At 38.7% G+C, this 255,177-nt stretch overlaps 14 protein-coding genes across 21 annotated transcripts; 10 read left to right on the plus strand and 4 right to left on the minus strand.

Moving 5' to 3' along the window:
- The first annotated feature begins 29,818 nt into the window (after positions 1–29,818).
- Positions 29,819–59,613, plus strand: col5a3b (collagen, type V, alpha 3b). 2 transcript variants are annotated; one of them, XM_058792190.1, is made up of 65 exons: positions 29,819–30,109; positions 36,890–37,057; positions 38,099–38,312; positions 39,435–39,597; positions 39,812–39,934; positions 40,537–40,650; positions 41,469–41,591; positions 41,666–41,758; positions 41,844–41,906; positions 41,989–42,063; positions 42,437–42,520; positions 42,658–42,714; positions 43,247–43,300; positions 43,619–43,672; positions 43,778–43,831; positions 44,163–44,216; positions 44,318–44,371; positions 44,460–44,504; positions 44,636–44,689; positions 44,829–44,873; positions 45,844–45,897; positions 45,980–46,024; positions 46,193–46,246; positions 46,319–46,363; positions 46,451–46,504; positions 46,851–46,895; positions 47,488–47,541; positions 47,645–47,752; positions 48,063–48,116; positions 48,205–48,258; positions 48,373–48,417; positions 48,504–48,557; positions 48,709–48,753; positions 48,906–48,959; positions 49,047–49,100; positions 49,357–49,410; positions 49,521–49,628; positions 49,734–49,823; positions 49,945–49,998; positions 50,187–50,294; positions 50,378–50,485; positions 50,743–50,796; positions 50,870–50,923; positions 51,008–51,115; positions 51,260–51,313; positions 51,405–51,458; positions 51,548–51,601; positions 51,685–51,738; positions 51,828–51,935; positions 52,019–52,072; positions 52,151–52,204; positions 52,391–52,444; positions 52,551–52,604; positions 52,802–52,909; positions 53,674–53,727; positions 53,804–53,857; positions 54,030–54,137; positions 54,212–54,265; positions 54,377–54,412; positions 55,723–55,776; positions 55,860–56,130; positions 56,239–56,351; positions 56,567–56,635; positions 56,708–56,941; positions 58,733–59,613. In XM_058792190.1, the coding sequence occupies exons 1-65, from the start codon at positions 30,019–30,021 to the stop codon at positions 58,877–58,879; spliced, it is 5,181 nt and encodes a 1,726-aa protein (XP_058648173.1). In that variant the 5' UTR covers positions 29,819–30,018; the 3' UTR covers positions 58,880–59,613. The 2 variants fall into 2 exon arrangements, with proteins under 2 accessions (XP_058648173.1, XP_058648165.1); XM_058792182.1 differs by having other exon boundaries at positions 29,837–30,109; positions 36,887–37,057.
- Positions 59,614–60,095: 482 nt separating this feature from the next.
- On the plus strand, positions 60,096–76,766 carry olfm2b (olfactomedin 2b). 2 transcript variants are annotated; one of them, XM_058792580.1, is made up of 7 exons: positions 60,096–60,448; positions 64,173–64,316; positions 64,394–64,549; positions 64,975–65,194; positions 67,989–68,095; positions 69,014–69,128; positions 75,486–76,766. In XM_058792580.1, the coding sequence occupies exons 1-7, from the start codon at positions 60,308–60,310 to the stop codon at positions 76,055–76,057; spliced, it is 1,455 nt and encodes a 484-aa protein (XP_058648563.1). In that variant the 5' UTR covers positions 60,096–60,307; the 3' UTR covers positions 76,058–76,766. The 2 variants fall into 2 exon arrangements, with proteins under 2 accessions (XP_058648563.1, XP_058648564.1); XM_058792581.1 differs by having other exon boundaries at positions 64,176–64,316.
- A 903-nt stretch (positions 76,767–77,669) lies between these two features.
- Positions 77,670–83,302, plus strand: mvb12a (multivesicular body subunit 12A). Of its 2 annotated transcripts, none has more exons than XM_058763754.1 (10): positions 77,670–77,784; positions 78,539–78,634; positions 78,724–78,807; positions 79,055–79,154; positions 79,266–79,395; positions 80,923–81,063; positions 81,468–81,583; positions 81,759–81,817; positions 82,082–82,141; positions 82,639–83,302. In XM_058763754.1, exons 2-10 carry the CDS (start codon positions 78,539–78,541, stop codon positions 82,702–82,704), a joined length of 852 nt encoding a protein of 283 aa, XP_058619737.1. In that variant the 5' UTR covers positions 77,670–77,784; the 3' UTR covers positions 82,705–83,302. The 2 variants fall into 2 exon arrangements, with proteins under 2 accessions (XP_058619737.1, XP_058619799.1); XM_058763816.1 differs by having other exon boundaries at positions 77,685–77,737.
- Positions 83,303–83,586: 284 nt separating this feature from the next.
- Positions 83,587–96,574, plus strand: akap8l (A kinase (PRKA) anchor protein 8-like). Its single transcript, XM_058763937.1, has 14 exons — positions 83,587–83,701; positions 89,167–89,211; positions 90,008–90,236; positions 92,128–92,662; positions 92,949–93,069; positions 93,149–93,207; positions 93,292–93,325; positions 93,601–93,721; positions 93,807–93,948; positions 94,031–94,136; positions 94,225–94,355; positions 94,444–94,539; positions 95,728–95,950; positions 96,017–96,574. The coding sequence occupies exons 1-14, from the start codon at positions 83,680–83,682 to the stop codon at positions 96,157–96,159; spliced, it is 2,007 nt and encodes a 668-aa protein (XP_058619920.1). The 5' UTR covers positions 83,587–83,679; the 3' UTR covers positions 96,160–96,574.
- Positions 96,575–97,210: 636 nt separating this feature from the next.
- Positions 97,211–122,914, plus strand: lpar2b (lysophosphatidic acid receptor 2b). 3 transcript variants are annotated; one of them, XM_058763553.1, is made up of 6 exons: positions 97,211–97,527; positions 106,302–106,709; positions 109,649–110,063; positions 119,878–120,134; positions 121,327–121,359; positions 122,584–122,914. In XM_058763553.1, the coding sequence occupies exons 2-6, from the start codon at positions 106,398–106,400 to the stop codon at positions 122,677–122,679; spliced, it is 1,113 nt and encodes a 370-aa protein (XP_058619536.1). In that variant the 5' UTR covers positions 97,211–97,527; positions 106,302–106,397; the 3' UTR covers positions 122,680–122,914. The 3 variants fall into 3 exon arrangements, with proteins under 3 accessions (XP_058619536.1, XP_058619450.1, XP_058619616.1); XM_058763467.1 differs by lacking the exon at positions 97,211–97,527 and adding an exon at positions 102,526–102,742; XM_058763633.1 differs by lacking the exons at positions 97,211–97,527; positions 121,327–121,359 and adding an exon at positions 102,527–102,742.
- Positions 122,915–124,588: 1,674 nt separating this feature from the next.
- LOC131539128 (GTPase activating protein homolog 4-like) lies at positions 124,589–126,899 on the minus strand. The gene is made up of 3 exons (XM_058773502.1): positions 126,557–126,899; positions 126,425–126,445; positions 124,589–125,952 (listed from the first exon to the last, which is right to left on the minus strand). Exons 1-3 carry the CDS (start codon positions 126,897–126,899, stop codon positions 125,861–125,863), a joined length of 456 nt encoding a protein of 151 aa, XP_058629485.1. The 3' UTR covers positions 124,589–125,860.
- LOC131538770 (calmodulin-regulated spectrin-associated protein 3) lies at positions 126,818–140,612 on the plus strand. Of its 3 annotated transcripts, none has more exons than XM_058772916.1 (19): positions 126,818–127,120; positions 129,837–130,066; positions 130,158–130,298; positions 130,766–130,852; positions 131,337–131,369; positions 132,300–132,347; positions 133,723–133,861; positions 133,967–134,106; positions 134,282–134,375; positions 134,462–134,513; positions 134,601–134,659; positions 134,824–134,854; positions 135,022–136,882; positions 136,962–137,080; positions 137,159–137,457; positions 137,677–137,728; positions 137,819–137,937; positions 138,621–138,739; positions 138,828–140,612. In XM_058772916.1, the coding sequence occupies exons 1-19, from the start codon at positions 126,982–126,984 to the stop codon at positions 139,128–139,130; spliced, it is 4,065 nt and encodes a 1,354-aa protein (XP_058628899.1). In that variant the 5' UTR covers positions 126,818–126,981; the 3' UTR covers positions 139,131–140,612. The 3 variants fall into 3 exon arrangements, with proteins under 3 accessions (XP_058628899.1, XP_058628967.1, XP_058629005.1); XM_058773022.1 differs by lacking the exon at positions 126,818–127,120 and adding an exon at positions 127,160–127,178; XM_058772984.1 differs by lacking the exon at positions 132,300–132,347.
- Positions 140,613–141,105: 493 nt separating this feature from the next.
- wu:fk65c09 (keratin, type I cytoskeletal 47 kDa) lies at positions 141,106–150,060 on the plus strand. The gene is given in 10 exon segments (XM_058773263.1): positions 141,106–141,139; positions 141,328–141,974; positions 142,194–142,276; positions 144,192–144,256; positions 144,259–144,347; positions 145,192–145,353; positions 146,155–146,280; positions 147,423–147,723; positions 149,134–149,294; positions 149,907–150,060. Coding segments are annotated over 9 exon segments (1,575 nt in total). The 5' UTR covers positions 141,106–141,139; positions 141,328–141,392; the 3' UTR covers positions 149,913–150,060.
- Positions 150,061–150,112: 52 nt separating this feature from the next.
- Positions 150,113–155,475, minus strand: soul5l (heme-binding protein soul5, like). The gene is made up of 8 exons (XM_058773392.1): positions 155,339–155,475; positions 153,798–153,863; positions 153,637–153,721; positions 153,426–153,546; positions 152,945–153,084; positions 152,149–152,312; positions 150,460–150,557; positions 150,113–150,378 (listed from the first exon to the last, which is right to left on the minus strand). Coding segments are annotated over exons 1-7 (672 nt in total). The 5' UTR covers positions 155,341–155,475; the 3' UTR covers positions 150,113–150,378; positions 150,460–150,463.
- A 39-nt stretch (positions 155,476–155,514) lies between these two features.
- On the minus strand, positions 155,515–166,875 carry LOC131538925 (protein GPR108). Its single transcript, XM_058773142.1, has 18 exons — positions 166,629–166,875; positions 165,519–165,632; positions 165,391–165,441; positions 165,228–165,313; positions 164,442–164,512; positions 164,230–164,363; positions 163,451–163,513; positions 163,258–163,353; positions 163,044–163,177; positions 162,890–162,965; positions 161,866–161,939; positions 161,644–161,761; positions 161,439–161,569; positions 159,957–160,000; positions 157,288–157,337; positions 157,122–157,205; positions 156,874–156,995; positions 155,515–156,794 (listed from the first exon to the last, which is right to left on the minus strand). Exons 1-18 carry the CDS (start codon positions 166,722–166,724, stop codon positions 156,707–156,709), a joined length of 1,632 nt encoding a protein of 543 aa, XP_058629125.1. The 5' UTR covers positions 166,725–166,875; the 3' UTR covers positions 155,515–156,706.
- Positions 166,876–166,982: 107 nt separating this feature from the next.
- On the plus strand, positions 166,983–175,801 carry LOC131539327 (microfibril-associated glycoprotein 4-like). Its single transcript, XM_058773886.1, has 9 exons — positions 166,983–167,242; positions 167,355–167,399; positions 167,646–167,726; positions 169,067–169,248; positions 169,662–170,679; positions 170,780–170,992; positions 171,073–171,169; positions 171,283–171,462; positions 175,254–175,801. Exons 5-9 carry the CDS (start codon positions 170,674–170,676, stop codon positions 175,505–175,507), a joined length of 750 nt encoding a protein of 249 aa, XP_058629869.1. The 5' UTR covers positions 166,983–167,242; positions 167,355–167,399; positions 167,646–167,726; positions 169,067–169,248; positions 169,662–170,673; the 3' UTR covers positions 175,508–175,801.
- Positions 175,802–185,510: 9,709 nt separating this feature from the next.
- On the plus strand, positions 185,511–192,993 carry LOC131542325 (microfibril-associated glycoprotein 4-like). Its single transcript, XM_058778886.1, has 5 exons — positions 185,511–185,641; positions 185,768–185,968; positions 190,804–190,900; positions 192,393–192,560; positions 192,640–192,993. The coding sequence occupies exons 1-5, from the start codon at positions 185,606–185,608 to the stop codon at positions 192,894–192,896; spliced, it is 759 nt and encodes a 252-aa protein (XP_058634869.1). The 5' UTR covers positions 185,511–185,605; the 3' UTR covers positions 192,897–192,993.
- Positions 192,994–223,461: 30,468 nt separating this feature from the next.
- Positions 223,462–225,312, minus strand: LOC131544332 (microfibril-associated glycoprotein 4-like). Its single transcript, XM_058782476.1, has 5 exons — positions 225,223–225,312; positions 224,594–224,803; positions 224,425–224,521; positions 224,050–224,217; positions 223,462–223,952 (listed from the first exon to the last, which is right to left on the minus strand). The coding sequence occupies exons 2-5, from the start codon at positions 224,801–224,803 to the stop codon at positions 223,696–223,698; spliced, it is 732 nt and encodes a 243-aa protein (XP_058638459.1). The 5' UTR covers positions 225,223–225,312; the 3' UTR covers positions 223,462–223,695.
- A 2,819-nt stretch (positions 225,313–228,131) lies between these two features.
- Positions 228,132–230,122, plus strand: LOC131546653 (zinc finger CCHC domain-containing protein 3-like). Its single transcript, XM_058786421.1, has 2 exons — positions 228,132–228,222; positions 228,310–230,122. The coding sequence occupies exons 1-2, from the start codon at positions 228,161–228,163 to the stop codon at positions 229,268–229,270; spliced, it is 1,023 nt and encodes a 340-aa protein (XP_058642404.1). The 5' UTR covers positions 228,132–228,160; the 3' UTR covers positions 229,271–230,122.
- The last annotated feature ends 25,055 nt before the right edge of the window (positions 230,123–255,177 follow it).

The raw sequence follows: 255,177 nt of genomic DNA on the forward strand, positions 1-255,177 counted from the left end.
GTAATTAATTGATTAATTAAGTGCTGATTGAGCATTAGTGATGAACACCTGCTGTTAACAAACAGAATCACTGACAGAAAGAGAAACACAAGAACAACAAATAAATTTAGTCACATGCTTAGATGAAATCAACTGAAATAAAATACATTAAATCTCAAGATCTGATTAAACAACCCCACAAACAGCATCACCAGCTCCACTTATTAATAACCAGACTGACTTTATTTCTGTCAGACATCTACAGAAGATCTTATTTAGAATTAACTAAGGTTTAGATGTTGATTTGTTTCATTTTAAGTAACCATGTTAGAGATCAGTGTCTGCTTTAGTTGGGCTCTTGACCCTTGATTTCTGTGTTAGTTGTTTTTTTTTTTTCCCTTTCTTCCTTGTTTTCTCTGGTTGTTGTAACCGTGTGTTTTTCAAACATATTTGTTACAGCTCAAAAGCCCAGAGAAACTGATCAGTAGTTGGTTGTTATATATTTTTGATAACAATCATCTGTTAGTGAACTGATCTCATTGAGAGTGATTATAGACTCATTGTGCGTCTAGTCTCTGATTAAATGGATGTTGTATTGATCATAGTAAAAGTGATTTTAAGAGCCAGTGGTTCCGTCACAGTCAGTTAATATAAAGGACTTTACAGATAGTTTGTACACAAAAAGTTTCAATCTGTGGCTGTAAGTGGACTCGCACAGACATCAAGAATCAACTTTTGAACCTCAACAATGGTGACCATTAAAAAAAAAATAAAATAAAAATCATGCAGCAATGCATGCTGGGAGCCATGGATGAGTTTAGTACTATGCTGGTACCCAGCATGCATTGCAGCATGAATTTATTTATTTTTATATAATGGTCACCATTGTTGAGGTTCATAGATTGAAACTTTTTGTGCACAAACTAGTTGGAAAATCCTTTCCATTAACTGACTGTCACATCATCACTGGCTCTTAGAATCACTTTTACTGTAATCAATACAACATCCATTTAACCAAAGATTAGACACACAATGAGTCCATTTTCACTCTCAATGAGATCAGCTCAATAGATGATTGTTATGAAAAGTATATAACAACCAGCTACTGATCACTTTCTCTGGGCTTTTGAGCTGTAACAAATATGTTTGAGAAAACATTTGAACGAGTTGTCTTCAACCAAGTCTCACTGTTTCTTTCACAGAACGACAAACTGCATGCTAAACAGTCAGGTTTCAGGAGGGGCCATTCAACTGAGACTGCGCTTCTCTCGGTCACTGAAGCCCTGCGAATTGCAAAAGCCCATTCCAAATCATCAGTCCTCATTCTGCTGGATCTATCTGCCGCTTTTGACACTGTCAATCATCAGATACTCCTGTCCACCCTCTCATCACTGGGCATCACAGGGATTCCACTTCGCTGGTTTGAATCCTGTCTCACTGGTAGGTCTTTCAGTGTGGCCTGGGGAGGGGAGGTATCCAAAGCACATACACTGGTCACTGGGGTTCCTCAGGGATCAGTTCTTGGACCCCTCCTCTTCTCCACATACACTACATCACTGGGTCCCATCATACAGGCACATGGATTCTCATACCATTGCTACGCTGATGACACACAGCTCTCCCTCTCTTTTCAACCAGATGATCCAACGGTAGCTGCACGGATTTCAGGTTGCCTGGCGGACATCTCGGCATGGATGAAAGAACATCACCTGCAGCTCAACCTGGCAAAGACTGAGCTTCTTGTCCTCCCGGCCACTCCGACTCTACAGCATGACTTCACGATCCAGTTAGGTTCATCAACAATAACCCCATCAACTTCGGTCAGAAATCTTGGTGTAATCTTTGATGATCAGCTGACCTTCAAAGACCACATTGCAAAGACTGCTCGATCTTGCAGGTTTGCACTATATAACATCAGAAAGATCAGGCCCTTTCTGACAGAGCATGCTGCACAACTTCTTGTCCAGGCCCTTGTCATTTCTAGGCTGGACTATTGCAATGCTCTTCTGGCTGGACTTCCGTGTAACACAGTCAAACCTCTACAAATGATTCAGAATGCAGCGGCACGACTAGTCTTCAACGAGCCCAAAAGAGCCCATGTTACACCTCTCTTTATCTCCCTGCACTGGCTACCAGTCGTGGCTCGCATCAAGTTCAAGACACTGATGCTTGCATATAGAACAACCACTGGCTCAGCACCCGTTTACTTGCACTCACTATTAACAAACTACATCCCCTCCAGAAATCTGTGATCTGCTAGTGAACGACGCCTTGTGGTACCATCACAGAGAGGCTCAAAATCACTCTCCAGAACATTCTCGTTCACCATTCCTGGCTGGTGGAACGATCTTCCCACCCCTATCCGGATTGCTGGATCCTTGTCAATCTTCAAGCAACAACTGAAAACTCATCTCTTTCGACAGCACTTGACTTCATCCTAAACTTAAAAAAAAAAAAATTATCTTTACTTATTCCTTCCTTTGGTAGTTTGTATTTATTTGAACAATGCCTGAGACTTGGTGTTGCAAGCACTTCGTCTGTCTGATTGCCTCTTCAAGATGAATCGCTTTATGTATTCCCCAATTGTAAGTCGCTTTGGATAAAAGCGTCTGCAAAATGACTAAATCTAAACTAACACAGACCTCAAGGGTCAAGAGCCCAACTAAAGCAGACACTGATCTCTAACATGGTTAGTTCAGTTGAAACAATAAATCAACATCTAAACCTTATTTAATTCTCAATAAGATCTTCTGTAGATGTCTGACAGAAATAAAGTCAGTCTGGTTATTAATAAGTGGAGCTGGTGATGTTGTTTGTGGGGTTGTTTAATCAGATTTTGAGAGATTTAATGTATTTTATTTCAGTTGATTTCATCTAAGGCTGTGGCTGAAGTCAGTTGTAGTTCTTGTGTTTCTCTTTTCTTCAGTGATTCTGTTTGTTAACAGCAGGTGTTCATCACTAATGCTCAATTAGCACTTAATTAATCAATTAATTACTTAACTGCAAGTTTTAAAACTTAACATGGTTTAAGCCAAGGGGAATTGGTTTACTCAAATGGTTTGAGTTACTTTAACTTGTCGGGTTTTACAGTGTAGTAAATACTATATAGTGGAGTCATTCTATATTTAGGGGTACATTTCATGTCAGGCAAAAAGTCAGGAAATCAGTATTCTTTTTTGATAAATAAACTAGGTGGTTGAATAATATATCCCCTTAATGTGCTAAATTAATTATTTGGCAAGTTTAAGCTCAAATGACTTTTAAATATGTTAATGAAAATTAACATTTGATTCATTATTTTGTCAACTGTGTTACAAATGCTGTGTCAAATGAAACATGAATGAAGTACCACATGTATGATAAATTTGTTTTTGAACCATACTATAGTAAGGTGTATTATACTGTATATATTATAGTATTTACATCACTTTGTTTCATGAGTGCCACAGCATACTGTAGTATCAACTATAGTGAACTGATAAAGTGTAATAAATACTGTAGTATACTTTAGTTTTTTACTACAGTAAACATAAAGTCTTAGTCGTTGGTGATTTTAATATCCAGGTTGATAATGAAAAAGTTGCATTAGGATCAGCATTCATAGACATTCTGAACTCTATTGGGGTTAGACAACATGTCTCAGGACCTACTCAGCGTCGAAATCATACTCTAGATTTAATACTGTCACATGGAATTGATGTTAATGATATTGAAATTCTGCAGCAAAGTGATGATCTCTCAGATCATTATCTAGTCTTGTGTAAACTCCATATAGCTAAAACTGTAAATTCTACTCCTTGCTACAAGTATGGTAGAACCATCACTTCTACCACAAAAGACTGCTTTGTAAATAATCTTCCTGATTTATTTCAGTTCCTCAGCATATCCAACAGCACAGAAAAACTTGATGATGTAACAGAAACTATGGACTCTCTCTTTTCTAGCACTTTAGATACGGTTGCTCCTTTACGATTAAGGAAGACTAAGGATACGAGTCCAGCACCGTGGTATAATGAGCACACTCGCGCCCTAAAGAGAGCAGCCCGGAAAATGGAGCGTAGCTGGAGGAAAACAAACTAAAGGTATTTCGAATTGCTTGGCAGGAAAGTACCCTATCCTACCGAAAAGCATTAAAAACTGCTAGATCTAATTACTTTTCATCTCTTTTAGAAGAAAACAAACATAACCTCAGGTATTTATTCAATACAGTGGCTAAATAAACAAAAAATAAAGTATCAGCAGGTGTTGATATTTCCCAACAGCACAGCAGTAATGACTTTATGAACTATTTTACTTCCAAGATCGATACTATCAGAGATGAAACTGTAACCATGCAGGCATCAGCTACAGTATCGCATCAGATAGTGCACTATAGATCCCCTGAGGAACAATTCCACTCATTCTCTACTGTAGGAGAGGAAGAATTGTATACACTTGTTAAATCATCTAAACCAACAACATGTATGTTAGACCCGATTCCATCTAAACTACTAAAAAAGGTGCTTCCAGAAGTCATAGATCCTCTTTTGGCTATTATTAATTCGTCATTGTCATTAGGATATGTTCCCAAAACCTTCAAATTGGCTGTTATTAAGCCTCTCGTTAAAAAAACACAACTTGACCTCAAAGATCTAGTTAATTACAGACCGATCTCGAATCTCCCTTTTCTGTCAAAGATACTAGAAAAGGTAGTATCCTCACAATTATATTCCTTCTTAGAGAAAAATGGTATCTGTGAGGATTTCCAGTCAGGATTTAGACCGTATCATAGTACTGAGACTGCTCTCATTAGAGTTACAAATGACCTGCTCTTATTATCTGATCGTGGTTGTATCTCTTTATTAGTTCTACTGGATCTTAGCGCTGCGTTCGACACTATCGACCACAACATTCTTTTGAATAGACTAGAAAACTTTGTTGGCATTAGTGGAAGTGCCTTAGCATGGTTCAAATCATACTTATCTGACCGCCATCAATTCCATGAAAACTTACTATTTATATAATCTACATTGTTTAAAAATGTAAATATTAAATTCTTTTTAACATGTTTTATGAACATTGAACCTGTTGTTTACAGCATTAGAGCAGCAAGGAGTGGTTTTACAAGCAACAAGTGTATAACCACATGTAGGCTGATATCATGCCTACTTTTGTTACTTTGGCCTAATCTTATATTGTAATCGCATGTTATGAGTGAAACAGTGGAGTAGGGCGAGTAAACCAGTGGTTGTACCTCATTAACAGCAGCTTCTCAAACCTTTTGTCAGAAAGTCTATTTCTTCTAGGTGTGAGTACCAAACCTCCCAGACTGAAAAGCCGCTCCACGGGAGCACTTGATGGGGTTGGAGTGTTATATTTTAAGAAAATGTTCTTTATGTTTGAAAACTGATGCAGAATCTGAAGGTCATAGGCTGACTTCAGGTAGTCCATGACTTCATTTTCTGCAGAGTAGGTCTCCTCTGGCTCTGCCTCAAAAGTGAAAAAGTCCATCTCACCTTGGCTGGCAGATGTGGTGGGCACACTGGCAGGGCTCTGTGCTGCAGGAGCAGTTGTGCGGCGGCACTCTTCTGTCAGAAGCTCTTTACCGCTCCCTCCTACCTGCATCTCTCAGCCATCGGAGTTTGAATTTCGGACAACTGACCGATGCGAGAAGAGCATCTTTGTCGTCCAGCACACCGCAAAACGAGTCTGGATAGCCTGAAAAATATAATTGATTTGTTTATTCCAACAAGGCCTACTATTTATTATGTCTTTGAATTACTTGCAAACCATGCTTAATGTGGGATCAATATTATGGATTAATTTTGTTTTTTGGTTACTTACTGACATTTGTATTTGTTTTAATCTTCTTTTGCAATGATAATGAATATTTTGTTCCATGTTCATGAATAGTGTGATGCAAGAGATTTTAACTAGTTAAAAGATGTAACATACCTGCACTATGGCATCTGGAAGGCCTGCAGTCATCCTGGAGAGGGTATCTTTCACAGCCAGGGTCTTCTGCATCAAAACTTGAAGTGTGGGTAGTAAAGTCCCATAAGGACAGTCACCTTGTAAAATGTCCAGTGCTGCAGTCAGAGGCTTCATGGCGGTGCAGTATTCATGCAGGAACTGGTACTCTTTATCTTTGAAGCACTTAACTCCCAGCTTGGTGCACAGAGTATTCAGCTCACTCATTGGGATTTCTGCAATTCTATTTACAGCATAAAAAAAGGAATTCCACCTTGTGGATGTTGGTACCAGGAGCTTTCTTTTGCTGACTTCTTCCACTGTTTCTGATGCAAGGGTAGATCTACTTGATTTGGTCCAAAGAGCTGTGCATTTTGCTGTGCTGCTCCTATACACAGCCTTGCTCTCTGCATTGGAAGTTAAATATTTCTCCACATCATTTGTGGAAATGAGGTTTATGGTGTGTGAAGCACACCTGTGGTGTGGGGGAAGAGACAGCTGGCCATCACTTTCATCCTCAGCTGAGAGGATTTCTGACAGATCTAAAAAAGTGACATCATCATCATCATCTGTGGGGGTGGACTCTCCCTCCTCCGTCTCATCATCGGACTCTGTGACAGGCTGATAAACTTTAAACGCCTTGACAAAGTTGGATCCATTATCAGTCACTGTTGCAACTACTTTGTTGAGTAGTCCGTATGAAGAGTGAATGTTTTCGATTTCTGCACCAATAACATCATACGTGTGTCTACCGCGAATTCTCCTACATGCCAATGCAGCCTTGTTGCACTCTAATGTGGATTTACTAATCCAGTGGAGCGTTACTCCCATATAACTTCTGTTGTTAGCAGTCCAAATATCCGCGGTAGTTGACACAAAGTCGACCTCATTCAGCGCGACCTTCAGATTTCTCTCCATTACTGCAAACTCCTTCTCCATGTAAGAAGAAAAAGCTGTTCTGTGAGGCAGCTCGGCATTGACAGTAGTAGGGATCTTGTTTATTATGGCACGAAACGAGGGCGAGTCAACCGTGTTTAAGGGCAGCATTTCCTCTACAACATACTGCCCAACCAACTTTTTCAAATCTCCCCCACTTACTGGTTTTGCACCGAAGTCCAGCTTTTGTTGTTTGGGTGGTGGGGGTCCTCCTGCTCTCTGCTTCGCACCACCTGGTGGGACTTGCTCCGTAAGTTTGACTGTGCTGTGCAGTATGGAGTCAATTTAATGCCGCATATATATGCAAAAGAAAATAAAGTTTTGCAAAAGAAAATAAGTTTTGCAAAGAAAAATAAAGAATTGCAAAAGAAAATAAGTTTTGCAAATAAAAATAAAGAATTGCAAAATAGATAAATAAAACAGAGCAAAAGCAATGATTTTGCAATACATATTTTCCATGGCCATATCTACTAATTTATTTGCAATGCAGCTTTTATTTTGCGTTTCAGTCAAGTTTGAGTTTGCGATACCGTTTTCCCTTTGTGCTTCACGTTTCTGCGCGTCTCACTTTGTGGCGCTGTTTTGACATGGGGTGGAGTCAGGGATGGGGCGTGTCCAACAGGCCTGGGCATGCCTCCTGGAAGTGACATCATCGGCCCGAGACGCAGATCACATCTGATCCAGGCACCGTCATTGAGCAGAGGCATGCGGGCGGATCGTTTCCTTTTATTCACTAGCTTTAAAACATGCATGCTTTCGTTTTATTAACAAATGTATATGTGTATTAGCAGCGTTTGCTCAAGTTAAAGAAGTTGTTAATATGAACATCTGCTGTTTATTTCTCTCAATGTGTGCACACTTTTATAGCATTAAAATGTGTATTGTTTCATCTGGTTAACTAAATGTGCATTAATAGTGCTTGTTTAAAATCTCTTAACCTGTGCACAGCGCTCTTTGTTTACATTAGTTCAGAGTTACTGCTAGTTTTAATGTAAAAGAATGCAATTAACTTCACAAACTGTACATCATTAAAAAGGTCTAAGACTCAAGCTTCATATCCATCTCGACTTCGTTTTTCATTTACATAACTCCTGGCATAAATTAAGAAATGACTGGCACTGGAAGTTTAAAAAAAGATTAAAAAGTCTTTTGGGTTTAGTTTTGTCCTGGCCACGAGATATTAAGTCGTGGGAACATGATAATACTGTATGTCATGGCCATGAGTTTAATCATGCATAAACAAACCCGCGTGACCATAGCAACCTGGGATTATCAGAGATTGATCAAATATATTTATCCATCCCACAGTCCGTTGATCGTGTCTTTTTATGTAATATATGTGTATATTAGGCTATTATTATTATTATTATTATTATTATTATTATACAGCCCTGAATGTTAAGAGATCGAAATGAAGGGAAAATAAATCAAATACATAACAACGAATATAAAAATATTACCAATACTAATAAAATACATGGATTTACAAGACTTGTGGGATGGATAAAAATGTTTTCTTGTCGGCCTATTTTATTATACTTTATGTAACATTTATTCATAATAAACTTATGAATACAGTCCGATACAGTCCAGTATGTAGCCTATGGTTAACACTTCAACCACCAGAGGTCGCTGTATACCTAAAAGTGCCAGTGGGTCAAATTTACCCATGCCATGACTACTGTTTTGATATGGCTAAACATGTCACTGTATTATGCCACTGTCTTCACAATGTCTAGAGTCATAAAATTATTATTTTTAGTCATCAGCTATGTTTTTGTCCTGTTGTTTTAAGTTCACAGCTATTTTTAAGCAGGTTACACTAATCACTTTTCTTAATGATGAATATAAACCAGTCTGCAATAACAACGAGAATTACGAGGAAATAAATACATATTTGGGTGTTGTAATATTATAGCTAATAAAATGTTTCAAGATAACCCATGTTATTTAAATGACTAAAACACCCTAAATAGACTATTATAAGCAATACTAATTCACCACATTGCAAAGGATGTACAATGACAAATTCAAGTGCACAGTTTCACCTAATTAATTAATTTGTTTAGTTATATAAGTTATCATTTGAATAAGAGAACAACACCAATAAACTTGGGGTAATCATAAAAATTGTTTTATTCATTACATCATAATTCAGATTTTTTTTCAGGAATAAATAAGCAACACAGTAGCGAACCATAAACGATAAAAAATTGCAAACACAAATTAATATTTAATCCAAAGTTTGAACATTTATGAGTAGAGGAATAAACATTTAAAACATCTTCATTTGAACGTGATGACAGGAATTATGCGTAAATTTGTCCTGATGGCGCTTATAGGTATAAATGCCCCATTTTTGTTCTGGTTTTATCTAAACAATTTTTTTTAACAATAAACAGGGGATCGTAAATTACACAATTTTAGTAAAAGTCAATGACTGTAAGACTTGGATATTTTTAATGGAAAATATATTATGTAGCCTATTTGAAAAACAGCCATGGGTAAAATTACCCCGTGGTGGTGTTAATATAATAATTTAATAATGTATTTTTTTAAAATAAAATATTAATAAATACATCTCTGATAATTCCAGGTTGCTATGGTTGCTGGTTTGTTTACCCATTAATATCTCGTGGCCACGAGAAATTTGAACCAAAAAGACTCATGCTTCATTTTTTTTTTTAAACTTCCAGTGACAGTCATTTCTTAATTTATGCCAGGAGTTATCTAAATGAAAAACGAAGTCGAGATGGATATGAAGCTTGAGTCTTAGACCTTTTTAATGATGTATAGTTTGTGAAGTTATTTTACATTAAAACTAGCAGTAACTGTGAACTAATGTAAACAAAGAGCGCTGTGCACAGGTTAAGAGATTTTAAACAAGCACTATTAATGCACATTTAGTTAACCAGATGAAACAATACACATTTTAATGCTATAAAAGTGTGCACACATTGAGAGAAATAAACAGCAGATGTTCATATTAACAACTTCTTTAACTTGAGCAAACGCTGCTAATACACATATACATTTGTTAATAAAATGAAAACATGCATGTTTTAAAGCTAGTGAATAAAAGGAAACGATCCGCCCGCATGCCTCTGCTCAATGACGGTGCCTGGATCAGCTGTGATCTGCGTCTCGGGCCGATGACGCCACTGCCAGGGAGGCATGCCCAGGCCTGTTGGACACGCCCCGTCCCCTGACTCCACCCCATGTCAAAACAGCGCCACAAAGTGAGACGCCAGAAACGTGAAGCGCAAAGGAAAACGGTATCGCAAACTCAAACTTGACTGAAACGCAAAATAAAAGCTGCATTGCAAATAGATTAGTAGATATGGCCATGGAAAATATGTATTGCAAAATCATTGCTTTTGCTCTGTTTTATTTATCTATTTTGCAATTCTTTATTTTTATTTGCAAAACTTATTTTCTTTTTGCAATACTTCATTTTCTTTTGCAATTTTTTATTTTTCTTTGCAAAACTTATTTTCTTTTGCAAAACTTTATTTTCTTTTGCATATATATGCGGCATTAAATTGACTCCATAGTGCTGCGACTCCAAATGTTTCTTCAAATTTGACGTAGTGTTTTTGTAGCTAGATAGCACTTTGTTGCCACCAGCACAGAGTGTACAACGAACCTTAATATTGTCATCTTTAGCTGACACAAACTCAAAATAGTGACGTGACTTGTCGCATTCGTGACTTCACTCCCCGAGACGCAAGAAGAAAGCAAAAATATATATTTTTACTAAGGAAAATGACAAAAATAGTAACGCACAGTGATTTGGATAAGTAACTTCAATCTGATTACTGGTTTGGAAATAGTAATGCGTTAGATTACTCGTTACTGAAAGAGTGGTCAGATTAGAGTAACGCGTTACCGACATCACTGGGTGGTTGTTCTGCACGCTTGATCAACAAACTACAGTTGGTCCAAAATGCAGCAGCTAGAGTCCTTACTAGAACCAGGAAATATGACCATATTAGCCCGGTTCTGTCAACACTGCACTGGCTTCCTATCAAATATCGGATAGATTTCAAAATCTTGTTAATTACTTATAAAGCCCTGAATGGCTTAGCTCCTCAGTACTTGAACGAGCTCTTATCACATTATAGTCCTCCACGTCCGCTGCGTTCTCAAAACTCTGGCCATTTGATAATACCTAGAATATCAAAATCGACTGCGGGCGGCAGATCCTTTTCCTATTTAGCACCCAAACTCTGGAACAATCCACCTAATACTGTTCGGGAGGCAGACACACTCTGTCAGTTTAAATCTAGATTAAAGACCCATCTCTTTAGCCTGGCTTACACATAATACAGTAATACGCTTCTAATATTCAAATCCGTTAAAGGATTGTTAGGCTGCATTAATTAGGTCAACCAGAACCAGGAACACTTCCCATGACACCCGATGTACTTGTTACATCATAAGAAGAATGGCATCTACGCTAATATTAGTCTGTTTCTTTCTTACTCCGAGGTCACTGTATCCATCCGATCAAGTCCGTATCCAGATCACATGGTGGATCAGCACCTAGAGATGACCTCTACAGCCTAGATGAGCCTCAGAGACAGATCCCCAGTGAAGACCTTATCACCTAGACAGCCATCGGGACAAGACCACATGAACCAGATGAGTCCTTTACGCGATCTGACTTTACTGTAGTTGGAATTTAACTGCTGGTTCGTCTGGTCAGAGGAGAACTGGCCCCCCGACTGAGCCTGGTTTCTCCCAAGGTTTTTTTTCTCCATTCTGTCACAGAGGGAGTTTTGGTTCCTTGCCGCTGTCGCCTCTGGCTTGCTCAGTTGGGGACACTTATTTTCCAGCAATATCGTCGACTTGATTGCACAGATACTATTTAAACTGAACTGAGCTAGACAATGACATAATTGAATTCAATAATGAAATGCCTTAAACTGAAAGTTGAGTGTTTAATCTTGTCATTTTACATTATTGACACTATTTTCCTATTTTGATATTGGAAAGCTGCTTTGACACAATCAGTATTGTTAAAATTTTGCTAATGGTTTATATAAACAATATATTTCTGCCTTATCATTTGACCAAAATCCACATTGGATCGCAGTCAGAAGTGATTACAAACAGTCAGTGGTGATTAATAGTAATGTTTAAGTAATAGTGTTGTATTGATCTCATTGTCGTGTAGCTTGAAGCTAATTGCACACTGTAAAAAATGTACTGTAGAATTTACAGGATGTTACTGGCAAAAAAGTTGCCAATAAAATCTTGTAAAAATGATGTTAATTGCTGTAAAATGGATTACAGTATAATACTGCAAAGCAAATTTCAGTTAATTGCTTTATGTGAAATACAGTAATTTGTAGTATTTTTTACAGTAACATTGAATTAAACTTGTAGTTTATATTACAGCAATATTTTGTAATCTCACGAAAGTACAGTATTTACCTGGCAACAAAAGTTGCCAATAAAATCCTGTAAATACCCCTAAATCCAAGATGATGTTGTAATAATTTAACAATGAAAATGCTGCAAAGAATAATTTTAACAGTAAACTGTAAAATACTGATTTAAATGAATTATCATGAGAACTATCTTAATACATTTACAAATGAATAAAAACCAAGTCAAAGATGTTGCAAATAAATATTTATTAAAACTGGCAGAAAGACATTGCAAGGCTTTTACTGGTAAAAATAAAAATGCCAGTCTTTCAACAGTTAAAATCTTATCATAAAAATAACATAACATCACAAAATAACTACAAATAACTGTTATATCACAAAAAATAAGCCATTTTCTGAGTAGAACACTAACTTTCTATACAAAAAATTAAGGTCAATCAACAGAATTTATATAATTTTGGTTAAAGGATTAAAATAAAATGCTGGAATCAACATTATACCACAAATTCTGTTGTTTGAGCTTATGTTATATTAAATTTAGAATATTCCTGCAAAAGACAATTTAATAAATACATACTGAAAGTCCATCAACTTTCTGAGATGAGCACACACATGAGGGTTGTCCTCTTCTCTGAGACCTTTCCACTTGTTTTGCCTCGGTGTATTCGTCTTGTATCCAGTGAGTGTTGTGATTCCAACAAAACATCTGCACATAAAAACAAGCAGAAGCTTTAGAATAAAGTTCAGTATTGAATTAAAGCTGCAAGCAGCGATGAATGGGCCCTCGCACCCGGGCTCACCGCCGACCGGTTGCTTCAGGGAGAGAGGGAACGGTGAGCAATATGCATTTAAAAAGGCAAACATAGAGGAATATGTCACAGTTATTTATATGTGCCAAACCTGCTGCCAGCTGGTGGCGCTATATCTATAACTGAATATTGGCATGTAGATGTCTTCAGGGCAGCACTTTTATCAAACATATGAAGTTTGATGCAGATTGAAAGTAGTATGTTTGAGTTACTATAAAGCATGACATTTCCTATTGCCAAAAGGTGGCGCTATGATTATAACTGAATATTGGCCTTTAGGTGTCTTCAGGCCATGACTCTTACCAAACATGTGAAGTTTGGTGCAGATTGGACATTGCATGTTTAAGTTAGTGTAAAACAAGCCATTTTCTGTTGCCAGCAGGTGGCGCTATGATTATAATGGGATTTTGGCCTTTAGATGTGTTCAGGCCCGGACTCTTATCGAACTTGTGAAGTTTTGTGCAGATTGGACATTGCATGTTTAAGTTAGTGTAAAACAAGTCATTTCCTGTTGCCAACAGGTGGCACTATCACTATAAATGAATATTGGCCTTAAGATGTGTTCAGGCCAGGACTCTTACCAAACATGTGAAGTTTGGGGCAGACCGGACATTGCATGTTTAAGTTAGTGTAAAACAAGTAATTTACTGTTGCCAGAAGGTGGCAGTATGATTATAACTGAATATTGGCCTTCAGATGTGTTAAGGCCAGGACTCTTATCAAATATGTCAAGTTTGGGGCAGATCAGACATTGTGCGTTTAAGTTAGTGTGAAACAAGTCATTTCCTGTCACCAGCAGGTGGCGCTATAATTTTAACTGAATATTGGCCTTTTGATGTGTTTAGGCCAGGACTATTATAAAAGGTGTGAAGTTTGGGGCAGATAAGACATTGTATGCATGAGTTACAACAACTTCCTGTGTCATGGTATTAATAACATGCTTTAGTACTTAGTAAGTGTTGCTAGCATGTTTGACCATTATTCTAGCATGTTTAGCACACAATGGCATAATTTACAGTGTTGCTAAAAGTGCATCACTGTGTAAAACATGTCACTTCCTGTTGTCAGTAGGTGGCGCTATAACTATAACCGAATGTGAGCATGTAGATGTCTTCAGGCCAGGACTGTAATCAAACATGTGAAGTTGGAGGCAGATTGGACATTGTATGCCTGAGTTACAACAACTTCCTTTTTGATGGAGTTAGTAGCATACTTTAGCACTTAGCTAAGTGTTGCTAACATGTTTGAGCATGTTGCTAACATGTTTAGCAAACAATGGCATATTTTAATGTGTTGCTAATAGTGCATCACAGTCTAAAACATGTCACTTCCTGTTGTCAGCAGGTGGCGCTATGACTATAACCAAATACGGGAATGTATATGTGTTCAGGACAGGCCTCTTATCAAACTTGTAAAATTTGGGGCAGATTGGACACTGCATGTCTGAGTTACAGCAACTTCCTGTTTCACTGCATTACTAGCATGCTTTAGCACTTAGCTAAGTGTTGCTAGCATGTTTTAGTATGCTTGTAGCATGCTGCCAGCCTATTTATCACTTATTGACACTTTTTAATATGCACCTAGGAGTCCATTACAGTGTTAAACATGTCTCTTCCTGTTGCCAGCAGGTGGCGCTATGACTGTATCCGAATACAGGAATGTAGATGTGTTCAGGACAGGCCTCTTATCAAACTTGTAAAATTTGGGGCAGATTGAACACAGCATGCCTGAGTTACAGCAACTTCCTGTTTCACTGCATTGCTAGCATGCTTTAAGCCTTAGCTAAGTGTTGCTAGCATGTTTTAGTATGCTTGTAGCATGCTGCCAGCATATTTATCACTTGTTGACACTTTTTAATATGCACCTAGGAGTCCATTACAGTGTTAAACATGTCACTTCCTGTTGCCAGCAGGTGGCGCTATGACTATATCTGAATATGAGCATGCAGATGTGTTCAGGACTGAACTCCTATGAAACGTGTGAAGTTTGGGGCAGATCGGACATTGCTTGCCTGAGTTACAGCAACTTCCTGTTTCATGGCGAAACATCAAACTTTGTCAGGCCCCCAGGGACACGCCCCTTGACGAAAACTCTAGATCTTCGCAATTTAACATCGCAAAGGCCTTATGATTACACTCAGCAAATTTGAAGACGATCCGATTAAAACTGTAGGAGGAGTTCGTCAAAGTACGAAGCCTGGAAATTGCAAAAACTGCACAAAAATCGAACAGGAAATTCAAAATAACGTACTTCCTGTTGGGTTTTGGATTTTGTACCAAGAGGCTTTTTTGTAGGTAATGGTGTGTTACATGTGTGTACCGATTTTCGTGCATGTACATAAAACGTAGCTCGAGGCACACTCTTTTGAAATATTATAGGTGGCGCTATCGAGCCATTTTGCCACACCCACTTCTGAAACCCATATCAGATGTAAATTTTCGCCAGTTCTGACCCCTGTGCAAAGTTTCATGAGTTTTGGAGCATGTTTAGGCCCTCCAAAATGCGATTCACTTTGGAGAAGAAGAAGAAGAAGAAGAAGAAGAAGAAGAAGAAACGGAGCAATTCCAAGAGGCCTAATGAAACTAGCTCAATAAAATAAATATAAAAATGCCACTTATATAATACAATCAGCATTTACCAGTACTTAAACTAAATAAGTAAGCTTTTTCACAAATGAAATTACTCAATTCAAGTGTGCAAAAGACACCTGCTCCCGGGACGCCAGACTGAAGTTGTAATAAGACTGAAGATCCAGCCGCAAAGTTGAGGTATGAATTCACAACCATGTGACCCTCTAATAGGCCTAGTCAAAAGCCACTGGGTGCACCTGAAATTAATAAATAGAAGCAATAATGTAACTTACAATACAGTATTTCAATATAAAATGTAATCTAAAATACAAGTTTATCAAACGATTTACAACAGAATTAATACATTACCTAATATAATCAGCTTCAGAGAGTCTTGAAGCATCAAACATTTCTCCACATCAGCTGCTATTCTTTGCACCTACAAGAAATAATGAAAATTATCTTGTGATTTAAAAAAAAAATGCATTTAAATAAATGAGACCAAAATGAACACCCAAAAAGGCATATATTTTAAAATAAACTCTTACATTTGATTAATAAATTCAATTATAACAATACATTGTAGAACTGTACCACCAATCAAATTAAATAATTTATAATGCAAAATTACAACTGTGTTAAGACATTAATGTTTTACATTAATTTTTGAAATTACAAATAAGAAACGTTGTAAAAATGCAATGATACTTTTTAAACGTGAAACTAAACCGCCATTAGGTGGCAGCAAATAATTTAACCCTTATGCATTCCTTATTTGGGAGTCACACTCATGGTCTTCACGGTCAAAAGTGACCGGACACCTGAAATTTTTTTTTTTTTTTCTTCAGTAAAATCAATCTAATATATTTTTGTTCAATAATATTTTTTCTTTTGTATTTTGAGAGAATTTTATGGTACTAATGAATATTTATTCAATAATTATGATAAATTTTTCCCATTGAAAATAGTACTAACATTTTTTTTTCAAATTTTAAAAAATTATTTTTCAATTTATGCAGTATTTCAGATGAAAATAGACACTAGGCCTTTAAAATCCAATTTTGGAATGCAGATTAGCACCTCCTGGTGTGAGCAAAGAAAGAAAAAACATGTAATTTCATGGTGTAACCACTAGTTGCCTGTATAGGACTCTATAGAGAGTTTTGTGAATTCCCTAGTTGTTTTTAGACATTGTTTACTTTTAATAGGTTGTGGATATAAATGTATATTTAGGCATTCTCAAAGACTACGTTTTGTCAAGGTTTATATATATATATTTTTTTTTGCATTATTATTATTATATAGGTTATTATATAGGTTTTTGCATTATTATTATTACTACAGTCAACCCTGAACACAGAAAGCATTTTGTTACACAAAACATTAAAAAACTATAAAAATGTAACAAAAATGAAGAGGAATGCTTTATCAGAGCCTAATCCTTCAGGGTCTGATCTGATTTCAACCTCTTATTTCACTCAACTCATTTTGGCTATATGGTTATTTTACAAGTGTGTGTGTGTGCGCGCGTGTGTATGAGTGGATGTGTTGATTTTGCACTCTAGATGTTTTAGAGTTTCACCCCTTCATTGCTGTGCAATGTTTTTCTGCATTGTTGGGGATTTGTAGATTGTACACACAAAAATGTTCTGTATTTTTTTATTTTTTCCCGTTTCCCATTCATTTCCTATGGTCGGTCATTTTTGACCGAAGACCATGAGTGGGACTATTTTTTTTACGACCACTTAACTTTTTCGAATCATGCTCTCAATTGTTTTGTGTGTTCACATACCAAGTGCCATAAAAGTCAACGTTTCGTACCATTCTGGTGAAGCTACGATTTTAAAAATTCAAAATGTAAAATTCTCCGTTCAGAAATGACCGAAGGCTGCATAAGGGTTAATGAGTGAGTCAATTGAGTCATTCATTGAACCGATTCGTTCAGAATGCTGAATCATTCAGTAAAAACACCGCTGAGTTTTGCTTTCATCTTCGATTGGAACGATTTTCGTTGGTGAAATAGAACAACAGTCAATATTGTGTCTAAAAAGTAAGTAACTTAATGTTAACTAATTGTTTATTGAACTACGTAACATTTGCAATCGTGATAATCAGCAACAGATCACTAATGCTACTTAATAATATCATGTGTTATAAATAAACTCAACAGTTTGAACATTTACCTCATGTTTCTTCCGTGAGTTTATGTGTGCTGTTAAGGCTATTTGTTTTGATGTTGAATGTAACATTAGTAAAATCAGAGTCTTGCGTTTCGATGCTTCCCTAGTTTTTTTTTTTTCTCTCAAGTTTTAATCAGGCTGACTTGTCCAATCGGGCATGTAAAGATGTATTTCACAAAAAAAAATTGCCTCGGACAAGCTTTAAAGTCCGTGTAAAGAGAATTCTGAGAATTGTTTCTAAACACATTACAAATGTTAGAAATGTATTGCTGAAACACATTACAAAGACTCTGAACTATGTAGTATTGAATTGTGGAGTTAAACCTTTAAACAGTTTTTCACCAATTCTGTGTTCAGGATTTATTGGGCGGGGCTAAAACGGTGGCTCGATGACGCAATGGAGCCACCGAGCGTGGCCCCACCCCTAACACTATAATAACTATGTTGAGAGATCAAGTTCTTAGTTTGTCTTTTTGAATGTCTGTGGTGTTATACAGATTCTAGGCAGGGACGGTTCTAGAGTGAATGGATACCTGGGTCTTAGCCCAGAGATATCAATATATGGCAGAATACATACAATTTAAAAACATGGAGCGTTCACAATTCGCATCTAAAAACGCATGGAAACGCGAGCTTTACCGCTTTCTCTTCTATCAAAGCGCACCGGAGCTTGCACTCTGTGGTGTTTGCCGTTGCTAAGCAACCATGTATGGAATGCCAAACCTGCCATAATTAGAAATAAATAAATAAGAAATGTACAAAGAAATGTAAAAAAAAACAAATATAAATAAATAAATATATAAATAAATGTACAAAGAAAAGTAAAAAACAAAAATAAATAATTATTTATAATTTTATTTCCTTATTTATGTATTTTTTTTTATTTTTTCCCCACATTTATTTATTTGCACTTTTATTTATTTTCAAATTTATGTATTTATTTATGTATTTATTTCCACATTTATTTATTTCCGCATTTATTTATTTCCACATTTATTTATTTATACATTTCTTTGTCCGTAGGGTAATGAGGAGGGCGTGTTTTACCTCAGGAATAGCAATCGAGCCAGAGTAGGGGAGGGGTAAGCTTTGAGGCCACAGTGACACCTTGTGGTGCTCAAACGAAATACAAGAAGTGTAGCTACATGGCATGTCTGTTGATAGTGTGTGATGAATGACTTAGATGGGCAATATGGCCAAAATCCTATATCACGGGTGTCACGAATCTGGTCTGCACTCCCGTTCATTCTGGTACAACCGCTACATACTGGACCATTTCTTCATTACATTTACATTACACTTTGCTTCTCCTGTGCCACCAACCCCTACCAGTTACTTTTAGACGAAACCTGCGCTCCCTTTCTCCTTCCCATCTTTCCTCTGTGGTATCCTCCTCTCTTCCTTCACCCACCCATTTCTCATCTCTGGATGTAAACGCAGCTACTGAGACTTTATGCTCTACCTTAACCTCTTGTCTAGACGACATTTGTCCTCTCTCCTCTAGGCCCGCACGGGCTGCTCCTTCCAACCCCTGGTTATCCGAGGTTCTTCATGAACATCGGACTACACTCAGAGCGGCAGAGAGAAAATGGCGCAAATCAAACGATCTGTCGGACCTCAGTAGGTACCAGTCTATGCTCACATCCTTCTCTGCTAAAGTCCACACTGCCAAATCCTCACATTTCCGCAACAAGATCGACAGCGCTCCAGACATGCGTAATCTCTTCAGAACATTTAATTCCTCCTCTGTCCCCTCCACCTCCTCCCTCCACCTCTATTACAGCTGATGACTTTGCCACTTTCTTTACAGACAAAACTAGATCAATCAGTGGTCAGTTTTCACCTCCACGCACACAGGACCCTCACCCTACCACATCCACTGCTAAAACTCCCATCTTTTCTTTCTGTCCACTCACTGAAGCTGAAGTATCCAAGCTTCTCCTCTCCAACCATCCTACAACATGTCCTCTTGACCCAATCCCTCACACCTTCTCCAAGCAATCTCACCCACACTCTTACCTGCACTCACACACATCATCAACACATCCCTACTCACAGGTAACTTCCCCATTGCGTTCAAGCAGGCTCGGGTAACCCCACTGCTCAAAAAACCTACATTAAACACTTCTCTTATAGAAAACTACAGACCTGTCTCTCTCCTTCCGTTCATAGCGAAAACACTTGAACGAGTTGTCTTCAACCAAGTCTCACTGTTTCTTTCACAGAACGACAAACTGGATGCTAAACAGTCAGGTTTCAGGAGGGGCCATTCAACTGAGACTGCGCTTCTCTCGGTCACTGAAGCCCTGCGAATTGCAAAAGCCCATTCCAAATCATCAGTCCTCATTCTGCTGGACCTATCTGCCGCTTTTGACACTGTCAATCATCAGATACTCCTGTCCACCCTCTCATCACTGGGCATCTCTGGCATTCCACTTCGCTGGTTTGAATCCTATCTCACTGGTAGGTCTTTCAGGGTGGCCTGGGAGGTGAGGTATCCAAAGCACATACACTGGTCACTGGGGTTCCTCAGGGATCAGTTCTTGAACCCTCCTCTTCTCCACATACACTACATCACTGGGTCCCATCATACAGGCACATGGATTCTCATACCATTGCTACGCTGATGACACACAGCTCTACCTCTCTTTTCAACCAGATGATCCAACGGTAACTGCAAGGATCTCAGGTTGCCTGGCGGACATCTCGGCATGGATGAAAGAACATCACCTGCAGCTCAACCTGGCAAAGACTGAGCTTCTTGTCCTCCCTGCCACTCCGACTCTACAGCATGACTTCACGATCCAGTTAGGTTCATCAACAATAACCCCATCAACTTCGGTCAGAAATCTTGGTGTAATCTTTGATGATCAGCTGACCTTCAAAGACCACATTACAAAACTGCTCGATCTTGCAGGTTTGCACTATATAACATCAGAAAGATCAGGCCCTTTCTGACAGAGCATGCTGCACAACTTCTTGTCCAGGCCCTTGTCATTTCTAGGCTGGACTATTGCAATGCTCTTCTGGCTGGACTTCCGTCTAATACAGTCAAACCTCTACAAATGATTCAGAATGCAGCGGCACGACTGGTCTTCAACGAGCCCAAAAGAGCCCATGTTACACCTCTCTTTATCTCCCTGCACTGGCTACCAATCACGGCTCGCATCAAGTTCAAGACACTGATGCTTGCATATAGAACAACCACTGGCTCAGCACCCGCCTACATGCACTCACTATTAAGAATCTACATCACCTCCAGAAATCTGAGATCTGCTAGTGAACGACGCCTCGTGATACCATCACAGAGAGGCGCAAAATCACTCTCTAGATCATTCTCATTCACCATTCCTGGCTGGTGGAACGATCTTCCCACCCCTATCCGGAATGCTGGATCCCTGTCAATCTTCAAGCAACAACTGAAAACTCATCTCTTTCGACAGCACTTGACTTCATCCTAAACTTAAAAAAAAAAAAAAAAAATTATCTTTACTTATTCCTTCCTTTGGTAGTTTGTATTTATTTGAACAATGTCTGAGACTTGGTGTTGCAAGCACTTCGTATGTCTGATTGCCTCTTCAAGATTAATCGCTCGATGTATTCCCCAATTGTAAGTCGCTTTGGATAAAAGCGTCTGCTAAATGACTAAATGTAAATGTAAATGTAAAATGTATAGGACTCTATAGAGAGTTTTGTGAATTCCTAGTTGTTTTTAGACATTGTTTACTTTTAATAGGTTGTGGATATAAATGTATATTTAGGCATTCTCAAAGACTACGTTTTGTCAAGGTTTATATATATATTTTTTTTTTTGCATTATTATTATTATATAGGTTATTATATAGGTTTTTGCATTATTATTATTACTACAGTCAACCCTGAACACAGAAAGCATTTTGTTACACAAAACATTAAAAACTATAAAATGTAACAAAATGAAGAGGAATGCTTTATCAGAGCCTAATCCTTCAGGGTCTGATCTGATTTCAACCTCTTATTTCACTCAACTCATTTTGGCTATATGGTTATTTTACAAGTGTGTGTGTGTGCGCGCGTGTGTATGAGTGGATGTGTTGATTTTGCACTCTAGATGTTTTAGAGTTTCACCCCTTCATTGCTGTGCAATGTTTTTCTGCATTGTTGGGGATTTGTAGATTGTACACACAAAAATGTTCTGTATTTTTTTATTTTTTCCCGTTTCCCATTCATTTCCTATGGTCGGTCATTTTTGACCGAAGACCATGAGTGGGACTATTTTTTTTACGACCACTTAACTTTTTCGAATCATGCTCTCAATTGTTTTGTGTGTTCACATACCAAGTGCCATAAAAGTCAACGTTTCGTACCATTCTGGTGAAGCTACGATTTTTAAAAATTCAAAATGTAAAATTCTCCGTTCAGAAATGACCGAAGGCTGCATAAGGGTTAATGAGTGAGTCAATTGAGTCATTCATTGAACCGATTCGTTCAGAATGCTGAATCATTCAGTAAAAACACCGCTGAGTTTTGCTTTGATCTTCGATTGGAACGATTTTCGTTGGTGAAATAGAACAACAGTCAATATTGTGTCTAAAAAGTAAGTAACTTAATGTTAACTAATTGTTTATTGAACTACGTAACATTTGCAATCGTGATAATCAGCAACAGATCACTAATGCTACTTAATAATATCATGTGTTATAAATAAACTCAACAGTTTGAACATTTACCTCATGTTTCTTCCGTGAGTTTATGTGTGCTGTTAAGGCTATTTGTTTTGATGTTGAATGTAACATTAGTAAAATCAGAGTCTTGCGTTTCGATGCTTCCCTAGTTTTTTTTTTTTCACTCAAGTTTTAATCAGGCTGACTTGTCCAATCGGGCATGTAAAGATGTATTTCACAAAAAAAATTGCCTCGGACAAGCTTTAAAGTCCGTGTAAAGAGAATTCTGAGAATTGTTTCTAAACACATTACAAATGTTAGAAATGTATTGCTGAAACACATTACAAAGACTCTGAACTATGTAGTATTGAATTTTGGAGTTAAACCGTTAAACAGTTTTTCACCAATTCTGTGTTCAGGATTTATTGGGCGGGGCTAAAACGGTGGCTCGATGACGCAATGGAGCCACCGAGCGTGGCCCCACCCCTAACACTATAATAACTATGTTGAGAGATCAAGTTCTTAGTTTGTCTTTTTGAATGTCTGTGGTGTTATACAGATTCTAGGCAGGGACGGTTCTAGAGTGAATGGATACCTGGGTCTTAGCCCAGAGACATCAATATATGGCAGAATACATACAATTTAAAAACATGGAGCGTTCTGGTCGCATCTAAAAATGCATGGAAACGCGAGCTTTACCGCTTTCTCTTCTATCAAAGCGCACCGGAGCTTGCACTCTGTGGTGTTTGCCGTTGCTAAGCAACCATGTATGGAATGCCAAACCTGCCATAATTAGAAATAAATAAATAAGAAATGTACAAAGAAATGTAAAAAAAAACAAATATAAATAAATAAATATATAAATAAATGTACAAAGAAAAGTAAAAAAACAAAAATAAATAATTATTTTCAAATTTATGTATTTATTTATGTATTTATTTCCACATTTATTTATTTCCGCATTTATTTATTTCCACATTTATTTATTTATACATTTCTTTGTCCGTAGGGTAATGAGGAGGGCGTGTTTTACCTCAGGAATAGCAATCGAGCCAGAGTAGGGGAGGGGTAAGCTTTGAGGCCACAGTGACACCTTGTGGTGCTCAAACGAAATACAAGAAGTGTAGCTACATGGCATGTCTGTTGATAGTGTGTGATGAATGACTTAGATGGGCAATATGGCCAAAATCCTATATCACGGGTGTCACGAATCTGGTCTGCACTCCCGTTCATTCACCACTAGAGGTCACCTGCTCACCACATGGACTTTCACACCACACATCACATGGACTCCATTTCCCATCATTCATTGCACTAACGACACACACAGCTCCCTGCACTGATCACACACAGCTGATTCCCATTTGCACACAGTATTTAAGCCCCAGACTTTCTATCCCTCGTCGCCGAGTATTGTACGCATTATCGCTGCCCTACAGAGCCCCGTTAGTTTTCCTAGCCTTGCCTCGCCTCGCCTAGCCTTGCCTTTGTTTAATCGTGTTTTCCCCTGCCTAGACTATCGCTAACGTTTTGGATTACCTCTCCTGTCTCGCCCCTTTGGATTCTGTACGCTGATCGTTGACCCACGCTTGTCTCTGGTTACTCTTTGTCTCGTCCATATTATACCTGTTTGCCATTGTTTGACACTGCCTGTACGACCACGTCTCTGCCTAATAAAGTCTGCATATGGATCCGTACGTCTCACGTCTCGTCAGCCCTGTAACAACGGGTCAGTGGCGCAACTACAGACAGTGCAGCCGCACGAAGTGACTATGTTAATATACATATAAATATTAATAATACAATATAATTAGTGCCGAGATTCTTCACAGCAGTGAATAAATACATAAATTCGCATGTTTGGCTCATGTGCTTTGATAGTCTAGTGGTAGAACTTCTGTCACGCGTATCTGAGGTTCTCGGTTTTTATCCACCCTCATATAGATTTTTATTTTTTATTTTTCATTAAAACCAAAAGTGTTCATCAATGATTGTATATCAAGAGCAGGGACATGTTTGTGTGCATTTTGTTTTGGTTTTGTGCTTTTACCAGAACGAAGCGCTCGATCGTCTGTGTGAAGATTGCACGTTGTGCACGAGCGCCAAGAGAGAACTGATAACAGCTGCAACAAGCACTCGCCATGATTTCAAAAACAACACAGATAGATCGCCTGTTACTTGACACACACCAACGAATTTCTTATCTTCACATGGAGTGGGTCAGACATGATTTTGACCACTTCGTTGAGTTTTGTTTTGTAGAAAGCCTTTCTTTGAAGTGCATTTCGTTTTATATAAATTGTGTCTTAATTTTAATCAATGTTTCATCAACCAATTGTCTGGATTTAATAAATAAAGAATTTAATAAAGAAGAAAACCAAGAACGTCGGCAAAATTATACTTATAACTATTATATTATATTATATTATCCTAGCTGTCTGGAACGCAGCATTAGGTTAACATTTCAATAAACGAGCGTTACGAGCCATTCTATAAATTGACATTTCAGCACCTGACAAACGGATAGCACTTAAAGCAGGGCTACGTGCGATTGTGTTAAGTGCATTTTTGGGAAATGCACGTGAAACAATAACGAACGTTCGTAAAATGACTGGTAGAAAACTCTCTTAAGCGCTAAGATCAACCGTTATCGGGAAACGCATCCCAGCTCCACCGTCGAGTCAACGCAAGCCGTAGGGTAGATCAATGCATTTGAAACGCGACTACAAATTCCCTTCACAGTCATATTTCCTACTTTTACATGCACAACAGTTTACAAACGCTTAAAATACAATGCATATTTCAAAGATTCAGGACAGAACTAGGCATCAGTTACTGTAGAAGATTTGTTGCGTCGCGCCACTTCCCGTGTGGACAGCCACAGCATCAACTGATTATAATGGGTTCTCTTGGTGTAGACACGGCTTTAGATACAATAAAGGCCGAGGAAACATGGTGGGTTCATTTTTACAATCCATTCCACAGCCGACATTCTTGGTTTTCTTCTTTATTAAATTCTTTATTTATTAAATCCAGACAATTGGTTGATGAAACATTGATTAAAATTAAGATACAATTTATACAAAACGAAATGTACTTCAAAGAAAGGCTTTCTACAAAACAAAACTCAATGAAGTGGTCAAAATCATGTCTGACCCACTCCATGTCTCCCGACATATTGTGCATCTTATGAGCCTATCTAGGTCACGCTGTTCACTTTTCATAATCAACATAGATGGGAAAAAAATAAAAAAATAAAAAAATAATATTATTGCCTAATATTTAAACATAAATAGGCCTGTGAAACTAAATAGGCTACGCTTTCTTTAACCCTCTGGCCGACGAATGCACTGGTGCTTCTGATGGATTTTTTTTGCTCATGACAGCGGAAACAACTTAAAATAGCCTACTCCATCATTTTTTGGGCATACAGATTAGTGCAAGACATCCTTATAAACTTTAAATGGTCTACTTTTAAACAAAACCTTGTGCTTTTGTAAAATAAAAATAAAAAGAATAATAAACAGGGTGCGCTTACATGTCTCAAAGATGAACTGAAATTCAACTAATAATTATCAATTTATCATATGTATATGGAAATGACATATAACAAATAAAACAAGACTATTCATTCTGTGGAATATTTTTAATAGTTTCCTCAAAGTACTAGCCTATTGAATAGGCATAATTTGCAGGTGGGACGTGTCCCCACGACCCCATCACTTTTTGCAACATCTGGCGGTGATGCACGGATGTACCTAAAGAAAGAAACATCTCCATTGGATAAGAAATTCGTTGGTGTGTGTTAAGTAACAGGCGATCTATCTGTGTTGTTTTTGAAATCATGGCAAGTGCTTGTTGTGCTGTTATCAGTTCTCTCTTGGCACTCGTGCACTCAAAGCTTACCCCTCGCCTACTCTGGCTCGATTGCTATTCCTGAGGTAAAACATGCCCTCCTCATTACCCTACGGACAAAGAAATGTATAAATAAATAAATGTGGAAATAAATACGTAAATAAATACATACATTTGAAAATAAATAAAAGTGGAAATAAATAAATGTGGTAAAAAAAAATAAAACATACATAAGGAAATAAAATTATAAATATTATTTTTGTTTTTTTACTTTTCTTTGTACATTTATTCATATATTTATTTATTTATATTTGCTTTTTTACATTTCTTTGTACATTTATTTATTTATTTCTAATTATGGCAGGATTGGCATTCCATAACCATGAGCCGCAAACGCTTGGAAAGACGAGAAGATTTCAACTCACTGCACGCTTGCCGCGCGTCTACAATTAAATAATGAACTTGCACGCTCAAACATGTATGGCTGTATAAATCCAATTAAGCTACTAGAGGTAGCATCAGTAGCATCCATTCAGGTTGTAGCAGAGTTGAGATAGACGGCCGCTTTCCCGCGAGTGGGCGCGGTTTCAGTGCCGACAGCGGACACGCCCCCAGCGTTTGAGAGCAGAGAGTCCTGCTTATTTTTCCAAGATTTTGATAACTTATTTTAGTTACTTCTCGTTTTTTTATCATTCAAATTTGGCTGGGTGGTTAATAACACATTTTTCTGTTGTGTGACAAACTCAGAACACATATTTTAATATCACTTTACACGGACTTTAATGTCGAGTACAACAGTGGCAATAGACACAATTTCTCAATATGGTTACAATATGGTACAGTTGAAAACATATAAACAAATGAAATTTCACATATTTTGCTGTTCATCAGTTATTTCGACAGATAGAAGTTAACGTTACTATGTCAATCGTTCGCGCTGGGCATTACATTAAAAGTTGGGTAAACACTACTTTAAATGCTCTCAATAAGAAAATTAAACTGCCAAAATGAGAAAAATGCAGCATTTAGCCTAACTATGCTATGATAGCAATTTCCAGTTTACTGCACATACCAAGGCCGCTTGTCTAAATGTGTGATAGCAGGCTATTGTGACATGATATCACTTATACATTAACTTAAATAAATATAAAAGGATATATTTCTTAAGTAAAATTAAGTGAACTTACCAGGAATTATGAATAAAGCCTCTAATCTTCAATCGTTTTGGCACTGCTCCAGTCGCTGGATTTCAGATTTGAATGATGCGCGCGCAATCCCATAATGCCACACTACAGTAAAGTAGTGTAAAAAGCAGGAGCTACAGTGATAACACCTGCTTCTTGTAAATTAATTACAGTTGACATGGAAATATACTGTTAACAACTGTAAAACCTTATTTGACCCATAATGCATTGCGAATTACAGCTACATCTTGTAAAATGTTTAAACGGTAAAATTCTGTAAAAAAATTTTACAGTGCAGCTCTAATTTCTCTGTTACCCATTTACGATTATATTCCATGATGTATGTTATCAAAAGAAATCATATAAGTTCATAAGAAAATGTTTTGTTCTCTAAAAATATTTTCGGGATCAGAGGGAAGTAACGCCAGGGTAAAGTAATGCCACAACTTACACATCAGTGTTCAGATCATCTTTTCTCCTGACAAAATCAATGCAATGGTAATATTTCCACCCGCTGAATGTAAGATTTTCCATATTGCAAGCTTGCCTGCTGCACTGGTTACTCATGTGCCTGTGCAAGTTGTGAAAACTATGAAAAAAAAATCTATGAATTAACTGTATTATTACTGGAATTAACTGTAATATTATTACTTAAATCTTAGTAATTACTTACACTACTACTTATCGCAAAAATTAATCTTATTACTGTAACTAGTTACTGCCCAACACTGAATTTAGCACTATTAATGACTGAAACGGTACAATCTGTGTATTTCCACCAATATCAGGCTGACAGCGCCCAACGGTCACATGACACACTGCACTGAACATCCGGGGACGCTCTGCATCGTTTCCTAATGTTACACGATGTTTGTCTGTAACATCCCAAGTTTCTTTAAGATCATTTTGAATCATAAAATCAGTACAACAATTTTAGTCGATTTTTGGATGGAGCACAATCTTAAATAGCTATTTTTTCATTTTATGTCGTCACATGTCTTTGTTTTGATTTTCTTCAAAATCCTATCACTTTATTTACAGCTTATGAGATGACATGAACAATCGCATCTGGGCATACGAGCTCATGTTTATGTATTTGATTATATATTTATATTTGAAGTCTGAGTTTTTAAGATCATAATTTTAACTTAAAGACCCCTGAGGATGTTACAGACAAACACAGAAACTCGGTCAACTGTGATCATGAGAGGCACTAGGAGGGACGTCTGAAACTACGCATGGAATCCAATGAAAGACACACACAAACACTCACACACACACACATACACTCTCACACACACACACACACACACTGCTGTGATACGCTGATGTCATTCAAGCAGGAATAAATGTTTATTCAGCACAATATAACATCACTTTCTCCGTGTTTTGTCTTGCTGCTGATGCAGGAGATGGCTTGATTTGGGTTATCAGAGGTCAAGGTCAGGTCAGCTGCAGGGGTTGACCTTTGACCTCACCATCACAGAATCACACACTTTTGGCATTTCTTGGAGAAAATAATCAAAGGTTTGCAAAAGCACGATTCATCATCAACATGAATGAGTGTGTGTGTGTGTGTGTGTGTGTGTGGACCCTTAGGCTCACTTCAAGCAGGAATTTGGAATCTGCCAGAGCACATTTTATTTTATTAGTTGGGCAGCTCAACATCTTGTTCGAGCATGTTTAAGTGTGTGTGTGTGTGTGTGTGTGAGGCGGCTGGTGATCTGGGGTGCGGTTTTGGAGAGTTAAAGTTTGTATGTTTCACTAAAGCCTGTGAAATGGGTCATTTATTAATTATGAGCTATTGTTTGACCTCTGATGACTTCTGGAAACCTCTGATTTCATGAAAAGCAAATGGTACAAATGAAGTTTCCCTCTGATCACAAACTGTCAAGAACCTGATTCAACTGTCAAGATCTGATTCTTACCAAAATCATAAGACAGACATGCTGAAAGTTCAATTAAAAACGGCATAAAGAAAATGCAGACTATTTTAGGACTATGATTATTTTTGCATTGTGACTTTCATGACAATTAAGCACATTTTCCCAAAATTCCCTGTAAAATTATAAATGAATAATATGCAGAAAACTATTAGATGACTATTTTTGTTCATGTTAAATGTTTACAGTCTGGTAGTATTTGTTCTAATGAGCTGGATTGGTTTCTGGTTTATCTGGGTATGTTTTCCCATAAACAGCAGTTGATGTTCTGTGAATGTAATTTATCGTGTGACATCTTCTGTTCTGTAGGCAGGAGAAAGTGTAACTTGCGTTAAAATGCTGCAAGAAAATCAGTCAGTTTGTATCACCAACAGCTGAAAGCCTGAAGAGCAGATCTGAGAGAGAGAGACAGAGAGAGAGACGCTCATATGAGGCAGAGCAGATAAACTCCAGCAGTCTGTCTGTCTGTCTGTCTGCAGGATTTCTCTTCTCCTCCAGGTTTTGTGGGGATCTTCAGGTCCAGGTGCGACACACACACGCCTCGCGAGCGCCGCGCGGTCCGGTGCAGCTGAGGATGATGAAGATGAAGATGATGATGAAGACTCACCGGATCACCGGAGTCGCGCCGCTGATCGTTTTATTGCTGCTGCACGCGACACGAGCAGGTACATGTCCTCAGCTCGCTCTGGGGCTATATTTTAATGTGGGAGATCATAGTTAGTCCTCATCTTCGGGTTAGTTAAGGTTCAGTTCAGATGTGTCTATTCACATCGCTAATAGGGTTATGGTGAAGAATCACGCGTGATATAATGATCCAGTCAAATGATCTGATCGATCAGTGGGAGGATTATTCAATCACTGAAATCTGAAGAGATTCTGTCTGTGACCTGTGTTCATCAAACTTACTCGCTATCATGTTTTGCCCATAGATAGATAGATAGATAGATAGATAGATAGATGCAAGCAGTATGTTGGAAAGTAACTAGTTACATGTAACGCTGTTACGTAATTTAATTACTGCATAAATGTAGCTGTAATCTGTTACAGTTGCTGAGAAAAAAAATGTGTGACTAACTTACAGTTACTTATGAAAATGTTAACGGGGGTTACATTTACATCTGATCTGAATATTTCTAAAATGTGAGCCACCAGTGTTTCAGGAGTTTAGGACACATGCTTATTCAATAACTGGTTTATTTGCTATTTCGGTCTATGTATATGCTTTATTTTTTAAATTAACTGTTTCCCCCCCAGGGCATTGCTAGATGCCAGTGTTTCCTATGCAAAGATCTGATTTCAAAAACAGCATCTTAGCTATTAAACTGGATCTTATGATTTTCAATCTGTATTTAACCTCAGAATGATCTCAAAGAAAGAAGAGGTGCTGAAGTCTGATTTATAATGATTATAATCTTACTTCAAGTGATGAAGTATTCTGAAGGTCTGACAGTAATCAGTGTTGCATTCTGCTGTAAGGTTAACGCGGCCTGCTTTACATGATTGAAAATGATTAACAGTTTAGAAAAAAATATGAAATTTAAATTTAGAAAAGTAATCAAAAAGTAATAACATGTAAATAGTTACTCTACTTATTACATTTTAAGTAGGGCAACTTGTAATCTGTAACCTGTTACTTTTCCAAAGTATCCCTCCCAACACTGGATAGATAGATAGTGTGTGTGTGTGTGTGTGTGTGTGTGTGTGATGATTGTTCTTTACACATAAAGATAGCACAGATCATTTAACATATGAAGTGTCCTTTAAGGCTACATACAACTGTCAAATCAATGAATTAAGTATTGTTGTTGTCAATCTGTTGTTGTCTTGTCAAATTTATTGGCTGAATGGAGCATTTTGCATTTAGAGAATGAACAAGCTTACAAAACAAAGTAGAGTTACTGAGCACAATTATTAATATTGTGACCGTAAATGAGGTTTTCATTTATAAAGCTCTAAAAAACTTAGTGACTGATGTTTTAGTGCACGTCCTGTAAATATGTAAAAAATAAAGGGTCTCAATTAAATATGTGCAGTTTCACACCATTAGTGCCAATTGTCACATGACCAGAGCAGTTTATTTCCTGTTTGCACCTTGAGAAGATGATGACTGCAACAAAGCTCCAAAACAAAAGGCTAGTAAAGTATGTTAACATGAAGATATGACAAAGATTTTTGGTACACGATATCTTTAGGGTGTCTAGTATTAATATATGAATTCACATACACTGTAAAAAAGAAAAAGTTGAGCCAACTTAAAATTTTAAGGCAACCAGCTTCAGCAGATTTTTGAGTTTTCCCAACTTGTCGTTTTAAGTTTATACAACAAGAATTTGAGAATCTCCCACAAAAATAAGTTGAGCAAACTCAAAAATCTGCTGAAGCTGGTTGCCTTAAAATTTTAAGTTGGCTCAGCTTTTTCTTTTTTATAGTGTATATTCAGTTTTGTTGAGTGTGGTCATAGAATGAGTAAACATGTTGATGGTCACAATAGTGACCGATGGGATAACAGTGAATTTAGGTATACAATATAAATCCAGTTGCAGTGGTCAGTGAAAATTACACTAAAATGTTGCAATGACAAAATCTTGCACTAAATAAAAAATTCAAATGTTACAAAAAAATTACAATATTGATGTTGTAATACCAGTGTAATACAGCACTGATATAAAAATCTGATGTTATATTTTACAAAAAAAACTAACAGTTTTGAAAATATTTTGTTGTTGTTGTTGTTGTTTATCTTAATGTTCCTATCAATGTTGTATAAGGTTTTTTAATGCATGATAGTAACCCTAGAATGTGATCAAAGTAGCTGGGCTAAGATATATAACAATTTTTATGACTGCAGAAATATGTTAATTCAGTACACACATCATCCCACCGGTCATAATTGTGACCAACCATAAAACACAATTTTTCACACACTTTTCCAAAAACATTTCAAGAAATGTTATAGATTATTTCAAAGGGTTACTAATGACACATCATTTGGATATTTTCATGTCTGGGAAAAAATTGGGATTAAATGGGTTAAGACATGATTGAGAGAACATAAATCAAAATGCATCAAGTTGCAAACAATTCATTCAATTCATCAATCCTGAAAGATTGCGTCATATAATATGGTTCTTCAGGGTTCTTCAGTCTGACGGCGGTGGTCTTCTAGAGAGAGCGGCTCTTGTTCTCTGGTGGTTTTCTGGATCTGATCTCGCTCCAGCAGCTGTTTCTCATTCACTGTCTCTGTCTGGCTCCTTTCAGGCCTGCTTTCTATCTTTGTGAATTAAAGGATCTTTACAGAAATGCTAATATAGCTTGCTTTATTGAGCGTTACAGTGCCGTGAGAGCGTGTTATTTCTGTGAAGGCGTTTTGCTCTGATGAGCCTGAGTTCCCTGAGGGCCTGAGAGCAGGACTGCGATGCTTAGATCATCAGAAGCACACGCAGTAGGTTCAGATCTCAGCTGAAGTTACTCAGGGGCATCAGGTGGGTATTAATCTGCTGAAAGGCGTTCAAAAGAGAAACGAGAGCAGGGCTTTTTTTCCACACATTCCCGACACGTCTGAAGCTGTCTGGCGTTCCAGCGCGCTGCAGATAAACGCTTTCTGCTGCTCCGTGTGCTGCGTGAATACAGCAGGAATCTGAGGAGACCTGTGTGTTTGAGTCTGGAGCAGTGACTGTGTTAAACCTGGCTTTCTGAGCGCAGATGAGGAGTTTTGAGCACTGAAACTGTGTCTGAACACACAGAGGGCCTTGTCGTAATCACAATCACAGTCAACTCTAACATGATCACGATTCCTCTATAAGCTTGATAGGATGCGACTTCAAATTTCTGATAACACTGTTTTGGGTCCGAGCATCATTTATTAGCACTATTCATTTATAGTGCACCTTTTACACTGCAAAAAATGCTTTTCTTACTTATATTTTTTATCTTGTTTCCAGCCAAAATATCTTAATACCTTAAATCAAGAAGGATTTTCTAGACGAGTAAAAATTAGTAAAAGAGAGTTTTTTCACAAGTCAAAATTAAGTGAGTTTTTGCTTATAACAAGCAAAATAATCTGCCAATGGGGATAAGCAAAATGATTTTATTTCAAACAGAAAACAAGATTATTTTGCTTGTTTCTAGCAAAACCTCACTTAATTTGGACGTTTTTTTCTGAAAACAAGACAATCATTTTTACTTGATTTTAAAAGTGATCAAAAAAACCCATCTGTTCTAAACCAGTGTTTCATAATTAATGATAGAATTTCTGAAATTTACCTGACCTAAATATTTACCAAAATATTGATGCTACATGAGAATAATTAGTACAATAATAACCAGCACCACAGAATTACAGAAGAACTATAAAAATGTAAGTGAAACAGTTGTGTAATGTGTGGAGCAAGCTCTGCAGCGCACTATTAGTGTGTATTAGCTCGGTTTGTTGTGTGCTTATGATGTTTGATCTGTTGATCTGTAGGGTCTCATCAGGTCAGCCTCGAGGTGTTCAGTTAGAGGGTTTGATGAGCATTGCAGGACTGTTTTGTGCTGATGGTCATGTTATATTGGTTTGTGGTGTCTGCAAGAGACGTTTGAAGGAGATTTTTGTCTCCAGATGGTGTAGTTATGAATCATGTGTGTTGTTGTAATGATCTTTACCTGATCTGAACCAGAACTCAGACAGACACCGCTCTCATGCTCTTCAGATGTTATGTTACTGCTACGGTTATGACTTCTGAAGAGCTTTATTTTAATCTAGTCAGTTGACATCTCATAATAAATGAGTGTTTTACGTAATGTCATATCATATTGGAGAATGTAACTTACATCCAGTCATTATTTACTCACCCTCATAGTGTTGCAAACCTGTATGGAATAAGATATTTTAAGAAATGTCTGTGTTTTTTTGTATTTTTTCCCTTATAATGGAAGTCAATGGAGTCCGATGTTGTTTGGTTCCTCAGCGTTCTGTCATCTTTTGTGCTCCTCAGAAGAAAGAAAGTCATACGGGTTTGGGACGACATGAGGATGAGTAAATGATGACTGAATTATAATTCTGAGAGTGAACTATCCCTTTAACATAGTTAATTATATTTATTATTATCCTACTGAACCACTAACTCATTCAAACCATTAATGAACAATCAGAAATGCTTCTGTCTTGAGCCTCAGTTTCAGTGAAGAGATGATTTGTTTGCTGTTCTTTTGGAGAAGGAGTTCTTGATGGTTCACATCAGTGTTTTGGTTTCTGGGTTCTTGTAAAGTCTTTAAAGTAGAAGTTCACACAGTAGACGTTCTCCTCAAGAGTTTGAGAACTTTTCTCAGTGAAACTGGACTAGCATCGCTCTCAAGTACTGGGGCCAGTTGCACAAGTTAGTCATCGAAGAATGGTTATAATTTTTTAAATACAGTTACATGAAAGCATAGATTAGTCTAAACCCAAAAATAAGACTTATTGGCTAACTGCTAGTTGAACAAACTCATACTTAAACTCAGCCTCTATATACTGAGACAGTGACTTATGCAACTGGCCCCAGCTCACTGCTGATATTTCATCTCTGAAACGGTCTGAACTCTCCTCTGGGCTAGATCCGTAAGTCCCTGCCTTGACCTTTCACCCCGAACCCTTCACAGTTTCCTGAGCGTTTGACCTCTTGAAGATCTTTGAAGGTCAGTGTTGAGGATCAGTGTAGATTAGACCTTCTGAAAACACACTTACAGAAATGAACCGCAGTGAACTCCAGTAGTATATGATCCATGCACTCAGTTGTGTGTTTACAGTGATGCTGCACTGCACAATGAACTACCGTACTGCAGATAAAATGCTTGTGAACTGTAGTCTGAAGTACAGCGACACTTAAATAAAGTATTCATGCAGATTCACTGCGGTGGAGCATGAAGTTACTGTGCTGGTGTTCATCCTGAACCGTTATAAAGCTGCTTCATTATGTTCATAGTATCGGTCTGTTATGTTGCAGTTTAAGCACTTTTTCTCGATGCCAGTTGTGTTGTAGTTGTTTGTCTGCATTGCACTGAAACCTATATGTAGATATGTTCAGAATTTGACCGTGTATAGATGCAGGAACACTGGCTCAGTTTAAAATCTCACACTAATACTATTTCTCTGATATATGTGACCCTGGACCACAAAAGCAGTCATAAGGGTCAATTTTTGGATTTATACATCATCTGTGAATGAATGAGGCATCAACCATTAATGAACAATCAGAAATGCTTCTGTCTTGAGCCTCAGTTTCAGTGAAGAGATTTCATCAAGAGTTCTTGATGGTCACATCAGTGTTTTGGTTTCTGGAAAAGCTGAATAAATAAGCTTCATTGATGTATGGTTTGTTAGGATCGGACAGTATTTGGCTGAGATACAACTATTTGACAATCTGGAATCTGAGGGTGCAAATAATCAAAATATTGAGGAAATCAGTTCTTAGCAATGCATATTACTAATCAAAAATTAGGTTTTGATATATTTACAACTTATATTTATTACTTTGTACAGCTGCAGTAAAACTCTGGTATATTCGACAGTTTAATAATTTACTCACGCTTGTGTCATTAGAAATGATGTATGACTGTCTTCTGTGCAACATTTGTGGAGAATCTTCTTCACTGTGACCATGACTGTCAAGCTCCAGAAAACACTGACGTCTTCTCTGAGATCTTCTGCCTTTCTTCTATTCATTAAAAGCACAGGAGAATGTAGAAGTGTGAAATAACCGTCGCTCTGCTTGAACAGAGAAACTCTGAAAGTGAATCAGGAGTGAAAGCCATAGGTCAGAGGTGAAGGTCAGGGGGCTGACAGCAAGGTCACACACCTTTAATAACACCTGACTCACATCCGTTTGTGATGCTGAGTTTCTCTGCAATTTACTGGGTTACGTGTGTGTGTGTGTGTGTGTGTGTGTGTGTGTGCGCACATGTGAAAGAAGCACAAAAAAAACACAAATATAAAATGTATGGAAGTCTGGACTGTGTTTCTTAATTCATCCTCGTGTCGTCATTCACATCTGGCTCCCAGACACAGACACAGACACACACACACACTCCCCTGCAGCTGCTGTTGTGTCTTTGATCTGTAGCTTGTTGTGAAAGTCTTTCCAAATGAGTTAAGTTTTTCAGAGATGAGAGATGTGTGTGTGTGTGTGTGTGTGTGTGTGTGTGTGTTTCTTGTGTGTTAAAGACATGCTAGTCATGGCGAGAACTTTAATATGTGTGTGTGTGTGTGTGTGTGCTCCAGATGCAGGTATTACACAAGCAGGACTGATGTGAAAAGACACATGACCAGTCCAGACCTGCATGAAGATACCTTCACACACACACACACACTTACACAGTCACGATCGTCTTTCACCTGCTGTCAGTCAGCCTAACAGCTGAGACCGACAGACAGATGTGAGGTCTCTCCATGAGATGTTAACATGACTGACTTGTGTCGTCTCCAGCAGCCAATCACATCGATGTGCTGAAGATTCTGGACCTATCAGATTCCATGGAGGGCGTGTCCTTGGAGGCGGGGCTGTGCACAAGTAGGCGGGGCTCAGAGGAGGCGGATCTCGCTTATAAGATTGAGAAGAAAATTCAAGTTAGTGTTCCGACCAATCAGCTCTTCCCAGGTATGTAACCCCCCCCACACGCACGCACACACACACACACTCTCACACTCTTACTGTACACAGAGACATCCAGTAGGCCTCTGCTGCTTTTATATACGGATAATTTTACAGTTTAGAGTCATTAAGAAAGGAAAATAAATACATTTTTAATTGATTAGTATAATTAATGCTTTTATTCATCAAGGATGCATTAAATTGATCAAAAGTGCCAGTGAAGACATTTATAATGTCACAAAAGGTTTCTATTTCAAATAAATGCTGTTCTTTTGAACTTTATACTCATCTGTGAATCCTGAAAAATAAAATGCATTATGGTTTGCACAAAAATATTGTGCAGCACAACTGTTTTCAACATTGATAATAATCAGAAATGTTTTTTGAGCAACAAATCAACATATTAGAATTAAGGAATGCAATTAATGTGTGTGTACTGTGTATATTTATTATGTATACATAAATACACACACATATATGTATATGTTTTAAAAAAATATTTATTTGTATGTAAACACTTGTATATCATTTATATTATATATAAATATAAATATTTTACAGTACATTGTATGGGTCAAAATTATCGATTTTTCTTTTATGCCAAAATCATTAGGATATTAAGTAAAGATCATGTTACATGAAGATATTTTGTAAATTTCCTACCGTAAATATATCAAAACTTAATATCTGATTAGTAATATGCATTGCTAAAATGGACCCTTATGACTGGCTTTGTGGTCCAGGGTCACATATTATATATAAATATATAGAAACATCTTTTTCATTAATATATACATGTTTGTGTGTGTATTTATATATACATTATAAATATACACAGTACACACATATAGTATGTAAACAAACTTTTGAATCGATTAATCGTTTTGCAGCCCTAATTAGAATGATTTGAAGCCTGGAGTAATGATGCTGAAAATTCAGCTTTGAAATCACAGGAATAAATTAGAGTTTAACAGATATTCACATAGAAAACAGTTATTTTAAACTGTAATAATGTTTGACAGTCTGACTGTTTCTGGTGTGTTTCAGACGCTGCGTTCCCGGAGGATTTCTCGGTGCTGGTGACGGTCCGAGCGCGGCGCGGCGCTCAGTGTTTTCTGCTGTCGGTGTATGACAGCGAGGGAGTGCAGCAGCTGGGCCTGGAGCTCGGACGCTCGCCCGTCTTCCTCTATGAGGACCACAACGGCCAGCCGACCCCTGACCTCTACCCCATCTTCAAGAAGATCAACCTCGCCGACGGCAAGTGAGTGACGCAACCGAACACACATTCATCATTCAGCATCTGTAGAAGCACAGTACAAAACCTTTCTGCATCGTTTGCAGTAAAACTACATCACGGCATTATGATTACGAGTTCATAACTCTACATACGAATCAACATAAGACATGTTGAATCACTTCAGTTCTACATGTGATTCGGTGAATTTCTGTAGCTACAGTGAGTTAAAACAGGACATGCTGCAGATGTGTTTATATTCTTAAGTTATATGAAGTGAATAGTTCATCCATTCATCATTTGACTTTCTGGTTACACTTTATTTTAAGGTGTCCTTGTTACAGTGTAATTATATATTTAAGTAATGATGAGTAATATTAATTAACTATGTTTTTACTGTGTGGTTAGGGTTACTTACATGTAATTATGCATAATTTTAAAGTACATGTAACGTGTAACAAGGACACCTTAAAATAAAGTGTTAATGACTTGCTTTTTTCTGTAAAACGGAGAGTTTCTGAAGACATTCTTTTCCTCATAATGAAAGTGAATGAGGACTGAGGCTGTTAATGATATAAAAGCTTCGTAAAGGTGGTCAGTATGACTCTTCTGAAGTCAAACGATGCTTCGTGTGAGGAACAAACCCAAAGACAGTGAAAAGTCAAGTCACATTTATTTCTAGTGTTTATATCGCTACAGATTGTGTTGAAGCAGCTTCACGGGAAGATATAAGTGTTAATGCTGTAATGTTCATCAATTATGAAACCAATTCAATTTCAGCTGTACAGCAGCTCTACAAATGTGACAATAGTTACAGTGTTGATTTGGTTCAGTTTGATGAAGCTCATCAGTGAGAGTCGGTCAGTGTCTGATTCATGAACTGGTTTGTTCTTTTGAGTCGGAGCCTGAAAGAACTGTTTGATTCGTTCATGAACTGAACTGGTTTTTGAGTTCAGTTCATTGGAGCAGAAGACCGTGACTGAATCACTTTAAGTCTGTTCCTCACATAAAGTATGGTGTGACTTCAGAAGAGTTGAAATATGGAGCCCGAGTCACATTTTTGGCTGATTTAACCCTTTGAAGCTCATCAGTCAGCCTGCAGGTGTTTGCTGATTACGCTCAGACTCACTGTGACCTCTGACCCTACAGGTGGCACAGAGTGGCCTACAGCGTGGAAGGTCAGAAGGTCACGCTGTACCTGGACTGTCAGAAAGTGGCGACCCTTGACCTCCCCAGAGGCCCCGAGCCTAAGGTCAGCACAGACGGAGTGACGGTGTTCGGGACGAGACTCCTGGATGAAGAAGTGTTTGAGGTGAGTGTGTGTGTGTGTGTACCTGGTATTCATCAAACGTCCTCACAAGTATAGTAATACCAGTAAATTTTGACCTTGTGGGGACATGTTTAGGTCCCCATGAGGAAACAAGCTTATATAAAAATGGAGTGTATTAAAAATCTGAAAATGCAGAAAGTTTCCTGTAAGGTGTAGGGTTACTGTGTGTGTGTTTATGTTTGTGTGTGTGTTTCAGGGTGAGATCCAGCAGCTGTTAATCGCTCCAGACCCCAGAGCTGCTGCCGATTACTGCCACACCCACATTCCTGACTGTGACTCCGCCCTCACCTACAACAGCCTATCACTGGACCCCGTGGAGGTAACCCCGCCCACGGGAGGAGCTCATTAACACGCACAGCTCATTCATATTCACATCAGTATTTCTGCTTTGATGATGAATATAACATTAACATTGATGTCTGTTCTTTGGCTCGGTCGTGAGTACAGTGTTGAACATGCTGTCGAGGACTCCTGCCAGTGTTTATATCACACCCTTCAGCTGCTGTGTGTGTGTGTGTGATTTACAGCCGGTGCTCAGCTGCACAAACACCGGCTCTCTTTCAGATCACACAGCTTTTCTTGTTTTCTCCATACAGGAATTGATTTTTAATGATATCTCATAAACCTTCAAAGACAGAGCTGCTGTGAGCGACGAGGTTGTTAATCAATGATCCCTGCTTTTGTTGAAGCCATAAGTCTGCATTATTTCAACAGTGCTTCAGGAATCTTCACCAAACATGGGATTGTAGTTGTTTCCCTCACTAAAGCCATTCAGTTCACAGTCTTGTGTCTTTGTCTTTTCACCTGATTTTCAACCCCTTTTTTTCTTCCACTCAGAGTTTGTAATGCTGTGATTCTCCTCGTTGCTGGTTGGTTTGGTTTTGGAAAAGACGTTTCTATGGTGTCTGGTGTCTGTTGCAGGTCAAGAAGCCGCCGAGGAAGCCAATCGAAGAGGAGTTCGACGATGACCTTTACAATGACCTTTACAGTGACCTGTCGGTGTCGACTGCGGGAGACAACGTCACCGAGTACGAGGTGAGTCTGAGTAATAATACTTCACTGCTATACTTCAGTATTACTTGCGGGAATTTGTACTTGAGATGTGTTAAATCTAAATGTTTGTACTTTTACTCAATATCATTTACAAGTTAAAAATAATGCTGGTTACACTATTACAGTTCATGAAGAATTAAAAATATGTATCATGACCAAAATCTTTCCCTTAATGATTTAAAAAGGAAATTGTATTATTTCTGTATCCTAATGTGATTAACAAGCCAATCAGTCAAGCTCGTATAAGTTAAATAGCCAGTTAATTTTTATTTTAGTGTGCACTATCTGGTAAAACAGCATTTTTCAGAAATATAGTTAATCAAAAATGAAATGTAATTTTCAGGCTGTTAATGAGAAACAGTGTTATTTCAGTAACGTTGAGATACTATTGTAGGTTTTATAAATATTTGTAATTATGTTTTATTTTTATATTTTGTTTACATTTTAGATTTTTAAAATATAAACGAAGAGTTAATTTGCAAAAACAGATAACTCATGTTTTTGTATCCAGTTAATATCAATCAAACTGCAATTGAGTTGTTTTTATTACATAATAATAACTACAAAATATAGACAATAAAACACAATAAAAGCATAACACAATAAAAAAAAAACATGATTTATGAAAATTAATAAAAAGTTATCTGTTTTTGCAAAAAAACTTTTATGTATTTTGTAATCATTTTTATTTCAGGTTTAGTTTTAATTATTTTAATTATTTTAATGAGAAATATTTGACATTGTTTCAAATAAGTTTTTTATGGTTTTAGCTGACTATAATAACCGTGTGTGTGTGTCAGATGGTGGAGTACGAGGACACTGAGAACGAGACGGAGTATTTTAAGGAGTACACAGAGTATCAGGAGTATGAGGATTACGAGTACCGTCCGGCGGAGAGACAGGAGCAGTTCTTCAGCGGTCAGGTGTGTGTCAGCCGTCTGTCTCTGTCCGAGCGTCTCCTGCGGGTCTGTCTCACGCGTCTGTGGTCTTCTCGCAGGCTCTCGGTCCAGAGAAGGGTCAGAAGGGCGAGCCGGCGCTGCTGGGGGAGGGGACGCTGATCGTGGGACCCACAGGCCTGCCTGGTGCTGAGGTAACCTCTCGTGACAGCTCTGTGGCTCTCTGTGTTTATGTGTGTGTGTCAGAGACAGACGGTGTGTTTCTGTTGTTTCACGCAGGGGCCGCCGGGTGAGCCCGGCCCTATGGGACCCCCGGGGCCGATCGGAGATCCAGGAGACCCGGTGAGACACACACTCACACACACTCGTCGTGATCGTCAGGCTCGTGATGGATATTACACACTCGTCTGTCTCCTCTCATTAGGGTCCCGAGGGCCGACAAGGACTTGCAGGGGCCAATGGGATACCTGGACCTCCAGGGAACCTGCTGATGCTGCCGGTGTGTGTCAATCAATATACACACGAACTTACAGAGAAGCGTGTTTTGGTGTTTGTTGACCGTTCAAAAGTTTGGGGTCAGAAAGAACTGTTTTTGAAAGAATTTAATACTTTTATTCAGCAAGGATGCGTTAAATTGATCAAAAGTGACAGTAAAGTCATTTATAATGTGACAAAATATTTCTATTTCAAATAAATGCTGTTCTTTTGAACTTTCTATTCGTCTGTGAATCCTGAAAAATAAAATGTATCACAGTTTCAACTGTTTTTTATTGATTGTATTTCAATGAACACATGGCAGTCAATAACTGATGTCTATAGTAATTAAATGAACCAGGACTGAAGCGGTGTGTGTGTGTGTGTGTGTGTGTTAGTTTCAGTCTGGCGGTGATGCTCGTCACGGTCCTGTCATATCCGCTCAAGAAGCTCAAGCTCAAGCCATCCTGCAGCACACTAAGGTCAGACTCTACTCTAACTCTACTCTCTCTGTCCTGAAGATGAATTGAGGGGCATAACATCAGGATTTTAACACACAGTCCAATTATGACAACACATGAAGTTTGCATCACTCTCAGTGCTGATGTTTGTCCCTCAGCTCTCTCTGAAAGGCCCGCCGGGACCGTTAGGACTGACCGGACGCCCCGGACCTCTGGTGAGTGTGTTTCAACCAGCAGAACATGTTATTTCAACACTGCAATAAAAAAATATATTAGTAGTTCATACAGTGTGTGTATGTATTTTGGTGACAATTTTGTACCTAGAAGTGACATAAGCCTGATATAAAAATGTGAAAATGCAGAAGAGTTAATGTTAGGGTTCAGGTTATATTATTTATTTATGATTGAACTGGCTGGATATGAAGACAGCAGAAGTCTATGAACCGACTCCATCTAGATGAGTAAGCGTGTGTGTGGCGCCCTCTACTGCTCCTGTGTGTTTGTGCTCTGCGTTCACTGAAGCTCTGGAGGAAGAGCTGCATTTCATCAGGCTTCATCGATTAGCTTTACCTTCACCTGGATAGTTACACTAACAAATGAGCAAAAATAAAGACCAAATCAACAGAGGAGCAGCAGATTGAGCTCAAACCAACAGACTGAGAGTTCACAGTTTAATGTGTTTTATTGGTTTTGAATGACTTTGTGAATGAAGAAGTGTGTGTTTGTGTTTGTGTTTGTGTTTGTCAGGGGTCTCCGGGCCCGCGGGGTCTGAAGGGCGATCATGGGTTCACAGGACCTCCGGTACGAGAGGAGACGCTCATCTGATCATCTCAAACACACACACACTACCAGTCAGAATAATTAAGATTTATAATGTTTTGAAAGAAGTCACCAAGGCAGCATTTATTTGATCAAAAACATAGTAAAAACATTATTACAATGTAAAATTTGCTGTTTTCTATGTGAACATCTGTTAAAATGTAATTTATTTCTGTGATGCAACGCTGTATTTTCAGCATCATTACTGCAGTCTTCAGTGTCACATGATCTTCAGAAATCATTCTAATTTGCTGATTTGCTGCTCAACAAACATTTCTGATGATTATTATCTGTCTTTAGGGTCCTCGTGGGTCGCTGGGGGCTCCAGGATTCAATGGTAAACCAGGCAAGAGGGTGAGTTTCATCGAAACACAACAAACACCATCAGACACCTGCGTGAACACCTGAAACACACCTGTGTGTGTGTGTGTGTGTGTGTGTGTGTGTGTGTGTGTTCAGGGCCGTGGTGGGATCGACGGAGCCAGAGGTGAACCAGGAGAGACTGGAACTAAAGTAAGTTATTCTGTCATCAGTGACACTTTATTTCACAGATCAAACATCATGCATCCGACGATCTGACCATCAGACCTCCATCAGGTCAACAGGACATGTTAGAGGAGTTCAGTGTGTTGCTGAAGATGAGGGGATGAGGGCACAGTGTATGATCTGGTTTCATATGTCTGCTGTGTTTATTCATTGGCATTTCGTACACGCAGTAGAATGTTTCTTGTAAAATGCTGTTATTGGAACGTGAAGTTCTAGTCCAACACAAATGAAGAGCTGTTGACTGAACGGCCTGTGTCTCTCCTGAGGTGATTTCTGTCTCTGTGTGTGCTGTTATCAGGGTGACAGAGGGTTTGACGGGTTACCGGGTCTGCCTGGAAACAAGGGTCACCGGGTAACTCACTCTCCATTAACACTCATTAACCCCAGTGTGACTGAATGTTCATTAGGGGCAGACACATTCAGCTGTGTGTGTGTGTGTGTGTGTGTGTGCAGGGAGATCAAGGGAAGAAGGGGCCAGTCGGTCCTCCAGGAGGCCCTGGAGAGAAAGTCAGTGAACATTTCTTCCATATTCTTCTGTAACTTCTGTCTGTCTGTCTTTGATCGGGTTCAGAGTGAATGTTTGTTTGTTTCCCAGGGTTCAGATGGTCAGCCGGGGCCCAGAGGTCAGCCAGGAGAGCCTGTATGTGTTCCTCCTGTAGTCACCTGTAGTATGAAATATTGATCATCATCTTCATTGATCCACTGACGTGTGTGTCAGGGACTGATTGTGTGTTAACAGATGTTCCTCAGTGATGTGTGTGTGTGTGTTAGGGTCTAGCAGGGTTGACGGGTCAGAGAGGTCTTCCTGGTCCTCCAGGACAGCAGGTGAGTGGATAAACTCCTCATGCTGAGTGTTTGGGTCTCGTTATTGTATTCATATGATACGACTGACCTCCTCAGAATACAGGAGGTCACATCAAAGCATTATATGGATCATGTGTGTGTGTGTGTGTGTGTTTGCCAGGGTATTCGTGGGGTTGATGGAGTTCAGGGTTCAAAGGGAAACATGGTGAGTACTGCCAAAGTCTCTTTAAGACAAGTCATGTCACTCGGCGGTTTTTGAAGTGCAGCTCCTATCTCTTTGAATGGGGAAACATCAAATTCTCCAAAACTGTTCACTAAGCTTACGATTAAATTTCATATTTGAAATCACCAAAGAAATCTGACAACAACTGTGTCATAAATGTTGTTTCTTTTGCTCATATAGCGGTTTAAAAAGCTTATTTTTCAGGCTAGATCAGCCAGTGCGCATGCGCAGTCCTAAGCGCACGTCTCAGAGCGCTGACTGTTTCTATAGCAACCGGGACTTCTAACGGCAGCTGCAGTGACGCACTGACTTTACTGAATAGTGATTGGCTCTTTCATTCAGAAGGCGGGGCTTCCTGCGATTGAGCGGCCATGTTGAGCATTGCATTTTCCCCATTCAAAACTATACAAGTGACATGTCTTGGGTATGCTATAGTCTTTGGTACTGCTGATCTGAGATGTCTTAAACGGGTCATGAACTGAGAAACCAAAATTCCCTTGATCTTTTGACATATAAGAGGTCATTGTGCTATAAAAACATCCTGTGAGTTTCAGAACTTTAATATAAGGTGTTTTTAGACTAACGAGAAAGTTTTAAGGCAGTCTGCCAAAATCACAGCTTGTGGAATGTTCTGCTCAATGATGTAATAGTGTGGATAAGCTGTCTGTTTAGCCCCGCCCACCGATTATACATCACTGCCTGTTTAGCCCCACCCACTGATTCACACATGTAGTGTTTACGAGAGAGGCGAACACGCCGGTCTACTCACAAACCAAACAATAAAGATGCTCTGAAGACAACAAAACGCTGTTCAATGCCAAGTTGTGGAAAAACAGTCTTTGCATTGCCTTCCTTCTGATACCAATGTTAGGAAAGAGTGAATTAACTTTATTTTTAATGAAGATCCAGACCGTGTCAGTAAGAACTCTGTCCTTTTCTCGTCTTCACACAGGGGCCGCCTGGAGAACCTGGAGCTCCAGGACAGCAGGGGAACCCGGGTTTCCAGGTACACACACTCACAGATATAGTCTCTCTCTCACACACACACACACACACACAGTCCTGACACTCTTTCTTCTGTTCTTCAGGGTTTTCCTGGACCTCAGGGACTAGTCGGATTACCAGGAGAAAAGGTGCCACCCTCTCCATTACTATAAATCACGTACTAATATTGACTCCAGTGAGCAGGTTTTGGGGACAAACTTACAGAAAATATGACAGATGAACCCTCTCCAAACAGTTTCTTGTCTGAAAGATCTCCAGGTGGAGCAGACTTTAACAGGTGTCTTTCTCTGGCTCAGGGTCCTCAGGGGAAGAAGGGAATGAAGGGCTTACCTGGTGTCGACGGCCCACCGGTGAGTGTTGAACACATGCTGTTGTTGATCTGTGCTGCCCCCTGCTGTTCCTCATGATGCCACTGCACACAGGGTCATCCAGGACGAGAGGGGTCGCCTGGAGAGAAAGGCCTGCCGGTGAGATACACAAACGAGTGTGTGGTGCCATCTTATTAGTGTCCTTGTGTTAATATCACTGATTGTAATTGTGTGTGCTTCCTGAAGGGTGCAGCAGGTGTTCAGGGGCCTGTGGGATATCCTGGACCCAGAGGAGTCAAAGTACTGATCTCTCTCTATCACACCTTAGTGTGTGTGTGTGTGTGTGTGTGTGTGTGTGTTTTATTGACTGTATGCATGTGTGTGTGTGTGTGTGTGTTTTATTGACTGTATGCATGTGTGTGTGTGTGTGTGTGTGTGTGTGTTTTATTGACTGTATGCATGTGTGTGTGTGTGTGTGTGTGTTTTATTGACTGTATGCATGTGTGTGTGTGTGTGTGTGTGTGTGTGTGTTTTATTGACTGTATGCATGTGTGTGTGTGTGTGTGTGTGTGTGTGTGTGTGTTTTATTGACTGTATGCATGTGTGTGTGTGTGTGTGTGTGTGTGTGTGTGTGTGTGTGTTTTAGGGTGCTGATGGGCTCAGAGGACTGAAGGGCAGTAAAGGAGAGAAGGTGAGACCTACTCAACCAATTTCAGTTACAGATATCATAACCTACTTCTAGTCATTGTGAGACATCATAACATCTCCAACATCTTCACATCTCTAAGAATCATCACATATCAAGATATCATAACATCATCAGAACTTAGCACATCCTCACATATCACATCTCCAGATATCATCACATAATCAGAATAATTACGTCATAACATCATATTAATAAAAATCATAATACAAATGTCATAACACCCCCAGAATTCAAAACATCTTCAGATATCACATCTCCAGACTCTGTGAGACATCATAACATCTCCAACATCATAACATGTTCAGATATCATAACATCTTTAGTTACCATATTTCCAGACATTGCCAACATCACCACATCTCCAATGATCAACAAATGTACAGATATCAAAACCTACCTAGACTTCAGCACATCTTCATGTATTACATTTCCAGACATTTCGAGACATCATCACATGTCTAGATTTGATTAGTTGTGCAGATGTTTTTCAGAGGTTTCTGATGCATATGAATTGAGCACTCATGCCTTTCATCATGCTGATTGATTGTCATGTACGTATGCGTGTTGTGTTCAGGGTGAAGATGGTTTCCCAGGAGCCAAAGGAGAAATGGGAGCTAAAGGAGACACTGTAATAACATGCAGACACAAATAACACAAACACATTAATGAAACACACAAACTCAACCACAGATGCACTAAAACATGCTGTTAACCCCATCTGTATCTGTCAGGGAGACTCGGGTGCTCTAGGGATGCGCGGTGAGGACGGTCCCGAGGGCCCCAAAGGGCAGAGTGGTCCCTTGGGTGAACATGGACCCGCAGGCATCGCTGGAGAAAAGGTGAAATAGTCTGCCACAGCATCATCAGTAATAATCTGTAGAAAATATTTTATTACATTTACATTTATGCATTTAGCAGACGCTTTTATCCAAAGCGACTTACATTGCATTCAAGTTACAGTTTTTATCAGCTCTTGCTTTCCCTGGGAATCGAACCCATGATCTTGGCGTTGCTAGCGCCATGCTCTACTATTTGAGCTACAGGAAAGCTTTTAGCATATCAAACACCCTTTTTGCACACACATTTTCTCTTTTTTATCAGTTTTTTCTGTCTCCTCCCTCTGATTTGATCCTGTCCCTCTCTTCTTAGGGAAAGCTGGGTGTTCCAGGTTTGCCAGGTTACCCAGGCCGTCAGGGCCTGAAGGTGAGAGCAACACGAGCAGATGATGAATGGATGAATGTTTCAGTTGTATGGGAGAATAACTGCTGGTCTTGTGGTGGTTTCCTCTCAGGGTGGTGATGGTTTTCCAGGTCCTGTCGGCGTTCCAGGAGAAAAGGGGAAGAAGGTCACTGAAAACATTATTCCACAACTCAAAAGAGACAAACTGTCATAAAGACACATAAAAGCACAAATATAAGTATATACATGTGCACTCATGTGATTATAATGTGTTTCTCAGGGTCCACCGGGTCCTGCAGGGGCCGCCGGTCAGAGGGGACCCAATGTGAGTGTCTCTGTCCACACTAATGATTGTCAGCGTTCTACATGAGTCACATCCAACATCATTAATGTGTGTATGTGTGTTATCAGGGTGCTCGTGGAGGCAGGGGTGCAAGAGGACCCACTGGGAAATCAGGAGACAAGGTCAGAGGTCATATTAGCCCTTCACCACACACCGAAACAAACAACAAATGAGCTGAAGTGTCTGTATTACGATAATGAGTCTAATATATTCTTATGGACACTGTTCATATTGTTGAAATAACTGTAAAGAGCCAAACTGTCTCTGTTCTAGGGGTCTTCAGGACATGATGGCCCTCCAGGGCCCACAGGAGAGAGAGTAAGAGAATATCACACACACACACACACACGCGCGCATAGAGAGGCTTTTTAGATTCATACATACAGTATATTGTGACTAATCAAGAAATTTGATCATGTGATTTAATGTTGTTAGTTTTTGTGATTAATGCACATGTTCATATACTGAAGGGACCACAAGGGCATCAGGGACGTGTAGGTGAGGTGGGACCCAAGGGACCCAACGTGAGTGACCCTCGTCTTCACCTCATATAATAAGACAACATATATGAGCATATTCTGATGTCTTTCTCAACATGCTTCTGTGTGCAGGGGCCTGCTGGGAAGGACGGCCTGCCGGGTCATCCAGGCCAGCGGGGGGAGCCGGTGAGTCTGGGAACATCTACATACAGGCTTGCAGAAACTACAGAACGTAGTGACGCTCAATGATTTAACGCTTTAACACTAAATGCTAAACAAAAATCAGCAATGCACTAAAATATTAATGAAAACATATTGATACAAATATGTGGTTTTTAATTTGCTTCCGTTTGCAGAGCATTGAGCCTGTGTGATGTTATGTTTGTGTAGTGTTTTGATGGTCTGTTGTTCAACTGGTGTTTGATGGTTTGATTCCTGAAAGGGTTTCCAAGGCAAGACGGGTCCTCCAGGACCAGCTGGTGTCGTCGGGCCGCAGGTGAGCTCATCGCTTCAGGAATCAGTCTTATTGACTGGGTGGATCCAGTATCTTTAGTTTTAGCACTTTTTTAGTTGCTCTTGTTCTGACTGGTGGTGATTTGGTTGCAGGGTAATTCAGGAGAAACTGGACCGATGGGGGAGAGAGGACACCCGGGAACCGCAGGACCTGCTGGAGAGCAAGGTTTACCTGGAGCCGCTGGGAAGGAGGGTGCAAAGGTGGGAAAACCATCGGCATCAATCATAACACGCTTTCCACTTCTAACTTCCTTCCTTATAATAACCCTAACCCTAATTTATAATATGTGTGTGTTTGGCCATCAGGGCGACCCTGGAGGTCCAGGTACTTCAGGAAAGAGCGGCCCAGCAGGTCTGAAAGGGTTCCGTGGAAGTCGTGGAGCGCCGGGTGCCATGGTAATTTACTGTATCCAGCTGATTTAGGATTGCTGCCAGTGATTCTTTAGGTTGTTAAATGTTCTCTGTTGGGCTTCCTGATTGGCCAGTGTTGTCATGTGACCTGTGTTCTCTTGTGTAGGGGCCAGTTGGATTAAAGGGAGGGGCGGGGCCAATCGGGCCCCCTGGACCTTCTGTACGTAATCTCTTCCAATAATCTCACAAAACCACATTAAGTATATATCATTTTTATATTGTTTTATTTTCAATCTTGAGGCAAAATTATGACCTAGAAAAGTTCTTGATGAGATTTTTCACGCTCTGTTATATGTATGTGAAAGTATATTAACATATTATGTCACAAATATATCTGTTTCTTCCCAGGGGCCCACAGGTGAACGGGGCCCCCCTGGACTGGCTGGTGCCATTGGTCAGCCTGGTCGAACTGGAACCATCGGTGGGCCTGGACCAATGGGAGAGAAGGGAGAGCCAGTAAGACACGCCCTCACATGTGAAGATAAATGATTGACCAGTGAATGACCAGTGTGTGTGTAACTGTGTGTTTGTGTGTTCAGGGAGATAAAGGTCTGATCGGACCCGCAGGACAGGATGGTGACCAGGGGCCCGTTGGATTACCAGGAGCTGCTGGCCCTCCAGGACCCCCAGGAGAGGATGGAGACAAGGTGATGAGGGCATATGTTCATCTGTGATTAGTAGTGATGATGTTTATCAACTATAATAGACTTTTTGCCCTAAATAACAACTAAAAACAGCCCAGAACACTCTGGTAACCAAACAGAAGTGCTAATAGCCACTCAGAAACCGCATAGTAACTCCCTAGAAACAGCCTAATAATAGCATCACTCACAATTTTATAACGAAAATGACAAAATCTATTTATTGCTTGATAGTTAAAGTCCTCTGTGTTTGTGATTGTCAGGGAGAAACAGGGGCTCCAGGGCAGAAAGGCAGCAAAGGAGACAAAGGAGAATCAGTGAGTGACTGAAATAAAACACATCTCACTCTCACACCTCACAGTGTTACCAATGATTTAAATCTGCTCTCAGGGGCCTCCAGGACCAGCCGGCACTCAGGGGCCAGAGGGGCAGCCGGGAGCACCGGTGAGTGTTTGAGGAGAAACGACATCTTCATGTTCTCGCTGTGTTCAGAGAGTGTGTGTGTGTGATTGAGTGTGTGTGTGTCAGGGTGTGGACGGTGAGCCCGGTCCTCCAGGACAGCAGGGCATGTATGGACAGAAGGGAGATGAGGGCCTCAGAGGATTCAAGGGCTCCAGGGGCCCGGGGGGGCTACAGGTACCTGATCATCAACCATCTCTCCTCTATTTCAATGAAAAATCATGAGCTGCTGATGTCAGTGTGACAGAGACCCGTCATATAATGGAGATATGTGCGTGTGTGTGTGTGCGCGCGTGTGTGTGTGTGTGTGTGTGTGTGTAGGGGATGCCCGGTACTCCAGGAGAAAAAGGAGAGAGCGGGAACTCTGGTCTACTGGTGAGCTCATCAATTCATCTGTCATTCATGTTCATGCTTATTGATCTCTATGTAAATTCAATGTGTGTGGTGTGTGTTTGTGTGTTTTCAGGGTCCTCCTGGTCAGTTTGGGCCCAGAGGAGCTCAGGGACCCTCTGGTGGACAGGTAAACACACCCTCCCCCATAATTTTCTAAACTAGTTCTAAAATATATATTTTTTTCATTTCATTTTCTAAAACATATTTGTCTTTCAGGGTCCTCCTGGCCGTCCTGGAGTACGTGGTCAGCCTGGTGGAGTCGGTGAGAAGGTAAATCATCCAGATGTTCCTGCTGGTGATCACATGATCTGGTGAAACACACACATCATGTTATATATGATTTTAAATGACAGGGTGAAGATGGAGAGTCTGGTGATCCTGGACCTGTTGGTGTTCCTGGCAGTGCGGTGAGTCCATTTCTCCTTCTCTGATCTTTGATCCACAGCAACACTTCCTTTATTACCACAGCAACACTTCTGTGTGTGTGTGTTTTCAGGGCGAGAAAGGTGAGCAGGGTGAGAAAGGAGACACAGGACCACCCGGAGCTGCAGGTTCCCCGGGAGCCAGAGGAGCATCTGGGGAAGACGGATCAAAGGGGAACGCGGTCAGTATGTGTGTGTGTGTGTGACCTCAGTGTGATAATCTAGTGTGTTAGCTGACGTATTCTCTGTCTATCTCGCTCTACAGGGTCCTATTGGTTTTCCTGGAGATATGGGTGCTCCTGGAGAGGCAGGTGTTAACGTGAGTATCTTCACTGATGTCAGTCAAAGACGCTTTAAGTGGCATGCTGATGGTGAAAGATCTTGTCTGTTCTCTCAGGGTATCGATGGGACTCCTGGATCTAAAGGAGACAATGGCGATCCAGGCAAATCGGTGAGTCTCTCTTATGTTTATGTCATTCATGTAAGCTCATGTTCTCCTGATGGCTCTGGATCTGTGTAGGGCAGTGAGAGGATTATGGCATGTGTAGAGGCAGGTGTATTTGAGACATCAGTGGTGTTGAGATGATGATCTCTCATCATGTTTCGACCCTCTCCTTCTCGTTACTCTGGTGATTAGGGCCCTCCAGGACCCTCTGGAGAACCAGGACCACCAGGAAGACCAGGACGCAGGGTGAGTGTGTGTTTGTGAGGAATCAGGTTAAGTACTATATGACTCAACTTTCTTTGAGTACGTGTTGAGCTCCTATCTGCTTTTGTCTCTCCGGGTTTGTGCTTAGGGTCACTTGGGTCCTCCTGGAAAAGAGGGGCGGCCGGGGCTGAAGGGCAACAAGGTGAGACATTCAGTAGATGATAAATCAATGAGTCTTCATTCATTTTCTGTCACGCTGGATGAGTTATGTTGTGACATGAGTGCAGCATCATAGGAGCGAAAGCTCAGTTCCAGCAAACTCCTGAATGAGATTTGAAAGGATTACTAATCGTCGGTTGTCCTTCTGATTCATTATGCTGCCACTGGGTCTGTGTTCAGGGAGCTCCAGGATACGAAGGCATCATGGGAAAGACAGGGCCGGTGGGCGGTCAGGGGAACCCAGGGAAAGCAGGACTTCAGGGGCTTCCAGGAATCCCTGGACCAGCGGTGAGCTCTGTTCCTCTTATTGTTAATCATTTTTCTCTGCTCAAACCCACGTGAGTCTGCTCCACAGTAACATGAGGACCATATAATGTAGAATCTGAACAAATGAACAAGAGCCCTGGACATGTGAGTTTACATTCAGCCTTATCATCTATTAAAATCTTTAAAGTCGGTGTGAAATAGAAACTGCTCCAGTTTCTTCTCCAGTCATTAAGTTCTTTTAAACTCTGTCCCTACAAACTTACCAGCATACAGTCAAACCAATCTTTATTTTCACCTTCAACATTTCTCACACTATCACAGTTTATTTGCTATAGTTTAGAAAATGATAATAAAATATGACGAGAACTCAGAGTTAAACTGTGTCAGAACAAATTCATTTTGATAATAATAACTTTGATAGAAAGGTATGTAATGAATTCGGTTGAATAGCTGTCAGCTGCTAAATTAAGAACACAATTAGATGAAACCAATTTAGCTCAACCAGTTACCAAGCAATGCTTCATTGTGTTCAGTCTGTGTGTAAAAAGATCACATTAGCAAATAAAGAAAAAACACTTCAGCAAAACATGCTCAGGTCAAAGTGTCTGGGTAATTTTAATTTAAAACACGAAACCAGACGAGTCCGAGATACTGTAGCAACAGCGTGTTCAGCTGAATTAAACACTGACTGATGCCCCCTGCTGGCCTGGAGCTGACGTCTCCTGTCAGATACTTGTGAATGCTGATTTAATAGAGATGAATGTCACATTCTCTCTCTGCTGTAGGGAGAACAAGGGCTGAATGGACCCCCAGGTCAAACGGGACCCCCGGGGCCGATGGTAAGGCTCAATAACACTCCTCATGCACTGATCTTTAATATGACATTAGACTGATGTTCTCATTACACGTGTGCAGGGTCCCGCTGGACTGGCAGGACTGAAGGGAGATTCGGGCAAGAAAGGAGAGAAGGTACGTCTCTCACACACACACACACACACACACACACACACACACACACACACAGACACACTCACACTCTCTCACACACACACACACACACACTCACACTCTCACACACACACACACACACAGACACAGAGTAAATGCTCATGATTTCATTATATCTGTGTGCATGTGTCAGGGTCATGGCGGTCTGATCGGTTTGATTGGGCCGCCAGGTGAGTTCGGAGAGAAAGGTGATCGAGGACTGCCGGGAAACCAGGGGCCGCAGGGAGCCAAAGGAGACGAGGTGAACACACACACACTCATATAGACACACATTCACACGTTAGGAAGCTGATTTAATCGTGTTTCTGCTGACAGGGACCAGTCGGACCTCCAGGACTCAGTGGACCACCGGGATTACCAGGACTGTCTGTGAGTCTTGTGACACTTTAATCTTCACAAACATCAGACCCATCACGGTCTTCTGGATATGTTTGGGCTTGTTCTGGTCTCACAGCTTCTGTCTGTAACACTGTGTTTCAGGGATCCATGGGACAGAAAGGGTCTAAAGGAAACCAGGTGAAACACACACTGATTTTTACTTGAATTCATAATGATCTGCTGACCATTTGACTTGAGATGTGTTAGCTGAGTGTGTTCCCATGTATGCATTTAGTAGATACTTTTATTCACAGTGACTTAGAAAAGAGGAACATGAACAATTTTTCACTGAGCCAAGTATTCACAGTGCACAATGCCAGTTTTAATAGAGAGCTAGATTAGGAAACAAGCTAGGGAAGAGGTGAACTGTAAAGGCTAAGTGCTTGAGGGCGTCTTCTTGAAAGTCGCAGTGATCTCAGCGCTTCACGTGGAGATTGGCAGCTCATTTCACATCAGAGGAGCAGAGAGGGTGAAGGTCTGGAAAGTCCAAGGCTGTGTTTACACTGGCACAAAAAAATTATATTTTTTGCTCACATCAGACAAAGATCTGAATTTATTGCTCACGTGTAAACACAAAAATCTTCATGAGATCCGATTTTTTTGGCATCCGAATTTCCAAATGTGGATTTTAATTGGATACATATCCGATTTGTGGACATCCGACCTACATCTAAACGCACACATCTGATTTCCTCAGAACTACAAGCCACCACAATGCAAGGGTTTGTCCATTAAGACAGCGTTTTAATGTCAGCGTATTGTATATGCGCTTGCATTTTTGTATTGAGAAATTGCGCAACATTCAGGAGCTGGTTTTCAACCCCTGCCCCATGAATTTTATAAAATACAACAGCTTTGCCACTAAAACCTATTATATTTGTCAGCAATGAGGTGACAACTTAGCTGTACTTTGGTAATTAAACCAACAAATTTCACTATTAGGCTACTCACTCGCACATTCTCTCTCTCTCGTTAATTCATTCAAATTCATTCCAATAGAATCTTACAGTGCTACTTTATTTCACTCCAAAATTCTACATCTAATGAGCTGTAGATAAAATAACAAATGAAAATTGCAGTTATTTTCTGGTCTTTATCTGTTCAGTCAGATTTTGTGCTGCAAAAAATCCATGACAGCAGTTGTCCATGCTGGGAAATAATAATGTCCACTCAACGTGAATTATATAAATCATTTTAATAGCAGGGCCTACTACCATGTGCATAGTAAAGAGATCACTGATGGGCAGGAATTCATGTAAACACAAATATCGGATGCCAGTCGTGTCAAAGTGAATGTAAACAGGCGGGCCAAAGAATCATGGTCAAAGATCGGATCTGTGCTTTAAGACTTGCACAGCCCAACTGTTCCCATCAGTCTGTGAGCTCGTCAGCAGCAGCAGATACTGAATAACTCATGTGATATGTGTGAATGATGTGGTTTATTTAAGGGCCCCATTGGACCCAGAGGAGATCCTGGTCCTGCTGGACACCCTGGTCCCCCGGTGAGTCTCCAGTCACCCATAAACTCATCATTAGATGGTAACTAATGGCCGAAGGATTAACTGAATGAGTTAATCCTATCCAGGGTCTTCCTGCGGTGGGAATGGTGGCTCCTCCGGCGCTGGATGGCCGAGGGAAGCGGAGGAGACATTCAGATGTGGATGGAGCGGCGATGGAGGACGGACAGATGCAGGACGAGGAGGCTCCGGGGGAGGAGAAGGACATGGAGGAGGTGTTTGCGTCTCTGGTCTCCATGAGGACGGATGTGGAGGGACTCCGAACACCACTGGGCACCTACCACAGTCCTGCCCGCACCTGCAAAGAGCTGTGGATGTGCCACCCCGAGTATCCCGACGGTACGGACACGACACACATTCAAACAATAATTTCCGCTTGTTCCAGTGCTTTCTTAGCCTGCAGCTCTGGAGGAATCATCATCGTCTGTGTGACCTTTGACCTTTTAGGAGTTTACTGGATTGACCCCAACCAGGGATGCCACAGAGATGCGTTTAAAGTGTTCTGCAACTTTACAGCAGAAGGTGAAACATGTCTCCAGCCGCACAGCAGCGTACAGACGGTGAGAGATTCAAATCACAGCAACCACGGATATGAATTCACTTTTTTACATTTGAATTTATTGAGGTCACAACCACTACGAAGCTGTCCATTTTTTGTGGACAAGGGGGGAAGCCAAAAAGGTTGAGAAATACTGAATTTGACAAACTTTTATAAATGCCTTTTGTATATACTGTGTGTGTTTGGAAATGTGTTCATGACGTTTACTGTGCACAGGTCAAAATGGCTTCGTGGAGCAGAGAGAAACCAGGAACCTGGTTCAGCCAGTTTAAGAAGGGCTCACAGGTGTGTGTGTTATTGTGTTGTGTGTCTTTATCCTCTGCTCTCATTCACACTCTGTCTGCCTGTGTTATGTAGTTCTCTTATGTGGATGTGGATGGAAACCCCGTTCACATCGTGCAGCTGGGCTTCCTGAAGCTCTTGAGCGCCACGGCTCACCAGAGCTTCACTTACGTGTGTCAGAACTCGGCCGGCTGGTTCGACAGCACCTCCTTCAGCTACAGACACGCGCTGCGCTTCAGAGGCAGCAACGGAGAGGAGCTGACGCAGCAGAACGCACATTACATCCAGCCCACGATCGACGGCTGTCAGGTACACGCTCACCTCACTCCATACCTTCAGTTCACAGGAACGACTCACTGAATCCTGGACCAGTTCACATGAGCGACTCAGTGAATCATGAATCAGTTCACAAAAACGACTCAGTGAATCCTGGACCAGTTCACACAAACGACTCACTGAAAGCTGGACCAGTTCACATGAACGACTCAGTGAATCCTGAATCAGTTCAGATGAGTGACTCAATTAATCCTGAATCAGTTCACATTAATGACCCAGTGAATCCTGAATCAGTTCACATAAACAATTCAGTGAATCCTGAATAAACAATTTGGCGAATCCTGAATTGGTTCACGCGGTCCGTTTCTCAAACAGAAGGCTGCATCCTCCGGAGGTCGCATTTCTCATCAAGCCTGGTTTATTTCACTTAACTGAGCAAATTTATTTCACTTACATTCGCGAGTCAGAAGCGTATTACAACAACTTATGTTTAACAAAGAATAATGGTCAAATTTATAGCTGTTAATATTCTAAAATAAGATCTTCTTTATGACGTATGTAGCCTTCCGTTTGACATAGTGTCACATCAGTGAATCCTGAATCGGTTTACAAGAACGAATCTGCAAATATTGAATCAGTTCACATGAATAACTCTGTAAATCCTGAACCAATTCACATAAAAGCAAATCCTGAATCAGTTCACATAAATAACTCACTGAATCCTGAATCAGGGTGCATAAACAATTTGATGAATCTTGAATTTTTTTCAAATAAAGGACTTTTCCCGAATCTCAAAATCCCGAATCAGTTCACATAAAAGTCTTGGTGAATCCTGAATCAGTTCCTATGAACAACTGCATTCTGAATCAGTTAAAATAAATGACTCGGCGAATCCTGAATCAGTCCGTATGGATGGCTAACTAACAGTGTTGCCAGCTCATTTTCAGGGGAAGTTGCTAAAGGAAGGTCGATTTGTTGCTAAATGACGTTGTGATGTCATTGCACGATGACATCATTGCGTAATTACGACGCAAAAACGTCACTATATCAGCAAAAAATATATTTTATGTATGTTAATTTAGATTTGTTTGTAAAATAATATAAATGCATTATACAATATTAAAATATAAATAACTATTTTTAATACACTTACACAGTTTTGAACCATTACAATTATTTAATTTTTATTAGCTAATAAACTAATAAGACTACACATTCTGAACATTTATAGTTTTAAGCAGTATATTAGTAATTAGTATGCTACACTCTAAGAAAAGTCTGTAAAAATAGGGTGCAATTAATGTTAATATTAAGGAATTTTCCGTATTGATTTTTCAATTATTTTTTACCTGCATTTTAAATTACGCATTGTGTTTTGTGTTTTCAGGTTACAACAGATAACGGATAACACATAATGTCCTGAAAAATTACTAGTAGCCTGCCTTTTCCATTTTTCTACATATTTTTCTTATAGTGTACTAACTGATCAACAAGCTAAGGTGTATCATAAATGAACAATTATTCAATTATTATTATCAAATTGAACAATTGCAAATAGCAGCTAACTTATTTCATGTGATGTGTGTACTGCTATGCATCTTTGGTTTCCTCATTTTGTGTAATTTAGATGGAAATTGTGTGCGTTTTTATCATTTGAGTCACTTATCAAAAGTTGCTAAAAAATGCCAAATAAAAGTTGCTAGGGTAGTGTTTAGCAACAAACTCGCTAAGTTGGCCACACTGCTCACTAATCCCTGAATCATTTCCTGTGAACAACTGAATCCGATCACATAAGTGGCTCCTGTGTTTTCTCTGTGTGTGCAGTCGCGCTCGGGGCAGGACCGCACCGTTCTGGAGGTGGACTCTGCGCAGTCGGACGCTCTGCCGCTCGTGGACGTGGCCGTGACAGATTTCGGGAGCGCGAAACAGAAGTTTGGCTTCAGCGTGGGGAAGGTTTGCTTCAACGGCTAGTCAAGAACAGACTTTGACAGTGTATATATTTATACATCAGTCCTTCAGCTGCTTGCGTTTGTCTGAGAACAGGAAGTGGTGCTTGAAGGGCGATCATGTGACATGATGACACCCATCCGGACGCTCTTGTGTTTGGATGTTTACAGAGATCAGACCTCACGGAGATTCACAGTTATTTTGTATTATTGTTTGAAAGATGTCGATGTATTTTTGTATTTGTTTGTATGAATGTTTCGTAATCTTGGTGCTACATGAGGCTGTATTTTAACTTGTTTACATGATGTAATGAGCTCTATGTCAAACTGGCAGTGCATTCTGGGAAAAGATATCGCCGCAGCTCCATCCAGCGGGTCAGGAGTCGTACAGGATGAGGATTTAGATGTCCATCGGATTGTTTTTAGTGTTCAATATGGATAGAGATGTTCTGACTGTGGTTTTGATAAGTACTGTTTGAGAGGAGAGATTTATAAATAAAAGTATTACTTAATAAAAGCACCCGGTTTAGAACGCATGATTTACACTGATTCACACAGACCAGCTCAAGATTTTAGCGAATGAATCAGCATGTGTGATTCATCTGATAGAAAGGGCAATTAAATATATCTAGTTTTATAAAATGTGCTTTTATGTGAGTTTCTTATGAAAACACATCCAGGTCAAATTTTTAAATATTATTTAATAAAGTGTTATTTTCACATTACTTTCATGCCAGTTAAACACATTTACTCCTCAAAAGTCTCATTATTCTCAGTGATAATTTTCAGATTATTTTGACTTTTTTATTTTATTTTATGTATTTTATTTTAAAAAATAAAATAAAATTTTTTACATTATATTTTGTATTTTTTATTTATTTATTTTTTGCATTTACACCTCAAAAATCTCATTATTCTCAAAGATGATTTTCAGATTATTTTGGCTTTTTAATTTATTGTATGTTATTTTATATTATTTAATTTAATATTTTATTTTTTTATTTTATTTTATATATTTTTTTTGTTGTATTTTTTTTATTTGAAAATTGTATTTTATTTATTTATTTTTGTTTTGTTTTGTTTTATTTTTTTTTTTTTGCATTACCAGAATGTATGGGAATTCCTGTGTCTTTCCTGATAGACACACCTTCCCATCTCTCCCACCCCTCGCTCGCTCTCTCTCTCTCTCTCTCTCTCTATCTCTCCCACTCTCTCTCTCTCTCTCTCTGTAGGTTTAGTATCGTGAGACGTTCGTCTGCTGCTGTTCTCTGTTCCGGTCAGCAGTGAATCGGGACGTCTGGACTGCACTCATCTTCATCAGACTGATTTATGATCTGGTTTGAGTTTGTCTGGGATCCACCTGTGGTTTCCGAGTTGAATTAACAAACTTTCTTCTTTGACGTCAGGACTAAGGACTGTCGGTCTGGTGTACAGTGAGCTCGACCGGCGGGACATGAGTGTTCCTCTGCTGAAGGTCGGTGCGGTTCTGAGCACCATGATCATGGTCACTAACTGGATGTCCCAGACGCTGCCGGGGCTGGTGGGACTCGATCCGCACATCGCACGGCCTGGAACCTCCGAGAAGATCATCAGCGTAAGTACAAACATTACTCTGTATGTGTGAGACAAATGTGTGTTTGTGCTTTAGCTTGTGTGTTTGTGTCCGTCTCTAAACATGAGGTGTAATTCTGAACTGGGAACAAACAAACTCACTGACACACACAAACACTCCCACACACACAGTGTGGCACTTCCTCCAAGAACTGGAGATCTGCCACTCGCGGCCGGCCAGGACCTGGCATCGCCACGGCAACCTCACAGCACCAGCCAGCCAATCAGAGACACACACTCAGCACCAGCCAGCCAATCAGAAAACACACACTCAGCACCAGCCAGCCAATCAGAGACGCACGGCAACTTCACAGCACCAGCCAGCCAATCAGAGACACACGCTCAGCACCAGGCAGCTAATCAGAAAACACACACTCAGCACCAGCCAGCCAATCAGAGACGCACGGCAACCTCACAGCACCAGCCAGCCAATCAGACACACACTCAGCACCAGGCAGCTAATCAGAAAACACACACTCAGCACCAGCCAGCCAATCAGAGACGAACTGCAACCTCACAGCACCAGCCAGCCAATCAGAGACACACGCTCAGCACCAGCCAGCCAATCAGAGACACACGCTCAGCACCAGCCAGCCAATCAGAGACACACGCTCAGCACCAGCCAGCCAATCAGAAAACACACTCAGTAGCAATCAGCCAATCAGAGATGCACGTTGACCTCAAAAGTTAGCAGTGAGATATATTGACTCCAGTCTGAAATAGTGAGTGCTTTCAGACAGGTTTCCCTGAACACTTCCCCGTCTGTCATTGGTCAGTCCAACTGATGGTCCCGCCTCAAACTCACATGATTGGTTGAGTCAGATGTTTATCAGTGTAGTGAAAGCATCTCTTTTTAGTAATTAAATGACCAGTGACTGCGAGTCTGAACATTAAACACACACACCACACACTGTCTGAACAGCAGCACAGATTTCACCAGAAAATGAACCTCAGCAACAATACTGACCGACTCATTCTTTTGAATGAATGTAATGATGAATTAGAAGGGGGTCAGTCTAATGATCAGCTTTTACACTGAAGGTCAAACACTCTGGCTCTCCTTCACTAACTGTACAGCATCAGAGTGTGTGTGTGTGTGCGTGCGTGTGTGTCCGTGGGATGTCGGCTCTCTCTGTGTGAGAGTGTGTTTGTGTTTCATACGCTGCTGTGACACACACATGGACACTCACAGTAACCGGATCAGAACAGATGGAAACGGCTCGTCTAATTAAAGAGCCCAGCAGTGTGTGTGTGTGTGTGTGTGTGTGTATGAGAGAGACATGGGTTCAGTGTGTGTGTATGGGTGTGTTTTGTACACGAGTTGTTTTATTTCTACAAATAGTTATCATATAATCTCTGAATTAAAGGCAAATTATTCTTATTACACTGACTAGTGCCTATGGTTATTATTGTTTAAATTAAATGAATACATTTTACATTTTTATTTTGATATTGTTATTAATAAAACTTAAACTAACCATTAAAATCACTACTTGAAATAAAATAAACATTAATTGATATAAAATAAAATACAAAATAATTTCAGCAACATTTCTTATTTTTTAGTTTCACTAGAACTACTAAAATAACTATAAATAAAAATTCTAAAAATGATATAGAAATATTTTTTAAAAACTAATCAAATATAACAAAACACAAAAAAATCCATTTAAATACTTTAAAATAAAGGAATATTAAATTAAAATTAAAAGGGAAATCTAAAGAAAATCTAAAGAAAATCAATTCAATTTCTTTAACAAAAATTATAATAGCATATCAATAGTTTTTTCAATTGCTAGCAAGCATTGTTCAATACTGAAGCCACATTTTCAAAACTGTTCACACATTCAGCGATACAGAAGTCTATGTGGACCAAACTGTGAATCATTCGTCATTGCTTTCAGACAAAATGCATACAATGACCACATTTTTCAAAATCCACAAACACTTTTGTCACTCATACTCCACAACCTGCAAAACACTATAAATTTTCAGCACATTTTTCAGAACGATGGCAAATGGCAAATGTCCATTTTTGCAGGAATTATATTGAAATATAAAATCTTAGCAGAATATTTATTATGAAATTGAATAATAATTATTCCAAACACAACTAAATGCAATTTCAGCTGAAAGCCAAGCCAAATGTCCTATTTTTAGTCTTCTTCTTCTTCTTCCTTCTTTCTTTCTTTCTTTCTTTCTTTCTTGGTTAACTTTTGATAAATGGATGGCTTTGGAATGATTTTGTTTGGAAACATGGATCAGGGAAGACACATTGGTGGGAAAAAAGAGTGCCAGAGAGAGGGAGGACTAGAACCCTCACAGTACTGAACAGTGAACATCCATCCATTTATCTATTCCATACATTTTCCCAGTGCTTGTCCTGTGTATGGTCACGAGGCTGGAGCCTTTCCTGGGTCATATAGGCAGGACAAGACCCTGGACAGATGGCCAGTCCATCACACACATTCATATTCACACTCACTACAGTCTCCAGTTCACCTGTCCTGTATGTCTCTGGATTGTGGGAGAAACCCAGAGGAAACCAACATCAACACAGAGAGAACATATAAACTCAACACAGAAAGACTGCGCATACAGCACCTCATTATACTAGACTTAAGGTTTTTTTTTTTGTTGTTGTTGTTGTAATTATTGCTTCAGAATTTTTTTTTATATATGTGTATATGTATGTATATGTATATATATGTATTTTATAAAGTAAATTTTGTAAATGTTGATGGGTTTTGTTTTTGGTGTATAAAGAAACAGGGTGGAAATTATTTGTGCTGTAATACAGTTAGTAAAATGAAAAGATATTATTCTTAGCCAATAATGAAATACTTATGTGACAAATCATTCAAACTTCAAAGATAAAAGTTCATCGATTAAGTAATGATCCCTGTTTTTAGTGTTTTTTAAATCAGTGTGTTTTGAATGAAATGTATGTTTTTTGAATGAGAATTGTTCCCAGTGTTATGATGACACAAGCTTATTTTGAGACCTATAAAGTGTTTTGTTGGTCTGAGTGAGTTTTGGAGGTGAGATCAACTTTTTGGCCAAGATTCGTGTTAGTAATGCAGACTGTATGAACAGTTTTGAAAATGTGGCTTCAGTATTGAACAATGCTTGTTAGCAATTGAAAAAAAAAAAACTGTAATACTAAAATATTAAATGTGTCAGAGAACAAAATACTAAAATGTGTCACAGATTAAAAAGTATTCTTGTCTGCTGAAAAAAAAAAAAGTCTAACTGGTTGGCTGATTATTGATGGTTTAAAATAGTCTCCTAGTCTGATTATCTGAAATGTGTCCAAAAAAAATGCTGGAAAAAAAAAAAAAAAACAGTTTAAGGCCAGTTTAAAATGTTCTGTTACACGTTGTCTTTATTAGAAAGTGTTTTTTCTTCTTCTTCTCTCCACATATAACTCTTATTGAAGTGAATGTGTGGAGATGATGTTCTTCTGTGGTGTTTTTATCCTGAAAGTTAAACCTGTTGACGGTGGGTGAAGAATGACGCTGAACTGAGTGTTGAGTTGAGTGCGGTGTTGTTTATGTGGTGTGTGTTGAGTAGTGTTGTTTATGTGGTGTGTGTGTGTTGAGTGTTGTTTATGTGTTTTGTGTGTTGACTTGCGGTGTTTATGTGGTGTGTGTTGTTTGTGTGTTGAGTAGTGTTGTTTATGTGTTTTGTGTGGTGTGTGTGATCAGCAGGTCTCGTACCCCGGTGAGGAAGAGGGCTGGCAGGTGTACGGCTCTGTTCAGGGGAAGTGCGTTTGCTCCATCATGACTCCGGCTCACGGTGTCTGCGGTGGAGACCCTCGACACACTCGTCTGCAGCAAATCTCTGATCAGGTGAGCATCACGCAGCTTCAGAGCACCACACACACACCTCACCATCATCATCATCATCATCTGTGTGTGTGTGACAGCTGCTGAACATCTCTCAGCACATGGAGATCCTGAGCCAGCGGACCACTCAAGATCTGCAGCAGCTGAGAGACTCTGAGATGCTGCTGGAGACGCTGGAGAGAAGATTGAACACAGCCCACGAGGAGTCTCACAGCCTGACCAGCAAGAGCCTGCAGGTAACACTATACACACACTCACACTCACACTATACACTCACACACACACACACACACACACACACACACACACTCGCACTATACACACACACTCACCCAGATTTATGAAGGCTGGGATTCTTTTTTTTTTTTTTTTTTAATGGCACTTTCTAGCTAATAACATATATTAGAACTTGACTTGAAAAGTTTTGATTATTAGTTTAACTTAAAGGGGTCATGACATGGATTTTTTGTTATTATTTTAATATTTTACTTGAGGTTTACTTAGTTTTGTTTAGTTTAATTTACTTCTATATTAGTAAAATTAACTAAACTAAGTCAATCTCAAGGAAAATATTAAGATAATAATAAAAAATCCACGTCATTACCCCTTTAAATGTTTACAGTATATATATGGCATGTGGTCAGTGCTTGTGTGTCTACAGGAGCTGCGCGGGAGCGTGTCTCAGTGTCGCCCCCTGCGGGTGCTGGTGGGGCGTCTGCGGGCCGATGTGGGGCAGCTGGAGGCTCTGAAGGAGGAGCTGCAGAGGCTGAACGACTCTCTGTCCATCCTGCAGGAGCGCTTCACTCTCCATCACTATCTGCAGCTGCAGCAGCGCCAGTTCATCCTGCAGCAGCACCTGCACTCCTGCTCCAGTCAGCTAGGTACCGATCACAGCATCAGCATCATCATCATCATCATCCTCATCACCACAGCATCATCATCATCATCCTCATCATCATCACCACAGCATCATTATCATTATCATCATCAGCATCATCATTATCAGAATCATCATCAGCATCAGAATCATCATCAGTATCATCAGTATCAGAATCGTCATCAGCATCATCATCAGAATCGTCATCAGCATCATCATCAGAATCATCATCATCAGCATAATCATCATCAGCATCACAGCAGCATCATCCTCATCAGCATCATCATCATCAGAACCATCATCAGCATTATCATCATCAGCATCACCAGTATCAGAATCAGCATCAGAATCATCATCAGCATCATCATGACCAGAATCATCATCAGCATTATCATCATCAGCATCAGTATTATCAGTATCAGAATCATCATCAGCATCATCATCAGAATCATCAGCATAATCATCATCAGCATCAGAATCATCATCATCAGCATCAAAATCATCATCCTCATCAGCATCATCAGTATCAGAATCATCAGGATCACAGAAGCATCATTCTCATCAGCATCAACATCATCAGAATCATCATCAGCATTATCAGCATCAGCATCACCAGTATCAGAATCATCATCATCAGAATCATCATCAGCATCAGAATCAGAATTATCAGAATCAGCATCAGAATCATCATCATCCTCATCAGCATCATTAAAATCATCATCAGCATCACCAGTATCAGAATCATCATCATCAGAATCATCATCAGCATCAGAATCAGAATGATCAGAATCAGCATCAGAATCATCATCATCCTCATCAGCATCATTAAAATCATCATCAGCATCACCAGTATCAGAATAATCATCATCAGCATCAGAATCAGCAGCAGCATCAGAATCAGCAGCAGCATCATCAAAATCATCATCATCATCATCATCATCAGCATCATCAGCTTCAGAATCATCATCAGAATCATCATCAGCATCATCATCAGCATCAGTATCATCAGTATCAGAATCATCATCAGCATCAGAATGATCAGAATCATCATCATCCTCATCAGCATCATCAGAATCATCATCAGCATTATCATCATCATCAGCATCACCAGTATCAGAATAATAATCATCAGCATCAGCATCAGAATCAGCAGCAGCAGCATCAAAATCATCATCCTCATCATCATCATCATCAGCATCATCAGCTTCAGAATCATCATCAGAATCATCATCAGCATCATCATCAGCATCAGTATCATCAGTATCAGAATCATCATCAGCATCATCATCAGCATAATCAGCATCAGAATCATCATCATCATCATGAACATCAGAATCATCACCCACATCATCCTCATCAGTATCAGAATCATCATCATCATCATCATCATCATCACAGCAGCATCATCCTCATCAGCATCATCAGAAACGTCATCAGCATTATCATCATCAGCATCAGCATCACCAGTATCAGAATCATCATCAGCATCAGAATCATCATCAGCATCATCATGATCAGAATCATCATCAGCATTATCATCATCAGCATCAGCATCAGAATCATCATCATCAGCATAATCATCATCAGCATCAGAATCATCATCATCAGCATCAAAATCATCAGCAGCAGCAGCATCATCAGTATCAGCATCACCAGTATCAGAATCATCATCAGAATCATCATCATTAGCAGCAGCAGCATAATCAGCATCAGAATCAGCATCAGAATCATCATCATCCTCATCAGCATCATCAGAATCAGTATCAGAATCATCATCAGCATCAGAATCATCATCATCAGAATCATCTTCATCAGCATAATCATCATCAGCATCAGAATCATCATCAGCATCAGAATCATCATCAGCATCATCATCATCAGAATCATCTTCATCAGCATAATCATCATCAGCATCAGAATCATCAGAATCAGCATCAGAATCATCATCAGCATCATCAGCATCAGAATCATCATCAGCATCATCAGCATCAGAATCATCTTCATCAGCATAATCATCATCAGCATCAGAATCAGAATCATCATCAGCATCATCAGCATCAGAATCATTATCAGTATCATCATCATCAGAATCATCATCATCCTCATCATCAGCATCATCATCGTCATCATCAGAATCAGCATAATCTTCAGCAGCATAATCATCATCAGTATCATCATCATCATCATCAGAATCAGCATCATCATCATCATCATCATCATCATCAGAATCATCATCATCAGCAGCATAATCAGCATCAGAATAATCATCATCAGAATCATCATCATCAGCAGCATAATCAGCATCAGAATAATCAGCATCAGCAGCAGCATAATCAGCATCAGAATCATCATCATCAGCAGCAGCATAATCATCATCAGCATCAGAATCATCTTCATCATCAGCATCATCATCAGCATCATCATTAGAATCATTATCAGCATCATCGTCATCATCATCACCACCATCAGAATCAGCATCATCATCAGAATCATCATCAGCATCAGCATCATCAGAATCATCATCAGCATCATCATCAGAATCATGAGCATCATCATCATCATCATCAACATAATCATCATTATCAGCATCATCATCATCATCATCAGAATCATCAGCATCATCCTTATCCTCAGCAGCATCAGCATCAGCATCATCATCAGCATAATCATCAGCAGCATCAGAATCATAATCATCATCATCAGCATCATCATCAGAATCATCATCATCATCAGCAGCAGCATCATCATCATCATCATCCTCGCAGCGCTGATGCTCACACTGCTCTTTGTGTTGTCAGGTTGTGGCCGGCTGACAGGCATAAGCGCTCCGCTCACTATCAGATCCTCAGGCTCACGCTTCGGATCATGGATGATGGACAGTGTGATCGACAGCTCAGACAACCGCGTATGTAGGAGATCTCATCCCACACACACACGCATGGCTGCCCTTCTCGACCTTTTAGACTCCCAAGGTCCATCACAACAATATTTGAAGAACCCATGATGTTCCCAGTTATAAATGACTTACTGTAAGGATTTTTAGAAGTATTTTTACTTACAATTTCTACCTTATAAAACAAGGTTGGCACCCAAAAAAATTTATAATCATTATAAAAATGCTAATGGAATTTTCAAATTGTATTAATGTCCATCACTTTTCAGGTCTAGAAATCACACTTTTTTTAAAACGAGCTTTCCTTATGTATCCAGGTTTTCCAAGACCACAAAAATCTTGGTTCTTCAAAGACAAAAGCCAGATTTTTATATTTAGTTGTTTTAGCTGAAGTCATTCTAAGTTCTCTTGCTGATTTTGAAGTTTCCCTGGTTGAGAACCACTGCTGTGGCTCTTATATGGTATTTTCTGTAAAATAAGTTGTCAAAATTGCATTGCTGAGAGATAGAAACTTAAGACATTCTATAAGTCACATTTTATTACATTCAGAAATAATTTAAAATATCGGTGAATAAAACAAAACATTTACAAACATTATAAACATGTATTTAAGTTCTTGTCACTCCACAACAAATCCTTTGAATTTAGAATTTAAAACAGAACAGCAATGAAAAATATAAGTATATAATAAACATAAATTATAGTTTATTTAGTTTTATTGAGAATATATAGTTTTAGTTTATTTGTCTTAGTTCTTTAAGTACATAAGTTTAAACTAAATGATAATGATAAATGTTGCCTGGGTAACGTGGTTCATAATTTTTATTTCAGTTAAAGTTTATTTCAAGCATCAAGAATTAGTTTTAGTTTAATCGTATTAGTTTTAGTTAACGATAATAACCCTGATCTGTGTGGTGTGTGTGTGTGTAGGTGTGGGTGATGGATGGTTATTTTAAGGGCAGGCGTCTGGTGGAGTATCAGTCTCTCGGTGACTTCGCTACTGGACAGAACTTCATCGTCCATCATCTTCCTCACCTGTGGGCAGGTGTGAATGCTAATCTATCAAACACCTTCAGTGATGTTCACACGGAGAATCACATGAACCGCTAACAACAAACAAACAAACAAACAAACACTCACTGTCTTCATCTCCAACACTACAACTACTGATTCAGCATTCAAACTAGGGATGCACCGATACCACTTTTTCCAGTACTCGCCTGATTATTTTTATACTTTATACTTTTATTTTTGCTACTTGCCGATACCAAGTAATGATAGCGATATTTTCATTGCATTTGTACATTTTTTAAATATTGGGTACAGAAACCAAAAGAATATGTATAATGTTACAGTTTTTCTCGATTGATAACACACAATTCATGAAACAATTCAGCATTTCCTCACAACTATGAACAAAATCTCAAAACTACACACCAACTCGTGCAAACTTCAAACTTCCAGGTCAAAGCCAAACAATTTAGTCAAAAACACATTCTCTTTTGTCAGACTCACATTTTGGCCTCAGATGACACACAAACCTGACAAATACATACACTACTTCACTGCCTAGAGAACACTCGTGAATCCTTTTGCTAGTCAATGTCTCTTACAGTATACAGCATAAATACAGGGGTGCAGATACAGTTTTCTGCAAAACTCTACACAAGAACGGCATCATTTTGCACAGGTTTAATGCTGTTCTCATTTAGAAAACACAAACACCTCAAGAATCACAAAATGAACACAAATAGCACACATTTACCCATGTGTGAACATTAAGTAGCAAAACTGATGACACAGCAGTCAGAATCTCAGGATGATATGAACAAGAGCACAGGTGGTTATGTGTCCTGGTAATAATGGGATACAAAGAGAATAGGAGGAGAAAAGAAAAATGAAGGGGATGAGGTCAAGAGTCATTTGTTGCTGATGAAATATAAAGCATTATAGTTGAGCATGTTCTTGTGCATGGAACGACCATAAGGAAAGCTGGCCTGCAGGTTCATTTACGGGGTTTTACACTACTTACACAGTACACTTGCAGTACATAGTAGCAGTATTTCAGATGAGAGAACTTTCACTATTCTTTGTACTGTAAATACCGTAGCACACACCCTCAAACTCGTAACCGTTGAATTGATTTGTAGCCAAGTACTTCTCACATGTATTTGAGCAGAAGTGAGAGTCGACTGTCTAGGGGAGGAAACATCTTTTGTCACTAAGAAACTGTTATAGTATAACAAATAAGGATATTACCAATACTGTAATGCAACTTGGCAGAGGATGCTGTATTTATTTATTTATTGCTGTACAGTAACTGACAGGATATTCCAATGTGTGTTTACTGTATATTCAGTTGTTTGGTCTTTGAACTTTTCTCTTCTAGTACTATTCATCTACTGTAAGATAACTTTACAGTAGTGTAATGAAAGTGAACTTTTTCTTAAAATTTGTTGGTGAATTTTACTGTATCTGCACAACTCTATTTATACTGCAGACATTTATTTATAACAGACATTGAATAATTGTTTCATGAATTGTGTGTTAGCAATCCAGAAAAACTGTATTTTCTCCTCCTATTCCTCTTTGTATCCCTCTACCAGGATTCATTTTCCAAAGCACATACAAAACACACGTGTGCTCTTGTTCATATCATCCTGAGATTCTGACCTGTGTGTCAGTTTTGCTACTTAATCTTCACACAGGGATAAATGTGTGCTATTTGTGTTCATTTTTTGATGCTTGAGTTAATTATATTGTGTGTTTGTGTTTTCTGACTAAGAACATGGTTAAACCTGTGCAAAATGATGGAGTTTTTGTGTAGAGTTTTGCAGAAAACACTGAGCAAATTGGGACGTGTGTGTAAACAGGTGAAATGTGTTAAAAGTTTTGAGAAACGTGTCTTTGTTTTGAGAACTGTTTGAATGGTTTTGAAAATTGGGCCAAATGAATCAGTTATAGTGTGTTAGCAGTCGAGAAAAACTGTAATTGGTTAACATCATTTATCAAATAGATACAGTCAAACCAAAATTTATTCAGACACCTTCAACATTTCTCACATTATCACAGTTTATTCCATATAGTTTATGGTAATACAATATGACAAGAACTCAGAGTTAAACTGTGTCAGAACAAAATCAGCTCGATAATGTCAGATAACTTTGATAGAAAGGTATGTGATGGATTACAATCAACCAAAATTCTTCAGACAGCTGTTAGTATGACAATATTTACACATCTATCAGTACTTTGTCAGGCAACCCTTGGCCTTAATGACAGCCTGTAGTCTCCTGGCATGCTGTCAACCAGGTGCATGCAAACCTGAACTGTCTTTTTCTCTCAGACTCGGTCTGAATCAATTTTACTGGTAGTCCACTGTATGAAGAATTTTTGGATATAATATGTCACAGTTTTCTTTATTTTGCTATCCTCACTTACATAAATGAACTATAGTGTCATGCACCCACTAGTAAAAAATATCAAAAATTATATTTAGTCTCTGAATAATTTTTGGTTTGACTGTATATCCATCGGTTATTTTCACACTTAATTATACACATTAAAATGTATTTTACAAGTTTTTGTTACTTTCACTGTTCATTTTTTTTTGTTGTTGTTCTACGGTACATCATCTTTAAATTAATAGCATTAGAGCTGCTCCATTGCATCATGTGTTTTGCTGTAATAATGCAGGGAACCACTCGTTATAAATCTCCTAACTCTGATATTTTCAGAAATAGAAGTCGCTTGTTTCTTTTCATCTAAAACATGATGCAATTTATATAACATCAATAAATATCACACAAGAGACGTGCTCTCTCTCTCTCTCCCTCCCTACCGTTAAGTAACTTGTGCATTGTTTTGCTCACTTGTTTTTGACGTATCCGACTGAACTACAGACTTTCCAGTGATGTCTGTGAGAAAGGGATATTACAGTTTTTTTCAGTTGCTAACAAGCGTTTACCAATACAGCAACACACCTACATCACACAATTAGCCAATTAGTTAACTTTCTGGCCAAAACCACATTTTGTTAAATAAATACATACTCAACATTTCAAAATGCTGAATACCTTTTTCTACATATACTAACTCTATCAAAACATAGCTATCCTGATTCAAAATCAAGTCATTCGGTCAAAACATTGGCACTGGTTTTCTATCCAGTAGGAACATACAGTCAATCATAGTGCACAGACTCTCAAAATGATAACAATTAATGGCATTACAAAAACTGCATTACTTGTCATGTCTCAGTTCTACCTGCATATAATAGACTATATAGTTTTTTGTAATTTAGCCTTCAGTTTACCTTCATCTGAAAACCATTTTACATTTTTAACATTGTGTTTTTACATTTTTACATTGTGTTCATTCTTGGCAACATACTATCTAAAACTAAATGAGTCATTACTTATAGAACGTACAATAGAAAAAAACAGGGTCCCCTATGCAGAAATTCAGTTGGAACCTTGATTGAAACTGCTTCCAGTGGGTCAGTGCTGGAGTGTTGTGATGTGATGGTAGCTGATGCCAGGGATCAACAAAAATTACAGCATCCTTTGGTTACTATGCAAGCTTGTTTCTATCACAGAATTAAAAAAAAGTAAAACAGTAATTGTGACCTTTTTATCTCACTATTGAGACCTATATTGCAATTGTGAGTTTACATCTTGCAATTCAGACTTTATCAGAATTGTGAGATACTGTAAATTCACAATTGCAAGAAAAAAGTCAGAATTCTGAGATAAAGTCACAATTACCCTTTATATTCCACGGCAGAAATAAGCTTTCATAGGTTCCACATGTGCAAGGGGAAAAAACAAACAAACAATCATAAAAAATGCACAGTCAAACACACATTCTCACTCCTCTCCCTTCCTCTTCTCCCCTTTTCTGATCCAACTACTCCTCTCCCTCTCCCAGGCATTATTTTTCTGATTCTTTGTGTTGTTCTGCATCCACAAAACCAATTCAAAGAGGTCTTTTTTACTTGTTGTTGATGTAATGGAAAGAGCTTCAACACCTGACTATTCCTCCAACTGAGACTGGAATCAGCTATTTCTAAGTATTTCAGTGATCTGTTACTTAAAAGTGCTTATCAGGTGTTACAATATTTTATATAGAGGGATTTTTTCAATACGTTTGAGCTTCTGTTGTAGCAGACGTAGAAGCTTTATACTATATTTAAGGTTTGGAACATTAGGTCTTCAATTCTGACATTCTGTGTTTAAGCATTTGTAAATATGACTAAAACGATCCATGATTTTGGTTTTGGGTGAGCTTGTATAAAAAGAAAATGTAAGCATTTTAGAAACATGGTAATTGACTGCATATTGTGTGAAAACAACACATATTGTGCTAATGGTATGGTCACAACAGACGGATGTTGTGCTAATTGTGTTTAGAGTTTTGAAAATGTGACTACAGATTGGACAGAAGGATGTTAGCAATTGAAAAAAACTGTAACTCGACAAGCTCGCACATCTGTGCCGGCGCATGCTCAATCCGCTTTTCAGCTCACGCACATCAGATATAAAGGCATTAATACTGAATGTTTAACATTATTCATTGCATACATCTGCTTCGTGGACATCCTTAATCTCTAATAACTCCATTCTGCTGCCTGTTGCTCTGTTGTCGTCTTGCTTTGTCTGAATATGGCACTTATCACATGCTGTGTGGTATCGGCATTTGGTATCGGGGCATTTTAATGAATACAAGTACCAATACAGGAGCTCAGTATCGGCACCGATACCAGTATCGGCATCCCTAATTCAAACCCAAAAAACTCCTGTCATACAAAAAAAAAAAAAAAAATGTTGTAAACTAAGAATTATGAATAAAAAGTCAGGATTGTGAGATATAAACTTAGAACTACAAGAAAAAAAATCTAAATTGTGATATGCAAACTTTATGGAAAATCAGAAATTATGAGAAAAAGTTAGAATTGCGAGATGTAACACAGAACTACGAATAAAAAAGTCAGAATTGCGAGATTTAAATAAAAAATGGAAAGACTCAGAACTACGAAAAAGTCGGAATTCTAAGATATAAACTCTTCTGAGATATAAACTGAGATGTAAACTATTATGAATAATATTACAACAACATCATTTAAGGTCAGAATTACGAAAGAAGTAAGTGAGACGTAAACTCAATTCAGGGGGAAAAAGTCAGAATTGCAACACATGAACTTACAATTATGAATAATATTACAACTACATCATGTAAACTCAGAACTATGAAAAAAGTCAGTGAGATGCAGAGGTGTAAAGTATTGGAGTGAATGTAACTAATTACTGTACATGAGTATCTTTTCGGATACTTTGTAGTTTTACTGATTATGAAAGATATTAGCAACTTTTACTCTCTACTTCATTACATTCTTGAATGAGTATCTGTACTCTACTCAACTACATTTGTTACATGTTCTCTATGCCTTGTCTTGGACTTTTGTCATTTCCTGTCTCCCGTGGTGTTTGTAGTCAGTTTGTATCTTATCTTGTTCAGCTTGTTAGCCTTCTGTATATATATATATATATATATATATATATAGCCCTAGTGTTTCTTTAGTTCTTTGTGAGTTGTTGAATGTAATGGTTGTCTGTCATTGTTGCCTTTGGTTTTGGTTTATTGTTTGTTCTAGATTTTCCATGAAATGCCTGCTCACAGATCCTTGCATCTGCCTGTTTTTCTCAGCTTCTCCACAACATTACAGTTTTTGACTGGCATGTCTCTTTGACAAGTGCATCTTTGAGCCTATATTTAGTCAAAGTAAAATACTTAAGTACTGTTAAAATCAGATACTCCAAGACTTTTACTCAAGTTGTTTTGGAATTGGTGACTTGTAACGTGAAGTGGAGTAATTTTCACTGTAAGGAATCTGTACTTTTACTCAAGTAGGATTTTCCGGTACTCTTTACACCTCTGGTGAGACGTAAACTCAATTCAGGGAGAAAAGTCAGAATTGCGAGATACAATGTTGCAAGTATGTTTTTAAACTGCTCCTATTATGAGTAATGAAAGGTTCATATTTTGGTTTTGAGAGTCCCCAACAACAGGTTGACATTCATTGTCTTATAACATGCATTTATTTGCATTTCTATTCAGACCAACGCGAAAAGACCAACAAGAGAGCGGGCAATATGCTAAAGTTTCATGTTGACGTCAACATGAAACGGCTTGGGATTCGTTTTAAAAACGACTGGTTTCAATGATTCAGAGTCGACTCTTTCTTTTGAGAGACAATAACTTTATACACGGTGCACTTTCAGATTTAAAACTCCGCAGGATGTTTAAAACACTGCATGCAAGCTCATTTTCAAAAATCCATAATAGGGGCACTTTAATATCCTTACAGCTGTCAGAAGTGATTTTCTGTGCTTGTGTCTCTCAGGGACGGGTCACGTGGTGTATAACGGCTCTCTGTACTATAACAAACACCACAGTAACGTGCTGGTGCGCTACGACCTGTCGTCCGGCGGCGTTCTGCAGCAGCGCCCGCTCGCTCAGGCCGGGTTCAACAACACCTTCCCGTACTCGTGGGGCGGCTCGTCCGACATCGACCTGATGGCCGACGAGACGGGGCTGTGGGCCGTGTACTCCAGCATCGGCCGTGGCGGGAACATGCTGCTGAGCCGGCTGCATCCCGACTCGCTGGAGGTGCTGCGCTCCTGGGACACGGGCTTCCCCAAGCGCAGCGCCGGAGAGGCCTTCCTCATCTGCGGCTCGCTCTACGTCACCAACTCGCACCTGGCCGGCGCCAAAGTGCACTTCACCTTCCACACGGCCTCAGCCTCGTACGAGTACACCGACATCGCCTTCCACAACCAGTACTCGCACATCTCCATGCTGGACTACAACCCGCGCGTCAGGGCGCTCTACACCTGGAACAATGGGCACCAGGTGCTGTACGACATCACGCTCCTGCACTTCATCCGGACACGCCGCGCAAACTCAACCGACTGACTCCAGAAACCAGTTCCCCAAACGCCCTGAAGCTGCATGAGCCACGCATGCCAAGCCCTGCCGAACTCAACTCAACTCAACTGAACTTTCCTCTCTTCCCAGACCGGCCAACCTGTACGCATTTTGACCACAAAGTAAACTCAGAATTAAGAAAAAAGTCAGAATTGCAAAATGTGAACTCAGAATTACGAGAAAAAAAGTCAAAATTGTCAAAACTTGGAGATGTTCTGAAAATTCTGAAGAAAAAAAAAAAAGTAGAATTCCAAGATATAAACTCAGAATTATGAAAAAGTCAGAATTGTGAGATTATGAAAATATTGTAACTTGGAGATGTAAACTCAAAATTCCAAGAGAAAAAAAAGAAGAAGAAAAAAAAAAAGTAGAATTCCAAGATGCAAACTCAGAATTAAAAGAAAAAAGTCAGAATTGTGAATTTAAACCCATAATTACGAGAAAAAGTCAGTATTGTGATATGTAAAGTCAGAATTACGAAAAAGGCCAGAATTGTGAGATTAAATAGCTGAACTTTCACTTTCACTCTGAACTTTTCACTTTTCCTCTTATTTTTCTTTGCTAGAAAGAACGAAGTAGAATATGTAAATATGCTCCTTCGGTTTTTGAAAAGGTGCTTTGTGAAATGTACTTCTGTTTGTTCATGTCAATAAAATCTCACAAATAAAAAGAAATGTATGATTTTTTAAATACAGTATTTGTACAGAAATTTTGGGAATTATTATGGTGAAAAATCCTTCAATATGAAACTAGCATATTAAGAGCTTTTTTCCCCTAAATGTTATTATTGATTTTTGTAATGGTTGTAATTGCTTGTTGTGTTTGTAGGTGGCAGTGATGAGTTCAGTCCAGTCCTGCTTTTAATCCACATTATTCATTTTGATCAGAGGTTCTCAACACAACAATATTTGAAGGTTGCATGACTTTTTCCTATGTTTGTGATTTATGATTTAACAATCCTGCTGGAAAAAAACAAAAAAAACAAAACAAAAAACAATAGAACCATAGAAAATGTAATGGTTATAATGGGAGTATTGTTTTAATGGAAACTATAATGGTGTCTACTGGTATGTGGTGGATTCTATTGGTGGGATGTTAAATCCTATTGGAAAAATGCCCAAAACACACAACAAAAAGGAATTTTGTAATGGTTTTACTGGAAAAAGCTAATTGTTTATAATGGTATTTTAATGGAAACCACTGGAATTTCTGTGATGGTTTCTATTGGGCTTCTATTGTTGTTGTTTTTTTGTTTTGTTTTTTTTTTTAGCAGGAACTATTAAAGAGGATGATTAAACAATATATTTGTATTCGCAATGTTTACCAAATAAAATATTTTAAAACGTTTTAGCATGAATATAGATTCAAGATTGTATTCATATGACTTCTCCAAGTCTAGATATCACACTTTTACAATTTTTCAAAGAAAAGGGACGTTGAGGGTTGATTAAAATAAGGAATGTATTGATGTTTAGTTCGTAGAGCTTAGTTTAATCTTTTATTTGTGATTTTAAGTCATCTTAGAAGTTTCCCGAGGACTTTTGGTTTTGAACAGTAAACAATAAATTGCACTGAGCATGCGCGGTCCGCTGTGACGCCACCGCGGTGCATGATGGGAGTCGTAGTCTTCCACTTCTTCCTGTTCTCTGACTGCGGCAGTGAGTTCAGGTCAGTTTCGTGTTTGGAAACGAGAAAAACTTCATAACCAACAGCCTGTAAGTCCTGAATTCAGTCTCATGTCTTCATTAAAGCTGATCATAATCAGTTAAAGTGTAAATGCTGATGTCAATGCCGATTATAGCGTGTGTGCTGTGTCGAGATGATAACAGCTGCTAAACACATCATTTAATGAGTATTAACAGTGTGATTAACTCAGAGTAGTTCACTAGATAAATCATTAACTATATACCAGCTGATCTGTCTGTTTTCGTTCTGTCTGTCTGTCTATATGTGACCCAGGATCACAAACCAGTTATAAGAGTAAGGGTTCGAAACTGAGATTTATACATCATCTGAATAAATAATCTTTCCATTGATGTATGGTTATATTTGGTCGAGATACAACTATTTGAAAATCTGGAATCTGAGGGTGCAAAAAAAATAAATAAATTTAGAAAATCTCCTTTACAGTTGTCCAAATGAAGTTCTTAGCAATGCATATTACTAATCAAAAAGTGAGTTTTTATATATTTACGGTAGGAAATTTACAACATATCTTCATGGAACATGATCTTTACTTAATATCCTAATGATTTTTGGTGTAAAAGAAAAATGGATAATGTATTGTTGGCTATTACTACTAATATACATGTGCTACTCATGACTGCTTTTGTGCTGCTGGGTCACATATAACTGTCTGTATCAGTCTGTGCATGTCTGTCTAATCAAGTTATATCTGCTGATGCTCCTGTGACGGTGAGCAGTGTGTCATCAGTATTGAATCCTCATGATCTGTTTGTCTGTCTGTAGATGTCTGTGTTCGAGTCGTCTAGTGCCTTCAGCAGGCCCATCACTGGAGTGGCCTGGGCGTCAAACCCCACCACCTGCCCCGGTCAATTCATCCTGGTAAACAATACAACCACACACACACACACACCTGCGGTCACATGCTCATCTGGAGTTCAGACGGTGTCATTAACTCTGTGTGTGTTTAGATCACTCAGACTGAAGATGGAGCCTCCGCTAACTTCATCCGAGGGTTTGCAATCAAGTCAGGATACTACCTGTGTTACAGTAAGGTAAGATGCATTACAGGGTGGATTCACTTGTGAATGATCGTTCTGTCATCATTTACTCACCGTCATGTCGTTCTAAACCTGTATGACATTCTTTCTTCAGTGAATCACAAAAGAACGTGCAGTTGTTAGACGAGAATAACACACATAAACACTGACATACTGCTGTTTTAACTTCCATCTCACCACACATGTGATGTCTCCACATACTGACATGCTCTTAAGACTCATTCCTGTCTTTCTCTTGTAGGATCTGTCCGGTGGGATGGTTGTGGCGGATGTGAAGGTGATTACGGATAAAGAGACGATTCCTCACGGTTACTGCTACATCCCAGAATTCCTGGAGCCCAGTAAGATGTTTCATTGACAGATGTGGGCCTTAGAGCCTCCACAGATCTGCTTGTCTGTCTCTCCTGATGTGGAAGTGTAATCACTGTGTGTGTGTGTGTGTGTTTGTACAGAGGCGTCTGTTGGGAAGAAGAAGCGCATCTGTATGCAGATCGTTCCTGTGGGCAGCGTTACGACGGCGATTTTAGATCTCAAACTGACAGCTAAGAATAAGACCATGGTGCAGCAGTACACCTGCCTGGGGTGAGAGACACCACGCACCTGCTCTAGAATCACATGCTCTATTCAACGATTCTCATATCATGAGACTCACTATACATGTCTGTTCAACAGTTCTCCTATCTGACACTCTGTATGCTGGTTCTGGAACCAGGCAGTCTGGACTTCATGAATCAGATGCTCTGTTTAGAAGTTTTAGAATCAGACACTTTGTATTCAGGTTCTGGAATCAGACACTGTATTAAACAGTTTTTCAATCATATGCTTTGTAATCTGATTTTTAAATCAGATGCTCTATTTTTATGGTTCTCCAATCTAATGCTCTGTCCTCTGGTTCTTGAACCAGACGCTCTGGACACTGCTTCTAGAATCAGATAATCTGGACACTAGTTCTAAAATCAGATGTTCTGGACACTGGCTCTGGAATCAGATGTCCTGGTCTCTGATGCTCTGGCCTTTGGTTCTGGATGCTGTATTTATCATTTCTGGACTCAGACACTCTGGACACTGTTATAGAATCAGACGCACAGTACGCAGGTTCTGGAATCAGACATTGTGTGCATTGGCTTTAGAATCAGACACTTTTTACACAGGTTCTAGAATCAGACGCTCTATATGCTGGTTCTAGAATCAGACGCTCTATACTCTGGTTCTAGAATCATACGCTTTTTACTCTGGTTCTAGAATCAGATGCTCTGTACACAGGTTCTGGAATCAGACGTTTTGTGCACTGGCTTTTAAATAAGACACTATGTACACAGGTTTGGAATCAGATGCTCTATACGCTGGTTCAAGAGTCAGACACTCTGTACACAGTCTCTAGAATCAGACACCCTGTACTGGTTCTGGAATCAGACACTCTGTACATAGTTTCTAGAATCAGACACTCTACACTGGTTCTGGAATCAGACGCTCTATATGCTGGTTCAAGAGTCAGACACACTGTACACAGTCTCTAGAATCAGACAACCTGTACTGGTTCTGGAATCAGACACTCTGTACATCGTTTCTAGAATCAGACACTCTACACTGGTTCTGGAATCAGACGCTCTATATTCTGGTTCTAGAGTCAGACACTCTACACAGTTTCTAGAATCAGACTCTCTACACTGGTTCTGGAATCAGACGCTCTACACTGGTTCTGGAATCAGACACTCTACACTGGTTCTGGAATCAGACGCTCTATATTCTGGTTCTAGAGTCAGACACTCTACACAGTTTCTAGAATCAGACACTCTACACTGGTTCTGGAATCAGACGCTCTATATGCTGGTTCAAGAGTCAGACACACTGTACACAGTCTCTAGAATCAGACAACCTGTACTGGTTCTAGAATCAGACACTCTGTACACAGTTTCTAGAATCAGAAACTCTACACTGGTTCTGGAATCAGACACTCTATATGCTGGTTCAAGAGTCAGACACACTGCACACACTTTCTAGAATCAGACGTTCTGTACACAGTTTCTTGAATCAGACACTCTACACTGGTTCTGGATTCAGACGCTCTGGGCTGCTGTTCTTGGTTTTTATTGTGTGTATTTGTTTCAGGGACATGAATGGCTTCGTGGTGTGGTGTTTAAAGGGCCAGTTCTCCACTCCAACTCCTCAAGCCAAGCCTCGCAGTGTCAGTCTGGACATGCGCAGTCTCTCACTGGAAGGAACCGGACCCCCGCAGCCTCTCAAGCCCAGGTACTTCCTTTCACAGCCGTCACTGTGGAGAACATCAGCGTTATGGGATTCACAGTGACACAAGATTCACAAACAGACTCCAGTGTTTGGATGATTTGACTGTTAAATTAGACTGAAGCAAATGAGCTGTTTGGCTCGGCAGTATTCCACACAGGTAGAAATATCAATTCAGAGCAAAGTGTCCGACCAGTGTCACATTATATAGCTCTCCATCACTGAATTCACAGCTTTAAAGCATCTTTAGTGATTCGGTGTTGGCTTTAAACCACAGTGATGTAGCCTAGTGCTGACTGAACACAAAACCCTAGAGTGTAAGTGTTCAGGGTGGTTGCTAGGGTGTTAAGAGTGGTTGCTAGGGTATTACTATGTGGCTGCTTGGGTGTTCTGACTGTCTGTTTCCATAGCAACCCTCCTGAAGTCCCATCGAAAGTCAGCCGTCGGCGCAGTAAGCTGGACACAAACAACCCGATGGAGGCTGTGTATGACAGCGGTAACCACAGCAGCATCTACGGTATCACAGGTACAGCAACAGACAAACCAATCACATCGTCCCTTCATATGACAGGAGCACACACAAGCTGTGTCCTATATAAATATCATCATATGCATCATGCATTTAACAATCTTCACATGTGGTATGAGTAAAATTGTGTGAATTTGTCACGTGACTCACTCTTGTTTATGTTTGTTCTCAGCGATGGATGGAGTTCCTTTCTCTCTACACCCGAAGTTTGAGTCTCAGTCAAACTCAAAGGTCAGAGGTCACTGCATTACTCATTAACATGTGGATATATGTAAGAAATCACATGCATTCATCTGGTCATTATGGCTCAATAAAGACGGACAGGGCTTTTGTTGACTTAGTGACTAGAGTGAAGATTTTGAAGTAAGATGTGAGAATTCTAATCAAGGGATCTTAAAAAATGATTATTGTACAAAAGTATTTGTCTACAGAATGCTGTCATTAACCAATCACAATCACAGTGACCCATAACAGACGTGTTGTTGTGCCTGTCAGGTGTCTGTGAGCACGCTGAGTGACATCCGTATCAAATCAGTGCAGGACATTGAGAATGAGGTGAGGAGATCTGCATCTGTATCAAGCCTTACTGCTTTTATAACCCTGATAGCACACGTACATCTCGGAGACGTCTATTTGATGTCTGCATTTACATCTGCAAGACATATTTTTTAGGGTGTTTGCTCATCTGCAATACGTCTATAGGACGTCTCCTTTTAGATGTCAAATAGACGTCTATTAGATGTCTTTAAGATGTTTATGATTTAGAATGTATGTAAAACTGACATCTTACAGACGTCTGTCAGACGTTTATAGACAGCAGATGCTTTCCAGATCAAGAGATCTTTAACAGACATCTTGCAGACGTACGTGTGCTATCTGGGAATTATCATTATAAGAAATCATTATCATTTTAAGATAGTTAGACGACATTTTGAGATTTGTTTCTTATTGTTCTGGAGGACTTTTATTTTGAATCTGGCTTGCTTTGTGGCGATTATTTGTTGATTTCTGTGAAGTTGAGCAGATTTTAATGACCGATTGTTTCTCTGCAGTATAACTACACGTTTGCGGTGGAGGAACTGGCAGCGAGGAGGATCTGTCCGTCATTGAGCGGCTGAAACCATTCCTCTCCTCGGATCAGAATCACATTCCTGGCTCTGGTCCATGAAATCACACACTTATTTCTGGTTTATGATAACGTATGTTTAAGTTCGACCCGAGCTCACACTACTGGTTTTGCAGGGCTGGTTCTGGTTGGTCTCATTCTCTCTTTTCTTCTCTGGGTTGGTTGAACATGAAGGATTTCAAACACATTATGTGCATGTGTTTCTACATGTTACAGATTCGCGTGTTTCTGCGAAACACTAACAGGCGAATCAAAGGGCTTGACAAAGTGCCTTCTCCACAGAGATATGTACATGTCATTTTATAAGGCCAAATATTTTATGTATCTGTTTTGGGACTTTGAGCTGCAGTTTAGTATTTAAAAAGTGTGGTTACACTAATATTCTCTATTTATCTTATGAAAACTATAAGTTTCAGAAACGTGGGGACCAAAAAACAATGTATTTTTCTTGTATTCTCTGAATTGCTCTTTTATCTGTTTAAATATTCTTAAAACTATTGCATAATGTCATACTGCCGTGCTCTGTGAGCTAGTCTTTTATACTTGCTTCGTCTTTTTGTGGAATTTTAATAAAAGTGATCAGATCTTGACTGAATGTATTTGCAGATTTACAGAAGGAAGTTACATTTTAACTAAAATTTCTCATGTTGACCTAAACCGGTTTATATGCGTTTTGTTTTAATTTTCTATATGCTTTATTTCAGGATCATAAACAAAACCACAGACTGACTGTTTGTTTTAAATTCAGGTGTTGTAAACTCAACAGTTTTATCCCAGACAGCGACATAAACACTTTTATTTTGAAATAGTTTACGGAAATAGCGTTCTTCCGGCCGTCGAGGTCGATCATTGGTTCGCTCAAGCGTCAGTCATTTAGCCACACCCCTTTGTGGGCGGAGACAGAGCAGTCTGATAGTGGCCTGAGCGCCTCGCACACACTCACAGCTACACTGAAAACTGCTGCAGGATGGATCGAGGATATTCTTCAGGTTAGTGGTTTACTCTGTATTTATTTGATGTAAGCGTGTGTTTGTTTGCTGGGAGCGTGTTTTGTTCTGTATGTAAGCCCTGTAACTTAACGTTACTGTGATTCTTCCGTGATTCGGTCTGTTAGTGAAGTGCTTAAAATGGCGCAGGTCAAAATAAGGCGTAGACCTATTAAACACTGTTTAAGCCATTGAAGCAGATTTTATCGGTTAGTCAGGTTCCTTAGTAGAAGTATATTTTAATTTTAAAGCGTTGTTTCATCGATTGCTGTTGAACTCGACGCGAAACCTATTGTTATTGTCTGCCGGCGGAAGCGTGCTCGTCGAACAACGCAAACCATTAACGCAGTCTCGCATCTGCTCTTTAATCAACAGCACGTCAAATTAATAATCTTTCACACGCGTTTACTGGAGATGAAAGATAGTGTGTGCTCTGAATTAATTACGCGAGGCGATCATTCGGCGTCAGCGAGTCAAAGGGAAGAATTGCATTCGTTTCTTACCACATTTTCATTCAATGAGCATATAATGTGGGAATAAATGGAGTAAAATGGAGTCGTTTTGTTGTTGTAAAATGGCTGCCGTGTCCATTCTGCTGCTCTATTGTTCGATTAATCGCTGCGAGTGACTGAACCATTACAGTACAGCTGTTTACTTTCACATCGGTGTCAATATACAGAGTTTATAGTTACTGAGTGTAATGACATCTAATATGGTCTACCCCATGCTATTGTAGTTTGTGGCCTTTGGTTCATGTCTAGCACTGGCATAAGTTTAAATCGATGCACTTTTCTCTTACCATAAAACAAACCTAATTATTTTTTGATGCTCCGGTATACATTTTTGTCCAATCAAATGTCCTTGTAAGTGTGAGAGCCCCGCCCTCTCATACCACCTGACTCTGAGTAGCCAATAAGCTGTCATGGTTGTTACACACACAATCTGTCAAGACTGAACTATTAATTTTTTTTTTTTTTTCGAAATGGAAGTTCATTGAATTTTTATTTTTGTCTTTTAAAGGTGCAATGTGTAATATTTAGGATGATCTATAGACAGAAATAATATAATATAGTCCCCCCCCCCCCCTCCTTGATGATCATCTTTGATCCATCAGGCTTTCATGGTGCATAAAGTCTAATATAGTGAGAATATGGAGGAAAAAACAGCTCAATTTTATTCAGAGACTCAAACTGAGAGGTTTGTTGCAGATGCTGATATTTATGAAATTCTGCTTCTTGTGATGTAAATCAATGAGATCTTTATGAGACTGACATATAATGATTTAAATATCAGTTGTCGCTCTATATCGCCAATAATATGTGGGCGATTCCACAGTTTAGACCTAACTGCAAGGACAATAGCCTGCAAAATCAATCTTCATGGAGAAAGCCATTGTCCTCAGGTTAACATCCTGAGAAAACCTGGGGTACAGCTGTGTGAAAGGCAGGATAAATCTAGCAATGATAAACTAGTAAACTTTGATCAAAGTTGAGTTGATGTAAAATTTAACGTATGTAACATGGACGGAAAAACAGTGTAAATTCAAGCAGAAAGTGCACTTAATCTAATTCAGTTTAATAAAATTCTGGTTGAATCCCAGTTCGTGTTTTGCTTTGTTCCTTATTTGGTATAGTTATGAGTCATGCGTTGTGTATGGTTCACAAAACTGGTACTAGGACTTCCATGCAGGCAGGGTGGCCATCTAATATTATCTGTTCTATAAACTTAAAGGTGCATTTTTGATTCTGGTTTGTTCATAAACTGAAAGCCAGCGAAATTACTAACAAATACCACAAGTATATTTTTCAAATTTATTTGCCAAATGTAGAAGCCAAAGCAACTCCTACAAGTGTGCAAAGTTATAACGTGTGTAACGTGGACGGAAAAAATTAAACAATCCTGCAAGATTGCCTCTGTAACACAAAATAATACCATTTCATGAAAACTGGCAGAGAAAGTTCATAACACATTAAAATAACCTGTCATCATTTACTACCAAATTTAAAGATCATTCATCGTGAATGAAATAGCATTTGTAATGTGGACAGATAAAATGAGTAATTCTGCTGAATAGAGCACCAATAACTCTATGCAAAGTAACCCTGAATATTTGTTAACTAAAGAGTTATGACTAATTATTTTTTAACACTTGAAATTTATGATTGTGTTTAATTATATGCTCTGAACACCACAGCAAACAATTTACAGAATAGCTGTTTCATTTCTTGAATACACAATACAGAATCTGAAATATGAATGATGGCTGTTAGAATTGAAAGTAAACTCGCGCATCGCCTGTGGCCTACATAATTTGGACATGATGAAGGTACACTTGACAGGCTGTGGAGCTTCATTTTACCACAAAGCTAATGTTTAAACTAACTTTATTGTGTGCCGTCAGTGCGAAAAATCTGCGTGTGTTCCGTAACATTACAGCCCAGTTCACTGTCGTTTCAAAACCTATGCGATTAACGCAGACAGTTTATTCTAATGGCATAAGTGAGATTGTGTTTAGGGCTGCAACAACGAATCGATTAAATCGATAAAAATCGATTACTAAAAGCGTTGGCAACGAATTTCATAATCGATTCACAGTCGCGCGACGCCGGAGACGCTTTGATTATTAAAAAAAATAATAACTTTAGTTGAGCTGAGCGGAGTGAACACACTCTCTCGCACACGGATGGTAGCAGAGTTTGGCGCCTCATAAATAAATAAAAAGGAAAAAACAAACGAGCGGAGGTAGAGGAAAGATACATGGCGGAGGCAGAGAAATCCGTGCGACCCAAGTCATCCAAGGTGTGGGAGCAGGGGCGGCGTTATGCATGGCAGAGTATGCAGTTGCCATACCCTCGCCCAGTCAGGTGCTGTGAAAATTATCCAACTTGAGTCGCTTATAATTGCTTTTATTATTTTAAATCAGAGAGTTTTAAAATAGTAAACCAATGATAAGCATTAAAATAACTTGTCAGTAAAACTGTAACGCCATTGGATCATCGAGCTCTCAGCGAGACCTCGCACCTTCACCCCGCCTCCGTTCAGATTGACGCGCGCACAGCCTGGAGGAGATGAGATCTCTGCTTTTTCGCAATGCAAGGGTGAATAAATAATTGGTGTTTGAATAGCACAGCTTTCTTTACTCAAACACTATGTCAGTAAAGGATAATGTTTTTGTGTGTTTGAAGAGTGGAGAAGAATTAGTTATTTGCTGTCTATATACGTTTTAAATATCATGTGCATTATGTGCATACGCTTAATTTGAGATTTTGGCCAAGTGTATTAAACGACAAGAAAAAACTAAGCGCCCATATAGCTACAATCAAAGTTATATAACCTGTAAAAGTTGATGAAAGCATAATGCACTTGCTGCTTCAGATAACAGTTACAGCCGTTCTAACGACAGACAAAACACTCCATCTCCGTCATTCTCTGGTCAAAAACATTATTAACTCCATTTGAGCTTGATTTTCATATAATGTTAAGTGCAAGTGTCTGATACAATACCAACGCTAACGACGCAGTGTTGTTAAATTATTTAATTTTTGCACTTCAAAAAGTCTATATATTTGGCAGATGTAAAGCATACATGTGTATGTTTTTGTGTTAGTCCATTTTATTTTATTTTATTATTATTATAACAGCTCAGGGATGTTCAAGGAGCAACATGTTTGTGCACTTTCTAAAGATTTTAGTTCTGTTTTTGAATAAAGGGTTGGAAATGAATGTTTTTCTTTTTTTAAAATCCGATTCATCGATTAATCGAAAAAATAATCGACAGATTAATCGATTATTAAAATAATCGTTAGTTGCAGCCCTAATTGTGTTAACGCACTATTAACATGTTAACTTCGACAGCCTAAGCTATATTCTTACGAACATTGGACAGAAAAAACCCCCCCAGTCAGCAAAATCATTGACGATGTTGACTTTCATGGACAGCTTATTGAGTCAAACATACTCAAAAAACAACGTTCGAAGTTGGACAGACTGAAAATTTCCATCTTAATTTACGAACAAGATCTGTCAAAATGTATACAATCACCATTCACGCATGCTCTTTCACGATGAACACGACTTTCGGTCCGAAACCACTAGCAATCATCCGACTTGCACGCTCTTTTATCCTTTCTCACAACAATGATCCTATTTACTGTTTACTTAACCAAAGTTTACCACGTTCGTATCATATTAACGTTCGTAAACTTTTGGACAGAAGCCACAAACATTCGTCGAAATCCCGTTAACTCTTCCTCCCACGCAGAGCATGCGTGACCTATGCAATCTTATTTCTGACGTGAGAACCGTTGAGATATTAGGAGATGGAAATTCAGCGTCAGAATAAAATGTACGAGCGTTATGATTTTTGGACAGAAAATCTCTGCCCCCGTTTTATCCCGATTTATTAACAATTTATCACGTAGCAACGCATATGAGAATTTAACCCACACAAGATGTTTATATCGTTTTGCTACTGATAGAATTACATGGGAAAATTATATCTCTGTTTCCTTTAGAATCATAGTTTAACGTCGTAACTGCTTGGACAGAAGGTGTAACGGACGTTTGTAAATGTTTCCATTGCATCGTGGTGGATTAAGAGAATTATACTTTCAGTGTTAGTAGTAGTATTTTGTAGAAGACACACCAAAATAAATGTTATGCGCCAAAATTCAGGATTTTATTAAAGGAAATGAAAGAAATGACTTAGGAAAAATCCAACCCTGACATTCGCAATTTCTGGGGACGGAAATGAAATAAAGTCTCATTACACAATAATGCCAAGGTTTAGTGGGATAAAATTAACTTTATTATTTCTTACATCTATCTTAAACAAAATAGTGAACTAAAAATGACAACAACTGGGTATTATTCAATCTATATTGTTTATTACACCCCTTGTGGACAGAAACTGTGGAATCGCTCATGTCTCAGTAAGATGAGATTAAAATTATCCAAACATATAATGCAATGCTGATGGAGAGATGAAGAAATAAACACTCCTCAGAAGATGTGAGATGAACGTCGTTCCTTCGCTGAGGAACAGTGAAAGTAAAGCTTCTGGAAAGATCCTGATGATCAGATTTGAGACGCACTGATTTTTCTAGAAAGTGATTGATGGAGAATCAAGTAAAGCTGAGCTGCTTCAGTCCAGTACGTGTTCATCTGGAGATATGACTGCTGTTATTCTTGAGAAAAATCAGTCAAGATTTGACAGAAACAAGACACGTGAAGCTCGAGCTGAAGCTGGACGTTTGTACAATTACACTAAAAGCTTTTACTAGATGATAACCTCTAAACCGATCAATCAGACAGAAGAGATGGAGGAGATTGAGTGTGAAGCAGGTTTAACAGCAGAGTTTGGTCATGTAGGGGTCTTGGGAATTTATGGATGAACTGTGACGTCCAGAAGCAAGCACTGATTTCTCACACTATAAACTCACTGGCGCTGATTTCTGGGCTTGTTTCAGGATTCTCTGGATGGGGAGGATCTGGAGGAGGAGGATCGTCCAGAGGTGAGACCGTCACGTTCTTCAGCTTTGACGTTATTCACTAGGGGTGCAATGGTTCAACTTAGTCACGGTTTCATGGTTTCGTGAAAAAAAAAAAAACCATACTGTCAAAAAATAATATCAATAATAATCTATCTAACTACAAGCAACAGCACAAATAAATACTATAGAGTAAAGATACAAATAAAATAAACAGTGCTTTTCAGGTTTTTTAGGTAGGTCTAACGTTAGTTTTTAGGTACAGAAATTGAATAAAGTAATGAAATGTAAAACAGCATTGCGTATTTGACTGTATAAATTAAATATTAATCTTTATTAAAGTTACAAAAGCTATTCAATCAAGAGCAGCGAGTGATTTCCTTGTTTGATTAATATTAATAAAGTGCTGTGTTACTTTAAGATACTGTACATCCAGCTGGCTATGTGCGGGGATACTTACCAAGACGGGCATTTTGACAAATGTGTTTTTTTTTTGTGTGAATTTGTCCATTCAAACACAATACTTCAAAGAGAGCGCTATCAGCACCCAGGTTATGACGGAATAAATGACTGCTCATATTCCAGCATACGGCACTCACATTATTTTTTTAAATCGCTGTTGTTGTACTGGGAAGCCAGAATGTGTATTCATCAACAGAAACATACTTTAGCCGAACCCTGTTTTTTTTACGTGTTATTTATAACAAACCATATTACAGATGCGTTGTCAGATTTAAGTCCGAGTGTGTAGAGAACCGTTCCACCCCTATTATTCACATCCGTTAGTATAGCAGATACTGATGACCTGGTTATGGCTCAGGCTCGGGCAGCTACGACCTCTACGGATATAAAGACTCCATGTCTGGCGGCGGCGGGTTCGGAGGAGGCGGATACGGGTCCAGCGATCGGATGAAGAGAGGTCTGTCTGGAGGAACTCTGCTGTCCTCCAGCGGCTCCAACGCAGACGACGTCATCGCCAAAATCAACCAGCGCCTGGACATGCTGACGCAGCTGGAGGGAGGCATGAAGAGCGGCGGCCGCAGCGACAGGTGACCCGCACACACTCACGTTACCCAGCGCACACCTGAACCCGGAGCCAGTATCACCCCAAACACACTCGGATGAGCAGCTGCCGTCATCCGATGCATATCTAGCTATGCAGGCTTCTTCTCTGTAACTAGATATGCATGCATTAAAATTAGTGCTGGGCAGCAATTAATCGCATCCAAAATAAAAGTTTTTGTATGTATAATAAATGTGTATGTACTGTGTGTATGTTTATGTATGTATATATAAATACACACACATGCATATGAAGAATGTTATGTTTTTATATTAAACCTATTTAAATATAATATAAATTATATGAATATAAATATAAACGTAAATATCTTCAAAATATATACTGGATGTGTCTTTACACAGTATATACACACACACACACATGCGCACATGCATGCATACAACAATAAACAAAAACCTTTATTTTGGATGCTATTAATCATGGTTAATCGTTGCCCAGCACTAATCAAAATATCAGATGTTATAGATACAAAAAATAAATCAATGGAAAAATCAATTGCAACTTATATTTATGGCATTAAATGCATATTGTGATTCTTTTTGCACTCAGTTTGTTGGGAGGAAACAAGCAAATATGGCAAAAGGAAACATGGACTATCATATTTCTCAATTTGCTATTCTTATTTTTCGACTGTATACGTGCATGTTTAAATATGTATAATATACATGTCCAGCATTCAGATCTAAATGACTCGTCTGCTTTTTTGTCACATCTAACACTAGTTTATTTGCTAATTGGTGATAGAAACATTATGACTGGAAAGTCTGATAAGATCATGGGTCTAGTGGACAGCTCGTCTTAAAGTTTATTTTGTGATTGTGTCGGTCTGCTAATGTTATCCCTCCCTTCAGACGTTCAGATCACTTCACCAGCTCATCTGCAGCAGTAACTGCTTTAGGTTTATGGTTTGAAGACCTTCTAGATCTCAGTGTGTCCCTGCAGCGCAAGTACACTTAAGATGTCGTCTAATAGACTGTGATCAGGGTAGATGACGCATTACACTTTTTGCAAATGAAAACAAGGCTGTGATGGATAGACGTTTAGTCTGTTGTATGGGTTGTCTTGTCGCTAGAAATTTTGAATGACGGTAAAGACATTTATAATCTTACAAAAGATTCTTTCTATTCATCTTTGGATCCTGAAAAATAGATTCCCCAACTATATTGTGCAGCACAACTGTTTTCAACATTGATAATAATCAGAAATGTTTCTTGAGCAGCAAATCAGCATATTAGAATGATTTCTGAAGGATCTTATGACACTGATTGCTGTGATAAAAGCTGCTTCAATTACATTTTAACATTACGGTATTTTTAATCTACTAAATTCAGCCTTAGTCATACACATCTTTCCCTCGCAGCCTTGTTTTCATTCGTTTAAAGTTGTCATAATTTGCTTTCAAGTGTTATGTTCCGTTCTTGTCATTGGAACAACTAAAGCAGTGGTGTTTGTGTTATGTAGATTCAGTGAATCCTTCCTGACCATTTGAACACACAAAAAAAATACTCAGTTCGTCCTGATCCTCTGACGGCCCCATCAGATCTGACTCTAAAGTCACAGTTAATGCTAACGCTGCCCTCGCAGACCCCAGAAGGTCCCTGTATTGCACCGTTTCACTCCTGTGCTGAATGTGCAGTGTTGTTGCCTTATATGTTCATCTGTGCAACTGTCATTCTGAAGCTTTTCCACAGCCTGTCTCTTCCCACAATGCACCTGAGAAACGGGGCTGTGGAAGGGCTTGAACGAATGAGCGCTGAAGGATGGGTTTGTTTGCATAACGAAGCGGTCCTCCGAGCCGCCGACCGAATGTGGTGGTCCCTGCTTGACCTTTGCTCTGCGCCTCCCTCCCTCTGCAGGTTTGACCAATACGAGTCTTTCGACTCGCGCTCCGCCTCCCTCGGCCCCCGAGATCTCTACAGATCCGGTAGCTTCGGTTACAGCGACTCCCGGGGCGACATGATGGCCCAGCGCGGAGGCGTGGGCTTTGGGCTCATGGGCGGAACCGGAGGGGGTGGCGGTGGCTTTGACGGCTCCGCCTTCGGATCTGCCAAAATGCGGCAGACTCGAGACTCCGGCTTCTCGGGCTCCGGCTGGGGGGCGGGGCAGAGATCCCCGCGCAGGAGCAGAGCGGCCGGGGGGCGGGGCTTTGGCCGCAGGCAGGACTCCTCCTCCTCAGCCTCTGGCAGCATGGGGGGAGGAAGTGGGCGGGGCGGAGGCCAAGGCCACTCCCCCGGGGGGCGAGGAAAGCTGCCCTCACTCCTGGCCCATCGCATGTACCCCGACAGCGGGGCCTTCCAGTCTCAGCGCGGGCCCCAGGACTTCCCTGCGCGGAACTTCGGAGGGGGCCCGAGGGCCAACCGGCAGCACGGCCGCAAGAGACCCCTGAACCGAGTAAGTACCGCCCGCTCCCTGCGGGGGGCGGGGCTGAGAGATCAGCGCTCACCCCTGCACATAGGGTCCAGTCAGGCGCATTCATTCCCTTGAGGAGAGGCTACCCCAGTCTGACCCCCCCATTTGACCAGTTAGACACTGACAAACACCAAGGGGGGTAGCTGTGTAAAGTGTCACACAGTCAGGATAGTAACACTGTAAATCCTCTCATCATTGACTCTGACCCTCTCGACGTTGCAAACGGACACGCCCTCAGATCTTATTTGCATGTGTGTTGTCGTGGCAGCAAGTGAAAGCTCAGCGCGACGGGCAGAAGAAGAGGAAACAGACTCTGAGCGCGACCGGTGAGCCCGAGTCCAAGATGGGCAGAACCGAAGCCGCGGGGGAAACATCAGCCACCAGTACGAGTACGCATGTTTTTTCCACGATAAGCGCCGATCTGCTGCCTCCTGTCTGTGATTGCTGATAAGTGTGGTTGTGTTTCAGACGCTACGGCAGGAGAACAGACACAGGAGTCCGAGGAAGCAACCACCGCCGCTGCTGTGGTACGTTCACATTCATTTGTCATCCGTCTCGTAAAAACAGTGAATTGTACAGAAATGCAACTAACATTTCTCTCTGCTCTCCAGGAGTCCCAAACAGAAGATGGAGGGGACAGTGCTGGTAAGTTCTGGGCTTTTCTTCTGAAACGGCTCAATGTAAAACGCAAGCATCTGGCTCTCCAGATGTTTGGCCGATAAGTGTTGGAAGTGGGACTTTTATTTTGACACAGCGCTCACATTATCATCCATTCGTCTTCATTTGTTTAACTGTTCTGTCTGAAGATCTTGCTAAATATCCTGTTTGACCCAGAAATGCCTCACGGCGCGAGGTGCTGAGAAAACAATGTTGGGATGTGATTCGGCTGCCAAAAACACTGTGTATCTGTCTCTCTCCAGCTCCATCCAATCAGGACGAGAGTGCCAAGGCCAAGGGGAAGAAGACTCCGCCCTCTGCGGCCAAAGTCAGGAAGAGAAGAGGCTTCTTTGAAAGGTCAGGGGTCAAAGTATCAGCACACAGGTTAGGTTCCTTGGCATCTGTGCTGAGTGCTTGTTTCCAGGGCGTGTTTGTGGCTCACGAGGTTGTTTTTCCGGTCGTTTCCCAGGATGACGTTCGCCTGCTCCGTCTGCAAATTCCGCTCATTCTACAGCGAGGACATGGCCGCCCATCTGGAGAGCAAGTTCCACAAGGACCACTTCAAGTTTCTGTCCAATCAGCTGTCAAAGCCCACCACCGACTTCCTGCAGGTGTGGACGCTTCGCTCACAAGCAAACTCATACGTGGAGTCCAGTGTGTTGTCCTAATGGCCGTGTTGTGTGTGTTTTGTAGGAATATCTGAATAATAAGTACAAGAAGACGGAGCAGCGAGTGAGTCAGATGGACAACCACAGCACCGTCATCTGTCAGGTGTTCAAAGAGCAGGATCTGACGCGAGGTGCGGAGTCTCGCTCAAACGTGGATCTGAGCAGAATCATGTGTATTCTAACCGCAGAGCCTCTCATGATGTCATTTCCTGTGTGTAGATATCGGCATGGAGCACTTCATGAAGAAGGTGGAGGCGGCTCACTGCTCGGCGTGTGACGTCTTCATTCCCATGCAGTACATGCTGATCCAGAAGCACCTGAAGTCACCTGACCACAACTACAATCGCAAGGTACAAACGCACATCAGATCAAGTCTGAGGCTTTGAACTGCTGGTGAAGTGCTCGTCTGACCTTGTGACCTGTGTCTGTGTGTGTCAGGGCATGATGGAGCAGTCCAAGAGGTCGAGTCTGTCCGTGGCGCGCAGCATCCTCAACCACAAGGTCATCGGCAAGAAGCTGGAGAGCTACCTGAAGGTGTGTTTGTCTCTCACTATCACGTGGCGTAATTGAGCATTTTATGGATTTTGAATTACTTTTTGCCAGTCGTACGACCGTATTTTTTTATATTTGATATGTGTGTAAATATAGTAGTTGTTACCGTGACCTTTTCTTACTAAAAACATCACTTTTATGTGGCGTTTGGTTTAGACCAACCGAAAATCACTTCAGGTATTGTTTTTTTTTTGTTGTTGTTTTTTTACCATTTTGTTTGTTACTTTTCAGACATTTGTGCAATTATTCAATTAAGCTTGTTGTCTTGACAATTTAGCCTAATTAACAACATCTAAACCTTGATTTTAAAATGTTGCTGGGTAGTGATTGACCGATAATCAGTTTTACTGATGTTTCTTTCTGATAGGAGCATGGTTCCTTAATTGTATATAGTTTTTTACTCAAGACAATATATAATTACAGCGAACTAGATGACTTTACTATTTAGTCAAATAATCAACACCTAAACCTTGATTTTAAACAGTTTTTCAGTAGAGAATGACCAATAATCGGATTTACTGATAATTTTTCTTTTTTTCTTTGTTTGATTTATGGCTTTCCAGACAATGTACAATAGTTTCCATAAACTAGCTGTCTCTACTACTTAGCCTAATAAAAAAAAAAACACCTATACCTTCATTTTAACAAATGTTTACTTTAATGCAGAGTTGAATGACTCCTTTGTCGTTTGCTCTTCATTTGAAAACATTAGACTTTCTCCATTTATTTCAGCCATTGTTAATATTATTGATGCAGCTATAAAAACAAATTTAAAAATACTGTTTGTGTAGTTGTGGCATTAAGATGAAAAACCCCACTACATTTAAAAGTAAACAAATATCGGTAATACACAATGGTGATATAATCATACAAAAAATTGGTATCAGTCATACAAAGAAAAAAACACGGGTGATATGTGCAAACACAAGAAATTGCTAGTAAATTTTACAAATAATTATAAACAAATGCCTGAATGAACTGAATTAAAGCTGACGTTTTGAATTGTATTTTCTCATAAAACATACACCGATAATCTTGATTTACAACTTCAAAAACATATACGGTGTAGCATTTGGTGAGTGTTGATTTTGTTATAAATCGATACTCTTAATAAACTTTAAAAATAGTGTTTTATTTGTACGTTTACGAGTTCCATTTGTCCTTACGCAGGGTGAAAACCCCTTCAACGGTAACCAGGACGACCAGGATCCAGAGGACTCCATGGTGATGGAGGTTTCCGAGGCCGATCTCACCAATGAAAGCCTGAATGATATCAAACAGGAAGAGGAGGGGCCTCTGGCAGAGGGGGCGGAGCCTGTAGCCGACGCTGTTGGGAATGGGGAGGAGCATGAAGAGGAAGTGAAGATGGAGACGGGTGGAGCAGCGGAGAAGGGTGTGAAGGAGGGGAGGAGGGCGAGGAGGGTGAGGAGGGTGTGTTAGGCGAGGAGGAGGCGAGGAGGAGGCGAGGAGGGTGTTTTGGGCGAGGAGGTGGGGGAGGAGGGTCTGGAGGGTGTGGAGGTTGGCGAGGAGGAGGCGGCCGAGCACGGTCTTGATGCAGACGCAGCAGTAGTGGGAGACGCTGACGCCGCACCGGCCGAGTAATCGCCAGGAAAATGCCCATTAGTGTCCATTTGAAGAATCACTTCTACGTCCTAAACCTTTGAACTCTATATGAAAGCTGACCCTGGGTCAGAGCAGAAATGCAGCCTGAGGACCAATCAGAATAAAGCCTGCCTCGTGTTCATCCAGTCACAGGATTGCTCCGCCCCTCTAACGCCTGTGCGTTTGGTCTGATTAGATACGCGCGTGTCATGTGACTGTTGATGTGCCTCTTGAGATGAATTCAGTTTGTCACGTCTTTACACGCTGAAGTAAAACATTTAATTTCGTTCTGGTTTTTCATTTCTATCGTTTGTTTCATTTGTTGCCCTGTAGAGCAGAAGTGAAATGCTTTAATTTTGCAGTTTCCACTCATTGTTTTTCTCTTATGTTAAGGAAATAAATGTTTGTAAAGTCATTTGTGTGTGTGTGTGTGTGAGGTTTTTCAGAGCGAGTGATATTCTGCTGTATTTTGTCAGTGAGTTTGTTACGAGCAACATGGTTTTTCAGGTTATTTTTTAGTAGAAACGGTTTTGTTTTTTTTAAGTGTTTAAATAAAGTTTAGTTTATTTGTAAAATTTTAGAAATTTAGTAGTTTTAGTAGTTAATTTATGTATATAAAGTTTTTTTTATTTTAATTATTTTTTTATAAAGCTTAGTTTATTTGTAGTTATTTTAGATCCTCAGCTTAAACTAAAGGAAAATAAAAATGAATTGAAATAAAATCAATAAAAATGATCTATATAGATCTATATTAGGAGCAGTATTAATGAAAGCATTAAGGCTTTAATGTTATTTAACAGTGTTAAAGAATCCAACTCTAACACTGTTAAAGAGTTGGATTCTCATGCTAAGCATGAACAAAGTTTCAAAAAAAACAATTTGGACGTATAACAGTATTTCTGTGCCAAAAATCTTACTTCCGGGTTCACACAAGTTTCGGGGAGTTTTTTTCGATCGTGGCTCTTGATGACGTAAACGAGGGTGGAACTCCTTATATGGGCATTTCTCCCGGAAGAACGCGCCCGCGCACGCATCGACCAGCGCGAGAGCAAGAGCGCGACCATCAACGCGCTTCATTCGGCAGCGCTGCGCGGGACTCGCTCGGGAAGAATGTCTCTAAAGAAGTGTGTTTTGGTTGTGAGGGAAAGATAACCTTGTTCAGCTTCCCGAAGAACCCAGCGTTATGTAAACAGTGGATGCAGTTTATTTTTCCGGGGCAGCAACGGAGTTTCTCAAGTGTGTTTGTTGATGAACGTTTTATAAACAAGGCCCAGTTCGACGCTGGATTTGCGTATTTAACGTTTAATACTGAAAGATGGAGCACTCCCAGCTATAAAAGATCCCGGTCATGATTCAGAGATGCAGACGGTAAGTGAAACGGCTTCAAATGTCTCTGTTTTGTTGGCGATGGGCGCACAGTGTTGCTAGATTGGAGGACAAGTTCCAGCCCAAAAGCTCACAAAAACCCGCCCAAAACTTTAACTGTCAAAATAATGTGATAGAATGTAAACCAAGGTTGATAAGAGCCATTTTTAACTCCTTATAACGAAATAATGACGACAAAATAATATAAATATAATGATAAATTTCCCACGGATCAAATCGGGGAAAATACGTTAAATATGATTAAAATATGTCAAATGTTGTTTGTGTATATTTGTCCAGCAGGGGGCGGTGACGCCGTGGGTCGGGGCACTGTTACAAGGCTGTGAAGAATTACCTCCGATCGAGTGACTCTTTAGAGAAACCTAACGAGTAGTAAAGAGAAACTCACCTGTGTCTATCTAGTCATGAAGATGTACATTACGATTCTTGCATCCAACATCACAACAAGATGGTATTTTAAGCTCCTGTAGTTTGAATGGGCCGCCTCCAGCTAGCGCGGTGACGTAATCGTGACGTCGGCGCTTAAAGTATGTGCAGCGAGGCTGTGTCGGAGGACTTTTGTCATACTCTTCAACATACTATGCTTTGGGACACACTTATTGTAATCTCACATACTATTTAGGACGGATAGTATGAACATTGGGACGCAGGGCGAGTCTGAACCGGTCTGAACGCTGCGATGGGTGCTCAATAAAGTGACCATCGAGAACTTTTGGCTCATCTGAGTTTTCTTTTGCTAGTATCTCAAGATACTACATCAACAGTCAGAATTTAAATGCAAAAAAGTGCCCAATATAAGTGATCAGAATAAGCGTAATTATAGGTATTTCACACTCGTTCATGCACACACCATGACAGTCAAAACTGTGTTATATTCATGATAAAACGACAGTTAAAAAAATGTAACGACAACAATACTTACTTTAATTATAAGACTATAATTTCACACTAAAATGTCTAAAAAGAGCGGCCGGTGTTGTGCCGAAAACTGTAACCAGGGGTCGCTGTTCAGCAAGTGCTCACGCGGGAGCGCGCACGCTGAAGCCGAATGATCAGCGTCAGCGTCACGAGCGGTACTGTAAAATACTGTAAACAAAACAGAGCAAGCTAGATATTGTCACCAGCATCTAAATTCTTATATAGAAAAGAATTTAAACATTAATGCTGCTGCTGTCTGCTAATGTGTTAATTACTGACTAAAAATGTTTAATAAAGTGACTCATAATGTGTGAGCTCCTCTTCTTTCTATTTTATACAAATAAAGCATATTGATTAGATATTGATATATAGATACAGTAGAGTAAATTTAAAGCTACTGAAATGCTACCCCTCTTTATTTAATGCATGACTGTAATGCGTAATACAGTGACTTATGTGATGTGTCAGATCCTCTTATTTTTCTCACTTAAAACAAAAGTTGTTTGACATACACGCTGCCTACCGTTAATTGGCTTTATTATTTACAAAAAGCAATAAGAACTATACATTAAGCTTGTTTTTATATGAGCTTTTTGTTATCCATATCAGAATCTGCACTGCATTAAAACTATTAAATAATATGTTAATATGAGAAAGTGTTACGTGGCATCAAGACTAAAAGCAGAACTGAAATTAAAACATGCCTGTTTTGTAGTTTAATCTTAGACCTTTCAAATTGTATGTAGTGTATCGAGATTAAATTAGTATTTGATTGTGAAATAGTGTTGTAAACTTAAATAAATAAATGAATGAATAAACCATAAACGTCATGTGGGACAGTGGACATTAAACATACATGTATTATACTACAGTATTTATTCTGTGGGCAGATATGACAACACTTTTAAGTTATTTACAGGTAAAAGTCTTATTTAGGCTATTTATTCATACACTTTTTATCCTACTTTTTTTTTTTTTTTCAGATTATATAATAACATTTGAACCCAATCATAATTTATCTCTAACTTGACGTGTGAAATTAAAATGAAAACTGTTCTATTCAAGGAAAACTCTAGAAGGCAGAAAAAACATGACATGAAATGTCTGTAAAATATAATTTAAATGGTGACAAATTCTTATAGTATGCAAACATAAGTGTAAAATAAAAATGGTATGATCAATAAGTCATGAAACCATGTTTTTACATACTTTAACTCATCAAAATAAGTGAAGCAATTCTTAACTTTTTAAAATAAGTTCAACTCATGTTTTTAAGTCTAATGTAATTTAAGTTGAAATTACCTATAACGGCTAAGTTGACTGTATACAGTGGTGAAATTTCAACCATGTTTTCAATATAAGAATTTAGATGCTGATGACAATATCTAGCTTGCTCTGTTTTGTTTTACAGTATTTTACAGTACCGCTCGTGACGCTGATACACCCGCCCAAGCCAGTATTTACCCGCACGATCAAAGTCAAAACCGCCCAATCTGGCAACACTGTCGACGCAAGTGCTCGTCACTCTTTAGCTCCGCCCACGGCGCGCCTCCAGGAGCTCGGCGAGAATCGTAAAGCTGTATCTTTCTTTTATAAATATGATAATACTAAAGATTTTTGAGATATGAAGGATGCGGTACTACTCTATAGGTGCTCAAGATTAACATGAGATTGGGTGAAACTGTGTGTGTTATGCCCCCTTTAAGAACAATTATTAAACAATAAATGGTAGATTATTTTTAGTTTTTAGCAGTCGTAAGTATAAATCTATCAGTTCACGAAAGAAACTTGAATTTAATGAAAACCTGGCACTTTGATTTTTTGATTATTTGCTATTTTTGCTGTATAGTGACAGTTCTCCCTCAAGGATGTATAATGTTTGTGTAATACTGGAGTTTTGTAGGACAGCAGTAAAGACCGTGTGGTTGAATGGGTTTCCGTGGGTCCTTGAAGTCTTAAATTTAGTTGTTTCAAATTTAAGGCCATTAAAAGTCTTAAATTGTACAAGAAAGTTTTAATTATGATTTCAAGAGGTCTTAGATTTGGGAACGGAAAGATCAGAATTGCAATGTGATTAAACTTCAAAAGGCTGGCAGAGAATGAATGTGCATTTTCAATAAGCCTGTTGTTTTTGTTCAGACCAATGCGAAAATCGACCCTTGTTTTTACGCTGCAAACACGCATAATAGGGCCTAATTGTTTAAATTAATGTAGTAATTATTTTGACTCGTCTATTTTCTTAAAAATGGTTTAAAGGTTGAAATGTGAAGTTTCTCATTTTATAAAACTTTTTGTGAAAACTTCTATCTGAACTTTAAATCATGCTTTTTAAAGTCATTTTACAGTGTAATATGTTACTATTGGCATTGCCGTACCCCGCTCATATGGTGTTAATTTGATTTGTGCAGGTCTTAAAAAGTCTTAAATTTGAGCTTAAAAATCCTGCAGAAACCTGATTCAACATCTGCAACAGATAAAGCTGAACATGTTTATGTTATTGACTCTGTATTTAATGATGAATGTATGAGACGTGAGATTACTGGCGCTTTAATCTGACCTGGTTCCTGGTGATATGTGCAACATTTAATAAGGGTCTGTGGCTTTAACGTGAGTTTTAGTAGAAATGTAAATGAGTGTCTTCAGCAGCAGAGGGAGCAACACACACACACACACACACACACAGATGCTAATGTTAGTAGGACACACATATACACGCACACACAACCATTGAGGTGCTAAAGTGTGTGTTAACATCTGCATGTGTGTGGGTGTAAAGGATGAGGTGTGAATGTGTGTCATTTACACTGATAGGGATCTTTACGTTTGTGTGTTTGATTCTTGTTTTGAGACAGGATGTTTTGAAAGTGTGAGTATCAGTGTTACACACTTAAGTTACATTCTTTAGCGTGTGTGTGTGTGTGCGTGTGCGCGCCTGACATTCAGAGGTAATGACATCATTTCTAATGGGCAAACATGCTTAAAGATCCAAGAACAACTTCAGGCTCTCTCTGTGTGTGTGTGTGTGTGTGTGTGTGTGTTTGGGTGGAGTGATATTTAAGCAGCCTCCTCCTCAAATCTGTACCAGATGATAGTAAACAGCTCCATATGACATAACACACACACACACACACACACACACACACAGGTCCCCACAATGTCACAAATTTCAGGTTTTACTATCCTTGTGGGGACATTTGGTCCCCACAATGTAGCATAAACAAGTACACACACACACACACATGTCTGGTTTGCTGTCCTTGTGGGGACTCTCCATAGGCGTAATGGTTTTTATACTGTACTTACTGTATGTGCTATTGCCCTACACCAACCCTACACCTAAACCTACCCCTTACAGGAGACTACAGGCTTTTTTAGATTAAAAATAAACACCATTTAGTATGTTTTCTAAGCCTTTTGATTTACGGGGACATAGGCAGTGTCCTCATAAACCACCTTCGAATTGTAATACCTCTGTCATACCCATGTTATTATACACATTTTGTCCCCGTAAACCACAAAAACCAGCACACAGGGTTTAAAGTGTGTAAAATAATATCATTGTTCATTAATAAACAAGTTCTTTAGCAAACACACATCAGCAGAAAGACAAACATGAAGAACAATGAAAACACTTCTGCCATTATATGATAAATAAATGACCAAACACACACACACACACACACACACACACACACACACCCTCAGGCTGATGTGACATGATACCCAAGCAAGTCTATTTTTTCAGATGTTGTAAATGATCAACGTTTAAATGCGTGCATATAATGCATAAAGTTATAATTTTTAGGTATAAGACTTTTAACAGAGAAAAATGTAAAACTTCCACGTTTACTGTGATGCACGCCTTTTACATTTAAAAAAAAAAAGTATTTTAAACAAACGAACAAATGTCAAACATTTACAAATAATTGCAAAACAAAAACTACGTGCATTTTAAAGGTTTTGTGAGCTCAAATTTTAAACAGTTCAAAGTTAAATATATCCTGGGCTCCTCATTGGTCAGCCGCGTCACCTGCGCCCAATCAGCCGCGTCCTCGGAGGCGTTAGGCCCCGCCCCCAGCAGCAGAGGCGCACAGGTGAGCGCGCGCCTGATCGCGGCGGCGGCGGAGGAGAGCGCGAGCGGAGCAGAGACATGAGATTCTGTCCGAAGCGACCGGACTGAGCTGATCGGCACCGAGCACACCGGGAGTACCAGCCGTTCCTCCGAGAGAAACGGGACGAGTTTCCTGCACTCCTCAGCAGTTTGCGCGCGGCAGTTTCTGTGAGTTTTACAGATTTATGACTGAGCACTTATCGAATAATTCACGAGCGATTTGAGAATGAACTCTTTTGTGTGTGTGTGTGTGTGTGTGTGTGTGTGTGTGTGTGTGTGTGTGTGTGTGTGTGTGTGTGTGTGTGGTTGAAGAGTTTATAGTGAGTGTTAACGCGACGCACCCAGATCTCTCTCTCTCACACACACACACACACACAGAGAGAGAGAGAGAGTTATTGTTGGCAGTGTCTCCAGCACATTAATATTTAAAACGATAACAAACCTGCTCTTATTTCCACTCTTTTAACCGCAGATCTTGTTTTCCTCGCACGAGCTCTTTCTGTATTTAAAGCGAGACTCAGTGCTTTTCATGCGCAGATTTTGTTCTGAATATCTTCTGTATCATGTTTTCATTCGGACTAGTGGAAAGAAAACATCCAAAACACATGTTTAAGTGTTTATTTTATTATCTGTTTGCGTCTTCTAAAGAGTTTTTCTCTTTAGGCCTGTATCCTGAACCCTTTGTGTTTGTATTTAACTGACGGATGAGTAAACCCAAAAACATGGTAAAAATGTGTTTGTATTCTCTCTGTTGACAGCGTTTTCTGATTTCTGGAGTGATTAAAAGAGAAATCCAGAATCTCTTCTGGAAAAACCTTTAATATGACAACAAAATCTCAACCTGGCTTTATATGCAATGTTCAGGTTAATATTCTGGAAGTGTTTAATGAGATAATTCCAGAAAAGCTGTTATACCAAGCACACTGATTAATCACTTTATCAGATCAGCAGATACAGTTTTCACCTGCGCGTCTCGTCTTTAATTCACCATGAAATCAACACTCGCGAGTCTTATTTTTAAATGAAATGTTGCAGTGTTTGTTATAATGATGCTCACAGATAAATCTTTCATAATACACATTGCAAAAATGATTTCATGGTGACTAATTATATTATATAATAATAATAAAGAAATTCAACATAGATTAGTCAGATGTGTCTAGGTGTTTTAATGATGGTGTCTAATATGCTCTTTCATTATCGTTCATGTGTGAATGAGAGAGTCGTTACAGTCTGGAGACCACTGAAAATACTAAAATAATACATTTTTAAAAGGAAGTGAAAGGCAGAAAGTGACACGATCGTTTCCATCAAGCTACAATCTTAATTGCTGACAGCGAGCGCATTAAATGCAGTCCAAACTCAAAATATCTCTCAAGTGTAGAAATGAGAAAAGTGTTGTAATTTCCCTACTGCAGTGTGAAGCAAACACAATATACCTGTGAAATACACCTTTATATAATACACAGTATATGGCTATCACTGTCATTGTTGTTATATTATATTGTTTTGTCTTCCTAAAACACCAGAGTGAATGAAAACAGGGTTGAGTCCTCTTTAAAGTTCAGCTACAAGTCAATTCACTCACTTAAGGTTTCTTAGTTAAGAAACATGGGTTGCAGCTCTTAATTTTGAACTCTCAAAGTGCATTAGATAGAATAATTTAACTTTAAAATGTACAAAATGTATGTTTTTTTTGCAATTCATTTCTTTTTGTTTTAGTGTGATATTGTGCCGTGAGATTTTGATATCGTTACATCCCTAATAATGTATTTTTCAAATGAAGTGAAGCGGCTGATGTGTGTCTGATATCTGGATCTGTGCGTGTTCTCGTGAAGCTGAAGACTCAGTTTTCTGCTTATCAGAGTTTATGGTTTCGACTTCACACGACCTAGTTCCTGTGTGTGTGTGTGTGTGGGTTGTTTCTGTCTGTTTTCTACCTGCGCAGAAGCTGTTGGTGATTCTCGTGAAGCTCAGCGAGACACAGGCTTCTGAAGGGTGTGTCTGATTCTCTAATAACAGGTTTAAGTTCACGAGAGGCTTGTCAAGGTTCACTTGACTCTGTACACACACACACACACACACACACACAGATGTTGGAGACGGCCGTTAGGGCGAATCTTTGTCTCGCTCTCGTTTCCGTCTCTGCTCGGTGTGCAGGAATGTTTCTCTTGGTTTCTATGCTTGATGATGAAACTTCCTCCAAACTCACTGCAGATTTTATGACTTCTGGTGTGTGTGTGTGTGTGTGTGTGTGTGAGGTTCTCATGAAGCACGAGCTGAACCTCTGAGTTTCTTCACAAACTCCTCTTGTTAGTTAGTAGCGGCGGCTGAGTTTAGTTTAGTTTTCTGAGCTGAAGGATGTTTTTGCGCACACGTTTGGCCTCGTGGGGGTTGAGCCAGAGATTTGTGAGGTGATGATGATGGGTGATAATGGGGAGTTACTGGAAACCCTCTGCTCTGGGGCTGATTGACAGCTGCGGCGCCCAATCGGAACGCAGGTGAGCGGACGCGCGGGCTGTGATTGGTTAACGCCGCTCGCTCGGTGGGAAATGTTGTTCTGGTTTTGTGTGGAGGTCGGGTTTCTCAGACAGCAGATGATCTCTAGTGCGAGGGATTTAACCACTTTTCAGACTTCTCATCTTTTGCAAACACTTCTGTCAGTCTCACAAATCTGCCACGAAATGTGAAAGTCAAACAGAAAATTAAGCTTTTTTTAACTTCATGACATTTAAACATTTTTTGCCTCAACTAAAACATTGTTCATTTTCTTTAAGCGCATTATAATTGTGACTTTAAAATAAAATACAGTATATTGCAAGTAAAGCATACTGTAGATGTTTTTGTTTTTTTTCTCTCAAAAGAGCATTTTACATGTTTCGTAATACAAAGAAAATCTCATTCTCGTTAGTGTAAGGGAAAAGATTTAGGCCTAAATATTTATGTCATAGTTTTATTATGCTTTCTTTACTTTAAAAGAATCATTGTATTACAGTAATGAGTGTCATCAGCGACAGCTATTCAACTGTAAAACATCAAGATATGATAATGAGTCAGGTATGAAAATATGTCATGAAAATAATGTCATAAATCCTAATAATCATCATATGATATTCTTCATTTTCTTTATGCAGATTATAATGTGTGCCTCATATAAAATATTTACATGGTTTTATTTTACTGTCTTTATTTTTATGCTGGTTTAAATAAGTGGGGGAAAAAATCATCAAACAGTAATTAATAATAATTCAACTGTTATACACACAGATGTATTTTTATAGTGGAAACGTCCTAAAAATCTGCTTATTCATCATGAAAATGTCACACATCCTTATGTTCATAAAACAGTGTTCCTGTTCTTTGCACAAATTCTAATAAGTCTACAGAATAATACAAATATATTTGTCAAGCGTGTTTTAGGTGTTTTAAAAAAAATGAAAAATAGACATTGTGCTTCAAATTCTCATTACATCAAAATAAAACCTCGTTCACAATAATGTGAAGAGAGAAATTTTCATTTTAATGCAAAAATACATAATCGTGTTACAGTAATGAGAATAACCCAAGATTAACGCAGTACTCTACTTATTGTCATGGAAATAACAAAATGCTCATAAAACACTGTTCATTTTCATTATGTAAGCTATCATTTCATATTTTCCTGTGACGCGTGTTGATTTAGTCATTAAGCATGACTAACGATCTCTGTGTTTCTCCTCGGTCGCAGTGGATCTGGTTCACGGCTCCATATGCCTCCATGAGTGACCCCTGACCCGTGAAGCCCCTCCCCTCCAGTCAGTCCCGTCCAATCGCACGCTTCACCATGGTTTGCTACGACAACGAGAGCATGGCGTTCTTCTACGGCCTCAGCAAGAAGAACCTCACTGAAACGTGGAAGCCCAAAGACGTGGTGGTGGTGTCTCTGGGCCTGCTGGTCTGCGCCTTCGTCATCTTCGCCAACATCCTGGTCATGCTGGCCATCTTCATGAACCGCAGGTTCCACTACCCCATCTACTACCTGCTGGGGAACCTGGCGGCCGCCGACCTGTTCGCCGGCATCTCCTACCTGTACCTGATGTTCCACACGGGCCCCTGGACCATCAAGCTCTCCGTCTACCAGTGGTTCGTGAGACAGGTGAGGCCTCTGGAGCTCTGGGTGTGTTTGATGAGTAACTGCGGTACTCGGAGGAGAAACCACGACTGCTTATGCAATAGAAACCACACTGAGATCCAGATGCTTGACACATTCACAGGAGGGGTTTATGTACAAAAAAAAGATTAGAAATTAGGGTTGGGTATCGTTTAAATAAAATTCTGGTTCTTATGGATTCTCAGTTTCGATTCTAATGTGGAAAGTCAAACATTTAGATATCAACCGTATTTATTCTGTGTCTCTTTTTTGCAAAACATTTAATTGCTGCTGAATACCATGAACAAAAATCAGCCGGCTACTTAAAAACCGACTCAATTAAGAGATTGAAAATTGAGATTTATTTTTTTACATTTTTTTTTTTTTTAAATGGAGGTTGTAGTTCTCTCACAAATCTGAAGAAAAGATATTAGACAACTGAATAAAAATCTCATGGGATTTTTGGGTGAACTATCCCTTTAAGAATCTGATTCTGGAATTGGGATTGATTTTCGATTCCCAACTCTATTAAAAAGGCAGAAATGAAAGGAAGTGTTCATATTCATTAGAGTAGTCATGGGTTAAATACGTTTTAAGTCAGTATGAAGCAGGGCAGAAAAGCATAAAAAACTTGAAAAAATTAAATTTATTTTGAAACTAAAATTGCAATGATTCATTGTAAAGAAATTATGATGTTTTATTTTACTACATATTAAAACATTACAATTTATGAATGAAATTGACGGAGTTGAGGGAGGAAGTGTTTGTTCATTAATATATTGATGGGTTAAATGCATTTTAAGTCAGCGTGAAGCAGGACAGCTGGCTGATCAACAGGATGTGCTGCACTTCCTGTTTCCTGTAAGGAATTCTGGGAGAAGACCTGCTGTCTTAGTTGATAATCATGTAGAACCCTATGGTATCCGCGGTTGGACTTCATCTGATGAAAACACACAGAAACTCAAAGGTCTTCACTACAAACCGCCAAAAATAACAGCTTGGTTTAACTTGAGGAAATTATGAAAGAAATATATTACTATTTATAAGAAATAAAATAATATAAAAAATAAAATCTCTTTATGCAACAATTTGACCAAAAATGTTAAAAGGATGTTTTATGATATGATTATATTTAAAAAAGAAAAAAAAAAGTGTTTGTTTTAAGTTGTTAAAGTTTTATCAGTTCAATTGTCTACATATGCTTTTTGAGGCTTGTAGCTTAATTAATCTCAGAAGAACGTTTTGTTTCTTCATTTCACATGCTGTGCGTAAACAGGGCTGAGTGGAGATCTCACACGCGGTGCGTCCCTAAACTAACTTTATTTTAACAGTACATTTACTACTTGTATGCAGAAAAACTAATAAATCTAACCTTACGTTTTATTTCATTTTACAGTAAAATACTATTAAATGTACATTATTAAATGTTTTTGGAAGTCATATATTGACGTTCCCAGAGTTCCTAGTGTGACGCTTCACATTTGACTGTTTTTCATTTAGGCCCAAGTAGCTGTTTGTTCTTCGTTTATTCTTATCAGTTTTGCACGTTAGGGTTTATGTTGTTAAATGCAGTATTTTAGTGTTGTGCGTGCCACCATGATGGTGTTTGGTATTCGTGTGCTGCTTCTATATATTAGTATTTACTTCAGTTTGTGATGAGTTTTGATTGCTCTTGGTTTTCTCTTTAACACCTGTGTATTTGGTGGTTGTCAGTGTTATAAAGTACATTTTTATTTTTAAAAAAAATTTAACCGTAACCCCCCCACCCCCTTTTTGTATGGTAGTTTTGACGATCACAGCTGCCATTTTTTTTGTTTAATTATTTAAAAATGCTAAAAATGTCATGTAAATTGTAAATTTAATACATTTTAATGTAATATAGACTAGTTGGATATAGGCTAATGCAATATTCACTTTTGGCCCATGTCCCTCAGTTAAGATTTTTGGCACTTTGTGTTAAAAGTACACCGTATAAGGTGTGTAGTATGTGATTTGGGACATAATCAGATATTTGTACAAGATAAGATACTGTAGAACTTTGATCTTGAACGTTACTCAGATCTTTACATCTTTCCCATTCTTTGAACCAAACAAATGCTTGAAAATGGTGGATTCATATTCTTACATTAATAAAATAGCACAATGTTGAATGAGAATTTGTTACTATGACCTTCTTACCCTCATTTTACTAAAACGTTGTACTAATTCATTCCCTCGTCTTTTGATTTAATTAAAACGAGGGAGCAAATTACTGCAACACTGGCCAAAATTCAATAAAATGTGGGAACAAATTCTTGATTCGTGACCGCAAGTTAAGCGAGGGAACAAATCATTGATTCAATAAAATGAGTGAATGTATCCTCGTTCTTGGCCGCAATTCAATAAAACGAAGGAACAAATCCTTGTTTCATTATTTTTTTTAATGATAAACAACAATAAATCAAGCAAAGACAAACTCACTCATATGAACCTTTTATTACCCATAATAGGGGCACTTTAATAAAACGAAGGAACGAGTCCTGGATTTGTGGCCGTGATTCAATAAAACGAGGAAACAAGGGAACGAATCCTCAATATATATATTTTTTTCGTTCAGTGCTTTTATATAAGCCTGTAAAGCAAATAAATGATCTTTGGATTCCCTCCTTACTTTGAAACTGAGCTTGTGGTTCATTATTTTTAATAAAAAGCTAGAATAAGTCTAGCAAACACAAACTCACTTACATTAAACAGAAATATTTCCAAGTATGCGCTTTTGTTTTTTGACTTTGACCGCAAATCTTCTGTCATCTGTCAGTCGTCTCTCCCGACTCTATTCACGTGATTTTGTGCAGATGCTTTCAACTTAAATAGCTTTTATTTCTATATGAAAAGCGAATGACGGAAGGTGCAGTGGGCAGGTCATGTAACAGCCCTGGTGTAACCGCTGTTGTCCTGTCCCGCAGGGTTTGATCGACACCAGTCTGACGGCGTCCGTCATCAATCTGATGGCCATCGCGCTGGAGCGCCACCAGACCATCTTCACCATGCAGCTGCACAGCAAGATGACCAACCACCGGGTGGTGCTGCTGATCGTGGGCATCTGGCTCATCGCCATCGTGCTGGGTTTGGTGCCCACCATGGGCTGGAGCTGCGTCTGCGACCTCCAGCAGTGCTCCAACATGGCGCCGCTCTACAGCCGCAGCTACCTGGTGTTCTGGGCCGTGCTCAACCTGCTGACCTTCACCGTCATGTTGGCCGTCTACACGCGCATCTTCATCTACGTGCGCCGCAAGAGCCACCGCATGAGCCAGCACACCTCGCAGGTCAAGCACAAGGAGACGGTGGTCAACCTCATGAAGACCGTCGTCATGATCCTGGGTAAGACCTCGCTTCTGATTTAGCCAGTGTTATCATTTGACTAAAGCCATAAGCCCCAAGAGCTTTATTGTCGTATGTACCAAGTACAATGAAATTCTTACTTTGGTTACTCCTCTCGAGAATGACAGGGTAGAAGGGGAGCAAACATAACTTACACGGACAATACGAAATACGTAAAAAAGATAGAATATACAGTAGAGTAAAAATATAAATAATAATTAAGGATGCATTAGGAATATTCGGCCACCGAAAATTTTCGGCCGAAAATGGCCCAAAAGTGGCCATGAGGCCCAAAGTCTGTGACGGACGTTTTTGAAAAGGCAAGGAAGTTTCCCAGTGATGGTGTCAAGGCAAAGGGCATAAACATACACAAAAGTTAACATATGGGCTATGGCAGTCTTTGTTTTGATACACTATTATGTTGAAAGCCTACAGAGAAAATATTACTGTATCTTTAAGCAGTTGCACTTGTTCTGAATGCACTTTCTTGTAGTAGTCCTACAGAGAAAAATTTAAAATGCACTTGACCTAAATGCACTTTGTTTTTATGAGAGAACATTTAATTTTACAACCTTTCAGCAGGCCAGTAGGCCTGTACATTATTATTTAATGTACACATGAGTGGGGTCAAGTTAAACATTTTAGTTTGAATTTTATTTTATACTGTGCATTGTTGCAATGTGCTAAATAAATATTTGCATAATTTGTAATTGATTTATTCTTTGAAACTTTAATATTAATTTATGCAATTGCAATGCCTTGATTTTAGTAAAGTTAGTACACAGTCATGGCCATAAATGCAGTGGTACTAATAATTGGCATAATTTCTTTCGGTGTTTCGGCCTTGGTTTCCTTATTTCGGTTTTCGGTTTTGGTCAAGAATTTTCATTTCGGTGCATCCCTAATAATAATAGCATAAAGTAATGAAAGAGAAAGAGAAAGGGAACCTGTATACTCATTAGAGAAAATTCTTCACAGTATATATGTGCAGTGCAAGTAGCAATAAAGTGACTATTTTAAAGTGTCAAGTGGTGATAAAGTGTCAGTTTAAAGACTAGTGTTTAAGTTGATTGTCAGTCAAATGCGTTATGAGTGTGTGATAGTCCAGCAGGCAAAGTGCAGAGTGCCACTGAACAGGCTGAGTTTATCCTGATGATACAGGTGGAAGTGGCAGTGGGTTTTGACTGTTTATCAGTCTAATGTCCTGGGCGTATAAACTGTTCTGGGGTCTGGATGTTCTGGCCACAGCGCTCCAGTACCGCTTGCCAGACTTCATGAGGGTGAAGTAATTGTGTATGGGATGGGTGGTGTCCTTGATGTTGCAAGCCCATCTGCAGATCCTTTTGTTGTAAATGTCCTGCAGTGAGGGGGAGATCTGTCCCTGTGATTTTCCGGGCCTGCTTTATCACCCTCTGTTGCCAAACCACAGCAGCAAGCTAACACACACTCCACAGTGCATCTGTAGAAGTTATGGAGTATTTGTGATGACATGCCAAACTTCCGTAGCCTCCTCAGGAAGTACATTCTTTGATTGGCCTTGCTTACTAGTTTCACTGTGTGCTCTGTCCACTTGAGGTCCTCACAGACGTGTATGCCATTGAACTTACAGCTGCCCACTCTCTCGACCTCAGTATCTCCACGCTCACTCCTGCTCATTAGAGATGGGCGATATCTTATAGTTTGCAATATACCAGTAAAAATTACCCCCATGAAAATAATTATTCTTCCCGCGATGACAACGACAAAGTCTAGTTGTTGACATATTTCTGTGTGCAACAGTGCGGAGCGACATCGTTGATTGCTTTTACAATCTGGAACTGGTTTGGTCAGGGCTGTACTCTACGGTGCGACAAAAAATCAGTCTGAGCCTTGAATAAATGTAGTACAGTACGTTAGCATGTGTGCGAGCCTGTTTACAAGCCTGTTGTCCAACAAAGATATATATTTATTGACATGCTTTTTCTCCAAATTAACTTAATAACAATAAGTCGAGTGGTTGAAATAACTTTTTACGTTTCACAGAATGATGGTGTTATATACAGTGATGTCGATTAGCATTGCATTATAAATATTTTCCTTATAAAAAATACCCAAATTGCTTGAACACTGATAAGCCATATATTTTATGCAATCGTGTGTTTGTTGTCTTCAAGTTTCATCAGTTAAAATCTCCATTGTGTGTTTTATTCAGCGGTAACTGGATACCTTTGTCCATATTAGGGATTTCCTGGAGCGTTGTCAGTACTATTACTTCTGCGATGCATATGTGTTTCTGCGCAAGGGCACCCTCTGGCTTCCTGTATGAATTAAACAGTCATTATATTACGTTTGTAGCCTACTCAGTAATGCTCACAACACCCTATTTTGGGTAAAAATAAGAAAGATAATTATTTTCTCCAAAGAAACAGAATTCCCTGAGTTATCATCATTGATATTATTATCGCAATAAATACCAGAAATATTGTGATATATTTTCAAGCCCTGTTAAGCCATTGTTTGTAATAAGAACAATGACTGTGGTGTCATCTGCAAATTTTGATGACGTTGTTAGGATGGGTAGCAACACAGTCGTGAGTGAAAAGAGTGTACAGCATCGGGCCGAGTACACAGCCCTGAGGAGCGCCTGTGTTCATTATGACGGTGCTGGAGGAGTGTTTTCCGAGGCGGACACGTTGAGGTCTACTGTGAGGAAGCTCAGTATCCAGTTACACAGTGCAGAAGGCAGGCCCAGGTTATACAGCTTGTTTATGGGTTTGGAGGGGATTATAGTGTTGAATGCTGAACTGTAATCAATGAAAAGTAGTCTGGCATAGCCGTCTTTATATTCCAGGGTTAGGATTTTGTGAAGGGCAAATGAAATGGCATCCTCTGTTGATCTGTTAGTCCTGTACACAAACTGTAATGGGTCCAGGGTGGCTGGTACAATGCTTTGATTGTTTCTTGATGAGACTCTCAAAACACTTCATGAGGGCCACAGGTCTGTAGTCATTCAGACTATTTTTGTGACGGAGATGATAGTGGTGGCCTTGAAACAGACAGGGACCATAGCCATTGAGAGGGAAAGATGGAAGATGTCAGTGGTTACATTGGTCAGCTCTGAAGCACAAAGCCCAAGCACACGTCCTTGGATGTTATCAGTGACTTATAAACCCGTGTGGGGGTTAGCGTCAGTGCCCGTTCCCCCTCATTAGGATTCACTTCCAGTGTTGACCAGGGCTCTGTGTTCAGGGCTTCAAAACGTGCATAAAAGAGGTTGAGCACATCGGGCAGAGATCTCGCCGTCGCACACGCAAAGAAAGAAACGATCATATCAGTGTTACTGCTAGTTTTTTCCACTTTTTTTTTTAATGACAGAAACACTGAATGACCAAAAAAGCACCACCACCAGTCGTAAGTTCAGTTAAAATGACTAGTATGCAGAGATGGAAACTCGAGTCGCACTTAAGTCACATAAATAAAGACTTGGGACTTGACTTGGACTCGTGAGATTCGTAAAAAACACAAGTCATTTGGTATGGGAGTTTATATGAATGTCTCTGAGGGGAACTGGCTGTCTTTAGAAAAGTATAGATGGTATTTTCTTCTCATCTTGCCTCTGTATAATGCATATTAAAGTGGTGTTCATAACCAGCGCTGCTTTGTTTACAGCGGAAACCAAGGAAACAATGTTTAATTGCTGTTCATTCAGCCATCTGCTGTTTTGTTTCGTGCAGATGTTTTATGGAGAATAGTTTCACAAAACTAAAGTCAGACCATTTTGTTTTTGCTTCAAATTTCGAAATTCTACAATCCAATTTAGATTAAAAACTGCTCGTGCTGCATGTAAGCAGCATCTTTGTTTGGATTGTGTTGTGTTTAAAATACAGCGGTTGCTTCTCATTTTAAATTGAAAAAGAGCACAGACAAAGCTTTAGTTTGTTTATGAGATTTCTTTTGTGTTGTTTATTTGATTGATTGGGGTTTGTTTTAAAATTTCAATTTAGTTTTGTTGTTTGACACATTTCAATTTTACACATTTGTGTCCTCATAAACCATATATACCAGTACACACACACACACACACATATACATACAGTGGGGCAAAAAAGTATTTAGTCAGCCACCATTTGTGCAAGTTCTCCCACTTAAAAAGATGAGAGAGGCCTGTAATTTTCATCATAGGTATACCTCAACTATGAGAGACAAAATGAGAAAAAAATCCAGAAAATCACATTGTAGGATTTTTAAAGAATTAATCTGTAAATTCCTCGGTAAAATAAGTATTTGGTCACCTACAAACAAGCAAGATTTCTGGCTCTCACAGACCTGTAACTTCTTCTTTAAGAGGCTCCTCTGTCCTCCACTCGTTACCTATATTAATGGCATCTGTTTGAACTCGTTATCAGTATAAAAGACACCTGTCCACAACCTCAAACAGTCCAACTCCAAACTTCGTGTTTTCTGATTTGGATATGTGCAAATGATCCTCTGTGGTATGATATTTTCTGTGCATGTGCTGATATACGCTGTAACAGTTGATGCGTCCCGGTCTTTCAGTGTTAGTTCTTCTGTCTCAGACCACACTCTGGTGGTTTTCCTTTCTAGAGCACACTGTCTCAGCTTCTGCATGTAGGTTGGATATAGAAACACTGCATTGTGGTCCGAGCGTCCAAAATGAGGTCAGGACTTGGCTTTGTAAGCTCACTTTAACGTTGTATATACATGATCCAGTGTGTTCTGCTTTCTAGTAATGTTGACATGTTGATGAAACTCTGGTAGAACTGAACACAGTTTAAAGTCACTGATTAAAGTCCCCAGGAATAATAAAACCACGTCTGCATCTGTGGTCTCGTGTGAGGGCCGTCTGTGTATCCGCTTGTGGTTGAATGTAAACAGCTGTGATTAACAATAGCGCTAAGGTCAGCATTTCAGTATCAGTAGTTCTGTATCAGGTGAGCAGTATTTGTGCATACTGGTTGCTCGAGCCTTTAGCCTAGCATGCTCGTCTGCGCCGCCGCCTCTTCCGTCGCTCGTCCTGTCGGTTAGGCTTTCCATTCGAGATCGGTGATGATAGGATAGCTCCGCTTGAGGCCGGGTGTATAATTCTATAACAGTTCTTGGGTTCTCATTCCAGTCTTCAGTAAAGCCTCTGTCAGCTAAGGGCTGTTGTACCTAAAACCTCCATAGCTGTCATAAACTCACTGTAAAGCATGGCTTCATGGGGCATATTGCTTTTATAAAACGGTTATTCCATATACGTAGCAAGGTTTCACAAAATAAAACAAAGCAAATGAAATATTGATAAAATAGGACCTGTTTTATTTTTTTCCAAATTCCGTTTTTTCCCTTTTTAATGGTTAAATTGAATTTTATTAAACAAAAAGTATGTCTAACTAATTAAAATCATGAAACTTACATAATTTCACATCAATTTATTAAAAGTTTAACAAAGATTACATGGGATTTTTTACATTCTCACCATGTTTTATTGTTACCAAATTCTGTTTTAGCATGTCTAATTATTTGAATGCATAAAAACAACTTAATTTATTCAAATTTATTCTTACAATAGCTTTAGGAAATGTTTTTATTTTCCTCAGAAATTCTGTTGTGTATTTAAATTTTATTGGATATCAAATGAAGACAGAAAAGCATTTCATTTATTTATCATTTAATTACTGAAAACTATACAAACTATTTTTATTTTTTTGGCAAACATTAAAATTTAATATTTACAGATACTAGTCAATATCCATTAAGCTCAGTGTGCTCTCTTTAAGCTCTTCCACACTGAACGTCTGTAAATATGTCATAAACAGACTAAATATTAACTGATGGTTTAAGTTCAGTTAGTTGATTTTCTATGGAATCAGTCGACTCAAATCTGCAGACCGACTCTGATCTTTAGTAACTAGCATCAGCTTCTCCACACTGTATCCAGCCTTAAGAGACTAGAGATAAGAGACTAGAGATAAGATGATATCCATTTAACAAGAGTTTCATAATGAGGCTAGTTTCTGTGTTCATCCTCATGAATTACATGTTTTATTGTTTCATCTGATTTTTGAACGTGTTATTTAGCTGAAGGTGGACTATAGATGTTGATATGTGTTTAGATGACACTTCATTATGAATATATAACTGATCGACTTGAACGCCTTGTTGCTTGATTTTAGTGATTGACAAAAAAAAAATCTTTAAAAATGTTCCTTAAAATGAACAAGAATGTGTAATAAAACCTGATGTGAGTTTAATGGGAGCAGCGCTGTGCTTACTGACGGTTTACTTGTCTTGAACAATTTAATGTTTGAAATGTATATTAGTCTAGTTGTTTGTTGTTCTTGGTATTTAGTTAAAACCACAGGCAGTGTAAAAGTGTCCTAAAGGCTGCTTGCTCACGTTGCAACAGAACACTTTGTAAAAAGACTGGTTGACATCTAAATATTTTACTTTTTATTCGACTTTATCTCATTCTAATCGACAGCTCTAGTCATTGTGATTTCGTTGTGCATGTAGAATGTGGATCTGAAAACACTGTCCTCTGAGAATATAGTGTTTTTGGGAACTGTATCGTTTCCTTGTTACACTGACAGACCCGCAGTGATCTGGATGTGTTCAGAGTTTGGAGAATAGCTGAAGCAGACGCGGAGGGGGAAGGCCTGTCTGGACTCGACTGACCGGACCTGCGTGTTTTCGCTCTCTGGAGTGCATGTTCTGACAGAGCCGAGCGCGCTCTCGTACGGGAGTGTCGACACTCTTACTCTGACAGCATTCCTGGAAACTCTTGCTCTGCCTTGGGAATGTCCCATAAACACACGCACACGACACTTCCTGAAGTGTCCTTGTGACCGTGTTTAGCACTGACTGTCATCATAGCAGAGCAGGTCGGACTTTAATCAATCACAGCAACATGTACTTATGATCATGTTTAGATTTCTAGCGATAACGTGGAACAGACAGAAGTAAAGTTTGTCCTTCAGTTGAACGGCACGCCTTTAAACAGAGTCACGTGATCAGTGTCACTCATTTACTTACATTTGCATCTCCTAGAAATTAAAAACGAGCACCGAGTCTCTTCATATTATTCGTATTTCTGCCAACTCGGCAAAAAATTCCACCTAATTGGTTAAACTTTTTTCATTTAGCAGATGCAAAGCGTCTTACAAAAGAGAAGCAAACGCAGTTTGTCATGTGTAATCAGCCAATCAGAGCACTTGATTTTTATTCTGATTTCCTGTCATTTCGTAATTAACGACCATTATTATGGGTTCTTGACTTGATGGTTAAAAACTGCTCAAAGACTCATATTCACTCCAGTAACGATAACTAAAACCATAAATAATCACTCTGACAATTCTGCCTTGGATTCTGCTATTCTGTTAATTCTTTATTTATTTATTTTATTTTATTTATCATTATTATTGTAGTTACAGTAAACGGTATAGCTACCTTTATTGTTGTTGTTGTTATAGTTCTTGTAAAAGTTATTTTTATAGTTGTCACTATAGTTATAATTGTTATAGTTATTGCTGTGGTTCTTATTACAGTTCTCATCATAGTTATCATAGTTACCGTTATTATTGTTTTAATTCTAGTTATCGTTTTTAGTTACAGATGTAGTTCATGTGATTGCTACAGTTATTATAGTTATCATTGTGGTTATTGATCTTAGTTATAGTTATCGTAGTTATTGTAGTTGTAGGGTAAATGTACCCATTAAGCACACTTCCATTTTTGAGCTCAGATTATAAAAAGAAAAAATAATTTATTATTCTACTTGATGTCTTAATCAATTGATGTGTTTGTTACTATATGCCTCCTGTAATTTGAAGTCAATCAGATCACTGCACGCTGTCTCCATGTGTTCACACTGTCTGGCGGCCATTTAGAAAGCTGTCTGAAAACTTTCTCCAGAAGAGGAGCCCCGTAAATGTGCGCTTTTTTTAGTTGTTTAAGCCTTTTATTTTGGGTAAGTTTCACTACTTACTGTAAAATTAAGAGATTCATGTTCAGGCTTTTGCATATTATAACCTGGAGCTTGGATGTGGGAAATAATGACATTAGCTCCAAAAGATAGTTTTAGCAACACAGCGCAGATGCTACAGAACACAGTTAGCTGACTAGCTGTATAAGATCGTGTGCTACGCTAACATATTACCTCACTGGCTTCACTGGCTTGTACTTTTACAGCCATAATATTATGAATTGACAGTTTATTGCTGGTCTGTGGTTTTACAGTGCTGTAATATTTAAAGATTTCATATTATTTTAAGCTGAGTTTAAAGGTGCACGACTATGAAAATCACAGCTTCAGTGTGACATCAGTAAGAAAAAGGATAATTTCATAGATATTGTTAATAATAGTTGTTCATAATAAAATATGTATGAACTTAATACATGACCTAGACTATTTATTTAGCACCAATCCTGTCATTTTAATAAATATTACATGAAATGTCTTAAAAATTGTTGCTGCTCCAATTAAGCTCAGTGTGCTCTCTTTAAGCTCTTCCACATTCAACGTCTGTAAATACTTCATAAACAGACTTTAAATATTAACTGATGGTTGTCACTTTAAGTTCAGTTAATCGGTTTTCTATGGAATCAGTCGACTCTGATCTTTAGTATCCAGCCTTAAGAGACCAGAGATAAGAGACTAGAGATAAGATGATATCCATTTAACAAGAGTTTCATAATGAGGCTAGTTTCTGTGTTCATCCTCATGAATTACATGTTTTATTGTTTCATCTGATTTTTGAACGTGTTATTTAGCTGAAGGTGGACTATAGATGTTGATATGTGTTTAGATGACACTTCATTATGAATATATATATATATATATATATATATATTTTATTGTATCATAACTTTTTGTACTGAAACCAGTATCTTGTGCACTAAAAGTGTCTCAATGTAGATTTTGGTGAGCTTAATAGGTACGTTTACCCTATTTGTATTAGTGTTATAGCACTAGTACTGTTACCATTATTTTATTATTTTTACAGTTATTGTTATAGTCATCACTAGAGTTATAATGGGACCCTGGACCACAAAACCAGTCATAAGGGTCAATTATTTTTTATTTATTTTAATATTTAGATTTACATCATCTGAAAGATGAATAAATAATCTTTCCATTGATGTATGGTTTGTTGGACAATATTTGGCTGAGATACAGCTATTTGAAAATCTGAGGGTGCAAAAAAATCTAAATATTGAGAAAATCACCTTTAAAGTTGTTCAAATGAAGTTCTTAGCAATGCATATCACTAATCAAAAATTAAGTTTTGATATATTCACGGTAGGAAATTTACAAAATATCTTCATGGAACATGATCTTTACTTAATATCCTAATGATTTTTGGCATAAAAATTTTTTTTTATCATTTTGACCCAAATGCTACTTATGACTGGTTTTGTGCACATTTATTGTTATGATTAAAGTTGTGTTTATAGTTAATTTTATCACTAATAAAGGAACAACAGCAATTTGTCAAGTTGTAATTTACAACACATTTGAACACACAGGAGTTTGTTCATGATCTTATCCTAATATTAATGAATTTTGAGAATGCTGAATGAGCAATCGTTTTTCTGAATTTATGCATACATTTCAATAAGGGCCATTTGCATATATTAATTGACCTTCATTTGCATCTTTATATATAAGGCTTTTCTGCACAGCCTGCCTTTTTATAGTCTCGTCTCGCTCAGAAAATGTGCACACTTGTTTTTATTTGTTTGTTCTCGAATCCTAAACGTTATATTCGTGTGTAGATGTTCCATGCGTTCCCCTCTCGGCTGTGTGTTTCTGACGACGTGCTCTGTCCCGCAGGTTGTTTCGTGGTGTGTTGGACGCCGGGTCTGGTGCTGCTTCTCCTGGACGGTTTGTGTGAGTCCTGCGATGTCCTGACCTACGAGAAGTTCTTCCTGGTGCTGGCCGAGTGCAACTCCTTCATGAACCCCATCATCTACTCCTACCGGGACAAGGACATGCGCGACACCTTCAAGCGCATCCTGTGCTACCCGTGTTTGGGGTCGCAGCAGAAGGGCGAGCACTCGGGCGTCCGCTTCAACACCCTCGAGCAAGAGGTACTCTCAGAGAGCGACGGGACCCAGCACAACAGCAACCACCACAGCAGCGTCAGACCGCCGCTTTAGCCCAACATCATGCTGCCAGATACGCAAAAATGTCATAGTCTAGCTATTAAGCAAGTGTTTGTCTGTATACTTCTGTAGTAAAGGGGCATTTTAGTGTTCAATAAGCTGTTGCTTCACCATTTGAACCAACTCAAACACTAACACTATCTTTTATGGAAGCTTGTGTCTGCCAGAAAAGGTGATGGCCACTTTTTTTCTTACAATTCTGACACTTTTTTTTTTTTTTTTTTCTTGCAGTTCCGAGATGCTTTGAATTGCTGGTTATAAAGAGTTACCTTTTTATTTTTATTCTGTAGCAGAAACAAAAAACAGAATAGCAAATTCTTAATTCCGAGAAAAAGTCAGACTTTTGTCGAGTCTGACTTGTAAATTTAGAATTCTGAGGAAAAACTCCGAATAGACTCAGAATTCCGAGGCGGACAAAGTTAAAATATTTAGATATGATCATTCCAATTTGTGTTAAAAGCCGCAATTGCCTTTTTATTTTTTAATGTGGCAGAAACAAAAAAAACTGAATTGCAAGATGTAAACTGAATTCTGAGAAAAATGTAAATTCATTATTCTGAGAAAAAATGCAACATTTTTAGATGTAAACTAAGAATTCCGAATTGCATCAGAATTGCGAGATATATTCACAATTACCTTTTGCGTTTTTAATTTTGTGGCAGAAACCAAAAAGACTTTAGGTAAATTCAGAGCAGAAGTTTTTAGGTGTAAACGGAGAATTCGGAATTGTGTCAGAATTACGAATTAAAAAGTCACAATTACCGTTTTTAGTTTGTCATTGCGTGGTGGAAACAAGCTTCCATAGCCTTTAGTGCAAACAGAAAAGCTAATTGTCTGCATGGCTAGAAGTGCACTCTGTTTCTGACTTGACTTGGCAGCGCAGACACAGCATTATAATTTAGCTCCAATTCTAACTAACAAAAACTCGCTTGCCTGCGGAATTAGAAACACGCCAGTTGCATGTTCTAATGCAGTCTTAGTACAGTCATGTCCGTCTCAGCTGGTTAGTGACAGGTAACCAGCGCTCAAGTTAAAGCAGGTACTTGTGTGTGTGTGTGTGTGTGTGTGTGTGTGTGTTGATGTGTGTCTAACTGCTCTTCTCTTGTCTGTTGCGCAGCGGAGACGGCGCGTGCTGCAGGAGTCGTGGGTCGTATGTAGATTCACTTGCATTTAAACCCTCAATCAGACTCCACAATCACTCCGTCTTGAGCGGTTTAAGCTGACACTAACAGGTTCTCGTGAGGTTTTAACGCGCCGCATGCCCTGCACAGCTGGTGGTGTCACTGAGGGTCTTTCATGATGTTTTCGTTCTCTTCAAGCGACCGGTTCCTGTGTGTGTGAATGACGTGCGTGTTTGTGAATGCTCGTCTAACGTCTTTGTAATGCTGCGGTCGCGTTTCTGGTTAACAGATGTGCAGCGCTCGCTGTGTGCACTGATCATGTAAATATTTGCACGTTAGTCAGAGTGGCGTGCGCATGAAGCATCACATCCGCTCTCTCTCTCGCTCGCTCGCTCTCTCACACACACAGCTGGTTTTGATCCAGGTCCTCTAGTGGTGCTCTCCTGTAACTGCGGCACTAACTAACCAGCATGCTGCTGTGTTCACCGCGATTCCTGCATTAACTACATTTAAAATGTCCCTGGTTTTTAAAGAGGGTCTTTTTTAAGCTTTTATCTGTTGTGTTTAAGATTTTTATTCCTGTAATCTGTACTGAAGGCTCTCATCTGAGATTCGAAGCGTGAAGTTCGTCATCTCATGATATCAGCGCCATATTTACGAACTTATTTGGCTTCGCTGTGTGAAATATCCATGAGCTGGACGCACGAGTTTGTGAGCTTCAGATGATGAGGTTGATTCTGTGGTTTGATTTTATCCTCTGTTTGTAATCACCTCCTGTGGCCAATGAGACACGCACCCAGATATTTTGTTCTGATTGGTGGCTTGTGATTATGGTGTTTAGATATGCTAATAATAATCAAAGCAGGTGCTCAAAGTGTCCGTGTGTCGTCTCTCACTCCATCTACTGATCATTAAACACTGATGATGTCTCGTGATGTTGTACAGAAATGATTTCGCAGCTTTTTGTTGTTGATGAATAAACGTGTTTGATGAAGCCGCTTCTGTCCGTCTGCTGTCTGTGCGTTTAGGACGGGGAAACATCTCCATTTGGGCTGTTTAGGTCTACATGGATGTTCCCCCGTCCTAAAGCGGTCTGTGATTCTGATTGATTCAGATCTGTCACTGTATGCAGCTCTTCTGTGTGGCTTCGCTCAGCTCTGGTTGGGTGAGATCCTCCTAATTTGATTAACCTCATGTCTAACTGGTTGATGGTTGTTTGCAGCCCCGTGTTTTCTCGGCTCTGTGTGTCTCAGGCTCGTAAGGCTCGCGAGGGAGACGGCGATCAGACGAACGGAGGACAGGTCGTGCTGAAGGACGCGGAGAACATGCTGGGCTCCACCGAGAGCTGAGGATCGAGAAGCAGAAGGATCGACTCCTGCCTACTGACAGCGTGCTGATTGGCCGAATGAGCTGTCAATCACTCTCTGCGCATTTAAATGAGCATCAGATGAAGAGACTGTGTGTGTGTGTGTGTGTGTGTGTGTGTGTGTGTGTGTGTGTGTGTGTGTGTGTGTGTTGTAACTGTGAATGACTTGATTGTAAATACGTTTTTTTATTTAATTAAAGTCTTACCGGTGGAGTTTATGCATGTTTTTTTTTTTTTTTTTAGTGTTTTATTAAAAAAACATGGCTAACATTGAGTTTTTATGATACCAACATTTCAGGCGCCCGAATACTGATGAAACGTCAGCATTTTGGAAACCACAATGAAAACCAACATGCAAATGCGTCTCTTTAGTTAATAAGTTAAAATTAAAGTAAATTAAAACACTGTAATCTTTGGATATTTCATGTTTTCATTTTTTCTTTTTTTATAAACGATGTTAATAATTGTTGTATTACTGGATCTGCATCAATCATACGTTTCTTAAAATTTAATTGAAATATTTTAATTTTTGCGCTAAATGCGACGTATTTATGTCCGTTTATGAAATGACTTTTGATATAATTATATTTATTTACACTGAACGTCCCAAGAAAACCTACCATGCTTGCTTGGTGTTCCTTTGTTTTGTGTAATTTTAACATGGTAAATTTACCACCTTAGTTTTATCGTGCGCCGCGGCCATTTTGTAATTTGAAAGCGCAAACCGCGTGTCATTAGCTTGAAGTTACTTAGCTGTTCAAGAATACTGCTTGATATTATTTCTTGTCACATTCACTTATTCTCGTGAGTAAAGCACACTGGTTTGTAGCACAGCTAGTTTTCCAGTTCACTCTATTTCTGAGTATTTATTTACCTGCTAATGTCAACCGCTTCCTGCATTCGACGAAAACGGAAGAGGAAAAACTGACTTTGTGTAGATGACTATCTCGCCACATTTTCACAGGTTGCTGCGGTCTAACATGAGTTTTATTTCGAGATCTGTGGGAGGATGAATGTGTCAGACGCCTCGCTGCAGGAGCGGTAACACAGGGTTGTGTTCTTTTATTCAGAATAATATGGAGTCATTCAGATCAGATGTAATTAAGATGAGTCAAACCCAGACACCTCTGAACATTGGTCATTAAATGATACGTTGATTAACCAGGTTGAGCAGGTCGGTCCGGAGCTCCTCAGGATCTGGGTGGAGATGCAGAAGATGATTTTACCTGCTTTAACAGACTCAACATTGTGCCATTCACACACCCTCATGTCCTTCAAACCTGTGAGACTGGTGAATGAGGCAGAATTTGTAAAAATGCGTGTTTTTTTTGTATTTTTTCTGATTGCTATGCATTTAAAATTAGTTTAATATGCTATATCCGTTCAAATGAAAGCTTAAGTGTTTGAAATGATCTAAAAATCAAAATGTTCTTATGTCATTTTGAGTGACACCACAGACTTTATATTGCAAGTTACTATAGGCTCTGTGATGTTACCAGGAAAGACGGTAACACCACAGACACAGCGGCATAAATCTAGACTTTTCTAAAATGGAGGCTGCCATCATGATGATTTCAAGATCAGGGGACATTTTGGAAATATTAATAAGTATGTATTTATCAAAATTTTGATTAAAATATGTAAAATCTACAAGTTATCAACATAACACCACAGACACTAATAAAGTGCGACACATGAAATTGTCAGAAATTTAGCTAAACTTAATAAAATGAATAAGAAAGAATGTCCTCAGATCAGCCAGCACCTGCAGTGACCTTTACACACAGGAAGTAGTCAAAATAGCACCCCCTTTCTTAAATATAGCAACATATGTATTTTTTAAAACAATTTAATAAAATTGTGCATGTTAAATAAAATCTATATTCACAATATAACCACTTTATTTGTGTTAAGATGTTATATTGTTGCGATTACATTCCATGATACCCCTCTGAGGTACGGCGGGAACATCCATATTTTGTTACAAATGCAATCTCTCAAACTCAATTAAATATGTATTTTAAAACAAAAACGTAACTAGTGCACAAATCGTGATTACCCTACAGAATATTTTATAATTGATTGGTATTTAAAGTGTATTTCAGCTGTTGTAAAGTAGAGGGACACCTGCCACCGCAAATGAAGAAGGGCCCAGTTGTGAACATTCAAATTATATAAATATGTTTAGTCAGCTATGACTGGTTGTCCTTTAATTGTGACTTTTTATTTCATAATTATAAATTAGCATCCCATTTTCAAGTTTGTCATAATTATTACATATGACATAAGTCCAAATAAAATAATTGAATTCATGGAGGCTGCCATCATGATGATTTCAAGATCAGGGGACATTTTGGAAATATTGACTTTTTATAGTGTAATTAGGCTGTGACTTAGTATCTCATAACTTTCACATAATGATTATAATTATGATTTACCAAAGCTTTTTTGTTTGTTTGTTTTTTCCCCTTATGTGGTGTAAACAGACTTATTCAAATCAGCATATGACTGACTTATTGCATTGGTCATCATTTTACAATATCCTGTAGGATCTGGACTGTGTGAGTTCAGACGCGTGTATCTGTCTGCCCCACATTCACTATCACAGGATGAAGGCGTCACATGCTCACAGTTATTAATGTGAATTTACAGCAGTGAAACACGAGTTACTCAACACTGCTGGAAGTGTACCACAGAATCTCTTGTGCAGCCGCCTCCTGTCGCCTAGCAACGGTCTCTTTGGAGACAGGGATGCTCTTCTGCTGTCGCCGAGCAACAGCGTCAGCAAGGATCTCTTCTTCTTCTTCTGCGGTGAGATTGCTGTCTTGAGTCGTGTCCAGGATGCGACGGATCTGACGTCACCGGAGGAGGATCCGCCCATCCCTGGTTACACAACACCTGAGCACACACTTCAGCAGAGAGTAAACATGCACAGAAGTACATACAGCTCTGCCGAGTCATTAGAGTCATTAATCAGTAAAACAAGCAGCGTGTGTGAAGCGTCCTGGAAAGTCTGTCCTGGTGTTTTTGAGTCAGATTCCTGAGGAAATGAGTGACTCTAAACCAGATCACCCAAACAGAGATGACACTGATAATGACTGCACTGCTCCTGTAATGTGCTCTGATTAGCAGCTGAGATGAACCGGTTCTTCTGCATTCCCTCGTCACCTGAGGCCGCAGAGATCTGCTGTGTTTCCTCGCCGCCGGATCAGGGCTTTCACTTTTAATGCAAGGCCCTCCGAACACCTTCCTAAAGCTTAGAAACAGCTAAAGTATATTATACATGAAGTACAATATATATAATGCATCACATTGATTCAAGTTCATTCAGTTTAACAAACTTTTTTTTTTTTTTTTAAGTCAGATTAATATTTGAGTTGAAATTACAAGTTAAATTACTTGTACAGAACTTCAAATTTTAAGTTAAAATATGTGGAAGTTTTTTTTTACAGTGTATATAGGCAACCTAAAGATCAGTTTTACTGTGTGAGAGAAACATTATTTATAAAGGATGCATGCTGTTTGCTAAATTAAATGATTGGCTTTTATGTTGTTGCTAATGAGGGGGAAATGACAAATAATATCTGGAAAATATATAAAGTTGACAGCCTTTTTTCCCATGCAATGTTACTGTTAGATGTATAAACTTTATTTATTTGTTTATTTTTATTCAAAATTGTTAAAATAAAAAGGTTTGTTCACAGAAAATGTTGCTATAAAATACTCACAGAAAGATCTAGCAAATCCATCTGAAACATATATAATAAAACAGTATTTCATTTTTAATTGTTATAAAAATAACTGAATTAAACAATATACTCAAAATGAATGTATTTATGAGCAGTTAAGAATTAGCCTACACTCATATAGTATAGAAGGAGCTGGGCTCCCTCTGCTGGATGAGCGCTGCTCGTGCTCCTCAGTGTTCACAGTCAGAGAGAGAAGTATCTCTTTCTTTCTTTCTTTCTTTCTTTCTTTCTTTTTCTTTCTTTCCCTCTTTCTTTCTTCATTTTTTTCCCCCATTTTTTCCCTCTTTCTGTCCTTCTGTCTTGGCTCCGCCCACCCTGACGCGTGATTGGACGGCCGCGGTGTGATTGACAGCTCCGGCGGACACCTGACGCTCGGAGGCTGCGTCATGCGCGAGGGGGACGCTCCGCGGCGCGTTCGGTGACGGATCATCGCGCTCTCCGGTGTGTGGCGCATCTGCCGGTCACACCGCACAATGACGCCGTAGGGAGCGCCTTTTCGCCCGTCCTTTCATTGTTCCTCTCGCGTCCGCTTGTTGATGGAGATGGACGCGTCCGCGGCGAAGAGGGGCGCGCCGGTGCCGGACATCTGCCCGCTGGACCGATACGACCCCACCCGAGCCAAGACCCGCGCCGGAGTGCGCTGGCTGCTCGACCGGAGCCGCGGACCTGAAGAAGGTAAACCTCTGCGTGCGTCCGCAGCATCAGCACCGCGCGCTGCCGCAGAGACGGAGAGGTGTGTGTGTGTGTGTGTGTGTGTGTGTGTGTGTGTGTGAGCGCAGGGCGTCACCGCGGCTGTGTGTGAGATCCAGTGAATCAGCAGCTGGTCGTATAGCAGTAATGAAGCATCAGCTCCAACACACTACACTAGCACACTACCTCCAGCGACCCCTAATATTAACACACACACACACACACACACACAGCGCGCAGGCGGGGATGTCTTTGTTTTTGCGCTCAGGAGCGTCGGAGTTGCAGATGGAGCGTCATTGTCTGAAGAGGCCCAAAAGCGTTTTAAAGCGAATCACTGATGACTAGAATTATGAATTATGAATAATATTTAATTATTCAGAATCTGTATAACAAACTTTGCCTTTTGAGTTTTTCTGTGGATATTGTTTTCTGTTAGTGCAGGTCACACTCAACTGAAGCAGGACAGAAATTGCAAGTAGGCCTACTTTTTTTTTTTTTTCATGTCATAGGCTACTTGCAGGAATAATGCAGGAACAACCATACGTTTTCTCTGAGCAAAAACATTGCTTCAGAAAGACCAAAATATAGAGAAAAAGATGCATTTTCATATTTAACTGAGTTAATATGGATGTAGCCTAATATTTACAGTAATAAATCAGATGACACCACTCACTCCTGTTACTGTTACTGTACGTGACCCTGCAGCACAGAAGCAGTCATAAGCAGCACAGCTATATCTGCAGCAATAGCCAACAATACACTGTATGGGTCAAAATTATACATTTTTCTTTTATCACCAAAATCATTAGGATATTAAGTAAAGATAATGTTCCATGAAGATATTTTGTAAATGTACTACTGTAAATATATCAAAACTTAATTTTTGATCAGTAATATGCATTGCTAAGAACTGATTTTCTCAATATTTAGATTTTTTTGCACCCTCAGATTTTCAAATATTGTTCTGTCATAACAAACCATACATCAATGGAAAGATTGTTTATGTAGCTTTCAGATGATGTAATGGAAAAAAAAACTTAATTAATTAAATTAATTGAACCTTATGACTAGTTTTGTGGTCCAGGGTCACATATACAACTATATGAGTAACAGGACTGAAACAGAATTGAGATTTTAGGATAAAATTGGCAAATACATATAAAATAGCGACATGGACTACATGCTTTTCATGCATATAATGTCCTGGGGACAGAAACGGCACCTACGTGTGTTTGTATCTTATATAGATCTTAATGTCTTAATAATACATATGTTGCTCTGAAATACTTGATTGTAAACTGGTCAATCTTGGCATTCAGTCAGTCTTTCATATCTCTCCACGCTCTCTTTCTTCTCTCAACAAAATAACTGAGGTGCAAATCAATGTATATTTCATATATATCCATACATTTACTTGTTTAGTAATTTGATGTGTGATAATGTTCATTCAGTCAGTTGTTATCAGAAATAACCCCTTCGGGATGGTACTGATCACCTGTCAGGGTTTATTTTGTGATTATGATTTTCACACAATGACCCAGAAATACATAATCTGTCCAGATCTATCATTTATTGAAGGTAAACACTGACTGAATCTGCCGTGAGAGCATCAGTTCGGTGATGAGCTGCTGTGTTTGTGTCAGCGTGTCTGTAGTGATTCAGATGTAGGTCATGAGAACTGGAGAGCAGTGAAGACTCTTCATTCAGCTCTAGTGATGTTAGTAGTGGCCCACCAAACACACACACACACACACACACACACACACACACACACACACACACAGGGGTCCTGCTCTGCTCTGTGTGTGAGCACCGGGGTTTTTCTCAGATCATTTGTGCTGCTCTGAGCAAAGAATCTGATGTGGGTCGCTGTCTGTGTGTGTGTGTGTGTGTGTGTGTGTGTGTGTGTGTGTGTGTGAGGGGTTTGCGTGACTGAGAGAAACACATCATGAAGTGTCTCTTGTGAATGACTCTCTCTCTGATTGCGTGTCAGACTCATGCAGGTCACATCACAGTCAGTCACTTTATTGTCTTCTCTCTGTTGTGCTGAAAAAATGCAGCATCTTGTGAAATATTATAATTATAACAGCAGTTTTCTATGTGAACATATTGCAAAATGTAACGATTGCTGTGATCAGAGCTGATTTTTTCTTTAGAGAACAGAAATATTTTAAACATTATAAATATCTTTACTGCCACTTTTAATCAGTTTAATGTGTCAATAGCCAGGTTTCCATAAAAGTTTAAAGTTTATTTAACTTGTGTGCACAATTCCCATCCAACGAGTTAGAGAGAACAACAACATCACTTCCTGATAAACTGGGATTAAGAAAAGAGGCAATTAATCCGCTGGTTAATCAGGTAATGCCATTCCTTAGCGCAAATCAATGACATTTTGACGAGTTGTTGGCAAATGCATTTCCATCTCTCATTATTCGCATTAACCCTTTTTTGCACAAGTCAAAAACCACCTCAAGCGAGCATAAAAACCTTTGCAAATTAAGGAATTTTTTTCCAATCACTCGTTTCTCATGCGATACTTCAAAATACGCAAAAAAACAGGGTGCTGGAAACATAGCTATTGATGAATAGAAGTATTAATTTAAAAAAGAAAATGTTACTGACCTCAAACTTTTAGTTTTTCAGTTTAATCTCAGTGCGGTTAATTATGTTTGATCACTGCATTGATCTGTGTCTGTAGAGAGTCTGAAGGAGGACGGAGGCGTCTGTCCCGCTCTGGAGCGCCTCCTGCTGTCCGGCGATCTGTACTGCAGAGTGTTTTCCTCTCGCGCTCTGTCCGGCGTCACAGCGCCACCTAGAGACCTCAGCTCTCTGCTGCAGCTCCTCAGCCGGTATGACCTGATCCCGCTCCACACGGACCAGCAGAAGCCGGTCGATGAGACGCAGCTCAGCCAGAAACCCATTAACATGGTGAGTGAATCATACACACACTCACTGCACTAATGCATGCACGTGATTTGATTGGCTGACAGACGTCTCTCTCTTCTCTGATTGGTTACAGGGGGCCCATCTGGCCGTGATTGATTCTCTGATGTCACTGAGCACAATGGAAACCGTGGGTCAGGTTAAGATGACAAAGGAGACGGATCAGTTCGGGTCCAACAGGAGCTGGGAGAACGCACTGCTCTTCTGGATCAACAAGGTTCATTCCTGATCCTCAATCTAGAACCAGATCTAGCTCACAGCAGCACCGCCAAAAGTCAGCTTTGTTTCTACAGTGCTTTATACCCTTTCTTTCAAAGCAGCTTCATAGTTAAAAACAGGAAAATAACAGAATCAATGATGCAAACATCATCAAATATAAGACAAAATCAAATTCCTCAGCAAAGCAGCTCTAACAACACAATAGTGTCATTATACAGATCAGTTCAGTAAGTTTTGTTCTCATCTGATAGTGTCAGCACCATCAAATCACTGATATTACCAAATATTAAGCGTCTTTTAAAGAAGTGGAGTGAAACCGGATTTAACTGCAGTGTGAATGCAGTGAAAAGGATCTGGAATCAGTGTTTAAACATACATGAAGTTCAGAATGAGCTGCTCGAGTTCAGATCTGGATGTGTTAGACTGCATGATCCTGAAGTCGTCTGAGTTTCATTTCTTGCGCAGGTGAATCAGAAGTTGCGAGAAAGCGCTAATGTTGAAGATAATCCGAAGCCAAACCCCTGCACGGACCTGCAGCCGGCTCAGCCATCTGTGAGTGAACACACACACACACACTCACACACTCACACACTCACACACACACACTCACACACACTCACACACACACACACACACACTACACACACACACACACACTCACATGCACTCACACACACACACACACACACACACACACACTCACACACACTGCACACACACACACACACACACACACACTCACACACACACACACACACACACACACACACACACACACACTCACACACACACACACACTCACACACACACACACTCACACACACACACACTCACACTCACACACACACACACACGCACTCACACACACACACACACACACACACACACACACACACACACACACACACACACACACACACACACACACACACACACACACACACACACACACACACACACACACACACACACACACACACACACACTCACTCACTCACTGTGTTACTGACGCTAACGCTCATCTCTCTCCTTTCAGTGCCCGCAGCGCTGGTACTGGAAACTGGTCCCAGTGAGTATTACAGCTAATAACACACACATCAGCTTGAGTCTCAGTTACTGACGGGACTCACTGGCTTCTCATGATTTATAAGACATCCTCATTGCATATGTGATTGTGTATGACTCTGATCATGGATACAAACCAGAGTCTGAGCCTTTTAACAAGAGTGTCTGTATGCCGACGTCCCCGACAGAAGTGCCTTATTCTGATTGATTGATGTGTTTTGATTGGGGTTGGTATGATTTTGTGATGCTTTTGAAAATCTGTTCTGATCACCAAGGCTGCATTTATTTGATTAAAAATACATAAAAAAACTGAAATATATTTAAAATTTGAAATAACTGCTTTCTATGTGAATATGTGTTAAAAATGTAATTGATTGCTGTGATCAAAGCATCATTACTGCAGTCTTCAGTGTCACATGATCTTCAGAAATCATTCTAATATGCTGATTTACTGCTCAAGAAACATTTCTGATTATTATCAATGTTGAAAACAGTTGTGCTGCACAATATTTTGTGGAAACAGTGATACATTTTATTTTTCAGGATTCACAGATGAATAGAAAGTTCAAAAGAACTGCATTTATTTGAAACATTATAAATGTCTTCACTGTCACTTTTGATCAGTTTAATGCATCCTTGCGTTGATTTAAAAAAAAAAATACTACTGACCCCAAACTTTTGAACGTTGTGCATATTTACCAATATTTGGCCTTTCTCCTTTGTCTCAGAACACACAATGTACCCTTTGACCTCTTCCGTTGAATGACATGTGCGCTGATATCGGTCCAGCCAATAGGAATCAGGGGGTGGGGATCCAGCATTGTCTCCGCCCCCTGTTACTTCTGTTTGTCATGTGACTGTGTGTGAATCTGGTTGCCGTAGCGACGACCCCTGGGCATTTACCCGTGTGCTCTCTCTGCCATACTGCACCCAGCATGCCATCGCATTTTGTTTGAAGGAGTCGGGGAATAAGCCTCCTGTGGTAACGTATCCGCCCGCCTCCTGTCTCCATCACTCACACACACACACACACACACACACACACACTCACACACCTCTGCATGACGTCATCACTGTCCTGTGTTTGATTTCGCTCCTGTCACAGATCTCTGCAGGAAACACATGGTTCTTGTAGTGTATTCTTGGTTGCGGATTACATTATTACTTTTGCATTTAATTCAGGTTTTCTTACAGTTTTACACAAATTCTTTCACACTCTTTGGTTTGTTTCTTACTGTCACCTGCTGTATATCCATGGCTGGACTCTGGATGGCGCTCCACCTCGCTGAAGCCTATATTTCCCCCTCACATATTCACACACTCACACACACACATCAGTGTTTTGTTCTTCCCCATCACCCTTCACCTGTCCTGCTGTCGTCTGTGTGTGATTGAATCTCATGAAACCATGAACATTTTCCAGATTTCCTCCCAAATCAAAAAAACAAGAAACTAAATTTTAAATAAATATAGCCCGCTTTTAGCATTTAAATTTGCATAATGAAGTTTTCATGACATTAAACCCCCATAAACCCATTACTGTGAAATAGTGCAGATATTAAGCAGTGGCATGCATGAGCAGTGTTTGTTGTACAACCTATAATTTACACTGATTTTAATCAAATTTGATTGGAATTACATAGTTAAAAGTGCTATATTTCAGTAAGGAGAATCACTATTGAGAATTATGCAGATTGAAAACATGATTTTGTTTTAGGTATTAAGATAATGAGATTTTCTGCATTTACAGTAAAGAGAACTTGTGGGAAAAAAATGTAAAGTTAGACTTTGTAAAAATTGTAAAAAGCGTAGTAGTTCTAAATATAGGCTTCATTATCTTTATGTACAGTGCAATTAATTTTTTCTTTCTTTTGATTCTGGGGTGAAATGTGAGCCAGACATGTTTTCATGAGATTGTGAGTGTGTGTTTGTATTGTACGCACTGGCTGGTTTGTGCTGGTTTTGCTTTGTGTGTGTGTGTGTGTGAAGTGATTGTTTGTGTGTGTGTGTGTTGAGCGGATCTGAACAGCTCTCTGAGAGCGACTCCTGCACGCTGACATTCACTCAGTGATCAGTCACTGACGGACTGTGATGAGTTTGATGCACTTTTCTATCAAAGGCACATTCACTGATAGTGCTGAAATGAACAGTGAATGAATCTGATTCTGCGAGTCAATCAGACAGAACAAAAGTGAATCTGATTCACTTGAAAGAAGACTGTATGTTTTTGTTGCTGTTTCCCTCCCTGGTTTTCTTTGACAATCTTTCTTTCTAAATAAATATATTCTAAATGATCTTTCTTCTGGACACATCTGAACAGTTTTCCTGCTGTCTGTGTGTCTGTCTGTCTGTCTCAGATCCGTTACAGGAAAGATAAGGTTCAGTCTAAACAGACTCCGGTGTTTGTGGTGATTTCTGGAGTGAAGGATTTGTCTAACGGCTGCGCCATCGCTGCTGCAATTCACTTCTACTGTCCTCAGATTCTGCCCCTGGAGGGTAAAACACACGTTTATCTGGCTGTCTGCAGACAAACAGAAACCTTAAAAGAAAACTACCCACTTTTTACAAATGTTAATTTCTCATCTTTCGTTCTCTCTGTAGATGTGTGTTTGAAGGACACCATGTCCGTGGCAGACAGTATGTACAATCTCCAGCTGATTACAGAGTTTTGTGAAAGTCACCTAAAGAGCTGCTGCCCCCTACAACTGGAGGATTTACTGTATGCCCCGCCCACTTTACAGGTGAGATATGCCCCACCCACTTTGCAGGTGCATTGTGCCCTGCCCACTTTACAGGTAAGTGATGTCCCACCCATTTTAGAAGTGAGATGGACATGCAGCATAGTGTTTCTTGAGAATCATGAAATGTATAATAGTATGATAAATATGTAAGCATTTTGTCTTTTGACCCCAAAAGGTGAACATTATGTGCTTCCTTTCGGAGCTGTTTGCAACGTTCGAAGTGCAGAAACCAGACTTTGTCAAACCCAAACACACACTGGACCTTACAGGTGGAAATAAACATACATAAACATATGAGTGAACACAAAAACAAACAGCACATTCGGATCCTAAACAGGCTCTCTGTTGTTTACAGATGCATCAGATCTGGTCGACTGCACAAGTCCGATCAGTGGCAACAGCAACTGGTAAAGCTCTCTTTATAAAACACTAATAAGATGCTTTCTCTTGTTAGCACTTGAACTGCATCATGAGATTTGATATCTTTCTTGCAGTGGAGCTCCATCTTTCCTTCTGAAGCAGTCGCTCCTGCCTCAGTCCTCTTCTGTGTCTGGTGAGAGCTCTCTGGAATGTGGATTCTCATTTGTTTTCTCATTTTAGGCTTTGGACTACAAGTTGTGCTTTTTGTAGAATTTGTAGTTTTATATTTGACATTATGCATCCTTATTGTGTTTTGTATGTAACTGATCTATTATTTTCATATCTGATATTATGTAGAAGGACGGGGCTGGAGCAAAAAGCAAATTAGGTATGTCTTTTTATTATGATATTTCAGTTTAAGAAAGTACAACTAATTTAATTTTTATGATCAAAATTATGACTAAATGGTACTGTAAATCATTAAACATTTTTATTTATATAATTCATTCATCGAGCAACAGGGATCTTCAATCTTTTTCTGTTTCTCTGTCTCAGCCGTCCTCTCTCTGCCGTGGCCTTCAGCATCCCATTCCCACTGGACAGTGATGTTGATGTAGTTATGGGCAATCCTCTCTTCCGTTCCGTCAGCACAGACAGCCTCACGATGGTAACCAACCCTGGTCCTTACACGCCCCCAGAGGATCTGAGTAAACTCATTGGTCACGCTCCTCTAGGAGAGTTACCTACCATAGAAGAAGCATTTCAGATTTTTCATACTGCCCGTCCAGTACACAATGAACCCCGGCTGCGGCCAGAGGGAGCGCCATCTGGCTTTTACCTCCACTTCCCTGAGGGGGGTGAAGCCCGACTGAGCAGCTCTGCCCCCTGCCGGTCAGGGATGATGTATCGACCAATTGGAGGAGGGCCTGATACCTGCGGGAACCGCAAACGACAACCTGTTGGTTCACAAGAAAACCATGAAGGTTTAGAGTGCGACACGCCTGAAGACTCTCCCAAAACCTCCTCCAGCCCAGCCAACGGGCCAAAGACTGGTCGCATGACAAACTTTGCTGAACGCAGGAAGAAGATGCCAGAATCCCCAAGTAACTCCAAGTCCCAGGAAGTGGAGTCGTTGTTGAGCCCTGCAATGATGAGCCCCGTTGGGGCAGTGGAGGCGCAGGAGCTAGGTACACGTCTGGAAGAGAAACGTAGAGCTATCGAAGCTCAAAAGAGGCGGATCGAGGCCATCTTCACCAAGCACAGGCAGAGGCTGGGCAAGACTGCCTTCCTTCAACTCCAGAAGAAACAGGGGGAAGAACTGGAAGATGATGGACAGTCCCTCACTCTGGATGAACGACTGACACGAATGGAGCAGCAGCTCCAACAAGAGGAGGACAAAGAGAAGGAGGAGGAAAAAAAGAAAAAGGAGGAGGAGAAGAAAGAAAATGATGGAGAGCAGAAGAAGTTGGAGAACGCTGGTGATGTAGTAGCTCCACCTAAACTGGAGAAACAGGTTACCTTCTCTGTTGAAACGAAGAACGAGGAGGAGCCACCATTGGTGGAATATAATGAGGCAGTAGCCAAGCTAACCTCCACCCTACAGTCCCTACAAAGGGACATGCAACGCCTTACAGAACAGCAGCAAAAGCTCATGGGAAAGAAAACTCTGAGTTCTCCGAAAAACACCCCCTCAAATAAGACACCTAGCTCCAGCAAGGCCTGGGTCATCCAGGCTGGTTCCAAATCCCCTGCTACACCGCCTCATCTTTCTAGAGAGTCCACCCATATCATTTCACCCTCTGGATCTCCATCACGCTCCGGACAACTTTCTGACACACTTAGATCCCCTAAAAGTTCAGCAGCATCTGCTCCACGCAAATCCCGTGGTGCTGCTCCCAAGAGCCCCAAACGGCAACGTCCCTCCCGCCCCACAGACCTCGGTTTCCAGCCCCTCACACGTGTCCTTACTCCCCCACAGAACGTGGACACGCTTCCCCATCTGCGGCGAGTCTCTCCGAGCCAATGCCAGGTGCAGACCTGCTCCTCGCTGCGACTTGGTGGTCCATGCACGCCCCAGGACTCTCCACTGCAACCTGCTCCGCCTCAAGAGAGCACCTCAGAATCTGGCTCCAGCGATCATCACACCCCGATCTTCAACCTGGAGCTGGAGGCTGGACCTCCTTCTGCACTCCCAGCTGAATTGTTGGGAGGTGGGAATAGCTCAGGAGCCCCGTCAGAGTGCTCATTTGAAAGCGACATGCTGCTTAGCAGCGCCCTGGTGAAAGATGAGACAGAGGGTGCGGGGACAGTGGGAGATGACACTGATCTGGAACAGGGTGCAGAAATATTCTCATCAGATTCCATGAGCGACCAGACAGAGAATGAGAGCAAGATGGGACTCGATGTGTTCTTCAAGGTTTGTGAAGGTCTGCTTGTGCTTTGGCTAATTGTACATGTCTGAAGTGTTTGTAACGTGTGTCTTTGTGGGTGTTCAGGAGGAGGGTCTTTCAGAGGAGGAGATGGCCCAGAAAAGAGCTCAGCTGTTGGAGCGGCAGCAAAGACGTGCTCAAGAGATCAAGAAACGTGCAAGACATGGGCAAGACCCTGAGAACAGGTAAGAATATCTACTTGTCCAAACCCGTTCATTTAGGACCTTCATTCAGGACTCACTGTTCTCTGCTTTCTCCAACAGTCAACAGGCTTCTCTGGATGACCTGCGACCTTCTCAAACTCCGCTGCTTTCACAGTCGCTGCCTACTTCATACACCCCACCCCCTCCATCAAAAGCCACGCCCCCAGGAACGCCCATGCGGCGAGGAGCGTTCACCAGGGCAGAGTATGAAATGCGTCATCAGTTGAAGATAATGGCTGATCTAGGGAAAGTTCTCAAACAGAAACCAGCAAAGCACAGCGGCAAAAAACAACATGCACACAAACCGCACAACAACCATGAACTTACTCACACACGCTCACCGGGGAAGAACAAAACAGGTAATCACACATCACTAGTACTTAAAGGTGAACTGGGTAACTACTAGCGTCACCAAACAGAATTGCTATCTGTCTGTATGAGTGAAACAGCAACATTTACCCAACCAAAATTAATTTGGGACAGGACTGTTAACCTGTTTGTTGAGCAGTGTCAGATGGGAGTAGAGTTTGAAGTTGTTTTGTATTTTGCCCTAAAACCAGTTTTGTTGACTCACACAGTTGTCATTAACAAGAAAGGTGGCACATCTCTATCAGCTGAAAAGCCAGCAAGGTACTGTACCCAGCTTCCATGTTTCTGTCTTCTGTCTTTCATGCATCTTTGTCTTTACTTAAAAGCTTTCTCTCTCACTCTACAACTCAGTTGTTCAGAGTCGCCCTCAAAGGTGATGTCATCAGGGCAGTTGGCTAATCAGAATGGGGGAAAAGACTGGGAACATGCCTCCAATGCCTCCTCTCCAGCCTCACTCCCAGAATACACAGGTAAAGAGCTAATTGTTGATTTTAAGATCAGTTTCCATGTTTGAAAAAAGTTAGGGTTAGTATGAAATTCTAGAGCAATTTAAGTCATCTGTAGTTCTGTATGTGGTTGCCAATTTGTTCTGAGTGGTTACTAGGAAGTTGCTAGGATGTTTTTGTGGTGCCAGAGTGTTGCTAATGTGGTCTTGAATTGATTTTAATGATTGTTAGGCACCTCAAAGGATGTTCTGAGTGATTTATGAGATGTTCCTATAGAGGCAATAGGTTTTCTCAGTGAATGATAGGGCACTGCTTATCAGTTGCTAAGGTGGTCTTTTGTTTGCAGGGGCATTGCTAGGCTGTTGTGAATGATTGCAAGTTGGCTTATAGAACGTAGTTGAGGTCTTCTGCCAGCAGGTAGCTCGGCTGTCCTAAGTAATTGGCGGGCAATTTCTAGGATCTTCAGGGTGGTTGCTAGAGCGTGACTGAAGATAATAAGGTTTTCTAAGTGGTGGTAATCATAATAACACCCTTTAGAGGTTTAACTGCACTGTGTAGAACAGGTAAGTATGAATTCAAATCAAGTGGTTTGACCTGTTTTGATAAGATGAAGAAATAGCACCACCTGCTGGCTGTAGTCAGTACCTCATTTGATCTGTGTGGTTTTCCAGTTGTCAGTTTACTCACAATTTTATCTTCTGTCTCAGGTCCTAAATTATTTAAGGAACCCAGTTTTAAATCCAACAAGTTCATCATTCACAACGCGCTCTCACGCTGCTGCCTTGCTGGCAAAGTCAATGAATCCCAGAAAAACAAGATCATAGAGGTGCGTCACTGTTCATCTTTCTACACAGACATTACTCCCTTTGTGCACTTTCACTTTCTGACTTTCACATTCCCTCATGTTTCTCTAGGAGATGGAGAAAAGCTCCGCCAGTCACTTCCTGATTCTCCTGCGTGATTCCAACTGTCAGTTCCGTGCCATCTACACCCTAGACGGCCAGTCGGAGGAGCTGCATCGACTCTGCGGCGTCGGCCCGCGTGTCATTTCTTCGGCAGCTGTGGAGGCCATTTATAAATACAGCTCCGACAGGAAACAGTTCAATACACTTCCATCTCATACCCTGAGCATGAGCGTGGACGCTTTCACTATCCCCGCCCATCTCTGGCACACTAAGAAACATGGCACGCCCAAAAAAGTAGCCACACCCAAATAGGCTCCGCCTACTCAAAATAAACCACTTCTGCTGAGATAAACTGCTCCCACTTAAATAAGCCACACCTACCTGAATAAACCCCTCCCATTTACAAAACTAGCCACACCGAAATAGACTACCCACTCAAAATAAACCATTCCTGATGAGAAAAATCCCTCCTGCCCACACAAGTAACCCCGCCCACTCAAAATAACCGCACCCTCCTAGATAAACATGCTGCATTCACACCATGTCATAATTACGCTAATTTTGAGATGACAAAACGTGACATTCTAATTGAAGCTGTTCACGTTCTTGGACTCGGAATTATGCATTTCCATGGCAACACTATCAACATCTAAACATGAATCTGAGGGGGTGAGGTGGTACAGTGGCCATATCGTAGCTCTTAGAAAATTCCCCATTTATAAGTCGTAATTACACGTTCTATGAGGATGTGAATGCTTTTACAAGTTGGTATCTTGTAATTAAAACATGACATGAATGTTCCTAAGCTACTCTCTCTGGAATAAACTCCCAATAACACTCACCAATAATAAACCCTCCTGCTCAAATCATCCTGCTCTACTCAAATAAACCCACTATAAGTGCCATTCCTTTAAATAAACGTCTTACCAGCACTAAACCGACAACACAAACTCTCTCTATAATGAAGCGAGTTGAGTTAACCGTTTATGATCAACCAGAAGGACCTTCTCATGTTTTCTGATTCTGCATGAAGACAGACGAGCCCTAAGGTTTTCACGTTACTAAAGACTGAGGAAACCACACTTCCTGTTTGCATGTGAACGTTCGGTTCAGTCCAAATATCTCTTGATGGTCACACAAACTGAGCACTTCAAGCGTTTCTCTCTGATTTTTATGATCTATATTCTCTCCTCTTATAAATACAAACTTTTGAATCTCAAGTCTACCGGTACTGTAGTTTTAGTGAGTATCACTGCTGGGTTTCACTATCTAGTCTCTGTTTGGCTAGAAGATTTTAGGAGATCTCCTGCTGCGAACTCTTGTTCTCTTTTATAATATGGATCAGTGAGTCACAGTCCTGAGAACCTGATCCTGGATCAGTATTAAAAAGCCATTGGACCTCCATCATAAGCATCAGTGTTGGTGGCTCATGTGCTGTATGTGTGTAGACATTTCCTTCATATGAGTGTGTGTTTCAGGACTGATGGGTTGGATGAGGGTGAAAGGGTAATGACCTCACAAAAAGCATCACAATACTGTAATTTGGACATGTACTATGGTAAATGAATATAAGAGACTTTTGAGGATCGTATATGAAGGACTCATGGCTTTACCGTCTGATATGTCTCATCACCTCCTGCTCTGTGTGTGTGTGTGTGTGTGTGTCAGGCTGCTGGAATATTTTCTAATATGAGTTTTGACATCATCCTTGTGTGTTTTTCCTGCTGTATGATGATGATGATGATAATGATGACTTTGTGATGATGAACGTGTACGTCAATAAAATCATTTCTAACATTTCAACTCCGAAGTCTGACAACAAATGAGTTGCACTTCAATCAAATCAGGCAACATATGCACATTTGTAGGGCCTATATATATATATATATATATATATTTAAATAGAATCTGATGTTTGAAAGAGCGTTTTTCAAAAGTATTTCAAAAGGTCAGAGAGTATTTGCTGATGAGATCACCGACACACAGTTCACACACACTGAGTGTTTACATAGTTTTGTTTAATCCTCACAGCAATGATTAATTTGCCTGTTTAATGTGCAGATGGTGAAGAGAGAGATGATGAGAAACACAGAAGACCCTGCAGCATGTGTGCCCGAGGCTCCTGTGAGCGTGAGACTCTCAAACATCCAGAGATACCATTTCAGCTCCTGAACCATGAGGATTTTTATAAAAAATAAAACCACATCTGATTGAAGTTCTTCAAAAACCAACATAAAGTGTGCTGCAGTTACTACCTGTCTGAACTGCACTAATGCAACTCACTGCACGGCACAGCGTGGCATTACCCAAGTAAACATCAGGTTTGCACTGCATCAGTGCTTTTAATATACAGTAGGCCTATATCTCGTGTAGTTTTGTGTTTCTAACTGTAACAAGATGAGCATTAACTACACCTGAATTCAGCTCTTCCTCAGAGATGTTTCCTCACTTTTCTCATGGTTCTTCATCAATGTACTTTTTAAAAATATTTGCATGTCATTATGTATAGAAACGGTTCTGTTCCCGGGGCCATACGCTCTCGCCCAGGGGCCCATCACTGAGTGACTGACGCACATGAAGACGGCTATAAAACATGCCGTCTCCAGCGTCTTGCACTACTCTACACCGGCGCCTCCGCTGATATCGTCTCCACTCACCGTCTCACATCGCTCCACTCTTAACATGGCGTTCAGATCTCAGCGTTTCTCTGGCAGGACTCTCTCCGCGGCCAGCGGCCGTTCGCTGGGTCCCGTCGGCTTCTCCAGCTTCGGTAGTCAGTCAGTGATGGGTGGAGGTCTGCAGAGCGGTGCTGGCTTGGGCTTCAGATCTGGAGCCGGTTTGGGCTTTGGGTCCGGTGCTGGATTGGGCTTCGGATCAGGTTTTGGGTCTGGTTACGCAGGAGGTGGAGGCTCTGTCGGGGCGAGTTTCAGGGCGGGCGGAGGTTTTCTTGCAGAAGCTGTGTCCAATGTCGTCAATGAGAAACAGCAGATGCAGGTTCTAAACGACCGTCTCGCGACCTACCTGGAGAAGGTGAAGCGCCTGGAGACCACGAACCACGAGCTCAACGAGAAACTCCGCTCGTTCACCGTCAACAGAGTCCAGAGCAGCTTCAACCTGGAGCCCTACGAGATCCAGATCAAGCCGCTGCGCGAGAAGGTGCCCGGATTCTCTGCATGCGTTTCAATGTTCAATTTTACAAATACTTCATTGGCATGATTGTTTTACATATGATATTGTCATATACATATAGTATTATAGCTACACAAAACAATGACAAGAAAAGGAAATATACAGTATATCAATAGCAAATAACAATAAAACAGTATTAAAGTAATGTGCTGCGCATCTAACATGATCTGTCTTCTCTTTCTCTAGCTTCTGCTTCTCATGCAGGACCACACTCGCATCGCTTTAGCCGTAGACAACGCCAAACTGGCCGCTGATGATTTCAGAATGAAGTAAGTTTGATTCACATCAGTTTCTGACTGAATGAGCCACATTCAAAACTTTAATTAATCACTGTAAAACATGGTTAAAGGCCCATCCTCACCGAGAACTGTAACTATAAGGATAACTATATTAGTGTCCACACCATGTGTGATAACTATAACTCTAAATATATTAGCGTCCACACCATGTGTGATAACTAAACTATATTAGCATCCACACCATGAACAATAACTATAACTCTAAATATATTAGCGTCCACACCATGTGTGATAACTATAGCTATATTAGCATCCACACCATGAACAATAACTATAACTCTAAATATATTAGCGTCCACACCATGTGTGATAACTATAGCTATATTAGCATCCACACCATGAACAATAACTATAACTCTAAATATATTAGCGTCCACACCATGTGTGATAACTATAGCTATATTAGCATCCACACCATGAACAATAACTATAACGCTAAATATATTAGCGTCCACACCATGTGTGATAACTATAGCTATATTAGCATCCACACCATGAACAATAACTATAACGTTAAATATATTAGCGTCCACACCATGTGTGATAACTATAGCATATTAGCATCCACACTATGAACAATAACTATAACGCTAAATATATTAGCGTCCACACCATGTGTGATAACTATAGCTATATTAGCATCCACACTATGAACAATAACTATAACGCTAAATATATTAGCGTCCACACCATGTGTGATAACTATAGCTATATTAGCATCCACACCATAACTATAACTCTAAACATATTAGCGTCCACACCATGTGTGATAACTATAGCATATTAGCATCCACACCATGAGTGATGACTATAATGATAACTATATTAGCGTCCACACCATGAACAATAATTATAACGATAACTATATTAGCGTCCACACCATGTGTGATAACTATAGCATATTAGCATCCACACCATGAGTGATGACTATAATGATAACTATATTAGCGTCCACACCATGAACAATAATTATAACGATAACTATATTAGCGTCCACACCATGAGTGATGACTATAATGATAACTATATTAGCATTCAAACCATGAGTGATGACTATAATGATAACTATATTAGCATTCACACCATGAACAATAACTATAACGCTAAATATATTAGCGTCCACACCATGAACAATAATTATAACGATAACTATATTAGCATTCACACCATGAGTGATGACTATAATGATAACTATATTAGCATTCACACCATGAGTGATGACTATAACGATAACTATATTCGTGTCCACTCCATGAACAATAATTATAACGATAACTATATTAGCATTCACACCATGAGTGATGACTATAACGATAACTATATTCGTGTCCACTCCATGAACAATAATTATAACAATAACTATATTAGTGTCCACACCATGAGTGATGACTATAATGATAACTATATTAGCATTCACACCATGAGCGATAACAATAACTATACAGTATCCACAGCAGTGGACATTAACTATGACGATAATTATAACGATAGCTATATAAGCGTCAATATCAGCAAATTTTAACTACAGTATATTAGCATCGACACAAGTGGACGATAATGAACGATAACTAGAACTATAGTGATAACTATATTAGTGTCCACAGAACGATAACTTTAACTATACTTTAGTCATCTGCTGTTTTAAATGCTTGAGCTCTTTAAAGCAGAATGGATTCTGATTGGCTGTCAATGTTTTTATCGTTCACCAGCTGAAAAGAAAATCGTTCTGTTGGTGATTCCAGCGATATCGTTCTTCTGTATCATTATCGTTATAGTTGTGGTGCAGATTTTCTTTTCTCATAGCAGAACTATTACTAATACGTGCAGTTGTAGTTGTGGTGTGAACAGTGCACGTGTTTCTGAGCGTTTTAGCCGTGCCGCGCAGGTTCGAGACGGAGCTGGCCATGCGTCAGTCTGTGGAGGGCGACATCGCCGGTCTGAGGACCCTGAAGAAGAGTACGACTCCACCAACACCGTCTTACTGCAGGAGGTCACGGGCCTGGAGAAGGAGTGCACCGCCCTCAAAGAGGCGCACCAGCAGGTGACGAGACACACTTTCCTTTCTCACAGCCATGAACTCTGCTTTTCATTAGAAGCGCAAGATTATATTTTAATTGATTTAAAAATATTTATTTATATGATAATTTATTATATGTATAATATAATTTATTTAATATTATAATTGTAATGTAATATAATTTATAATAAAAAAATAATATAACTACATTATATTTAAATACACATATATATTTTTTTATTTATTATATATTAGTAATGTAATATAATTATTTTACGGAGTGTCTTATTTACACTAAGTGCAAATAGCCCGCCTTGTTGGCAGAAGCTATTTACAGTAACTCCGCCCATCCAGGCCAAACCAGGGGGGTGTTTTCGACCATGTTATCTGATTGGCTGATAGTGACGGGTAGAAAATAAAGTCTCGGGTAGGTGTAGGGAGGGATTTATTGTCCCAATAAAGTAGCATCCATTTAATAATTTAAATTAAAATTATCATTTACACTCAATACGTTATTATTGCATAATTTTATAATGTACTACAATACCGAAGTGCAGTTAATTGCCACTATTTGCAATAATAGTATAAATAGCAGAAAATACTGTTATTTTAACAAAGTGTAGAGTAAATAGAATCTATCACTATTTACACTTTTCAGCATTGCTATTTGCGCTTACTGTAAATAGCATCTAAGAAAATATGCTGTTTTCACTTAGTGTAAATAACCACTTTATATAAATTTACATATTTTTATATAATTTTATGCTTGTCTTGCTGAACATAAACTAAACAGCACAAGCTAAAATGTCAGTTCCAGGCATCTTTAAACTGGTTTTGTGAAGTAAATGACCTTTGCTCTTGTGCTCAGGACATGATAGCCCTGCGCGGGGAGATGATGGGCACCGTGACGGTGGATGTGAAGGAGATCGAGAGCACGGATCTGTCTCGAGTGCTGGCCGAGATCCGCTCCGAGTACGAGATGGCCATCGAGAAGAACCGCCGGGAGGCCGAGAACTGGTACACCAAACAGGTGCAAACAGCACAGCTCCGGCGTGGTTTACTCACACTGACGCCGCCCAGTGTGGCCATCTTAGCAGTTTTGTTGCAAGATGTAGCAACTTTTTTTTTTTTTTTTTTCAAAGTGAATAAAATGATAAAAAGGCATACATTTTCCCTCTAAATTACACAAAAAGTCAGTCTGTAGAGAGCTGGAGAGAAGTGCCTAGCAGTACAGAGATGACTAGCAAGTTACTAGCTGCAATAGTTGAATAATATTTCTTCATTTAAGATACACGTTGTTATTAGTTTGCTCTTATTATTGTTGATCAGTTAGGCACACTGTAAGAAAAACAGAGAAGGTACTGGTCATTTTCTGGCAGGATATTATGTGTTAAGTTTACAGATGTGTCCTGTAAACCTAACACAAAATACAATGTGGAATTTAAAATACAGGTAACTAACCACCAATACACGGCTTAAAATTATAATTGTCCGGAATGTGTAGTTTTATAGCTTATAAGAAAATACATCAAAAGTAATTGTTCAAAAATGTGCAACTGTTCAATAACTCAGTTTAGTGTTTAAATATGAAAATATCTAATCATAAAAATGTTGTGTTTATATCACTTTTACAAATAGTCTATATTAAATTCATATTATTTTTATGAACAAATCTAAGTGAACATATTTTTAATTATATATTGTTTATTCTATGCAATGATGAGGTTTTGCGTCATCATAACGTCATACTTTAGCAACAAATCAAGCTGCTTTTAGCAACATTCCCTGAAAATGAGTTGAAAACACTGAGGCTGCTGCTGCTGTGGTTCAGGTGGAGAAGAAGCAGGCGGAGGTGGAGCTGATCACAGAGACCACCGTCAGCGGCAGCTCCGAAATCACCGACAACCGCAAACTGAGCCTGAGTCTGCATACGCAGCTGGACGCCGCACTGATGGAGGTATGGGACCACCGCCTTCTGCTGTTCGTGTGTGTTCACATGCTCAACCTGACCAGCGTGCACAGATTTTAACATCAGGCTTAACATAACATTTACATACTGCTAACGAAAATATGCTCTGTGGACGTATTGCTAACGTTCCCATTAAGTTATGTCCTGTTTAAATGTTTTAAAAACACTTTTTCTTGGTTATGTGAATGTTAGTTTGTTTATTATTTTGCAAACGTTATGAGAACGTTACTTTTGAATGTTCAAAAAATGTCGTTTTTAAAATGTTTAAAAACTTTTTTTCTCCCAGAAAACGCAAAGGGAACGTTACTTTGCAAACATTAAGAGAATGTTACTTTTGAACGTCGTCTTTTCGCCAAGTCTGTCATTTTAATGTATCATTCACCCCTGACATGAAGATGTGCAAAAACAATTAAAAATCAATCAAAATGATGGTTCCTCATTTTGGCCAGCATTGCATGTATGAAAGAAAAAAATCCCAGAATGCGCTGACAAAAGTAAAAAATAAAAAATTAATACAAAATAAATGTAAAAGTCAATTTTATTTAATAATAAAATATAATGTAAATAAAATAGTTTTACAATATATGCATTCACATTCAAATGTCTGGGGTCAGTACAATTTTAAAGAAATTAATACTTTTATTCATCAAGGATGCATTAAATTGCACAAAAGTGACAGTAAAGGCTATAAAAAGATTTGTATTTCAAATAAATGCTGTTCTTTTGAACTTTCTATTCATCTGTGAATCCTGAAAAATAAAATGTATCACAGTTTCCACAGAAATATTGTGCAGCACGACTGTTTTCAACATTGATAATAATCAGAAATGTTTATTGAGCAGCAAATCAGCATATTAGGATGATTTCTGAAGATCACGTGACACTGAAGACTGCAGTAATGATGCTGAAAATACAGCTGCGCATCCACAGCAGATATCCACATAGAAATCAGCTGTTTTAAATTGTAATAAAATTTCACAATTTTTACAGTATTTTGATCAAATAAATGCAGCCTTGGTGAGCAGAAGAGATTTTTACCTTTAAAACAGTAGTGTAAGCTACACAAACTCTTTTGTGCTAAGTTTAGTAATGATTATTAGTATAACCAACATGACTGTGTTGTGCTGCAGAAGGGGAATCTGGAGCAGCGTCTGGTGGAGGCGCAGGCTCGGTATCAGGCTCAGGTCTTCTCTCTGGCTCAGCTGGCCGGCAGTCTGGAGGGCGAGCTCACCTCGGTGCGCGAGAGCGCGCTGCAGCAGAGCCGCGACTATCAGCTGCTGCTCAGCACCAAGGTCCAGCTGGAGCGCGAGATCAGCACGTATAAAGCTCTGCTGGAGGGCGCCGGAGAGCTCCACAACATCGCCACGCTCAAGACGCCGGCGATGAAGGTGGAGGTCGAGAAGAGCGCTTTGCTTTCATCAGCTACTGCCGGTGAGCTACGCCTTAAGGTCCTTGCACACTGAAGGTTCTTGCAAACCGAGTCTGAAATTTTCGTGTGTTTTTTTCGTATTCGTCATCCTTTCCTAACAAAATGCTTGGTACGGATGCGAAAACAGAAAATCAAACCTGATCCGAATTTGTTTATGACGGACAAAAGTTTCGGAGGCAGTGTGCAAACGGGATTGAGATCATCTTCATTTTTTTTTACGTGCAAAAAGTTTGAACAAGAATTTCAGACTCGAGGTCCGAAGTCCGAAATTTTCATGTGCGTTTTTTCGTTTTTTTCATGTTCGTCATCCTTTCCTATGAAAATGCGTGCTACGGATGCAAATATGCAGAATTTTTTTTTTTTTCGTGCAAAAATTTCAGAGAGAATTTGCGAGAATTATGCAAAAACCTTTACGACAAAAATCCTGATTAAAAAGTACTCGTGCAGATATTCGCTAATACGGTATATCGTAGTCTAATGCACTTTATCTGTTTGTATCTGTAGATTTAAATTCCAATACATATTTTAAAAGTTTTCTTACACTTTCTTACAGCACTTACAAACACCAAAACTTACAGTTTTATTCCTCTCTGTATTCTGAGGGTTTTTACTGAGGCGTTTGTTCATATATCATTCACACTGATTTATACAACATATTACTCTAAAAACATGGTGAAAATGTGTTTGTTTTCTGTCTGTTGACAGTATTTTCTGATTTATTGCGTGATAAAAATAGAAATCCAAAATCCCCTCTGGAAAAACCTGATCTTGATCTAACGAACTAGAATTTTGAGCCTGGCTTTATGCAATCTTCAGATTAATATACTGTAAATGTATGCAAATTTGTGCATTGGATATTAGATAATTCATCATTTGCATATTTAAACATAACATTTCAAGCAAATTGTAATATATAAAAGGTGTGCAGTTCTTAATGTTATCAATCAGCGGGGGAAGTGGCGATATTTATTAATTAATTTTTTACTCTGTTCACCTGTAGCATCTTGCCTTTAACAAACCGTGTATATTCTGCGAAAAAACAAAGAAATGAAGTCAAACAGTTGTTACGCATTTTCAAACAGCTGTTCGGATAACTGTATTTGCTGTGTTCATCAAACAACACCAATACCTTACAGACTTCATATTTATTTTCAAACTTTTGTTTATACTTAAACAATTTAACGTTTTAATTTGGACTAAAACATGGCATATCGTAAGATGTTCTGATTCTTTAATGGTTGTTCTTTTAGACTTTAATCTGTTTAAAACATTTGTTACATTTATTGTTTTCTGTAACATTTAAAAGTTTTGTATATTGTTTTGTTACATTTAAATGTTAAAAAAATATCTTATGCCTGTTATTAAAATGACAACACATGAGTGTCCGTAATGATGATTGTGATTGGCTGCAGGTGCAGGAGGCGGAGTCGAAGTCGTCGCCCCCTCTGAAGCGCAGTCTGGTGGTCCCGGCGCGAGCGAGACGGCGGTGGGCGGAGCATCAGCGTATGCTCTGATGTCATTGGAGGGGGTAGCAGCGGATGCAGTGACGTCATCAGGCAGTCCAGCCGCTGAGGTTCGATCCGTCACAGCGCACTGATTGTGTTTATCTGGTCTAAGCTGTCCAAAATCACCCCTACACATAGGGCACTGCCATTTGTAGTGGCGTCCAAAACCATTGTGAACTTTGCACTCATTCAATCCCATAATGCACCGCAATAATGAGTGTACAACCGAGGAACACTCAACAACTAGCGAATACCCATAATGCACTGTAAGGGTCATGCTTTTTAATATATTCTTTCATTTCAGTTGACGTTTATTTTGTTTCTATGGTATTAGGTTTAATTTTAGTTAATGATAACCTTGCTGCAGTTACTAAATAGATGTCGGTTTAAAATGCGGTTATTTTGTTGAGGAAATTACCTGGTTTAACGTGTTATTCGCTATAAATGTTTGTTTTATACTAGTTTATATATTGTATGTAAATATAAATATAATGCACATGCAATTTTTGCATTACAATGTTAGCGGTCAAAACTGTCGAGAGTAACGTGACTGAGTTACATCTGTGTTTTATGGAGACACTTGAAAGTTATACTGTACCTTTAAGGCCAGTTTAGAAAGACATACGGGATGAAACGTGATATTTTACTGATGAGATCTTTCCTCTCTTGTGATTTTGTAGATATAATGTCTGCTGGAGGGATGAGCGGGTCTTCATGGTGGTGCTGATATCATCAAAGCTCAACCAATCAAACGCTGATGTTACTCTACAGTGTGTCATGCTGCATAACTGTGACCAGCATCAATAAACTCAAATCCTCGAACCGCTCTGTGTTTTTATTCACCAAAGTCAATAATATCTCGCAAAGCAAGCCACAGACACAAATATGTCAGCACTCAAAGTTTATTAGCCATCGATGAACAACAGCTCTGAACATAAAGCAAAGAAATCTGATTTATTGATCTGAGATGAATGAAGCGGATTATTGCGCTGAGATACAGTCGTTCTGGAGGTTTAATGACATTCACTAGGAGACTAGATACACCGAGAGCAGTAGATGTGTTTGATTATTGTTGAACATGAAATTCAGGCTGTTGTTTGTGGGATGGAGATTTCACCAAAGCACAGAAAGATCACCGGCGTCCTGTGAGACCTGATGAAGGAAACCAAGACGTTCAGATCAAACACTGATATACGTCTGGGTCGAGTGAGTGTGTGTGTGCGCGTGTGTTACCTGTTCAGTGTGTGTCCGGAGTGTGTTCCTCTCCGCAGACCGGATCTCCCTCCACCACGTACCACACCTCATTATGCCTGTTTAGCAGCTTCAGAGGACTAAAACACACAGTTACATTAACAACAATCACATTAATACAAAAATGGATAAATAAAGAAATAAAGTCAGCAGTTAATGTATCAAGATTTCCTTGAAAAAAAGTCATAAATATAGTAACAATAATAATAAAGTAGTAGAAATAAAAAGTAGCCATGAGAAACAGGCGATTGATTCAACAAGAAAAAAATATTGCAGGAGGACTGGTAAGGTGAACTAAAATCTTGTTTCAGAAAATTATTAACCCTCTGGTTTTGTTCGCGTTTTATTATTATTATTATTTTAAAAAACTATATTTAAATGTAATATATTTTAGTTTTAGTATATATATATATATATATATATTTGTATTTTTAGGGGATATGGTACTAAATTGTATTTATGAAATAGGTTAACAGGTAATAAATGAATCATAACTAAGACACTTGGCAGATTATTGCTGAAGTAAAATAAAGTTATACAATTTTAAGTTTATTTTAATAGTAAAATAGTATGCCATGTTTTTTTTTCTACTTTAATTTTTAGTTGAAAACATGTTTTGAAAAATATATATTTCATGTAAAATTTTAAAGAAAATCAAAGCCATAAATCTAAACAAGTTGTGTTCCAAATTTGAGGTTGATATTACCAAAAATGAGTATTCAGTAGGATTTAGTTTAGCTGCAGATGAAATTCACTTCTCATTCATTTCCAAGGGGACTATTTAACCTTTTCCAGTCATGTCCATGATTTTATTTTATTTTTTTGTCATATTCACATATAAAGAGCTAAAATCTTTCCTAAGTATTGTACCGTTCAGATGAAGAAAAACAAAGTAAAATTTTTCAGTCAAAAATATGGAGCCCCTAAAGGGACAAGGGATTTTTGGTGGAAAAAATTTGGAGTGGAAGGAAAAACATTTTTCTTTCTTTTTTTTGGCGTTCTCACAAAACTTTTGCATTCCCTCGAGTTTTATTTTGAACTTGAACTCAAGCACTCACTGTACTTCTTTATTTGAGTTCAAGACACAGTTTTGGGACATTCTAAAACGCTTAATGTGGCTTAATGTTTTAAAACAGTGACATTGGAGGACCAAATTAGCTAATAATAAATACTGATAACATTATTAGGCTAATATTAATAACCTTATTAGTAATATTACTATTAATAAAGCAGAATAGCCCAGAATATGAACGCAATGCACTGCACGTTAAGCTTATTCTCCCCCATAGAAAACGTTTAAGGTGGGCTAATGAGCAAAGACAGTGATTTAAAAATACCAAACCAGAACAGAACATGCAGTTTCACGTGTTTTCTCCCACATAGACAAAACATTATGTACAGAAAAGCAACGTGCTAAGAGTTTTTTATAGTGTATATATTTGATAAAAAGCCCAAATTTTCAATTTTCTTACTGTTTTTATATTAAGCCATGTTAAGCGTGCTTTTCTATGGAGCAGAAACCGCTTATCGTGCAATTCAGTCTATATTTTGGGCTCATCTGCTTGCATGTATAGCGTATTTGGTCTTTATTTATCATCTTCATTAACCACGTTAGGTGTAGTGGTGTGTGTGTGTGTGTGTGTGTGTGTGTGTGTGTGAGAGAGTGTTCACCTGTCGTAGCCCACAGTGTAGTGGTGGGTGTGGTTAAAGTGGGCGTGGGCTCTCAGCAGTGCTCTGCTCAGCAGGTGGGCGTGGAGTCGGGAGGTGATTGACAGCATCCAGCCGCCGTAACTCCTCACGTACACATCCATGTCAGGCATGTCAGAGAAATACAGCTATGGGTTTTTATATATAAAGTTGAAAACAAAACAAAAAACATTAAATAATAGAAATGCTAAAATAGAAATGTCGTGCTGAGATATTAAAATACTAAAACTATGTATATTAAAATATGTATGTAAAAATATTACATATTTATCAAAATATTACAATCTTAATATTAAATATAAATCAGAAAAAATATGAAAATAAAAATAAATACTACAAAAATAAATATTATGAATAGTATTATTTTATAATAAATACCACAATAAAATATTTAATATTAATATTGAATATTTTTCTTTTAGTATTCAAAATATAATTTCATTATAATAATTACATTTTTAATTGAACACTAAAATAATCTTTAAATAGTAATACAAATACTACAATAAAATATTAATTATAATATTAAATATGAAATTAAAATACAAAAATAAATATCAAATATATATTTTTATATTAAACTATTAAAAATTAAATATTACAATTTTTAAAATATTTGAACAAACCAAGATAAAACTACACACAACTAATACAACAACAAAACAACAGCATTAAACTAAATGTATTATTGTGTAAAGCTACTGTGATTTTTCATTCTTATTTTGTATGTCTGTAGGGGTTTGGGTTTGGTGGCTCTGACCTTGTCGTTGGTGGGAGTGGGCGGATGCTCCTGATAGGCTGATGGCAGCAGGAAGCTGAGCGTGTAGATCGCCGGTTCCCACATCTTCACTTCCTCTGGGACTTCAACAAGCACCGGAGCCGTCATCTCAAACCTCACACCTATACACACACACACATTGGTTTTTATGGGGACTCTCCATTGGCGTAATGGTTTTTATACTGTACTTACTGTATGTGCTATTGCCCTACACCAACCCTACACCTAAACCTACCCCTTACAGGAGACTACAGGCATTTTTACTTTCTTAAAAAAACTCACTCTGTATGAATTATAAGCGTTTTGAAAAGTGGGGACATGGGGAAATGTCCTCATAAATCACCTTCTCCTTGTAGTACTTGTCATACCCATGTCATTATACAAATTTGTGTCCTTATAAACCACACACACACACACACAGAGAGAGCTTGATGGTGTTTATGCTGTGAACTCCGTCACAAACCCTCTTCATTGTCTCCAGAGATATAATGATAGAGGCGTCTGAAGGCCATGGCGGCTCCGACCCCGAGGAAATACGCCTCTGCGTCTGTAGAGACCCACCGCGTGGCTGAGTAACGACGAACCTGCAAACACACTCCCGTTATAAACCGCACCCGCACTTCAGCTCAGCACAGTCCAGAAACACACACACACACACACGAGGAGCGCCTGACCTCATACTCGTCTGTCCGGCAGAGCAGATCGAACTGAAGACATTCTCTAGACTCGCTGCAGAAGCTGCTGGACGAGTTACTGGGGCTGCAACACACACAAAACACACATTACTGTCCCTCTGTGGTCTCCAGAGGGTTAATAATGAGGTGTAATATCTGACCCCACACTGCTGACGGCCAGAGACCCCAGAGACAGCAGAGACAGCAGCGTCACGCCGATCACACGCCTGAGGAGACACAGAGAAACCATACAGACACACCAGAAGTTATTCAGACTCCAGATATAATGTTTGATATATTTTTACAAGTGGGTGCAGGACACTACAGTTCATTTATGTGAGTGAGGATAGCAAAATGTGACCCTGCAGCACAAAAGCAATCATAAGCAGCACAGGTATATTTGTAGCAATAGCCAACAATACATTGTATGGGTCAAAATCATTAGGATATTAAGTAAAGATCATGTTCAATGAAGATATTTTGTAAATTTCCTACCGTAAATATATCAAAACTTCTAATCAAATTTTTAATTAGTAATATGCATTAAGAACTTCATTTGGACAACTTTAAAGGCGATTTTCTCAATATTTAGATTTTTTTGCACCCTCAGATTCCAGATTTTGAAATAGTTGTATCTCAGCAAAATATTGTCCTATCCTTTATTCAGCTTTCAGATGATACATAAATCTCAATTTAAAAAAAAAAAAAAAAAGCAAGCTTGAAGTAAACTGTGACATATTATAGCCTATTTTATACCCAAAATTCTTCATATTACAAGTATTTTAAAATGTAGGCTAATTTAATGTAATAACAAATACTTAATCTTTGGAATCTGATTGCGTAATCCAGATTATATGTAAATTACTACCCAGCTCTGTATATTGATATCACTGCTAACCCACTTCTGTAAAACCCTGTAAGAGTTTCTCCTGAGGAACACAAAAGATATTTTGAAGAACGCAGAGGAACCGAACAACACTGGACCCTCTTGACTTCCACTGTATGGACAAAATACACTGAGACATTTATCAAAACATCATGTGTGTTTCACTGAAGAAAGAAACTCGTTAAGGTTTGAATTACATGAGAGACTCAGATGCAAACTCAAATGCATTCATTATTAAACTAATGCAAAAAGATAAATACATGAAAGGGAACTGAATTCTGCTGTGTCAGTGTCTCTGGAAAGCTGGCCCTGGTTCTGTCTCTCACACACACACACACATCTAAATGGGACAGTGCATAACCTACTTCTATTGTGTTATAGACAGGTATTTATAAATACCTGTATCATAAACATAACATTTTATACCACTTTTTTTTTTTACAAAGGAGGACGTCCCCAAAAAGAGGTTTCGGGAGATTTGTCAGGTTTAGCTCAATTCTGGATACATCTGTCCCCAAAATATGGTTAAGTAGACACACACACACACGCCTTAAAGTTTCCCCCTGCCGCACTGCGGAGAAACTTAAAACAGAAACACCCAGCGATGTGCGCGATCTCTTACAAATATTAATATTCATCTCAAACATCATCAAGTCCCGACAGCTCCATCATACATTATTGCAGATGCAGTAAAAACTTTCATATTTAAGACAAAACTGCCCATTCGAGCTCCTACAATTACAATCCTCTGAACGTTAAACGCATTCACGTATTTGTGTCACAGATCCAACCGTAGAGAATACTTCATATACTTACATCGTGGTTTATTTGTGACTCCGGCAGAGAAGAAGAGAGGATCACATCAGCACCGGAGCGCGTTCACGAGCGTCTCTGCGCGCGGGCGCGTTCACTGGAGGACGGAGGCGCGCGCTGAAGCGGTGAGTACAAACTCTCTTTTCCCTCACATCACAAACCGAAGAAACGAGTCGATATTGTTGTCATTTGATTTATTTCAAACTTGAACACAATTAGCATGATAAACCAGCAATTAATCAAGCAGGACAAAAAAATTTTCTTACAGTTTGTGGAAATATTAGCCAGTTTAAAAGCACTGAGGGGGAAACTAGAGTGGGGGCGTTCTGGAGAGGTTTTCAAATCTAAACTGCTGCGAAGATTCCCGCGCTTTCAGTGTGGACCGTTAGTTTTAACGGTCGCGATGCGGTTGTCGCTTTCGCAGTAATATGGTGTAGCAGTGGTTAGTCCTTCATTTATAACTGTATATCAATATTTATAGTTGTTAAATAAAGGAGGGACTAATACAGAGTAGATGGAGCCATGAGCAAAATATCACAAAATAAAGCGCAACCTTTTTCAAAGCAGCAAAAGACAAAAATTGTTATTGGTGTGTCGCATGACTGATAATGTTGTTATAGGAACCTCTCAGGAACACTCAGCTTCCTCCAGGACAGAACATAAACATTAACAGTCATGAACGCAGCCGTGCGCTTTAAAGAAATTTACAACACCAGAAAAACTTTAATAAAAATCTTAAATATATCCATCTGAGGAAAAAGAAATTACACGTTGCGTTTGGTGATGAACGTTCCCTAAATCTTCAGCTTACCTGGTGACGATGTCACGATAACCAACCTGTTTTAAGAAGCACTGTCTTATCTGTTACGGTGCGCTGTATTTACGCTAGTTTCAAAGTTCTGTTAGAGAAGAATCGCTTCCAGCCATCGGATCAAAAATTAACAGAAAAAACCATGATATACAAACAACAGCATCAAACTTCTTCGGTTAAATAATAAAGACATTAGGAAATAAAAGAAGGCTAAAACCAAACAAATCAAATTATTGTAACATCCAGTATAATGATTGTACATCTTTGGAATGAAGGAATAAATGAGCGAACAAATGAACGGACAGAGCAGAGTGACCACATCATTACGGTAAACCAAAGCAAGAGATTCAGTCTGTGTCACCGTCGTCCCAGAGTCTGTATGGGAAAATCAGCTCATTCTCTCACGGAAATTGCGTCTGTTGTGCTTTATTCTCACACGTTTTTTCCATTCCGTTTTTTTTTTTCTTTCACTTGCATAGTGAGTCTGTGGGTACCGTGACAGCAACCTCAGGAAGGGGAGGAGTTTGAGAGTCCAGGCTCCGCCCTTATTGATATGACACTCACAACGCAACCTCTCTCTGTCTCTCTCGGCCGTTAGATGTTTTCTTCACCTTGTGGATGCCCTCCAGCGCTCCCGATTCTGTTATACTGTGTGCGAGAGAAAGGATATCACACACTGAGCCTCTCAGAGGGAGGAAGAGATAGAGAGATAGAGAGAGAGACCTACACTTCATCCATCTCCAGGTCCTCCTCGTCCTGAGGCAGCTGTAGGTACGGGTTATTTGATGCCGGTCGGAACTTGAATCCAGTCAAGACGAAGAAGATCAGAGTAGAAACCTCCACTAAAAACTGCAAACACAAGGAGAGAAAAAAACAAAACTTCTGCTTATGGCGAAGTCTGAACAATTTTTTGTGCTATAAATGCCATCTACATATCTAATTTATGTTATGTTGAAGCAGCGTTAGTGTGAATACCTCCTGACACCACTGCCACTGGAACGGCACAGTGAGCTTCAGCAGTATCGCAATGATCCGCGTGAAGTAGATATAACACACGATCTGAGGACAGAGAAACAGCTTTCAGTTGTCCACCTTTGAGAAATGATCTTATCCTAGATGCGAATAAAGACAAATGTCTCACCATCACATAGTAATGTCTGAAGAGCTTTAACTTCTCCAGGTTCATGGCAGCTGCACGAGAATGCACACAAACATTGTGAATTTAGGAATAAACACACACAAACAAACAAATACAACATCTGTATCAATAACTACACCGATAACTAGGGCTGCACGATATATCGTTTCAGCATCGATATCGCGATATGCACATCCGCGATAGTCACATCGCAGGATGTGCGATTTTTAGACCGTTATATTTATACTGATCGTTTTCGCGACAGCTATCGCATCACGCCACCCCGCGACGCACTGTCTTCACTGGACGCGAAAAACGACCGTTGCAAATCCTTTGAACTTTGTGTCAGTAAGTCATAAAAAGAATGAGGGATTTACTCGCAAGGATTTGCCGTGTCGCGCCCAAGTGGCAACCTCCCGCTGCCTCTCGTGAAACCAACACGGAAGTGACTAAAACTGCAGTTCATCGACTGGCCGCTGGGGAGTCAATCACATAGACTCCCCATGTTAAAATGCCCAACTTTACAGCAGAAAAAAACATGTTTACAGCCTGGTACAAAAAATTATTGTGGTCTATATAGCTAATTTTGCCCTTCGTGACAACTGTGAGGGGGGTGAATTTTTTTATAACTCATCCGTTTAAATTATATTAAGCCTTAAAGTTCTGCATAATTAAGGGCGTGGCCACTTGAGTGACAGGTGGACTGCCGCGAGCTCTGCTGCTCCAGAGTGTGAAACTCACTAGTGCGAAACTTACAAAACTGGCTTTAAAGATTTGTATTTGTACAGAAAAAAATAATTATAGGTAGGACACTGGGAATCTGGCAATTAGATGTTTTAATCGTTATTGCTTACAGTGCTTTGTTATATGGAGCAGTTTGTTAGATCGCGGTCTCTCTCATTCAACATATAAAGCACTGTTTATTTATTTTATCTTTGTTCTATTATATTTATCTATGTTTGTAATTTGTTCATTTTTCTATGCTGATTTACTCATCTACAATATTTTTTTTCCAAATAGAGCTTTTCAAGTCATCTGGAGTTTTTTAGAAATACAAAATATCGCAATGTGAGTTTTTTCCAATATCGTGCAGCCCTACCGATAACTAAAGATAACTATAACAATAATTATACAGAGAACTGTAAAGATAACAACGATAACTATAAAGGTAATTACACTGATGACTACAACAACGATCAACAATAACTATATCAATAACTATAAAGATAACTAACTATACGATAATTCTACTAATATATATATAACTATAACAATAATTACACTGATAGCTGTAGCGATAGCTACCGATAACTATAAAAATAATTATACTGATTAGTATAGAAATAATTATAAAGGTAATTACACTGATAACCAACAATAATTACATTGATAACTATAAAGATAATTAAACTGAAAAGTATAAAAGTAACAATAACTATTAAAGATAATTATACCAATAAGTATAAGATAACAGTAACTATAAGAGTAACTGGTTACACTTTATATTAAGGTGTCCTTGTTACAATCTAATTATACATTTAAGTACTGATTAATATCGATTAGCTACATGTACTTACTATATGGTTTGTATTATGACACCTTAAAATAAAGTGTTACCTCCTAATCCTGAGTAATTACCTAATTAAATACTTAGTAGTAGCCGTTGTACTTACATGAAACAAAATGTACTTACCATGTAACTAAGTTATGGAACAGCCTGTACTTACAGTTTGTAATTATGTAGATGTAATAGGCAGCTACTGTTACACATATGTAACAGGCAGAGTCTGTTACACCGCTACTAGTACACTTAAGTACAATCTTGATTCACTTTATTTTAAGTAGCTTATGTTTGTGTAATAATCTGTAAATTTAATGTAATTAGAAAGGTATTACATGTATTTTAGCTGTGTACTGGTGGGTTAAAATCAAACTAAGGTGCAGCTGGATATACAGTATAGATACACATGAAGTACACACACTTCAGTACAATCTCGATTACTTTATTTTAAGTAGCTTATGTCTGTGTACTTACATTTATAATTACGTCGTATAAAGTCTGGAACACATATGTAACAATCTTTTGGTTACATAAGTAGCTGTGTAATAGACTCTGTCTGTTACATATGTGTAACAGTAGCTGCCTTTTACATGTACATAATTACAAACTGTAAGTACAGGCTGTTCCATAACTTAGTTAAGTACTTGGTAGTAGCCGTTGTACTTGCATGACACAAAATGTACTTACCATGTAACTAAGTAATTACTCTGTATTATGTACACCTTAAAATAAAGTGTTACAGAGTAATTAAACTAATAACTATTAAAGACAATTTTACTGATAACTATAACAATAATTATAGTGATAACTGGCAATTGTAACAATTGTAAATAATGATTACTATAACATCTATAAAGATAACCAGAACAATAACCGATAACTGCAAAATCTAATTATACTGACAACTATAATGACTATACCTATAAACTATAATATAAAGATAACTACAGCGCTAACTATATAGTGCTAATCATAGCAATGGAATTGTTCCTGTGTTGTTATTGTTTTAGTGGCGTTGTGAACTTCACTACTAGAGTTAGATCAGTTAATAAAACTGTATGGGAATGGGTGTGAATGGGTCTTTATGACACACAGTTCCTGTCAAACACACCTTTGCCATCTGTGTTCGAAGCCTCCTGCAGGTGTCGGATGGACCTGTTAGACACAGACAGTGTTGGGTAAGTTACTTTCAAAAAGTAATTAATTACTATTACTAATTACATCATCAATATTGTATTTAAATTACTTTACTAATTACTCTGTTTGAAAAGTAACTTAGTTACTCAATAAGTAACTTAATTATTCAAATCGCTAATTAGGCTACATCTTAAAATCCCTATAAACCTTAATAGAAATTAAACTCTTTATTCTTTCAATTTGAGTCAAACATAGAATAGTTTAACCTTTTAGCTTTAAAACAACTGCAATACTTAAACATTTTATAAAAAAATGTAACCTTCTTTGGTTAACAAATAGAAATACTCTGAATAACAAAATATATGAACAACAAAAAAGCTTAAGAAAAGTTAAACAGTACATTTCAGTTTGGCAAGATGTTCAGGAAAAGCCCAACTAGTAAAATCCATACAGGTTTATGTAAAATAAAGTGTTAACTAATGTAGGTAAGAATAAATTACACAAATGATCTTCTCTGCTGAATAAAGCCGTGTCAGATCGCGCTGTTCTTCTGAGGTTAATTACTCATAGCAGGACTTCTTTCAAAAACGATGAAATTTAGACGAATCTTGATTTATTTATTTTTTTTATCTATTTTTTGTATCTAGATGAGGGTGTTTGCGTGCAGGTGACTGCATATAATGAGCTCAGATACAGGAAAGACTGAACCTCGCAACTTAGTTTCATACGGATTACATAATCAGACAATATTCGTTTTCGATTTGAATTCGTTCAATTTAAAAGTAGACACTTCAAGCTTCATATACGAGAAAGACTGTGCCTCGCTTTAGTTTCATAAGGATTACATAATCAGATAATATTCGTTTTCGATTTGAATTAGTTCATTTAAAAGTAGACAAGCTTTCTACAGACATATTTCTCATGTCTCTGTGTCAAATATTCGCTGAGTTTGTGAAGTTGCTCACGGAGACCTAGACGGCAGAAAGTGCACCCTGTTTGTTTTGTTTATTTTGCAAAAGCACAATGTTTTGTTGTTATTGTCAGTGTACACGAATAAAAGCAGGCCCTTTTCAGATTCGATTGATTTTAGTCTTATCTGTATCTGAGTATTTACGGTTTCTGTGAATCAGGAAAAACTGAAAGTGAACGCGCCGGCGCACAGAGGGTTAAAGACGCTGCATTCAATTTTATCTTTAGACGGTAAATTTAGATTTCAAATTCAGTATTGATTTTAGAACTGTTGAAATGATTTATTGTATGTAGCGCAAGTACTTTATAAGTAACTGTAATTAAATTACCTAAAAATGAACAGTAATCCATTGCTTTACTTTTTCAGTGGATAAGTAACTTAATTAGTTAGTAACGCGTTACACCCAACACTGGACACAGAATCATAAACCACATCAGATAACAGTTTAATATCAGCAGATCCGGATCCTGATGCAGCGATACGCACCAGACGACAGGGAACAGGACGGCTCCGCAGCAGATAAGGTCCACCAGGAATAGGATCTCCCTCCAGAGAGCGTATTCACTCGAACCCTCCTCCGTCTCCTCGATGATGATATAAGACACGTTAGCCAGAACCTGCAACACACCGGCATCAGTCGCGGATAATATCACATCAGAAACATGAGGAAGACGTGTTCAAACACACACACCTGCAGAGGAATGACAATCATGAAGATCTTCTTCTCTTTGTCTGACAGGATGTATTTAACGAAGGCGAAGCCAGTGCCGATGAGAGCCAGCGTGATGAACAGAAGAGCCCCCTTCAGCCTGACACACAAACACTGTGATTCTGAGACCATCCACATTGAAAATTACGAGAAACGAGACACTAAGAATGAGAAACAGAAGGAAAGTGAAGGTGTGATACGCACAGGTGTGTGATGTAGTACATGACGGCCCAGCCTTCAATAGGATGACCTTCAGAGTTGATGAAGTAATAGTTGATCTGAGCAGAAGACACAAACACTTGTGAGGAGTAGTTGTTCACAATAACACCAGGAACATGTTTCAAGTCACCTCTGAACAAATATATGTTCTGTTTTATATTCATATTTTAGAACATATGCAATTAAATATTGTTTTTTATTTATATACTTGACTCTTCTGTAGTTACACTGTGTAATAAGACTGACGGAAAATGAAAAGTTGCGATGTTGGTTAGTTAGTTTTTATTGCCATGTCAGCATCTAAGGCTCTCATGGCAAAAACTGAGTTGGAATAATACAAGATTACAAACACAAAATAAAACCAAATAAACAAGCATGTCCTTTTGCAATTTTAGTGCAATTCTTCAAATATTTTCTTGAGACAAGTTCAAGGTTAACGCAGTCAACTTTAACAAGTTATGAAGCTATTTTTTAGAAGAATATAAAAAAAAATAATATATATATTCTTAAGAAACGTTAATGGCAATATTAAAATACAGCAACGCTTTACAAAAAGGTCCTATTATGTATTGTTAGTTAATACATTATCTAACATTAAAAACAACGGGCAATACAATTGTTGCAGTATTTATTAATTTCTTTGTTAATGTTCATAAATTAAAATACAGAGGTTCATTTTAGCTTTTGATTTGACTTTTAACTTCTGACTTTAATGTATTAGTAAAAGCTGAAATTAACATTAACAACTTTAAAATTAATATTAATAAATGCCTTTGAAATATTTTTCATTGTTAGTTGTAGTTAGCAAATTGTAAACTAACATTAGCAAATGAAACATTGTAAAGTTTAATAATAATAATAATAATAATAATAATAACTTAGAAAAATAGCAAAACAACAAAATTACTAAAACTTTAAAATTAAAATCTAATCTAATATTATTAGAAACTATGAAAGTATCTCAGTGATGGTAAAAGTGCAGTGTGAGAGTGATCAGTGTTTTACTCACGCTGTGAAACAGCAGAGACACAGCTTTAGTGTACGCCAGCGCCGCCATCAGCCAGTGGATCTTAAACACGCTGTACCTGTCAAACACACACACAGCATGAGCACCAGCGGCTTCACTCGCAGCGACAGACCCCTGTGTGTGTGTGTGTGTGTACCTGTACTTGAGCAGCGTGTATGTCCACACCACGGCGGCGGTGAAGAAGACGGCAGCCATTGAGATGTAGAGGCGCGGCAGGGGAATCTCAGCCGCCGACAGATAACCGCTGGGATTCTTCTCTGTGATCTCCACCTGACACACACACACTCAGTTTGATGCGGATCATGTGAGACGCGGCTCTGAGACGGTCAGATGCGGTCTGCAGCACTTACGTGGAGAGAATACGGACTCAGCGGCTTGGTGTTGAGGCAGTTGTGGAAGTCCAGGTTGTAGAGGCCCTGCGAGCTCGCGCTCATCATGAGACGAAACTGAGAGCGGGAGAGAAAGCAGACGGGAGCGGTTTGATATCCCTCACTGGTCTGTGTATGTGAAACACTGTGTGTGTGTGTGTGTGACGGCTCTCACGCTGAAGTTGTAGGAATCACCGTGTTGCTGCAGCTCCAGCCGCTTCCCGTCCAAACTCTCCACCTGATGGGAACACGGTTCAAGAAGCAAAAACAGCTGCTCATGAAGGGTCGTGAAACACCAGACTACCTTCTCTGAGACTGCAGCAGAGGCGTTTGTGTTGCACATCATTGAAGACAAATGTTTGCCTCCGTTAATTTTAATTGTTGGACAAAACTGGTTAACTTTCAGCTTCTTTGCGCTATTTTCATCTTCTGGGTTTAAAACCTACATCATGTTGATGTCACAGTTGTGACGTGGCAAAGGACTACTCATAATTATTCATGAGACCGCATGTTCTTATCCTATGAGAAGACGCTTTGTTTAATTATTCACAACAGCACGTGTTGATTTGCTATGACAGACGCTTCAGACGGTGAGATCGTGCACATTAACTGAGAGAAACGTTCATGGATCGAAGGAGAGTGTTTGTTTTTGCTTTGTAAGAGTTCGGCACAAACTCAATTAGTGAGTGTAACTGGGTTTTACAGATACTTGACGCGACCAATCAAAAGGCTTATACATACGCCGCAAAATAAGCCTTAAAAGTTATTAGCGGTGAATGCAAGTGGCTGTGCATTTATTTATTTTAATGAGAAGGGAAATGAAACTGCCTGAACCAGAAGCTGTGGTGAGAACAAACTAGTGCGGAAACAGGGGGTGTCATGACCCTTTACCCAAGCTTTTAAAATCAGATTTAAAATGTAAGAATCATGTTTAGCAAACACACAGGTACGTACCATCTGGCTGAAGGTGCTGCTGACAGCAGGCGTCACTTTGGTCTTATCTTGTGAATTTTCTTTCGGTTTTGTTGTCTTATCAACACTCGGCTCTTTTGGCTTCTCAACCTCTGCACTTTCTCTTTTCGTTCTCCCTGAGAAACACAGACACCATCAGCAGCCGCAAACACACTCTCACACACACACTTCAGAGTCACGGGCATTTGTTTTACCTTTCTCTCCATCCGCCTTCAGTTTGGACACCAGCGTGATGTTAGATTTGCCAAAGTGCCTCACTTCGACGCTGCGCACACAACCACAGTCAGTGCCACTCAGTCACAGTAAATCACATTCACCATCACAGCAACGATCAGTCACATGAACAGTTACGATCGCAGTAAAATTCACAATCACAGTATGTAACACTATTTTAAGGTGTCCTTGTTACACGTACTTACTATTATAATAACAATAAATTATGGATAATTACATGCAAGTAACCCTAAACCAAACCCTAATTCTAATCCTAACCTTATAGTAAAAACATGTAGTTAATTAATATTTCTCAGTATTGAAATGTAGTATAAATACACTAACAAGGAGACCTTAAAATAAAGTGTAACCAATTACTTACAAATTACACATATTGTTATCTTTATAGTTATTGGTATAGTTATTGTTGGTTATCGTCACAGTTATCAGTGTAATTATCTTTACAGTTATTGTTATAGTAATCAGTATAATTATTTTTATAGTTATCTTCAGTTTTCGTTAGTTATCAATATGACTAAAAATAAAGTGTAACCTCACAGTAAAAAGGTGTCACATTGTGAATGTGACTGTGGCTGATTGTGATTGTATGTTAGATGCTTTATTCAGCCAGTGTTTTTTTTAAGTATGTAAGATATGTTTGTGTTTCCTAAACATGAGCTATGGGTAAGGAGAGCGACAGCTCAAACGAGCAACGCTGAGGTCATGATCGGCAGGTGTGCTCCTCCTCATCGCTGGACTGGACTCACCTGAGGTCTTTGGTGTTGATGATGAAGAGGATGAGCTCTTCATCACTCTTAGGTTTCGTCAGCTTGCACTCCTCCACCTCCTCCGCCTGTGGAGGCACAAACACAAGCGTCAGGAAGACGAGGACGAACAGAGAACAGAGAGAGAAGCGTTGCAGACACTCACGGTGTAGGACAGGATACCGGTCACTCGAGACCGGGCCAAACTGAAGCCCACCTGCAACACAAAACCACAGCATCTAACCAGTGACAAACACAACACACACACACACACACACACACACACGGGCTTACATTCCCGGAGTCAATCTTCTCCTGCGGCAGCTTCAGAGACACGAGATGGACGTCCAGAGTGCCGTCCGCAAAATAACCGAACGAGTTCAAATGGACCAGAAACCGCGTCTCATTCTGAGAGAGATGGGAAAGAGAGCGGTTCAGCGATGAAGAAGTGTTCATATTGTTTCCAGATACCTTCTTTAAGAACAGATGTAAATGTGTGAATTCATAAATTATTCAGTTTATGAGCAAGTCATTACACAAGTGAAATAAATGGCATAAAACAATCAGGTAAGTAAAACAAATGTGACCCTGGATCACAAAACCAGTCAATTTTTGATGTATTTGAAACAGAACTTTCCACTGATGTATGGTTTGTTAGGATCGGACAATATTTGGCTGAGATACAAGAATGTGGACATCTGGAATCTGAGGGTGCGAATAAAATCAGTTCTTAGCAATGCATATTACTAATCAAAAATGAAGTTTTGATATATTTATGGTAAGAAATTTACAAAATATCTTCATGGAAGATGATCTTTACTTAATATCCTAATGACTTTTGACATAAAAGAAAATGGATAATTTTGAGCCATACAATGTATTGTTGGCTATTGCTACAAATATACCTGTGCTGCTTATGACTGCTTTTGTGCTCCAGGGTCACATATGCTTAAATAGAAGAGATAAATGATCATATATACTAAATGAATGCTGTAGTGCAAATCATTAAAATAACAAACATTACGTATATGAGATAAATCATTAAATAAGTGATATAAATTAATAATTTAATCTAAAATAAATCATTACATAAGAGGCATGGGAGACAAATCATACCATATGTGAAACACAAGCTTAAACAAGGGAGATACATCATTAAATAAATGATAAATCAATAAATTAATCATTTTACGAATAATTAATCTTTATACAAGTAAGGTAAAAGAGATAAATCATCAGACACGTGAAACAAACGCTTAAATAAAGGAGATAATTAATCAAAGAAGCTAAATAAATCAGACAAGTCAGTAAAAAAGTGAAATAAACGCTGAAAACATGTTCAGCAACGAGCGAATAAAGGAGAAGAAGATGAACCTCGCCGATGATGAAGTGTAAATAACAGACCTTGAGTTTGAGCTGATGGATCCTCGCGCTGCTCTCCGACACCGTCAGGAGGAAGATCACCACACTCACCACAGCCTTCATCTTCATCATCATCATCCTCACACGCCGTCTGAGATCTCTGAGCCCTCAACAATCAATCTGTCTGCCGAAGCACTGACACTCACTCATCTGATCGCCAGCTTGTTTCCAAACTCTTCCAGCTTCACCTCCACTTCCGGGACGCGTGAGCGCATACACGTCACCAGCGACGGCGGGGCGGCGCGCGACACAGCGCCTCTACTGGCGGGAGGTCACGGGGTCAGCTTTATCGCAGGTATGTTTACACATACGAGGAATCTGTTTTCGTGACAGAAGCTTCCACAGTGCAACAGAATGACAGTGACAGAACAAAAAACACAGATAATAAAAAGAGAAATTAAAAATGAAACAATTAAATACGAAATAACAATATACAAATTGACAATTGTATGTACAGGTATATTATGTGTACGACCAATCTAAAATGGGTCTCATTCAAACGCTGCAGAGCGGGAGTTACCATGGATACTGGGCACAACACTCTAACTGACAAGCTGCAAGACTGCATCTCTCGCTGCTGTTTTCACCGTTTTCAGGTGAGTTTAGTCCCTAAAATCACACAAATATTACATACAACTGTTCCTGACACTTTTCTTACTTGTAATTGACACGCTTCTGTTGAATATTTACTTCATAAAAATGGTTTAGTGTCTTCGAAAAAGTCCGTTAGCATCTCAACTGTTTTCAGAGGAGGTATGCTAACTCTCTCTTATTTATCAAAGTTTTGACTTTTAATCACATGTTTATGTGTAGATGGGAGGTTTTGATAGCTTTGTAAAGGTTTTGTCAATGGGTTATTGGAATTAGGCTCATTTATTTAGCCTAAAATATGCGCTGTACTGTTAATCGGTGACTTCACTTAAGGGAGCTTGAATCTTAATCTAGTTAAAACGTGATATTGGCAAACAATTACTGATAAAAATTGTTCTGAGGTTTCAGGAGTAACACGTCTACAACAGATAAGCTCCAATATATATACATTTCTGAAGGAAGCTGCTGACAGAGATGTGGGAAACATAGGTAAACTGAGAAAGATTAAATAACTTTTTTAACATTATATCACTTCATATGCATTTTTTCATTATATATTTGCCTATATCATCATGCATCTGTTACACTTCTTTAATAAAGTTATTTTAAGAAGGTTTTGACATCCAAACATGAGCGGGTGATGTTAAAATGTATTTTATTTCTGATCAAACCTGGATTTTCAGCATCATTACTAGTAATAGTTTTACATGATTATTCAGAAATCATTCTAATATGCTGATTTACTGCTCAGGAAATATTCCTGATTCGTATTTTGTTTTGTGTTTGTGTGTGTATGTGTGTGTGTGTGTGTTTTTTTTCAGGTTTCCTTGATGAACATAAAGTTTAAAATGAACAGTGTTTATTTGAAACAAAAATATTTACTCTCACTTCTCATCAGTTTAATGCATCTTGCTAAATAAAAATATGAATTTCTTAAAAAACCTCACTGATTGCAAACTTTTGAGCAGTATTGTACACTACCATTTAAAGGTCTGGAGTCTATTTAACAGTGAGTCCTGAGAAAAAAAAAATAGTTTAGACTAAAATATTTATCAGCACATCTGTTTTTTATATTGATAATAATCAGAAATGTTTCTTGAGCAGCAAATCAACATATCAGATTTATTTTTGAAGGAACATGTGAAACTGAAGACTGGAGTAATGATGTTGAAAATTCAGCTTTGATCACAGCAATCAATTACAATTTTAACATATCCAATTAAAAAACAGTTCTCTTGAACTTAAATATAATTTCACAATGTTATAGTTTTACTGTTTTGTTTGTTTGTTTGTTTTTTACAATAAATGGAGCTGTGGTGAGTATGAGACTTCTTTCAAAGATGCAAAAAATCCCACTAACCCCAGACTTTTGAACAGTTGTGTAAATTACAGTTATGATGTTCCTCCCACTTCAATAAAACTGTGGCAAATGTAGACTGTGTCTGTTCCCTGAATACTGAGGACAAATTATATGCGAGGGATATAGAATAAAATATGATTGCAATTTAACCAAATTATAGCAAAGTAAGCTAAATAATGTCACAAAACTCTGGACTATTGATAGTACCCAGAATATCAAAGTCCAGTAAAGGAGGCAGAGATTTTTCACATTTTACTCTTAAACTCTCAAATAGCCTTCTGATAATGTTTGGGGCTCAGACACACTCTCTCTGTTTAAATATAGATAAAAAATACATATTTTAGCCAAGCGTTCACATAACAACTCATAACCTTGTACTCTAGTAATAAATGCACATGATCATTTTTTGCCGGAAATAATATGAACAGCATCTATGCTAATTCTTCTCCTTTTTGTTTCTATCTCTCAGGTTTCCATCCCAGTGTTACTACAGCTTGGATCCAGCCTCACTTGTGGTTACTTCGTTTCCAAACAGTTAAAATGACAGATAAATGCATACTCTGAAAGCGCTCCACAAGACGTGTGTGATTATATTACTGGATGCTCGAAATTGAACGGGAGAATGCACGTTTTAAACAGCTGATAGTACAGGTCAGTTAATCGCTGTTCTAATCTAATGCGCTGCTGCACTGTAAGTGCGTTCACACCAGATGCGACTTGCGTGAATAAAGCACTGTGTCATATACCATAGCTGTGCACAAGGTGTTCGAGTCTCAGCTCCAGACTTATTTGTTCATTAAAGACGTCATCAGTGACTAGTCGACTTCGACTTGACTTTCATCACATAAAAGTCGACTTTAAAAAATCGGAAGTCGTTCAACAACTATGAGTCACAGTCCCCACGGGCTGTTTAAAGGATCTGGTTGTTGTTTTTTTGTAACCTTAAAACATGCATTTTTTTTAAGCTGCTTTGATTGTAAAAAGCATTGTACCCTTACAAAACTTAATCATGTTTTTACTATAAAATACAGGCCTGACATTGGTCTCCTGTGACGTCATTGCAGGCATCATCTATGGCCTGGAGAAGAGAGACTTGTTTGTGAGGGGCCTATTGTGAACCCTCTTCCTCCATGTGGAGAAAAACTCCTCAGTCGGGTTACAGTAAAGAAAGGGGAGTATGGGGGTAAATACAAGGTGAGGCGTGAGACTCTGTGCGACATTAGGTCCCCAGTGAACGGATAATTGAAAGTATGGGATGTCTAGGATAATCAAATATCTAAATGAATATATAATCGATATTTGTGATCGGTTTTTAATTAGAAGTACAGTCTAAATTTAATGATCACTTGAAATCGGAGTCAGATTGAACATGGAGCTAGACTAAAATTGAAACTAAGTCCTGATAAATTCAGAAGCGCAAGTAAAAGACCGAATACGCATTAAACCTTCGACCAGGCCGCTGGATTACACTGTTTGTTTTAGCGGGTGGATCCTTACAATGTGAAAATTGGCCTGATCAAAGCCCGGCCCTAGAGGTGTAAAAAAGTCAAGGCCTGAAATGCAGGGCTCTAGCGTTCCCCTCGGTAGAAATCACATTTCCCCCTCACCCCCCAAGGAAAATCACATTTACTCCAGGAACACAACACTGAAAACTAATTAATAATAAACTTATTAAGCTTTTTATTCTAGGACTCTTACAAAACAATGTCAAACTGAGTGAGTGTCTTATGAAACATTAGTATTTCAACATTGTGCAGTGCAAGAGTGACTCAAGTGACAGATGTTACAGATGCTCTCACTGATAACCTTTAGACCATTGTGTAAAAAATAGATTTCAATATATTTGATCTATGTGGTAACACAGAGGAGTAGCCTGATCTGACAGATATTTAACTGAGTGTTTGTGACCCGTTGAAAAACATCACAACACAAACGGTGAGTTACTGTTTTATTCTCCAATTATTTACCTCACAAAACATTCAGACATTTATACAATGTTCAGATAACCATTCAGCAACATTGTTTTTTATTTTCTTCAAAGTTCTTCAAGCAAAGGCAAGATTGCAGTAAGAGAAGATGGCAGTAAGTTCATGTTGATCACACTTGAAGAGTTTTTCTTTCTAATGTTAATGTGATTTGATCATTATAAATGAGGATGATGATCAGTGGTGTCTCTCTGTAGATGACGGTGTTTTTCGCGGCTCTGCTCTCTGTTTTCATGGGGTTTATGGTGTCTGTTTCTGATGGATTCAAGCCGGTCGACTGTTCTGACCTTTATAACTCAGGACAAACAGTCAGTGGGATTTACTCCATCTATCCAACACATGACGTTCATGCCTGGGTTTACTGTCAGATGATCTCAGATGGGAACGATGAAGACAAAGGAGGATGGACGGTACGAATGTGACTTTAGATCATTAAACACACATCAGAACATTCATTATGAATAATTTATTCTGTATAAACCCATCACAGGTGATTCAGAGGAGAATGGATGGCAGTGTGAATTTCTATCGGCCGTGGAATCAGTACAAGAGAGGATTTGGGAATGTGGAGAGTGAATACTGGCTGAGTAAGATATGATGTTTTATTAACAAAGTTCGGGAGGAACACGTCAGATATTTGGGGGGAGGGGGGTACTCTGGCTTCAGGCCATTCCCGAGCACAGGGCCCTTCCCCGAACAGCACACCAATTACGCATTACTATCCTCCAGCTAATTATATGCAACAGGAAGGACATGCTGAGAGTGGATCTGGAGGACTTTCAAGGAAATAAAGCTTTCGCTCTGTACTCGTCTTTCTCTGTGGGGCCTGAAGCTGATGGGTATCGACTGCATGTTTCAGGATTCACTGATGGAGGAGCACGTAGGTGTTACAGTTTTTTTTTTGTTTTGGTTGAGTCTTCTTTGTTAACCTAGTGTAACAATTTAAACTGATCTTACTTTAAGTCTTATTGTTACCAAAGGGTTCTTTTTGGGTGATCTTGTTTTAAACAGCTTACCAACCATCAATTCAGTAAAACATGTGCAAAACATAAGACTCTCAGTGATCAATGCATGTATTAATAGACATATAAACTTCACACAAACATGGTTCAACCCCGCAGCACAATGAACAGCACAATGAAGGGTAAATAAGTAAATTTAGTCCAAAAGACAAGTGCTGTTATGAGTCCATGAGTCCTATAATGGCACAGATATCCAAATACCATCAGTCAGATTCCACAACAAAGAAGCAGTCCAAAAAATAAAAAAATAATCCCAGCAAAAATGAAGAAGGTGTAAAAGAGAAAAAAGTAAAAAAACAATCAGTCTCACCCACGTTATCTTCTCAGGGATTTCTGGATCCCACAGACAATGCTCCAGGAAAAAGGGAAACATAATCCACAAACGATCCTAGATAAAGAAAATGTTCTTGTTCACTGAAAAATAGGCCTCAACCCCCCCAATCAGCTAATCATCCAGTCAATGAGCTAGATAGATCATAAATCCATGGCACTGGCACTAGTGAGAGCAAGGCTTTTCCCAGCACCTTTGTTTGCCAGCCTCTCAGAGCATTTTGTTCACCAGGGGCCTCATTTATAAAGCGTGCGTACGCTCAGATTTGATCTTAGAGTGTGCGTACGCTTAAATCCACGCCAGCGCTTATATTTATAAAGACGGTCTTTGACGTGGAAAAGTGCTTAGGGTCACGTCAGGGTCTACGTGAGGAGCAGGATTCATGGGTGGCCAGGGTGAGAGGCACTACCTCCATGTCCCAGTCAATAAGCTATTCCTTGGAATCTAGCTCCAACAAAATTCCCACAGGCAGGGATGTAGGCAGGCTCCAGTAGGAGTTTACCTGGGCATTACAAACCGGATCTCGTGGCCAGGGGCGTCATGCACTCATTTTTTTAGGTGGCACGAGTTGGGGGTGGGGTCGTCATGTGACACACAGCAGGCAACAGCACTTATGTTTTATTTATTTTTTCCTTTATACTCTAAACATTCCCAAACGCATTAACTATATCATGAAATATCTTGATTCTCACCTTTATAGATTATGATCAAAGTAACCTAATAATGTAATCTATTAACTATGCATAAAAACCTGTCTGTTTATGGGTGGCATGCCATAACATTTTTTATACGACTGACTTTATATTTAATGTGAATTTAACATTGAAAGTTAATGTAACATGTTTTCTGGTCTTGTCCAGTCTTAAATCTGTTTTGGTCAGAAATACATTCTAGCATAGAGTAGGGCTGTCGCGATAACCGCAATATCGCAATACCGCGCTATTGATGAGCATAACCGCAGAGGAATGCAACAACCGCAGCAACCGTGATATTTCAGTATTTTCTTTTTCGTAAGGTTACGCCCTTCTTGTTTTACACTTCGTGCATGTGTACTGAATATTAGTAATGATAACAATGTGTATCATGCTGATTTGCACAGAGGCTCAGTAAATTTGCACTTAACAAGCCTAAACAGACAGCGAATGAGAGAGAGATCGACTGATCGCGTGCGATTACCTGCGTCTGTCCTTCAGGCCGAGTCATATGTGAAAACATGTTGTCATGTCCAAGGAAAGCGAAATCTGTCTTGGCATCGACGCTCTGCTGGTCAGCTGAGCCTTTAAAAGTGGCGCTCAAAGTTAAAATGATTTAAACAGCGTGTTTCATTACAAATCTCTGAATGAATCAGCGCTTTTGAACGTGTAGTTGAATGAACGGTTTAAAGGCTCACTCAAAGACAGTCTCTTGCCGCCACCTTGAGGCGAAACAATGAAGCTGCACTGACTGACAGCCGTCTAGAACACCCAGGTGAAATATCAACAGAAAAATGATCTTGTCAGTCAGATTCGAGGATCAGAACTAACTGTTATATATATATATATATATGTATATGTATATGTTATGTGGACCGTTATTTTGTCATTCTCTTCTCTTTACTTCACTTCCTGTTTCAACGCGATTTAGTTTCGGTTTTATTGGTTTCTGAATATGGCCTCCTTACATCGTAACACATATTTTATATATATATATATATATATATATATATATATATATGTGTGTGTATATATGTGTGCGCGGTAATACCGCATACCGCGCTATTGAGCCACTCAAAATTACCGCAAGGGAAATTCCTTAACCGCGACAGCCCTAGCATAGAGAAAATCTTGGAAATTGAGATAGAAAAAAACAGCTATTCAGTCAGAAAGAGGTATTCAGTCAGCGAGCGAGTGAAGAAAACGCCAACATTTTAGCGATGACTCATCTGAACGCCTCTGATTGGTCATTGCATTCATAAGCTCAACAGAATCGCGTGAGATTGGTTATAATGCACAGTGCTGTAAAAACGCGTCTGTATCTGGCTCAGCGCCAGCCAGCGAATGCAGATTTGAATTTAGCAGCTAATGATATGATGCGCTGAACGATTTAATCACGCTGGTGTGATTATATGAAATATAGAAAATATTAATCAGCTATTTTTTTCTCTTTTGGAAGCTGCATTCAAAATCCACTTGGTTCAAAAATCTGAGGGGGCACGTGCCCCCTCCCCTTAAATGGGCATGACGCCTCTGCTCGTGGCCCAATCTAACCCAAAACCCCTCCATAAGGGTAATGTTATCACAGATGGAAAGATGGCTTATGATAACTGATGATAACAGCGCAACCATCACCTAGATTCAGTATGCAGTCTTTGTGAGGAGTTATTAATCTAGAGTTTTTAATAATAGCTCTGTACAGTTGTTTATGAATGATTTTAAAAGCATGATAAGACAAACATTTTAAACTACAGTGTCATTTAAACACAAAGAGAGACATCAAGAATCGGTGTATGAATCTCAACAATGGTGACAATCAAAAGCTTCATGCTGCAGTGCATGCTGGGTACCTAGACTTTGTGCAGTGAGTGCACTTTGACCTCACATTAGTATGAGCTCACAGTGAGGACGCTGTGAGGTTACACTTTTAGCTCACTGTCACCTCACATTGTGACCTCATCACGAGTATCCTGTGAGCTCATGGTGACATCACTGTGAGATCAAATTGTTGACTGGGTGATGTGATAAGAGCTCGCTCGAGTACTGAGGAGCTAAGCCATTCAGGGCTTTATAAGTAAGTAACAAGATTTTAAAATCTATACGATGTTTGATAGGGAGCCAGTGCAGTGTTGACAGAACCGGGCTAATATGGTCATATTTCCTGGTTCTAGTAAGGACTCTAGCTGCTGCATTTTGGACCAACTGTAGTTTGTTGATCAAGCGTGCAGAACAACCACCCATATATTGAAAGATACAGTACAGCATACACAAATTAATCATATCTCATGCAATCACTCAATCAGAGTTTCAACCGTGGAAAGACGTCAATAAATCAGCTTGTGAACGTTGCATTTACTTCATATACCTGAAAATAAATAGCAGTTGTATATAGTACTTTGGGCTCTTGTTAATTTTAACCTCTACACAGTACACAGTACACATTACTCTTACAGTAATGTACCAAATTAGAGTGTTCCTTGTGTAGTTGACAACATTAGAGAATTTTTATTTATTATTATTTTTCAGAAAAAGATGATGTCAGATATCAGTGGAGAAATTTAGTATTATAAATGCTAAATAAGTCATAAGATCTTAATGTCCTCAATGATGCTCTTCCTCTCTGCAGGCGACTCTTTGTCTTACAATGATGGACAGAAGTTCTCCACCTTTGACAAGGACCAAGATTCCTCCAATAATAACTGTGCCAGACTGCATCTCGGGGCATTTTGGTACAATAACTGTCACGGTACAAACCCCAACGGTGTGTATTTATGGGGAAAAGATCCAACTTTTTTTGCCATTGGAGATGTTTGGCAAACTTGGAAGGGTTATGATGTCGGTATGAAATCCATCAGCATGAAGATCAAACATGTTTCTTAGAAATATTAGTGTTTTCAGGAACCAGTGTCTGATATTGTTTGTGCTATTTGACAAATGTGGTTTAAGGTTTTACTTTCCTCAATGTAAGTAAATCAGTGTTTATCTTTGTTTTTGGTCTTTTGATTTACTATTATATAAATGAATCATAAACTTATAAACTCCTTCATTGAAAGCATTATGTCTTTGTACATTATGTCAGATGTGATCTCATCAGAAATGAATAATTTTCTGAACAACAAATCACACCATAAACCGTGAAACAAATGCTTAAATAAAGTGGATAAATCATTAAGTTAAATAAATAAATTAAAAAAAATTTTGTCAGATAAATCTTTACAAAAGTGAAATACATTAGATAAATGTAATTTCTTGCCACACTGCTGCAAGTGGGTTTTAAAGGTACGGTCACATCTACAGTTGCTCAGCAAAATTTTGCAGGCAAAATCCGGTAATTTCAATAAGAATCTGAGTGAATTTGCCACACTGATGGAAATCTGCAGGGTTTGAAAGTGACTTCTATGGAAGCCCGTTTCTGCCATTGAATAAAAAAATAAAAAAAGGTAATTGTGAGATAAACATTTTATCTCACAATTCGGACATTTTTTCTCAAAATTTTGACTTTTTTCTCAGAACTGCGTGACGTAAACTCACAGTTGTGAGAATGAAAGTTGCAGTTACCTTTGTTTTTTTTTGTTTTTGTTCGTTCAGTGGTGGAAACCGGCTTCGGTGTGAACTGTGCTATACACTGCTACTCTATTGACAATAGAAAATTTCCTTTTTTTGTAGCTGCTGAGGGAAACTTTACTTAATGGATCTGTGTTTCAAACCTGGAAATGCGAGTTATCTCAAACAGAATATTAAACATGAACAGATCTCCTCCTATATTAAAACAGACAAACCAACTTAATTTCAACATTTACTTTCCTAACATAATCTGTATCAAAGCATGCAGGTAAAAATCATGTCACACTTACTCAATTTCTTTGTAATTTGTTGTTAAAGATTAATAATATTGATATGAAATATGTAATGATTGTAGTTATCAAAACTGTTCAGTATAATTTCTCCATTCTCAAATATTTTGATTGAAATTTAACATAAATATTAAGTACACTGAACAAAATTATAAACAACACTTTTATTTTTGCCCCCATTTTTCATGAGCTGAACTCAAAGATCTAAGACTTTTTCTATGTACACAAAAGGCCTATTTCTCTCAATTATTGTTCACAAATCTGTCTAAATCTGTGTTAGTGAGCACTTCTCCTTTTCCTTCGCATAGAGTTGATCAGGTTGTTGATTGTAGCCTGTGAGATGTTGGTCCACTCCTCTTCAATGGCTGTGCGAAGTTGCTGGACATTGGCAGGAACCAAACACTGCTCTCCATGATGGTGGCATCATTTTAACCAATAAAACATCAACATCTGATCCTCTGTGATTCTCAATAACAGCAGGTGTTCATCACTAATGCACAATCATCATTTAATTAGTCACTTAATTATCTCATTAACTTTAACTCTTTGAGGACTTGGGATTTGACTCGAGACTCGTTTGTGACTTGAAAGGAATGACTTGGTTCCTCCTCTGGTGAAATCAGCTGCTGAGTTCATGGGTGGAACAAAAATATGGCAGGACTTTTACTTTCTGACCCCTGGATTGTCCGCCTCTGCACTCGATCCACAACACTGACATCAGCAAACCACTCACCCACACGACGCCATACACGCTGTCTGTCATCTGCCCTGTACAGTGAAAACCAGGATTCATCCGTGAGGAGAACACCTCTCCAAAGTGCCAGACCCCATCGAGTGAGAGCATTTTCCCACTCAAGTCGGTTACGACGATGAACTGCAGTCAGGTCGAGACCCGATGAGGACGACGAGCATGCAGATGACCTTCCCTGAGACGGTTTCTGACAGTTTGTGTAGAAATTCTTTGGTTATGCAAACTGATTGTTGCAGCAGCTGTCCAGGTGGCTGGTCTCAGACGATCTTGGAGGTGAAGATGCTGGATGTGGAGGTCCTGGGCTGGTGTGGTTACACGTGGTCTGTGGTTGTGAGTCCGGTTGGATGTACTGCCAAATTCTCTGAAACGCCTTTGGAGACGGCTTATGGTAGCGAAATGAACATTCAATTCACGGGCAACAGCTCTGATGGACATTCCTGCAGTCAGCATGCAGTATTGCGATCACGGATAAAAATAAGCATGAAACCAAAATGTAAAAATGCAAGTAAAAATATATTGCACAAAATTTAAAAATGAAAGCAGATTTTTTCAGAATAGCAAACAATTGTCACAGATCGAAAGATAAGCGTAAATCAAAAATTTAATAACGCATTTTAAAAAATAAGCATAAATCAAAACTTTAAACACATTTAAAATCATATTGCACAAAACTGAAATATTACTGCATAATTATCCAACTTGCACACAAAATCATGTTTTCCTTGGTTATTTTTCTGTTTTTTTGTGCTCTCAGATATTTTCTGCTCATATTTTTATTTTTTGTATGCTTATGCTGTTTTTCCTTTCGCTCTTGTTTCCACATTCTGCGCTTGCTTTCCCAAATGTTGCAGTCAAGCGTCATCATTGGTCCACTAGTTCTTGATTGACAGCTCCTCCTCTAGCCAATCAGTCGAAGAGGGGTGGTGACCTCACTCCAGTGCACCTCATTAGCTGCCGATGCTCAGCGTTCACTTGTACAGGTGAAAATGGATTACTGTCAGCTGGAGTAACATCTTTCCATACAGGACACCGTTATATGTGTCCATCTGTCACTGCGTTGATGCTCTGAAACTTAATGAACAGATATATTTGTCTCTTGCTGTTCTTTCCTGCTGTTTCTTCACTATCCTGTCAAAATAAATACAAACAGCCAGTAAATAAATAATAAAGGAAGCAGGCATCATGTTAACATTCAGCTTGTGCCAAGAATCAAGGGTTTTGCAATATGAATTTCTTCTTTAACACAAAGGAGGAGCCTGATAATTTGACACACAGTAAAACCTCCAGTGTTAAATCAACACTCCCAGTGTATATATAATCCACACTCAGAGTGTTAAAAAAGTAACACTGAAGCAGTGTTAAAGTTAATGAGATAATTAGTTTAGTAATTGAGTGATGATTGAGCATTAATGAAGAACACCTGCTGTTAACAAACTGAATCACTGAAAGAAAGAGAAAGAAGAACAGAAAAAAGAGACAAGACGAGCAGAAATACAAGAACTACAACTGACTTCAGTCACAGCCTTAGATGAAATCAACACAAGATAAAAGAAGACATTAAATCTCTCAAGATCTCAGCAGAGGATGATTAAACAACTCCACAAACAGCATCACCAGCTTCACACGTTACTAACCAGACTGACTTTAGATGTTGATGTTTTAGTTTTGTTTGAATTACCATTATCGAGGTCAGTGTTTGCTTTAGTTGGGCTCTTGATCCTTGACTTAAAATATTACAATTCCTTTGGCTGCCATAACTGCGTGTTTGTTTAGACATGCTAGTTATGGCGAAAAGAAAAAAAGCCCAGCGAAAATGTGGTCAGTAGTTGGTTATGTTTATAAAGATGTAATCAGCGTATAGTGGCTTGAGTAACTGAATTAATTTGGAGTATAGTCACTGATAGATTTATTAGTTAACTTTGTTATTGAGATTCTGTACATAACGACCTGAAAGTTTAATCTGAAAGACTTTTGAAACTTATTCTGCACTGAAAATGTACTTTTCTTCATCACACAGACTTCAAGAATCAGCATATGAATCTCAATAATGGTGACAATCAACATAAAGCTCCATTTTGCAGTGCATTCTGGGAGCACCAATCAAAACTAATCCATGGCTCCCAGCATGCAATGCGACATGAATAAATTATGCAGTTGTTTTAGTATTTTCTTTTATTCTTACCATTTCCTTTTGTTTTGCTATTTTGTTGTGACTTTTAGTAGCTTGTTTTGTAATGTTCACAGAGTATCTGTTTATCTGAATATGTTGATTGTCACCATTGTTGAGATTCATACGCTGAGTCTTGATGTCTGTATGATAATGCAGTTTTAACCTTTCAGTGCAGATTTACTTTCAAAAGTCTTTCAGATTAATCTTAAAACTGATGGATCAAGCTTTATATTTTATGTGAACAAAATAAATTTGAATCACTCAGTGACAATGCTCTGCATGAAACCAGTTATGTGTATCACTAAATGCTGGTGATTTTTTATAGAAGTCAAACCAACGACACCTGATTGCCATAACTAACATGTCTAAACAAACACGCTGTTATGGCAGCCAAAGGAACTGTAATGTTTTAAGTCAAGGGTCAAGAGCCCAACTAAAGCAAACACTGACCTCGATAATGGTAATTCAAACAAAACTAAAACATCAACATCTAAAGTCAGTCTGGTTAGTAACGTGTGAAGCAGGTGATACTGTTTGTGGAGTTGTTTAATCATCCTCTGCTGAGATCTTGAGAGATTTAATGTCTTCTTTTATCTTGTGTTGATTTCATCTAAGGCCGTGGTTGAAGTCAGTTGTAGATTTTGTTTTTCTGCTCGTTTCGTCTCTTTTTTTCAATGGTTCAGTTTGTTAACAGCAGGTGTTCTTCATTAATGCTCAATCATCACTCAATTACTAAACTAATTATCTCATTAACTTTAACACTGCTTCAGTGTTACTTTTTTAACACTCTGAGTGTGGATTATATATACACTGGGAATGTTGATTTAACACTGGAGGTTTTACTGTGCAGATATAAAGTGTTTGTGTCAGACTGAAGAACACAAATGGTGAGTTACTACTTTATTATTCATTTACTTCACAGAACACTATGACATTTGTGAAACAGGACAATTTAGAAAAAAACATTGCCATGAATAGGGAATGTGGAGAGTGAATACTGGCTGGGTAAGATCTCACAGTGTGTGTTCGGTTGCGTGGATGTTCATGTCCAGTGTTTGGTTGATTGTGTTCTTCATGTGTGTGTTTGTGTGGATGTTCATGTCCAGTGTTTGATTGAACGTGTTCTTCATGTGTGTGTTTGTGTGGATGTTCATGTCCAGTGTTTGGTTGATTGTGTTCTTCATGTGTGTGTTTGTGTGGATGTTCATGTCCAGTGTTTGGTTGATTGTGTTCTTCATGTGTGTGTTTGTGTGGATGTTGATGTCCAGTGTACTTGGGTAAAGTTGGTTTTATATTGGCACATTCGGAATATTGCATTCAATTACTTTGTTAAACACACTACATTGGACATTCAGCGGACATTCGCAAGTAAGTATGACATTAAATGATGTCACGGATTAGATTTTTAACTTATAAATAAAATAACTTAAGTTATTGAATGCGGAAATGTGTGAATGTGCGAATATAAAACCAACTTTATCCAAGTTAACGTGTTCTTCATGTGTGTGTGTTTGTGTGGATGTTCATGTCCAGTGTTTGGTTGAACGTGTTCTTCATGTGTGTGTATGATCAGGGCTGGAGAACATGTACCAGCTGACACGCAACAGGAAGTACATGCTGAGAGTGGATTTGGAGGACTTTGAAGGAAGGAAAGGCTTCGCTCTATACTCGTTCTTCTCTGTTGGTCCTGAAGCTGATGGGTTTAAACTGCATGTTTCAGGGTTCAAGGATGGAGAAGCGCAGGTAGGACACTTTCGTTTATACTGATGAAAAAACAATTGATAAACTCACACTTCAATAAATGTGCATTTTCAAATGTTTAAATAATATCACTCCAGTATTCTTCATGTAAATAAGATGTCATTGTCCTCAATGATGCTCTTCCTCTCTGCAGGCGACTCTTTGTCCTACCATAATGGACAGAAGTTCACCACCTTTGACACGGACCAAGACTCCCATGAAAAAAACTGTGCTAAAATGTTTCTCGGGGGATTTTGGTACATGGCAGGCTGTCACTATACAAATCCCAATGGTGTCTATTTGTGGGGAGACGACAAAACCCATCATGGCATTGGAGCCGTTTGGTTAACCTGGAAAAGCAATTTCTCTGCTAGTCTGAAATCCATCAGCATGAAGATCAAATGTGTGGTTTAGAAAATTAATGTTTTCAAGTGCAAATTATCTGATATTTTAATCACGGTTTGACAAATGTGAAGGTTTAATGTTTTACTTTCCTCAATGTAAGTAAATCAGTGTTTAACTAAGGTTTTGGGCTTTTAACTTACTTTTATATAAATTAATCATATATTCGATAAATTCCTGCATTGAAAGCATGTGTGCATTACGTCAAATGTGTTTATCTCTTTTGAAACACTAAATGAATTTTTGCATCTTTTGATATGATTGAGTCCATGGGTTGATTATCATTTAGGCCTGCACTCATAAAAATAAAGGTTACAAAATGGGGTTTTCATGGCAATGCAAAGGATCCATTTTTGGTTCCTCAAAAAACATTTCAGTGATCAGTTCTTAAAAGAACCATTTTACTTTTAATGTGAAAAACATTTTAATTATCGTTAGAACCTTTTTCTGCTACAAAGAGCCTTTTATGCAAAGGAAAGTTTCCGTGAATTTTAAAGGTTCTTCATGATGCCAGTAAAGAACCTTAATTTTTAAGAGTGTATGCTTATTTTAGTCTTATTCTTCTCACAAAAGCACTAACATTTTCACTCATTACACAGACTGAAATAAGCTGATTATTTACATTTGGATGTAAAAATTCCCTCATAATGATCTTTGAAGAAAACATGTCAATTATCTTCCCATGCACCCCTTTCATCCACAATGCATTTGAATTTTGTTGGCAATCTAGTTTCTCCATCAGTGAAAACCTATACAATGTTAAACACTATTTTAAGATCATTGCAAAACGGTCAAATGGACCAACGAATTATTTTCTTGCATGAACGGTTGATATTTCAACATTATTGCACAATACAAGAATTAATTAAAAAAATATGCTTTCATACTGATAAAGGTGAAGGATGAATACTGGCTGGGTAAGATCTCACAGCGTGATGTTTTATTAACAAAGTTCGGGAAGAGCATGTTCAGATAATTAACCTAATTAACGCGAGAGGAGCACAATCAGTAATCAACCCAGTTAACAAGATAAGAGGTGTGTGTATATATACACAGCAGACTTGCCTCTGTTGCTTGACAGTTTTCCAGCATCCCTCTGCCACCCCTTCTCCACACTTACAACTAATCCTGTCCTGACCTGTAGGGGGGTACTGTGGGTTCAGGCTAAAATTCTGAGCTTGAAGCCCTCCCCTCAGACAGCACGCCAAATACGCATAAACTTTATTCTATTTATTATATGTCAGTGTGAACTCGTGAAGTGTGTCCGTTTGTGTGGATGTTCATGTCCAGTGTTTGGTTGAATGTGTTCATGTGTGTTTGTGTGCAGAGCAAAAAATGCAGAGTGAAATTAACTCTCCAGAGGTGTAAAGTCCAGGGGCCAAAGAGTAAAAGTCCTGCCATATTTTTGTTCCACCCATGAACTCAGCAGCTGATTTCACCAGAGGAGGAACCAAGCCATTCCTTTCAAGTCACAAGCAAGTCTCAAGTCAAATTCCAAGTCCTCAAAAAGTTAAAGTTAATGAGATAATTAAGTGTCTAATTAAACGATGATTGTGCGTTTATTGGCTAAAATGATGCCACCATCATGGAGATCAGTGTTTGCTTTAGTTGGGCCCTTGATCCCTGTGTTAGATCTTTCTCTGTAGTAATGCATGTTATCTTCATTGATGGTGAATCAATGAAGCTTCCAGAAATTAATCATTTTGTGAATCACTTGGCTGACAAGCTTAAAGCTTCATGAAGCTTCGTTTTGCCATCGCTAGTCATGTGCATGTGTATTACATTTTTGCGGGGTGTGTCTTGATTGCCAATTACTGGCATAACATGCATAAAATAGTACTCATTAGCATAGTGGGTTTTTTTGTCCAATGAGACCAATATTTTTGTTTAAATTTTACTTAATTTGTTCGTGCTATTTTACTCACTGTGAATGGATAATTTGTAAGCATCTCATTTGATTAATTCTAATAATTTTTTATGTTGAATTTAATTAATAATATTGCTTTTAATCTGTTGACACAATTTTGAGTAAATATAGTGTATCATTTTTTACAGTGTATTTTAACCTCTTAACTGTCACCGTCCACCCTGTGGGACGCCTACCTTTACTTCACTATTTTACAATTAAATCCTAATCTAATCATGACAAACTATATATCGTTGGAAAGGTCTAAGACTCCTAAATAGGTATTTTACCACTTTTTCTGTTAAAAAATTATGTAGGAAAAGTAATAGATTAATTTATGACCAGAGGTGTCAAATCCAGGGTCAGAAAGTAAAGTCCTGCCATGTGTTTATTCCACCCATGAACTCAGCAGCTGATTTCACCAGAGGAGGAACCAAGTCATTCCTTTCAAGTCACAAGCAAGTTTTGAGTCAAATCCCAAGACCTCAACGAGTTGAGGTAATTAAGAGATAATTGAGATACTAATTAAATGTTGATTGTGCATTAGTGATGAACACCTGCTGTTATTGAGAATTACAGAGGATCAGATGTTGATGTTTTATTGGTTAAAATGATGCCACCATCATGGAGATCAGTGTTTGCTTTAGTTGGGCTCTTGACCCTTTTAGTAACTGAGAATGGATTGTTTTAAGCAATTGCAATATTGCTTCACAACAAACATTTGCACATTGCTGAGTTAAAAGCTTGAGGAAGCAGATGAGCTTACACTTTTGGCTTTTATGTCACTTGAATGAACATTATGAAGGTGTTTCTCTTTGGTTTATTTACTGACGTTCAGCTGTTACAGAACTGCAGGAATTTACTATTAAACAAATGCCATCGTAATATTAAATATTGGAAAAAATTAAGAATTATATTGCTCAGGCTTTTAGACATGAACACTTATCATACGATCCTCAACAGTGGTGGCAATAATTATTCATACTGTAGTGTTACCCAGCATGCATTGCAGCATGAAGCATTTTGTTGATTGTCACCATTGTTGAGATTCATACGCTGGTTCTTGATGTCTGTGTGTGTCTGAGTAGGACTGGAGTTTAAATATTTAAATGCATTAGATTTAAAATTCTTTCTCTATAACTGCTACAGCAGTAAATTCATGTTGTATGTTGTAAAAAATGTTGTATGTGTATATATATATATATACACACAGTATATTGATGCAAACAGGTAAGCACCTGATGATTACCTCATCATATGAAAACAACTAACAGTTGCTCACTGCACAGCACTGATCTCGCCGCTTTACAACAGCACATGCATTGCTACAGAGAGATCTAACACAGGAGTCAAGGGTCAAGAGCCCAACTAAAGCAAACACTGATCTACATGATGGTGGTATCATTTTAACCAATAAAACATCAACATCTGATCCTCTGTGATTCACAGTAACAGCAGGTGTTCATCACTAATGCACAATCATCATTTAATTAGTCTCTCAATTATCTCTTAATTACCTCAACTCATTGAGGTCTTGGGATTTGACTCGAAACTTGCTTGTGACTTGAAAGGAATGAGTTGGTTCCTCCTCTGGTGAAATCAGCTGCTGAGTTCATGGGTGGAATAAACACATGGCAGGACTTTACTTTCTGACCCTGGATTTGACACCTCTGTTTATGACAAGAGTGCACCTGAAAAATCTACATCATGACATGAATTCTGACCTTTGTCACAGAAAGTCTTCTTAGTTGCCTTTTTCTCTATCACGAATTAGAAATCATAAGAAATTATTTATCAGTAGAAAACTTAAAATTTCAAAATTCATCCTTTGAAACCCATTTTAAAATCAGACATTGCATTACCATGTAAATGGTACATTAAAATCATGTTACAAAATATTTTCATTCATGAATTATAAAAAATTAAGTTTGGATAGTGCACTATAATGTCTCTGTTCAAAACTGTGGGTGACAGTTAAGGGGTTAAGATAATTTCAAATGGAACAATGATGATTTCCTGCATGAACGGTTGACATTTCAACATTATTGCACAATACAAGAATGAGTTTAAAAGATGGTTTCATGCTGATAAAAGTCGAGTTGAGAAATCTATAAATGGTCTAAATAAAGGACTCAGTGACTGAAGATCCAGCGATATGAACAGCTCAGCCTCAGTTGTCATGACACAAATGGTAAATTACTCTTTTATTCTTCAGCATTTACTAAATAGATAATGAATGTGTGTGTATTATTTTTCAAACTGGTTTAATGTCAGTGAGATTTGATCATAAATGAGGAACCTGACCATTTCTCTCTAGATAATGGTGTTTGTCGTGGCTCTGCTCTCTGTTTTCACGGCGTCTGTTTGTGGATTCAAACCATTGGACTGTTCTGATATCTATAATTCAGGACAAACAGTCAGTGGGATTTACTCCATCTATCCAGCAGGTGACGTTCCTGTCTGGGTTTACTGTCAGATGATCTCAGATATGAACGATAAAGACAAAGGAGGATGGACGGTATGAATATGACTTTTAAAATAAACAGACATACATACATAGATAACACATAATGGTAACACTTTAGAATACTGTTCCATCATTAATGAATAACTACACAAGAACACATGAGTAATGCAATATTATCACTCTACTAACTACTAGTAACTACACTGAAAAAAGTAATCCACTATATTTACTCAATAAAATTGTGGTAACAATTTGCACTTACTTTGTTTAAGTAGATTCTATCCTATATGTTGAGTAAAGAGTACCTAAATTTTACAGCTATGACAAACTAAAAGAAATTAGGTAATGTCTACCTAATATTTTTCATTAAATTGCATAACTAATTACTTATAAAAATTGAGTAACATTAACTCTATTGTTAGTAGGCAACAGTTCATCACTGTAAAACCCAACAAGTTAGGGTAACAAACCGTTTGAGTAAACCGATTGCCTTAAAACATTTAAGTTTTTAAAACTAACAATTATGAGTGCTCTGAACTTATTTCAGTCAGACATCTACAGAACATCTTATTAAGAATTAACTAAGGTTTAGATGTTGATTTATTGTTTCAATTGAAGTAACCATGTTAGAGATCAGTGTCTGCTTTAGTTGGGCTCTTGACCCTTGACTTCTGTGTTAGATGTTTTTTTTTTCCCTCTGGTTGTTGTAACCATGTGTTCCTCGAACATATTTGTTACGGCTCGAAACCCAGAGAAAATGATCGGTAGTTGGTTGTCATGTATTTATAATGACAATCATCTGTAAGTGAACTGATCTCACTGACAGTGAGCACAGACTCGTTGTGTGTCTAATCTCTGGTTAAGGGAACGTTGCATTGATTATAGTAAAAGTGTTTGTTACAGTCAGTTAACAAAGGAGTTTCTAAACAGTTTGTCCACAAAAAAGTTTCAATCTATGGCAGCAACTGGACTCACACAGACATCAAGAATCAGCTTGTGAACCTCAAAAATGGTGACCATTAAAAGAAAATAAAAATCATGCTGCAATGCATGCTGGGAGCCATGGATGAGTTTTGTACTATGCTAGTACCCAGCATGCATTACAGCATGATTTTTTTTTTTTTTTTTAACGGTCACCATTGTTATAAATACATGACAACCAACTACCAATCATTTCCTCTGGGTTTTGAGCTGTAACAAATATGTTCGAGGAACACATGGTTACAACAACCAGAGAAAAAAACAAAAACAAACATCTAACACAGAAGTCAAGGGTCAAGAGCCCAACTAAAGCAGACATTGATCTCTAACATGGTTACTTCAATTGAAACAATAAATCAACATCTAAACCTTTGTTAATTCTTAATAAGATCTTCTGTAGATGTCTGACTGAAATAAATTCAGAGCACTCATAATTGTTAGTTTTAAAAACTTAAATGTTTTAAGGCAATCGGTTTACTCAAACGGTTTGTTACCCTAACTTGTTGGGTTTTACAGTGATGAACTGTTGCCTACTAACAATAGAGTTAATGTTACTCAATTTTTATAAGTAATTAGTTATGTAATTTAATGAAAAATATTAGGTAGACATTACCTAATTTCTTTTAGTTTGTCATAGCTGTAAAATTTAGGTACTCTTTACTCAATATATAGGATAGAATCTACTTAAACAAAGTAAGTGCAAATTGTTACCTCAATTTTATTGAGTAAATATAGTGGATTACTCAATTTTATTGAGTAAATATAGTGGATCACTTTTTTCAGTGATAACAAGCAACTCTGGTTAATGAATTAGTAAGTAATAGTGCTTAGTCGAATGTGGTAGTTCACTATTAGCTAATCAGTAACTATTATTTTTTTCATACCTCCCCAAGAACTACTAAGAACTACTGTATTCAGGTTGATTATTAATATGAATAATACATAATGTATAATTCATTCTAAAGTAAAGGTCATGGTAACCCACTAGTAATGACTGAAATCATTGTAAGCTTTTGAGGTTTTTGTAAAGTATTGGATAGTAATTATTCAGGTGTTACTGCATCCTTCGAAAGGAATTAGTCATTATTTGGATCAGTATTCTAAAGTGAAGATCGTGATAACTCCCTAGTAATTACTGACGTTATTGTAAACTTTTGAGGTTTTTGTAAGGTCCTGGTTAGTAATTCATTTAGCTAGATTTGGTAACACTTAAATCATTAGTAGTGGGTTACCAAGATCTTCACTTTAGAATACTGATCCAAATAATTAGTAGTTTCTTCAGAAGGATGTAGTAACACATGAGTCATTACTATCCAAAACCTTACATATATCTCAAAAGCTCACAATGACCAGTTAATATTAGGAAGTTATGATGATTTTCACTTTAGAATACTGATCCAAGTAATTAGTAGTTCATTTAGAAGGATTTGGTAATACTTGAGTCATTACTAGTGGCCCAGCCAACAATCTTATGTGGGGCCCAGATGGGTGGCACCTGGGCTATCTAACTGGGCCCCAGCCAGTTTTGTCCGCGGTTTCCATGAGGGCCCCACATGGGTCAGCCCAGATGAAACAATGAAATGAACTCTGCTCAGGATGCATACTACAGAGTGCTAAAAATAAGACTGAAGCAGCACTGCAGTTCATTAGATAATTAGGTGATTAATCTAGTACTGATTGAGCATTAGTGACGAACACCTGCTTAAGAAAAAAGAGACGAGCAGAAACACAACAGCTACTATTGACTTCCAGCCACAGCCTGCAAAACAACTGCAAATAAAAGACATTAAATCTCTGAAGATCTCAGCAGAGGAGGATTAAACAACTCCACAAACAGCATTACTAGCATCATTATTACTAACCAGACTGAAGTTATTTCTGTCAGACTTTTTTGAGAATTACAGAGGTACAGATGTTGGTTTAATTGAAAAGTATATTTGTCACCATTATGGAGAATAGCGTTTGTTTTAGTTGGGTGGTTGGCCCTTAAAGCTTTAATTTTAGTTTTTCTCTGGCTGCTTTAGCTGTGCTTGTTATGGCGAGACAAGCAAGAAAAAACTGTGATGATGAAGCTACAATCATCAAGTAATAACCTGATTCTAGAGACTGATTTTTAATACCATATGATGTGTTAATAACTTCGCATTAATAACACTTGACATGTACACATTCAACAGTGCAGAAGATTATTAAAATATATCTTTCACAAAATACTTTGAGCTCCTGCCTCACAAACACACAGACATCAAGAATCAGTGTATGAATCTCAACAACGGTGACATGATTCATGCTGCAATGCATTCTGGGTGCAGCACACAAAAGTCAACCATGGCTCCCAACATGCATTACAGCATGAATTGCGTCACCGTTGTTGAGATTCGTACACTGATTCTTGATGTCTGTGTGTCTGAAAGAGCTGACAGTTAAAAACCCAAATTCAGAATTTCATTATTTATTTATTTTTTCTCAGGGTTAGTAATGTGAAAACTTAATCTGTTGATCAAAACAAGCCACTTCCAAACAGTGATGAGCTCTATAAGAAAGACTGCTTTATAACATTAAAATCTATACTACCATCAATGAGCAACTATTATCAGCTGATAACTTTGAGTCTAACTGTCTTTACACACAACATGTTTTCTAAATACATTGTGGCAAAGAAAACAAGCATATAGAGTAGCATGAGAGTCAAGAGCTCTATTAAAGCAAACGTTATTCACCATAATGGTGACTTCAAACCGAACTCTTACTTTCAATAAAACATCAACATCTGAACCTCTGTATTTCTCAATAAGAGCTTCTCTAGACAATCTGACAGAAATAACATCAGTCTAGTTAATAATAATGAAGCTAGTAATGCTGTTTGTGGAGTTGTTTAATCCTCCTCTGCTGAGATCTTCAGAGATTTGATGTCTTTTATTTGCAGTTGTTTTGCAGGCTGTGGCTGGAAGTCAATAGTAGCTGTTGTGTTTCTGCTCGTCTCTTTCTTCTTAAGCAGGTGTTTGTCACTAATGCTCAATCAGTACTAGATTAATCACTTAATTATCTAATGAACTGCAGTGCTGCTTCAGTCTTATTTTTAGCACTCTGTAGTATGCATACTGAGCAGAGTTAATTTCATTGTTTCATCTGGGCTGACCCATGTGGGGCCCTCATGGAAACCGTGGACAAAACTGGCTGGGGCCCAGTTAGATAGCCCAGGTGCCACCCATCTGGGCCCCACATAAGTTTGCTGGCTGGGGGGTTACCATGATCTTCATTTTAGAATTAATTATTCATTATGCATAATTCACATTAATTATGAACCTGTATAAAGTAGTTTGGTAACACTTTATTTTGATGGTCCCTTTTGAACATTCTGTTGACACTAAGTAATGTTGCAACGACATGTCAACAAACTCTCATAAGAGTATTAGTAGACTGTCTGCTTACTAACTCCTTATTGTGTTGGTCTCCCAACAGATATTCTAATGACTATAAGTAACTTTGCAAGAACGTGTCAACTTAATCTAACCCTAACCCTACCAGTCTAATACACTACTAACACTCTAATGAGAGTCAGTAGAAATGTAGGTGCAACATTACTTATAGTCAATAGAATGTGTTAAAGGGACCATCAAAATAAAGTGAAACCAGTAGTTCTTAGGAGTTCTCAGGATATATGAAAAAAATAGTAGTTATTGGTTAGCTAATAGTGAACTACCAGTTTCAACTTAGCGCTATTACTTAATAAATCGTTAATCAGAGTTTCTTGTTAGTTAATAGTAGTTACTACAATGTTAATAGTGCATTAGCCATTTGTTCCTGTGTAGTTATTCATTAACGACGGAATAGTATTCTAAAGTGTTACCCACATAATAAATGCTTTAAGCTTATAACCTTATGAGTACTATAACCTGTCCCAGGTGATTCAGAGGAGAATGGATGGCAGTATTAATTTCTATCAGCCGTGGAAAGAGTACAAAACAGGTTTCGGGACCACGGAGGGCGAATACTGGCTGGGTAACAATTCATGAGTGATTTTGGGTTGCTTCAAAACTTACTGGACCCTTAACCCAGTCAACACGTGAGATCACGCGATGATCACAGTGACATCACACCATTCTCATACTGTGATACTCACAGTGTGATTAAAATGAGCTCATTGTGAATTCAAAATGTTGGGGGGAGGGGGGCGGTTCTTATTACAAAATAAGTTAGACATCTTAAGTTAGGGGGTTAGACATCTTCAAAAGCGCTTATTGAGAATTAACAGAGATTTAGATGATGTTTTATTGTTTTGTTTGACGTTACCATCGTGGTGAGTAGTGTTTGCTTTAGTTGGGCTCTTGATCCTTGACTTTATAACATTACAGTTTTTGGGGGGGGGATGCTGTAACTGTGTTTGTAAAGCAAATTTGTTATGGCAAGGAAAGCTAAATAGAGACTGCAACCAGGTGACATTGGTTTGTTAATGATGACAACAGCGCAACCATCACCTAGACTTATTAATTTAAAGTTTTAACAACAATAGCTCTGTGACTACACAGTATAGGACCCAGCAGTGCCATAATCATTTATGAAAGATTTTAGAAGCACGATAAAACACACAAATTTTGAACTACAGAGTCACTCAAACACAAAGAGAGTCATCAAGAATCAGTGTATGAATCTCAACAATGGTGACAATCAAAAGCTTCATGCTGCAATGCATGCTGGGTACCTAGTCTCCGTGCAGTGAGTGCACTTTGACCTCACATTAGTATAAACACACATTGAGGGCGCTGTGAGGTTACACTTTTAGCTCACAGTTACCTCACATTGTGACCTCATCACGAGTATCCTGTCAGATCATGGTGACATCACTGTGAGATCAAATTGTTGACTGGGAAGCCACTAGTATAAGTCAAAACATTTGAAAAAAACCTTTCTGTTTCAAAATACATACAGTAGGCTAAATATCATGTTGAAAATGAATACAAGTTTTGGCCACTTTTGATTGTGAAACCTGTGGATGTGATGAACTATATACCTGTGTGAAATTGAGGACAAATTATTGTGGGAAAAATCATTGTAAATCAAATTGTAAATGCTGCTCTGACTTCTTTTGTCCTCGTTCTGTAATTTTCAGTCACTCGAACATGTACTGATGTACACAGCGGATTTTACAACAGTGTACGTACAACTGGCTGAGCGTGCAAAAACAAATGTAGAGCTTATGCAGCAAACATGTCTATTAACGCACACAGTTAACAGAGTATAATTTGAAGGGCTTGCACGCTTAACTGTACGTGAGAATATTAAGAACAGATGCAAGTGGCTTAGTATTTTAAATATAATGCAATGAATTTAAGACATTTTACATGGGACTTAAGTGTCCAACATAGGCCAAAAATGTTTTGGGGCCACTGTAAATTATGGCTGGAATGAGAATGAACTTTTAAAATTTGATTTATATCCCAGTACAATGTCCAGTGTTTGGCTGAACGTGTTCTTCATGTGTGTGTATGATCAGGGCTGGAGAACATGTACCAGCTGACACACAACAGGAAGTACATGCTGAGAGTGGATCTGGAGGACTTTGATGGAAGGAAAGGTTTTGCTCGTTACTCGTCTTTCTCTGTGGGTCCTGAAACTGACGGGTATACACTACAAGTTGCAGGGTTCAAGGATGGAGGAGCTGGTAGGACACTTTCATTCATGTTCATGAAAACTCGTTCCAGTTGATTTATTGTCCTCAGTGATGCTCTTCCTCTCTGCAGGCGACTCGTTGACTGACCACAATGATCAGAAGTTCTCCACCTTCGACAAAGACCAAGATGCCTATGGAAATAACTGTGCTAAAGAGTATCTGGGGGCATTTTGGTACAAATTTTGTCACACTGCAAACCCCAATGGCATGTACTTATGGGGAGAAGACAACACCCATTATGGCATTGGTGTTGTTTGGTCAACCTGGAAGAACAGCTTCACTGTCAGTATGAAATCCTTCAGCATGAAGATCAAACGTGTGTCTTAGAAAAACATCTGATATTGTTATAGTTATATGACAATGTTTAAAGTTTTGCTTTTCTTTCTTAACTGTGCAACTCAATAAACCAATAATGTTCTCTTTACTTTCGGTCAGTTCTTTGTATTTACTAATAAAATAAGTCAACGCTTGCATCATGTTGATATGCTGATGTGTTTATCTCCTCAGCAGACACCAGAAAGACTGAATGAGCACTTATTGCAAATAGTAGATAAACAGACTATGTGATAAAAATGAGAATCTTCCTATCTAAACCCAGTCAACAATTTGATCTCACAGTATATCACCATGAGCTCACAGGATACTCGTGATGAGGTCAAATGAGGTAACAGTGAAAAGTGTAACCTCACAGCGCCTCACTGTGTGCTCATACTAATGAGGTCAGTGCACTTGCACAGAGACTAGGTACCCAGCATGCATTGCAGCATGAAGCTTTTGATTGTCACCATTGTTGAGATTCATACACTGTCATTTAAACAAAAGAGAAACATCAGAATCAGAGTAGTTAATAATGTTTGGTCTTATGCTTTCATAATTCTGTAAATGATTATGAAAGTGATGTGACTAGAATTTGTGTGCAATTAACCCATCAAAGTGCACATCCAGAGCACATTATTTATGTGCAGTGCCCTGAGCAGTTTTCTGTATTGCTCCTGGGCATCAGTCATGGATTGAAGAGCGCTGACATTTTCTACCTACAATTTGCCTGCCCAAGACTCAAAAGCAACCTTTGGATTATGAGCCTGACTCTCTAACCATTAGAAATAACAACTTCCCAAGACTGCATATAGAATCTAGGTGATGACTGTGTTGTTAATCAATACAAACCAATATCACCTGGTTGCAGTCTCTTTGGGTTTCCTTGCATAACAAATGTGCTTTACAAACACAGTTACAGCAGCCCCAAAAATATATAATGTTATAAAGTCAGGGTCAAGAGCCCAACTAAAGCAAACACTAATCACTATGATGGTAACATCAAACAAAACAATAAAACATCATGAGGAATAATGAGTGAAGCTGTATTTGTTTATTTGTTGATTTCATCAAGGCTGTGTCTAAGTCAGTTATGTTTGATTCTATAACAGAAATCTGTTAGCTGGGCGCACTCATGAGCTCATCATGTGAGAGCACTGTGATATTTCTGTGAGTGTTGAGAAACAGGAAGTAGAATGTCAGCGACTGATATTTGAACTGCCTCCTCTCAACCTGCTCAACATTTTGAATTCACAATGATCTCATATATTACTCACACTGTGAGGATCACCGTATGAAAATGGTATGTCACTGTGATCATCTGATCTCACGTGTTGACTAATCCACATTTTGTATAATTTTATGAAATAACTTGATTTTTTCAGGTTGTTTTCATTTAATTGCAGTCAAAACTCTGTAAAATTATCTCTGAATTAACTACTTGGCTGTTATTTTAAGGATTATGACATTAATGATAAATTAAATAATTCACGTTTTAATACAGAATTACTAATGTATTTTTATACTGTACATTTTCTGTTTTAAATTACAAAAAATGTATGTAAATTACAAAAAATCTGTAATTAAAATAATAAAACCGTTAGATGATAAATTTTAAATGACTGGCAACAGCTGAAACAAAAACATAAAATTGTAAACATCCTTATTTAATTAACTGTCAACAGTTTTGAACAGAGACATTATAGTGCACTAAATTAATTTTTATAATTCATGAATGAAAATATTTTAACATGATTTTAACCTTAACTGTCACCCACAGTTTTGAACAGAGACATTATAGTGCACTATCCAAACTTAATTTTTATAATTCATGAATGAAAATATTTTGTAACATGATTTTAATGTACCATTTACATGGTAATGCAATGTCTGATTTTAAAATGGGTTTCAAAGGATGAATTTTGAAATTTTAAGTTTTCTACTGATAAATAATTTCTTATGATTTCTAATTCGTGATAGAGAAAGGCAACTAAGAAGACTTTCTGTGACAAAGGTCAGAATTCATGTCATGTAGATTTTTTCAGGTGCACTTCATAAACAGAGGTCAATCCAGGGTCTAAAAGTCCTGCCATGTGTTCCACCCATGAACTGGCAGCTGATTTCACCAGAGGAGGAACCAATTCATTCCTTTCAAGTCACAGCAAGTGAGTCATCCCAAGACCTCAATGAGTTGAAATTAAGAGATAATTGAGACTAATTAAATGATGATTGTGCATTAGTGATGAACACCTGCTGTTACTGTGAATCACAGAGGATCAGATGTTGATGTTTTATTGGTTAAAATGATACCACCATCATGTAGATCAGTGTTTGCTTTAGTTGGGCTCTTGACCCTTGACTCCTGTGTTAGATCTTTCTGTAGCAATGCATGTGCTGTTGTAAAGCGGAGATCAGTGCTGCAGTGAGCAACTGTTAGTTGTTTTCATGATGAGGTAATCATCAGGTGCTTACCTGTTTGCATCATATACTGTGTGTTTATATATATACAACATTTTCATTTTTAATTTATGTTCTGCTTTTGAATAAACAACTCTGTGAAACCACAGTACAATGAATTTACTGCTGTAGCAGTTATAGAGAAAGAATTTTAAATCTAATGCATTTAAATATTTAAACTCCAGTCCTACTCAGACACACAGACATCAAGAACCAATGAATCTCAACAATGGTGACAATCAACAAAATGCTTCATGCTGCAATGCATGCTGGGTAACACTACAGTATGAATAATTATTGTCACCACTGTTGAGGATCAATGATAAGTGTTCATGTCTAAAAGCCTGAGCAATATAATTCTTAATTTTTCCAATATTTAATATTACGATGGCATTTGTTTAATAGTAAATTCCTGCAGTTCTGTAACAGCTGAACGTCAGTAATAAACCAAAGAGAAACACCTTCATGATGTTCATTCAGTGACATAAAAGCCAAAAGTGTAAGCTCATCTGCTTCCTCAAGCTTTTAATTCAGCAATGTGCAAATGTTTGTTGTGAAACAATATTGCAATTGCTTAAAAGCAATCCATTCTCAGTTACTAAAAGGGTCAAGAGCCCAACTAAAGCAAACACTGATCTCCATGATGGTGGCATCATTTTAACCAATAAAACATCAACATCTGATCCTCTGTAATTCTCAATAACAGCAGGTGTTCATCACTAATGCACAATCAACATTTAATTAGTCTCTCAATTATCTCTTTACCTCAACTCGTTGAGGTCTTGGGATTTGACTCAAACTTGCTTGTGACTTGAAAGGAATGACTTGGTTCCTCCTCTGGTGAAATCAGCTGCTGATTTCATGGGTGGAATAAACACATGGCAGGATTTCTTACTGACCCTGGATTTGACACCTCTGGTCATAAATTAATCTATTACTTTTCCTACATAATTTTTAACAGAAAAGTGGTAAAATACCTATTTAGAGTCTTAGACCTTTCCAACGATATATAGTTTGTCATGATTAGATTAGGATTTAATTGTAAAATAGTGAAGTAAGGTATCCACAGGGTGGACGGTGACAGTTAAGAGGTTAATGTACCATTTACATGGTAATGCAATGTCTGATTTTAAAATGGGTTTCAGGATGAATTTTGAAATTTTAAGTTTTCACTGATAAATAATTTCTTATGATTTCTAATTCGTGATAGAGAAAAAGGCAACAAGAAGACTTTCTGACAAAGGTCAGAATTCATGTCATGATGTAGATTTTTTCAGGTGCACTCTGTCATAAACAGAGGTGTCAAATCCAGGGTCAGAAAGTAAAGTCCTGCCATGTGTTTATTCCACCCATGAACTCAGCAGCTGATTTCACCAGAGGAGGAACCAACTCATTCCTTTCAAGTCACAAGCAAGTGAGTCAATCCCAAGACCTCAACGAGTTGAGGTAATTAAGAGACAATTGAGAGACTAATTAAATGATGATTGTGCATTAGTGATGAACACCTGCTGTTACTGTGAATCACAGAGGATCAGATGTTGATGTTTTATTGGTTAAAATGATACCACCATCATGTAGATCAGTGTTTGCTTTAGTTGGGCTCTTGACCCTGACTTGTTAGATCTCTGTAGCAATGCATGTGCTGTTGTAAAGCAGAGATCAGTGCTGTGCAGTGAGCAACTGTTAGTTGTTTCACACGATGAGGTAATCATCAGGTGCTTACCTGTTTGCATCCAATATACTGTGTGTATATATATATATATATACACATACAACATTTTCATTTTTTAATTTATGTTCTGCTTTTGAATAAACAACTCTGTGAAACCACAGTACAATGAATTTACGCAGTTATAGAGAAAGAATTTTAAATCTAATGTATTTATATATTTAAACCCAGTCCTACTCAGACACACAGACATCAAGAACCAGCTATGAATCTCAACAATGGTGACAATCAACAAAATGCTTCATGCTGCAATGCATGCTGGGTAACACTAATGCATGAATAATTATTGTCACCACTGTTGAGGATCATGATAAGTGTTCATGTAAAAGCCTGAGCAATATAATTTAATTTTTCCAATATTTAATATTACGATGGCATTTGTTTAATAGTAAATTGCAGTTCTGTAACAGCTGAACGTCAGTAACAAACCAAAGAGAAACACTTCATGATGTTCATTCAAGTGACATAAAAGCCAAAGTAAGCTCATCTGCTTTTCAAGCTTTTTAATTCAGCAATGCAAATGTTTGTTGTGAAGAATATTGCTGTTTAAAAGCAATCCATTCTCAGTTACAAAAGGGTCAAGAGCCCAACTAAAGCAAACACTGATCTCCATGATGGTGGCATCATTTTAACCAATAAAACATCAACATCTGATCCTCTGTATTAATAACAGCAGGTGTTCATCACTAATGCACAATCAACATTTAATTAGTCAATTATCTTTAATTACCTCAACTCTGAGGTCTTGGGATTTGACTCAAACTTGCTTGTGACTTGAAAGGAATGACTTGGTTCCTCCTCTGGTGAAATCAGCTGCTGAGTTCATGGGTGGAATAAACACATGGCAGGACTTTTACTTTCTGACCCTGGATTTGACATTCTGGTCATAAATTAATCTATTACTTTTCCTACATATTTTAAAAGTGGTAAAATACCTATTTAGGAGTCTTAGACCTTTAACGATATATAGTTTGTCATGATTAGATTAGGATTTAATTGTAAACAGTGAAGAAGGTATATCACATGGACGGTGACAGTTAAGAGGTTAAATAATCTGACAAACACTGTTATTTTACAGGTATCCTGAATTTTATGATCAAACACTTTCACTGAAAACAAAAGACAAAAACGGCCAATGACTGGTAGCACAGTGAAACAAAAACTTTAAAATTAAATTAAAATTCCTTATTTAAACAAGCTGACAACACTGTTCCAGGAATTTCATAAATTTCAAACACCTTTAAAATTAACTAAAATTAATTAATTAAACGTCATGACTGGTCAACAGAACATTAAACTCAACAGATCTCTATCTCAGCATCTTCACATATTACAAAACCAGTTGACTTTATTTATTTCATACAAAACTCTTATTGAGAATTAACAGAGGTTTAGATGTCAATGTTTTATTGTAATAAAGTTTGAAATCACCATTGTGGAGATAAGAGTTGCTTTAGTTGGGCTCTGACTCTTCACTTTATAATATCAGCTTTCCTCTGGCTGCTGTGACTTGCTGAGAAATTACTGTGATCACATAAAATTGGTTACTTATTGATGATGAGTTAATCATCATGTAGCCTGATACATCATGAGTATTTCTTGAGATGTTAGCATAATGTTTTTATTTGTCCTTTGATACAGCTCTTGTGATGTTATGCAGTCAAAGATCCATTTTTATCATTATACAGAAAGTGTCTTGAAAGCTTTTTGATTCACAGAAACATCAAGAATCAGCACATGAATCTCAACAATGGTGACAATCAACAAAATTTTTGTTTGTGACAGAGTGATCTGAATATTTTGTAGATTGTTACCATTGTTGAGATTCATATGATTCTGATGTCTGTGACTCTATGTTTTAAAATAATTTTTCAAACTACCTTATAAATCTTAAAATATCAAAGCAGGGCCATATGTCAAGCAACAAAATTGTAACACTACAACAAAGTGAAAATAACTTTAACATGTAGACATTTGATGAGGCTAGTGAACTACTACAGTGACAAAACCATCATCAGCATGTAAACACATCTGATCAGATTTTTCTTGTTTGTATAACACATACAGTTACAGCAACCAGAGAAAAAACATTAATAAGTGAAGGGTCAGAAGCCCAACTAAAGCAAACGCTTATCTCCAATGGTGACTTTAAACTTGATTAATTTCAATAAAACATTGACATCTAAACCTCTGTTAATTTCAATAAGTTTTGTATGAAATAAATAAGTCAGACTGGTTTATAATGAAGATGCTGAGATGTAGAGAGATCTGTTAGTGCAATGTTATTTTGGGATTTAAATTTCTGTTGTCTGTGTTTTGTGTCACCATCGTGCTGAAGACAGAGTCTGTGCTTCAGTCCAGGAGAAGACTTTCACAAAAGTCATGCTGAATAAGTTTTATTTAAAAGCAGTAACTGTAGTTGTTGATGTAGTGTTAATTATCATTTATGCATTGTTAGATGATGTTAACTGCAAAAAAAAATTTACAGAGAATGTTTCACAATTATAATCCAGAAATAATTGTAAAGTAAAACAAACATTGTTTTTAAAATGTTCTTTAACCGTTATTTCATTATAGAAAACTTATGTGCTGAAGCATTTCACTGTTTTAATTAAATTTTTACAGTGAAATGCACACTGATCTTTTATGATAAAACATTTACCCACTGTACAAAAACAGATTATACATGTCAAACAAGGTGTATAGTAATTTAACCTGAACAATTTTAACCCCTTAACTGTCACCCACAGTTTTGAACAGAGACATTATAGTGCACTATCCAAACTTAATTTTTATAATTCATGAATGAAAATATTTTGTAACATGATTTTAATGTACCATTTACATGGTAATGCAATGTCTGATTTTAAAATGGGTTTCAAAGGATGAATTTTGAAATTTTAAGTTTTCTACTGATAAATAATTTCTTATGATTTCTAATTCGTGATAGAGAAAAAGGCAACTAAGAAGACTTTCTGTGACAAAGGTCAGAATTCATGTCATGATGTAGATTTTTTCAGGTGCACTCTTGTCATAAACAGAGGTGTCAAATCCAGGGTCAGAAAGTAAAGTCCTGCCATGTGTTTATTCCACCCATGAACTCAGCAGCTGATTTCACCAGAGGAGGAACCAACTCATTCCTTTCAAGTCACAAGCAAGTTTCGAGTCAAATCCCAAGACCTCAATGAGTTGAGGTAATTAAGAGATAATTGAGAGACTAATTAAATGATGATTGTGCATTAGTGATGAACACCTGCTGTTACTGTGAATCACAGAGGATCAGATGTTGATGTTTTATTGGTTAAAATGATACCACCATCATGTAGATCAGTGTTTGCTTTAGTTGGGCTCTTGACCCTTGACTCCTGTGTTAGATCTCTGTAGCAATGCATGTGCTGTTGTAAAGCGGAGAGATCAGTGCTGTGCAGTGAGCAACTGTTAGTTGTTTTCATATGATGAGTAATCATCAGGTGCTTACCTGTTTGCATCCAATATACTGTGTATATATATATACACATACAACATTTTCATTTTTTAATTTATGTTCTGCTTTTGAATAAACAACTCTGTGAAACCACAGTGTGAATGAATTTACTGCTGTAGCAGTTATAGAGAAAGAATTTTAAATCTAATGCATTTAAATATTTAAACTCCAGTCCTACTCAGACACACACAGACATCAAGAACCAGATGAATCTCAACAATGGTGACAATCAACAAAATGCTTCATGCTGCAATGCATGCTGGGTAACACCACAGTATGAATAATTATTGTCACCACTGTTGAGGATCGTATGATAAGTGTTCATGTCTAAAAGCCTGAGCAATATAATTCTTAATTTTTTCCAATATTTAATATTACGATGGCATTTGTTTAATAGTAAATTCCTGCAGTTCTGTAACAGCTGAACGTCAGTAATAAACCAAAGAGAGACACCTTCATGATGTTCATTCAAGTGACATAAAAGCCAAAAGTGTAAGCTCATCTGCTTCCTCAAGCTTTTAATTCAGCAATGTGCAAATGTTTGTTGTGAAGAATATTGCAATTGCTTAAAAGCAATCCATTCTCAGTTACTAAAAGGGTCAAGAGCCCAACTAAAGCAAACACTGATCTCCATGATGGTGGCATCATTTTAACCAATAAAACATCAACATCTGATCCTCTGTAATTCTCAATAACAGCAGGTGTTCATCACTAATGCACAATCAACATTTAATTAGTCTCTCAATTATCTCTTAATTACCTCAACTCGTTGAGGTCTTGGGATTTGACTCGAAACTTGCTTGTGACTTGAAAGGAATGAGTTGGTTCCTCCTCTGGTGAAATCAGCTGCTGAGTTCATGGGTGGAATAAACACATGGCAGGACTTTTACTTTCTGACCCTGGATTTGACACCTCTGGTCATAAATTAATCTATTACTTTTCCTACATAATTTTTAACAGAAAAGTGGTAAAATACCTATTTAGGAGTCTTAGACCTTTCCAACGATATATAGTTTGTCATGATTAGATTAGGATTTAATTGTAAAATAGTGAAGTAAAGGTAGGCGTCCCACAGGGTGGACGGTGACAGTTAAGAGGTTAAATATTTGGAATAAAATTATGTGCTTATCTATTTTTTTTGTCAGCTTTTAAGACTACAGATGAGAAAAACACTTTTAAGTTCTAAAAAATCTTCATGTATATATTAAAATGGGAACTGTTACGGGTACAGGGGTTTTCTGTTTCTTCGATTGGTTATGGACTTTTGTTTTGAAGTGTATTTTCTGCTCCCCTCATTTCAGTGCTTCCTGTTTCCTGTTTAGCCCATGTTTGCATTAGTTACCTTAGTCTATCCATGCATCTCAACGTGCATACTATCCAACCTATCTGCCCTAAATAGTATTGAAATTTACTAATATCACATAGAATTTAGGATGGACAGTATGCACATTGGGACGCAGGCATGTTCAGACTACAAGCAAATCTACGGTGGCCGAGAGAGCTCAATGTGCTGGAAATAAAATTAAAAAAAACACATGCAAAGGGAAAAAAAACAATGTTCAATTTGTTCAATTTGAGAAAACAGCTTCATGCATTTGACAACACATGCTGCAAATACACAACACAAACAAATACATAAATGCTCTGCAAATACACATAGACCACATCGGAAATGTTTAAGGGAACCGCAAAGTGACGAACATGGCTGGAACATGCTTGTCAATGTTTGCTCTGAAAGGTGAGATTTTTGTTTATTTTAACATTCTGAATATACAATTCCTTAGTTTTTTTAAAAAATATTATTAGTCTATATAAGTTGACAAAATACACAATTATTTGTGTGATTAGTTATGTAAGCTGACTAACTTACTTTTAAAACTTCCCTTACTGTAAAAATAAATCTTCTTTGTCCTAGCTATTTTCCCGCATGGGTGCAGGGTCCGCTGTTCTGCACGCCCATCTCCATTGGCTCGATCCAGAGCATCCTCCGGAGGGTGATGTTGGCGTGCCACATATCGTCCTTCAAGCAGTCAAGCCATCGTTGTTTTCTGCTCGCTGGTCTAATGTTTAGTCAGATGTTCTGACGATCCTTGTTCATGGCATTCCAGAGTCATTCTCGCATCTTCTCCACATTCGGGGCGATGCCCATCCTCTTTCTGATGTCTTCGTTTGTCACGTGGTCCCATCGGGTCAGACCGAGACACCATCACAGCATTCGCATTTCCATTGTGTGAAGGGCCTGCTCGTACTTAGATGTTGCTGGCCAACACTCCGATCCATAAAGGGCTATGGGACGTACCACGGTCTTGTAGGTCTTGGCTTTCATTCGAATGGACATTCGTCGATCACACAGGACGCCGATGACCTGGCGCCATTTCATCCAGGCGGCGTTGACTCGGGTTCGAGTGTCCGGGAGGGTGTCACCATCGCTGCTGATGACAGATCCGAGATACTTGAAATTGGTCGCCTTCTTTAGGTCTTTGCCGTCAATGCTGATGGCACCGTTCGTCTGAGGCCCGCATTCCATATACTCGGTCTTCTTGATGTTTAGCCGCATCCCGTACTTGTCCGGTCGGTTCTTCCATTGCTGTGTTTGGTCTTGCAGCAGTTGACGGTCTTTGCTTGCCAAGAATACGTCGTCAGCGAAGAGGAGCTACCATGGGTGGGCGGTTTGAATGTCGGCCGTCACCGTGTCCATGCAGAGGATGAATAGGAGCGGCGAGAGGGCTGATCCTTGATGGACTCCGACAGTGATGGGGAAGGGCGGTGACGTTCCGACCGGGGTTCTAACCACGCTGGTGATGTTGCGGTAAAGCACTTGGATCCACTGGATGTAGGCCTCGTGCACATTGTGGGACCAGAGAGCATGCCAGATTATGTTGTGCGGAATTTTGCCGAATGCTTTTTCAAGATCCAGGAAGGTCGCGTGGATTCGCCTGTTCTTACATTTACATTTACATTTAGTCATTTTGCAGACGCTTTTATCCAAAGCGACTTACAATTTGGGGAATACATAAAGCGATTCATCTTGAAGAGGCAATCCGACAAACGAAGTGCTTGTAACACCAAGTCTCAAGCATTGTTTAAATAAGTACAAGCTAGCAAGGGAAGGAATTAATAAGGAGAAAGAGTTTTTTTTTTTTTTTATGTGTAGGGTGAAGTCAAGTAGTGTCGAAAGAGATGAGTTTTCAGCTGTTGCTTGAAGATTGACAGGCATCCAGCACTCCGAATATGGGTGGGAAGATCATTCCACCAGCCAGGAATGGTGACCGAGAATGTTCTGGAGAGTGATTTTGAGCCTCTTTGTGATGGTACCACAAGGCGTCGCTCACTAGCAGATCTCAGACTTCTGGAGGGGATGTAGATTCTTAATAGTGAGTGCATGTAGGCGGGTGCTGAGCCTGTGGTTGTTCTATAAGCAAGCATCAGTGTCTTGAACTTGATGCGAGCTGCGATTGGTAGTCAATGCAATGAGATAAAGAGAGGTGTAACATGGGCTCTTTTGGGTTCCTTGAAGACCAGTCGTGCCGCCGCATTCTGAATCATTTGTAGAGGTTTGACTGTGTTTGATGGAAGTCCAGCCAGAAGAGCATTGCAGTAGTCCAGCCTAGAAATGACAAGGGCCTGGACAAGAAGTTGTGCAGCATGCTCCGTCAGAAAGGGCCTGATCTTTTTGATGTTGTGTAGTGCAAACCTGCAAGATCGAGCAGTCTTTGCAATGTGGTCTTTGAAGGTCAGCTGGTCATCAAATATTACACCAAGATTTCTGACCGAAGTCGATGGGGTAATTGTTGATGAACCTAACTGGATCGTGATGTCATGCTGTAGAGTTGGAGCGGCGGGAAAGACAAGAAGCTCAGTCTTTGCCAGGTTGAGCTGAAGGTGATGTTCTTTCATCCATGCCGAGATGTCCGCCAGGCAACCTGAGATCCTTGCAGCTACCGTTGGATCATCTGGTTGAAAGGAGAGATAGAGCTGTGTGTCATCAGCATAGCAGTGGTAGAAGAATCCATGTGCCTGTATGATGGGACCCAGTGATGTAGTGTATGTGGAGAAGAGGAGGGGTCCAAGAACCGATCCCTGAGGAACCCCAGTGACCAGTGTATGTGCTTTGGATACCTCCCCTCCCCAGGCCACCCTGAAAGACCTACCAGTGAGATAGGATTCAAACCAGCGAAGTGGAATTCCAGCGATGCCCAGTGTTGAGAGAGTGGAGAGGAGTATCTGATGATTGACAGTGTCAAACGCGGCAGATAGATCCAGCAGAATGAGGACTGATGATTTGGAATGGGCTTTTGCAATTCGCAGGGCTTCAATGACCGAGAGAAGCGCAGTCTCAGTTGAATGGCCACTCCTGAAACCTGACTGTTTAGCGTCCAGTTTGTTGTTCTGTGAAGAAACAATGAGACCTGGTTGAAGACAACCCGTTCAAGTGTTTTGTATGAATGGAAGGAGAGAGACAGGTCTATAGTTTTCTATAAGAGAAGTGTTTAATGTAGGTTTTTGAGCAGTGGGGTTACCCGAGCCTGCTTGAACGCAATGGGAAGATGCCTGTGAGGAGGGATGTGTTGATGATGTGTGTGAGTGCCGGTAAGAGCGTGGGAGAGATTGCTTGCAGAAGGTGCGAGGGATTGGGTCAAGAGGACATGTTGTAGGATGGTTGGAGAAGAAGTTTGATACTTCAGCCTCTGTCAGGGGACAGAAGGAGAAGATGGGAGTTTTAGCAGTGGATGTGGTTGGTTGGGGGTCCTGTGTGCGTGGAGGTGAGAACTGATCACTGATCGATCTAGTTTTGTCTGTAAAAAGTTGCAAAGTCATCAGCTGTAATAGAAGTGGTGGGAGGTGGTAGAGGGGACAGAGGAGAGAATTAAATGTTCTGAAGAGATTACGCATGTCTGGAGCGCTGTTGATCTTGTTGTGGAAATGTGAGGATTTGGCAGTGTGGACATCAGCAGAGAAAGATGAGAGCAGAGACTGATACCTACTCAGGTCCGACGGGTTGTTTGATTTGCCATTTCTCTCTGCGCTCTGAGTTTAGTCCAATGTTCACGAAGAACATCAGATAACCAGGGGTTAGAAGGGGCAGTCCGTGCTGACCTAGAGGAGAGAGGACAAATGTCGTCTAGACAAGAAGTTAAGGTAGAGCATAAAGTTTCAGTAGCTGTGTTTACATCCAGAGATGAGAAATGGGTAGGTGAGGGAAGAGAGGATGATACTACAGAGGAAAGATGGGAAGGAGAAAGGGAGCGTAGGTTTCGTCTAAAAGTAACCGGTAGGGGGGTTGGTGGCACACGGGTAGCAAAATGTAGTGTAAATTTAATGAAGAAATGGTCCGAGATATGTAGCGGTTGTACCAGAATGTTATCTGCACTGTAAAAAAATTCTGAAAATAAGCTTGGTTGCCAGAATTTTACCGTGAAAAATACGGTAGCAACATTTTAGGATTTACAGAACTGTTTAAATTTACAGTGAAAAAACGTATCTCATTAACTGATACAATGTTAATACACAAACCTTTCAGTTAACTCATCTTATTTGCAGAAACCGACTACGCTTAAATTATCCAACTGCCATTTGTTTATAAACTAATATTTATAATGTTTATGTAATATGAGCACAAGAGTATTGAGAACTATTTGTTTAAATCCATGAAGAAAATCTTACTGATTTATGTAAAGTCATCAATCCAACCCAAATCTCTTGCAAATAACAGCAGCATGCATGCATGTGATTAAAACTAACAGCTACATAGTTATTGCCTTTAAATAAAGCAACATGCAGCATAACATCAGTGTCTCTCTGTCCTTGACTTAAGCACAGGCTCTACTCTCCAGCACAATGGTGACCCACAAAACACAACAGGAAGTTGACTGTTAGGTTTACAGTATTTTGCTGTTTTTTTCTTGATTTTACGGTGAAATACGGCAGCTGTGGTTGCCAGTAATCTACTGTTTTTACAGTTTGTTCCGTAAATTAAATTTACGGTATATTTCTGTTAAAATTACATTTCACAGAATGTTTTGTCATCTCACAAATTGAACCCCTTTAATCCCACAGCAAAATCCTCAGTTTTAAAGAGCACTTCTATGTGTCCACACTACAGAGTGTTGAAGTAACACTGAAGCAGTGATGAATTAATGAGAGAATTAAGTGACTAATTAAATTAGGATTGAGCTTTATTGATGAACACCTGCTGTTAACAAGTAGAATCATTGAAGGAACGAGAAACAAGAAAAGATAAATAAAACTTACAGCTAAAGCCAAGATGAAATCAACTGAAATAAAACACATGAAATCTCTCAAGATTTCAGAAGAGGGTGATTAAACAACTCCACACCAGCATCTTATTACTAACCACTTTTACTTTATGTCATATGTGTACAAAAGCTCTTATTGAGATTTTAGTTATTGTACTTTCATTTGAAGTCACCATATTGGCGATCAGTGGTTGCTTTAGTTGGGATCTTGAATCGTGACTCTTTAACATTGGTTTTGTTTGGTTGTTTTAATTAGCTGTGTTTATTAAGCATAGTTTTTAAAGCAAAAGAAGCCAAAATAATCTTTAATCATCTGAGACTGATGTTTGTGATGTCAAAACCAACATGATCTAGTTTAATTCACTGATTATACCACGTTAAGTCTCTTATTAAACATGTGATATGTTAATTGCACCATTGATTACTACAATCAAATGTTGTGAAACAGCTCTAACCAGAATATGCACAAATAAATGTTTTGAACTACGGCAGAACTTAAACACACACAGACATCAACAATCAGCGTATGAATCTCAAAATTGGTGACAATCAAAACGATATTAAAAAACAAAAAAACGGTTCAACTCTGAACATCACAAAACAGTCTACTGAAAAGTAACAACAAAAACAACACCAAAATAAAAGCAAATAAAGAAAATATTAAGAACATTCAGCTGCATAATTTATTCATGCTGCAGTGCATGCTGGGAGTTTTGTACTGGCACCCAGCATGCTTTGCAGCATTTTTTATTTATTTTTATTATTAGTAGTCACCATTGTTGAGGTTCATGTGCTGATTCCTGATGTCTGTGTGTCTAAATGGTGTTGTAACTCTTATGGTTTTGTGCATAAAAGGCTTTTAAATTCTTTCATAATGGTTTGTCAGCTTAACTTGTAGAGTAATATTACTACCATATACAATATGAAATTAATTACAAATCACCCATATTGTTTGACACTAACTGAAATAAATCAGTGATGATGATCACCAATAACAGTTAACCAAAAATATTTAACTACAACTCTCTTAGCTTTTCTTGTCATAACAAATGTGCTTTACAAACACAGTTACAACAACCAAAAAAAAACTAACCTTAAAGAGTCAAGGGTCAAGAGCATAACTAAAGCAAACACTGATCACCAAGATGGTGAGGTCAAACAAAACATTTGAAATAAAATATAAACCTCTGTTAATTTCGATATATGACAGAAATGAAGTCAAACTGGTTAGTAATAAGTGGAGCTGGTGATGCTGTTTGTGGAGTTGTTTAATCATCCTCTGCTGTTTTATTTCAGTTGATTTCGTTTAAGGCTGTATGTCAGTTGTAGTTTTGTTTCTTGTTCTTTCCTTCAGTGATTGTGTTTGTTAACAGCAGGTGTTCATCAGTGTCTGAATTCACTCATATGTTCTCAATCACTCTGTCTAGTGGACTATATAGTGAAGTAATGTAGGACTAGTGAATGAGGGTGTAGGGTGTGGTTTCAGACACAGTCTATGAGTGTCGACTCTGAGGCTACTTTCTCGAAAACAAAGGTTAGATCTATTACAGTTATTCACTGTATGTAGTAAGGAAACTTACTCTTAATCATTTAACAGGTTATTACTGTGGTATTTTACAGTTTTTTACTGTTAAAATCACAATCATTTTTTACAGTGTGCAGTACAATTGCGTGTGTAAATTAAATCAAGTTGGTTGCCTGATTTGTGCGTGCTAGTAGTGGTAAGGCGATTGAGATCAAATGAAGCTAGGAGTGAGTGGAAGTCTGTAGCATAAGGCTTGTCTAGGTGAATGTTGAAATCACCAAAGACTAAGAGTGGAGTGCCATCCTCCACGAAAGAGGACAACAACCCGTCCAGCTCCTCTAGGAAGGCGGCTAGAATTTGTCCAGGGGGACGGTAGATTACCACAATCTGGAGTTTTATCTGAGCTGATACAGTAATGGCATGACATTCAAATGAGTTGTAATTGCATAGGGTAGAGCGGGTTGAGTATTTCCAATTGTTTGAAACGAGCAGGCCTGTACCCCCACCCCGATCAACTTGACATGAAGTGTGAGAGAAAGAAAATTAGTAGAGAGAGCAGCTGGGGTTGTTGAGTCTTCTGGACGAATCCAGGTCTCAGTCAAGCCCAAGATGCTGAGAGTGGATTTTAAAGAAAAGGCAGAAATGAAGTCAGCTTTGTTGACGGCTGACTGACAATTCCAGAGACCCACAGAGAAAGCCAGAGGTGTAGTGGAAGATGTAGAGATAGGGCGTAGGTTAGCAGGATTACGTTGCCGTCTGCGAGTGATGTTAGAGCGTGGCTGAGAGAGAACCGGAATGGTTTGGAGACACATGATAGAGGTAGAAGGAAAGAGTATAGGAAAGCCGAGTGTGTGAGGAAGGAAAAAAGATACTTAAGTGTGTAGCTCGGTGTCGTTGCTCGGTTAAAGTCGCGCAGGAAAAAGTCGCAGGTCTTTACACTCCTCGGTCTTCACACGAGGAGCCTCAACACGATGGCTGAACGCTTCCGCAGACGCTTCCGCGTCAGCGCACAGACCGCAAACAAATACACCGTCTAGAGTGAAAACAAGCTGTGGTCGCTTTTAATTAGAACAACCACCAGCCAATCGCAGGGCAATGGCTCAAATCGAAACTAACAGGAAATGAGTTTAAGCTAAAGGGGCAGTTATTATAATGACCAGTAAGTGCAATCAAAAATATAAACCACAACGAAAAAGCAGAATAGAAATAGGTAGGAAACAAACTATTCTTTCCTAGCAGCAAGTAATTAATTTAAACAACAGAACTAAGAACAAGTATTAAAACACTTATGCGCTGCCGTCCGTCTCTTCTGGTGACTAATCGCCTTCTCCCGGTATCTCTCTATGAGGAGACGGGCAGCGTGGATGGCGTCTGTTGTTCCGCTGCTTTTGACGAAGCTGACGATTCGGTGTGACAGTGACAATCTGACGTAGTCTAGCGTCCAAGATTCGCTCGAAAACCTTCATGGTGTGGCATGAAAGGCGAATCGGCCAGTAGTTGGAGTATTCCGCAACGTCGGCATTACCCTTCCAAATGGCTACAGTGCTGGTCGTCCAGGTCGTCGGGGCCATGACTTCGTCAACCATTCGGTTAAAAATGACGGCGAGGATCTCGGCACCTCTGCCCCCAAGGAGTTTCCAGACTTCGATGGGGATATCGTCGGGGTCGGTTGTTTTCCCGTTTTTCATCTTCTTGATGGCTGCCCCCACTTCCGCTGTCGTGATCGGCATGACGGGTCCAGAGATGGGGTGGGCGCGTTGGATTGGTGGATGAGGAAATTCGTCATTGCTGATCTTCGCGAAGTAATTGCTCCAGCTCTGGAGGATGGCGGGGACGTCTCGCAAGGTGTTGCCATCATCTCGTTCCGACCTGACGTGTCCATTCAGGTCTCCACCGCGCACCAGGCGTTCTTCTGGGTCGAATGATCGAAGATGGGCTTCCAGACTCTCCCAGAACTCGTCCTTGATGTCGGTCGCACACCCAGTTTGTGGAATGTAGCACGAGACGACTCACATCGATGTCGATCTGGAGGCGATCTTGATGGACATAAGCCGGTTGGACACCCGGCTGACATCGACGATGCTATCCTGCAGCTTTTCGCTGACCACGATTCTGATGCCATTCTGGGTGGATCGTTCGCCGTTGTAGTAGAGCTTGTAGACGTCACCAATGTACCTGGCTTTTGCTCCCTTCCACTTCGTCTCTTGAATGCATGCGATGTCGATGCGGCGGGTCTTAACCCCTTAACTGTCACCCACAGTTTTGAACAGAGACATTATAGTGCACTATCCAAACTTAATTTTTTATAATTCATGAATGAAAATATTTTGTAACATGATTTTAATGTACCATTTACATGGTAATGCAATGTCTGATTTTAAAATGGGTTTCAAAGGATGAATTTTGAAATTTTAAGTTTTCTACTGATAAATAATTTCTTATGATTTCTAATTCGTGATAGAGAAAAAGGCAACTAAGAAGACTTTCTGTGACAAAGGTCAGAATTCATGTCATGATGTAGATTTTTTTCAGGTGCACTCTTGTCATAAACAGAGGTGTCAAATCCAGGGTCAGAAAGTAAAAGTCCTGCCATGTGTTTATTCCACCCATGAACTCAGCAGCTGATTTCACCAGAGGAGGAACCAACTCATTCCTTTCAAGTCACAAGCAAGTTTCGAGTCAAATCCCAAGACCTCAATGAGTTGAGGTAATTAAGAGATAATTGAGAGACTAATTAAATGATGATTGTGCATTAGTGATGAACACCTGCTGTTACTGTGAATCACAGAGGATCAGATGTTGATGTTTTATTGGTTAAAATGATACCACCATCATGTAGATCAGTGTTTGCTTTAGTTGGGCTCTTGACCCTTGACTCTGTGTTAGATCTCTGTAGCAATGCATGTGCTGTTGTAAAGCGGAGAGATCAGTGCTGTGCAGTGAGCAACTGTTAGTTGTTTTCATATGATGAGGTAATCATCAGGTGCTTACCTGTTTGCATCCAATATACTGTGTATATATATATACACATACAACATTTTCATTTTTTAATTTATGTTCTGCTTTTGAATAAACAACTCTGTGAAACCACAGTGCAATGAATTACTGCTGTAGCAGTTATAGAGAAAGAATTTTAATCTAATGCATTTAAATATTTAAACTCAGTCCTACTCAGACACACACAGACATCAAGAACCAGCATATGAATCTCAACAATGGTGACAATCAACAAAATGCTTCATGCTGCAATGCATGCTGGGTAACACTACAGTATGAATAATTATTGTCACCACTGTTGAGGATCGTATGATAAGTGTTCATGTCTAAAAGCCTGAGCAATATAATTCTTAATTTTTCCAATATTTAATATTACGATGGCATTTGTTTAATAGTAAATTCCTGCAGTTCTGTAACAGCTGAACGTCAGTAAATAAACCAAAGAGAAACACCTTCATGATGTTCATTCAAGTGACATAAAGCCAAAAGTGTAAGCTCATCTGCTTCCTCAAGCTTTTAATTCAGCAATGTGCAAATGTTTGTTGTGAAGCAATATTGCAATTGCTTAAAAGCAATCCATTCTCAGTTACTAAAAGGGTCAAGAGCCCAACTAAAGCAAACACTGATCTCCATGATGGTGGCATCATTTTAACCAATAAAACATCAACATCTGATCCTCTGTAATTCTCAATAACAGCAGGTGTTCATCACTAATGCACAATCAACATTTAATTAGTCTCTCAATTATCTCTTAATTACCTCAACTCGTTGAGGTCTTGGGATTTGACTCGAAACTTGCTTGTGACTTGAAAGGAATGACTTGGTTCCTCCTCTGGTGAAATCAGCTGCTGAGTTCATGGGTGGAATAAACACATGGCAGGACTTTTACTTTCTGACCCTGGATTTGACACCTCTGTTTATGACAAGAGTGCACCTGAAAAAAATCTACATCATGACATGAATTCTGACCTTTGTCACAGAAAGTCTTCTTAGTTGCCTTTTTCTCTATCACGAATTAGAAATCATAAGAAATTATTTATCAGTAGAAAACTTAAAATTTCAAAATTCATCCTTTGAAACCCATTTTAAAATCAGACATTGCATTACCATGTAAATGGTACATTAAAATCATGTTACAAAATATTTTCATTCATGAATTATAAAAAATTAAGTTTGGATAGTGCACTATAATGTCTCTGTTCAAAACTGTGGGTGACAGTTAAGGGGTTAAACATAAAAATATACAATTTCATAATTACCATCATAAAATTGTCTATATTGTTTTAATTGCGAAGCATTAATGCAGACCTAAGGTTTCAGCTAGGTCAATCAGAGAATGAAATTAACAGAAAGATTTAAAATCTGTAGTTCAACTTTTTCAATCATTCTCTGTGCATTTGATGTGCAGACTAAGTCACACTTGATAATGTAAGTTTGAGTGTTCATATCAGATCTCATTTATTTGGATAAATTTGCATTGCCATTAGACATATGCTGCAAACTAGTGGGCCCCCTAGTTCACAACAATGCCAATGATTGGACATGATAAATATTTTGTCCTAAGAGACCAGCTGTATTGCTGAATAGGTCTCATTTTAGAATTTGTAAACATAATTTGAATCAATTGATGTGTGACTGTAGCCATGCAAGTCCTATGCACATTACAGTGTTTACATACAGTACGTTCATAAGACCATACAATTTGCACAAGAATTTAAAATTGCAAAAATGTTTGCCATAATTGAAATGAAATTATAAAAAAATTTCCTTTGACCTATATGCATGAAGTCAATAATGCTTGATAGGTTTGAATGATGTGAGTAATTTAGACCTGAATGTCCTTATGTTCAATACCTAGTAAGCATATTGTGCAGTTGCAATAATGAAAGTGTGTTCTGTATGTTTGTGTGTAGGAGACGGGTGATGTCTGGCCTACCATAATCTGTGTTGTACAATTTTTGTTCCGGCACTACACCGGGAGGTCATGTAACTATTTGTGTATTGCTATGAGATGTGAATGACCCCTTGAAGTATCTACACCCCCATCTCCTTGTTGTGTGCGTGCAGGTTGTTGTAGGTGGGACCAGGCACCCTTGTGGAATTTATCCCTCAGAGATGGCGGCAGTCAATCTGAAAGGGAAACAGACAGAGACAAAAACAGCCTAATCTTGAGCCTTTTCACAATTTGCTTGAAGACTGGTGGATCTTAATTTTCCTGTAATGGCCACAGCCATACAGTTAATGCAGATGGTTGTGATCCAATATTGCATATCATCAGGAGCAAATTTGTTTTAGTTTACAAAGGCAAATATCATTATCATGATCATGTTTTGCAAACAAAAGTCCAAAATAAACAGTGTTAATGGTCAGATCTAGAAGCTAGTGTTTCAGCACAGTCTAAGTATGTTGCACCTTAAGCGGTTGCTACAGCTGAGTTTACACAGTCTGCTGTGTTACAGGCATCATGACACCCAGATCTGCTGGGAAATTTAACTTCTAAATGCTACTGTTTACACAAGTCAGATCTGTTTTCAGGGCATTAGCTTGCCAGTTTTGGTGCTGCAATGTTAGCTTAGCAATTAGTATTTTCTTATTCTCTTCATAAATTTGACCATTTCCATCTCTGCAGTCTGTGAAGACTTGTGAATTTCTGCCTGATTTTAACATTACACACAACTTTAATCACATGTCCAGTAAAAATGAGTTCTCTGATCAGATTCCATACACAGTAAAACCTCCGGTGTTAAATCAACACTCCCAGTGTATATATAATCCACACTCAGAGTGTTAAAAAAGTAACACTGAAGCAGTGTTAAAGTTAATGAGATAATTAGTTTAGTAATTGAGTATTAATGAAGAACACCTGCTGTTAACAAACTGAATCACTGAAAGAAAGAGAAAAAAAGAGACGAGACGAGCAGAAATACAAGAACTACAACTGACTTCAACCACGGCCTTAGATGAAATCAACACAAGAAAGAAGAAATTAAAGCTCTCAAGATCTCAGCAGAGGATGATTAAACAACTCCACAAACAGTATCACCTGCTTCACACGTTACTAACCAGATTGACTTTAGATGTTGATGTTTTAGTTTTGTTTGAATTACCATTATCGAGGTCAGTGTTTGCTTTAGTTGGGCTCTTGACCCTTGACTTAAAACATTACAGTTCCTTTGGCTGCCATAACAGCGTGTTTGTTTAGACATGTTAGTTATTGCAATCAGGTGTCGTTGGTTTGACTTCTATAAAGAAATCACCAGCATTTAGTGATGCACATAACTGGTTTCATGCAGAGCATTGTCACTGAGTGATTAAAATTTATTTTGTTCACATAATATATAAAGCTTGATCCATCAGTTTTAAGATTAATCTGAAAGACTTTTGAAATCGGCACTGAAAGGTTAAAACTGCATTATCATACAGACATCAAGACTCAGCGTATGAATCTCAACAATGGTGACAATCAACATATTCAGATAAACAGATACTCTGTGAACATTACAAAACAAGCTACTAAAAGTCACAACAAAATAGCAAAACAAAAGGAAATGGTAAGAATAAAAGAAAATACTAAAACAACTGCATAATTTATTCATGTCGCATTGCATGCTGGGAGCCATGGATTAGTTTTGATTGGTGCTCCCAGAATGCACTGCAAAATGGAGCTTTATGTTGATTGTCACCATTATTGAGATTCATATGCTGATTCTTGAAGTCTGTGTGATGAAGAAAAGTACATTTTCAGTGCAGAATAAGTTTCAAAAGTCTTTCAGATTAAACTTTCAGGTCGTTATGTACAGAATCTCAACAACAAAGTTAACTAATAAATCTATCAGTGACTATACTCCAAATTAATTCAGTTACTCAAGCCACTATACGCTGATTACATTTTTATAAACATAACCAACTACTGACCACATTTTCGCTTGGCTTTTTTTCTTTTCGCCATAACTAACATGTCTAAACAAACACGCAGTTATGGCAGCCAAAGTAACTGTAATGCTTTAAGTCAAGGGTCAAGAGCCCAACTAAAGCAAACACTGACCTCGATAATGGTAATTCAAACAAAACTAAAACATCAACATCCAAAGTCAGTCTGGTTAGTAACGTGTGAAGCTGGTGATGATGTTTGTGGAGTTGTTTATTAATCATCCTCTGCTGAGATCGTGAGAGATTTAATGTCTTCTTTCTTGTGTTGATTTCATCTAAGGCTGTGACTGAAGTCAGTTGTAGTTCTTGTATTTCTGCTCGTCTTGTCTCTTTTTTTCTCTTTCTTTCAGTGATTCAGTTTGTTAACAGCAGGTGTTCTTCATTAATGCTCAATCATCACTCAATTACTAAACTAATTATCTCATTAACTTTAACACTGCTTCAGTGTTACTTTTTTAACACTCTGAGTGTGGATTATATATACACTGGGAGTGTTGATTTAACACTGGGGTTTTACTGTGTATCAGCGGTAATTGGGTGATCAGCGGGCGGTTCCCTTTAAAACGCCTCTTCCGTTCTTGAGAAGGGAGTTGGTGTGACTTCGGGTCGGTTGCACTGCTCGGGACTTCCTGCTAGCCACCAGACCAAAATGTGTTTTCAGTGTTTCTGAGTGTTTTCTTTCTAATCGTTGGTTTAGTTTGGAATGTGGTAGAAATGTAGAAGAGACCTGCCTTTTTTCATGATGTTTATGTTAAGAGCAGTTAGGTTAGGTTGATTGTATTTATTTTTCTTTTCTTTGTGGTATTTATATAGCACCTTTCACAGACAAAGAGACACAAAATGCTTTACAATAAAAAATTAAATAAAAAAAGTTAAAATACCAGCTGTACAAATACCACCAAATATCACAAAAATTTGCTTCCAGACCATATTGCAAATTAAAGGCTTGTCCAAAAAGATATGTCTTTAGGTGTCTTTTCAACAGAACACATAGTTCTCAATGACAAGGGGCGAGAGTTCCAAAGCCTTGGAGCCACAACACAGAAAGCACGGTCACCCCTTGTCTTAAGACGTGTCCTGGGAATAGTTAAAAGGTCTAGGTCAGAAGACCTCAAAGACCAGCCAGGAGAGTGTGCATGTAATAGATCATGGATATAAGAGGGTGCTTGACCATGCAGGGCTCTAAAAGTAATGACCAAAATTTAAAAATGCACTCTAAAACCAATGGGAAGCCAATGAAGGGCCTTAAGCACAGGGGTAATGTGCGACTTCCTTCTGGTCCCAGTCAGAAGCCTTGCAGCCGCGTTCTGTGCAACTTGTAATCGATCCATAGAAGATTTGTTCAAACAAGTGTACAGAACATTGCAATAGTCCAACCATGTAGAGATAAATGCATGAACAAGTATCTCCATCTCTTTTTTTAAAAAACAATTTTATTATTGGTTTTGTTTGTTATTTTGGTCTTGGGTCTCTCTGTCGAAAAATACCACTTGATTATTCTTGTTTTCCTGTTTTATTATTTATTTTCAGATGAGTTGTATTGCTTTAATATTACTTTTGTTTGGACCGTTGGTCCCTTAAGGAAATCTACAAATTATCGGTGGTTTTCCCCTTGTGATCTACAATAAATTTACCTTATCATTTATTGTAATTTGTTTGGGTCCTTTTTGGTCTGACGGCCTGCCTGAAGTCTTTTGTCTCTTTTCGTCGACTTGATCGCACAGATACTGTTTAAACTGAACTGAGCTGGACAATGACATCATTGAATTCAATAATGAAATGCCTTTAACTGAAAATTGAGTGTTTAATCTTGTCATTTTACATTATTGACACACTATTTTCCTATTTTGATATTGGAAAATTGCTTTGACACAATCTGTATGGTTAAAAGCGCTATATAAATAAAGGTGACTTGACTTGGCCTGACTTTTATTTATTGCATCCTACCCCTAGCAGACATATTAAAAACACTTAACGTGTTGAACGCATTGCGTTCTTATTATGGGCTCATTTGCTTGTCTGTATAGAGAATGCTTTATTAATGATGTGTTTACTGAGTTTGGTCTTTTAAAAACACTGCCTTAAGGCATTAAGCCACGTCCATACAGTAGGCTATTCGATGGGAGGAAAATGGAAAACGATTAACGCGGAATTAAATGAATTGTGTTCTTATTATGGGTTCATCTTCTTGTCTGTACATAGAATTAATTACTAATAATATGTATACTGAGTTTGGTTTTTCAAAAAGACTCTCAATTAACGCATTCAGCCAGCCCAGTCAACACGTGAGATCACGCGATGATCACAGTGGCATCACACCATTCTCATACGGTGATACTCAGAGTGTGAGTAATATGTGAGCTCATTGTGAACTCAAAAAGATGAGCGGGTTCTTATTTCTGTCAGACATCTACAAAAGCACTTATTGAAAATTAACAGATTTAGATGATGATGTTTTATTGTTTTGTTTGACGTTACCATCAATGTGAGTAGTGTTTGCTTTAGTTGGGCTCTTGAACCTTGACTTTATAACACTATATTTTTTGGGGCTGCTGTAACTGTGTTTGTAAAACACATTTGTTATGGCAAGGAAAACCAAAAAGAGACTGCAATCAGTTGATATTGGTTTGTTACTGATGATAACAGCGCAACCATCATCTAGATTCGGTATGTAGTCTTTGTTAGAATTAATTAATCTAAAGTTCTTATAATAGCTCTGTGACTACACAGTATAGGACCCAGCAGTATCATAATCATTTATGAAAGATTTTAAATGCATGGTAAGACACAAACATTTTGAACTACTGTGTCTCAACAATGGTGACAATCAAAAGCTTCATGCTGCAATGCATGCTGGGTACCTAGTCTCTGTGCAGTGAGTGCACTTTGACCTCACATTAGTATGAGCACTAGGGATGGGCAAATGAAGCTTCCTGAAGCCTCATGAAGCATTTCAGCTTTTCAGCCAAGTGGTTCATAAAAGAGTTAATTTCTGGAGCCTTCATTTACTCACAATACCACCTGGTGGCCAAACAGTGTAAAACAAGCAGAGACATTTCAGACAGAGGTTTAAAGTCCAGGGATCAAAAAGTGAAAGTCATGCCATATGTTTACTCCACCCATGAACTCAGCAGCTGATTTCACCAGATGAGGAACCAAGCCAGTCACAAACTTTCTAGTCACAAGCAAGTCTCAAGTCAAATCCCAAGTCCTCAAAGAGATAAAGTTAATGAGATAATTAAGTGACTAATTAAATGATGATTGTGCATTAGTGATGAACACCTGCTGTTATTGAGAATTACAGAGGATCAGATGTTGATGTTTTATTGGATAAAATGATACCACCATCATGGAGATCAGTGCTTGCTTTTGTTGGGCTCTTGACCCTTGACGTCTTGTGTTAGATCTCTCTCTGTAATATCGCACGTGCTATTGTAAAGCAGAGAGATCAGTGCTGTGCAGTGAGCAACTGTTAGTTGTTTTCCTATGATGAGATAATCAGGTGCTGTCCTATTTACATCCAAACAAATTTAGGTTTTTTTGTTTATGTTCTAGTTTTGAATAACCAATCCTGTGAAACTACAGTATGCAACGACCAAAGTAGTACTGTTATATTTAATTAATTTTTAATCTATGTAGTGCATATAAATATTTAACCTCCAGTATTATTCAGACACACACACAGACATCAAGAACCAGCATATGAATATCAACAAAATGCTTCAATGCATGCTGGGTAACACCATAGTAAAAACTCCCATCATGCACTGCAGTATGAATAATTATTGTCACTGTTGATGATCGTATTGTAAGTGTTCATGTCTAAAAGCCTGAGCAATATAGTTCTTTTTTTCCCCCAATATTTAAGCATTACGATGGCATTTGTTTAATAGTAAATTTTTGTAGTTCTCTAATAGCTGAATGTCAGTCAATAAACCAAAGACAGACACTTTCATGATGTTCATTCAAGTGAAATAAAAATCAAAAGTGTACGCTTATCTGTTTCTTCAAGCTTTTAATTCAGCAATGTGCAAACACACAAATGTTTGCTGTGAAGCAATATTGCAATTGCTTAAAAGCAATCCACTTTCAGTTATTAAAAGGGTCAAGAGCCCAACTAAAGCAAACACTGATCTCCATGATGGTGGCATCATTTTAACCAATAAAACATCAACATCTGATCCTCTGTGATTCTCAATAACAGCAGGTGTTCATCACTAATGCACAATCATCATTTAATTAGTCACTTAATTATCTCATTAACTTTAACTCTTTGAGGACTTGGGATTTGACTCGAGACTCGTTTGTGACTTGACAGGACTGACTTGGTTCCTCCTCTGGTGAAATCAGCTGCTGAGTTCATGGGTGGAATAAACACATGGCAGGACTTTTACTTTTTGACCCCTGTACTTTACACCTCTGTCTGTACACTCAAAAAAATGATTTGGTCTAAATTGTTCCAGTGTTCATGTGTTTCCACACTACAGAGTGTTCAAGTAGAATTAAAGCAGTGTTGAGTTAAGAAGATAATTATGTGATGATTGATCATTAATGATGAACACCTGCTGTTATCAAGAAGAATCACCGAAGGAAAGAGAAACACAAGAACTACAACTGACTTCAGCCACAGCTGAAGATGAAATCAACTGAAAAAAAAGAAGACATTAAATCTCTCAAGATCTGATTAAACAGCATCAGACTGACCAGATTGACTTTATTTCTGTCAGACTTCTAGAGAAGCTCTTATTGAGAATTAACAGAGGTTTAGATGCTTTATTGTTTTGTTTGAAATCACCATCAAAGAGACCAGTGTTTCCTTTTGTTGGGCTCTGGGCTCTTGACCTTTGACATGTTGGTGTTAATATTACATTGGTTGCTTTAATTGTGTGTTTATATAGAACACACTTCTTTTAGCCAGCAAAGCTAAGAAAAAAAAAAAAAAAAAAGTTGTGGGCAAATGATCCACCGATCTTATTTCAAGTCCAACATCTGATTGTATGGATGTAGTACTGCTTTAAATTTTTTATATAGCTTCAGATGTAGTCGTCTTGTAAAATCAGATAATTTAAATAATTTACAAATCACTTTGTGCTCAAAAAGTTTTCATCTGTAACAATGCAAAGATCACAGACATCAAGAATCAGCGTATGAATCTCAACAATGGTGACAGTCAACAAAATGCTTCATGTTGCAATGCATGCTGGGTACCAGCATAGTACAAGACTCTCCCATGTATCCCAGCATGCATTGCAGCATGAATAAACAACGCAGCTGAATTGTCTGATTATTTTCTTTTATTCTTACTATTTTATTTTACGTATGCTGTTATAGTTGTGACTTTTAGTAGCTTGTTTTGTGATGTTCAGAGTTTTATCTGAATATTTTCTTGACTGTCACCATTGTTGAGATTCATACACTGATTCTTGATGTCTGTGGTCTTTGTATTGCTACAGATGAAAACTTTATGTGCACAAGGTGATTTGTAAATTATTCAAATTATCTGATATTTACAATACTGCAAGATATGAAGCTACGAAAAAAATCTAAAACAGTATAATGTCTATATAATCAGAAATTGGACTTGAAATGAGGTCAGTGACCAGTGACAAGATCTACCCACAACTCTTTTTCACTCGGCTTCGCTGGTTAAGCTAAGTGTGTTTTAAATGATCAGACAATTAACGCAACCAGTGTAATATTAACACCAAAATGTCAAGGGTCAAGAGCCCAACAAAAGGAAACACTGGTCTCTTTGATGGTGATTTCAAACAAAACAATAAAGCATCTAAACCTCTGTTAATTCTCAATAAGAGCTTCTCTAGAAGTCTGACAGAAATAAAGTCAATCTGGTCAGTCTGCTGCTGTTTAATCAGATCTTGAGAGATTTAATGTCTTCTTTTTTTTCAGTTGATTTCATCTTCAGCTGTGGCTGAAGTCAGTTGTAGTTCTTGTGTTTCTCTTTCCTTCGGTGATTCTTCTTGATAACAGCAGGTGTTCATCATTAATGATCAATCATCACATAATTATCTCCTTAACTCCAGCACTGCTTCAATTCTACTTGAACACTCTGTAGTGTGGAAACACATGAACACTGGAACAATTTAGACCAAATCATTTTTTTGAGTGTAATATATCTGCTTGTTTTACACTCTTTGGCCACCAGATGGTATTGTGAGCAAATGAAGGCTCCAAAAATTAACCCTTTTGTGGACCACTTGGCTGAAAAGCTGAAAAGCTTAGTGAGGATTCATGAAGCTTCATCTGCCCATCCCTAGTGTTATGCTGTGTTCAAAGTCCTCCTGGGACGTTTGTACTTACGAGTTGACAAGTTGTTATCACACCATTATTCAAGTCACTTTGGTCGGAAAAAGATGGCAATTTTCTACATAAATTTCTACATGAACTTTTCTACATAAAATTCAATTATTTTTTTTTATCTCTACATCTACAAAATATTGAATGAAGAATGTGCATCAGTGTGTTTTTTCTTTTTTCCCGTTTTTATTTAATTTATGAAGATGATGTAAACTGAATAATTATATATTCTATTATAATTATACAATAATATAATATTGTGTATATGCAACTTATATCATTTTATTGTACATTACCAAAAAATAATAATTTTATTCATTTCAGCAACTTTACCGACGCTGCATATCTTTAGTCTTTGGCTGCGTTCATTGCATCCGACACGTTTTTTCACTGACACGCCCCCAACTCGGAAACTCAGGGCTTAAAGAAAGAGTTTCCCACTCGTAATAACGACTTTGTGGTGGCGTTCATGTGCGTTCAACTCGTAAATACGATGTATTTTAGAACCCATGACTTAGAAAATATAGAACCCATGACTTGAATGCACCAATAGAGTTAATTAGGTTCTTAATTCGTTAATCAAGTGATGATTGTTTGATTATTGAAGACACCTGATGATAACAAGCAAAATCACTGTATGAAAGAAAAACACAAGAACTACAACTGACTTCCAGCCACAGCCCGACACAACAATGCATGATTTTCGGCTGTCCCAGACAAAAGATTGGCATTGTGAAACAATCGTGGCCAATCAGAAATCGCTGCGATTGCTTGACGATGCTAGTCTTTCATCTGGGACAGCCGAAAATCATGCAGTGTGTCTCAGGCTTTAGATGAAATCAACTGAAAAGACATGAAATCTCTCTTATTACAAACCAGACTGATTTTGTTTCTCTCATTAGTCTACAAGTTTTGAGAATTAACAGGTTTATATGTTATTTTATTGAAAATGTTTGGTTAGTGTTTAGTTGGGCTAAATTAGTGTTTAGTTGGGCAGTTTTATTCTTGGGAAGTTTGACTCTTGGCTCTTCTGTTAAGTTTGTAGTCTTTACAACAGTGTTTATGAAAACATTTTTTTTTTTACAAAGAAAACCATAAACAAGAGTGATCAGGTTTACACCGGGGGTTCCCAAACAAGTTCCTGGAGCCTCCCCAACACTGCACATTTTGCATGTCGCCTTTGTCTGACACACCCATTTCAGGTCTTGGAGTTGCTACTAATGAGCTGATGAGTTGAATCAGGTGTGATTGATAAAGGAGACATGCAAAATGTGCAGTTCTGGGGAGGCTCCAGGAACAAGTTTGGGAACCCCTGGTTTACACTATCAAGAAGAAGTCTAGTCCCATCACTAACTGAAAGTGGTTGTTCATTGTTAAGTTATTTTCACCAACAAAACCTTCACCATAGATAAGAACCATACGCTGGTATTGATGTCTGTATGTGTGTCTATTTTTTTTTCACAATGTGTTTAAAGTTTCAAATTTCAAATATCTGATCTGTGGCATGAAGGTTCTGTTGGTGAAAATGATTTAATAAACAACCACTTTTGGTTAGTAATGGGACGAGACTTCTTGATGGTGTAAATCATATCACCTGATCACTGTTGTTTATGGTTTCTTTTGTAACACTGGTGGTTCTTATATAAACACCGAACGGTGTTGATTTAACACCGGGGAAAGGGTGTGGCTTATCACTTTGTGCCAAATTTCATGAGATAATTATTAAACAATTTTTTTTTTTAAATCACATTTCTCACATTCATGCAAGATTGCTAAGAATTTAGGTATTTCACCATCTACTGTACATAATACTGTGAAACATTTCAGGGAATCCAGAAAAATCTTGTTGGAAGAGTGTAACTTTTGAAATAATGAAACAGAGGTCTCGGCAACAAATAATGCCTTTCATTGCTGACATTTATTGAAGTTTATTGATTCGTTGAAGTTGTAAAATTAAAGAAGTGACCCCAAAATAAAGAAGAAAATAATTGATGAGAGTACACAGCACGACAGATTAACTAAATTACACGGTTTACAGAAGAAAGGACACCCTTAAACCTCAATTTGATTGTTTTGTTGTTTGTTTCTGAGAAACATGGTAATGTTTTCTCAAAAGTCTAAGACACACGTTTGATCTTCATGGTGATAGATTTCATACCGACATTCCAATTGTTGTTCCAGGTGTACCAAACATTTCCAATGGCATAAATGGTGGGATCGTCTCCCCAAATGTACACACCATTGAGGTTTGCGTGGTGACAGTTATTGTACCAAAATGCCCCGAGAAACAGACTGGCACAGTTCTTTTCAAAGACGTCTTGGTCTTTGTCAAAGGTTGAGAATTTCTGATCATTATGGAAGACCAGAGAGTCGCCTGCAGAGAGGAAGAGCATCATTGATTACGTCTGTTGCATGTTTACTCATCTGAGTGTAATTTTTTATTTTTTTTTATGTGAATGAAAGTGTCCTACCTGCTCCTCCATCAGTAAATCCTGAAACATGCAGTTTATACCCATCAGTTTCACAATCCAAAAAGAAGAACAAGTACTGAGCAAAACCTTTCCTTCCAGTGAAGTCCTCCAGATCCACTCTCAGCATGTACTTCCTGTTGCGTGTCAGCTGGTACATGTTCTCCAGCCCTGATCATACACACATATGAAGAACATGTTCAACCAAACACTGGACACGAACATCCACACAAACACACACATGAAGAACACGTTCAACCAAACACTGGACACGAACATCCACACAAACACACACACAAACACACATGAAGAACACATTCAAGCAAACACTGGACATGAACATCCACACAAACACACACACACACTGTGAGATCTTACCCAGCCAGTATTCACTCTCCACATTCCCGAATCCTCTCTTGTACTGATTCCACGGCCGATAGAAATTCACACTGCCATCCATTCTTCTCTGAATCACCTGTGATGGTGAATATATGATTAATAATTAACGTTCTGATGTGTGTTTAATGATCTAAAGTCACATTCATACCGTCCATCCTCCATTGTCTTCATCTTTCCCATCTGAGATCATCTGACAGTAAACCCAGACAGGAATGTCACCTGCTGGATAGATGGAGTAAATCCCACTGATGGTTTGTCCTGATTTAAAGAGGTCAGAACAGTCGACTGTCATGTCTTTATCCTGACTGCATCCGCTCACCATAACAACAGAGAGAAGAGCCAACAAAAATGCCTTCATCTACAGAGACAGAGAGAGAAAGAGAAGAACATCACATTGAAATGAAGGGTTTCACTTTATTTTGATGGTCCCTTTAACACATTCTATTGACTATAAGTAACGTTGCACCTACATTTCTACTAACTCTCATTAGAGTGTTAGTAGTGTATTAGTTGACTGGTAGGGTTAGGGTTAGATTAAGTTGACACGTTCTTGCAAAGTTACTTATAGTCAGTAGAATATCTGTTGGGAGACCAACACAATAAAGAGTTAGTAGATATGAAGCAAACAGTCTACTAATACTCTTATGAGAGTTTGTTGACATGTAGTTGCAACATTACGTAGTGTCAACAAAATGTTCAAAAGGGACCATCAAAATAAAGTGTTACCAAATGAAGTTGAAAACATCTCTAGGAATGTAGAGTTAGTCATGAACTTACTGCAATCTTCTCAATCTCTCCTCAGTAGATCACAGCAGAGATTTTGTTTATCTAGATGAAAATAAAATAAATGTTTTATTTACATTTTTTAAATCTATTTTCTGAAAGTTGTTTACATTTCTGAATGTTCTGAGAGGTAAATGATGAATAAAGCAGTAACTCACCGTTTGTGTTCTTCAGTCTGACACAAACAATCTTTATATATCTGTCAGATTCTCAGGCTCCTCCTCTGTGTTACAGAAGAAATTTACATGATGACCCACATTGTGGATGCAAATAAAACAAGGGATCTGTTATCCTTGATGCAAGTTAAACATTCAGTCACAGACACAGTTGTATTTTATATTCAGTAAATCTGATTGAATCTGGGTGATTTAATTTACTGCTACAGTTTATAGTTTGGATCAATTCCGTTATAATTAATTATCATTTTGGATGCAAATGTGGTCTCCTCTCATAATGTCTATTAGATTTCATGAATGTTTGCTTTGTTTTTTGATATTATGTCTGTACATGCTGTGTTTGTGGTGCCCTCTGTGCTTGGCCCCGAATTCTTATTCTTGAAAGGAAAGGAAGTCTATGGCAGTACATAGAACCGTTAGGTTGACAGTTGTGAAAATTTGCACATAGATGATGAGAGTGTGAATATTAATCACAGCAAATTTGGAGTGTCTATCTCAAATCCTCTAGTGCCACCAATGGGTCAAATGTGCACCAATGTTTACGCTAATAACTTGAACCATAAGATGTTGAAAGTAAATTTTTCATCCGTTGATCAAGAGATCACAAACTGGTCTCTTTAGATTCTGTATGACATATAGAGCTGTCATACATTAAACACATATTAATATATAACATATATAACATAACATTAATTTTAAACAATATAACAGTATGTTGGTTTTCTCAAGCCAATAAGTCATACTGCACATCCGGACCAGATATTTAAACACAAATGCTGCTTTCCTCCTACAGCACATCCTGGACTAAGATAGTCTAATCAAACACACTCCAGTTAAACAAAAGATTTAATCAGGTTGTTACAACATTGACTGATGTTTGATCTTGATGTTTGTCACTTGGAAAATCAGCTGACTGCCATGAGTGCTCATGGACTTTCAGTCTTTTAGTTCCACCTTTGTGGTCACCAGTTCCTCCTGCTCCACCATGGTAGTCCTATGCTCCATCAGATCCTCTGCTTGGGGTCTGGGGGCTCTGTTACGAATCCTGTCTTGTGTTGTGTTGTGCTATTTTGAAGTGATGTCATATTTCCATTGTTCCTGTGTTCTGACTTCCTGTGTTTTGTTCCTGTTTCTTCTCAGGTGGAAAAGACGTAGTATTAAATGTATTAAAATATACTTGTGCGAGAGGTCCCGGGTTCAAATCCCGGACGAGCCCCCAATTGTTACGTTCCCCTCCTGTCTAGGAGATTGGGAGGGGAAGTAACAAAGGAAAAAGCATAAAATTAAAAAGAAACTAGCAAAAACACACTTCAGTCCTCTGTCCCAGAGTGAAGACAACAATTCAGATATATATATAAAAAAGGTTTATTTACAAAGAAAAAGGACAGTCAGTTTAACAAAGGATATAGGGAGCAATGGCTCAGCAGAGGGCAAGGCCTAAAATAACAAACAAAACGATTAACTAACTAATTTTAGGAGCAGCTAACTTACCTCAAATGCCCAAAAGAAAAAAGAAATAAACAACATAGAACTTCCCTTAACTCCCTAACTGAACCAAAAACAGGGATGAAAGTAATATTCAAAGAAAAAGGCACTCTCTCCCTACAGCTTCCCTTTTAACTCATGTAATATACAGAAAAAGAATACACTAATGGTCACTTATCTTAGGCTCTTCAACAAAGCAACAACTATTAGCCATTTGCTAATGCACCACTCAAAATCTAAGGATAAACAACCATCCAACAAGCTCAGTCTGGAGCAGGGGAGAACTGTGTCTCTCTCTCTGAGCAGCAAACATTGGACTGCCATATATACTCCACTCTCAGCCACAGGCATGCTCTGATAATGAGCTACAGGTGATGATGATTCAGCCTAAGAGGAGAGTGAGAGAGAGAGAGAGAGAGAGAGAGAGACCAAGCACAGCACACACAACCACGCCCACACATTTGTACCAGAAAACAACACATACGTCCAGGGACGTAACACTTGAAATTCAAGTAGTATGTTTGTAATACATTTGTATTCCCAACATGCTTATTTGAAGTGCATTAAAATATACTGAATTGCATTTTAATATATTTCTAAAAGTATACTTGAAGTACTTTTGTATTAAATATATGCTTAGTTATACTTCTAAGAAATATGTTAAACACAAGCATATTTTTAATGTACTTTTAAAAAGTATACTAGAAATATTTTGTTAATAAATATATGCTTAGTTACACTTTTAAGGAATATGCTAAACACAAGTATAGTTTTAATATATTCCTAAAAAGTATAATAGAAATACTGTGTTAATAAATATATTCTTAGTTTCACTTTTAAGGAATATACTAAACTTAAGCATACTTTTAGTAATGTTTTAGTGTATTTACATGCAGAGGCGGACAATCCAGGGGTCAGAAAGTAAAAGTCCTGCCATATTTTTGTTCCACCCATGAACTCAGCAGCTGATTTCACCAGAGGATGAACCAAGTCAGTCCTTTCAAGTCACAAGCAAGTCTCAAGTCAAATCCCAAGTCCTCAAAGAGTTAAAGTTAATGAGATAACTAAGTGTCTAATTAAATGTTGATTGTGCATTAGTGATGAACACCTGCTATTATTGAGAATTACAGAGGATCAGATGTTGATGTTTTATTGGTTAAAATGATGCCACCATCATGGAGAGCAGTGTGTGCTTTAGTTGGGTTCTTGACCCTTGACTTCTGTATGTGGTGTTGTAAAGCAGAGAAATCAGTGCTGCACAATGAGCATCTATGCTTTCTATGCTATTTATCTGGCAGGGGAGACACCATGATCAAGAAGGTGATTCAAGAAGGTGATTCACTCAGGGCTAGAGTATTGGGGATTTAAAAACCCCACTTCAAAGCCTTTTGATGATTCACTTTTTTCTTGGGGATTTGAGAGCAAGAATGGCGGTGCAAGGACAACGACGGAATGCTGCAAGATTCGTGTTATTGGAGGATTTGGAAATGGACCGTTTGACTTTTAGTAGAAGGAAACTGCAAAGTGAATTGGGATTTAATCATTTCCAGCTGGACTTCTTCTTTGCCTTACCAGGTAGGAAAACTTTTGAAGTGATATTTACTACCCTGTTGCTATATGAACAATGTCTGGAAAGATTTCAAAGAAAGAAGAATAAGTCTGCTTGTTTTCAAAAGATTGATTTGATTCCTTTGGCTGAGAGAGAACTCAGAATTGTGACTGTGGTGATGTTTTCAGAGAGGATTAAGCTTGAGGATATTTCTACATGGCTTTCATTGCATTGTTCATTTACAAAAGCCTTTCAAATTAAAGATGTAGATGGAGTCAAGACAGGAGCCTCAAGATTCCATGTTCGTTTGAGAACTAATGAGAAAGGTGAGCTCTCCCACCTGCCATCCATGATCCAATTAGGCTCGATTAGAGGCTTTGTGTTCTACAATGGCCAACCTAAGGAGTGTAGGAAATGTGGATCTTTGAGCCATCTGGCAGCCCAATGTGACGCTGTCTTTTGTAGAAATTGTAAAAACCATGGCCACAATTCAAAAGCTTGCAATGCACCTATGAAGTGTAATCTGTGTGGGGCAACTAATCATAGATTTCAGGACTGTCCATCGGCTTACGTAAATAAAGCTCGTCAGCGAATTGGGGCGACCCAGGAAGGGGAGATAAATCTCCCTGAAATACTGGAGACGGAGGAGGACTTTTTCAGTGATTGTCTGCCTTTAGTACCAGTCACTATGGAGGAACAGTGTGTGGGAGTAACTTTGACACAATCCTTATCCTCAAATCCAGTTGAAGAGGATGTAGGAGTGTCAGGAGGGAAAAGTGATGTAGAATCTAAAAAAAACGTTCCACTGGAGCATGAGATACATCAAGAGTAGAACGAGCTTGACTCTCTCACAGAGTTCCCCCTTTTGGGTCTACCCTCATCAAAGCTGAATTCTCAGTCCTTAAATCGGAATATCTTACTAGATGCCTTGGCATCACTTCCAACATCGTTGCCCCTATTGTCAGACTCCTCTTCACCAGGAGATACGGTAGAGGAAGTAAGAAGTCCTTCCCCAATCACCAGAGTCTCGCATGGAATATAAGACCAAGAGGATTCATCGGATCGGTCATCCTTATCTTCTAACTCAACTCCCTTTCTTGATTCTAGTGAAATGTCTGCCTTTTCTTCCACAATGCAAATGAACAAAGAATTAATTCCAGAAGGAACAGAAATGCAGAATAAAAAGAAAAAAAGGTAAAGATTGAAGAGGAAAATTGAGTCACCTTAAGGACAGTTTTTTTTTTTTCTCCTTCCCTTTCTCTCCTTTTGGAATGAATGACCTCACTATCTGTAGCCTCAATTAATACAAGAGGTATCATGGACCTGGTAAAATGCACTTCAGTTCTATCATATTTGTATAATGCAGGTCACGATATTTGCCTACTTCAGGAATGTAATATTCTCTTTAAACACGACTACAATAATTTAGAGGATAGGTGGATATATGGTCAATCAGTGTGGTCTGGGGATAATAGTAATAGATCTTCTGGTGTGTGTATTCTTTAGAAGGGTAATTCCTTAAAAGTTCTTAAAATACAAGAGGTTATAAATGGGAGATTAATATATGTGGATGTAAAATTTAATAATTTCTGTTTTCGAGTGATTAATGTATATTGTCCAACGGATCTACAAGGTAGAAAGGAAGTTTTGAAAGCACTGCCACCTTTATTGATTTGTGGGAAAGAGATAATATTAGGAGGGGATTTTAATTGTCCTTTAAGTCAGAATGATCGAAAGTCTAGTTCAAACATTTCACTGGATTCAAGCTCTCAAGATTTAATCAACTTAGTAAAAGATTTTGGTTTAGTAGATACTTTTAGAATTAAACACCCGGAAAGCCCTGGGTACAGCTGGTCTAATGGGCATAGCTTTTCCAGAATCGACTTTGTTTATTTCACCGCAATTAACAGTATTGAATTCGGGGACAAACGTAACCTTTTTCTCGGACCACGCTAAAGTGGATGCTGAGTTGAGTTTTGGAGGGATAAGAGCGAGAGGATTTGGGTTATGGAAATTAAATATTAGTTTATTGGACAATCAGGAAGTTGTAGACCGATATAAAGAAAAATTTATTCAGTGGAAAAGTTTACAGCCATTATATGAATCGGTTGGTGAATGGTGGGAAGATTTTAAAGTTAGAACAAAAAAATTCTTTATAAGAGAGGGTAGAAATATTAAAAGGAAAGAAGGTTTTGTATGTAAATTATATCAAAAGAAATTACAACAATTCTATATTATGGCCCGCTCTGGTTTTAACGTGGTAGATGATATTATGAGACTGAAAAAGAGAATTTCGAACATTTATGCAGACCAAAGTAGGAGTTTTATTATAAGAAGTAGAATACAACATATTGAGTCAAATGAAAAGTGTACCCGATACTTTTTTAGGAAAGTTTTACAGTCTAAGGCTGATATAGAGGAATTAAAAAACCAAGATAATGAAGTCATAAGTGAAACAGAAGATTTAATATCATATATCCATTCCTTTTATCAAAACCTTTACTCTGAAAAGAAAATCGATGAAAGTGTTATGGGTGATTTCCTTTTTAAAAGGGTGGTTGAACAAAATATTTGAACGGAGATGGATAGAGTTTACGATTAATGATTTTAAAAAAGCATTAAATAGTATTGAAAGTAATAAAAGCCGTGGAGTAGATGGCCTGCCCAAAGAATTTTATGAAAAATTTTGGGAGGAGTTGAGCGAGACGATGATGAAAATGTTTAAAGAGAGCTTTAGTTTAGGTGTACTCCCCCCAACATTGAGAGAATGTATTGTGTCCTTGTTATTTAAGAAAGGAGATAAAGCTGACCTAAGGAATTGGCGCCCTTTGTCCTTGCTGGGCACGGACGTGAAGATATTGTCAAAAGCAATTTTTTTTTTAGACTCCAACCCAGCATGGGAGGTCTAATTGGGAATGAACAAACATGCGGGGTAAAGGGTAGATCCTTACATCAGAATTTATTATTAATAAGAGATTCCTTCCTTTACTCACAGGATCGTAGATTGCCTTTATGTGTGGTGGGATTGGACCTGGAAAAGGCCTTTGACAGCATAGACCATCTTTTCTTACGGAAAATGTTACAGAGTTACGGTTTGGGGGATTCAATTCTTAGATGGCCATTCACCAATATACGACTCTGACATCCAATATATAATAAATTGATCCATCTATCACCACATGTGAGTGTTCGTTCAGGAGTGAGACAGGGATGTGGTTTATCTCCCTTACTCTTTGTACTAGCCATAGAACCATTAGCTCAAGCTATTAGGCAGAGTTCAGAATTGAAAGGATTATCAATACCAGGGAGTTCAGGCAAGGAAGCAATGTTATCACTTTATGTGGACGACATTACTTTGTTGCTTTCGAATAACCTTTCAGTAGAAAGAGCACTACAGTTATGTGAGCGTTTTACATTGGCGACTGGTATGAAAATTAATAAAAGCAAAAGTGAGATTTTATACCTAAATTGGATGGAACCCAAATTAAATTTTGGTCTAAAAATCCAAGATAAAACCATTAAAATACTAGGGATAGTGTGGGGTAGAGATATGGAAGAAAGGAATTGGAATCCCAGGATACAACAAATAGAGTGGAAAATAAAACAGTGGGAGGAAAGAAACCTTAGTTTTAGAGGCAAAGTGTTAATAATCAATGCAGAGATTATAGCATCTCTTACTTTTGTTGCAGCAACCTTGCCAGCCCCAAGATGGTTTTTAAGTACAGTAAAGAAAAAGATTTTTCGGTTTTTATGGAATTCTAATCAGGAGAGGTTGAAACGAGAAATTGTATGCAGAAAAATCGAGAAAGGAGGACTAGCGGTCCCCGATGTGCAATCTAAACTGGAGGCTATGGTTCTTATTCCTGTATTGAAATCTTGCCTAGACGATGAAGTGGCTAATTATAGTAGTTTTTTTTTGTGAGGTTTTGGGTAGGCCGACAAGTGGGGAGATTGTGGAATAAGAGAATGCCTCAAAATACACCCTATGCAGAAACTAGACCGGCTATGTATAATAGAATAATGCAGATTGTAACGGAGGTTGTCTTGTCACAAAAAAAAATAACAAAGGTTAAACACAAAAAAAACACTATCTGGATCGGGAACCAAACTCTGGTCACCCATGTGATGACACAGAGTCCTAACCACAAGACCATGTCTTGCTGATAATGATGGATGCACTCAGACTTTATTCAACTCTCAAACCGAAAGCCTCAAAAGAGAAAAAAAAAAAATTAGTTATTGTTGTTCGGGCGCCAGACAAGAATATCCCTGCCACATTTTTACACTAATTTCATTTATCCCGGATAGCAACAGACAAACACCACCATCCGATACATACAAACAAGATGAAGACGGAACAAATACTACAAGAAGAGTTATAAGCACTTTCTTTATTTTTACTGAGGTAACGTTATAATAATCTATACAAGTTTTTATTCTCGTTAATCTCCGAGCACCACAATTCCACTATAGAAAAAAATCAAACAAAATCAAACCAAAAAACAAAACAGCACTTTTTAAAGATGCAGAAATGAGTGCAATGAGTGTATATGTATCTGTGATTGGAGGAAACACTGACCAAGCTGGCAGTACGGGTGACTAGAGTGACTCGGGAACATCAGCAGCGGAAGCCAGTCTCGGCTCCTTCCTTTCCGACAACTCCCAATCACCGATTTTAGGAGTATTGTGCAAAACTCCAGCTCAAATCCTGAATTAACAGACAGGCATTCACTGGCCAAGAGAAATGCCCGTTAGCAACAGGCTAAACAGGAAGCACCGAAGCACCACCTCCTCTCCACGATCCACACACTTCGGATCCAAAGATCCACCCGCAAGGACTGCCTCCAAAAGGTACGTAACTGCTCAAAACCCCCAGTCTATGAACCTTGCACTATATAAACATTGACTCCTCCTCTTAATTAGTGCTTTCCTCCAATCAGATTACATTTCATTAGGAAGGAGGTGATAGAGGAAAATGAAAATAAACAAAGGGGTAGTACCAAAAATATCTGTAATGCCACATTCTTCCCCCCAGGATGAAACAACCCATGGTTGTTAGGAGAAAGGAATTAAAACCCTAAGAATTCCTCCTCATCTGAGGTTTCTTGAAAGAGGTCCCGAAGTGTTTTCTTTGCTTGGTCCTCCAACTGCTCAGCTGTGGGAAAACACATTTTAAGATTGCACACATGTGCAGTGCGCACATCTTCTCCAGTTGCCTCCAATGCAATGCGGTAATTCAAAGGTCCAAGTGACTTCAGAACCCGGTAAGGCACTTTCCATTTGGGTGCCAATTTGGCACTAAACTTGTTTTGTGCACTAGATTGAGGAAAGTTTCGAAGCCATACCCTGTCTTTGATTTTGAAAGTGCTGTCTCGTCTTTTTTTTGTTATAGTTCCGAAGTTGACGATGTTGGGCTTTTCTGCTACTCTCCTTAACTTGAGATTGTAGTTGTTGTATGTGAGAGATTACGTCATAGGAGGTGGTGTCAGGAGTGAGATTTGGACCATGCAGAATTTTATCCATTGGCCCTCTCAGTTTTCTTCCAAGCTGCAATTCTGCTGGAGTTACTCCAGTGGTTTCCTGGATGGCAGAGTTAATGGCGAATCTCATCTCTGGTAGGAACTGGTCCCATTTTTTGTGGTTGTCATTCACATAGGACGCAATCATATTTTTGAGAGTTCTATTCACACGTTCCGTCATGTTTGTCTGAGGGTGATATGCTGTGGTTAATTTCTGTGTCACTCTCCATTTTTCACATACTTCTTTGAACACAAATGAGATGAACTGGGTGCCTCTATCAGAAAGAATGAAGTCTGGAACTCCCCAACGAGTTAAGATTTCTTTTCTGAAAATTGTTGCAATACTTTGAGCAGTGGCATGACGCATAGGAAAAAACTCAACCCATCGTGAGTAATAATCAACGAAAACCAGCAAGTACTCATTTTGCTGTGTACTCTGGGGTAATGGACCCATTATATCAACTCCCAGCATTTCGTTTGGTTTGGTGGTGGTAATTAATTGAAGTTTCCCCGCAGGTTTCTGGTTATCATGCCGGAGGGTTTGGCATTTCACACATTCCCTGACATGATGTTTCACATCAGTCCACATCCCTGGCCAAAACGCTACTTCCTGGAGCCGCTTATAGGTCTTATAAATTCCTCTATGGCCACTCAGGGGATGTGAATGATAGTGCTGAAGGAGAGTTGGCCGGAGACTGTTGGGAACACACACTCTATAGTGTATTTGATCATTCTTCAGGTGAGTTTTGTGATACAACTTGTCCTCTACCACTTCGTATTGGTCCATCTGAGGGCTTTGTTCTTCTGCTACTGCTTGTAATAACTTTGTTATTTCACAGTCTTTATGCTGTTCCTCCCACAGGACAATATCTGTCACTGGAATCTCTGGATGTTGGTCCCTCTTTTGCTTGGCGTAAATAGTTGTGATGGGAGAGTTTGCTGTGACTGATGACCTGGACAAAGCATCAGGGGCGACATTTAATTTCCCTTTACGGTACTCAATGACGAAGTTGAATTTTTGCAGTCTCAGGACCCATCGGATGAGGCGACTGTTGGTTTTAGTGGATCCCATGACCCATTGCAGAGCGGAATGGTCTGTAACAACCGTGAACAGTTTGTATTCAAGGTAATGTTGCCACTTTTCTAAGGCCCATATAACTGCTAGACACTCTTTTTCAGTTGCCGTGTAGTTGATCTCTGCTCCAGTTAATGTTCGACTGGCATATGCAATAACTTCCTCCCTGCCTGGATCTTTCCTCTGCGTGAGAATGGCACCCAGTCCAGTGTCACTGGCATCTGTATATACGATGAAAGGAACTTGAAGATCAGGGTGGCCGAGAATGGGGGGCGAGGTAAGGCATGCTTTTAACTGGTCAAACGCTTGTTGACACTGGGTCGTCCATTTAAACACCTGTCCCTTTCTTTTCAGGGAATTGAGGGGCTCAGCAATTTTTGAAAAGTTTGGCACAAACCGGTGGTACCAACCGGCTAATCCCAGGAACCTCTGAACTTCCTTCAAGGTGTTGGGAGCAGGAAAGGCACGAATGGCCTCAACTTTACTTGGATCGGCTGTGATACCCTTGTTGCTCACCACATGTCCCAGAAAAGTGATTTCTGGAAGAAAAAAATTTCACTTTTTCAAGTTGATAGTCAAACCGGCAGTTTCCAGCCTGTGGAGAACAGTTTTCAGGTCACAGAAGTGCTGGGCCACTGAGGGAGAATAAATGATAATGTCGTCAATATAGACAAAGCAGATTTTCTTTCTTAGCTCCCCCAGGACGGTCTCCATCAACCTCTGCAACCTCAGTCTTGGCTTTACTATCAGGGTCCATTATCACTTGCCAATATCCACTGTTGAGGTCTATGGTAGAGAATATGTATGCCCCGGAGAGTGATTCTAGGATCTCTGTGATGTTTGGGAGAGGGTAAGCATCATTTTCTGTAGTTGCATTGACTTTACAATAGTCTACACAGAACCTTAACTTTCCATTTTTCTTTGGGACCAAAACTACAGGTGAGACCCAAGCAGAATGTGATGGCTCCACAATTCCTTCTTTCAACATTACCTCCAATTGTTCCTCCATTGCTGCTTGTTTAACAGGAGATAACCGATATGGCCGTTGCTTGATAGGAACCTGGCAGGTGGTATAGATGCGATGTTGCAAGACATCTGTTCGCCCAGTTCGGTGAGTACATACTCGTGGATTGCTTTCTAAAATCTGAAGTAGTTGTTGCTTTCCATCCATAGGTAGATGCGCTTTACTTACAGCATCTCTAATTAATATTGCATCGTCCACACTGTCAATTTGTAACATGGTCAAGAAGGGTTGGGGAGGAGGAACAGCAATTAGCAAGGTCAAGTTTAGTTTGCTTTTGCTGGTTCTTTTCCCTTCCTTCATTGTTGGCAAAGTCACCAGCGGTTCACTGGCAGTTCCAGGTTGGAATGGATGTTCTACAGCAGGGTCAGACTTGAAAGAATATTTTTGTTCACTGACATTAATTGGCAGGCCACTGAAAAAGATGAAGTCCAAACCCAGGATGATGGCATAAGCAAGAGCTTGAGAAGGGAGGACAACAGCAGGTACTGTAATGGCTTTATCGTGCAGATGAATATTAATGTTTATCCATCCTAAAGGACTCTCAGCTTTGCCATTCGCCAGGTAGAGAGGACCACATGACCACGGTTGGAGCTGAACAGGGTTTGCAATTTGCTTCATAAGACTCTCGTGAATTAACGTATAGCTTGCTCCAGTATCCACAATCGCTTTCCCCGACCAGGATTTAATACGAATTGGAACTATTAATTGTTGTGGTATGGTCATGAATGTATTTGATCGTGAAGGGATTGAAATCTGAGTTTCTGCTTGTGCCTGAGATATTTCAGAGGCTGCCACATTATTATTGGATGGTCGTCCTCCTGATTTTGCAGAGTGGTGAGAATACTTTCCTTGTGTGATATGTTGTTGACGAGAAGACTGTTGAGAGGGTGGATGTACATATATTGGGCAATTGCCTGGAAGATGTGATCCATTACATCTCCAACATTGAACAAACGGTTTCTCAGCAGATCGGTTGGATAAGTGTTTTTGTGAATTGGCTTGTTGTTTAAAACCCACATGACCTTCATACCGAAGCTGTTCTTCATGGTCTTTTTCCAGTTGGTGTCCGAGTCTAACCAGATCTTCAACAGTGTTAACACGACTACGCAGCTGGCTTGCAAGGTAAGGCTTAATATTTTTTTAGGATCATTTTCACAATCTCGTTTTCTGTTAACGTGAGTTTCCATCTTTTACACAGTGCTCGATAAGTGAATGCAAAGTCTCTTACTGATTCTTTCTCCCCTTGCACTCTAGTGCGGACACGTTCAGCCAGCTCATCCTCATAGTCTTCAGACAAAAAAGCAGAGAGGAATGCAGCCTCAAACTCCTTCCAAGTGGTTATATTGGAGCGACTTACTTCCCACCAGTCACGTGCAGTGCCATGCAACACCGTGCGGAAGGTAGCTAGGAGATCTGCATCTGTCAACGGATGTAGAGCCAGAAAATCTTGACACTTAGTCAAGTACAACAGGGGGTCAGCATCATCGATAGGCCGCCCAAATGTGGGAAATGTTAATTTAATGTGGTCACTTTTGACCAGAGGCATTGATAGAGAAGAGAAAACATTCTCTATTGGATGTGCATCAGAAACTGGAGTTGGTTTTTCTGTTTGCTCTTCAGCCTTTTCCTCCATGAACACTTGGAGATCATTTTGCAGCTCAGTCACACAAGTACGACATTTGTGAATTTGTGTTTCACATTGCTGAAGATTTGTGGTTACATCATCAAGGCTACCCTGAAGTATGTGTTGGATAGCTTTCATGTCCTGTTGCACCTCCACCCGTAGCTGTTCCACCTTATCCCGGACTACAGAGGTGAAAGATTGTTCCATTTTTTTTAATTTCCTTTGAGATCATCAGTTGCACAGCCTTAATCAATTGGTCGGCCTCGGCTGCCTCTTGTTGTTTAGCTGCAGTAATTAGGGTGACAACCTGTTGATTATTGGTCTCCACCTTTGCTGCAAGATCGGTGATCTGGTTCTTATGGTGGAAAGATGAGGCCTTCAGTACCTGGGTAAGCTCATTTACAGTTTTCTCCTGTCTTTTCATGAATTCCATCAGATTGTCCCAGTTACCTTGCACATGAGCATTAATTTGTTGAATTCCCCTCCCAGGGGTTGGAAGGATATTTAGGAATTTGTACAGGAGGTGGCCAAATTGGAGTGGAAATACTAGGGGCATCAGGGGCATCAATATCCACATAGGTGGAAGGTGGGGAAAGGGAAGTGGCCATGTTTTGTAATGTGTGGGAGTATTTGAAAAATTCAAGGCCTGTGTATATGTTTGCAACAGGGGCAAAATAATAAAAAATAAAAATACAAAAAAAAAAAAAGTTCTTCTCTACAGTCAATTATAGCATTTTTCAAACATCAAAAAAAGGAGAAAAGAAACGACAACAAATACATATCCAAGGCAGAAAACAAAATAGATTTGTAGTTTCCCAAATCAAAGTTCCCACACACTTTTTCAATAAGAACAAAGTCAAAAAAATATATAAATTCAGTTGACACAGGTTATTCAAGAACACCACAGTATTTAAATTTTCACTCCAAAATCACAGAGATTTTTTTTTTTCTTTTCACAAAGGTTCAGTTACTTATCTATTCCCTCAAGAGTTTCACAATCCCAAAATGATTTCAGACATACAACTTAATGGATTCAAATATTCACATCCCACACATTTTCCAAAATTCACAGTCACAAAATTTCAAATAGTCATAACCAGTTTATTTAGTTCATGTCCCTGTTCGGGCGCCATTTCTGTAACGGAGGTTGTCTTGTCACAAAAAAACAAAACAAAGGTTAAACACAAAAAAAAACACTATCTGGATCAGGAACCGAACTTGGGTCACCCATGTGATGACACAGAGTCCTAACCACAAGACCACGTCTTGCTGATAATGATGGATGCACTCAGACTTTATTCGACTCTCAAACCGAAAGCCTCAAAAGAGAAAAAAAAAACAATTAGTTATTGTTGTCCGGGCGCCAGACAAGAATATCCCTGCCACATTTTACACTAATTTAATTCATCCCGGATAGCAACAGACAAACACCACCATCCGATACATACAAACAAGATGAAGACGGAACAAATACTACAAGAAGAGTTATAAGCACTTTCTTTATTTTTACTGAGGTACCGTTATAATAATCTATACAAGTTTTTATTCTCGTTAATCTCCGAGCACCACAATTCCACTATAGAAAAAAATCAAACAAAATCAAACCAAAAAAACAAAACAGCACTTTTTAAAGATGCAGAAATGAGTGCAATGAGTGTATATGTATCTGTGATTGGAGGAAACACTGACCAAGCTGGCAGTACGGGTGACTAGAGTGACTCGGGAACATCAGCAGCGGAAGCCAGTCTCGGCTCCTTCCTTTCCGACAACTCCCAATCACCGATTTTAGGAGTATGGTGCAAAACTCCAGCTCAAATCCCGAATTAACAGACAGGCATTCACTGGCCAAGAGAAATGCCCGTTAGCAACAGGCTAAACAGGAAGCACCGAAGCACCACCTCCTCTCCACGATCCACACTTGGATCCAAAGATCCACCGCAAGGACTGCCTCCAAAAGGTACGTAACCGCTCAAAACCCCAGTCTATGAACCTTGCACTATATAAACATTGACTCCTCCTCTTAATTAGTGCTTGCCTCCAATCAGATTACATTTCATTAGGAAGGAGGCGATAGAGGAAAATGAAAATAAACAAAGGGTAGTACCGAAAATATCTGTAATGCCACATTCTTCCCCAGGATGAAACAACCCATGGTTGTTAGGAGAAAGGAATTAAAACCCTAAGAATTCCTCCTCATCTGAGGTTTCTTGAAAGAGGTCCCAAGTGTTTTCTTTGCTTGGTCCTCCAACTGCTCAGCTGTGGGAAAACACATTTTAAGATTGCACACATGTGCAGTGCGCACATCTTCTCCAGTTGCCTCCAATGCAATGCGGTAATTCAAAGGTCCAAGTGACTTCAGAACCCGGTAAGGCACTTTCCATTTGGGTGCCAATTTGGCACTAAACTTGTTTTGTGCACTAGATTGAGGAAAGTTTCGAAGCCATACCCTGTCTTTGATTTTGAAAGTGCTGTCTCGTCTTTTTTTTGTTATAGTTCCGAAGTTGACGATGTTGGGCTTTTCTGCTACTCTCCTTAACTTGAGATTGTAGTTGTTGTATGTGAGAGATTACGTCATAGGAGGTGGTGTCAGGAGTGAGATTTGGACCATGCAGAATTTTATCCATTGGCCCTCTCAGTTTTCTTCCAAGCTGCAATTCTGCTGGAGTTACTCCAGTGGTTTCCTGGATGGCAGAGTTAATGGCGAATCTCATCTCTGGTAGGAACTGGTCCCATTTTTTGTGGTTGTCATTCACATAGGACGCAATCATATTTTTGAGAGTTCTATTCACACGTTCCGTCATGTTTGTCTGAGGGTGATATGCTGTGGTTAATTTCTGTGTCACTCTCCATTTTTCACATACTTCTTTGAACACAAATGAGATGAACTGGGTGCCTCTATCAGAAAGAATGAAGTCTGGAACTCCCCAACGAGTTAAGATTTCTTTTCTGAAAATTGTTGCAATACTTTGAGCAGTGGCATGACGACAGGAAAAACTCAACCCATCGTGAGTAATAATCAACGAAAACCAGCAAGTACTCATTTTGCTGTGTACTCTGGGGTAATGGACCCATTATATCAACTCCCAGCATTTCGTTTGGTTTGGTGGTGGTAATTAATTGAAGTTTCCCGCAGGTTTCTGGTTATCATGCCGGAGGGTTTGGCATTTCACACATTCCCTGACATGATGTTTCACATCAGTCCACATCCCTGGCCAAACGCTACTTCCTGGAGCCGCTTATAGGTCTTATAAATTCCTCTATGGCCACTCAGGGATGTGAATGATAGTGCTGAAGGAGAGTTGGCCGGAGACTGTTGGGAACACACACTCTATAGTGTATTTGATCATTCTTCAGGTGAGTTTTGTGATACAACTTGTCCTCTACCACTTCGTATTGGTCCATCTGAGGGCTTTGTTCTTCTGCTACTGCTTGTAATAACTTTGTTATTTCACAGTCTTTATGCTGTTCCTCCCACAGGACAATATCTGTCACTGGAATCTCTGGATGTTGGTCCCTCTTTGCTTGGCGTAAATAGTTGTGATGGGAGAGTTTGCTGTGACTGATGACCTGGACAAAGCATCAGGGGCGACATTTAATTTCCCTTTACGGTACTCAATGACGAAGTTGAATTTTTGCAGTCTCAGGACCCATCGGATGAGGCGACTGTTGGTTTTAGTGGATCCCATGACCCATTGCAGAGCGGAATGGTCTGTAACAACCGTGAAAAGTTTGTATTCAAGGTAATGTTGCCACTTTTCTAAGGCCCATATAACTGCTAGACACTCTTTTTCAGTTGCCGTGTAGTTGATCTCTGCTCCAGTTAATGTTCGACTGGCATATGCAATGACTTCCTCCCTGCCTGGATCTTTCCTCTGCGTGAGAATGGCACCCAGTCCAGTGTCACTAGCATCTGTATATACGATGAAAGGAACTTGAAGATCAGGGTGGCCGAGAATGGGGGCGAGGTAAGGCATGCTTTTAACTGGTCAAACGCTTGTTGACACTGGGTCGTCCATTTAAACACCTGTCCCTTTCTTTTCAGGGAATTGAGGGCTCAGCAATTTTTGAAAAGTTTGGCACAAACCGGTGGTACCAACCGGCTAATCCCAGGAACCTCTGAACTTCCTTCAAGGTGTTGGGAGCAGGAAAGGCACGAATGGCCTCAACTTTACTTGGATCGGCTGTGATACCCTTGTTGCTCACCACATGTCCCAGAAAAGTGATTTCTGGAAGAAAAAATTTCACTTTTTCAAGTTGATAGTCAAACCGGCAGTTTCCAGCCTGTGGAGAACAGTTTTCAGGTCACAGAATGCTGGGCCACTGAGGAGAATAAATGATAATGTCGTCAATATAGACAAAGCAGATTTTCTTTCTTAGCTCCCCAGGACGGTCTCCATCAACCTCTGCAACCTCAGTCTTGGCTTTACTATCAGGGTCCATTATCACTTGCCAATATCCACTGTTGAGGTCTATGGTAGAGAATATGTATGCCCGGAGAGTGATTCTAGGATCTCTGTGATGTTTGGGAGAGGGTAAGCATCATTTTCTGTAGTTGCATTGACTTTACGATAGTCTACACAGAACCTTAACTTTCCATTTTTCTTTGGGACCAGAACTACAGGTGAGACCCAAGCAGAATGTGATGGCTCCACAATTCCTTCTTTCAACATTACCTCCAATTGTTCCTCCATTGCTGCTTGTTTGACAGGAGATAACCGATATGGCCGTTGCTTGATAGGAACCTGGCAGGTGGTATAGATGCGATGTTGCAAGACATCTGTTCGCCCAGTTCGGTGAGTACATACTCGTGGATTGCTTTCTAAAATCTGAAGTAGTTGTTGCTTTCCATCCATAGGTAGATGCGCTTTACTTACAGCATCTCTAATTAATATTGCATCGTCCACACTGTCAATTTGTAACATGGTCAAGAAGGGTTGGGGAGGAGGAACAGCAATTAGCAAGGTCAAGTTTAGTTTGCTTTTGCTGGTTCTTTTCCCTTCCTTCATTGTTGGCAAAGTCACCAGCGGTTCACTGGCAGTTCCAGGTTGGAATGGATGTTCTACAGCAGGGTCAGACTTGAAAGAATATTTTTGTTCACTGACATTAATTTGCAGGCCACTGAAAAGATGAAGTCCAAACCCAGGATGATGGCATAAGCAAGAGCTTGAGAAGGAGGACAACAGCAGGCACTGTAATGGCTTTATCGTGCAGATGAATATTAATGTTTATCCATCCTAAAGGACTCTCAGCTTTGCCATTCGCCAGGTAGAGAGGACCACATGACCACGGTTGGAGCTGAACAGGGTTTGCAATTTGCTTCATAAGACTCTCGTGAATTAACGTATAGCTTGCTCCAGTATCCACAATCGCTTTCCCGACCAGGATTTAATACAATTGGAACTACTAATTGTTGTGGTATGGTCATGAATGTATTTGATCGTGAAGGGATTGAAATCTGAGTTTCTGCTTGTGCCTGAGATATTTCAGAGGCTGCCACATTATTATTGGATGGTCGTCCTCCTGATTTTGCAGAGTGGTGAGAATACTTTCCTTGTGTGATATGTTGTTGACGAGAAGACTGTTGAGAGGGTGGATGTACATATATTGGGCAATTGCCTGGAAGATGTGATCCATTACATCTCCAACATTGAACAAACGGTTTCTCAGCAGATCGGTTGGATAAGTGTTTTTGTGAATTGGCTTGTTGTTTAAAACCCACATGACCTTCATACCGAAGCTGTTCTTCATGGTCTTTTTCCAGTTGGTGTCCGAGTCTAACCAGATCTTCAACAGTGTTAACATGACTACGCAGCTGGCTTGCAAGGTAAGGCTTAATATTTTTTTAGGATCATTTTCACAATCTCGTTTTCTGTTAACGTGAGTTTCCATCTTTTACACAGTGCTCGATAAGTGAATGCAAAGTCTCTTACTGATTCTTTCTCCCCTTGCACTCTAGTGCGGACACGTTCAGCCAGCTCATCCTCATAGTCTTCAGACAAAAAAGCAGAGAGGAATGCAGCCTCAAACTCCTTCCAAGTGGTTATATTGGAGCGACTTACTTCCCACCAGTCACGTGCAGTGCCATGCAACACCGTGCGGAAGGTAGCTAAGAGATCTGCATCTGTCAAGGGATGTAGAGCCAGAAAATCTTGACACTTAGTCAAGTACAACAGGGGTCAGCATCATCGATAGGCCGCCCAAATGTGGGAAATGTTAATTTAATGTGGTCACTTTTGACCAGAGGCATTGATAGAGAAGATAAAACATTCTCTATTGGATGTGCATCAGAAACTGGAGTTGGTTTTTCTGTTTGCTCTTCAGCCTTTTCCTCCATGAACACTTGGAGATCATTTTGCAGCTCAGTCACACAAGTACGACATTTGTGAATTTGTGTTTCACATTGCTGAAGATTTGTGGTTACATCATCAAGGCTACCCTGAAGTATGTGTTGGATAGCTTTCATGTCCTGTTGCACCTCCACCCGTAGCTGTTCCACCTTATCCCGGACTACAGAGGTGAAAGATTGTTCCATTTTTTTTTAATTTCCTTTGAGATCATCAGTTGCACAGCCTTAATCAATTGGTCGGCCTCGGCTGCCTCTTGTTGTTTAGCTGCAGTAATTAGGGTGACAACCTGTTGATTATTGGTCTCCACCTTTGCTGCAAGATCGGTGATCTGGTTCTTATGGTGGAAAGATGAGGCCTTCAGTACCTGGGTAAGCTCATTTACAGTTTTCTCCTGTCTTTTCATGAATTCCATCAGATTGTCCCAGTTACCTTGCACATGAGCATTAATTTGTTGAATTCCCCTCCCAGGGGTTGGAAGGATATTTAGGAATTTGTACAGGAGGTGGCCAAATTGGAGTGGAAATACTAGGGGCATCAGGGGCATCAATATCCACATAGGTGGAAGGTGGGGAAAGGGAAGTGGCCATGTTTTGTAATGTGTGGGAGTATTTGAAAAATTGGGAATAAAAAAAATAAAAAAAATGAAATTCAAGGCCTGTGTATATGTTTGCAACAGGGGCAAAATAATAAAAAATAAAAATACAAAAAAAAAAAAAGTTCTTCTCTACAGTCAATTATAGCATTTTCAAACATCAAAAAGGAGAAAAGAAACGACAACAAATACATATCCAAGGCAGAAAACAAAATAGATTTGTAGTTTCCCAAATCAAAGTTCCACACACTTTTCAATAAGAACAAAGTCAAAAAATATATAAATTCAGTTGACACAGGTTATTCAAGAACACCACAGTATTTAAATTTTCACTCCAAAATCACAGAGATTTTTTTTTTTCTTTTCACAAAGGTTCAGTTACTCATCTATTCCTCAAGAGTTTCACAATCCCAAAATGATTTCAGACATACAACTTAATGGATTCAAATATTCACATCCACACATTTTCCAAAATTCACAGTCACAAAATTTCAAATAGTCATAACCAGTTTATTTAGTTCATGTCCCTGTTCGGGCGCCATTTCTGTAACGGAGGTTGTCTTGTCACAAAAAAACAAAACAAAGGTTAAACACAAAAAAAAACACTATCTGGATCAGGAACCGAACTTGGGTCACCCATGTGATGACACAGAGTCCTAACCACAAGACCACGTCTTGCTGATAATGATGGATGCACTCAGACTTTATTCGACTCTCAAACCGAAAGCCTCAAAAGAGAAAAAAAAAACAATTAGTTATTGTTGTCCGGGCGCCAGACAAGAATATCCCTGCCACATTTTTACACATTTCATTCATCCCGGATAGCAACAGACAAACACCACCATCCGATACATACAAACAAGATGAAGACGGAACAAATACTACAAGAAGAGTTATAAGCACTTTCTTTATTTTTACTGAGGTACCGTTATAATAATCTATACAAGTTTTTATTCTCGTTAATCTCCGAGCACCACAATTCCACTATAGAAAAAAATCAAACAAAATCAAACCAAAAAAACAAAACAGCACTTTTTAAAGATGCAGAAATGAGTGCAATGAGTGTATATGTATCTGTGATTGGAGGAAACACTGACCAAGCTGGCAGTACGGGTGACTAGAGTGACTCGGGAACATCAGCAGCGGAAGCCAGTCTCGGCTCCTTCCTTTCCGACAACTCCCAATCACCGATTTTAGGAGTATGGTGCAAAACTCCAGCTCAAATCCCGAATTAACAGACAGGCATTCACTGGCCAAGAGAAATGCCCGTTAGCAACAGGCTAAACAGGAAGCACCGAAGCACCACCTCCTCTCCACGATCCACCCGCAAGGACTGCCTCCAAAAGGTACGTAACCGCTCAAAACCCCCAGTCTATGAACCTTGCACTATATAAACATTGACTCCTCCTCTTAATTAGTGCTTGCCTCCAATCAGATTACAATTCATTAGGAAGGAGGCGATAGAGGAAAATGAAAATAAACAAAGGGGTAGTACCGAAAATATCTGTAATGCCACAAGATGTTAAAGGGAGCATCTTGGTCAAACATTCAGATAGGGAGTTTAAATAGACAGCTGGTGGAGGAGAGGCTATCCTCATCTGTACTTAAAATGACTCCAATAGGTCGGCTCATTGAATCAGAATGTATTACGGTTTGGAGAAATGTAAACAATGTTTTTTTTGTTTAATGTCCATAAAGATATTGCTTGGCAAACTGTACAAAACTGTTTACCCACTCGGGCTTTCTTGAAGAGGAGAGGTTGCTCTCGCCTTTCTCAGTGTCCTAGAGCAAACTGTGGAGAAGAAGAGACAATAAGACACTTTTTCTGGGAGTGTGCTTATGCCCAGAGGGTTTGGGATTTTATTCGATTATGGTTACATAAGTTGTACAGAGTGCCAAGTGAAGGTGATATTTGGTATGGAGAATTGGAAAAGGTTAATTGTGAAAAATGGATTCGGTGGTGGGTAATTATAAATGTTTTTAAAGAAGCACTATGGAAATCTAGGAATATATGTGTTTTTCAAAGATATGAGATCCCAGTGAAATCCGTAATTACATCAAGTTTAAAAGGTATAGGGGATTATATTCTAAGAGACGGGCAGAAATTACCAGCCAATGTAACCGATAAGCTATGGAACATACCAAATATCCCTCCTTTTGATATGGTCCTGAAAATTGGTTAATTCTTGGAAATGTTTAAAGAACAAAGGGTAACAAATCGATTCAATTATATGGTTGTAAGATATGTATTTATGAAAGAACGTTTCTTTTTGGTCTTGTAATGTGATATAAAAGAAGTAATAAAATAATAAAAAAAATTAAATTAATAAAAATCTATGCTTTCACCGCTGAACTGATTGTTTTTTTTTTGCCTTTTACTTTCATGTTTAGGTTTTGAAAAACCAAGCCTGTGAAGCTACACATGCAAAGAACGTGTTCTAATAGCTGTAATGAATTCAATGGAAATCTACTGTACTTAACGCATATAAACACTTGAACTCTTTTGCTATTTAGACGCACACAGACATCACGAACCAGCATATGAATCTCAACAGTGGTGACAACCAACAAAATTCTTTATGCTGCAATGTTTGCTGGGTAACCTTAGTAAAAACTCCCATCATGCACTGCTGTATGAATAATTATTGTCACCACCGTTGAGGATTGTATGATAAGTGTTCATGTCTAAAAGCACGCAGCTCTTTTCACCTAATATGCAATCACTACAGCGGCGTATGTTTGATAGTACTTTTTGTTTTTCTGCAATTCAGTAATACCAGAATATCACTCAATAAACCAAAGCGAGACACGTTCATGGTGCTCACTCAAACGATTGAAAAGCAGAAAATGTCAGCTAAACTGCTACATCAAGCTTTTGATTCATCAATGCACAAATGTTTGCTGTGAAATAATATTGCATTTGCTTAGAAGCAAATTACTTCGACTTACTAAAAGGTTCAAGAGCCCAACTAAAGCAAACACTGATCTCCATGATGGTGGCATCATTTTAACCAATAAAACATCAACATCTGTTCCTCTGTGATTCTCAATAACAGCAGGTGTTCATCACTAATGCACAATCATCATTTAATTAGTCACTTAATTATCTCATTAACTTCAACTCTTTGAGGACTTGGGATTTGACTTGAGACTTGCTTGTGACTTGAAAGAAATGACTTGGTTCCTCCTCTGGTGAAATCAGCTGCTGAGTTCATGGGTGGAATAAACATATGGCAGGACTTTTACTTTCTGACCCCTGGATTGTCCGCCTCTGTTTACATGTTACTCTTACTTAAAGTATGTTTTATGTCTACTTTGTGTAAGAACATAACAAAATGATTACACTTTTAGTGGGTTTTTAATGTACTTTATAACCATGTGTAGGCCTATTGCAATATATTTTAAATATTTATGTATTTATAATTTTAGTATTTGGAAAAGTACAATATTTGGAGGAAAAAACAACACATTTTTTAACATTTACAATGTACAAAGGTTTGTAATACTTAAAATATGCTGTTTAATATGTTGTTCAGTTTTACTTAAAGGGTCATTCTACAGAAACGTCCACTTTTCTGTCCCTAGACTTTACAGAAATATTACAATTGGGGCTAAAAAAATACACATTAGGGTTACAATTTTGTTTATATTTTAAATGAAACAATATATTTGAACAATTACACCTTCCAGAGCCATCAATGTGGCATTTTTTTTTTTTATTAATTATATAGAATTCCAAGTACCACAAAACTGATCGTCCTCACAGCGTTACCATCATACCATCACGTTACCATCATAGTGATTAGTGTTTGCTTTAGACATTATATTTTTTGGGGCTGCTGTAATTGTGTTTGCGAAGCACATTTGTTATGGCAAGAAAACCCAAAAAGAAATTGCAACCAGGTGGTTTGCTATTGATGATAACACAGTCATCACCTGGATTCAATATGCAGTCTCTGTCTTGGGAAGTCGTGGCGTAATGGTTAGAGGACTCGTAATCCAAAGGTTGCGAGTTTAAGTCTCGGGCAGGCAGGGACTGTAGGTGGGGGAGTCAATGTACAGCGCTCTCTCCACTTTCAATAACATGACTGAGGTGCCCTTGAGCAAAGCACCGAACCCCCAACTGCTCCCCAGGCGCTGCAGCATAAATGGCTGCCCACTGCTCCGGGTGTGTGCACTTTGGGTGGGTTTACAAATTCCAAATATAGGTCACCATACTTGGCCGCGTGTCATATCACTTTCACAATCATTTATGATGAATTACAAAAGCATAAGACACAAACATTATTAACTACTCTGATTCTTGATGTTTCTCTTTGTGTTTAAATGACAGTGTATGAATCTCAACAATGGTGACAATCAAAAGCTTCATGCTGCAATGCATGCTGTGTACCTAGTCTCTGTGCAGTGAGTGCACTTTGACCTCACATTAGTATGAGCTCACAGTGAAGGCGCTGTGAGGTTACACTTTTAGCTCACTGTTACCTCACATTGTGACCTCATCACGAGTATCCTGTGAGCTCATGGTGAGAACACTGTGAGATCAAATTGTTGACAGGGATGTACAGAGGGAAAGTGCTTTATTTTGAGGTCAAAAATAGGATTTTCTACCATTTAAATTACAAAAGTCTATTCATAACTATCAAATATATGATATAAATGGCATAATAAAACAAAATGCCAAAAAAATATTATAAAATATATAATTAAAACAGTGGTCCCCTGTAGTTGTGTCACTGGTGTTACCGCTTAACAAAAGTCTTTTATTTTGGAATAAAAAAATCACACTGATGACATCACTCGACTTCCTCCTTCCTATTTTCTAAACATCTATGAAAAAAGGCCCATGTTTAGTCCACTGTTTCTTTTCACTTATGATAAATTTTCTCATTTATCTCATGATTTCATATGAAGCTTTTAGTTGATGTCACTGGTATGACCTATTTATTGTTAGGGAATTGTAAAAAAAAAACTATAATCCAAATGGATTAAACTACTTAACCCCTTAACTGTCACCCACAGTTTTGAACAGAGACATTATAGTGCACTATCCAAACTTAATTTTTTATAATTCATGAATGAAAATATTTTGTAACATGATTTTAATGTACCATTTACATGGTAATGCAATGTCTGATTTTAAAATGGGTTTCAAAGGATGAATTTTGAAATTTTAAGTTTTCTACTGATAAATAATTTCTTATGATTTCTAATTCGTGATAGAGAAAAAGGCAACTAAGAAGACTTTCTGTGACAAAGGTCAGAATTCATGTCATGATGTAGATTTTTTTCAGGTGCACTCTTGTCATAAACAGAGGTGTCAAATCCAGGGTCAGAAAGTAAAAGTCCTGCCATGTGTTTATTCCACCCATGAACTCAGCAGCTGATTTCACCAGAGGAGGAACCAACTCATTCCTTTCAAGTCACAAGCAAGTTTCGAGTCAAATCCCAAGACCTCAACGAGTTGAGGTAATTAAGAGATAATTGAGAGACTAATTAAATGATGATTGTACATTAGCGATGAACACCTGCTGTTACTGTGAATCACAGAGGATCAGATGTTGATGTTTTATTGGTTAAAATGATACCACCATCATGTAGATCAGTGTTTGCTTTAGTTGGGCTCTTGACCCTTGACTCCTGTGTTAGATCTCTCTGTAGCAATGCATGTGCTGTTGTAAAGCGGAGAGATCAGTGCTGTGCAGTGAGCAATTGTTAGTTGTTTTCATATGATGAGGTAATCATCAGGTGCTTATCTGTTTGCATCCAATATACTGTGTGTATATATATACACATACAACATTTTTCATTTTTTTAATTTATGTTCTGCTTTTGAATAAACAACTCTGTGAAACCACAGTACGCAATGAATTTACTGCTGTAGTAGTTATAGAGAAAGAATTTTAAATCTAATGCATTTAAATATTTAAACTCCAGTCCTACTCAGACACACACAGACATCAAGAACCAGCGTATGAATCTCAACAATGGTGACAATCAACAAAATGCTTCATGCTGCAATGCATGCTGGGTAACACCACAGTATGAATAATTATTGTCACCACTGTTGAGGATCGTATGATAAGTGTTCATGTCTAAAAGCCTGAGCAATATAATTCTTAATTTTTTCCAATATTTAATATTACGATGGCATTTGTTTAATAGTAAATTCCTGCAGTTCTGTAACAGCTGAACGTCAGTAAATAAACCAAAGAGAGACACCTCCATGATGTTCATTCAAGTGACATAAAAGCCAAAAGTGTAAGCTCATCTGCTTCCTCAAGCTTTTAATTCAGCAATGTGCAAATGTTTGTTGTGAAGCAATATTGCAATTGCTTAAAAGCAATCCATTCTCAGTTACTAAAAGGGTCAAGAGCCCAACTAAAGCAAACACTGATCTCCATGATGGTGGCATCATTTTAACCAATAAAACATCAACATCTGATCCTCTGTAATTCTTAATAACAGCAGGTGTTCATCACTAATGCACAATCAACATTTAATTAGTCTCTCAATTATCTCTTAATTACCTCAACTCGTTGAGGTCTTGGGACTTGACTCGAAACTTGCTTGTGACTTGAAAGGAATGACTTGGTTCCTCCTCTGGTGAAATCAGCTGCTGAGTTCATGGGTGGAATAAACACATGGCAGGACTTTTACTTTCTGACCCTGGATTTGACACCTCTGGTCATAAATTAATCTATTACTTTTCCTACATAATTTTTTAACAGAAAAAGTGGTAAAATACCTATTTAGGAGTCTTAGACCTTTCCAACGATATATAGTTTGTCATGATTAGATTAGGATTTAATTGTAAAATAGTGAAGTAAGGTAGGCGTCCCACAGGGTGGACGGTGACAGTTAAGAGGTTAATTTAGTGAGTATACAATGATTGACAACATGTGGCTTGAAAAATGCATTTTACAAAATGTCTGCTGCAAGGCATCATGAAAATTGTCACTGGTGTTACTGTCACTGGTGTTATCTTCCATATGGGTAACACCAGTGACGATCAGTATATCAGGTTCAATGTATGTCACTGGTGTTACTGTCACTGGTGTTACTGTGCTGTGTTACTGTGTCACTGTACTGTTTTTGTCTGTAATATTAAATAAATAAAACATAATCTCCTTATTTATTGCATTTTCATTATTTTTCTGTAACTCTGACTACATGTGCTGAATTTTTTTTTTTTTTTAGAAATAATATTTCATAAAAACTTGTAATATTGCTAAACAAGGTAACACCAGTGACAAAAAAATGATACATGTGGTCTTGAAATAATTACACAAAAAAACACTAAAACACACACAAAAAAAATAATATACAGTGAGGAAAATAAGTATTTGAACACCCTGCTATTTTGCAAGTTCTACCACTTAGAAATCATGGAGGGGTCTGAAATTGTCATCGTAGGTGCATGTCCACTGTGAGAGGCATAATCTAAATAAATTTTTTTTTTAAACTATTTATTTGTATGATACAGCTGCAAATAAGTATTTGAACACCTGAGAAAATCAATGTTAATATTTGGTACAGTAGCCTTTGTTTGCAATTACAGAGGTCAAACGTTTCCTGTAGTTTTCACCAGGTTTGCACACACTGCAGGAGGATTTTGGCCCACTCCTCCACAGATCTTCTCTAGATCAGTCAGGTTTCTGGCCTGTCGCTGAGAAGCACGGAGTTTGAGCTCCTCCAAAGATTCTCTATTGGGTTTAGGTCTGGAGACTGGCTAGGCCACGCCAGAACCTTGATATGCTTCTTACAGAGCCACTCCTTGGTTATCCTGGCTGTGTGCTTCGGGTCATTGTCATGTTGGAAGACCCAGCCTCGACCCATCTTCAATGCTCTAACTGAGGGAAGGAGGTTGTTCCCAAAATCTCGCAATACATGGCCCCGGTCATCCTCTCCTTAATACAGTGCAGTCGCCCTGTCCCATGTGCAGAAAACACCCCAAAGCATGATGCTACCACCCCCACGCTTCACAGTAGGGATGGTGTTCTTGGGATGGTACTCATCATTCTTCTTCCTCCAAACACGTTTAGTGGAATTATGACCAAAAGTTCTATTTTGGTCTCATCTGACCACATGACTTTCTCCCATGACTCCTCTGGATCATCCAAATGGTCATTGGCAAACTTAAGTCGAGCCTGGACATGTGCTGGTTTAAGCAGAACCTTCCGTGCCATGCATGATTTCAAACCATGACGTTTAGTGTATTACCAACAGTAACCTTGGAAAGCGGTGGTCCCAGCTCTTTTCAGGTCATTGACCAGCTCCTCCCGTGTAGTTCTGGGCTGATTTCTCACCTTTCTTAGGATCATTGAGACCCCACGAGGTGAGATCTTGCATGGAGCCCCAGTCCGAGGGAGATTGACAGTCATGTTTAGCTTCTTCCATTTTCTAATGATTGCTTCAACAGTGGACCTTTTTCACCAAGCTGCTTGGCAATTTCCCGTAGCCCTTTCCAGCCTTGTGGAGGTGTACAATTTTGTCTCTAGTGTCTTTGGACAGCTCTTTGGTCTTGGCCATGTTAGTAGTTGGATTCTTACTGATTGTATGGGGTGGACAGGTGTCTTTATGCAGCTAACGACCTCAAACAGGTGCATCTAATTTAGGATAATAAATGGAGTGGAGGTGGACATTTTAAAGGCAGACTAACAGGTCTTTGAGGGTCAGAATTCTAGCTGATAGACAGGTGTTCAAATTCTTATTTGCAGCTGTATCATACAAATAAATAGTTAAAAATCATACATTGTGATTTCTGGATTTTTTTTAGATTATGTCTCTCACAGTGGACATGCACCTCGATGACAATTTCAGACCCTCCATGATTTCTAAGTGGGAGAACTTGCAAAATAGCAGGGTGTTTAAATACTTATTTTCCTCACTGTATATTCATAAAGTCAAAAGGTAATATAATCATTTGGTCTAAGTTTAAATGTAAAAAAAATAAATAAATTTAAGACATCTTGCCATACCAAAAGTGGACGTTTCTGTAGAATGACCCTAAAACGTTATACTTTGGTAGATTAGGCTGTTGTCCATTACATGATACATTAATTGTAATAAGCTACTACTGAAATTCCCACAAGGATTTCAACATCATATCTGAAGTACTTTAAAAAAAAAAAATCTTGCGTTTACTTGTGTTTAACCCCTTAACTGTCACCCACAGTTTTGAACAGAGACATTATAGTGCACTATCCAAACTTAATTTTTTATAATTCATGAATGAAAATATTTTGTAACATGATTTTAATGTACCATTTACATGGTAATGCAATGTCTGATTTTAAAATGGGTTTCAAAGGATGAATTTTGAAATTTTAAGTTTTCTACTGATAAATAATTTCTTATGATTTCTAATTCGTGATAGAGAAAAAGGCAACTAAGAAGACTTTCTGTGACAAAGGTCAGAATTCATGTCATGATGTAGATTTTTTTCAGGTGCACTCTTGTCATAAACAGAGGTGTCAAATCCAGGGTCAGAAAGTAAAAGTCCTGCCATGTGTTTATTCCACCCATGAACTCGGCAGCTGATTTCACCAGAGGAGGAACCAACTCATTCCTTTCAAGTCACAAGCAAGTTTCGAGTCAAATCCCAAGACCTCAATGAGTTGAGGTAATTAAGAGATAATTGAGAGACTAATTAAATGATGATTGTGCATTAGTGATGTTTGGAGCTGAAAACACTTTAATAGCTGAAATCAATGTAATGGCCGACAGCTTCATTGTATTTGATGATGTTCTTGGTGAGAGATTCAGAGACAGACTGAAGCTGGACGATCAAACTGGATCTCTGATCATCACAAACACCAGAACTGAACACACTGGACTCTATAAACTACAGAGCAACAGTGTGAGCAAGAGCTTCAGTCTCACTGTCTATGGTGAGTTAAATATTTTTTTTTTGTAAAGCTTAGTAAAGTAGATGCATCTCAACATTTAAAATTTTTTAATCCTTAATTATTAAAATAAGTAAATCATTGGATCATTTAAGCAAATAAATGTCCTCTCTACTACTTGTCCAAATAACAAGTCCATGATAAATATGAATCTTTTGTAAATGTATAGAGTAATGAAGATCAGTGCTGGCGAGATACTCACTGACTAATGCTGCAATAAACACTTGATTCTGATCTATTCTTTACTCTCTCGTGTCTTTCAGCTCGTCTGCCTGTTCCTGTCATCAGCAGAGACTGTTCTTCATCATCATCATCATCATATTGTTCATTGTTGTGTTCAGTGGTGAATGTGGGTCATGTGACTCTCTCCTGGTACAAAGGAAACAGTTTATTGTCCAGCATCAGTGTGTCTGATCTCAGCATCAGTCTCTCTCTACCTCTGGAGGTGGAATATCAGGATAAAACACCTACAGCTGTGTGCTCAACAATCCCATCAGCAACCAGACCAGACACCTGGACATCAGCGAACTCTGTCAGACATGTTCAGGTACAGCAGTGAATGTATATGTATTCAGTGAATTCATTTGTTGATTTTACCAAGAGAACTTAAGGTGCGAAAAATGACTAAATGGTTATTAATATTATTATCA

This window comes from Onychostoma macrolepis, chromosome 01, assembly GCF_012432095.1.
Source record: "Onychostoma macrolepis isolate SWU-2019 chromosome 01, ASM1243209v1, whole genome shotgun sequence".
Lineage (NCBI taxonomy): Eukaryota > Metazoa > Chordata > Actinopteri > Cypriniformes > Cyprinidae > Onychostoma > Onychostoma macrolepis.

Bases quoted from the DNA above. Each gene is read 5' to 3' on its own strand.
- col5a3b (XM_058792182.1), top strand. From the start codon at position 30,019: ATGATGAAGATGAAGATGATGATGAAGACTCACCGGATCACCGGAGTC. The intron at 43,673-43,777 runs GTGAGTTTCATC...GTGTGTGTTCAG, and splicing joins ATGGTAAACCAGGCAAGAGG to GGCCGTGGTGGGATCGACGG. The intron at 49,629-49,733 runs GTGGGAAAACCA...TTTGGCCATCAG, and splicing joins CTGGGAAGGAGGGTGCAAAG to GGCGACCCTGGAGGTCCAGG.
- olfm2b (XM_058792580.1), top strand. From the start codon at position 60,308: ATGAGTGTTCCTCTGCTGAAGGTCGGTGCGGTTCTGAGCACCATGATC. The intron at 60,449-64,172 runs GTAAGTACAAAC...GTGTGTGATCAG, and splicing joins CCTCCGAGAAGATCATCAGC to CAGGTCTCGTACCCCGGTGA. The intron at 64,317-64,393 runs GTGAGCATCACG...TGTGTGTGACAG, and splicing joins TGCAGCAAATCTCTGATCAG to CTGCTGAACATCTCTCAGCA.
- mvb12a (XM_058763754.1), top strand. From the start codon at position 78,539: ATGTCTGTGTTCGAGTCGTCTAGTGCCTTCAGCAGGCCCATCACTGGA. The intron at 78,635-78,723 runs GTAAACAATACA...GTGTGTGTTTAG, and splicing joins GCCCCGGTCAATTCATCCTG to ATCACTCAGACTGAAGATGG. The intron at 81,584-81,758 runs GTACAGCAACAG...GTTTGTTCTCAG, and splicing joins CAGCATCTACGGTATCACAG to CGATGGATGGAGTTCCTTTC.
- akap8l (XM_058763937.1), top strand. From the start codon at position 83,680: ATGGATCGAGGATATTCTTCAG. The intron at 93,722-93,806 runs GTTAGGTTCCTT...GTCGTTTCCCAG, and splicing joins GTCAAAGTATCAGCACACAG to GATGACGTTCGCCTGCTCCG. The intron at 93,949-94,030 runs GTGTGGACGCTT...TGTGTTTTGTAG, and splicing joins CCACCACCGACTTCCTGCAG to GAATATCTGAATAATAAGTA.
- lpar2b (XM_058763553.1), top strand. From the start codon at position 106,398: ATGGTTTGCTACGACAACGAGAGCATGGCGTTCTTCTACGGCCTCAGC. The intron at 106,710-109,648 runs GTGAGGCCTCTG...CCTGTCCCGCAG, and splicing joins ACCAGTGGTTCGTGAGACAG to GGTTTGATCGACACCAGTCT. The intron at 120,135-121,326 runs GTACTCTCAGAG...TCTGTTGCGCAG, and splicing joins TCAACACCCTCGAGCAAGAG to CGGAGACGGCGCGTGCTGCA.
- LOC131539128 (XM_058773502.1), bottom strand. From the start codon at position 126,899: ATGCGCCACACACCGGAGAGCGCGATGATCCGTCACCGAACGCGCCGC. The intron at 126,446-126,556 runs GTAGGCTAATTC...TATATGTTTCAG, and splicing joins TCCTTCTATACTATATGAGT to ATGGATTTGCTAGATCTTTC. The intron at 125,953-126,424 runs GTGAGTATTTTA...GCTGTTTCTAAG, and splicing joins TGGATTTGCTAGATCTTTCT to CTTTAGGAAGGTGTTCGGAG.
- LOC131538770 (XM_058772916.1), top strand. From the start codon at position 126,982: ATGGAGATGGACGCGTCCGCGGCGAAGAGGGGCGCGCCGGTGCCGGAC. The intron at 134,376-134,461 runs GTGGAAATAAAC...TGTTGTTTACAG, and splicing joins ACACACACTGGACCTTACAG to ATGCATCAGATCTGGTCGAC. The intron at 134,514-134,600 runs GTAAAGCTCTCT...TCTTTCTTGCAG, and splicing joins ATCAGTGGCAACAGCAACTG to TGGAGCTCCATCTTTCCTTC.
- soul5l (XM_058773392.1), bottom strand. The intron at 152,313-152,944 runs GTCAGAGCCACC...AAAAACCCATAG, and splicing joins CCACTCCCACCAACGACAAG to CTGTATTTCTCTGACATGCC. The intron at 150,558-152,148 runs GTGAACACTCTC...TGTGTGTTTTAG, and splicing joins TACACTGTGGGCTACGACAG to TCCTCTGAAGCTGCTAAACA.
- LOC131538925 (XM_058773142.1), bottom strand. From the start codon at position 166,724: ATGATGATGATGAAGATGAAGGCTGTGGTGAGTGTGGTGATCTTCCTC. The intron at 161,762-161,865 runs GTGCGTATCACA...TTTGTGTGTCAG, and splicing joins ATGTACTACATCACACACCT to GCTGAAGGGGGCTCTTCTGT. The intron at 160,001-161,438 runs GTGCGTATCGCT...TGTGTCTAACAG, and splicing joins GTCCTGTTCCCTGTCGTCTG to GTCCATCCGACACCTGCAGG.
- LOC131539327 (XM_058773886.1), top strand. The intron at 171,170-171,282 runs GTAAGATATGAT...TTCCCCGAACAG, and splicing joins GGAGAGTGAATACTGGCTGA to CACACCAATTACGCATTACT. The intron at 171,463-175,253 runs GTAGGTGTTACA...TCCTCTCTGCAG, and splicing joins ATTCACTGATGGAGGAGCAC to GCGACTCTTTGTCTTACAAT.
- LOC131542325 (XM_058778886.1), top strand. From the start codon at position 185,606: ATGAACAGCTCAGCCTCAGTTGTCATGACACAAATG. The intron at 185,969-190,803 runs GTATGAATATGA...AACCTGTCCCAG, and splicing joins AAGACAAAGGAGGATGGACG to GTGATTCAGAGGAGAATGGA. The intron at 190,901-192,392 runs GTAACAATTCAT...GTGTATGATCAG, and splicing joins GGAGGGCGAATACTGGCTGG to GGCTGGAGAACATGTACCAG.
- LOC131544332 (XM_058782476.1), bottom strand. From the start codon at position 224,803: ATGAAGGCATTTTTGTTGGCTCTTCTCTCTGTTGTTATGGTGAGCGGA. The intron at 224,218-224,424 runs GTAAGATCTCAC...GTGTATGATCAG, and splicing joins GGAGAGTGAATACTGGCTGG to GGCTGGAGAACATGTACCAG. The intron at 223,953-224,049 runs GTAGGACACTTT...TCCTCTCTGCAG, and splicing joins ATTTACTGATGGAGGAGCAG to GCGACTCTCTGGTCTTCCAT.
- LOC131546653 (XM_058786421.1), top strand. From the start codon at position 228,161: ATGCTTTCTATGCTATTTATCTGGCAGGGGAGACACCATGATCAAGAA. The intron at 228,223-228,309 runs GTGATTCACTCA...TGGGGATTTGAG, and splicing joins CAAGAAGGTGATTCAAGAAG to AGCAAGAATGGCGGTGCAAG.